Here is a 288,358-nt window from a genome sequence, read left to right as displayed (position 1 = left end):
GTCCAGAACCAATCATCCAAATAGTCCAGGAGCAGGACTGAGGGGTCCCAGGGCCCCTTTCCCTAGCTCCGGTGGTCCAGACCACCATTACCATCCAGGTGTCCCAGGTAATTCTGGAAATTGAAGGGAGGAAAGTGGACTTCCTTTTGGACACTGGGGCTAGTCTCAGTTCTCCTCTCCAATCTGGACCTCCTCTCCTCTCTTAGCACAACGGTGAGAGGCGTCGCTGGAAGGCCTTTAACCTGGTATTTCTCCCAACCACTTAGTTGTAGCTGGGGAGACCTTTTGTTCACCCATGCTTTTCTAATTATGCCTAAAAGCCCAATTCCTCTGCTGGGAAGGGATATCCTGGCCTGTATGGGGACCACCATCCTGAAGGCCCCTGGGCAAACTCTTTGTTTCCCCCTAGTGGAGACCAATATTAACCCAAAAATTTGGGCAACTCGAGGGAAGATTGGCAGAACCACCACCACCATGCCGGTCCAGGCCCATCTTAAGGATCCCACCTCCTTTCCTAACCAGAAACAATATGCCCTGAAACCAGAGGTTAGGAAAGGGCTAGAAGCCATCATAGATAACTTGAAGATGCAAGGCATCCTCAAACCCTGCAACAGCCCTTGTAATACCCTAGAATTATGGGTACAAAAACACAATGGGGAATGGAGACTAGTTCAGCACCTCTACCTTGTTAATGAGGCTGTGGTTCCAACACACCTGGTGGTTCCCAATCCATATACCCTGCTAGCCCAAATACCTGAGGGAACTAAATGGTTCACAGGCCTGGACCTAAAGGATGCCTTCTTTTGCATACTATTACACCCTGACTCCCAGTATTTGTTTGCCTTTGTGGATCCCTTTAACCAAACCACCCAGTTAACCTGGATAGTGTTACCTCAGGGGTTCTGAGACAATCCCCACTTGTTTGAGCAGGCATTATTAAGAAACCTCTCTGAGTTCCTTTATCCTCAGGTTAAAGTTTTGCAATATTTGGATGACCTTCTCCTCTGTGCTCCAACTGAGGAAATCTCTCAGGAGAGCAGTAAGGCTCTTCTTAATTTTCTGGCTAACAGTGGATATAAAGTTCAAAATCTAAAGCTCAGCTCTGTCAGACTTCAGTGAAGTACCTAGGCTTGATCTTGTCAGAGGGGACCAGAACATTGGGCGAAGAGAGGATTAAACCTATCTCCTCCTTTCCTTTCCCCAAAGCCCTCAAGCAACTAAGGGGATTCTTGGGCATTACAAGATTCTGCAGAGTATGGATACCTGGGTACGGTGAAATGGCTCATCCCCTTTATTATGTAATAAAGGAGAGTCAGGCAGCTAAAACTCATTGTCTAACTCGGGAACTGGAGGCTAAAAAGGCCTTCAACCAACTAAAACAAGCCTTGCTTAAGGCACCAGCCCTTAGTCTCCCCATAGGGAAAACGTTTAATCTTTATGTGTCAGAGAGAAAGGGAATGACACTGGGAGTCCTAACACAGGCCCAGGGTCCAGCCCAGCAGCCTGTAGGCTACCTGAGTAAGGAGCTCGATTTGGTAACCAAAGAATGGGTGGCTTGCCTCCAGGCAATCACAGTAGTAGCCTTGCTGGTACCAGAGGCTACTAAGTTAACCATGGGGAATAACTTAATGTGGCAGGACTACTGTCTTCTAAGGGGAGTCTCTGGCTAACAGACAACTGCCTCCTGAGGTATCAAGCTCTGTTATTGGAAGGATCTGTGGTCCAATTAAGAACCTGTCCCTCCCTAAATCTAGCCACCTTCCTCCCAGAGGAAATTGGAGGACTTGAACATGACTGCAAACAAATAGTGGTACAAACCTACGTGGCCAGAGAGGACCTCAAGGAAACCCCCTTAGAGAATCCAGACTGGATTATGTCTTTTTAAAAAAACATTTTATTTTTTCATAAGTTGTTGGGGTACAGGTGGTATTTGGTTACATGAGTAAGTTCTTTAGTGGTGATTTGTGAGATCCTTGTGCACCCATCACCTAAGCAGTATACACTGCACCTTATTTGTAGTCTTTTATCTCTCGTCCCCCTCCCACCTTTCCCCCCAAGTCCCCAAAGTCCATTGTATCATTCTTATGCCTTTGCATTCTCATAGCTTAGCTCCCACATATCGGTGAGAACATATGATGTTTGGTTTTGGTTTTCCATTCCTGAGTTACTTCACTTAGAATAACAGTCTCCAGTCTCATCCAGGTCATTGCAAATGCTGTTAATTCATTCCTTTTTATGGCTGAGTAGTATTTCATCATATATATATATACACCACAGTTTCTTTATTCACCCATTGATTGACGGGCATTTAGGTTGGTTCCATGATTTTCCAATTGTGAATTGTGCTGCTATAAACATGCGTGTGCAAGTGTCTTTTTCATATAATGACTTCTTTACCTCTGGGTAGATACCCAGTAGTGGGATTGCTGGATCAAATGGTAGTTCTACTTTTAGTTCTTTAAGGAATCTCCGCACTGTTTCCCATAGTGGCTGTACTAGTTTACATTCCCACCAGCAGTGTAGAAGTGTTCCCTGATCACTGCATCCATGCCAACATCTACTGTTTTTTAATTTTTTGATTATGGCCATTCTTGCAGGAGTAAGATGACATCACATTGTGGTTTTGATTTGCATTTCCCTGATTATTAGTGATGTTGAGCATTTTTTCATATGTTTGTTGGCCATTTGTATATCTTCTTTTGAGAATTGTCTATTCGTGTCCTTAGCCCAGTTTTTTATGGGATTGTTTTTTTCTTACTGATTTGTTTGAGTTCTTGTAGATTCTGGATATTAGTCCTTTGTCAGATGTATAGATTGTGAAGATTTTTCTCCCACTCTGTGGGTTGTTTGTTTACTCTCCCGACTGTTCCTTTTGCTATGCAAAAGCTCTTTAGTTTAATTAGGTCCTAGCTATTTACCTTTGTTTTTATTGCATTTGCTTTTGGGTTCTTGGTCATAAAATCCTTGCCTAAGCCAGTGTCTAGAAAGGTTTTTCCAATGTTATCTTCTAGACTCTTCATAGTTTCAGGACTTAGGTTTAAGTCCTTAATCCATCTTGAGTTGATTTTTGTATAAGGTGACAGATGAGGATCCAGTTTCATTCTCCTACGTGTAGCTAGCAAATTTTCCCAGCACCATTTGTTGAAAAGGGTGTCCTTTCCCCACTTTATGTTTTTGTTTGCTTTGTCGAAGAGCAGTTGGCTGTAAGTATTTGGATTTATTTCTGGGTTTTCTATTCTGTTCTATTGATCTATGTGCCTGTTTTTATACCAGTACCATGTTTTGGTGACTATGGCCTTATAGTATAGTTTGAAATCAGGTAGTGTGATGCCTCCAGATTTGTTCTTTTTCTTAGTCTTGCTTTGGCTATGTGGGCTCTTTTTTGGTTCCATATGAATTTTAGAATTGTTTTTTCTAACTCTGTGAAGAATGATGGCGGTATTTTGATGGGGATTGTATTGAATTTGTAAATTGCTTTTGGCAGTATGGTCATTTTCACAATATTGATTCTACCCAATGGATGTTTCCATTTGTTTGTGTCATCTACGATTTCTTTCAGCAATGTTTTGTGGTTTTCCTTGTAGAGGTCTTTTGACTCTTTTGTTAGGTATATTCCTAAGTATTTTATTTTATTTTTTTGCAGCTATTGTAAAAGGGCTTGAGTTCTTGATTTGATTCTCCACTTGGTCTCTGTTGGTGTATAGAAGAACTACTGATTTGTGTACATTAATCTTGTATCCAGAAACTTTGCTGAATTCTTTTATCAGTTCTATGAGCTTTCTGTTGGAGTCCTTACGGTTTTCAAGGTAAATGATCATATCGTCAGTAAACAGGGACAGTTTGACTTCCTCTTTAAAGATTTGGATGCCCATTATTTCTTTCTCTTGCCTGATTGATCTGGCTAGGACTTCCAGTACTATGTGGAAGAGGAGTGGTGAGAGTGGGCATCCTTGTCTTGTTCCAATTCTCAGAGGGAATGCTTTCAACTTTTCTCCATTCAGTATCATGTTGGCTGTGGGTTTGTCATAGACGGCTTTTATTATATTATGGTATGTTCCTTGTATGCTGATTTTGCTGAGGGTTTTAATCATAAAGTGATGCTGGATTTTGTCGAATACTTTTTCTGCATCTATTGAAATGATCGTGTGGTTTTTGTTTTTAATTCTATTTATGTGGTGTATCACATTTATTGACTTGCGTATGTTAAACCATCCCTGCATCCCTGGTATGAAACCCACTTAATCATGGTGGATTACCTTTTTGATATGTTGTTGGATTTAGTTAGCTAGTATGTTGTTAAGGATTTTAGCATCTATGTTCATCAAGGATATTGGTCTGTTTTTTTGTTTTTGTTTTTGTTTTTTTGAGACGGAGCCTTGCTTTGTCACCAGGCTGGAGTGCAGTGGCGCAATCTCGGCTCACTGCAACCTCCAACTCCTGGGTTCAAGTGGTGATTCCCCTGCCTCAGCCTCCCAAGTAGCTGGGACTACAGGCACGCACCACCACGCCCGACTAATTTTTTGTATTTTAGTAGAGACGGGGACTCACCATGTTGGCCAGGATGGTCTCAATCTCCTGACCTCGTGATCTGCCCGCCTCAGCCTCCCAGTGTTGGGATTACAGGTGTGAGCCACCGCATCCAGCCAGTTTTCTTTTTTGGTTGTGTCCTTTCCTGGTTTTGGTATTAGGGTGATGCTGGCTTCATAGAATGAATTAGGGAGGGGTCCTTCTTTATCTTGTGGAATAGTGTCAAAAGGATTGATACCAATTCTTCTTTGAATGTCTGATAGAATTCTTCTGTGAATCCTTCTGTCCTGGACAGAAAAAGTCCTGGACATTTTTTGTTGGTAATTTTTAAATTACCATTTCAATCTCTCTGCTTGTTATTGGTCTGTTCAGGGTATCTAATTCTTCCTGATTTAAGCTAGAAAGGTTGTATTTTTCCAGGAATTTATCTATCTCTTTTAGGTTTTCTAGTTTATGTGTGTAAAGGCGTTCATAGTAGCCTTGAATGATCTTTTGTATTTCAGTGGTGTCAGTTGTAATATCTCCTGTTTTGTTTCTCAGCGAGGTTATTTGGATTTTCTCTCTTCTTTTCTTGGTTAATCTTGCTAATGGTCTATCAATTTTATTTATCTTTTCAAAGAACCAGCTTTTTGTTTCATTTATCTTTTGTATTGGTTTTTTTAAATTTCAACTTCATTTAGTTCTGCTCTGATCTTGGTCATTTCCTTTCTTCTGCTGGTTTGGGGTTTGGTTTGTTCTTCTTTCTCTAGTTCCTTGAGGTGTGACCTTAGATTGTCTGTTTGTGCTCTTTCAGACTTTTTGATGTAGGTGTTTAGGACTATGAACTTTCCTCTTAGCACTGCCTTAGCTGTATCCCAGAGGTTTTGATAGGTTGTATCATTATTGTCATTCAGTTTGAAGAATTTTTAAATTTCCATCTTGAGTTGGTTTTTAACCCAATGCTCATTCAAGAGCAGGTTATTTAATTCCATGTATTTGTGTGGTGGTTTTGAAGGTTCCTTTTGGAGTTGATTTCCAGTTTCATTCCACTGTGGTCTGAGAGAGTGTTTGATATAATTTCAATTTTCTTAAATTTATTGAGGCTCATTTCATGGCCTATCATATGGTTTATCTTGGAGAAAGTTCCATGCACTGTTGAATAGAATGTGTATTCTGCGATTGTTGGATGAAATGTTCTATATATGTTTGTTAAGTCCATTTGTTCCAAGGTATGGTTTAAATTCATTGTTTCTTTATTGACTTTCTGTCTTGATGACCTGTCTAGTGCTGTCAGTGGAGTATTGAAGTCCCTCACTGTTATTGTATTGCTGTCTATCACATTTCTTAGGTCTATTAGTAATTGTTTTATAAATTTGGGAGCTCCAGTGTTAGGTGCATATATGTTTAGGATTGTGATATCTTCCTGTTGGACAAGGCCTTTTACCATCATATAATGTCCCTCTTTTTCTCTTTTAACTGCTATTGCTTTAAAGTTTGTTTTGTCTGATATAAGTATAGCTATCCCTGCTCACTTTTGGTGTCCATTTACATGAAATGCCTTTTTTCAACTCCTTTACTTTATGTGAGTCCTTATGTGTTAGGTGAGTCTCCTGAAGGCAGCAGATGGTTGGTGAGTTCTTTTTGTTTGCTCTGTTTTTGTTCTTTTTTTGTTGTTGTTGTTGTTTTTGAGACGGAGACTCACTCTGTTGCCTAGGCTGGAGTGCAGTGGTGCAATCTCGGCTCACTGCAAGCTCTGCCTCCCGGTTTCACGCCATTCTCCTGCCTCAGCCTCCTGAGTAGCTGGGACTACAGGCGCCACCACCACACCTGGCTAATTTTTTGTATTTTTAGTAGAGACGGGGTTCCACCTTGTTAGCCAGGATGGTCTCGTTCTCCTGACCTTGTGATCCACCCGCCTCGGCCTCCCAAAGTGCTGGGATTACAGGCGAGAGCCACCGCGCCTGGCTGGTTGGTGAGTTCTTATCCATTCTGCGGTTCTGTATCTTTTAAGTGGAGCATTTAGGCCATTTACATTCAATGTTAGTATTGAAATGTGAGGTACCATTGCATTCATCATGCTCTTTGTTGCCTGCATATTTTGTTTGTTTGTTTTGCTTTTTAACTTGTATTTTTGGTTTACAGGTCCTGTGTGATTTATGCTTTAAAGAGGTTCTGTTTTGATGTGTTTTTGGGATTTGTTTCAAGATTTAGAGCTCCTGTTAGCAGTTCTTGTAGTGGTGGTTTGGTAATGGCGAATTCTCTCAGCATTTGTTTGTCTGAAACGACTGTATCTTTCCTTCATATATGATGCCTAGTTTTGCCAGGTGCAAAATTCTTGGCTGATAATTGTTTTGTTTGAGGAGGCTGAAGATAGGGCCCCAATCCCTTCTAGCTTGTAGGGTTTCTGCTGAGAAGTCTGCTGTTAATCTGATAGGTTTTCCTTTACAGGTTACCTGGTGCTTCTGTCTCACAGCTCTTAAGATTCTTTCCTTTATCTTAACTTTGGATAACCTGATGACAGTGTGCCTAGGCGATGATCTTTTTGTGATGAATTTCCCAGGTGTTCCTTGTGTTTCTTGTATTTGCATGTCTAGGTCTCTAGCACGGCTGGGGAAGTTTTCCTTGATTATTCCCCCAAATATATTTTCCAAGCATTTTGAATTGTCTTCTTCCTCAGAAACACTGATTATTCTTAGGTTTGGGTGTTTAACATAATCTCAGACTTCTTGGAGGCTTTGTTCATATTTTCTTAATCCTTTTTCTTTGTCTTTGTTGGATTGGGTTAATTCAAAGACCTTGTCTTCAAGCTCTGAGTTTCTTTCCTTTACTTGTTCAATTCTATTGCTGAGACTTTCCAGAGCATTTCACATTTCTAAAAGTGTGTCCAAAGTTTTCTGAATTTTTGATTGTTTTTTCTTTAAGCTATCTATTTCCTTGAATATTTCTCCCTTCACTTCTTGCATCATTTTTTTGGATTTCCTTGCACTGGGCTTCACCTTTCTCTAGTCCCTCCCTGATTAGCTTAATAACTAGCCTCCTGAATTCTTTTCCAGGTAAATAGGGGATTTCTTCTTGGTTTGGATCCATTGCTGGTGAACCAGTGTAATTTTTGGGAGGTGTTGATGAGCCTTGTTTTGTTATATTACCAGGGCTGGTTTTCTGGTTCCTTCTCATTTGTGTAGGCTCTGTCAGAGGGAAGGTCTAGGGCTGAAGGCTGTTGTTCAGATTTTTTTGTCCCATGGGGTGTTCCCTTGATATAGTATTCTCCCCCTTTTCTGGGGATGTGGCTTCCTGTGAGCTGAACTCCAGTGATTGTTGTCTCTCTTCTGGGTCTAGCCACCCAGTGAGTCAATCCGGCTCCAGGCTGGTACTGGGGGTTGTCTGCACAGAGTCCTGTGATGTGAACCATCTGTGAGTCTCTCAGCCATGGATACCAGCACCTGTTCTGGTGGAGGTGGCGGAGGGTGCAATGGACTCCATGGGGGTCCTTAGCTTTGTTGGTTTAATGCTCTATTTTTGTGCTGGTTGGCTTCCTGCCAGGAGGTGGTGCTTTCCAGAAAGCATCAACTATAATAGTGTGGAGAGGGACTGGCAGTAGGCAGGGCTGTAGGACTCCCAAGATTATATGTCCTTTGCCTTCTGCTACCAGGATGGGTAGTGAAGGACCATCAGGTGGGAGCAGGGCTAGGCGTGCTCTCCTTGGCGGGTCTTGCTGCGGCTGCCATGGGGGATGGGGGTGAGATTCCCAGGTCACTGAAGTTGTGTTCCTAGGAGGATTATGGCTGCCTCTGCTGAGTCATGCAAGTTGTCAGGGAAGTGGGGGAAAGCCGGCAGTCACAGGCCTCACCCAGCTCCCATGCAAACCAAAGAGCTGGTCTCACTCCCACTGTGCCCCCTGCAACAGCCCCGAGTCTGTTTTTCCCATACTGGATTCTCTTTACGGACAGGAGTTCTTTTGTAGAACAAGGGACCCATAAAGCAGGGTATGCAACAGCTACTCTGAACGATATAGTTGAGAGTGCACCTCTCCTAGGGCACAAGTGTTCAACCAACCAAACTAATTGTCCTCAAGAGGGCGCTCAAGTTAAGCAAAGGAAAAACAGCATTTATACTGATTCTTTCTCTCTCTCTCTCTCTCTCTCTCTCTTTCTGACGGAGTTTCCTCTTCATTGCACTTCCAGGCTGGAGTGCAATGGCGCGATCTTGGCTCACTGCAACCTCTGCCTCCCAGGTTCAAGCGATTCTCCTGCTTCAGCCTCCCGGGTAGCTGGGATTACAGGCATGCACCACCATGCCCGGCTAATTTTGTATTTTCAGTAGAGACAGGGTTTCTCCATGTTGGTCAGGCTGGTCTTGAGCTCCTGACCTCAGGAGATCCACCTACCTCGGCCTCCCAAAGTGCTGAGATTACAGGCGTGAACCACTGCGCCTGGCCCATTTATACTAATTCTAAGTATGCTTTCCTAGTCCTCCATGCCCATGCTACTAGCTGGAAAGAGAAGAACTTCCTCACAGCTAATGAGTCTCCCATTAAATACCATCAGGAAATTAATAAGACTATTTTCCTTGGTTTTCCTCCCATGGGATCTGGCAATAATACATTGTTAAGGCCATCAAAGAGTGATGGATGAGATAGCCGAGGGAAATAGGCTGGCGGACAAAGCAGCTAAATCAGCAGCAAGGGGGCCCAGGTCTCTGATCCACTTGAAGCCCTACTGATCTGGGAGGGCCGCATCAAAGAAATAAAACCTCAATACTCTCTTGCAGAAATAGAATGGGCCACCTCTTGGGGATACATCCTGCAGTCCTCAGGATGGCTACAATCGGAGGACAATAAGCTTCATCTACCAGCTGCCAACCAACGGAAAGTACTTAAAAGCCTTCACTAGGCCTTCCACCTAGGTAAGGATAAAACCTATCAACTGGCCCAGAGATTATTCTCAGGTAAAAATCTAATACAAAGGATTAAACAAGTTGTTAATGGTGGCAAGATCTGCCTTAAAAACAATCTCCTTAGTCAACAGCTTCTTTGGCCAGGAACTCAAAAGACAAGAGGCTACCTTGGGGAAGACTGGCAAATGGATTTCACCCATATGCCAAAGGCAAGGGGCATCCAGTACCTCCTACTATAAATAGATACGTTCACTAACTGGGTAGAAGCATTTCCATGTCAGACAGAGAAAGCCTCTGAGGCGATAAAAGTACTAATCAATGAGATAATTCCCTGCTTTGGACTTTCTAAGTATCTCCAGAGCGATAATGGCCCCTCGTTCAAGGTGGCTGTCACCCAGGGGGTCTCAAAGGCACTTGGTTCTACAGTACTATCTTCATTATGCCTGGACACCACAATCCCCGGGAAGGGTAGAAAAGACAAATGATATTATCAAAAGGCACCTCAGGAAACTGTCTCAGGAGACTCATCTCCCCTGGACTACCCTTCTCCCCATAGCCCTGCTACATGTCAGAAACACTCCTTCAAATCTAGGTTTGAGTCCCTTTGAAATGATGTGTGGATAGCCTTTTCTCACCAGTTATCTCTTGCTAGACCAAGAAACCTCTGATTTAACTAAGCACATAACCTCTTTGGTCCATTTCCAACAGGAACTGAAACAATTGTTGGAGGCCCAATCCTGTGAACCAGGGCCACCTCTATTCAACCCAGGGGACCCAGTGCTAGTAAAAGTGATATCCCTTCCCTTTCTCTCTCTATAGGCCCAGGTTGGGAGGGACCCTACACTGTACTCCTTTCTACTCCTATGGCAGTGAAGGTCACTGGAATAGACTCTTGGATTCATTATACTCAAGTAAAGGCTTGGGAAGCCAACAGAGTCACCTCCATTGACCCAGAAGAACACCCAAAGTACCAATGTGAAGAGATTGGGGATCTCAAGCTAAAATCGCAAAAGATAAGTGTTAATAATTGGCCTTCCATAGATATCCTCTTTATAGTCTTGCCTATGCTTGCTGTTCTTACCTTTGTTCTATACCACAGGGCACAATAATGTTTTCAGAATAATTCGTATATTTCACTTTTTTTTTTTTTTTTTTTTTTTTGAGATGGAGTCTCACTCTGTCACCCAGGCTGGAGTGCAGTGGCGTGATCTTGGCTCACTGCAACCTCCACCTCCAAGGTTCAAGCAATTCTCCTGCCTCAGCGTCCCAAGTAGCTGGGATTACAGGTGTGTGCCGTCACATCCAGCTAATTTTTGTATTTTTAGAGACGGGGTTTCACTATGTTGGCCAGGCTGGTCTTGAACTCTTGACTTTAGGTGATCCCTCTGCCTCGGCCTCCCAAAGTGCTAGGATTACAGGGGTGAGCCACAGTGCCCGGCCTCACTTCTTATTTCTGTAACCCTTGGCACTAGATTCTTTCCTTATATAATACACCTTTAACCCATGGATACTTAACCTTATAAAACTTGTTTGATTCTCTCACACCTAGAAACCATCAAACTCCAAATGGTCAGGCAACCAGAGCCTCAGACAATGGCTCTGCTTTGCTGGGGACCCTTAGATAGACCTCTGAGAGGAATCTGACTGCTATTTTCCCCAAAACAATGCTCCTGTCAGCAGGAAGTAGCTAAGATCAGTCGTCATACATATTTTAACAGCAGTTAGATGTACCTCTTCAGAGGCGGGAAATGAGATGGACAGGAGACGGGGAAATACTGGGTAGAAGAAGGTGGCTCCCCAGCAAAGACCCCACCCTCAAGCCTGAAGACCTGCGGCCCTAAATGAGGACAGGCTTTTCTGTTTTTGTGCCCCAAAAGTTGCCTTTTGGACTGCCGTGTCCCCCCGCCCATCCTGCCCCTGTATAAACCCAAGACCTTAGTGGGCACACACACAAGTGGCTGAATGTTGGGACCAGCAGACCAGCGATAGTGGAACAACGCAGCAGAGAAAGAGAGAAGAGGAGTAACATCTGGATGCCGAGGGGAATTCAGCTAGGGGCGGTCGGAGAAGAATCTGGCCATTTGGTGGCCTGACTCCAGGGGAAGACCACCTTACCACTCCATCCACCCCCTTCTGACTCCCTGTCCATCTCACTGAGAGCCACCTTCACCACTCAATAAAATCTTGCACTCATCCTTCGAGCCCACGTGTGATCTGATTCTTCTGGTACACTGGGCAATAACTCAGGATACAGAAGGCTGTTACACTGCCCTCTAGTCCTTGCAATACGGCAGAGGGTCCACTGAGCTGCTTAACATACAAGCCACCTGCAGATGGCAAATCTGAAAGAGCTTGATAACACATGCCCACCTGGGCTTCGGGAGTTGCAGACACCCATCCCTAGATGCTGTCTTGGGGCCGGAGCCCAAAAGTGCTCACAACGGCCTCTGCATCTGCCCAGCTGCATGCTCTCCCTAAGGGTTTGAGCTGCCAGCGACCAAGCAAGTGACACCCCATCACACATCCGCAAGGGGAATCAGGGAACTTCCCGTTTCACTTAGATGAGGTGTTTAAATCTTTAGCTTTAAGACATTGATCCCAGTTCCAAGGATAACACAGCTGTTCCCAGCCATTTACTCTCTAGTGCAAATGAAGAGTTTACCATGGCAGACTTCATTGAGAATAAAAGAAGAGACCAAGACACATAAAGATGTGGACCCACCTTCTCCTTGGGGAAGATAGAGACAGTCACCTTGGGAAAGTTTGGAGAAGGGGAAGTTGGCAATCAAAGCCAATTCCATATTTTGGTCAGGACTGGCTCTGACAACTGGGTGTGGTAGAATGATCAATAGACCAGAAATGCCATGGAGTTAAGGTCCCCAGAGCAGCCCTAGTTGAAAAGGGATGGGAATTTGGTGATAAATACTGCATGTGCAGCATCCATATGGGCCATTCCCCATCATCCTGTGGAAATGTGGGGAACTGCCTGCTGTGCCATGAGTAATATATCCTTTTCCTCTAACCCAGGAGTCTCCTGTCTTCTGCCAGCATCTATGAATCTGTGGCTGGCTAACTTGTTAGCTTGCAAGTGTGGTAAAATCTCAGAACCTTCACACTTCTTGACATTTATATAATATAATAATATACATGTATATAATCTGTATACATATATATCTTTTCTGGAATTTCTCCAGTACGCATTTATTCTTTTTCAAATTTTAAATGAATAAATGACCCTTTGTAGTTCTTGACAATAACATACCTTCCTTCTCCTTAACATGGCTTCCTTCTCGTTCCTGTTTTACTGCCCCCTTTCCCCACTGTTGTTTTTGAGGTTCACCTCCCAAATGAACTATTGGCATTCAAATTCTTGATTCAGGGTCTTTGTATTAGTCCATTTTCATACTGCAATGAAGAAATACCCAAGACGGGGTAATTTATAAAGAAAAAGAGGTTTAATGGACTCACAGTTCCAAATGTCTGGGGAGGCCTCACAATCATGGCAGAAGACAAAGGAGGAGGAAAGGCACATCTTACATGGCAGCAGGCAAGAGAGCTTGTGCAGGGGAATTGCCCTTTATAAAACCATCAGATCTCATGAGACTTATTCACTGTCATGAGAACAGCATGGGAAACCCCCTCACCACCATGATTCAATTACCTCCCACTGGGTCCCTCCTATGATACGTGGGGATTATGGGAGCTACAATTCAAGATGAGATTTGGATGGGGACACAGCCAGGCCATATCAGTCTTTTTGGATAACAAAACCTGAGACAACCAACATGTTCCACAAATGTTTGTTCAACCACCCTGCACCCTCCTAATCTCAGTCTGAAAAAGAGATTAATGCAAGTTTCCACTAAATTAGAGGACTAGGGGGCAGAGTGGGAAGGTAGGGGAAAGGGAAAGGCTCAGGCTTTTTATGTACTTCCTGCTTGCAGTAGAGGGTGTGCTTTGAATAAGCCCCACCACTGCCTCCCTCACCTCCTCACCACCTTTGGATACCCTTTCCCTTTCTTTCCATTCATTTAATTCCCAAATAACATATTCATTTAATGACTCCATAAAATGGTTTAGACCCCATGGAGAATGGAGTGCAATGATGGATGTGGGATGTGGTACATTTTTCTTAACAATGAATTACAGTAATAAACAGTCATCAAATACTGAATAGGAAACACACAAAAAATTTTAATTTAAGAAAGCACTCTGGTAATAAGTGCAAATAAGTAAAAGGCAGGGTCAAATTAAAATGCAAAGTAGCAGCTAGACAAAAATTATAAGGGATGAGGAAGCCAGTGGGGGCCTTAAAGATAGACAGCATGGAAGTTGATTCAAAATGTTTTTCTCTCATATGCATAATAAAACATGCTATTCATATTCAAGTATTCTGCAAAATGTAATGAGAGCAAATCAAATTTTAAATAATGATGCTTTATTTATTTATTTATTTTTGAGACAGAATTTCACTCTGTCGCCTAGGCTAGAGTGCAGTGGCACAAACTCGGCTCACTGCAACTTCCAACCCATGGGTTCAAGCGATTCTTGTGCCTCAGCCTCCCGAGTAGCTGGGATTACAGGCACGTGCCACCACACCTTGCTAATTTTTGTATTTTTAGTAGAGACGGGGTTTTGCCATGTTGACGAGGCTGGTCTCGAACTCCTGGCTTCAAGTGATCTGCCAGTCTTGGCCTCTCAAAGTGCTTGGGATTACAAGTGTGAGCCACTATGCCCAGCTTGATTTTAAATAATGATGCTTTTAAAAGGCAGCTGGACAAAAAAAGCAATTGGAACTTTTAAAAAACACAAATTAAAATGAACTACTGTTTTGGCATGACCGTTTACATTTTAAAAATCTTTCCCCTCCTACCTAGAAAGTCCTCTTTTTCCTCCTCAATCCTCTGTCTATTCAAACCCTACAAAGCTTTCAAAGAACTGGCTTAAGTGCCCCCCTCCTCCAGAGACCCCCTGATAGCATTTATTATCTTTACTACTTGTTTTAGCACTTAATGATAAGAGCTACCACTTAATGAGCTTTTAGTATGTGCCAAGTCCTAAACTAAATCTTCAGGGGCAATTATCTCACTAAACACAGCAATCCTTCAGGTAGCTAGCATCATTATCCTCATTTACATCAAAGGCAATTGAGGCCCTGAGAGGCTGAGTAACTTGCCCATGATCACAATTGCAGAGTTAGGACTTGAACTCGAACCTGAGTCTTTTTAATATAGGGACCCACTATACTATACTGTCCCTACTCTCCATCCTAGAGCCTTTGAGTTATTCTGTGATTGGCTCATGCGGCACCCCTCCCCTGGGATTATAAACCTCCTGGAATAGACATTCTTGAACACACTTGTTTGTGAAGCTACTAGGATCATGTGTTACATTAACAGATTTTCTTTTAGATAAATAATGTGACTTATTTTTTACCACTTACAAATTTAGGAGTTGACACTTATGTTAAAAATGATAAAACAGGACCTCATGGATATTTCTTTAACATGATTATATATTTATATGTCTCCCCCCAAGGTACAGCATCTTAATAATGAAATAAGGGAGGTTTTCATGCCAAAGTCAAGACTGAGATAAGAAGGCCCATTGGATCCACTAGTTTTTTGTTTGTTTGTTTTGTTTTGAGATGGAGTCTCGCTCTGTCACCCAGACTGAAGTGCAGTAGTGCAATCTCAGCTCACTGCAACCTCCACCTCCCAGGTTCAAGTGATTCTTGTGCCTCAGCCTCCTGAGTAGCTGAGATTACAGGCATATACCACCATGCCCAGCTAATTTTTGTACTTTTAGTAGAGATGGGGTTTCACCATGTTGGCCAGGCTGGTCTCAAACTCCTGACCTCAAGTGATTTGCCCTCCTCGGCCTCCCAAAGTGCTGGAATTACAGGCGTGAGCCACCGTGCCTGGTCTGGATCCACTAGTTTTAAAAATTGTATTGAAGGTATTAGCCAAAGCAATTAGAAAAAAAAATCAAGTAGAGGCATAATAAGGAGAAAGAAAGAAGTAAAATTTTATCTTTTTTGTTGCAGCTGATATTATTATATACCTGGAAAACCCAAAACAGTCAATGAACAAATTACTGCAAATAATAATCAAGAGACTGTTCATTCTCCATTGTGTGTTCTTGGCATCTTTGTCAAAAACTGACAAATAAATTGACTGTAAATGTGTGGATTTATTCTGGGCCCTATATTCTGTTCTGGTGATCTATGTGTCTTGTTTTTATGTCAGTATCATGCAGTTTTGATTACTATAGATTTGTAGTATATTTTGAAGTCAACTAGTATTATGCCTCTAGCTTTGTTCTTTTTGCTCAAGATTGCTTTAGCTATTTAGGGTCTTTTGTGGTTCCATATGAATTTTGGGATTTTAAAAAAAATTTATGTGAAAAAATGTCGTTAGAATTTTGATAGGGATTACATTGAATTTGAAGATCACTTTGGGCAGTATGGACATTTTAACAATATTTCTTCTAATCAATAACCAGTTAGAAGAAATAATGGAAGAGAAAACACCATTTACAAGAGCAAAATAAAATAAAGTGCCTTAGTAGAAACATAACAAGAAACGTGGAAAACCTTTACGAAGAAACTATAAAACACTCCTAAAATATTTGAATAAGTAGATTACCACATTCTTTGATAGAAAAATTTAACAACATAAAAATGTCAATTCTTTGTAAGCTAATCTACAGATTTAACACTATCTCAATATAATTTCATCAGTCTTTTTTCTGGAGCCAGAAATGTTGATTATAAAGTTTATTTAGAAGAATAAACAAGTAAGAAGAGACATTCCTTAGGAAATAAAAGTGATGAGGGGGACTAGCTCTAAGAGATATGAAAACATATTTAAAAGTTTTATAATTAAATCACTATGATATTGACATAAGAATTGACAAATGGAACAGAATATAAAGCAAGCAAGAAATACATCCACATGCACATGGAAATATAGTATATGATAAAAGCTTATTTCAATCATGGGGAAAAGAAACACGGTTTTTTTTTGTTTTTGTTTTTGTTTTGTTTTTGAGGTGGAGTTTCACTCTTGTTGCCCAGGCTGGAGTGCAGTGGCGCGCATCTTGGCCCACTGCAACCTCTGCCTCCCAGGTTCAAGTGATTCTCCTGCCTCGGGCTCCCGAGTAGCTGGGATTACAAGCGTCTGCCACCATGCCTGGCTAATTTTTTGTATTTTAAGTAGAGACAGGGTTTCACCATGTTGGCTAGGCTGGTCTCGAACTCCTGACATCAGATGATCCACCCGCCTCGGCCTCCCAAAGTGCTAGGATTACAGGCATGAGCCATCGTGCCCAGTCCAAGAAACACTTTTTAAATAAGTGGCACTGGAACAACTTGATAGCCATACGGAAAAAGATGAGATCCAATTTATTCCTTACACTGGTAAATTCCAGATAGAGAAGAATTCTCAGTGTGAAAAATGAAACTACACAAATAATAAGAGAAAATAAGGGTGAATCCCTTGAAGTCTGGGAGTGGGAAAACATCCCTAACTATGATTCAAACTCCAGAAGCAATAAGGAAAAAGATAAATTTGATCACATAAAAATAAAAACATTTTACATGTCAGAAAACATTATACAAAAGTGAGAAGACAAATGACCAATTGGAAAAAAATATTTGCAACTTACATCATAATCAAGAAGTAAACATCTTTAACATATAATGAGCTTCTTAAATTGAGAAGAAAAGAAATAGAAAAAGTTGTAAGAGATATGTATAGACCATTCACAGAAAAAGAAATGAAAACAGCCTTTAAACATGTGAAAAGATATTCAACTTTACTTATAGTAAGAGAAATGCGAATTAAAATGATACAGAGATAATGTTTCTCACTTACAAGACTGGCAAAAATTCAAAAGTTTGACAACATATGCCGTTGGCTGGCTGATCTCCCAGAGCAATGGTCCATTTTGAGGGCTCAGCTTTGGTGTCTACTGCTGGAAGGTTGGGCATTTAGCAGAGACAGTAGTTAGATCAGCCATGATGAAAGGGAGTACATGTTGTTGGGCCCAAATACAGCTTCCATCACTGCCACCATGACTACTCTGTTCGCAGGAACTAGGGTGGCCGAGGAAAGAGGTTGGCTGACATACACAAGATGGATCATGCTGTGCACCTATGTGGATGCTCTTTGGTGGTGATTAATACAAAACACAAAAGTCCCCACGCTCTGTATCCTCTCCTATAGGTTCATCCATATTCCTGTTTCTCAGACCAGTGTGTGTATCTTTTGCAACCTTTTCCTAAGCTGGTGTTTATAATTCTGTTACTCAAAGTTCATAGTTATGGACAACAGGTTCATTCTAGCTAGTTTAAGCAGAAAGAGATTGGATATGACTCAGCCAGAAATAATGCAGCCAGGAAAATGTAGTTAGTAAAAATACACCATCACCCCACGGGAAAGTTTCACCTGAAATACCACCAACATTAGAATAGGAGTTAAGTGAGCCATTTTACAGTATTTGCCTAACGGTCACGATTTCCTTTTTAGTACATTTAAGGAACATAATTAAGTATATACATCCCACTAAAGTTTCTAAATTAATGTATCATAGTTACCAACTACTCATATAAAAATTTTAATACTTATAATGTGATACCCACTACCTAGCATCATGCCTGGCACTTAATAAACAATGAATACTTGTTGAGTGACTGAATACAGACCTTTTAAGAAAAAAAAAACAAAAAAAAAACCTGCCTAGGAATTTCTCCACTGAAACATAGAAGATGGGTGACACAGGTGGGACCAATTCCTAGCGAGCTATAAGTTCACACCTTGTCTCAGTGAGACAGAATGGCACTGTTCACAGAGTAACTGGATTTACTCTAACTCATACTTACGAAGGAAATCATTCACATATTTCAGTATTTTTAACATACTTCCTGACTGAGCTTGACATCTCAGGGTAAAGTAGAAACCCCGGCCTAGGCAGAAGTTGTGAGTTCTGGCCTTTAGAGATATAAGGTAGTGTTGTAGTCAACCAAATTTCCTTATGGCTGTCTTCATTTTGGCTCCCCCGAAAGCAGATCTTGAGACAAAGTTTTAGAAACAAGTAGTTTATTTAGGAGGTGATCCCAGGAAGTACAGTGATAGAGTGAGGAAGTGAGACAAGGAAAGGAGGGAAGCTAATAAAGGGTGTGTCAATGGGCAAGTTATTACTTTGGGCAACTGAGGCTCAATTCTGGCAGGAGTCCTCTGACATAGGAAGTACAAGATATCTCAGAACTGTGCCACTGGGGGTCAAAGAAGCTGGCGTACAGTAAGTCCTCCAATAACACTGTTTTATTCAATGCTGTTTTGTTATAAGGTTGATGAGAAAAAATAAAATCAATTCCTGGCTGGGGCCAGGATCTGTGTGGAGTCTGTGTGGGTTTTTTCCAGGTACTCCAGTTTCCTCCCACATCCCAAAGCTGTGCACATGAGGTGCAACTGACTTGTCTACATGGCCCCAGTCTGAGTGAGTATGGGTGTGTGAGTGCCGCTCATGATGAGATGGCTTCCTGGTCAGGGTGGGTTCCTACCTGGCGCCCTGAGCTGCTGTGATAGACACTGGCCACCCGTGACCCTGAACTAGAATAAAAAGGTTGGAAAATGAATGAGTGAATGAATACAAATTATTGTCAAATAAAAATTCATAAAGTCCACAACAATCAATAAAAGATGCGGTACAAAAGCACTCAGTGAGCCTGCTCTCTTTGTGATTGTTTGGTTTCGAACTGCGTGGTGGTATGAGATGCTCCTTACAACGTTTGCTTTGCAAACATTTATTCCTTGATTTAACCCACTACCACCACAACTGTCATCGCTCACTGATGTGCCAAAAATTGGGTAAATAATTATCTTACTGGTTTTTGTTAATCTTTGTTAAATGTATGTATGGTTCATATTTATTTCAATGTTTAATATTACAAGTGTTTTGGGTCTTTATTTAGAAGTTTCGTCATGTTTTGAAGACCAGAAATATGCTACAGGAACTTAACTCTTGTTTATATCAATTAGCCTATGGGAAAATTGGTTTTGTTATATGTTGCTTGCTTAAAGTGGCAGTTTCTAAGAACCTGTTGATGACATTAAGTGTGGATTTATGTATTTATTTATTCTTATCCCTCATAAGTGGAGGTCCTGAGTATTCTTCCCGAGGTTGTTAATTCCCAGACATTTTCAGCATGCTTAATCATCCAGAAGGCACAGAGAGATGCAGGAAGCCACCAGTATGCATGGGGAGTGTCCACAGTAATCTCTGGGCTGGAAAAAGGGATTAATTGTGAGACTGCAATATTATCTACTATAGTAGTCTAGTTGAAAAGGTTAACAAGGCCGGGTGCAGTGGCTTATGCCTGTAATTCCAGCACTTTGGGAGGCTGAGGTGATCAGATCACCTGAGGTCAGGAGTTTGAGACCAGCCTGGCCAACATGGTGAAACCCCATCTCTACTAAAAATAGAAAAATTAGCCGGGCATGGTGGCACATGTCTGTAATGCCAGCTCGGGATTACTCAGGAGGCTGAGGTGGGAGAATCGTTTGAACCCGGGGGGCGGAGGTTGCAGTGAGTGGAGATCGAACCACTGCACTCCAGCCTGGGTGACAGAGCCAGACTCTGTCTCAAAAAAAAAGAAAAGAAAAGGTTAACGAGATTGTGGGAGGTGGGGAAACTAAGAAGAGTACATTGGAAAAGCACCTCTTCCTGCTGGAGCTATACTTGGGACACTGTGCTTTGGAAATTTCTTTCTTTTCCTTCTTCAACCTTTGCAGCAAAAGGAAGAAGTTGTCAAGAGCCAGGGAGATTGAAGGCTCTCTTGCCCTCTCAATGATCAACTCTAACTACTCATCCAAGAAGAAAGAACCATTTGAGGCAGAAGAAGGAGACATAAGGCAGTTTTCACTCTGAGCAAAATGTGGAAGACAAACTTCAATATTTTAACATTTAAAAGAACAAACTTTTAACTCTCCTTTGGGGATTTGGAGTTAGTTAATAAAGGTAAAAAGCTTGACATTAGTGACAAAGTTGCCATATGAAACCTAGATGTTGAATGCTTTCATACCTTTATATAGAAAAAGCCTGGAAGCATATGAATCAAACTGATAATAGCTGTCACAGCTGAGGTATGGAGAATATATTATATATATTTAATATATTCAGTGGATGTATATAACATATACATGCTTGATATATTACTTTTATAATTTATATATTGTATATATGTATTAGTCTGTTCTCACACTGCTAATAAAGACATACCCAAGACTGGGTAATATATAAAGGAAAGAGGTTTATTTGACTCACAGTTTCACATGGCTGGGGAGGCCTCACAATCATGGCAGAAGGCAAAGGAGAAGCAAAGTCACATCTTACATGGCAGCAGGCAAAGAGAGCATGTGCTCTCATGAGACTTACTCACTATCACGAGAACAGCATGGGAAAGATCCTCCCCCATGATTCAATTACCTCCCACTGGGTACTTCCCATGACATGTGGGAATTATGGGAGCTATAATTCAAGATGAGATTTGGGTGGAGACACAGCCAAACCATAGCAATATACATAATATATGCTTGATTTTTGGTAGATGCATATACATGTATATATAGTTAATATACATCTACTTAAATAGTTTAGCTTAAAATGTTACTTATAGTGAATAGATATGAAAAACCAGGAGAGGCTGATTATAAGGAATGAGGTAGCAAACAAGCCCTGAATCTTAGTGGCCTGATACAGTACAACAAAAGTCTGTTTCAGTCACCCAGGTACCTATGCTGTCAGAGGCTTCAACACCTTGTATCTATACTGTCTGGAACATGCAGCCTCTTTAGTCCCCCAGCAGAGGAAGAGACAGAATCACAGGTGAACTTTTCACCACCTCAGTCCAGGAATGACTCCTCCCTTCACAGAACATTGGCCAGAACAAATCACATGGCTCTGCCTATCTACAAGGGGATGAGGTGGGGTTGCCATGGAGATCCTGAAGTATAAAGATGGGATTTGCAATTGTTATTTATACTCTCTGATTACAAACATGTGGGTATCTCCATAGAAAGATACAGTTACATTTGACAGAGCTTGTTTAAAAACAGTGATAACAAATATAATAAAATCTTTCTTTTTCATAAGGAAAACCCATTCCTTATGAATGTGCCAGAAAGTGCCAGAAAGTCAAGCTTCCATAGGAGATTTTCAAAACACTTTTCAGAGGAGCAAGATGGCTGAATAGAAGCCTCCACTGATCATCTTCCCTGTAGGAGCACCAAATTGAACAACTATCCACACACAACAGCACTTTCATAAGAACCAAAAAGATGAGTGATCACAGTACCTGGCTTCAACTTCTTATCACTGAAAGAGGCACTGAAAAGGGTAGGAAAGACAGTCTTGAATTGCTGACACCACTTCTTCTCCATCCCTCAGAAGCAGCTGCATGGTGTGGAAAAAGGAATCTGTGGGCTTGGGAGAAGGAGAGCACAGTGATTGTGGGACTTTGCATTGGAACTCAGTGCTGCCCTGTCACAGTGGAAAGCAACACCAGGCAGAACTCAGCTGGTGCCCACAGAGGGAGCATTTAGAGCAGCCCTAGCCAGAAGGGAATCACCCATCTCAGCAGTCAGAATCTGAGTTCTTTCAAGCCTTGCCACCATGCGTTAAAGTGCTCTGTGGTCCTACATAAATTTGAAAGGCAGTCTAGGCCACAAGAACTGCAATTCCTGGGCAAGTGTTGGTGCTGTGCTGGGCATGGAGCCAGTAGACTTGGGAGGCATGCGACCTAGTGAGACACCAGCCGGAGTAGCCAAGGGGGTGCTTGTGCCACCCCTTCCCTAACCCCAGGCTGCACAGCTTGCAACTCTGGGAGAGACCCCTTCCTTTTACTTAAGAAAGGACAGGGAAGAGTAAAGAGGACATTTATTGCCACTTGGATACCAGTTCAGCCACAGTAGGAGAGGCCATGAGGCAGAGTCCTGGGGCCTCCATTCAAGGCCCCAGCTCCTGGATGACATTTCTAGACACACCCTGAGCCAGAAGGGAACCTGCTGCCTTGCAGAGAAGAACCCAGTCCTGGCAGGATTAATCACTTGCTGACTAAAAAACCCTTGGGCCCTAAATAATCTGCAGTGGTAGTACTTGCCGTGGGCCTTGGGTGAGACTCAGAGACATGCTGGCTTCAGGTACGGCCTAGCACATTCTCAGCTGTGGTGGCTACAGGGAGAGACTTCTTCTACTTGAGAAAAACAGAGGAAAGAGTAAAGAGGACTTTGTCTTACACCTGAGGTACCAGCATGGTCAGAGCACCAAATGGGCTCTTGGGGTCCCTGATTCTAGGCCTTGGCTCTTAGACAGCATTTCTGGACCTGCCCTGGGCCAGAGGGGAGCCCACTGACCTAAAGGGAGAGTCCTAGGCTTGGCAGCAATCACCACAAACTGACTGAAGAGACCTGGGCCCTTAAGTGAACATTGGCTTTAGCCAGGTAGTACCTGCCATGGTCCTGGGGTGGTGGTGGCTACAGGGAGAGACTCCTCTGCTTGTGGAAAGTGGAGGGAAGAGTGGGAAGGACTTTGTCTTGTGGCTTGGATGCCACCTCAGCTGCAGTAGAATAGAGCACCAGGTAGATTTCTAAGGTTTCTGGCTCCAGGCCCTGGCTCCCAAACAGCATCTCTGGACCTGCCCAGGGCTGGTGGGAACATGCCACTCTGAAGAGAAGGATGGAAACCTGGCTGGCTCCACCAGCTGCTGATTGTAGAACCCTTGGTCTTTGAACAAACATACGCAGTAGTTACAGCAGGCCTTTGGTGAGACCCAGTGCTGTTCTGGCTTTGGGTCTGACCCAGCACAGTCCCAGTAGTAGTGGCCACAGGGGTGCTTATGTCACCCGTCTCCCAGTTCCAGGCAGCTCAGCACAGAGAGAGAGGCTCCATTTGTTTGGGAAAAAATAAGGGAAGAGAACAAGAATCTTTGCCTGGTAATACAGGGAATTCTTCCGGATCTTATCCAAGAACACCAAGGTGACACCTCTATGAGTCTACAAGAGCCACAGTGTTACTGGACTTGGGTTACCCCGCAATGCTGGCTGCAGTGACCAAAAACTTAGATCATAACACTCAAGTCCTTTAAATACATGGTATATTAGTCCGTTTTCACACTGCTATAAAGATATTACCTGAGACTGGGTAATTTATAATAAAAGGAGGTTTCATTGACTCACAGTTCTGCATGGCTGGGGAAGTCTCAGGAAAATTACAATCATGGCAAAAGGCGAAGGGGAAGCAAGGCACATTTTATATGGCGGCAGGAGAGAGAGAAAGTGAAGGGGGAAGCAGCAGACACTTATCAAACAACCAGATGTCTTGCAAACTCACTCACTATTATGATAACGTCATGAGGGAAACCGCCCCGTGATCCAATCACGTCACACCAGGTCCCTTCCTCAATACGTGGGGATTACAATTCAAATTAAAATTCACGATGAAACTTGGGTGGGGACAAAATCAAACCATATCATTTCACCCTGGCCCCTCCCAAATATCATGTCCTTTTCACATTTCAAAACTAATCATGCCTCCCCAACAGTACCCCAGAGTCTTCACTCATTTCAGCATTAACTCAAAAGTCCAAGTCTGAAGTCTCATTTGAGAAGAGGCAAATCCCTTCTGCCTATGAGCCTATAAAATAAAAAACAAATCAGTTACTTCCATGTGAATATATGTCACTATACATTTGTCCAAACCCATAGAATATACATTAGAGACAGCTCTAAGGTAAACTCTGATCTGTGCATGATAACCATGTGTCAAGTGTAAGTTCATCAATTGTAGCAAATATACCACTCTGGTGGGGGATGTTGATAATGTAGGAGTCTGTGCATGTATGGGGGAAGGGAGTATGGGAAATATTTGTACCTCCCTCTACATTTGCTCTGAATCTAAAACTGCTTTTAAAAAAATAAACTCTGTTTTAAAAAGGTCAGGGGATACTAGAAGAAAAGAAATGAGATCTGGAAGGTGATAAAGGAGGCAGAAAAAGAAAACAGCTAGCTCTAAATGAGTTTTGGAGACAGGATGGAGGGTTTTGGACAGAGGATTTCTGCCACGTGCGTAAGATGTTGAAGTTAGGCATAGGAAGAGAGGGAGAAATGGTGGGGGAAAGATTTATAAAAGTTTTCCCATGTAATATAAATAGAACCTCCCTTTGGAGTTTAAAAAATGTTTTACCAAAAATAAAATAAAATTAAGATGATTTATTAAAATTTAAATTACTTTTGAAATTGTTTCTTGAATGTTGAACTGTTTTCTTTGAAAACAGCACTATGTTATGACTGGGCCATAGTACAGCTCAGCTTTATGTGGGTTACATATACAATAATCATTTAAAAAATAATTTATGAAGATCCCTACTTTGCTCAGTTCTAGAGGAGTGGGCAGTATTGGATAGTTAATAGCCTGTGCCACACAGCTTCCCTGAGAGTTAAGGAAATCCCTTTATAAACCTATAAACCTATGCTTTATGTCAATACTCATTCAGATGATAGATTCAACCACCAGAAATCCAGTGGTTTTCTCTAATTAAAGCACCCTGTGTTTCCTTTCTCTTTCTTCATTCGTCTTTTCTCCCCCTCCTCTCAAATAAAACCCCAAAATAGTTGTAAGTGTGAATAAGGTTGCAAACCTAGGCAGAAAATTTCACTATAAATAAATGTGGGGTTAAAATTTATGTTATATCGAGCCAGGTGCAGTACCTCACGCCAGTAATCCCAGCACTTTGGGAGGCCAAGGCAGGTGGATCACCTGAGGTCAGGAGTTCAAGACCAGCTTGGACAACACGGTGAAACCTCATCTCTACTAAAAATACACAAATTAGCTGGGTGTGGTGGCACATGCCTGTAATCCCAGCTACTGGGGAGGCTAAGGCAGGAGAATTGCTTGAACCTGGGAGGCGGAGGTTGCAGCAAGTCGAGATCGTGCCATTGCACTCCAGCCTGGGCAACAGAGCAGGACTCCATCTCAAAAAAAAAAATTTATGTTAAATGATGCAAATTACATTCTAGATTATACATAGAAAATGCATATTACCATGCTGATGAGAGCATGGCATGTTCAGTATAGCTTTTTAATATGAGTGTCAATTTTGACATTACCAGGTGTCATGCACTTAGGTCATCTTACATAAACGAAAACCATTATCAGAAATATTACCTACCTTCTAAAATTCTTCTTATACTTTATACATTCTTGTCTAATTCAGCCTTACACAGCCCACCTGAAATGACTGTTCTCGATGGTATTTCTTTTCTGTTTAAAATATCTGTGGATAGGCCAGGTGGGGTGGCTCACGCCTGTAATCCCAGCACTTTGGGAGGCTGAGGCAGGCGGATCACCTGAGGTCGGGAGTTCGAGACAAGCCTGACCAACATGGAGAAACCCCATCTCTACTGAAAATACAAAATTAATTGGGTGTGGTGGCACATGCATGTAATCCCAGCTACTCGGGAGGCTGAGGCAGGAGAATCGCTTGAACCCGGGAGGCAGAGGTTGCAGTGAGCCGAGATCATGCCATAGCACTCCAGCCTGGGCAACAAGAGCAAAACTCCGTCTCAAAATAAAATAAAATAAAATAAAACAAAAATCTGTGGATAATACCTTGAGAGCAATGAGCATATCTAGTGCCCAGATCTTAGTCTGTAGAGATTATTTCCCACTATACAGAACCAGGGCTTCTTGGAGAAATAGATGATTCTAGGCTGGAGTGGGGAAAGTATAAAGGGAACTTGGAATATCTTGTGGCACAAAATACGGAAGTGCAGTAAGTACTCACTTAACCTCATTGATAACGTTCTTGGAAACTGCAACTTCAAGTGAAATGGTGTACAGCAGGTCCTTGAATAACATTGTTTCATTATAACACTGATAAGGAAGGAATATGGGTTTTTTAATACTTTGTTTCACTTAAAGTCACAGTTTTCAAGAATCTATTGAAGGCCTTAAGTGAGGACTTACTGTACAAAAACAAAACTGATAAAGTCATGCCAGAAAGAAGGCAGAAGCCAGCCTAAGAGGACTCTCACTTGCTAAATATGGAACAGTTTTGAGTATTAAAATAACTAAGGACTGGAACAGATCATAACACATTAAATAAAGAATTCAAACCAACCCTATTCTTTAGAAAATTAAGAGGTAGGGAGGAGGAGAAGGGAAAGTTGTTTACAGAAGAAGGCCAACTAATTAATGTAGGATTGTTAGAATTAGAAAACCAACATTGTGCAATCACCATTGTAATAATTGATTCAGGCAAGAATCATCAATAGATGTAAAATCATTAAGTGAAATGTTAGAGAATAATATATTCACAGTCTTAAAGTACCACTAGTTATAATCATGAATTATAAAGGGGAAAGGTACCTCTATAATGGGGAGGTCTGGTAGACACCACTTAAACCAAATGATCAAATTTAATGTCACGAATAATGGGAAAAATTGACATCACGTGCCCTCTGATGTGATGCACTAAGGACACAGATCACACATTAAATATTCCTGCCTTCTCCTCCCAAAACAGATTCTAATCATTAGGAAATAATCAAACCAAATTCAGGAACATTATGCAAAACAGCTGACCTGGACTATTCAAAAATATCAATGTCACAAAAGGTAAAAAAAAAAAAAAAAAAGCTCAGGGATAATCTTTAAAAGAAAGGAAAGAGGGCAGGGCATGGTGGCTCACCCTGTAATCCCAGCACTTTGGGATGCCAAGGCGGGCAGATCACCTGAGGTCAGGAGTTTGAAACCAGCCCGGCTAACATGGTAAAATCCCATCTCTACTAAAAATACAAAAATTAGCCGGGCGTGGTGGCACATGCCTGTAATTCCAGCTACTTGGGAGGCTGAGGCAGGAGAATTGCTTGAACCCAGGAGGCAGAGGTTGCAGTGAGCCGAGATGGTGCCACTGCACTCTAGCCAGGGCGACAGACCAAGACTCTGTCTCAAAAAAAAAAAAGTAAGGAAAGAGATGTAACAACTAACTGTAATGTATGATTTCTAATTGGATCTGGATTTAAGAAAAACAATATAAAGGACACTATTGTTATTAGTTTTATTAGTTATTATTGTTCTTATTATTATAAGAAATAGGAATGTGGAATGCTTATAACAGTATAGTATCAATGTTTAATTTCCTGAGTGTGATAAATGTATTATAGTTATGTAGAGGAATGTCTTTATCAGTATGTATTATAGTTATGTAGAGGAATGTCTTTCTCAGTATGTATGGGTAAAATGTCAAGATGTCTGAAACTTATGTTTAAGCCTCTTGGATCTTTCACAAAAAAGTATGCATTTACACAAAAACAGAAACACAGTTAAATAGAGAGAAAACAAATTTGACAAAATGTGAATAATTGGCGAATCTAGGTAAAGGGTATGTGGGTGTTCATTGTACTAGTTTTACACTTTTCTATAGGATTAAAAATTTTCAATATAAAGAAGTAGGATAAAGAAAATGATGTGAAAAATAAAAGTTTCTTAAAAGATGCTGAGCCAAAAATGTAAGAGGCAAAGTTGAAATGGGCAAAGTTACAAGTAGAATATGGACAGGAAGTCCAAGTCTATGAATTCTCACGGCCTTATTCCTGCCAGTTGACCCTGCTGTCTCTGAACATTCTATCATAAGCCACATATTCTTCAAATCAGGAGCTAAACACTCTTCCATAACGTTAGGGTCAGAAGCTCCTGATCTTAGGTCACAAGAAAAGATGTATGAGAAATTCATCGCTCTGTAGTTTAAACTGTTTCATGTCTTCTTCCTTATAGACATGGTCTCCAGACACTTCTTGCTGAAGGGCTGACTGCATTTTATTTTCCTTGGCTGTAGGTCTGTCATAGGGATAACACAGTTCCCACAGTCTGAAAGGAGAGCTAGATGCCAGCCCCTCCAGGCATTTAAAAATGCATTTTTGAAAGTCAGAGACAAAATTTCCGATCTGGTTTGTAATGCTTCCTTCCTCTAATATTTATGTGAACCTTCCTCTTCCCGGGCATATTCTGCGTGACTCCTCTCTCCTTCCTGGTGATTTTCCTGTATCCCGGTGACCCAGCCGAATGCCACTGCTGGTTCTTTATGTGTGTGACTCATGAGCATGTATGTGTACTCCCTTCTCCTTCCTTTATTATTTATTCATCCATGGTAATTACTTATTTATGTAGGTCACTTTATTTTAAAATGATAGTTTTACAAATGCTGAAGGAGATGAGCATTTATACACTAAAGGACAGGAGAGATGAACAAGAGACACAAAATATACCACAGAGAGCTGAATTAGGAAAGAAAAAGAAATGTAGGTCTGGAATCTCATCTTTTATTTTTTATTGTATATATTTAAGATGTACAACATGTTTTGATATACATATACATATAGTGAAATGATGACTACAGTCAAACAAATTTACATGTCCATTACCTTCCATAGTTACTTTTTGGTGTGTGGTGTTAAAAGAAAAACCTTAGACAAATTAAGTTTAACAGAGTTAATTGATCAAAGAACTATTCACAGTTCAGGAAGCCAGAATAGGTTCAGAGAGTCTCCGGTGCTCCGAATGTGTGGAAGAAGATTTACAGGCAGCAAAAAGAAAGCGAGGTACAGAAACAGCCAGATTGGTTAAACACACGGTTTGAACAGTTGGCTGCCTGTGATTAGCCAAAACTCGGTGGTCGGCACCAGAATAGGTTATAGTTTGTTTACACATCTAGTTAGGTTACAGGTCACTCTGTGAGGAGATGCCATTAGGCTGAACTTAAAATATATCAGGAGGCAGCTTTAGGCTAAACTTAATTTAACAGCAATAATTTCTTCTCTATCATCATCTGCCTTTTTTGAGTTGTCTTAATCTGATGTTTTCATTGGCTCTTTATTAAATACCTTTGTGATGGTTTTGGACTCTACTACCTTCAAAGTGAAGTAAAGTTTGTTCACTGTGTTCAAGGAACCACAATGGCTATAGTCTTCAATTTAGCTAGCCTGGCCAAATTGAAGATTGGTGTGCGAGAGTTAGTATGGCTCAAGACTTAGCCAGGCTCATGAATGGTCATTCATTTTAACCGAGCACCTACTATTTATCAGGCACTGTGTTTGGAAGTGGAGGGAGAGATTGACTGAGACACAATGCCCTAACTCAGTGGTTCAAAATATTCCATGTAAGGTTCACACTAGCATCATCTGAAGAAGGGTATTGAAGATAAGATGATGCCACCACATGGATGTTAGTGAATGCTTTAGGAGTTGTGTTCAGCTGCTAGCAATCGACACTAAATAAAGAGTGGCTTAAATAAATTGGGAGATTATTTTCTGTCTTTTGCAGGCAGAGGTAGGCAATCCGGTAGTGGCATGTCAAGCCCATGAAGTCATCCAAGTCCCATGCTCCTTCTATCTCGCTGCTTTGTCCTTCTTAGCACACATTTTCCACTCTAAAATTTGCCTCATGGTTGCCAGATGACCACTGCAACTCCAGCCATCATGTCTGCATTTCAGGCTGAAGGAAAGAGGAAGAGAGAAAAGAGAAGAGGCAAAAGGACGCTTGCCAGGTGAGTCAACCTCCTTTTAAAAGAGCTTTCCCAGAACCTCCACCCAAAACTTCTGCTTACATCCCATTAAGTAGCACTTAGTCATATGGCCATCCATAACTGTAAGAGAAGATCTCAACAAAATAAGAGCTTTGCAAGTACTTAGTCATTTGCATGTACAAGTTCAGGTACTTATGTTGGCTTACCTGTCCTCTCATTTGGTCTGTGGTACTTTTTTTTTTTTTTTTTTTTTTTTTGAGACGGAGTCTCCCTCTGTCGCCCAGGCTGGAGTGCAGCGGCGCAATCTTGGCTCACTGCAAGCTCTGCCTCCCGGGTTCGCGCCATTCTCCTGCCTCAGCCTCCCGAGTAGCTGGGACTGCAGGTGCCCGCCACCGCGCCCGGCTAAATTTTTTTTGTAGAGAAGGGGTTTCACCGTGTTGGCCAGGATGGTCTCGATTTCCTGACCTTGTGATCCACCCGCCTCGGCCTCCCAAAGTGCTGGGATTACAGGCGTGAGCCACCACGCCCGGCTGGTCCCTGGTACTTTTAGAGTTAACTTTGCTGGTTTCTTTTTATCACCCAATTGTCTAAAACAATCATCATCTTACACTTAAAATGCATAATTGTTAAAATTCTGACCAAAGAAGAGGGATAGTTCAGCAGACACATCGAATAAGAGGGGTGAATGAATGCTAGGGCAAGGAGAAGAAAATCTCATAGACTTCTGCTGCCCCCACTCAATGGTACAAAAGACTCTTAGGTTTTTTCTTTTTTAATTTTGATATAAATTAACAAATTGCTTTGCATAAATGTTATGTCAATGTATACTGCTACCAGCACTGTATGAGCAATAGGCTTGGGTCATTTTAAAGAACTTTATGTTCAAAGCTCATTCAACACTTCATAAACTCACTACATTGTTTTTTTTTGTTTGTTTCTGTTTTTTTTTTTTTTGAGACGGAGTCTCACTCTGTCACCCAGGCTAGAGTGCAGTGGCACGATCTTGGCTCACGGCAACCTTCGCCTCCAAGGTTCAAGTGATTCTCCCACCTCAGCCTCCCGAGTAGCTGGGATTACAGGCTCCCACCACCATGCCTAGCTAATTTTTATATTTTTAATAGAGACAGGATTTCACCATGTTGGCCAGGCTGGTCTCAAACTCCTGACCTCAGGTGATCTGCTCGCCTTGGCCTCCCAAAGTACTGGGATTACAGGCGTGAGCCACCGCGCTTGGCCCACTACATTGCTTTCTGAGCATCTCTTACTAATATTGCTCTACAATTGTCCAAAACTATTTACCTCTTGCTCAGTTATCCTGATTTTTGCTTGTTGCTGTGCTCTGTCATTGCTTGGTTTCATAAACATTCTTCCTTCTTTTTAAAAAGTTTTGATTGATTGAGCCCAGGAGGTCAAGGCTGCAGTAAGCCACGATTGTGCCACTGCACTCCAGCTTCAGTGGCAGAGCAAGACCCTTTCCTCTCCCCTCCTACCCCCCAAACATTTATAATGGCTTTATTGAAATATAATTAACATGCCATACAATTTCACCCATTTAAAGTGTACAATTTGATGGCTTTTAGTATATTAAAAGTTTCACAACCATCACCACAATTTTAGAACATTTTTATCACAGCAGAAAGAAACTGTACTAATTAGCAGTCACTCCTCTTTTACCCTCCAAAACCACAAGCCCTAGGCGATCACTAATCTACTTTCTGTCTCTATATATAGATTTGCCTATTCAGGACATTTTATATAAATGGAATCGATACAGTATGTGATCTTCTGCAACTGGCTTCTTTCACTTAGCATAATCTTTTCAAGTTTCTTCCATGTCGTAGCATGTATGAGTACTTCATTCCTTCTTTAATGCCTAATAACATTCCATTGTTTGCTATATTAATATTAATACCACATTGGCAATTCAATGGAGAAAGAATAGACTATTCAACAAATGGTATTAAAATAATTGTATATCCATATACAAAAAAAGTCACCTTGGGCCTAAACCTCATCTCTTTTCCAAAAATTAACTTGAAATTGATTCCATATCTAAATGTAAAACATAAGACTGTAAACCTTTTAGAAAGAAGCACGGGAGAAAATCATCATCATCAGTGGTTAGGCAAAGATTTCTTAGACACAACACCAAAAGTATGATCCATTTTTAAAAAAAGAACTTGTATGTCCAGTCCAGGGTATACAAAGAACCCTCAAAACCAAACAGTAAGAAAACAAACAGCCCAATTTTTAAAATGGGCAAAAACTAAAAATACAACCCAGCAATCACACTCCTGGGTATTTATCCCAGAGAAATAAAAATTTATGTCCATAAAAACCTGTACACAGATGGTCATAGCAACATTATTTGCAATGTCCAAAACCTTGAAACAATCAAAATGTTCCTCTATAGTTGACTAAACATACTGTGGTACATCCATACCACAGATAACTCAGCAGTTAAAAAGCAATTAACTGTTAATATATGCAACAATTTGGATGGTTCTCAAGGGCATTCTGCTGTATACTAAGTCAAAAAAAGCCAACCTCAAAATGTCACATACTATATGATTCCATTTATGTAATATTCTCAAAGTAACAAAAGAATAGAAATGGAGGCCAGGCACGGTGGCTCATGCTTGTAATCCCAGCACTTTGGGAGGCCGAGGTCGGCAGATTACTTGAGGCCAGGAGTTTGTGACCAGCTTGGCCAACATGGTGAAACCCTGTCTCTTTTAAAAATAAAAACAATTGCTGGGTGCGGTGGCTTATGCCTGTAATCCCAGCACTTTGGGAGGCCGAGGTGGGCGGATCACAAGGTCAGGAGTTTGAGACCAGCCTGACCAACATGATGAAACTCCGTCTCTACTAAAAAAAAAAAAAAAAAAAAAAATTAGCCAGGCGTGGTGGTGCGCACCTGTAATCCCAGCTACACAGGAGGCTGAGTCAGGAAAACTGCTTCAACCCAGGAGGCAGAGGTTGCAGTGAGCCGAGATTGTGCCACTGCACTCCAGCCTGGGTGACAGAGTGAGACTCCATCTCAAAAAAAAAAAAAAAAAAATTAGCCTGATGTGGTGGTGCGCACCTGTAATCCCAGCTACTCAGGAGGCTGAGGCAGGAGAACTGCTACAACCCGGGAGGCGGAGGTTGCAGTGAGCCGAGATCGTGCCACTGCACTCCAGCCTGGGCGACAGAGTGAGACTCCATCTCAAAAAAAAAAAAAAAAAATTTAGCTGTGCGTGGTGGCACATGCCTGTAATCCTAGCTAGTCGGGAGGCTGAGGCAGGAGAATCACTTGAACCCGGGAGGTGGAGCTTGCGGTGAGCCAAGATCATGCCGTTGCACTCCAGCCTGGGCAACAAGAGTAGTCCCAGCTACTTGGGAGGCTGAGAGACAAGAATCGCTTGAACCCCGGAGGCGGAGGTTGTAGTGAGCCGAGATCGTGCCACTGCACTCGGCCTGGGCGACAGAGTGAGACTCCGTCTCAAAAACAACAACTCAAAAGGCTACCTACTGCATGATTCCATTTATAAATGGAATATATATGCTATGTTTGAAAAGACAAAACTACAGTGACAGAAAACAGGTCAGTGATTTCCAAGGATTAGTAGTTGGGGGAAGGTGTGATTCTAAAGCAGGAGACAGCAAACTTTTTCTGTAGAGGGCCAGATAGTAAATAGTTTAGGCTTTGTGGGCCACATACGGTCTCTGTCACATATTCTTTACTTTTGTCTCTTGTTTTTGTTCTTTTTACAACACTTTAAAAATGTTAAAACGATTCTTAGCTTCTGGGCCCTAAGAAAACAGGCTATGGACCGAATTTGACTCAGGTGTAGTTTGCCAACTCCTGTGACAATGATGGAGTTTAAGGGAGTTGGCAAGGTGGGGAATGAGTGATGTAATTGTTCTGTATCTGACTGTGGCATGGTTACAGGAATGTATAAATGTGATAAAATTCACAGAGGTGTATGCACACGAAAACGTCAATAATACTGTATGTTAATTAGAAAGAAAAACCCAGTAACCTATCAGATCAGTTCATCTGTGTCACAAGAGATATCAAAATTGCCTTTTCCCTAAGATTCAAGGATGAAGAAATCTTTTAAAAGATATGGCTTCTAACCAGGTGTGGTGGTGCGTGCCTGTAGTCCCAGCTACTCTGGAGGCTGAGGTAGGAGGATCACTTGAGGCCAGGACTTTGAGGCTGCAGTGGGGCATGATGAGACCTGTGAATACCCACTGCATTCCAGCCTGAGCAACATAGTGAGACCCCATTTCTAAAAAAATAAGTTCATAAAATAAATGGAAAATATGGCCTCTATCCATTCTATTTATAAAGTTGTTTACTGCAGTAATTCCCTTGTTTAAAATGGCAGGCTTGTGTGAATGCGATGATGAACTCAGCTGTAACTTATTCGGTTACGATGACGACAACCGTTTCTTTGAGGACAGGAAAAGCAAGTGTTATTCTCTATAACAAAGAGATAAGGGTATTTATCACTTACAATAATGTCCAGTTTATTTGCTGAGCAATGATCACTTAAGCTCAAAGCAATATGTGAGTTTCAGCTTTGAAATAGCAATTTAATCTGTATTATTTTCAAATAAGGTACCTTTTAAGCATTAGAAATTACGGCTTGTGTTATAGAGAATATGCCCTTTCTTAAGTTTTGCAGACTACAGGAGAGACTCTGACATTTATTTTATGCTCCGCATAAGAGGGTCACTGTGTCACAGCAGCTTTACTTTCCCTAAGGCCTTGGTAACTGTCAGAGAGAATACTCAGCATATTGTATAAAAACATTGAGAGAACTGACTTTTGTTGTCTGACCAAGTGAATATGTAATGCTTCCCTAAAAATATCCTTTAAGATATTAAAAATATTTCATCTTTTGTAGTGATTCTCAGTGATAAGTGTGTGTATTTCAGGAATAGGGATGCTTTAGGAGATTTACATGGCCTAACCCCAGAATCACTGACCTGGTGAGCCCTGTGAAAAACAGTGTAGACCCCTCCATCTAGGCAGCCTTTCAAACTACTATATTTATCAAGCATATACTTCAGGTAAACATGTGACAGATGATGAAACTCTTTCCCTACATTTTACTCTGGATACAAAGGGATTTCAAAAATAAGCATAAAACATGAAGGATAAAAAGACAATGTATTTCTGTGTCCCCATGGAATGGTGGCTTGCCAATGGCTAGCTTGGCATTTCTCTCTGTATTTCTTTAGGTACCATCACTTTTCATCATCCCCAAGTGCTGCCCCACGCTCCAAACTAAGTGGTTGTACTTATATGACAGACTGTTTTTTCTCTTTATGCCCATAAAATATGTTTGTGCAGCAAAAATGTATTGAGCACCTGCTATGTGCTGGGTAACAGCCTGTGTGTGGGATAGATAAGCAAATGAAACAAACAGAAGTCCCTGCCTTCATAGAGCTTGCATTCCAGTGGGGGCAGATAGACAATGAACAACAAATATGATAAATAAGTAAATTATATAGTATGTTAGATACATTTGGATTGCCTAATGTATTAGGCTGTTTTTGTGTCACTATAAAGACATACCTGATGCTGTATAATTTATAAAGAAAAGAGGTTTAATTGGCTCATGGTTCTGCAGACTGTTCAAGGAACATGGTGCCAAGATCTGCTCTGGGTGAGGGCCTCAGGGAGCTTACAATCGTGGCAGAAGGTGAAGCGGGAGCCAGCATCATACGAGGAGAGCAGGAGTGGTGGTGGGGAGGTGTCACACACTTTTAGATGACCAGATCTCACATGAACTGAGTGAGAACTCACTTACCGTCAAGGGGATAGAGCTAAGCCGTAAATAAGGGATCCACCCCCATGATCCAATAATCTCCCACCAGGCCCCACCTCCAACATTGGAAATTACATTTCAACATGAGATTTGGAAGGGACAAACATCCAAACCATGTCACCTAAGGTAATGGTTAGCTGTCTTTGCTAAATTGCTGATAAGTAATAAGTTATTACATATCCCCTCTCTCTTTTGCATCATCAGTTTTACCCTCTCTACTGGACTGTTCCATCAGTGTACCCATAAAGAAGCTATTATATCTCTAACCTTAAAAGAATGCTGACATGGTTTGGCTGTGCCCACCCAAATTTCATCTTCAACTGTAGTTCCCATAATCCCCACGTGTCTTGGGAAGGACCCGGTGAGAGGTAATTGAATCATGGGGGTGGTTACCCTCATGCTGTTTTTGTGATAGTGAGTTCTCACGAGTTCTGATGGTTTTATAAGGGGCTTTTCCCCCTTTTGCTCGGCACTTCTCCTTCCTGCCACCATGTGAAGAAGGATGTTTTTGCTTCCCCTTCTGACATGATTGTAAGTTTTCTGAGGCCTCCCCAGCCATGCTGAACTGTGAGTCAATTAAATCTCTTTCCTTTATAAATTACCCAGTCTCGGGTATGTCTTTATTAGCAGCATGAGAACAGACTAATACAAATGCCCTCTCTTGATTCATTCTGTTCTCATCACAGCAGTAAGGGTGATCCTGTTAAAATCATAAGTCAGATGATGATACTCCTCCAAACCTTCCCATGTCTCTCCAGCCCACTCACAGTCAAGTTCTAAGACCTTGCAATGGGCTGGGCATGAGCTGCCCTCAAGTACCTGTCTGACCTCATCACTCCAGCCAACTGGTCTGCTTGTAATTTATCCAACACACTAGAAAAGCCCCTGTCTCAAGATTTTGGCATTTACTCTTCCCAGAATGCTGTTTCTCCAGAATACCCTCATGTCCTTCAGCTACTACCTAATGTCACCTTTGTATTAATATCCATACCACCACCACTGCCACTCCTGCCCAAACATCCTATTTCCCTTCCTGGCTTTATTGTTTTCTCTTTGGTACTTAACATTATTGACATAGCTCTTTTTATATCTATATCTGTATTCTATAACTTTACTTATTTATCCTGTTTCAATTGGCTTTTCCTACCAGAATATAATCTTATGCAGGTAGGAATTTTTACCTATTTTAATTAGTCTCAGTATTTAGAATCATCCCTGGCATATAGTAGGTGCTAAGTAAGTATTTTAAATGAATCATGTTGCCAACTCTAATTGTGTTTGAACAGGGAGCTGTTGGCTGAATATTATGCTTTAAGGACTATACTGTCACTGGGCAAATTTTGTTTTTGTTTTTGTATTTATTTATTTATTTATTTATTTATTTATTTATTTATTTTAAGTTCCGGGGTACATGTACAGGATGTACAGGTTTGTTACACAGGTAAATGTGTGCCATGGTGGTTTGCTGCACCTATCAACCCATCACCTAGGTATTAAGCTCAACGTGCATTAGCTATTTTTCCTAATGCTCTCCCTCCCCACAACCCACCCCTGACAGGCCCCCAGAGTATTGTTCCCCTCCCAGTGTCCATGTGTTCTCATTGTTCAGTTCCCAGTTATAAGTGAGAACATGTAGTGTTTTGTTTTTGTTTTGTTTTTTTTGAAATAGTCTCCCAGGCTAGAGTGTAGTGGCGCAATTTCGGCTCGTGGCAAACTCCACCTCCCACGTTCAAGCGATTCTCCTGCCTCAGCCTCCCAAGTAGCTGAGACTACAGGCGCATGCCATCATGCCCAGCTAATTTTTATATTTTTAATAGAGACGGGGTTTCACCATGTTGGCCAGGCTGGTCTCCACCTCCTGACCTTAAGGTGATCCGCCCGCCTCAGCCTCCCAAAGTGCTGGTATTACAGGCATGGGCCACTGTGCCTGGCTAGCAAATATTTTTGACAAGTTATTTCTTCCACACCCTTCAATCCCAGCCTTTGAACAGTATCAATGGGTATAACTCTAAACAATAAAATATAACATTGTCAGATCCTCATTCAATGTGTTTATAGGAGTTGTGAATGTGGGCTCCTCCTTCTTCAGACTGTAGAATTTGATAATGTTGGGTTTTGTATGTTTTGTTCTTAGGTTTGTATTATTCTTTCTCCTGTCAGTAATTCCTTTGTGATCTGTTTCCTTTCTTGTTTCATTCTTCTCCTTCCCCGGTTCTCCAGCCTAGAAATTTGAGAGACAGGCTGATATCCAGAAAAACAAATCTTTCACTGTAATCTCCTTTTCAGTGTTATCTCAATTTTGAATAGATTTAAGTAAAATAAGCTAAGTATTTCTTAGATACAGATATTAGTAGGCATTCAATTTTATTCATCAAACTCTGCTTACTATAAATCTCTCTCTGTTGACAACATGTACAAATTAAGTTGGAAGGATAAAGAAAGAAGCAGGGGAGGCTTCTGGAACTAGCATCTGTGTTCCTCAAATATCAGAATTGCTTGATGGTGTTAATGAGGCACTTGCCTATTAATTTTAAGTTTGATTTTCAATTTATTTGGACACCATCACTCTGCAATGTATTTTTAATTTTCCTTATCAAAACTTTTAATTAGTCTTCCCCAAATTTTAAAGCAAAACCAGCTATTATGGCATTTAATTGGAATATTACAGATAGTCAGAAAGATATTTGAAACTAAGTTGATTCAAAAATTAAGATTTAGCTAGGAACAGTAGCTCATACCTGTAACCCCTCCCTGCTACTTAGGAGGCTGAGGTAGGAGGATCACTTGAGGCCAGGAGTTCAAGACCAGCCTGGGCAACATAGTGAGACCCCATCTCTAATTTTTTTCTCTTTTTTTATTAGCTAAGTGTGGTGCCGTGTGCCTGTAGTCCCACCTACTCAGGAGACTGGGGTGGGAGGATTGATTGAGCCCAGGAGTTCCAGGCTGCAGTGAGCTATGTTTGTGCCACTACGCCCCAGCCTGGGCAACATAGTGAGACTCTGTCTCTAAATAGATACGTACATAAATAAAAGTTAAGATTTGCTTTCTAATGCATTTACATTAAAATATTTGATAAGTATGTGAGTTTGCTTCTGTGGGTCCTAAATAAAATATAATGACTTGAGAAGTATATCTACGCTTTTTATCATGGAAGCTCAGTATTCAACACAAATGCTTTCTGGTAATCCTTATTGTTTTAGTTACTGTAATTTTTAAAAAGTTATTCTCAGCTAATGAATTGAAGTTACACTTCCAGATTTGGACACCATTAAATTACTAAGAGTACTAGGACTTTTAAAAGGTTTAAAATGCATGATTTTAAACATTTGGGGATTTTAAGACAAAAGTATAAAGTTATTTGTGGAGAAATTTAAGATGTTACATGATGGCTGAAATAAAAGTCTTGGGATAAGAATAGTGTGTGTGGAGGAGGGCTTGAAATATCCAAAAGACCAACATTTTACTTTTTAAAATGGAAATTTCCTGATTTAGTGACTGAGGATTCTAATCACATGGCATGCCAGATTTTAAAATATTTATTTTTAAAGTCAATGACCGGGCGCAGTGGCTCACGCCTGTAATCCCAGCACTTTGGGAGGCCAAGGCAGGTGACTCACTTGAGGTCAGGAGTTTGAGACCAGTCTGGCCAACATAGTGAAACCCATCTGTACTAAAAATACAAAAATTAGCCAGGCATGGTGGTGCATGCCTGTAGTCCCAGCTACTCTGGAGGCTGAGGCAGAAGAATCGCTTGAACCTGGGAGGCGGAGGTTGCAGTGAGCCAAGATCGCACCACTGCACTCCAGTCTGGGCGACAGAGCAAGACTCCCTCTCAAAATAAAATAAAATAAAAAGTATCCACTGAAACCCTCTAGATGACTTTTACTGGTTTCAAATTTGTTGGACTTCATTAATTTTGTTGAGTAACACTTGTACTTAGGTCATGAACATTCACTTTACATCTGTTGCAACACCAGTGCATCAGCTCATTAATCTCCTTTCTTCCCCACCCATAACTACCTGCATGCAATATAATTCCAGGTTCCCTAATGTAACTCAATTTTTATTAAATTTAAAAAACACAAATTAGTAAGTTAAAGTAGTAGTTGAAGTAATAGAGGTGAAGTGTCACCTTTGTTGTTGTTGTCGTTGTTGTTTTTTGTTTACTCCTTTCCATTCCCAATTATTTCTGCCACCTGGTGCAAAGATGTGATCTAACAAAAGTGATTCCCCCTCCCCCGACACACACCTATCATAGTCCCAGCGGTTGCCATACCTCACTTTTGTTCTTTGGTTTCCCATTTTCATGTTCAACTTATCCAGCTGCTAGCTTTCTTTTAAAGTAACAGTTATTTGTACAACAAAGCTAGACAACAAATTGTTTTCCTCAAAACACAAAATATGGGCCTGTTCCCTGTGCTGTGAGACTATCACTTCACCAGAGGGGTCAATTTGTGTGTACTTCGGGTGACAAGATTTGTGGTCACCTGGCCAAAAACTTCTTTGTCTCTTTGGATGACTTAAAAACTCTACCCCAAGATGTCTTTCGTGGGGATGCCCCAAAGTTTTGTTTTACTGTAGGGTTGCCTGCCCAGCACCCCCAGTTTTTTTCTGAGAGTGGAAATGGCCAATTTGGGCCTGCAGTTGCTGAACTTTTCCATGGCTCTGCTAGGCTGGGTGGGCCTTGTGGCCTGCATCGCCATCCCGCAGTGGCAGATGAGCTCATGTGTGGGCAACAGCATCATCACAGCCCAGGCCATGTACAAGGGACTGTGGATGGACTACATCATGCAGAGCATGGGCTTGATGAGCTGTGAAATGTATGACTTGGTGCTCACCCTGCCAGCAGCCATGCAGGACCTTCGAGCCCTAATGGTGGCATACCTGGTGCTGGGCTTCCTGACCATATGTGTGTGGCCACCATGGGCATGAAGTGCATGTGTTGTGGGGGAAATGACAAAGTGAAGAAGGCCTGTATAGCTGATACGGTTTGGCTCTGTGTCCCCACCCAAATCTCATCTTGAATTGTAATCCTCACATGTCGAGGGAGGGAAATGACTGGATTATGGGGGCAGTTTCCCCCACACTCTTCTCATGATAGTGAGTGAATTCTCACGAGATCTGATGGTTTTTTGTTTGTTTGTTTTTTGAGATGGAGTTTCACTCTTGTTGCCCAGGCTGGAGTGCAATGGCATGGTCTCAGCTCACTGCAACCTCTGCCTCCCAGGTTCAAGCGATTCTCCTGCGTCTGCCTCCCAAGTAGCTGGGATTACAGGCATCCCCCACCACACTCAGCTAATTTTTGTATTTTTAGTAGACACGGGGTTTTATCATGTGGGCCAGGCTAGTCTGGAACTCCTGAACTCAGGTGATCCACCCACCTCAGCTTCCCAAAGTACTGGGATTACAGGCATGAGCCACTGTGCCCAGCCCTGATGGTTTTATAAATGGTAGTTTTTCCTGCTCTCTCACATGCTTCCTCTCTCCTGCTGCCATGTGAAGAAGGTCTTTGCTTCCCCTTCCACCATGATTGTAAGTTTCCTGAGGCCTCCACAGTCATGCTAAACTGCGAGTCAATTAAACCTCTCTCCTTTATAAATTACCCAGTCTTGGGTATTTCTTTATGGCAGTATAGGCATGATTAGAGGTGTCATTTTCATCATGGCAGGTCTTGCTGACTTGGTAGCTTTCTTCTGGTATGGCCATCAGATTGTCATGGACTTTTACAACCCCTTGATCCCCTTGAATATTAGGTATGAGTCAGGTCCTGCTATCTTTATTGGCTGGGCAGAGTCTTCTCTGACCCCTCTAGGAGGTGTACTATTCTCTTGCTCTTGTTCTGGGAATAAGAGCAAAACTGGGTACTGTGTACCTCACTCTTACTCTAAGTCCAACTCTGCCAAGGAGTACATGTGAACTGGGACCCCTTTGCCCCAGCCTGACAGGCTATGGGTGTATCTAAATGCCTGAAAAGACCTGGGGCAGAGCTCAGCCTGTGGGCAGGGTGCAGGGCAAAAGCCTCCTGGTCACTCCATCCCTGCACACCATGTACTGTTCTCTGGGGGGTAGGGTGGGAGACACAAAAAGAGAGGAGAGTGCACATTTTGTATAGTAATAAAAAATAAGCTTTGGAGAGTAAAAAGATATATATGAGCAAGTAGGGATGGACCAGTGATAGCTACAATACCTATAGTATTGGCATCTGTACAGAAACATGCTTAGGGAAGCAACAGGGCATCTCACTGACCTGGGAACAACAAAATAACCAAAAGGTACTCACTGAAAGTTCAGAGAGCCAAAGTGAGAACAGGAACTAAAACTGTAGGGGTAAACCTCCATAGCAATGGTCTGCAATAAGATATAAGAGATCTAAAATAGTCTGGGTCATATAAGCCCTTAGAACTAACCAGCCAAAGCATCCTTTGAGGATAAAGATCCACACTGAGGAGACTTGCTGATCAATCTAAAGTGACAATAGAGACAAAAGAAAGAACAGGGCCAGAAAAAGTAGGGGAGGGGAACAGAGTCTGGAGATCTCAGAAATTAAGCCACCATATTTTTTGACACTTCACAAAAGCAACAGGAGAGCTCTAGTCATAAAGTTATAAAGTCCATATTTCCCTTGTAAAAGTTCAGGAAAATGAAATTCACGTGGAAATGAACATAATAGAATAAAGAGCAAAAGCCATGTGATCATCTCAATAGACACAGAAAAATACAAATTCATAATACAAATTCTCAACAAACTTAGAATAGAAGGGAACTTTTTCAACCTTCAACCTGACAAAGAGTATCCACAAAAACCACCAGTGTTTTGTTTTTACAATATATATATATTTTTGTATTTAGCATCTCTCTTGACTTCGTAGAGATGAACAGGCAGAAGAACTAGAATTGAAGTTTGGAGAACAAACTCGGGATTCCAAAATGGGCTAGAGGCAGTATATGTTAGGATCTTGGCAGAAGCCAAAATGGACTATTTTTTGGCCAGGGAAGTCATTTGTAGGGACCTTAAGGTTAGGGTACAGAATGAGTTGGAATGAGGGTGCCCAAAGATTCATATACACCAGGCCGATAGGATGAACAGCACTGGGGAATCTGAGTAGCGTGTCTGTATTTCTCAGGCCAGCACTGGTCTTGACTTCACCCTCTGGTATTGATGGTTGTTGAGTTTCTTGTTTTTGCTGAATATGCTCGCATTTTGCTTTCTTAAGTTTTGCTCTGTGGTTCTCGAACCAGAACTCCAGTACTGTTGGATGTATGTCAATTTTCGAAGCCCACTGAAGGCTGGGGTTTGGGTATAGGTTCTCATTGAAAAAGATGTTCAAATCTTCCAGTAGCTTCTCAGTGAACATGGTTCATTTCCTGTGTGAATGCATCTGGTGCTTGCCTTTGGGAAGATCCTCTGAGTCTGACATCTTCTAATCTAGATGTGCTCCTGTATTCAGGTCCAGTGATAAGAACTAGCAGAGATTGAATCCGGACTTAAATAGCTTACTCCACAGCCACACCAGATTCCCACCCTCTTCCAACTGTTTCTGCCCTATCTGCCTCCAATCTGATCCCTGGATCCTCCAGAGCCCCCTGGATTTCTCCTAATTCTGTCTCACATCATACCTAATCATGAAAGACTGCATGTTTGCCTCCAAGACTAGGAAGAAAGCAAGAATACCCACTCTTGCCACTTCTATTCAACATTGTACTGGAGGTTCTAGTGCAATCAAGCAAAAAAATTAAAAAGCATCGCTGGGCGCGGTGGCTCACGCCTGTAATCCCAGCACTTTGGGAGGCCAAGGTGGGTAGATCACAAGGTCAGGAGATCGAGACCATCCTGGCTAACACAGTGAAACCCCGTCTCTACTAAAAATGCAAAAAATTAGCCAGGCGTGGTGGTAGGCACCTGTAGTCCCAGCTACTCGGGAGGCTGAGGCAGGAGAATGGCATGAACCCGGGAGGCGGAGCTTGCAGTGAGCTGAGATCACGCCACTGCACTCCAGCCTGGGCGACAGAGCAAGGCTCCGTCTCAAAAAAAAAAAAAGAAAAAAAAAAGGAAGCTGGAGGACTTTCACCTCTTTTACCTCTCAATTTCAAAACTTATTACAAAGCTCAGTTATCAATACAGTGTGGTGCTGGCATAAAGACAGACATACAGATCAAAGGTACAAAATTGAGAATCTAGAACTAAACCTTTACATTTACGGTCAATTGAATTTTGACAAAAGTGCAAGGCATTTCAATGGGGAAAGGACAGATAGTCTTTCCAACAAATAGTGCTGAGAAAATTGGATATCTACATGCATACCATACTCAAAATTTAACTCAAAATGGAACAGAGACCTAAATATAAAAGGTTAAGCTAAAAAACTTGTAACAGGAAACAGGAGAGAGCAATATGGCAGAATAGGAGGTTCCCTCACTCATATCCTCCCACAACAAGAATTCTGTACCCATCCACAGACAAAAGTGTCTTTGTGGGATCCTTGGGATACAGTTAGGAAGTTGTGAAACCCAGTGGAGCCCAAGACCTAGGAGGGTCATTTTGAGAGTGCAGACCCACACCTAGGTGGCAGACCAGCTGACTGCTATCCTGGCTTCATACCTGGAAATAGCCCTGTTCTTCTAAGGGTTTGGCTACAACCCCATTTGGCCTTGAGCCTGCTACCAAAACCATTTGCCAAGGGTCCGGGAGGAATCAGGCACACTAGTGCCTCAACAGACAGGCCTGCCAACATTGGTCTAGGTAGTAAAGCCAAAAGCTATCCTGTATCTCGGCCCCAGCCCTTCTCAATGGTGCTCCCAGATTAGTACTACTTGCACAAGGACCCAGAGGGAAATTTGCCCATATGTGCCACTGGGACAGGCTTGCTGGCCTCCATCCCATAATAGATCCTGAAGGGGCCCTGTCTCAGCTCCAGCTCCTCTCTGCCACAGCCCAGGAGTATTCCCACCCACGCAGAGAACTGCTGGGAGACTAGCCTGTCTGAGCCACTGTGACAGGCTTGCCAGTTTCCTTCCCACAGCAGATCCTGAAGGGGCCCGGAAGCTTGACTCTAGCCCAGTCTGGGAACAAACCCAAAAGCACAGAGAACTGCTGCGAGATGTGCCTGTCTATGTCACCAGGACAGGCTTGCCAGCCTACATCCCATAGCAGACCCTGAAGAGGCTCTGTCTCAGCTTCAGTCCAGAGCTATTCCACCTATACAGGAAACTGCTGGGAGACACACTGGGACAGGCTTGCCAAACTCTGTCTCCTAGCGGTTCTTAAAGGAGCCCTGAACCTCAGCTCCAGCCCCTCTCAGCTGCAGTCCTGGAGCAATCCTTCCCACATAGGGAACCGTTGGGAGTCTTGCCTGATGGTGCCACCAGGTTGGGCTTGCCCATATCAGTCACACAGCAGTTTCTGAAATAGCAATGAAGCTCAGTTTCAGCCCCTCCCAGCTGTGGTCTGGGAACAGTTCTGCCCAGCTGGGATCCTGCCAGGAGACGTGCCCTTCTGAGTCCCTGGATCTTGGTCCTGGAGGGAGGCATGTCTGGCAGTGTCCCTGAAGGCTGACTCCTTGACCTCGGTCTCATTGTGGATCTTGAAACAGCCCTATAAATAGACTCCAGCCCTTCTCAATTGCAGTCTGATAGCAGGCCTGCTCACCCAGAAGCCCACAGGGAGACACACCCACCCCTGACCCTGGAGACAGGACTGAAGATCTCAGTCTCAGCTGCGGACCCTGAAACAATCCTGTGTCTCTGTTCTAGCCCCTCTCAGCCATGGACCAGAGCAATATGGCCAGCCTAGGGACTCATCCAGTGATCCAACAGCAGCTCTCTCAGAATCACAGAGGAAGCCACATCCATCAGGGCACCTGGTAACAGGCCTGCCATCTGTGAATCCTGAAGTGGATCCTCATCCTAGCACCAGCCACACAGACCAAGATCCTGGAAATAGTCCAGTCCACTAGTGAACCATATAGGACCCATGCCCACTAACTTTGGTCTCCACTGCAGACCCGGCACCAGCAACATGATCTAGATTCAACCCTACTCAACTGGGATCCTGGAGGCAATCTCATCAACCCAGATACCTGATATGGTTTGGATTTGTACCCCCACCAAATCTCAAGTCAAATTGTAATCCCCAGTGTTGAAGGTGGGGCCTGGTGGGAGATGGTTGGATTATGGGTGTGGATTTCTCATGAATGGTTTAGCACATCCCCCTTTGTACCGTCCTCATGGTCTTGATAGAGTTCTCATGAGATCTGGTTGTTAAAAGTGTACAGCACCTCCCCCTTCTCTCTATTGCTCCTTACTCCCACCATATGAGACATTTCATACCCCCTTTGCCTTCTGCCATGATTGGAAGCTTCCTGAGACCTCCCCAGAAGCAGAAGCCACTATGCTTCCCGTACAGCCTGCAGAACCGTGAACCAACTATACCTCTTTTCTTTATAAATTACCCAGTCTCAGATATTTCTTTATAGCAATGTGAGAATGGACTAATACAATACCTAACAGGAGAACACTTTAACTTGCCAAAATGTATCTGTAAAGACTGAAAGAAGGGTTTGCTCCTTCAAATGCAAGGCTACACAGACATCACCAAAGGAAGTTGTAACAACAAATGCCTACATCAAAAAAAGAAAAAAAAAAGAAATCTCAAATAAACAGCCTAACCTTATGCCTCAAGGAACTAGAAAAAGAAGAACAAACTAAGCCCAAAATCAGTAGAAGGAAAGAAAGAATAAAGATCAGAGCAGAAATAAATGAAATAGCGGCTAAAAAGATACTAGAAAACATCAACAAAACTAAAAGTTGGTTCTTTGAAAATGTAAACAAAATTGACAAACCTTTAGCCAGACCAACTAAGAAAAAAAGAGAGAAGACTAAAATAAAGAAAATCAGAAATAAGAGAGGAGATATTACTGATGTCACAGAAATACAAAGGACCATAAGAGACTGCTATGTGCAGTTATATGCCAAAAATTTGGTTAACCTAGAAGAAATGGATAAATTCCTAGAAACATACAACCTAACAAGACTGAATCAAGAAGAAACAGAAAATATGAACAAACCAATAATGAGCAATGAGATTGACTCAATAATAAGACATCTCCCATCAAAGAAAAGCCCAGGACCAGATGGCTTCACAGTCAAATTCTACCAAATATTTAAATAACTAATACAAATCCTCCTCACACTTTTTCCCAAAAAAATGAAGAAGAGGAAATACTTCCAGACTGATTCTATGAGGCCAGCATTACTGATGCCAAAGCCAGGCAATAGCACTACCAAAAAAGAAAATTCCAGGCCAATATCCCTGATGAACATAGATGCAAAAATCCCAAACAAAATATGAGCAAACCAAATTAAACAGCATATTAAAAGGATAATTCACCGTGATCAAATGAGATTTATCCCTGGGATTCAAGGATGGTTCAACATTTGCAAATCAATGAATGTGATAAACCATAATAACAGAATGAAGGAAAAAAACTATACAATCATCTCAATAGATGCAGAAAGAAAAAAACATTTGAGAAAATTCAACATCCTTTCATGATAAAAACTCTCAACAAATTAGGCATAGAAGGAACGTACCTAAACACAATAAAGGCCATATATAAAAAGCCCACAACTAATATACTCAACAGTGAAAAGTTGAAAGCTTTTCCTCTAAGATCAGGAACAAGACAAGGATGCCCACTCTCACCACTTCCATTCAACATAGTACTGGAAATCCTAGCTTGAGCAATGAGGCAAGAGAAAGAAATAAAATATAGCCAAATTGGAAAGAAAGAAGTTAAATTGCCCCTGTTTGCAGACAACATAATCTTACATATAGAAAACCCAAAAAACTCATGCCAAAACTGTTAGAACTAATAAATGAATTCAGTAAAGTTGCAGTATACAAAATCAACATGCAAAAATCAGTAGTCTTTCCTTACACTAAAAATAAACTATATGAAAAAGAAATTAAGAAAATTTGATGCTATCCACAATAGCATCAAAAAATTGAATATTTAGGAGTAAATTTAGCCAAGGAGGTGAAAGGTCTGTGCACTAAAGACTATAAAACATTGATGAAAGAAATAGAAAAGATACAAATAAATGAAAAAGTATCCCATGTTCATGTATTGGAAGAATTAATATTGTTAAAAAATGTCCATACTACCCAAAGCAATCTATGGGTTCAATGAAATTTCTATCAAAATTCTAATGTCATTTTTCACAGAACTAGAAAAAGCAATCCTAAAATTTGTATGGAACCACAAAAGACCCTGCATAGCCAAAGCAATCTTGAGCAAAAAAACTGGAGCCCAAAGCTCAAAAACAAATGCTGAAGGCATCATACTACCTGGCTTCAAAATCTATTACAAAGCTGTAGTAATCAAAACAGCATGGTACTGGCATTAAAAAAGATGCATTGACCAATAGAACAGAATAGAGCCCAAAAATAACCCCAAGCACTTACAATCAATTGATTTTTGACAAAGGTGCCAAGAACACACAATGAGAAAGGACAATCTCTTCAATAAAGAGTGTCGGGAAAACTGGACATCCACATGCAAAATGAACTTGGACTCTTATACCATGTACAAAAATCAACTCAAAATGGATTAAAGACTTAAACATAAAGCTTGAAACTGTAAAACTACTGGAAGAAAACATGGGGGAAAATGCTTCACAACATGGGGGAAATGCTCCACAATAGCCCCAAAAGCAAAGGCAACAAAAGCAAAAATAAACAAATGGGATTGGATCAAATTAAAAAGCTTCTGCCCAGCAAAGGAAACCATTAATAGGATGAAGAGACAACTCAAGGATTGGGAGAAAATATTTGCAAACCATACATCTGACAAGAAACTAATATCCAAACTAAGGAACTCAAACAACTCAATAGCAACAAAAAAAAAACAACCTAGTTAAAACACGGACCAATGACTTGACATTTCTCAAAAACAGATATACAAATGTTCAACAGATATATGAAAAACACTTATCATCCCTAATCATCAGGGAAATGTAAATTAAAAGCACAATGGAAATATCATCTTACACCCGAATGTGAGGTGATATGATAGAATATCATGAAATCTATAATAGAATAGAATAGGTGATAATAGAATTATTATCAGAAAAAGAAAAGATAATAAGTGTTAACAAGGGTGTAGAGAAAAGGGAATGCTTGTATACTGTTGGTGGAAATATAAATTAATATAGCCATTATGAAAAATATTATGGAATTTCCTCAAAAAGCCCCACAATAAATAGAACTACCATATGATCCAGCAATCCCACTACTGGGATTAAAAGGAATCCAATCCTGGCTAACACGGTGAAACCCTGTCTCTACTAAAAATACAAAAAAATTAGCCGGGCGTGGTGGCGAGCGCCTGTAGTCCCAGCTACTCAGGAGGCTGAGGCAGGAGAATGGCATGAACCCAGGAGGCGGAGCTTGCAGTGAGCCAGGATCACGCCACTTCACTCCAGCCTGGGTGACAGAGAGAGACTCTGTCTCAAAAAAAGGAATCCAAAGGAATTAAAATCAGTATGTCAAAGTGATATCTGTACTCCCATGTTCATTGCAGCATTATTCACAGAGGGTAAGATTTGAAAGCAAGGTAAGTGTCCACCAGTGGATGAATGGATTTTTTAAAATGTGGTATATATACACAATGGAATACTATTCAGCCTTTAAAAAGAATAAAATTCTGTCACATGTGACAACATGGATGAACATGGAGGACATTATGTTAAGTGAAATAAGCCAAGCACAGAAAGACAAATATCACACCATCTCACTTACATGTGAAATTTTAAAAAGTCAAATTCATACAAGTAGAGAGTACAATGGCAATTCCCAGAGGCTGGAGGAGACGGGTAGACATGGAAAGGGGAGATGTTTAAGTAGTTGAGGTGGTGAATTTGTTGATTTGCTTGATTTAATCATTCCACAATGTAAACATATATCAAACATAAAGGTCAGGCAAGGTGGCTCACGCCTGTAATCCCAACACTACGAGAGGCTGAGGCAAGAGGATCACTTGAGGCCAGGAGTTCGAGACCAGCCTGGTCAACATAGGGAGACCCCTGTTTCCACAATTTTTTTTTTTTTTAATTAGCCAGGTGTGTTGATGCATGCCTGTAGTCCCAGTACTCAGAAGGCTGAGGAGGGAGGATCACTTGAACCCAGGAGTTCGAGGTTGCAGTGAACTATGATCACACCACTGCACTCCAGTCTAGGCGACCCAGCAAGACCCTGTCTCAAAAGAAAAATAAAAAAATAAAAATAACAATTCTGTTTACTACAGTCTGCCCTCTGGCCCCCAATGATTCATGTCTCTCCTAAATGCAAAATACATTCACCTTCTCCCAAATTTGCCAAGGGTGTCAATCCCATTACAGCTTAAACTCAAAGTCCAAACTCTCATCTAAATCTCATCAATTCAAAAATCCAATATCTCATCATCAAATCACTTAGATTAGGTGTGGGTGAGACGCCTGGCACAATTTCTCTCCATCTGTGGACCTATGAAACTGTAGAAACAAGTTATCTATTGCCAACACATGATGATGGAACAGGCATAGGATAAGAGTTACAGACATTCCAGTTCAAAAGGGAGGAAAATGGAAGGTAAAAAGGATCACCAGTCCAAAGCAGTTTTAAAAGCTGGGAAACTCCCTTGGGTTTCAAGACTTGGAAATAATCCCATGTGCCTTTCAGTTCTGCCCTCTGGCTCTCGCCTATGCCCCCTGGGCTTTCAGTTCCTCTCTCTGAGCCATCCTTTTTTCATGAAAGGTAGAATGTGTTTACAGCTGAGTCGTTTTATCAACCTCCTTTCTGCCAGAGGAATTCTGGGAGTTTGACAGCTTCCTTTCACTTCAAACTCTGTCACTTTCAGTCCAAGCTGGCAGTATTTCTGCTGATATAAATTTCTCAAGAACCTTGTCTGCTTTGAGTGGATGTCATAGGAATTCACTACATTGAACAGAAGCCATGTCCACAAATCTGGTAGAGATCATTCCTTCTCTAGCTTTGGCTGCTGCTGAGATGGCTCAGGGACACCCTTAAGCTTCCTAGAACCCACTGATTTGAATGATATCTGTGAGGCACAGCATAAACCTCTTGTGATCAAATACTCTAACCTTTTGTCTCTTAATTTTAGTGTCTTCATCAATCTTGATATGCTGAGAATTACCCAATTCCTTTGTGTTTAACAGTCCTTTCCTCAATCTGTCTCTCTCTTCTTGGGTTTTACTATAATCAGCAAGAAGAAACTAGATGGCACCTTCAACACTTTACTTGACCAATCCAGCAAGACCCTATCTCTATAAAAATAAAAATAAATTAGCCAGGTGTTGTGGCACGTGCCTGTAGTCCCAGTTACTTGGGAGGCTGAGGCAGGAGGATCATTTGAGCCCAGGAGTTTGAGGCTGCAGTGAGCCATAATTGCACCACTGCACTCCTGCCTGGGCAACACAGGGAGACCCTGTCTCTAAAAAAAAAAAAAAACAAAAAACAAACAAAAAAAAAACCAAGCAAAAACAACTTTACTTGGAAATCTTTTCAGCTAAATATGTGAGTCTTTGCTTTCAAATTCTACCTTCCAAATAACTGCAGGACACAAGTTTCAGTTTTGCTAAGCTTGCTGCCAATACATAACAAGGATCTCACTTCCTCCAGATTCTAATAACATGAGCCTCACTTCCTTCTGAGGCCTCACCAGCAGCCTTCCCACAGTCCATATTTCTACTAACATTCTGTTCAAGGCAACTTAGGCTGTTATCATGCTCCACAAAATCCTCTTCAAACTTGGTTCCAAAGACACTTCCACATTTTTAAGTATTTCTTATAGCAGCACCACACTTTCAGGTACTAAAATCCATATTCATTTTCTATTGTTGCATAACAAACTACCATGAACTTACCATATCCTGACCTATATTCTATATTTTGGAATTTATCTTATCTGGCTTTCTCTTTCTAAGGGTTATTTTGTCCGTGCCTTATCCAAGTCCTCTATGCCCCACTATATTTTTTCATGGCATTTCTTTATGCCTCTTCTCCTCTGCACTCTGCACCCACAGGCTTGCAGCAGCAGGCAGATGGCAGGAGCTCTATTAGAATTTGGTTTATTTCTTTACTTACAAGTAATTTGAACATCAGAATATTCTCTTTTAGCAAATACTGATGAAGGCATAAGTCATTGTATTAGTCCATTTTCATTATGCTGATAAAGACATACCTGAGACTGGGTAATTTATAAAGTAAAAGAGGTTTAATGGACTTAACAGTTCCACGTGGCTGGGGAGGCCTCACAATCATGGTGGAAAGTGAAAGGCACATCTTACATGGCAGCAGATGAGAGAGAACTTGTGCAGAGAAACTCCCCCTTATAAAACCATCAGATCTCGTGAGACTTATTCACTATCATGAGAACAGCACAAGAAAGACCCCCCCCCACGATTCAATTACCTCCCACCAGGTCCCTCCCATGACACGTGGGAACTGTGGGAGCTACAATTCAAGATGAGATTTGGATGGGGACACAGCTAAACTATATCAGTCATATGTTGCTTTATTTTATGAGGTTTATTTGTGGAGAGAGGGGTGAGTAGGGAGATTCAGAATGAGGCAGTATTGCCACTGTCCTCCAAACCCAGAAGGCTAGTTTTTCACAATGGTATACATTATCTATTCTGAAACTACTTTCTATGTATTCTAGGATTGAGCAAATAAATATATTGAGCCAGATTGTTCACTGTCAGGAAAGGAAGTTACAAATATGGAAAGGGTGAAGACTAGAATGAACCTCTGGTGTTGGATTGAAATACGAGGTATCAGTATGAACTCATGGCTTTTATATATATATATATATATATATATATAGAGAGAGAGAGAGAGAGAGAGAGAGACAGATGTGGAAACAAATATGTGTGTAAATGTACACATGTGTGTACACATGCATGCACATACACACATTTGCAAGAAGGAAAGAGTTAAAGGAACTGACCTGCAATTTATTTGGTCTCTTTACAAGGGGGATATCCCTAGTGCAAATAAAATAATGCATAGTTATAGTGATTACTGATATATTAGTATTTCTTTTTTTCTTAATTTATGCTTTCTATTTCCCATTCTTTTGCTTTATTTTTTCCTCCTCATTTCATGCCAATTATTGGATTCACCATGCTTCATTTTTTCTCTTCTTTTTCCTCTTCTGGCTTGGAAGTCATATAACCCATTTGTACTCTTGTAGTAGTTTCTCTTAAATTTGGCATACTTGGTTTGAAATCTAAAGTTAATCTATATTGGCCGGGCTCGGTGGCTCACACCTGTAATCCCAGCACTTTGGGAGGCCGGGGCCAGAGGATTGCTTGAGCCCAGGAATTTGAGAGACCAGCCTGGGCAACATAGTGAGACCCCCGTCTCTGCAAAAAATACAAAAAAATTAGTGGCATGTGCTGGTGCATGCCTGTAGTCCCAGCTACTTGAAAGGCTGAGGCAGGAGGATCGTTTGAGCCCAGGAGGTTGAGACTGCAGTGAGCCGTGATAGTGCCACTGCGTTCCAGCCTGGGTGACACAGTGAGACCTTGACTCCAAAAAAAAAAATAAATAAATAAAAATAAAATAAAGTTAATCTATATCTTTACTGTCCCCCTGACTAATGCATGGACCTTGAAATACTCTACCTCCAATTTCTCCTTCCAATTTTTCATGTTATTGCTAATATTTTAACTCCATCTTTTTAAAATATACTCAAATTAATCATTATTGCCATTTTTCTTGCTTTTTTCCATTTTCTTAGTTTTTTTTTAATAGTCAATGTCTATTTAGATTTATCTGCATATTTACTAACTTCTTTCCCACAGGTTTACCAATTTATTTGCTCACCATTGCTTCTTGCATTCTACATTGTCCTTCAGGATTCAAAACAGTTCTTTCTAAAGTGAATCCTTTAGAGGTTTTCAGGGTGACAGTCTGTGAATGATAAGCTCCTTTAATCTTTGTCTGAAAATGTCTTTATTTTGCCCTTCTTTGAATACAAAATGTAGTCTCATGGTGTGGCAGCTATGAAAATATGCCACTCAGATCTCTTGCTACAGGAAGCATAATTGACAGATGGCCTCAGCTGCTGCGCTACGAATCTACCGCCTGTTAGCATGGAGACCACACTTCACACAGGCTGCTTTCAGTCAATGATTCCGCATGGCAGGGATAATAAGGTAGACCCATTCCTGTAAGACATGTGATTCCTCTGACAGGCTACTTTGGCTTCAGGATGCCTCATCAACCTAGCTGAACCTTTCTTAGAATCTCACTGCAGTCTTAGACTCTGCCTATGCAATGCTCCTTTCATTGGTGTCAGACCTGCAGAGTGGCCTGAAGGCTCTTCCCACCTCCTGGGGATCCCTCCCTCCTCTTTTACCCTCAGAGGATTTCTCCAATCAATCCTTGCATGTCCAATCCCATGTTGGCTTCTGCTTCTCAGAGGACTCAGACATGGTTTGTGAATTAAACCAATATAAAATGTATACAGTAATATAAGTCTCAGGCCCACCCTTGCCCAAATCTACTATTTCCCTCACCACAACCACATTCAAACAGATGTACTACTTGTGTATCCTCTGAATTTGTTATGGGAATATAATAATATATGAATACATATTATTATTTTCCTTTTTCTTACATCAAAGATAGCATTCTATAAACACTGCTCTGAACCTTACACATTTTATCTTCTAGGTCTTTTTCACTTGTTTAATATTTTCAGTCTTTGGGTAACTCCGTGTCACAGCATTCTGAAAAATTTCCTTAAATCTATTGTACAGTTTATTTCTTCTCTTTTTAGCTGTCTAATCTGCTTTCTAACTTATTCACTAAATTGCTTTTCAGAAGCAATACCAAATTTTTTAATCTTTACATTCCTATGGTTATTTTTCCCTAGTCTGTCTTTTCTTTTTGTCATATTGTCTTGTTCTTTTCTTAGCATTTCAATTCTTCTTTTAGGTTTCTAATTGTCTAAAATATACTGATTTTATATTTTCTTTCAAATTTTAGCCTATTATCTCTGGTTTGGAGGGCTCTAATCTTTCCTCTTATTTTTCCTCCTTTTTTTTTTAATGCAGACCTAAATGTTTTCACATTTCATTTATGCCTTTTGATAACATCCAGAGGAAGTAATTTTGGCATGTTTCATAAATATCAAAGCAAAACTAAAATTATAATCCATATTTTCTTCAGGAGCATTGTTTTCTCTCTAAGCTTTACTTTTATCTTAAAATTTAAAGTTTCCTTCCCTTTTGGCTCAATTCTATCTTCTTCAAAAATCACTAGAAATAATGGGCTAATTTTTTTGGAAGTAAAAGTGAATTCTGTACAAATCTTTCTACTGGTTTACAGGTGAGGTAGTCCACCATAGGTCTCAAAGATCTTTGCACAGTCTTGCTAAGTGTGCCACACTAAGGCCTAACCATCCCCTGATACTGAACTGTGTAGCTGACTTTATCTGTGTAATATTCCAGTCTAATGAATGGCTGGACAGATTTCTGTAATACTTTCTCACTCTGAGCTAGGTTGTACTTTCTTAGTCCTTTCTTTTGGCCAAGGGCTATAAAATTTGGACCATAGGACATTATTTTGTGAAATCCAGATCTGCACCACTATCTGAGTTCCATTGATAGGAAGGCTATTCGGATAGTTGGATTAAAGTCAATCCTTCATGTTTCTTTCACTGTAAGATGAACTTTTGAGTCAATTTATGTGACAATGACTGAATAATAGCATTTAAGACTCTGAAGATCACACATATAACACTGTAACCCAGACAAACACTAACAGAAGATTTTATAATCAGACTTTGTAGTATACTTTTAGGAAACAAGTGTGTCCAAAATTAAACTAAGATTATAGGTCCTATCCCTAATCTGAAGGGTCTACAGAGTTAGCTATGAGAAGAGGGCCGCTGTCCTCCAGCCCCCAAGACGGTAGATCCACCAACAACTTGCACCATGCACCTGAAAAAGCCTCAGATACTCAATACCAGCCCATGCAGGAGCTGCCCAAGGCTGTGGGAGCCCACCCCTTGCATCAGCGTGCTCTGGATGTGAGACATGGAGTCAAAGGAAATCATTTTGGAGCTTTAAGATTTAATGACTGCCCCACCGGGTTTTGGATTTGCATGGGGCCTGTGGCCCCTTTGTTTTGGCCAATTTCTCCCATTTGGAATGGGAATATTTACTCAATGCCTGTACCCCCACTGTATCTTGGAAGTAACTAATTTGTTTTTTATTTTACAGGTTCATAGGCAGAAGGGATTTGCCTTGTCTCAAATGAGACTTGGACTTTTGCGTTAATGCTGAAATGAGTGAAGACTTTGGGGGACTGTTGGGAAGGCATGATTGGTTTTGAAATGTGAAAAGGACATGACATTTGGGAGGGGCCAGGGACAGAATAATACAGTTTGGCTCTGTGTCCCCACTCAAATCTCATCTCGAATTGTAATCCCCATAATCCTCACATGTCCAGGGAGGAACCCAGTTGGGAGTGATTGGATCATGGGGACAGTTTCCCCCATGCTGTTCTTGTGATAGTGAGTGAGTTTTCACAAGATCTGTTGGTTATGAGGGGCTCTTCCCCCTTTGCTCCTCACTGGATGTAACTACAGTAACAAAGGCTATTATTTAAACTTACTTGTCTCTATATTTTTAAGTGAAATAAATAGTTTATTAAATTTTTTGTTTCTCATAGACGTGTGACAATTTACCTACACTAGATATTCCTAGAATATGCACATGACTGAAAGAGTTTTCTGATCAATTATATTTAAAATTTCCCATTGCCTAGGGAAGGCCAGGATGGAAGGGGTAGGAGGAATGGGAGACTGGTGCTATGTATCTGTGATTGCATCCTAACAATCTTCAGCCACCCCATTCTTTTTTTCCGCTGGCCCTTAGTGCCTGGTAAGCCTGACTGGTTTCAGCCTAAGGTTAGGCAATAGGAGGAAGGTGACTGCAACCTTTTGCTTCTGCTATGACTTGGTTTCAGTTGTTGGATATGGAAGAGTGCTGGCCATGAGAATAATAGTTGGTGAAATTCATGGGCACTAGAGTACCCCTACAGTGGCCTGCTTGGGCAATGTTAGAGGACATCATGGGCTGTTGCAAGTTCTACCCATGGTGCCCAGTTCCCATGAGCCTTCATCCTTCTGGGTAGAGGTGGTAGATGGCTGAGCGAAAGGAGAAATAGTGGCTACTGATTTAAAACAAATGGACTATATGGGAAGAGTAATAAACCTGGGACCTGGGGAAGGAATACCTTAGTACCCAGGAGGTGTGGGAAGGGGGAAAACATTTAATGCTTTCTTTGTCCCCTAGATGTAGCACTGCAGCATGGCAAAACAATCACATGGTCCACCTGAGTCAGGCGGCAGCTGCAATTGGCAACATAACGCTGCTGCTGGGTTTACCATCCCCATACTCATACTATAAAAACAGAACACTCATGTAGGTATGGCAGGATCTGAACTATTTCACTGTGCATGACACTCTCACAATAGCAGCACTGTTTAGCCATACCTGACACCCTCACAATAACATGACTATTTGGCTGTGCCTGACACCTCAGCTCCTTCCTCATATGTGCACCAAGGCAACTTTGCTTCAATCTGACTGGTAAGAATTAAGGCATGGAGCCCTCAGCCCTGGGTTCCATTAGCTATGGCACAACTCACTGTGCATATAGTCTCCATGCTCATCACAACACTCCGTGAGACTTGGAGGCGTTGGAACCAGAGCTACCATGCTCATGCCCCTGCTATTTGCCCTGGTGTCTTGCTCTGATTTCATTGTTTATTTTGAGCAGCTATGGACGGCAGGTTTACTCCTTGCCCCTTCCAGAGGTGGGGGGGGCTCTTCTCCAACAAAGAGAACAAGGCAAGACAAGATTTTTATCTCTTAATGAAGAATATAATAATTCTAAATGGACTCCTTCCTTCCTCCTCATTTCTATTTCTAGTAATGCCCTTCTTTTTCTTCTTCTTTTGTTCACCCATTAGAAATCATTTATTTAAAATATACTGAATTTTAGCATAGCTAGAAAATTTTAAGATTATAAAATTGTATACTTTTTTTTAAGAGTTCCTCGGAAACATTCTTTTCAAGGCCTGAAACCAAAACTGTTAAAATATTTGACACTTTTATCTCTTTTATAGGCAATTATAATTGAAGTTTCCATGTAGTTTTCTTTTTTATGTTAGACACTCTGTAAATTAGAATTTGTTAAATCTGAAAACGAGTAGATATATATTAAAGGCTGTTCATTAGGAAAGAGAAAAGATCTGAGCCTTTAGTTGGCTCCCCATTTCCAGTCTTTTTTTTGAACTTTTTATTATGTATATTCTGAAACACAGAAAAGAAGACTACAATGAACACCCATGTATTCATCATCAGCTTTAACAACTGTCAACATTCTGCTAATCTTATTTCATCTAACTCCCCAACACTTTTTTCTGAAGCATTTTTAAAAAAATCCTGAGACCAGGCATGGAGGCTCACACCTGTAATTCTAACACTTTGGGAGGCCAAGGCAGGAGGATTGCTTGAGGCCAGCTTGAGGCCAGGTGTTCGAGATCAGCTGGGGCAATATAGCAAGACCTCCTTTTTACAAAAAAAAAAAAATTAAAAATCAGCTGGGTGCAGTAATGTGTGCCCGTAGTCTCCGCTGAGGCAGGAAGATCACTTGAGCCCAGAAGATAGAGGTTGCAGTGAGCTATGATTGTGCCATGGCACTCCAGCCTGGGCAATAGAGTGAGACCCTGTCCCCTCTTCCCCCCCAAAAATATCCTGACACTTTATTTCATGTAAATATGTGTAAGTCAATGTTTGTTTGTTTGTTTGTTTGGTTTTTTTTTTTTAGACAGAGTCTTGCTCTTGTCACCCAGGCTGGGGTGCAATGGCACAATCTCGGCTCACTACAACCTCTGCCTCCTGGGTTCAATCAATTCTCCTGCCTCAGCCTCCCAAGTAGCTGGGATTACAGGTGCCCACCAGCACATCCGGCTAATTTTGTATTTTTTTTTAGTAGAGACGGGGTTTCTCCACGTTGGCCAGGCTGGTCTCGAACGCCTGACCTCCTGATCTGCCTGCCTTGGCCTCCCAAAGTGCTGGAATTACAGGCGTGAGCCACTGCACCCAGCCTGTAAGTCAATCTTAATCCTACAAAAGTAAATGTAATACAAACAGATCTATAGCATATAAATGAAGAAATATTAGGTTGGTGCAAAAATATATTCATCCCATTCATTCATTAAAGCCAGGTAGCTAGGCACTATGGTAGGTGGGGAGATCAGAAAGATAGCCACATGAGGACAGGAGAAGAAAGTTCATAGGTTATTAGGTGAATAAGCAAATACAACTTACTGATCCTAAATGATGATGATCACTTACTGTTTGATCATCAAAGGATGAAGACCACTTGCTGTTTTAAGCCCTTCGCAAATGTCAACTCATTCATTCTTCACAATCATCCTTTGAGGTAAGCAGTATTATTACAGATGAAGAAACTGAGATCATGCAAAGTAAAGTAACTTTCTGGAGAGCGTTCAGATAGTGTGTGGTAGAGCTAGGATTTGAATCTAAGCGGTCTGATTTCAGGGGCTGTGCTCTAAGGGGAAAAAAAAGAGGAGACTACTTTAATATTGTGGTAAAAACAATGCTATCTGTTCATCATACTATTTCATTTCTTCCCTAAGCACACAAGAAGACCATATTTTCCAGGTCCCTAGCCTTTAAATGGGCTTTATGACTAATTCTGGCTAATGGAACATGGGTGGACATAAAAAAAAAATTCGCATACAGTGATGGCTTCCCAAGATGGAAGAAGCTTGGGTCTCTGAGTTACTACTTAGAGGACCGTCCCCATCAGGTACATCTTTATTGAGATTCGTGAGCATGAGAAATAAACTCTTACTCTGTTAAGTCACCAAGATTTTGGAGTTTGTAATGGTAGCTATTGTAAATTATACTAATAGAAACATTTTAATTTAAATGTTTTAAAATTATGAAATATTTAAAAATATTGAAAAGTACAGAATATATTAACAATCAGATCTCTGTCCCCTGATTTAATAGATATTAATATTGTCACATTTCCTTTATGTTTTTCTTCCAGAAATCCATTAGATAAAACAGCTAGTAACCAATAAAGTATCATCTTATCCTTTAGCCCTCCCTAGAAGTAACTACTATCCTGAAGGTGGTATATATCATCCCCATTTATATTTTTTACTTTTACTACACAATATACTAAATTATAGAGTATTATTTTGTGTGCTTTTCTTTTCTTTTTTTTTTTTTTTTTTGAGATAAGGTCTCGCTCTATTGCCCAGGCTGGCATGCAGTGGTATGATCTCAGCTCATTGCAACCTCTGCCTCCCAGGCTCCAGCAATCCTCCCACGTCAGCCTCCTGAGTAGCTGGGACTACTGGTGCATGCCATCACATCTAGCTAATTTCTTGCATTTTTTGTAGAGACAGAGTCTTGTTGTGTTGACTAGGCTGGTCTCGAACTCCTGGGCTCAGGTGATCTGCCCGCTTCAGCCTCCCAAAGTGCTGAGATTACAGGCATGAGCCACCGTGCCCGGCTTTTGTGTGCTTTTAAAATTGACACAAGTGGTATCAAAAAGATTGCTTTTCTTTATTCAGTATTGTTTTTAAGATGTATTCATGTTGGTTCACGTAGCTGTAATACATTTGAACAGTTACATAAAAATATATATATTTATTTATTTATTATTTTTATTATTTATTTTTGAGACAGAGTCTTGCTCTGTCACTCAGGCTGGAGTGCAGTGGCGGATCTCAGCTCACTGCAACCTGCGCCTCCCGGGTTCAAGCAATTCTCGTGCCTCAGTCTCTCAAGCAGCTGGGATTACAGGCTTGCACCACCACGCTCAGCTAATTTTTTTTTTTTTGTATTTTTAGTAGAGACGGAGTTTTCATCATGTTGGCCAGGCTGGTCTGGAACTCCTGGCCTCAAGCAATTCGCTGGTCTCAGCCTCCCAAAGTGCTGGGATTACAGGTATGAGCCACCATGCCTGGGCAAAAATATAGTTTACTTATCTATTCTCCTACTGAGAGACAGTTAAGATTGTTCATATTTTCTTGCTTCTACAAATAAAGCTGCAATGAAGTTCCTTGTACATGTCTAATGTAATATAGTCAGGAAGGCCTCTCTGAGGATTTTATCATTAAACTGATACTTGAAGGATGAGAAGCCAGCCAGGAAACAATATTTCAAGCATCTGCAATATAATGCAAGATATCTTCAGCGGGAGGGAATGGCATGTACTATGTAGTGAAGTTACAGTGTAGTAAGGGAATAAGTGGCAGGAGATGGGGAGTTCATTGAAATTTCTGTGGGTTGAATAGATATCTTTAAAAATGGAAAAGTACTATTTATCAAAAAGAATGTTCTAAAGAAAAATAAGGTAAAAATTCAGCAATAGGACTATGAAACTTACAGTGCTTGAATTATTGGAGACCAGAGAGGTAAAGTAAATGAGAGCTCCTGAGTGCAGTGATATCCTACCTCCCAACCAGATAGTGTTACCAAAATGCCAGGGGTTTGGTCTAGGTCCCATTGCTCCCTGCACAGAAAGCCAATCACTAAGACAACGACTATTGCCAGGGAAGTAGTCATTCCATCTCTCTGACTGACTAAAATTGGGGGTTTATATAGTGGGAAAGGAATGTAACTACATGTGGGTAAACAGCAATTAGGGAGAGGTAAGGAAATCATGAAGGATGAGGGACCTGGCTTCTCATTGTCTAGATATGGTGACCTGGTTTCAGTTTCTTGAAACTATCTGGGAGGCATGAGGGTTATTTTCCTGAGGAAGGAACTCAGTTAAGACAAATGTAAGTTTCAAGCTTTAAAACTGGAAGGGTCAATATCTATGTTTATTTTAGAAGACTGTAAACATCGGTTCTATGGGACAATTGGACTGGTTTCAGTAATATAGCCACTTGGCAAACATAGGAAGGGCTAGTAGAATAAATTAATGGGGAAAGAAAGAAAATGTTAGCATGTTTGGCTGAGTTACTAAAGAAATGACCCATATTCAAACTACTTTTGGAAAGTTTCCAATTTATCATTTTAAAGCTTACAGTACAATATTTGACACTATAGTATAGGTATGTACTTCTTTCATTAACATTTTTCAGTTGTTCCTCTATTTGGTGATCACCTGATTCACACTTCAGATCGTTTCAGAACTAGCAGCATGATATTTTCTCAGCTCTTAAATTGACTTAAATACTTCAGATGTTTCATGAGATTAATCTGATTTTAACAAAAGGAACAAAAAAGATTGCAAAACATGGAGAAAAAGGGGAATTTCCTTTAAAGCTCTTTTGATGGAAAAATGAAATTATGATACATATGGTTTCATTTAATGTGCAGCTGCCCCTCAGACTCAAAAGGGTTGAAAAGGAATTGAAAAGTAATTTTTTTCATTATTTTGATAAGATTTGCAATCACTTCTATCCAAAATGGAAAGCAACAGCAGAAACTGCATTCATTCAACAGATGCAGCATTCATAGTGAAGTCGAGAGGAGGAACCATGGGCATGGTCTGACCAACCTAGAAAAAAATGAGAACATTGTAATGGCTTTGCATTTAGAATAAAACCCAAACTTCTTACTGTGGCCTCTAAAGCCATTAGCAGAGTAGCCTTTGCCTGCCTCTCTATGCAAATTAAAACCACACAATTAATTTGTGTAGGGAGCAAACAAATTTTGTTAGAATGTCTATAATCAAAAAGACGAAAGATAACAAGTGTTGGTGAAGGTGTGGAGAAAAGGGAACCCTTGTACACTATTGATGTGAATGTAAATTTGTAGTACACCCATTTTGGAAAACAGTATGGAGGTTCCTTAAGAAACTAAAAATAGAATTACTACAGGATGCAGCAATCTTACTTCTGGTTATATATCCAAAGGAACTGAAATCAGTATGTTGAAGAGATATCTGCACTCCCATGTTCATTGCACCATTATTCATAATAGTTAAGATGCGGAATCAAAGTGTCCATCAACCAATGAATGAATTAAAAAATGTGGTATAAATACACAACAGAATACTATTCAGCCTTAAAAAAGAATGAAATTCAGGCCGGGAGTGGTGGCTCACGCCTGTAATCCCAGCACTTTGGGAGGCCAAGGCGGGTGGATCACCTGAGGTCAGGAGTTTGAGACCAGCCTGGCTAACATGGCGAAACCCCATCTCTACTAAAAATAAAAAAATAAAAAAAAAATTAGCTGGGCGTGGTGGCATGTGCCTGTAATCCCAGCTACTCAGGAGGCTGAGGCAGGAGAATCGCTTGAACCCAGGAGGCGAGGTTGCAGTCAGCCAAGATCGCGCCACTGCATCCCAGCCTGGGCGACAGAGCGAGACTCTGTCTCAAAAAACAAAACAAAACAAAACAAGTAAAGAGTAGAATGGTGGTTACCACCAGAGGCTGGGTAGGACAGTGGGTGGGGAAAGGGGAAATATTAGTCAAAGGGTACAAAGTTTCAGTTAGACAGGAGGAATAAGTTCTGGTGATCTATTGCACAGCAATGTGACTACAATTAGCAATAACCTTTTGTATCTTCCAAAATTGCTAAAAGTGGATTTGAAATGTTCTCACCAAAAGAAGTAAGTATGTATATCATTTGATAGATATGTTAATAGCCTGATCTGCTCATTCCACAATGGTTACATGTTTCAAAACATCACATTGTATGCCATAAGTATATATCATCAATTAAAAATAAAAATAATATTTAAAAATGAGGTAGCTGCCTTCCACCAACTGTATCTGTAAGGGGTGTAAATAATCCCAATGCATTTTAATAACTAGCACAATGATATTCTGTTTCAATGTGCTTTAGGACCACCAAGAGAGGGAACAGGTGAGGTTACACTTTCAGAAGCAGATGAGCCGCTTTCAACAATGATGAAGAATTACCCAAGTGATGACAGTAAGCATATTCTAACCTTAGGGAACATCATGAACATCTCTTACACCTAAGAGGAGATGAAACTGCAAAAAGATGTTTGAAAGGGGTCGCAGCAACGAATGCTTCTAATAGTGAATCTCTACGTTAGGGCATGTTAGAATCACCTTGGGAAAGTTCAAAAATTCCCCAAGCCCAGACCTCACGCCAGACCAATTAAATCTGAATCTACAGGGGTGGAACCCATAGACCTAAGTATTTTTTTAAAAACCAGCTCCTCAGATAATTCCAAAGTGCAGGCAAGGTTGAGAATCGCTGTTTTAAAGCAGGTGCAAAAAATTAAACGTGGACTTTGATGGGGGGACGGGAGTGTCGGTAGGCATGGATGAACTGAAAAGCCCTTCAGAACAGAGCGGTGACTGCAAGAGCAAGGACAAAAACCATATGAGAGCCCGTGGCAGGGGATTTAAGGGCCGTTTTTGTGTGGAACTGACAGGATTTGGGGGATGGTGACGACCTCAGCATACACCCGACTCTATTAAAGTTGAGTTATTCTGCCAGCGGCCCTGTCCCTACCCGCAATCATATTTTCTAGCACCTTTTCCCACAGTTTGGAAAAAAAAAGGGGGCGAAAACGTTCTCCCACGTAACGCGCCGTGGACGTGTATGGGAGGAGCAAAGGCCTGAGAATCACAAGCGCGCGGCCGCTACCAGTCCTTCGCGATTCCAGAACCAGAATTCACGAACATTTAGAGGAGGCCTCCCCTGGCTGTGTTTGTGCCCCACTTAGGAAGCGATGGTGGAGTTCTCTGGGCAAACTGTCGCCTTTACAACGCCAGGGGGCGGAGGCGAGAGGGAGAGCGGCGAGGGTAAGGGCGGGGCAACTGCTGACGTTCCCGCTGACGACTCCGGCTCAGCCCTCACCCTGGTTTCCGGCGGCGCGCGGCTCCCTTTTCCGCTCTCCCGCGCGCTCACAGGTACCGCCTCACTCCCACGCGCCCCCCAGCGCTGCCGCGCTAGACAGCTGAGAGAACAGACACAGACCTGTCGGAAGGTCCTCTGCAGGTCCCCCTTCCGCTCTGCCGATCGACTTCCGCCTTGGGCAGTCAACATGTACGTTGCGGCTGTCTGGCGAAGCTGCTTCTGAGCGTTTGCGGAGGCGCAGCTTCCCTTCTGCGGGGCCGCCCTGCTTCCCCCCCATCCCCGCCTTCCCCCGCCCCTCGCTCCCGTCCCTGGGGTCGGCGGACTTCTCGCTACATGGGGGCGGGCTTCCGCGGTCGGCGCACGGCTTCCTGTTCTGAGGCGGCCCGGCGGTAGGCGGTGGCGACTCTGCCCGCTCCCGTTTCGGCGCGGTGACCGAGCGCCCGGGAGGCTCGAGGACCGCATCGTGTGCCGTTGCGCCAATCCCGGTCCTGCGCCGCCATGGCCCCAGTGCAGCTGGAGAACCACCAGCTGGTCCCGCCCGGAGGCGGCGGCGGGGGCAGCGGCGGACCCCCGTCAGCCCCAGCCCCTCCTCCCCCGGGAGCCGCCGTGGCGGCGGCCGCTGCAGCTGCGGCTAGCCCGGGCTACCGGCTGAGCACCCTCATTGAATTTCTGCTGCACCGGGCCTACTCGGAGCTTATGGTGTTGACGGACCTGTAAGTGCCCCGAAACCCCTGCCTGTTCCCCAGCCCCCCTTCCCGCCCAACCGGCTGAGACGTTTGCACCTCCCTCTCCCCGAGAGGCTGCTGTGTTCTCCGCTGGACTGCTTAGTCTAGAATTTTTGAACTCCTGGGGTTCAGCGGAGGTGGAGAAGAAGCTTTGTATCTGGGGTCTTCCTGGCAACGATGCAACAGAGACTTGTTAATTTTGCGTGTTGTTACACTTCCACTGAAAATTGTATGAAATTTTTGTCCGAGTTCCCAACAGAACTCTCTTGATTTCTTGGCTGGAATACATAATATTCGAGCTTTTAGAAAAAACTGCATAGATGAGAAATTTGTATTACAGCCTCTTGACGATACGTTTTAAATGTAAGCTGTTATTGCTTCTAAGTTAATGCAGGAGCTACATACGTTGTGTATAAAATACAAATTTGAATTCAAAGTACTTTTTTTCTGGAACTTTTGAGTGTTTATGGTCTTAATGAAGTTAGTGCGAGTAAAATTTTTTTGTAAGTAGTCTGTTATTTCTTGGAGTATGAAGGGGGTTTATAAATCACCTAGTTACCCATGAAATGCCTTGGGGCATGATTAAGTTGTTAATCCCTTCAGAATAGGATCAGAATATACTAATGAATTTCAGTGTGTGAAGAAAAGGCACCGTAACATTTTGGGACTCTGTTGTACATCTTATAACCCAGGTTCAGAAAAAGTTAATCAGAATTTTATTTTTTATCTGTTGCAAGACTTCGGATCAGGGTTATCAATTGAGATACATTAGTATGCAGATATTAGGCTGTAAAGCGTCACAGTAATTTGTTTTTAGAGACTGATAACAGATACTTGTTTGCAGATGACTGAAAGAATAGGCTCCACTTAACTCCTGTAAAACGTCATTCTCAGTTTTGATGTACTGTACTTTTTTGAATGGGACAGAAAAAAGTGGAGTTAAAGAAGCCTACCCATGGCTAATGAGAAATTTTAATAGCTGTCAGGATTAGAGACTATTGTAATGATATACCTCTGTGCACCATTTATTGTTGGATTTCATAAAAATCCAAGAATATCCAAGAGAATGTTTCATGTATGTGAAGGTCACTTGTCCTATATAGAGCTATGGAAAAAAAATGTTGAAAACTGCTGCTATCGGTGGTGTAATTTGCTTTTCCATAGGGGATTTGTAGAAATTCCTTGAATTGTGGTTGTCTTTTTACTATTTTAGGACTTGGTTTATGAAGAGAGGAACATCTGTTTTATTGCCGTAGAATAAGTATGTAGTTATAGTCCCACACCCTTTATATGATGGTTCCCATATTTGTATCTCCAGCACAGACCTCTCTGATGAACTCCAGACTCTATATCCAGATGCCTACCTTTCAGTATCTTGATGGGCATTTCAACATAGCAACTCCAGCACCAAACTCCTGATTCCACTGTCCTCCCTCCTGCAAAACCTTCCTTGCTATCTCACTAAATAGTATCTCCATTCTTCCTGTTGTTGCTCAGGCCAAACATTTTGGAATAACTCCTGGCTCCTCTCTCTTCACATCCTACATACATCAGCAAGTCCTATTATCTTTGACTTCAGAGTCTGACCATTTCTCAACACTTCCACCAAGTGTTGGTCCAAGCCACCTAATCCTTTACCTGTGTACTGCAATAGTCAGTTCACTAGTATCTCTGTAGTTCCCTTGCCCCTTCTATAGTTTCTTCTCCACAAAATAGCCAGGATGATTCTTTTAAAATTTCTCTGCTTAGAACCCTTCGATGGTTCCCCATCTCACTGAGATTAAAAAGTTTTGATAATTGCCAGGTTTGGTGGCTCATACCTGTAATCCCAGCACTTTGGGAGGCTGAGGCAGGGGAGGGGGTCACTTGAGCCCAGGAGTTCGAGACTCTGTCTCTACCAAAAATAGAAAATTAGCTGGGTGTGGTGGCCCAAGCCTGTAGTTCCAGCTACTTGGGAGGTGGAGGTGGGAGGATTGCTTGGGCCCAGGAGGTTCGCTTGAGCCCAGGAGGTTGAGGCTACAGTGAGCATGTTCGCACCACTGCACTCCAGACTGGGTGACAGTGAGATCCTATCTCAAAAAAAAAAAAAAAAAAAAGTATTGATAATCATCTGTATAGTGACCATAAAATTTATAGTCCAAACCGGGACACTTTTGAGCATAATGGGGCTGATGATAATAATGTCAGAACAAGAGGCGTAAACCAGGACTGTCTTGGGCAAACCAGAAAACCAGAACATGTGGTCATCTTACCTTTAAGGCCTTACATGATGTGCCTTCTCTGTTCCTTACCTTTTTTTTTTTTCTCCAACCTCTTAACCACTTTTGGTTTGTTCCTTACCTCTTTAACTGCATGTCCTGAAACTCTCCTCTTTGCTTATCCTGTTCCGACCACATTACCCTTCCTGATGTTTCTTTTTTATTTTTGTGACAGGGTCTCACTCTGTTGCCCAGGCTGGAGTGCAGTGTGGTACGGTCATGCTCACTGCAGCCTCTCGACATGGGCTCAACTGCTCCTCCTGCCTCAGCCTCCCAAATAGCTGGAACTACAGGCATGCGCCACCACGCCCAGCTAATTTTTTTATTTTTGGTAGAGACAAGAGTCTCACTGTGTTGCCCAGGCTGATCTTGAACTCCTGGGCTTAAGCAGTCCTCCCACCTCTGCCTCCCAAACCTTGTTTTTTTTTTTTGAGACAGAGTCTCACTGTGTTGCCCAGGCTGGAATGCAGTGGTGTGATCTCGGCTGGCTGCAGCCTCCGCCTCTCGGGTTCAAATGATTCTTGTGCCTCAGCCTCCCGAGTAGCTGCGATTACAGACATGCACCACCACACCTGGTTAATTTTTGTATTTTTAGTAGAGATGGGATTTCACCATGCTGACCAGGCTGGTCTCAAACTCCCAACTTCAGGTGATCTACCTGCCTTGGCCTTCCAAAATGCTGGGATTACAGGCGTGAGCCGCTGTGCCCAGCCTCCAAACCTTCTTGATGTTTCTTGTTAGTGCCTAGCACACTGCCATCTTAGAGCCTTTGCTTTTTCCCTAGGAATCTGTGTGAATTGCTTTCTCATTAGTCCTTTAGGTCCTTGTTTACATACAATTTATCAGAAAGATTTTCTCTGACCGCCTATAAAATAGTACTCTGCCCCTTCACTCTGTCCTTCTTACTTGCTGCTTTATTTTTCTTTACAGCACTTATTGCCACTTGACATTATTAGTTTGTTGTCCATTCCCACCCCATGAGGATGGAGATTTTGATTTGTGTGTGACTTTCCCTGGGGCCTAGAACAATGCCTGGCACACAGGGCTTAACTATTTATTGATTTAATACATGAATGAATGAATTTTTAGAATTGTCATAAATCAATATATGGTTGGATAGAAGAAATAATAACTAGTGTTTGATAACTCAGTAGGGTGACTAGTTTGCAAGAATCTATTGTACATTTCAAAATAGCTAGATGAGAATAATTCAAATATTTCCAGCATAAAGAAAAAACAAATATTTAAGATGATGGATATCACAAGTACACTGATTTGATCTTTACAAATTATATAAATGTATGAAATATGTACTGTGAAACTGTACATCTTTAATGCATCAATAAAAATATTGTTCAAAAAGAATTGTAAACCATGGGAAATTTAATAGGAAAATTTATTTTTGCTCTTGATACACAGGTATACTAAACAACTTTTTTCACTTTTGATTGTGGTAATTATTAATAAAATTAGTTTGGGAACTTACCATGGAAGTTTCTAAATAGCATATTTTCCCTAAAAACTATCAGGATTAATATGGTAATGTAGAGCCAATGTTCTAGGTATACTTTATGAGTCTTTAGGGAAACAGTTAACTTACTTCAGTAATATGTGATGCTTGTGTGTGAACTATTGAAGGTAAAAAGGACAGCCTTGGCAACTTAGATGGTTTTGTTTTGGTCTCAGATTTCTGGGTTTTTTCCTTCTGCTTGTCCACCTCCCTTCCCCCTGAACATACATGCTCTCATCCTAGAGTTTACTCTCTGCCTTGACTTTTTAGAGACCTAGGTTCTACTCTTTATTTTTTTTTGAGACAGGGTCTTGCTCTGTCACCCAGGCTGGAGTGCAGTGGCACAATCATGGCTCACTGCAGCCTTGACTTCCAAGGCTCAGGTGATTCTCCCACACTTGCCACCACACTTGGCTAATATGTATTATTTGTAGAAATGGGGTTGCCATGTGTGCCCAGGCTGGTTCCAAACTCCCGGACTCAAGCGATCTGCACCCCGCCCCCACCTCACCAAGCCTCCCAAAGTGCTGGGATTACAGGTGTGAGCCATTGCACCTGGCCCCCCCCGGCCCCCTTTTTTTTTAAACTTCTTTTAATTCAGAAAATGTCAGGATCTCAGTCACGTAGTCTTGTCTTATTGTGCTTTGGTGTAAATAAGTTTCTATGCCTTACTTCCCAACATTTGCATTTTAGAACTTTTACTCTAAATGGTAGCTTTCTTATCCATAAAAGAATTTCAAATAGATTAGGAGGAATAGGGGAAAGGGGAGGCAGGCAGCAAAGCCTGTCTTTTGTCCCTGAACTGATACTACCTCTGACATGAGATGGTCCTTTTAGGGTCTCTGAGGCAGATAGGAGGAGTGGGAACAGTGATTCCTGTTCTTTCTACCCCCAGAAACTCTACTCCCCTTCTCCCCTTATAGATACCCATGGTTCTCATTCTCCCCCTCCCTTGAGGTGAAGACAAGGGCTGTGGCTTCTCAAGGAGTGTTCTCAAGAGGTTTGGCTTATAGAGGAACTTGTCAGTAGCTGCCTTTATTTGCAGTCTTCTAACAGGGCCTTAATTTCTGCTTCATCCCTCTGGTCTACTGGCCCTTCCAGCCCCCACCTAGTTCCCTTTATCATTCTGACCATAACTTTAACTTCCATCTCACTGTCTACCCTAAGAATAGGAGGTAACTATAAGCCAGAGATCATTTTAATATTTTCTCCTCCTTGTACTTTGAACCTCTGGAAGTAGTTTTAGTTTTTCTGTTCCTGTGGCACGTGGGTGGGAGACAATCTAAATGGCTGGGTGTGTATACTTCAAGAACTGATTAGCTGTGGGAGAGGCATGAGAGTTGTTTAGGCCATTGAATCTTGGACTGTGGGATAGAGGTTAACAGAATGTGGCAATTCAAGAGGCATTAAGGATCTTTCTAGGCATCAGTGGATGTGAGTGTTAAATGGTATAACTTATCTGGGAAGAAGTTGACATTGGTTGCTGGCTATCAGTATTGGAGGACTAGCAAAAAGAAACTTAAAAATCCTATTGGAGGTGTTTAAAAGCAATACAATTTTTTCATCTAACCACCATGCAACATAATTACTGTAAAACCCTTGACATACACTGGTCCTTTTGTATGCTTAGCTTCCAGTTTTGTCCACCATAACACAACGTGGAGGGATTATTGCTTGGAAACAGGTATCCATTGGATACAGGGAGGCTGGCAACCAAGTAGTAAGTTCTTCTGCATCTGTGACCATTTTGGTCTTAAAATAATCTTTTCTCTGACACCCTATGATATAGTGTGCTAATGTGGAACTTGGGCTTTTTAAATGTTTGAGGTTCATGCAATACATTTTGAAGTATTTTGAATGGAGAAAAATGTTCTTTTGTTCATTTTTGCCTTACAACCATACTGCTGGAAACTCATAAATCTAAAAAAGAGTAGGTAGCCACATGAGCCTGTAGTAGCTGTTTACCCAGTTTTTCTGAAACATTAACGTATTTAATAGAGTCAAAGTAAAGACTGTTATCACATTAGAATGAAGGTATGCATGTATTTAATCAGTTTTTTTTTCTTCTTAGACTGCCAAGGAAATCTGATGTGGAAAGGTGAGTATGGAAAAAAAAACCCTTAAAGTCTCTTTATTGATCAATCTATGAGTGTTGGTGTGTGGGTATGGGTGGTGTAGGGCTGTGGATTGGAAACCTAGGCCCAAAGAATCTAGAATGATTTTTCACACCATGTATTTAGGGAGTCCTGGGAAATGTAATTTCCTCACCCTTAACAATACTTGTTGTGAGACCAGTTCTAAATCTTCTATTCTACAAACCTTTATTGAGTGACTGACCTGGTCAAGTCCCTAAGGGTGACATTAAGATAAAGAAGGTATAGTCTGTAAAGGAAGATGCTGAGGAGCAGCAGACTGGCTTTAGAAAGTTGACTGCCACAGGCATGGTGGCGGACGCCTGTAGTCCCAGCTACTCAGGAGACTGAGGCAGAATAATTGTTTGAACCCAGGAGGCAGAAGTTGCAGTGAGCCGAGGTCACGCCACTGCACTCTAGCCTGGGCGACAGAGCAAAACTTTGTCTCAAAAAAAAAAAAAAGAAAGTTGGCTGCTAATTTATCACTTGCAACAATGATGCTATTAAGTATCTTTAGAGAACTGACATTTGCCTACTGCTCCTACTGTTACATAGTTAACATTTTGGTTCAGTTGGAGCTTGGAGCTTAAGATTTAAGGCTAAAATGTTTCCAGAGGCCAAAGGAACAAGCTAAATTAAAGTTTCAAATAAATCATTTGATGGAGATTTAAATTGTAACTACAGTATATGGTACTTGACCATATCTTTGGCACTACTTATGCTCCTTGGTTGATTTTTTTTTTTTATACCAAATCACTTGGCAACTTTTTAGCATTTCTTAATGGCAACACTCCATTGCCAACCCCAACTTAACTTTTTGATGGAATTAGAGATCAAAAAGGTAGACGTGAAAGAGACAATTAAGGCAACCTGTGTTATGGTTTGGCTGGTCAGTATTAAAGGAGGAAAACGTTAAGTCAAGGATTTGTTCTGTCTGCTCTGGGGTATGAAGGGAAACTGGGCCTTTGGAAAACTGACTCATGTTCCCTGGCACTTGAGACAACATGGTGTCAGAAAACCATGTTACTATAGTTTACAAAGGGGGACATCTCCATTGTAGTAGAGGACTGCATTTGGGAAACCGAATTAATGTTAGACAAGTGTGTTTGCTCTGTGAGAGGAGCAGAGACCTTGCATCCTCTATAAGCCATTGCTGAGTTAGAGTGAAGGTACTGAGGTTCCCAGCCCTGAGATCTGCTGGATCTTAATGTGTGTTTAACATTTCTGCTGTGTCTCAGTCTTGTCTTATGATCCTTCATAGACACTGGCAAAGAGTCATAATTATGCCCTTGATTCTTCTCTTTATAGTACCACTAATCATATTGCTGGCCGATCTTTAAGAGAGCCTTTTAGGGTGCTTGTGGGCTATGTGTGCTCTCAGTAGGAGCTAGCCTTTAGCCTTCAGTCAGGATTGTACTTCAGCAAGAACTTTTACTTTGGTGCATTGCATCATGGTGGTGGTATTGGCAAGATGTAGAGATGTGGATTGGATCTGTAGGTCATTGAACAGCTGTACTAAGATTAATAGGTCAGAGTCTACTTGGAGGGAGGTTGGTGTCCTGCTGGGTCTGGTCATCGGTCCTGGCTTGTTGAATATTTTTTTCAGTGTCTTAAAGTAAACCATAAAAGATATGATTATCAGTTTTATAGCCGCTATGAAGTTGAGAGATCTAGCTAACACGTTGATTGACATTAGTAAAGCTTTTGGGATTTTAGGATGAGATAAAAGTACTGATGAGTATTGGGGGAAAAGGAATAATAGTGAGTATAGGATAAAACTAGATATGGACAGACCTTTTATTTTTAGTACTCAACATAATTTCTTTAGCTTTGCTTGGATTTTTTTAATGTATCCAAGTTTGTCATTGAAATTAGTTTGGTAAAGAGTTACATAGTTCTTTAATTATTCAGTCTTTCATGCTGGTGCAGGATGGGAACTGGTGCCCTTTTGTAGAATGAATACAGTTTCAGGCTTTGCTAAAGATCAGTTTCAATTCCTTTCACTTACCAAAAGGGTTACTAATTACTTAGTAATTAAATTACTCTTAATTTCAGTTATGAACTTATAATTCATAACTCCTCATTTAATCCCTTCTGTGAACCAGTTTACTTCTACCGCCATATACTGAATTTAGTATATTTTTGTAAACAACTTTTATTACAATATAAAATTAATTTTAAAATGTGACTTATTGCTACAACATTCTGTTGGGTTTATTGCTCTGAGGTGAAAAAGCATATGCAGATAATATACAAAATGTAACAATAGTTCATATTTAGATAAATATTTTAGGTGGCTCATTTTGTAGTGGTTGTAAGCAAAGGCTGATTTATTTATTTATTTATTTTTTGCTTAGCCGAAATAAATTGTGAAATACTTTTTCTAATATGTTGGTTCATTAAGAGTTGTTTTATTTTATAGGAAAATAGAAATAGTGCAGTTTGCTAGCCGGACACGCCAACTCTTCGTTCGATTATTAGCTTTAGTGAAATGGGCTAATAATGCTGGCAAAGTGGAAAAATGTGCGGTGAGTTAAACTTTTTATTTTACTTTGTATAAAATAACTTCGAATGTTATGATAGACATAGTTTTACATTTTAGCTTTAACTTATCCCTGCTGATTTGAGTGACATGTGAATAATCGTATTTCTGAATGATAATGTATATTTCTGCAGAAACTTAGTATTTGTTTGTGGACACCTGATCAGAAAGAAGAGATAGCTGGAGACATCATTATGTGAGGAGACTTTAAATATGAGACTGGAACTAAAGGGGGAAAATTGTTAGTTTATATTCGTGCTATTCCTTAGAATTTGCAAGGTTCTCCCTTAAATTTTGCTTATGAATTCTTGACATCCTGTGAGAATGGCAGTTGTTTTTTTTTTTTTTCTCCAGTTTTACAGATGACAAAATGATAAGGTTCCTAGAAGTTACATGGCTTCTTCAAGGTCACAGAGACTGATAACAGCATTTTTCTGTTTGTTTATCTACTAATTCTCTAAACCTCTAATAAGCACAGGGTATAGGGCACAGAGGATGGAATCTTCAATAAGGAATAGTCCCTGCCTTCAAGAACCTCATGGTCTTTTGACTGTTGAATCACTCTTTGGAATGCAGTGACATGCAGTGCAGTGTACCAAAGATGCTAAAATCTACCAAAAATAAAGTTTTATGCTATGTTCAAGAAGCATTAAGGAGTAAAAACTTGATTTTTTTTCAGATTGTTGACTATTGGCATATAGAAATACTACTGATATTTTGTATGTTGATTTTGTATTCTGCAACTTTACTGAATTTATCAGTTCTAATAGTTTTTTGGTGGGGTCTTTAGGTTTCTCCAAATATAAGATCATATCATCTGCAAACAAGGAAAATTTGACTTCTTCCTTTCCAATTTGGATGCCCTTTCTTTCTTTCGTCTGATTGCTCTAGCTAGGACTTCCAGTACAATGTTGAATAATAGTGGTGAAAATGGGCATCCTTGTCGTGTTCCAGATCTGAGAGGAAGGGCTTTCAGTTTTTCTCCATTCAGCATGATAATTAGCTGTGGGTCTGTCAAATATGGCTTTTACTATGTTGAGGTATGTTCCTTCTGTACCCAGTTTTTTGAGGGTTTTTATCATGAAGGGATGTTGAATGCTATTACATGTGTTTTCAGCATCAGTTGAAATGATCACGTGGTTTTTGTTTTTCATTCTATGGATATGATGTATCACATTGATTGATTTGTATATTTTGAACCATCCTTGCATCCCAGGGATAAATCCCACTTGGTCATGATGAACGATCTTTTTAATGTTTTGTTCAATTTGGTTTGCTAGTATTTTGTTGAGAGGATTTTTGTATTAATATTCATCAGATATATTGGCCTGTAATTTTCTTTTTTTGATGTGTCTTTGTCTGGTTTTGGTATCAGGGTAATACTGGCTTAAGGCCAGTATTACTCATTCAGTAGAATGAGTTTGGAAGTTTTCCCTCTTCTGCTGTTTTTTGGAATAGTGTAAGTAGGATTGGTATTAGTTCGTCTTTACATGTTTGGTAGAATTCAGTAGTGAAGCCATAAGGTCCTGGGCTTTTATTTGCTGGGAGACAAATTATAATTAATATAATGAATTTATAGCTTCATTCTTGTTATTAGTCTATTCGGGTTTTGAATTTCTTCATGGTTCAGTCGTCACAGGTTGTGTGTGTCTAGGAATTTATCCATTTCCTCTAGATTTTCCAATTTATTGGCATATAGTTGCTTACAGTGGCCACTAAGGATCCTTTGAATTTCTGTGGTATTAGTTGTAATGTTTCCTTTTTCATCCCTGATTTTATTCATTTGGGTCTTCTCCCTTTTTTTCTTTGTGAGTCTGGGTAAAGGTTTGTCAATTTTGTTCATTTTTTCAGAAAACCAACTTCTTGTTTCATTGATCTTTTGCATTGTTTTCTTCATTTCCAATTCATTTATTTCTGCCCTGATCTTTATTATTTCTTCTAATTTTGGTTTCAGGTTTCTCTTGCTTTTATAATCTTTAAGATGCATCGTTAGGTTATTTATTTGAAGTTTTTCTTCTTTTTTGATGTAGGCACTTATAACTATACATTTATCTCTTAGTGCTGCATCCCATAGGTTTTGGTATGTTGTGTTTCCATTATCATTTATTACAATACATTTTTAAATTTTCTTCTTAATTTGTTCATTGACTCACCGTTCATTTGGGAGTGTATTGTTTCCGTGTGTTTGTATAGTTTCCAAAATTCCTCTTGTTGTTGTTTTCTAGTTTTATTCCATTGTGGTCAGAGAAGATGCTTGATATTATTTCAGTTTTTCTGAATGTTTTAAGACTTGCTTTGTGGCCTAACATACAGTCTATCCTTGAGAATGATCTATGTGCTGAGGAGAAGAATGTGTGTCCTGCAGCCTTTGGATAAAATGTTCCATAAATATCTATTAGGTTTATTTGTTCCATAGTGCAGATTAAGTTCCATGTTTCTCTGTTGAGTTTCTGTCTGGGAGATCCGTCCAATGCTGAAAGCGGGGTGTTGAAGTCTCCAGCTATTATTGTATTGACAACTTGCTCTTTAATAATATTAGTATTTGGTTTATATATCTGGGTGTTCCAGTGTTGGATACATATATGTTTACAATCATATCCTTTTGCTGAATTGACTCCTTTATCATTAATGACCTTCTTTGTCTCTTTTCATAGTTTTTGTCTTGAAATCTATTTTGCCTAAGTATAGCTACTCCTACTCCTTTTTGTTTTCTGTTGACATATAAATCTTTTTCCATCCCTTTATTTTCAGTCTATGTATGTGTGTCTTTATAGGTGAAGTATGTTTCTTATAGGCAACGGATCGTTGAGTCTTGTTTTTTTTAAATCTATTCAGCCACTCTGTGCCTTTTTATTAGAGAGTTTAGTTCATTACATTCAGTGTTATTATTGATAAGTAGAGATTTACTCCTGCCATTTTGTTGTTTTCTAGTTGTTTTGTGGTCTTCTCTTTTTTCCTTCCTTCTTGTCTTCCTTTTAGTGAAGGTGATTTTCTCTGGTGACATGATGTAATTTCTTGTTTTTTATTTTTTGTATCCATTGTATTTTTTTTTTTTTTTTTTTTCTGAGATGGAGTCTTACTCTGTTGCCCAGGCTGGAGTGCAGTGGCGCAAACTTGGCCCACTGTAACCTCTGACTCCCGGATTCAAGCGATTCTACTGCCTCAGCCTCCTGAGTAGCTGGGATTACAGTTGCATGCTACCACGCCCGGCTAATTTTTGTATTTTTAGTAGAGATGGGGTTTCGCCATGTTGGCCAGGCTGGTCTTGAACTTTGGACCTCAGGTGATCCACCTGCCTCGGCTTCCCAAAGTGCTGGGATTACAGGCGTGAGCCACTGCGCCTGGCCCATTGTATGGTTTTTGATTTGAGGTTACTATGAGGCTTGCAAATACTGTCTTATAACCCATTATTTTAAATTGATGACAACTTGACACTGATTGCATAAACAAACACGCAAAAAGAAAACTAATGAAAACTCTGCAGTTTAACTTTATCTCCCTCCTTTTTAACTTTTTTGTTTCTCTTTAGTTCTTATTGTCTTCAAAAGTTCTATATCTTCAAAAGTTGTTGTAGTTACGATTTCCTGTTGGTTTATCATTTAGTCTTTCTACTGAAGATAGGAGTAGTTTACATAGTACAATTACAGTGTTATAATATTCTGTGTTTTTCTGTATGCTATTACCAGTGAGTTTGTACCTTCAGATGATTTCTTCTTGCTTATTAACATATTTTTCTTTCAGATTAAAGAACTCCATTTAGCATTTCTTATAGGACAGGTCTGATGTTGATGAAATCTCTCAGCTTGTTTGTCAGAGAAAGTCTTTATTTCTCCTTCATGCTTGAAGGATATTTCCACCGGATATACTATCCTAGGGTAAAAGTTTTTTTCCTTCAGCACTTTAAATATGTCATGCCACTCTCTTCTGGCCTGTAAGGTTTCCACTGAAAAGTCTCCTACCAAACATATTAGAGAGCTCCATTGTATGTTATTTGTTTCTTTTTTCTTGCTGCTTTTAGGATCCCATCTTTATCTTTGACCTTTGGGAGTTTGATTATTAGATGCCTTGAGTCGTCTTTGGGCTGAATCTGCTTGGTGTTCTATAATCTTCTTGTACTTTAATGTTGGTATCTTTCTCTAGGTTTGGTAAGTTTTCTGTTGTTATCCTTTTCAATAAACTTACTACCCTTATCTCTCTTTTTCTGCCTCCTCTCTAAGGCCAGTGACTCTGAGATTTGTCCTTTTGAGGCTGTTTTCTAAATCTTGTAGGTGTGCTTCATTCTTTTTTGTTCTTTTGTCTTTTGTCTCTTCTGACTGTGTATTTTCAAATAGCCTGTCTTCAAGCTAATTCTTTCTTCTGGTTGATCAACTCTGTTATTAAGATATTCTGATGCATTCTTTAGTATGCCAATTGCATTTTTCAACTTGAGAATTTCTGCTTGATTTTTAAAAAAATTATTTCAATCTCTGTTAAATTTATCTGATAGAATTCTGAATTCATTGTCTGTGTTTTCTTGAATTTCTTTGAGTTTCCTCAAAACAGCTATTTTGAATTTTCTGTCTGAAAGGTCACATATCTCTGTTTCTCCAGGATTAGTTCCTGGTACCTTCTTTTGTTCGTTTGGTGAGGTCCTGTTTTCCTGGATGATCTTGATGCTTTTAGATCTGGGCCTCGAAGAGTTAGGTATTTATTGTAATCTTTGCAGTCTGGGCTTGTTTATGTCTGTCCTTCTTGAGGAGGCTTTCCAGATATTCCAAGGTACTTAGGCCCCAAGCTCAATAATGCTGTGGTTTTTGCCGACTCATAGAGGTACTGCCTTGATGGTCTTGGATAAGATCTGGAAGGTTTCTCTGGATTACCAACCAAAGGCTCTTGTTATTTTTCCTTAGTTTCTTCCAAACAAACAAAGTCTTGCTCTTTGTGCTGAGCCACCTGGAACTGGGGGTATGGTGATGTAAGCACCCATATGGCCACCACCACTAGGACTGTACCAGCTCAGAGCTGAAGTCAGCACAGCACTGGGTCTTGCCCAAGGCTCAGTGTAACCACTGGTTACACTGGTAACTTGGCTACCACTTACCTTCGCTCCAGGCCCTAGGGCTCTATGATCAGCAGGTGGCAAAGCCAGTCAGGTTTGTGTTTTTTGGGATGGCAAGTTTCCCCAGGCTTTGGGTGAGCCCAGAGATGCTGTCTGGTGGCCAGGGATTAGAATAAAAAACCTTAGTAATTTGCCTGATATTCTTTTCTTACTGTGGCTAAGCTGACACTCAAACCACAATATGAATTCCTTCCTGCTTTTCTCTCCCCTTTTCACAGGCAGAGGAGCCTCCCCCTTTGGCCATCACCGGCTCATGGGAGGGGTTCTGCTAGGCCACCACTGATGTTCACTTAAAATCTAAGGGTTCTTCAGTCAGCTTGTGGTGAATACTGCCAGGCCTGGGACTCATCCTTCAGGGCAGTGGGCTTCCCTCTGGCCCTGGGGAGGTCCAAAAATGCTGTCCAAGAGCCTAGGCCTGGACTTGGGGACCCCAAGAGCCTGCTTGGTGCTCTACCCCACTTTGGCTGAGCTGGTACCTAAGGTGCAAAACAAAGTCCCCTTTACTTTTCCCCCTGCTTTTCTCTAACAGAAGGAGTCTTTCACCATAGCCACCACAGCTCGGAATGTGCTTGGTCACACCTGAAGTCAGCACATTTCAGAGCCCAAGGTCCACGGCGTACTACCTGGGTATTGCCGCTGGTTATTCAGGGCCCAAGGGCTCTTTTATTCAGCAGATGATGAATCCTGCCAGGACTGGGTCCTTTCCTTCAAGGCAGCAGGTTCTCTACTGGCCCAGGGTGTGTCTTTGTCATCTGTGAGCTAGAGCCTGGAATAGGGGCCTCACTACTCTGCCCGGTGCCCTGTCCTACTGTGGCTGAGCTGGTATCCAAGATGCAAGACAAAGTCCTTTTTACTCTTTGCTCTCCTCTCCTCAAGCAGAAGGAAGGAGTCTCTTTTGTTGTCATAAGCTGTGCTGCCTGGGGTTTGTGGAAGGGTGGTGCAAGCACTCCCTTAGGCCCCCCAGCGGGTGTATACCTAGGTCATGTGCCACCTAGTCCTCTGGCTCTGAGCCCAGCCTAGCACTAGGAGTTGCCTAGGAATTGCAGTGCTTGTGTCCTAGACAGCCTTTCATGTTTACCTAGGACTCCAGAGTACTTTGGCCCACATTAGCAAGGCTTGCTGAGAAACTCAAGTTCCAGCTGCTGCGATGGGCAATTCTCTAGCCAAGGCTGGTCCAAATGCTCCCTCTGGCCCAGCACAGCTTTGCTCTCCACTATGACAGGGCAGCACTGAGTTCAGTGTAAAGTCCCCCAGTCACTGTTCTCTCCCTCCCTTAAGTGCAGGGCCTCTGTTGGGGTGGCAGGGGAGGGGTGGTGTCAGCGATTCAAGACTGCCTCTCCTGCCCTCCTCAGTGCCTCTTTCAGTGATATGAAGTTAAAACCAAGTACTGTGATTGCTCACCTGATTTTTGGTTTTTGTAACAGTGCTTTTCTGTGTGCAGATAGTAAAAATTTCGTGTTCCTGGAGAGGGGGTGACTGGTGTTGGCTTGTATTCCACCATCTTGCTCTGACCCTCTCAGCATTTTTGTTTTCTGAATGTAGATACAGATGTGTTTATGTCAGGGATAAAGTCCATCAATGAGAATTAGAGGGATTGTTCATGTTTCAGCACTTCTGTTCTCAACCTAATGATTATTTAACTAGTTTGTTAGAGATTCTTGATAATGATCTTTAGCCATGCCAGATGTGTTATGAGTGTATAGATCCATAGTTTATAGAACTCTGACTAATGGTAAAACAACCTGGATAATGTTTTGCCTAAGAAAAAGATAAAATATCTCTCATTCTCCTAGATATTTTCTTCAGTAGCTTTATTGAGATATAATTTACATACCATACTATTCACTCACTTAAAGTATACAATTCAGTGGTTTTTGTTATATTCACAGATATGTGCAACCATCATCACAGTCAATTTTAGAACATTTTAATCACCTCAGAAAGAAAACCTGTGCCCTTTAGTTACCACCCCAGCTCTCCTCTAGCCCTAAGCAGCCACTAATCTACTTTGTTTCAATAGATGTGCCTGTTCTGAACATTTCATATAAATGGAATCAAATGTGTTGTGTTGTGATTGGCTTCTTTAACTTAGCTTTTTTTTTTTAGTGTAGTATTTTCAAGATTGATTCATGTGGTAGCTTGTGTCACTACTTCATTCCTTTTTATGGCTGAATTGCATGGATATACTACATTTTGTTTATCTGTTCATCAGTTAATAGGCATTTGGGTTGTTTCCAGTTTTGGATTATTATGACTAATGCTGTTGTAAATAGTCATGTCCAACTGTCGGGATGTATGCTTTTATTTCTCTTGAGTATATACCTAGGAGTGGGATGGCTAGGTCATATGGTAACTCTTTGTTGAACTTTTTGTGGAACTGCCAGACTATTTTACAAAGTGGCCACACCATTTTACATTTCCACCGGCAATGTATGGAAGTTTAGTTTCTCCACATCCATGCCAACACTTGTTGTTACCTGACTTTTTGAGTCTAGCCATCCTAGTAGGTATGAAGTGGCATCTCATTAAAGTTTTAATTTGTATTTTCCTGATGACCAGAGATGTTGAACATGTTTTCATGTGCTTATTGGCCATTTGTCTGTCTTGTTTAGAGAAACATTTATTTGGTGTTAAATTCTAAAGGAGATTATTATTAAACATATTCACAGCTGGTGTGTGAATACCTAAAAATAACATGGATTAGTTCTTTGTGAACTAAGACTATGTGAATGGATTCACTAATCAGTTACTCAAAACTCAAGTTTTATCTTTTATTTATTTATTTTAAGACATGAAATCTCACTCTGTCACCCAGGCTGGAGTGCAGTGGTGTAATCACAGCTCACTGCAACCTCAAACTTCTGGGCTCAAGCAGCCCTCCCACCTCAGCCTCCCTGAGTACCTGAGACCACAGGCACACACTACTGTGCCCATCTAATTTTTAAAAAGTTTTTATAGAGATGGGGTCTTACTTGGTTGCCCAGGCTGGTTTCGAACTCCTGGCTTCAAGCAGTCTTCCCGCCTCTGCCTCCCAAACTGCTGGGGATTACAGGTGTGAGCCACCACACCCAGCCAAGTTTTATCTTTATTAGTTGTATTTCTAAGTTCAAGGAATGTAGCTGAAGCTAGTGTATTTTGAGTTCAGTGAAGTAGTTTAGAGAGTGTTTCATTAATTGTTTATGTTTAAGTGGAGCCATAGGGGCTGGATAAACTGTGGCATCCCAGTAGGGTAGATGCATGTCTTTCTGCTGGGGAGGTCTTTGATACTCTTTGAGCTTGACCTTGGTCTGATAAGCATTTTTACAGTGACCTGAGTTAAGGGAGATGTGAGATGGCCTAAATCTGAGTAAAAGCCAGTTAAAAAGTTGAGAATGTATTAGCAATGTCATGACTGTTGATAAGAAGTTAGTGTTGGTGGCATTGATAGAAATTCATTGTACTAGTCATAGAAGGTAGCATTTTTACTGGACCATGCTGTATATTGGGTCTAACTAAGAATTAGAAGAAATATTTTTGTTGTTGTTTCAGCTCTTCTGATTATTGACTTTCTTTGGGCAAGTGTCTTAACCTAAGCCTCAATTTTCTCATCTCTAAGATCATAGTAATTATCTGGTTGTACTTCCTAGAGTTGCAAAAATCAAATAAAATGTTTGAAAACACTGAGAAATTGTAGAACACTGTGTTTGTGTGATGTTGGTATTAATTCTGGGTACTATGTTTTAAGTTGTCCACTGACAGCCTGTTTGAAGGACATGAGAGAGAAAACTTTAAGTGTTGTTCTAGAATAGAACTAGAAGATGGCCAGGTGCAGTGGCTCACGCCTGTAATCCCAGCACTTTGGGAGGCTGAGGCGGGTGGATCACCTGAGGTCAGGAGTTCAAGACCAGCCTGGCCAGCATGGTGAAACCCTGTCTTTACTACAAATACAAAAATTAGCTGGGTGTGGTGGTGCACTCCTGTAATCCCAGCTACTCAGGAGGCTGAGCCAGGAGAATTGCTTGAACCTGGGAGGTGGAGCTCGCAGTGAGCAGAGATCACGCCACTGCACTCCAGCCTGGGCGACAGAGCAAGACTCTGTCTCAAAAACAAAACAAAACGAAACAACAACAACAAAAAAACCACGAACTAGAAGATAAAGGTTTTAGGGAGGTAGTTTTTAGCTCTGTGATGAGCTCTACTAGTTTAGGTATCCTTATGAAATGCATTGGGTAGAAAACTGATGGAAAGGATTTCTGTATTGCGCATGAAGTTGACCTGTATCTCATAATGGGTGTTTTGGAGTGTTTTCTATGTTCTTTCTAGGCACTGTTCTAAGGGTTTTTTATGTGTTAACTCTTTTTTTTTTTTTTCAATTGATATATCATAGTTGTACATATTTTGGGGGTACATGTGATATTTTGATACATGTACATAGTGATCAAAGCAGGATAATTGGGATATTAATTACCTCAGACATTTTTCTTTGTGTTGGGAATGTTACAGTTATTCTCTTCTGGTTGTTTTGAATATACAATAAATTATTGTTAATTATAATTTCCCTTCTCTACTATCAAATACTAGAACTTATTCCTTTTAACTATATTTTTGTACCAACTTTTCTTCATACCTCCTGCCCCCTTCCCAGCTTCTCCTAACCAGCATTCTACTCTCTACTTCCATGATATCCACTTTTTTAACTCCCACATAGGAGAGAGAATGTGCAATATTTGTCTTTCTGTGCCTGGCTTATTTCACTTACCATAGTGACCTTCACTTCCATACGTGCTGTTGCAAACAGCAGGCTTTCATTCTTTTTTATGGCTGAATGGTATTCCATTGTGTATATGTACTGTATTTTCTTTATTCATCTGTTGATGGACACTTGGGTTGGTTCCGTATCTTGGCTATTGTGAGTAGTGCTGCAGTAAACCTGGGAGTGCAGATATCTTTTTGGTATGCTGATTTCCTTTCTCTTGAATGTATACTCAGCAGTGGAATTGCTGGATCATAGGGTAATTATATTTTTAGTTGTTAGTGGTTTTTTTTTTTTTTTTTTTTTGAGACAGGGTCTCATTCTGTCACCCAGACTGGAGTGCAGTGGCACAGTCATGGCTCTTTGCAGCATCAACCTCCTGGGCTCAAGTGATCCTCCCTAGTAGCTGTGAGACCACAGGCATACACCACTATGCCAGGCTAATTTTTTTGTTTTTTAATTTTTTGTAGAGACAGGGTCTCCCTGTGTTGTCCAGGTTGGTCTGCAAGTCCTGGGCTCAAGCAATCCTCCTGCCTCTGTCTCCCCAAATGCTAGGATTACATATGTGAGCCACCACACACAGCCTATTTTTAGTTTTTTTTTGAGGAACCTCCATAGTGTTCTCTGTAGTGGCTGTAGTACTTCACATTCCCACCAACAGCGTGAGGGTTCCGCTTCCTCCACATCCTCACAAGCATCTGTTATTTTTTTGTCTTTTTGATAATAGTCATTTTAACTGGGGTGAGATGGTATCTCATTGTGGTTTTTATTTACATTTCCTTGATGATTAGTAATGTTGCATTTTTTCATAATACCTTTTGGCCATTTGTATGTCTTCTTTTGAGAAATGTCTATTCAGGTATTTTGCTCATTTTTTAAATGGAGTTATTTGGTTTTATTTTGCTATTGAGTTGAGTTCCTTATGTATTCTGGATATTAATCTCTTGTCAGATGGATATTTTGCAGACATTTTCTCCCATTCTGTGGGTGGTCTCTTCACACTGTTGATTATTTCTTTCATTGTGCATAAGCTTTTTAGCTTGATATAATCTCTTTTGTTTATTTTTGCTTTGCTTTTGTTGTCTTTTTTTTTTTTTTTTTTTTGAGACGGAGTCTCGCTCTACCACCCAGGCTGGAGTGCAGTGGCACGATCTTGGCTCACTGCAACCTCCGCCTTCCGGGTTCAAGCAATTCTCCTGCCTCAGCCTCCCGAGTAGCTGGGTCTACAGGCTCGTGCCACCGCGCCCAGCTAATTTTTTGTATTTTTAGTAGAGACAGGGTTTCATCATGTTAGCCAGAATGGTCTCAATCTCCTGACCTCGTGACTTGCCCGCCTTGGCCTCCCAAAGTGCTGGGATTACAGACCTGAGCCACTGCACCCATCCCAGGCCAATGTCTTAGAGCATTTTTCCAGTGCTTTCTTCTAGTAGTTTCATAGTCTCAGGTCTCACGCTTAAGCCTTTAATTCATTTTCAGTTCATTTTTGTATAGTGTGAGAGATGGGGGTCTAGTTTCATTCTTTTGCATATGATTATCGAGTTTTCCCATCACCATTTATTAAAGAAACTGTCCTTTCCCCAGTGTATATTCTTGGTGCTTTTTTGGAAAATGAGTTGGCTATGTGTGGATTTCTGTGTTCTCTATTTTGCATTATCTCTTAATACAGAAAACAACTTTATGAGATTGGAAATCATGATCACCTCCATTTTACAGTTGAAAAATGCTGAGGCACAGAGAGGTTAAGTTACTTGCCCAAGGTTACAGGGCTAGTAAGTAGCAGAGTTAAAATGGAGAACAAGGCAGTCTAGGTCTAGGAGTCCATGCTTTTAACTCCTTCATTACCAACCAACTCTGGAAGTCTGTAAGAGGAAAAAACCATTTTACTCTACTTATTTTTCCTAACTTTGATATTATGTGTGTGTAATGTTAAGGATGGAGAAATGAATTAGAAAGCTTTCACTTAAAGTGACAGAAAATTATTGCTCTTAATATCAAATACAAGTATATTAAATATTTCTTCTTCAAGTTACTGGAGAATGTTTGAAGAACTACTTTGAAATATGGAAAACTGATATTAATTCCCCTTGAAGTTTACTTTGGAATGATTTAACAATATTTAGTGTGAAAAGGAGATAGTTTTCAGGGATGCTTAATACATTTACCCTTTACTTTAAAGATGATTTCAAGCTTTTTAGATCAGCAAGCCATCCTGTTTGTGGACACTGCTGATCGCCTGGCCTCGTTAGCTAGAGATGCTCTGGTCCATGCACGCCTGCCTAGTTTTGCCATCCCATATGCCATTGATGTACTGACTACCGGATCTTACCCACGGCTGCCAACCTGCATTAGGGTAAGTTCTTTGCCCTCAAGTTCCTAAAAACTAAAGGTTTTGGCACTGGATTGGATTGTATTATTAAGTAGCCCAGCAAAAAACATAGTTAAAACAAACAGTACATATAGTTTGTTTTTTTTCTCTGTAACTAAAGTTGTGCTTTTTTGACATAAGTTGGGGCCAGATGTGAGTAGATATCAGAATGGGTGAAGGTTTTATTTTTTTTTTCCCCCAGGGGTGCGCGGATGGGCAGACATAACATCTATTTCAGATGTGAAAATGCTGCGTGCTAGTTGCTTTTTGAAAGTGTTTTAAACTTTTATTGTTTTGGTAGTTTACTGACTTGGTGCCATATTGTATTTTATACTTGTAAGAACTTGTGGAAGCTATCGAGTGATATTTAGTTGGTTTATAAATAGAGCATAAAGGAGGTCATGTTGTATTATGATCTTAGCTAAATGACTAGAATCATTGTTGCTCTTATGCATGATAGTAATGGCCATTGTTTTTGTATGTAGACTGCAGAAATGAGTGTTGGGATTCTCTTAGGTAAAGTACGAAACACTGTATAAAGACAGGAAAAGATTGAAAAAAAAAATCCCTTTTTGTACATTATTTAAAAATCACTTAAATTTTTTTGCAGGATAAAATTATTCCTCCAGACCCAATTACCAAAATTGAAAAACAAGCCACCCTCCATCAGCTGAATCAGATTCTTAGACATCGGCTTGTAACCACAGATCTTCCTCCTCAGTTAGCAAATCTTACAGTTGGTATGTATCTGAAATTTATTTTTAAGAGTTGATGGCCAGGTGCGGTGGCTCATGCCTGTAATCTCAGCACTTTGGGAGGCTGAGGCAGGCAGATCACTTGAGGTCAGGAGTTTGAGACCAGCCTGGCCAACATGGTGAAACCCCATCTCTACTAAAAATACAAAAATTAGCCGGGTGTGGTGGCACGCACCTGTAATCCCAGCTATTCCGGTGGCTGAGGCATGAGAATTGCTTGAACCTGGGAGGCAGAGGTTGCAGTGAGCCAAGATTGCACCACTGTATTCCAGCCTGGTGACAGAATTTGCATGTTAGAATATTTTCCTCAACAGCTTTTTGGATTTTATTCAAGGAAAAATAGCATTATGAAGATTTGACTGACAGTTTTATGGTGTTTGATTCTATGACTTGTCAGCTGTATCATTTCTCTTTAGTACCTAGAAATACAGTGCTGGTATTTGCAGCTTGGGAGTGGGGCTGGAAAGAGAGAAGAGTCCCCAGAGTTGAGCCTCAAGAAAATATTGTTCATTTATGTTAGAAGAGTTGCCTTTCATTTCTTGACCTGGAAGCTGGCTACTTCTTGTTCAGGAACCATTGAATTGTTGGAACCTTATGAAAGAACCTTCAATCTATTTAAAAATTTTTATAAGTAAGACTGAAAGTTCTAGGTCAGGAGGAAGATTCTCATTTTCTAGCAAAGTACACTTCTTTTTCTTCATCTTTTTCTTCTAAAAGCAAATGGCCGGGTGAAGTTTCGTGTTGAAGGAGAATTTGAAGCCACCTTGACTGTGATGGGAGATGACCCTGATGTTCCATGGCGTCTTCTCAAGCTAGAAATTCTAGTTGAGGATAAGGAAACAGGAGGTAAATCATAAGTAGTGATTTAAATCATAAGTATTAATTTAAGTGTTTGATATTTTTATATTATTGAAATATTCCCAGCTGGGGATGATGGCTCATGCTTGTAATCCCACTACTTTGGGAGGCCGAGGCAGGTGGATTGCTTGAGCTCAGGAGTTTGAGACCAGCCTAGACAATATAGCAAGACCCCCTGTCTGTACAAAAAATTTAAAAATTAGCCAGGCGTGGTGGTGTGCTCCTGTAGTCCCAGCTACTTGGGAGGCTGGGGTTGGGAGGTGGGAGGATCACCTGAGCCCAGGGAGGTTGAGGCTGCAATGAGCCATGATCACGCCACTGCACTCTAGCCTGGGTAACAGAGCAAGATGCTGTCTCTATATATATTCCTGCAAAATAATAAATGTGTGCAGCAATTTATCCTGTAATTTGAAGCAAGTTTTATAATTGTAACTGCCTATTGACCATGGAAGTTTCAGTGTTTCTCAGAGTACAATGTCAAGTTTCTGTAGATAATTTCAGTGCTTTTTAAAAAAATTCATTGTTATTATGTGCTTCCTTAGTTGGTATAGTGACACACTTGTACACCTATTTGATTTACTGCTTTCTTTTCTTCTGCCAACGGAAGATGGGCGAGCTTTGGTTCATAGCATGCAAATCAGCTTCATCCATCAGCTGGTGCAGTCTAGGCTCTTTGCTGATGAGAAACCTCTTCAGGATATGTACAACTGCCTACGTATCCTTCTGAAATTTGAGACATGTATTTGTAAGGATTTTGTGGTACCTCTCCCACATTTTTCATTTGTCCTTAGTCTTGAACTGTAGCAGCCTACATTCCTTGCCCCCATCTCCCCCACCCTTTTTGAGATGCAAATAGGGCTGGAGAACTGGCCACTGTGAAGAATAGTGATATGTTTATAATAAACCAAATTTAAAATTTTACTGTTGACTTTGCAGGTAAAAGCAAAAAGTGATTAGTTAAAAATAGTATAGTTTGAGGCTGAGCACGGTGGCTCATGCCTGTAATCCCAGCACTTTGGGAGGCTGAGGCGGGTGTATCACTTGAGGTCAGGAGTTCAAGACCTGCCTGGCCACCATGGTGAAACCCTGTCTCTACTAAGAATCCAAAAAAAAAAAAAGCCCGGTGTGCTGGCGGGCACCTGTAATCCCAGCTACTAGGGAGTCTGAGACAGGAGAATCGCTTGAACCCGGGAAGCAGAGGTTGCAGTGAGCCGAGATCGTGCCACTGCACTCCAACCTGGATGACAGAGCAAGACTCCGTCACACACACACACAAAAAAAATAATAATAAAAAAGTACTGTTTGGTGAAAAAAAATAGTACTATTTGGTCAATCCATGTTCTCTAAACTATGATGAATTAAGACACAACCCAGACTTTATGGTTTTATATTGGTTTAAAATTAAATATAAAACCTTTTTCTGAAATTATGCTATAAATTATAATACTTTTTACGATGAGCCATTGGAGAAATAATCATTTCAGAAATTTTCTTCAGAAATTTTTCTCCAGTTTTTCAATAAGAGAACCTTCCTTAAATGAAGTTCGTCTGTACTTGATTGTTGGTGTAATGTATTAATTTTACTTAACAACATCTATCAGATTCTTTCTGTTTATCACTTCAGTTAGAAGTGTTACATTCCCAAACTCTAATGTTAATCCGAGAACGGTGGGGAGACCTTGTGCAGGTGGAAAGGTATCATGCTGGAAAGTGCCTCTCCCTCTCAGTTTGGAAGTAAGTAAAATCAGTTCTGGTGGGTTTGTGCTATGACTGTAAATACTCTTTTTATTTCTCTTTTTCTCTCATACATCTGATTTAATATACAGTTGACTCTTGGACAACACAAGCTTAAATTGTGTGGGTCCACTTATATGCAGATCAATTTGCAAGATGTGAAACCTGCGTATAGGGCCAACCTTCCCTATACGTGGGTTCTGCTGGCTGACCGCAGGACTGACTGCAGGACGTGCATTTGCGTCGATTTTGGTATTGGGACGGGAATCCTGGAGCCAGTCTCCCAAGTATACCAAGGAATAACTGTATACCAATAGCTATGCACCTCTAGTAACATGCTTTTGTGTAGTAGGGTCCCGTAGTATTATGTAGACCACATAGGACATCCATAGTTGACACCTGTCTTAGAACATGTTTTAAATACATAGACATTTACCTGTTTGTACTAAGACTTACTATTCTTAAAAAGTTTGAGAGGTTAGTTTACTTTGGGTTTATACCAAATTGCTAAAAGACCGTTAGGTTAGAAAAGACCATTAGGTTAGATTGTTGGGTATCATTTTTTAAAACATGCATGCTTATCACAGTTTTCCACTTTGAATTGTGCCTGTTAAAAACTTTCTTTGGGAGAAAATTTGTATTGGACTGTTTATAACTCTCAATTCCCTGTTTGAACTTTACTTGATTCCTGTTTTTCTCCCCACCCCGGCATCTTATTATCCCAAATGACCCCCATTTTCTGTAAAGGAGTCAGAGGTGAATAGATACTACTTAGAAGACAGGTAGTTTTTGTTTTGGGGTTCTTTTTCATGTGTGCATATGTTTTATTTTAAAATTATATGTCCTTTTTTAATGCAATAAATCAAATATTGTATTGGATTACAGAATAGCTATCTTCCCATTATTATTCCCTCCACAAACACTGAGGGCCTGCCGTATTCCAGGCTCTGGCTAAACTGCACAATGGATTGTCTCTATTTTATTCTAGAAGTTAACAGACTGTGTTGAAAAAAATTCTTCATTTCATTTTTTTCTTTAGTCAACAGGTTCTTGGGAGAAAAACTGGAACAGCATCTGTTCACAAAGTTACAATTAAAATTGATGAGAATGATGTCTCCAAGCCTTTACAGATTTTTCATGATCCTCCTTTGCCAGCTTCTGATTCCAAATTAGTAGAAAGAGCCATGAAGGTAAGAGATCTCAATATATTTTAATATTGGTTTAAATGAATGGAACTTGCCATTTATCCTTAAACTCTTAGCACAAATTTTTAAAAATATCTAATTCTTCCTAAAACCTTTTATGAAACTTATTTTAAGTAAATGTTACACTTCTTACATTTGTTGTTTTTTTAAAACATCTGATACTATAATATATAATTTTTAAGATATTCTTTCATATTTTATAATTTAGATCAGATACCATTTTAATTATAAGGTCTGGCATTAGCGCACCATAACTGATTTGTAATATCTTCGCCTGTTACTTACCAAAATGTTAACTATAGTTTTTAAGCTATCAATTGTAAGTTAATTTTTAACTCAATACCATATTAGTTAATTTTTAACTTTAAGTTTGCTTTCTATTAGGGTTAACACTTAATCAGTGTGATTCCAAAAGGAAATATTTTGAAGCACAGTAATCTACTCTTGGGCTTTTAAAGTAAAAATGTTTAAATTGCACATTTGAATTTGTTGTTCTTATTTATGCAGATCGACCACTTATCAATAGAAAAACTCCTGATTGACAGTGTCCATGCAAGAGCTCATCAGAAGCTCCAAGAACTGAAGGCCATTCTTAGAGGCTTCAATGCCAATGAAAACTGTAGGTTCTTTTAAATTGACATTTGTTTTTCTTTTGTTTAAACTAGAATCCAGTTTTATTTGATGAGAATCTTAATATGACTTTTTCCTGATATTTTGCTTTTATTGTGGAAGCTGGTATTTCTGCATTTTAACTTGTGATCTACCAAACTTATCCTAATTTTTACCTTGTTACTTATTTAGCTTGGCCTCATTTTTGAAATATTTGTGTATTGGATTTCCTTAAAACTTCATGAAATGGGGCTGGGCATGGTGGCTCACGCCTGTAATACCAGCACTTTGGGAGGCCGAGATGTAAGGATCACTTGAGGCCAGGAGTTTTAGACAAGCCAGGGCAAAAAATGAGACCCTGTTTCTATTTATAAAATTTTTTAAATAAAAAAGAAAAACTTTATGAAACATGAGCTAACATTTTAATATGAACCTTATTTTTAAACTTTTTTCTAGTGATAAAACAGCATTCCAAATATTTATAATATACTTGTAAAATATGCCCCTTTGAGTGAAGCAGAATTCATCCCTTGGCTTTTTAAAAAATTTTTAAAAATTATTAACAGTTCAAATAAGGAATGCAGATACATGGACATAGTGAAAAATCTTCCAAGTTTAATTACCTAGTAAGTATATTCAGAGCTTTGAGGGACAGTCATTTAGAAAGTAAACCCTTTCATTCTGGGAATATAGGTTCGCAACATCATAATGAGCATATTTACTATCCCTGCCCCAATTGTTTTTGGCCATAATTACCTTGTGCTCACAGTGCACAGTCTTTAATTAAGTTAGATGACGTAAGTGAAGTGCCTCATAAGTAGGAAGTCTTAATAGTGCTAGTAACGAAGGTGCTGCCTTTTGTCATCACAGAGCTCAGCTCAATCCATTATACTTAAAGAAGCAGCTTCTTAGGTATGTACTAGTAACTCTGGATTAAAACCACTTTAACAGAAATAGATTTTAAAAAATTGCCTGAAGGAAAGACAGAAAGTTAGAAAAATAGGTGTGTATTTAGAATACATACTCATTCAAAGAAAGTGAAAAGATAGAGGTGAAAGAGGGGATCTAAGATAAACCAAAGCATTAGCTTATATTTTTGAAGAGACTAAGGAGAGGGGCAGCCTAACTTAACAAAAATGCAAATATGGGCCTTAAAAAAGAAATAAAGGATCTGCCAGAAATTTGGTGAATGTATTGGCTAGATGTGTCTTGGGGGTGCCTGTCCATTAGCCCTATCAGGGTTTAACATTAGCTTTATCAGTACTTCATTATCTTAATTTAATTAAAAGCTTCAGTAGAAGGCCCTCCCCTTTAATCCCTCAAGCAAAGATGTTAAATACAGACCTAAAAATTATGATTGGAAAGTATAATTGAAACTCTCACTGGAGTTAGAAAGGCTACTAACCACCACCGCCTTTTGGTCTTTTTTTCTTAACAGCTTTATTGAGATATAATTCACATATAATTACCTCATTCAATGGTTTTTACTGAAAGAGTTGTGCAACTATCACTACAATTTGATTTTAGAACATTTTAATCATCCCAGAAAGAAACCGTGTACCCATTAGCAGTCACAACCCATTCACTCCTCTCCCTTCCTGCCTCCCTTTTGGCAATCATTAATCTACTTTCTAACTCTATAGATTTGCCTATTTGGACATTTCATATAAATGGAATCATAATGTGTGGTGTCTTACATACTGTTTTTAACACATTTTTTTTGAGGTTCACAGCATGTTTCAATACTTCATTCACTTTTATTGTCAAATAATCCATTGTATGGCTATACCATCTTTTGTTTATCCATTCGTCATTGTTGAACATTGGGGTTGTTTTTCTTTTTTGGCTATTGTGGATAATGCTGCTATGAACATTCATGCCCAGGTTTTTGTGTGGACATAAGTTTTCATTTCTCTTGGCTGTACACCTAGGAGTGTAATGGCTGGGTCTTGTGGTAACTGTTTAACCTTTTGATGTGTTTAACACCACTTTACAATCTAACCAGCAATGTGGGAAGGTTTCATTTTCTCCACATCCTCACCAATACTTGTTATAGTTTGCATTCTTTTACATGAGGATATGCAGTTATCTCAGTAACATTTGTTGAAGACTATTTTCTCCTATTTAATTGTCTTGTCACCCTTGTTGAAATTCCCCTTTTGTTCTTTTTTAAGAAATGGAGTCTCACTGTGTTGCCCAGGCTGGTCTTTATCTATCTATCTATCTATCTATCTATCTATCTATCTATCTATGTATCTATTTTAAGTCCATGGCCTGCTGAACAGGCTGGTCTTATGCTCCTGGGCTCAAGCAATCCTTCCACATTGGCCTCCCAAAGTGCTGGGATTACAAGCGTGAACCACCGTGTCCAACTCTTTTGTTCTTAAAGAAGACTTTAAGTATTTTGCAATCTTAATTTTTCTAATTTTTCAAAACTTCATTTGTTGAGATTCCAGAAAATAGGGAGTTTGTAATCTTTTGAAAGGCTCTGGTTTACTTTAGTATCATCTGTAAACAAGGCTTAGTAAGTTAAAAAAACAGAAACAAAAAACTATGATTGCCAAGGGATAGTTAAATTACTTTGAAAAATAAACTCAAAGCATACGTTTACATAGGAATGGTTTTGTGTGCTGTTACCTAGGTTCTGAAGATTTCTAAAGAGAAATTTAGAGAAATCTTCAGAACCCAGGTGTAAAATTCCTTTTTGTAGAAATGTTAGAGATCTGAGTTCAGCTCTCTGCTCTTGAACAAGTCATTTACACTATTTGGGCCATTCTCCTCATCTGAAATTTGAGGATATTATAATAGTCCAGGCTCTTCCTAGATCTTATACTCTAGTAGGAATGTGCTACACCAGTGGTTTTCAAGCCCTAGGTGTTTTGTAGAGTCCTAGGTGTTAGAGAAGGGTGCCTTAGGGACTATAATTTGGAAGGAAGGGGGAAGCTTGCATGCGGGGTTGATCTCCTCAGTTCTGCTTTAATCAGGACAGTTCTAGAAATGAGGACTGCTAGAGGAAAGGGTCTGCCGACCCACCATTTTAGGGCATGTGCTTTAACTTGTTTTTTAAATTCATGTGCATGCATTTATACTCTCCATGTAGTCTTACTTGATCCTTTTTTGTGATGGGTGAGCATGCTTTATTAAGATCCTTACTGGAACCAGGGACTACATAGTCTATTCTTAGAATCCCTTAGCGCAGTCACCCTTAAATCAGCTGGCTTTTCTTCTGACACCTAACTGGAATAACCCAAGGAAATGAGTAGCTCAGAGTGGAGCATTTCAAGGGAAGGCTAGGGGAAGGCATAGACTTCAGGTTTTGAGCAGCTCAGGCATGTGGTTTTGTCGGGGTAGAAATGGTTTAGGGGAGAGGAGGCAGGACTTTGGAGATAAGTTCCAAAAAGGCAGTGCAAGGCACTGAAGGTAACTTGAGATATGGCCCAGTTGGCAGCATTGCCTAACTCTTGAAAGCCAGGGTGCTGCTCCCTTGTGTTGTACTCTACCCTTCAGCACTTATAATCAGGGCATCATGATCAGTTTGGAAGCTATGAACCACACACAGCCATTCCTAATTGAGCATAGTTGCTGCTCTTTACTCTTCACACTGTATATTACTGTCTGTTCATCCATTCTCGTCTTGTTTTCAATAAATGATAGAAATAAAAGGAGATATGTATATGTTCTGGCGGGACGAAATAGCAGCAAGTCCTGTCATCTTACACTGCTTTTAATTCCCTCTTCTTTATTTTCTTTGCAAGTTTCCCCATTTTTGTATACCTAAAACCTGTTGCCTTTAAATGCTTTAGGGCATTGTGTATTTTATTTTCTGTAAAGAAAAATATGGACATTGGTGGTCAAAAAATATGTACATTGATTTGTGTCAGAGTATTTCTTGTCTTTTGAACTGTGTTATCTGTATTCTTCTCGGATGCCCTATTTTTCTAAGAATACTCAATTGTGTAATTAGATTGAAATTATAATTGTTACCCCAATTCCCAGAACTAGTTTTACTCTGTTGCCACACTTTAGAAATGGTTTTGCTTTAGAGAATTCACTCCTACCCTGTCAGGAATTGTAACACTATGGAAAGGTTTCAAAAATCAGCAACTCTGTTTCACATTTGTAATAACTTTTTATTAACATAGTAAGTTCAGCAAAACATCACTGATTTGAACTAATTTGTCACATTGGTCTGAATTATATGGTAAAAGAAATTTTTGTTTTTGCCCTTTTTGTTCTGTTTTTTTCAGGTCAGAGTTCTGCTGGATTTGCATGTTAAACATTTTGTATACAAATATGTATTAGATGTACAGGTTGAGTATCCCTTATCTGAAATGCTTGAGACCAGAAGTATTTCAGATCTCGGATTTTTTTTTGGGTTTTGGAATATTTGCATTTATACTTACCGGTTGAGCATCCCAAATCTGAAAATCTGAAATCCAAAATGCTTCATTAAGCATTTCCTTTGAGCTTCATGTCAGCACTCAAAAAGTTTTGGATTTTGGAGCATTTCAAATTTTGGAGTTTAGGATGGTCACCCTATGCTTTAAAGCAATTTATTTTTCTCTAATTAAATATGTCTTCTGCAATCTTTTACTTTATTAATTTGTTTGATAATTTGTTTGTGTAGACAGTACCAATGGTAATGTCATCCATTTGAATTACTGAAAATTTATAGTAAAAGGTTTTGGTTTGTTTCTTTGATTCAAAAGGAATATAGATAGTATACATTTGTCGAACACTTTGCTTTTTAAAGCACTTTTACAGCCTTGTCATTTCTTGCTCCTAACAACCTGTGGCGTGGAGGGGAAGATGTTATTGTCCTTGTTTGACAAAAAAGCAGGCAGAAGCCACGCCTGGTGAAAGGCCTGCATCACCACTCCCCTCTGCGCCTGCCACGTTACCTCTCCTTGGGAGCACCTGCATCGCCATTCCCCTCTGTATCTGCCTTTTTTTTTCTGTGCTGTAGCTTCAGAGGAACTTGGTAACAAGAAGAGCATATTCCTTTTACAACCCCTCAATCTGATAAGCACTTAGTGTGTTTTCAGTGTTTTGCTTGTTTACTGGATTTCATTATGTCACTTGCAGAATTAAGAGAAATGTTAATTGGGCCTGGTGGAAATACTATGAAACTCTAGATCTGGTATATTGTCAGCTTTGGGGATTTGTGTTTAGCAGTTGCCTATGTTCTTAATTCATCTGTGACTTGGAGTGTACAAATGACTTGAAAAAAATTTTTTTCCTGGGTAATCAATAATATTTATTAGTTTCAATACATGGGCTCTAATTGCCAGAATACCTCTTTTTTATGAGGAATGGCATTGAAAATCATGAGGCCATAGAAGATATTTATTCTGTTTATACAACTAGTTTTCTTTCCATTATATAAAAGAGAAAATCCTTAAAAATTAATTAGCTTATTAGTAATTACCAAGTGAAAGTAAAACTAGAACTCAGCTCACTGATGAAGTTGAATTTTCTCTAGCTATTTCAACCCTCTTTAAGAAATTTTGGATTTTTTTTGCTGTAGTATTTGAGACAGGCATGTTTGTTTCAAGTCACCTTGAAAATTACATTCTTTCCTTTTTGAGCTACTAACTGACATAATAATACTATTGCAAATTTTGCAAAATCATGTTTTTCCTCTAACATTTAGGATCCTTCAATAGTTGGTTTGTTTGTACTAATTGATTGAGAAATAATTTTTCTGGAAAATATTCAGATAGAAAAATAATTTTTAATTCTTGATTGTTCAGCTTCCATAGAGACTGCACTCCCAGCTCTTGTTGTTCCCATCTTGGAGCCCTGTGGTAATTCAGAGTGTCTGCACATTTTTGTAGATTTGCATTCTGGAATGTTTCAATTGATGCTTTATGGACTTGGTAAGTTACTAAATGATATAATCATTCAATGTAAGAAAAATTATTTTTAACAAAAACAAAATAAAGATTTTCTGTCATTAGGTAATAGAAAGAATGGTATATGCAGTGTTGAAAGTGGGTATGGAGGGCGCGGTGGCTCACGCCTGTAATCCCAGCACTTTGGGAGGCCGAGACGGGCGGATCACGAGGTCAGGAGATCGAGACCATCCTGGCTAACATGGTGAAACCCCGTCTCTACTAAAAATACAAAAAATTAGCCAGGCGTGGTGGCAGGCGCCTGTAGTCCCAGCTACTCGGGAGGCTGAGGCAGGAGAATGGCATGAACCCGGGAGGCGGAGCTTGCAGTGAGCCGAGATCGTGCCACTGCAGTCCAGCCTGGGCAACAGTGTGAGACTCCGTCTCAAAAAAAAAAAAAAAAAAAAAAAAAAAAGAAAGTGGGTATGGAAACCATAACTCTGACTGATGTCAGTTCCTCGGGGCCGTTTTAACTACTTTGGATTTTCTTGTAGCAGATGTTAAACTTCCCAGTATAAAGCACATTCATGTTTCCTTATGCAAAATTAATAATGTTGATGGCTGCTATTTTTTAGGTTAACTTATCTATCCCAGTAGCTCAGTTTCTGTTTTACCACTGGGTGACATGGAAATCACAATAAGGAATTCTAATGTCATTTGTGGCCGAAGAACATTTTTATGACAGTAGAAACATCTAAGATGACTTGAGGTACAGAATCCTGGAGGAAAGGATTTTTTTTTCTGGCCTAAACACAGTAGAAATTAAAGTTTGATTTCTTACTTGTTCTGTTACTGAGTCAGTGTTCTGAAATGATGAAATAAGAATTTAGTGTTTTTGTATTGCTGTTGGACAGTGTTCTTGAATATATTAGGACATCTGCTATTTGAAATTAATATTCAGCTAGAAAGGTTGAAAATAAAGGGCTTTCTGGTTATATTTTATAGCTATAGATTTTTTTTCTATGGGCTGCTCATGGAAAACTGAACTAATTACTTTGAAGGACATCACATTTATGATGGCTAAGTGACGCATTTATGAATTACTTTAACTGTGGGTTCCAAATAAGGCAAATATTGTTTGTTCTTAAAAACTTATATTTAGGCCGGGCGCAGTGGCTCACGCCTGTAATCCCAGCACTTTGGGAGGCCGAAGCGGGCAGATCACAAGGTCAGGAGATCGAGACCATCCTGGCTAACATGGTGAAACCCCATCTCTACTAAAAACACAAAAAATTTGCCAGGCGTGGTGGCAGGTGCCTGTAGTCCCAGCTACTCAGGAGGCTGAGGCAGGAGAATGGCGTGAACCCAGGAGGCAGAGATTGCAGTGAGCCAAGATCGCGCCACTGCACTCCAGCCTGGGGCGACTCAGCAAGACTCCGTCTCAAAAACAAAAAAAAAACCTTATATTTAACTGTTTTTCTGATTATTAACATAGTACATACTCATAAATAAAAAACTTAAACACACAAAAATTAGAAAAGCACAGAAAATAGTCTTTTAGGGATGTATACTTGTCTTAGCAGCTCAGGCTGCCGTATCAAAATATCATAGACTAGGTGACTTAAACAACAGAAATTTATTTTGTCATAGTTCTAGAGGCCAGAAATTCAAGATCAAGGTGTCAGCATGGTTGATTTCTGATGAGGGCTCTCTTTCTAGCTTGTATATAGATTGTATATAGACAGCTGCCTTCTTGCTGTGTCTTCACATGGCTGAGAGAGCAACTTCTCTGGCATCCGTTCTTATAAGTCTGCTACTGATCCCTTCATGAAGTCCCTACCTTCATGACCTCATTTAAACCTAATTGCCTCCCAAAGACCCCTTCTCCAAATACCATCACACTGAGGATTAGGGGTACAGCATATGGATCTTGGGGGGACATAGTTGATCCCATAGCGGTGCTTTTCTAATTTTTTCTATACTTTGTCCCCATTAGTCAAAATCATTTTTTGTCTTGCTTTTTTTTGCTCATTATTCTGTTTACTATCATTCTCTAGTGTCATTAAAAATTTTGACTTAATTTGCAAGCTGATCTTCAGCCAACAGCTCTTCTATATGCCAGAGATCATTTGTGTTTCATAAGTGAACATTTCAGTGGAGTTTTTTGTTTTTATGATTTTTAAGGTTCTAAGTCTAGTAATACTATGGGTTTTAAATACTTATAATTTAAAAATACTGATTAAGTAGACTAGGAGTTTGGGGAATTAAAATATAGGCAAAGAACGGATTCATGTATTTGTTACTTATTCTTTCTGCCAGTGTACATTTGCTATTAGTTGTCATATCTGTAATGCTCCCTAAATGTTAAAGAGGGAAAACAAATTAGGTTGGCTTATATCTAATGGTACATTTAGTTTAATTTTTCTCTGACTCAAAAACAACATGATTTTCTGCCTTAAACAATAATTTTCATTTGTTTTACGCTACCTAGATAAAGATTTTGTTTCTCATGTAAGCAATTAATTAATGAAGTGCTTTATTCTGTAGACCAGGCCACTCTGGATGACATGGAGAAGTCTGTGAATGATGATATGAAACGAATCATACCCTGGATTCAGCAACTTAAGTAAGCTTATTTATATAGCTCAAGACTAAAAATGGAAACTTACTTTGACAAGATATGTTTTCTTCTCCATCATTACTCTTGGTCATTCACTGTCCTTAAGGTTTATGACATGAAACTTAAGTGCCTTTTGGTACCTTAGAATCTAAATTCTCTTGGAATAGTTCCAAGATGTCAGTTTCTCATATCAAATTCTCCTCTGGAGCAAATATAGGTGTGAAGGGCATAACACTCAACTTTTATCCCTTACCACATTTTCTTCTATACAAGCACTTCACAAATCACTTACACAATGAATTTTATTCTATCAAGCATTCTCTGTAATAAAGTCCTATTTGTTCTTATCCAGGGTAATCGTCATGGTTGACTACCAACTGACACTTTCAAAATAGTCATTTCTGCTTCTCGAACACAGTCATTGAATTTGTCTCAAAATCCTTTAAATGCTTCACACTGTTAAACTAAATAAAATTGAAAATGGAGCTAGATATAATTCTGTGGAGTTTCATTACCACTCTGGTACACAAAGGTACCCTTATAGCAACTCTAACAAACGCTTTCTTAAAATTAATAGAATTCCAAAGGATAAAAAAAAAATTCAGAGACTAAAACCAAAACTGGCAAATGGAGAAGGGGGTGGGGGTGTGGGGGTGGGGCGGTATCTAAAGAAAAGACTATAAAGTGGGATCTGTTGTTCTTATAATCTTTTAGCCTCTGCCCTTCCCTTTAGCCAATATTTGAAAAACTCAATATAACCAAGTAATGTTATATTTACCAGGGCATGATTTTTTTTTTCTTTTCTTTTTTTTTTTTTTTTTTTTTTCTGAGACAGGGTTTTGTTTTGTTGCCACCCAGGCTGGAGTGGAGTACAATAGTGTGATCTCAGCTCACTGCAACCTCTGCCTCCCAGGCTCAAGCGATTCTTCTACTTCAGCCTCCTAAGTGGCTGGGACCACAGGTGCATACCACCATGCCCAGCCAATTTTTGTATTCAGGGCATGATTTTTTATTTTATTTTATTTATTTATTTATTTTTTATTGAGACAGAGTCTCACTCTCTTGCCCGGGCTGGAGTGCAGTGGCGTCATCTCGGCTCACTGCAACTTCTGCCTCCCGGGTTCAAGGGATTCTCCTGCCTCAGTCTCCCGAATGGCTGGGATTACAGGTGTGTGCCACCATGCCAAACTAATTTTTTTGTATTTTTAGTAGAGACGGAGTTTCACCTTGTTGGCCAGACTGGTCCCAAACTCCTGACCTCAGGTGTGATGTGCCTGCCTTGGCCTCCCAAAGTACTGGGATTACAGGCGTGAGCCACTGTGCCCAGCGCAGCGCATGATTTTTAAAGCCAGTAGATAGATAATATTATGTGAGCCTTTTTTTTTTGAGCAGCTATTTAGTTTATCTGTATGTGAAAAAAAATCAGTCATTAATCTGGGTAATGATTTCTAAAACTTTTAGTGTTTTAGCATCATTGTGCATTTTGGCTAAATAAGCAAGGTTTAAATATCCTAACATGCTTAATAATTCACATCTTGCATAATTTGAGGTTGTTTATCTGGCAGTTCTAGCTGCCCAAAATATAAACTAAAACCAGAAAGTTAAGTCCCAAAAGCCTTTAACTTACCAAATGTGTGCCTGTACGTAAACTTACATAATTTATTTATAAGAAAAGTCCCCAGATTGTCACTTATAATAGTGTTTCTCAGATGATCTGTGGTGAATGACCAGTTTATCACTAATCTATCATGGGACACTGATTTTTCAAAATAACTTTATTGAGGTATAATTTACATACCATAAAAATGCACCCATTTTAAGTGTACAATTCAATGATTTGTAGTAAATTTACTGACTTTTGCGAGCATCACCACAGTCCACTTTTAGAACATGTAGGACATTTCCATCACCCCAAAGAAATGTCCATTTATAGTTAGTAACCATTCCCAACCTCAGAAAACTATGAATCCACTTTCTGTTTGCCTTTTCTGGTCATTTCATATAAAGTAGAATCAAAATATGCTGTCTTTTGTGACTGGCTTCTTTCACTTAGCATAATGTTTTCAAGGTTCATCCGTATTGTAGCATGTATCAGTACTTCATTCCTTTTTATGACTGAATAATATTTCACTGTATGGATATACCACATTTGGTTTATCCATTCATCAATTGATGAACATTTGGGTTGTTTCCACTTTTTGGTTATTATGCATAATGATGCTGTGAACATTCATGTGTAAGTCTATATGTGGACTTATGTTTTCTTTTCTCTTGGAGTAGAACCAAGGAATGGAACTGCTAGGGCGTACAGTAATTTGTTTAGCTTTTAAAAGAAAATGCCAAACTGTTTTCCAGAGTGGCTGTGCCATTTTACAACCTCATCAGTAATGTTGCGAGAATTTCCATTTCTCTACATCCTTGCCAACAATTGTTACTGTCTTTGAATATAGACATCCTAATGAGTATGAAGAAGTATCTCATTGTGATTTTGATTTATATTTCCCTAACAAATAATGATGTTGAGCATCTGTTTGTTCATGTGATTACTTTTTTAAATAATGTGCAATAAAAATGAATTCTAGGAAAAAAGAAATGAAAGAACATATATAAGATATAAGCCCCAATGTTTTTTATTGGAATCAACAGATAAAGTTATACTTCAATAAATATAATCAGAACAAACAGGAAAAAAGAAAATTATAGAAACTGTGTACATTTTTCATTGAAAGTGTATACACAGGCAATTAATATAGAAAGTCACTTAGACTCAAGTTTTTTGTCCCGCAGAATCATAACAAATAATGAAGAGTGAAATAGCAATTCCAGATCGACTTTGAAAAGGCCACCTTGTATATCAGTATTTAGAATTTTTAATGTGACACATGAGCTTTTTTCTTGTTTGTAATAACTTGTCTGCATTGGATTGATGATCATGCTAATCATGAGAGATGTTTCTCATGTTTTCCTTTTAATAACATACGTAGTAGAGGTATCATTCTCACAAAGGTATGTTGATGGGAATCAAAGTAGAGATTTGAAATAAATTTTAGCAAGTTCAGGATATTCATTTTTAACTTTTATTCAAAATGAAGCAAGTGATGGTATATTTTCAAAATTTATCTTCATTCCTTCATCAGTAACCAGTTCTTGCATTTGATCCATAGAGTTGTAGTTAAATTTGTCCTTCAATGAAAAAAACAAAATGGTTTCCAGAACAGTTGACAAACTACCCTTAAAATGTCATATATTATAACATGGTTTTACTGCACATAACTGGTATACAGTTTGTACCACATGCAACTTGCCACACAAATGTATCAGCACCCAGTCTGGTCTTTGTCCTATTTATCAAGGCAAGTCTGCTGATCATGAGCTGGGATGTTGTGGCATCGTTATGCTGCTGTGAAAATTCTTATTTTCTGTAGTTTCATTATGCATCAGTGGAGTTTGTGAACCAGCCATTTTATCCCTTTTTTACATATTATATGGTATCCTAGCTTCAAGGATAGATAATCAAATAAAAGGAATAAGAGGAGTACTATATTAAAAACATCAGTGAAATCTGGCAGCTTACCTGAAAGGGACGTGGGAACAAAGGTAGTTAATACTACTGGGACCTGCTAGGTATACTACACACTTCACACATACACAATTTAAAAACTGGGGCTATATAAAGAATGTTGAGATTAGTGGGTGCTGTCTTTAAACTATAGGAAATCTGTCACTCCTTAATAATAAACTAACATAGTATCTCATCCTTATAGTTAATTCTACCTTATAACTAAGATCATTCACATTGCAGTTTAAACTTCTTAAACTAAAACTAGAATTGACAGTAATGCAAAACTATGAAAAAATGATTTGTCATTATGGCCATGTGTCCTTTTATTAGTTCAGTTAAATTTCAATTAATTGTTTTTTTAATGGTCTTTAATCATTTGTAAATTGATAGCACACAGATAATTAGAAAAGTCTGAGATTTGATGTGGATTATCACTTTTAAATTCAGGTTTTGGCTTGGACAACAGCGTTGCAAGCAGTCTATAAAACATCTGCCTACGATAAGCAGTGAAACATTGCAGCTTTCCAATTACTCAACTCATCCTATTGGAAACCTTTCTAAGAATAAACTGTTCATTAAACTTACCCGCCTTCCGCAATACTACATTGTAAGTATGCAAAGGAGTGATTTGGAGTGATCAAGTTTAGTAATTCTGTTAGTATCTTGAATGACTTATTGTTTAACTTGCCAATGAATTTTATTGAATATTTGACTTTCGTATAGTGAAACCTAGGGGTTTAGAATGGGGGAGAGAGGAATGTCATGTCTCAGTTGGGGAACATAAGGTATAACCCCATCCCTCACTCTAGGGTGTGTCCTATGTTGAGGCCTAGTCTTTGATTGGAATGAGACAGCTCTGTAAGAATAAAAAATTTAAGACCAATTCCTATAAAGGTCTGGTGATGTTTTGATGTCAGATAAACTTGTTTCACTTGAATATTAACTTGTATAGTGAAACCTTTCAAATATGGACTGGCTGAATTAGCTTTATTTTTTCATCCTTCTTTGATTGAAGGCATCTTTCATTTTATTGAGTATGTGTTCCTTTCAGTGCACAGTAAGGTCCTCTCTTATTCCTTTTTCACTGTTTCTGTATGTTTTTTAGTTTCTTTATTTTTGAATTAGTTAAAATTTGCAATAATTTTAAATATGAACTCATCCTGAATATATTTTCCTGCTTGTTGAAATTTCTGGCCGGGCGCGGTGGCTCACACCTGTAATCCTAGCACTTGGGAGGCCGAGGCGGGCGGATCACGAGGTCAGGAGATTGAGACCATCCTGGCTAACACGGTGAAACTCTGTCTCTACTAAAAATACAAAAACAAAAAATTAGCCAGGCGTGGTGGCGGGCGCCTGTAGTCCTAGCTACTCGGGAGGCTGAGGCAGGAGAATGGTGTGAACCCGGGAGGTGGAGCTTGCAGTGAGCTGAGATCGTGCCACTGCACTCCAGCCTGGGCGACAGAGTGAGACTCTGTCTCAAAAAAAAAAAAAAAAAAAAAGAAAGAAATTTCTGTATATACCAAGTAGATATGTTGGCTAAGAATCTATGTTTTACAAATTTTAATTCAGGCCAGGTGTGGTGGCTCATGCCTGTAAAACTAACACTTTGGGAGGCCGAGGCAGGAGGATCACTTGAGCCCAGAAGTTTGAGGTCAGCTTAAGCAATATAGTGAGACCTCGTCTCTTATAAAAATAAAATAAAAATAAAAATTTTAATTCAAGATTGTTTGTTGAAAGTAATGGGAGTGAACTTTTTAAGGTTTTGACCTGTACTTTTAAAAGATACTATTTTAAAAGGACACCATTGTAGGCTGACATATCTTAAGCTCGGGATACTTATGTAGACTAATGAGTCTGTCATTGATCTGAATTTTTCTTTTTTCTGAATTTTAAAACAGCAGCTGTAGAACTAGATTTGGCCCACTACAAAAGACTATTGTTTCAGTTCTCAGTGAGCTTGCTTGGTCTACATGTGAAATGATAATACAGAATACATGCATCATAGCGAAACCCATGAACATACAAAGATCTCTTATAATCAGCCATGCACAAAATAAGATAAAAATGGTTATAATTTATTATTTTCTGACATTTAACCAGGCTTTAATGTCAGTGACCAGTGATCTATTATAAAGCAATAATTTGTTTCACATGGTTTAGACCAAAACTGAGTGTAGATTATTCCTCGTCCTCTAGATTTATCACTTAGGGGTGATATGTTCATAGAAGTGGAAAGAACTACTAACATGGACATTAAAAAGAACAGAGGAAAGTCTTGCTGCGGTTGATCTCCCTTTAAATGTCTTTCTGCCATTTTACCTTTCTTTTTTGGTTAGCTTTATTAAGATATAACTTACATAAAGTAAAAATACAGACTTTTAGCATGAGTTCTGATAAATGCATACAGTTGTGTAGCCTCCATCTCACGGCACAGAACAGATCCATTATACCCCAAAATTCCCTCATAATACCCCTTATAATCAGCCCCCTCCAACTAGTAATCACTGACCTGTTTTCTGTCTCTATAGGTTTGCCTTTTCCGTCCAGTTTCTTTGACTCAGCATAATGCCTTTGACATTCATCTGTGTTGTTGTGTGTATAATAGTTCCTTCCTGTTGTTGCAGAGTAGCATTCCATGGTGTGGGAGTACCACAGTTTGTGTTTAATGAGTCACTCATTGAAGGACATTGGGGTTGTTTCCAGTTTGGGGTAATTTTGACTAAAGCTGTTAAACATAATGCGTATAGATTTTTGTGTGTATTCATAAGTTGTCATTTTTTATTTCATCTTGGATAAGTAACTAGGAGTGGGATTATTGGGTCATACGGTAAATGTGTGTTTAACTTTGTAGAAAACTGCCAACTGTTTTCCAAAGTGATGTACTATTTTGCATTCCAGCCAGCAATATATGAGAGTTCTCGTTGCTCCTCATTCTTGCCAACAGTTAGTCATTAGAATTTTTTTAAATTATTAACCATTCTGATAGGTATGTAGTGGTGTCTTATCTAATTTACACTGCCCTAATGGCTGAAGATGTTGAGCATATTTTCATGTGCTCATCCTATCTTCTTTGGTGAAATGGCCATTTGACTTTTAATTTTAACATTTCCTGAGGTACATCATCAGTGTGATGCTTTCCTGAAGAGTATGTGTGGGGAGGAGGGGGAGCAAGGGAGAAAGGAAGCAGGAAGAGAGATGGAAAAGAATGTGTGTTGGTCAGGAGCCTTTCCTAATGGCATATATTTTTGTCACTAAAGTATTTAGGGGACTTTTCTTAAATTTTAGCTAGACCTTAGAAACAGTAAGCAGGTATAGTAGAAAGAACAAGGCCTCTGGAGCCAAACTTCTGGAATCAAAGCATGAGTCTGTCACTTACTACATGTGTGACCTTGGGCAAGTAACTTGCTTTTTTTGTGCCTCAGTTTCCTCATCACAAAAATAAAGATAAGCCAGTTGTGGTGGCTCATGCCTGTAATCCCAGTACTCTGGGAGGCCAAGGCGGGTGGATCACCCGAGGTCAGCAGTTCAAGACCAGCTTGGACAACATGGCAAAACCCCACCTCTAATAAAAATACAAAAAATTAGCCTAGTGTAGTGGCACATACCTGTAATCCCAGCTACTTGGGAGGCTGAGGCACAAGAATCGCTTGAACCTGGGAGGCGGAGGTTGCAGTGAGCTGACATTGTGCCACTGCACTCCAGCCTGGGTGACAGAGTGAGACTCTGTCTCAAAAAAACAAACAAACAAAGAAACCTACTTCACAGGGTTATTAGGAAGATTACATATGTTAGCATCTGTAAAGTATTAGGACAATACTTGGCACGTATTAAGCTTTGTATCAGTGTTAACTGTCAATATTGTTACCCTCACAGTGACCATATTTTTCAGTTGAAAAATTAGGGTTTGTTTTTACATGTTTCCAAGTATGAGGGATGGTTGTCATTTTTCTCTGCCTTAATAATGGAATTTTTAGGATGTTTGAGTGGTTAAGGGAGGCAGCAGAGCAATTTAAAATAGATACCATTCTAGAAAATTTAGCAGACTGTATTAGTCTGTTTTAGCGCTGCTGATAAAGAAATACCTGAGACTGGACGATTTACAAAAGAAAGAGGTTTAACTGGACTCACGGTTCCATGTGACTGGAGAGGCCTCAGAATCATGGTGGAAGGCAAGGAGGAGCAAGTCACAGCTTACGTGGATGGTGGCAGACAAAGAGAGAGCTTGTGCAAAGAAACTCCCATTTTAAAAACCATCAGATTTCGTGAGACCCATTCACTATTACGAGAACATCACAGGAAAGACCTGCCCCCATGATTCAGTCGTCTCCCACCAGGTCCCTCCCACAACACATGGGAATTATGGGAGCTACAAGATGAGATTTGGGTGGGGACACAAAGCCAAACCATATCACAGACCTACTGGATTTAGGCATATATATATATTTTTTTTCAATTTATAAGCTGAGGTGTGAATATCAAGAACACTTAATACATAATAGTTTAAATGCCCCATTTGTTATAGTTTATGGTTGCTTTTGCTTTTATCATTCTTCTTTGGTCTCATCTACTTTTTGGAAAACAAATTATGTATTTGCTAGGAATGCTTTTTTTTGATACGATTGATTTAACCTCTTTTTTTTTTTTTTAAGACATCTACATTAGATTTATAATTCTGAGCCTTACTTGATGATGTACGGAGGAAAGTATCTGACACTTCTTATTTCTCTAAGTCTTATTTCTTTTTGGGATTTTTAGGTTGTGGAGATGTTGGAGGTTCCCAATAAACCCACACAACTGTCGTACAAGTACTACTTCATGTCTGTGAATGCTGCAGATCGTGAAGACAGCCCTGCAGTGGCATTGCTGCTGCAGCAGTTCAAGGAAAACATCCAGGACTTGGTTTTTCGTACAAAAACCGGGAAACAGACCAGAACCAATGCCAAGCGCAAGGTATGATTCCATATGAAAATGAGCACAGAATTTGTGTGTGTTAACTTGGTTGTGTTCTTAACTTGGTTGTGTTCTTTACTCGTTTTTAATATGAGAAAGAACTAAGATACAGTTTTTAAGAGACGAGGCAGCAATAAGGCTTAAGTAACAATTGTCTACATTTTCTTGAAAATGCTTCTGTTTTAATTAAATAATTGTCCACCATTTTCCATGAGAGAACTTGTGAAACACAAAATATTTACTAATAAATTACCAGTGTTTAGGTCAGTATTTACTCAGTAAATACAATAACATTTGTATTGGTTAACTCTGAGCTTTCTTCCAGTATTTTAACTATCTTAATGAATTGCATCACATGTACTTTTTTTTTTTTTACCTGTTTGTGTTCTTTACTTAAATTCTAGTTGTCTGATGATCCATGTCCAGTAGAATCCAAGAAAACGAAACGAGCAGGAGAAATGTGTGCCTTCAATAAAGTTTTAGCCCACTTCGTCGCTATGTGTGATACAAATATGCCATTTGTAGGACTTCGGTTGGAGGTAAGTTTTTTGGAACAGTTGTGGATACCCCAAATGAAAGAGTAGTTTTTAAAATGTGTTGCTCAGGGTATATATAGATTCCATTAGGAAAAGCAGAATGTTTGTGATCCTGTTCATTTTGGGAGGAGTGGTAGGGTTACAATCATAGCATCTCATGGTATACATGTAAAACATGACTTGAATTATTTCATCTCTCTGATTCCAGACTCTGGGTCTTCTGCTCTTTATGGAAATTGAATGTAAATTTTTCCCAGTTAAAAAAAAGTGGACAGGGCTGGGCACGGTGGCTCACACCTGTAATCCCAGCACTTTAGGAGGCCTAGGCGGGTGGATCACTTGAGGTCAGGAGTTTGAGTCCAGCCTGGCCAACATGGTAAAACCCTGTCTCTACTAAAAATACAAAAATTGCCTGCGTGTGGTGGCACATGCCTGTAATCCCAGCTACTTGGGAGGCTGAAGCAGGAGAACTGCTTGAACCCGGGAGGTATAGGTTGCAGTGAGTCAAGATTGCACCACTGCACTCCAGCCTTGGCAAAAAAGCAAGACTCTGTCTCAAAAAAAAAAAAAAAAAAAAAAAAAAAAGATAAAAGAAAAAGTGGACAGGCTGAGTGCAGTGACTGATGCCTATAATCCCAGCACTTTGGGAGGCCAAGGTGGAAGGATTGCTTGAGCTTAGGAGTTCAAGACCAGCCTGGGTAACATAGCAAGACCTCATCTCTTTTAAAAAAATTAAAGAAAAACAAGTGGACAGTTTTTAAGAATTAACATTTTACTTTTATACCTGTTAGTAGGAGCATTGTTTAAACCTATTAGAGATGGTTAGTTGATAGCCAGGTGGCTTATTTTTGAGTTGGTAAAGCCGTGTATATTGCTTAAGCCCTAGTAAAACTGGGATCCTTTCTAAGAAGCAGATCAGAAAGAATATTAAACTAAATTTTTACTTTTCTCACATGGGAGAAGCAATAGATTTATGCAGAATTAGTGCCTTGAAAGAATACGCAGTTGTGATATCCAATATAATCCTCAAACGTGAAAGGGAGGTAACAGACCTGCATTTTTTGTATTTCCAAAAAGGAGTTTGGCCAAGGATGGGTAGCCCCTCAAAAGTGATACACTAAAACCCCAGTTATTTCCCTGTAGGTTAAAGTTTTATGTTTTGTAAGAATCCCCTCCTCTGTAAGTTATTGTGAATGAAGGAGAGACCTGGAAATGTGGAAATGGACTTTTTCAGTTGGGCTGATGATGATGGCCTTGGGAAGATTTGTTGAAAATAGCTTTCATGCTTTAGAACAGGGATTGGGAAACTTTTTCTGTAAAGAGCCAAATATAAATATTTTAGACTTTGTCGGTCAAGTGGTCTCTGTTATAGCTACTCAAATCTGCTGTTGTAGTGTGAACCAGCCAGAGCTGATATTTAAACAAATGAGCATGGCTGTGTTATGGTAAAAAACTTCATTTACAAAAACGGGCAGTGGGCCGGGCGCGGTGACTCATGCCTGTAGTCCCAGCACTTTGGGAGGCCGAAGTGGGCAGATCACCTGAGGTCAGGAATTTGAGACCAACCTGGCCAACATGGTGAAACCTCGTCTCTACTAAAAATACAAAACTTAGTTAGGCGTGGTAGCGGGCGCCTGTAATCCCAGCTACTCGGGAGGCTGAGGCAGAAGAATTGCTTGAACCTGGGAGGTGGAGGTTGCAGTGAGCCAAGATCACGCCACTCTAGCCTGGGTGACAGAGCGAGACTCCTTCTCAAAACAAACAAAAAAACCAGGCAGTGGGCTGGATTTGGCTCATGAGCTGTTGTTTGCCAACTCCTGCTTTACAGGAATTTGGGATCTGTAGGCAGAGGATAAGGTGTGAAATTGTAAAGAGCCGAGAGAGAAACCCAAGCCTAGAAACAGGCACCTAAAATAAATACTCATGTCCTTGATGACCCAGCTCCTAGTACTGTGAGCTTGATGAATGTCCTCTTATCTGGATACTGGCCTTAGCTCCTAAACTGTGGAGTGTGTCCATGTTTCCTATGTAATTGACTGTGTTCTTGAACTCTTTTATTGTGTTATTTGGATTGATTATATGAATATCATTCAGTTACTACCTTTGCAGTGGGAAGGGAAGATGGATATATGGTGCTGAGGCAAAGCAATGCATTTATATCCTCTCTTCCCCTACCCACAGGCCAGAATTGGCAAAAATGTGTGTCTTTGTAGGCCTACGTAGGTTAATGACTGTAGACATACGTCTTCTCTGTCCACCTTCTCTGTATTCCTATACCTGCTGCACATATGGGACACAGATGAACATTCTGTAGTGCTCTATTGAACTCAGTCAAGCTCTTAAAAACTTACCTACTTTTTATTCTCAGTGAACATTCTAGCTATGTTAAAGATAAAAGCAAGTATATTTTCTGCTTAAAGTAATTTAGGCTGAGATGTGAATAACTAAAACTAAATCTCATCTTACAAGGGATGTTTATATATCTTTTTTTTTTGAAATGGAGTTTCATTCTTGTTACCCAGGCTGGAGTGCAATGGCGCAATCTTGGCTTACTGCAACCTCCGCCTCCCCGATTCAAGCGATTCTCCTGCCTCAGCCTCCCAAGTAGCTGAGATTACAGGCGTACACCACCACACCCAGCTAATTTTTGTATTAGTAGAGACGGGGTTTTACCATGTTGGCTAGGCTCGTCTCGAACTCCTGACCTCAGGTGATCCAACTGCCTCGGCCTCCCAAAGTGCTGGGATTACAGGTGTGAGCCACTCCACCTGGCCGGATGTTTATATATCTGATTGATAGAATAGCAGCAGTATTTTTGAGCTGGCCCACACTTCATTTCCTTTTGAATCTGAACCCCTACTTCCTATTTGGTAGCAGCTATTTTTCTAAACCTTTCCCTTTCCCAGGCCCAAAGAGCAGGGCTCACTCAAATACTTGGAACTTCCTTAAATCCTTTCCAGAACATGGTAGATATAAATAGTCTGTCATGCAAGACCTGGGAATATCTGCCAAAAGCAAGCATTTCTTTAGATCAGATGACTTTCTGGCATACCGTAATTACTTGCAGTCCCATGGAAAGGGTTTCAGGCACTATCTCTGCATTTATCTTTTTAATTTGCTTTCTGAATCCTTTAATTGGGAAATAGATGTCATTGGGTAAATGCACAAATTGGAAATCTTTTCTTGGGTTTCACATAGGAAGTAGTTTAATTCTTAAAAATGTATTTCAGAAATGTTGTAAACTAAAAAATATTGTTTAGAAATAAGCTATGACAGTGACTCAAACATTGTTTTGAACAAACAAGAGAATTACATGAGAAACCATTCTTGTGGCCTCTTGAACTACTAAAATTGATTCTAGATTACTTTTTTTGGCTCCCTGCAAAAATTAGACTAATCTCCTAAATTTTGAATATTTGCCACTTGTGGAGGTGTTTCTTAAACTAGATGCACTGGGACAGCTTTGAGTTCCACTGGACTTCGTGTCGTTTCCCAGGGAATCTAATGATGGGGATAATACTCATGCCTAATATGTTGTAACTTGGGGAAAGAATGGTCCTAGAACAGGTGCCACAAGAATAGAGACCATAGTACTTAGAAATGGTAGTTGTTTTTGTAAAATTGGTGGTCTGATATAATTGTTTTTCTCTTTCTAGTTGTCCAATCTGGAGATTCCACATCAAGGAGTGCAAGTGGAAGGTGATGGCTTCAGCCATGCAATTCGCTTATTAAAGTAAGCCCCTGTCATGTGTTTCACTTGGTGCCACATGTTGCAGTCACACTCTGAAAGCTGCTTCTCTTTCATGAGACAACGTAGAGCAGTGTTCAGAACCTGTGCGTGTTGTGGATTTCTGCATAGAGTTACTGGGGTCTGGGGGAAGATTCCCTTTAATCTATGGAGTGGCAGTCCAGCATCACTTGGTTTTGTTTTTTTTGTTGTTTGTTTGTTTGCTTGTTTTGAGACAGAGTCTCATTCTGTTGCTCAGGTTGACTGGAGTGCAGTGGCATGATCTTGGCTCACTGCAGCCTCCCAACCTCTGCCTCCTAGGTTCAAGCAATTCTCGTGCCTCAACCTCCTGAGTAGCTGGGACTACAGGCGCACACCACGACGCCCAGCTAGTTTTTGTGTATTTTTAATAGCGACGGGGTTTTGCCATGTTGACCAGGCTGGTCTCGAACTCCTGGCCTCAAGTGATCCATCCACCTCGGCCTCCCAAAGTGTTGGGATTACAGGCATAAGCCACCGCACCTGGCCTCACTTGGTATTTTTGGATGTCTTTTCTCTTCATTTCTTTGATTCATTCAGCAGATATACATTGAGTGTGACTGTGTGTCAGGCTTGAATTCTGACATCCCCTCAGAATGCTGTGGGTTCATAAAGCAGAGGAATATGGGCTAGTTCAGAAGTCAGGAAGGGTATCCCTGAGGAAGTACCAGTTATACTTGGACTGAAGGAGAGGTGAGAATTAGTCAGAGGAAAGTGGGGCAGAGGTGGTGGGAGGTCCTGACCAGAGGGATAACTGCTAATGTGAAGGCTTGGAGGGAAGAGAGAGCTTGGCATTTTTGTGCTGAAAGGAGTTCGGCATGGCAGGAGATGGGAGAAATGAGGCTGGAAATGTAAGCAGGAAGGGGTCAGATCCTTTAGGCCTGTGTAAATGTCCTTCAACAATTTAGGCTTTATCCTAATGGCACTAAGAAGCTATCAGATGATTTTAAGCTAAAACTGACATCATTAGATAGGTGTTTTTGGAAGCTCAACCTGATAGCAATATGGAGAATAAATTGAATGGGAACAAGACTAAAGTAATGAAACCAGTTGTTGAAGTGGTTCGCATTAGAGTTGTTGGTAGCTCAGAGTAGGGTACGTTCCACAAGGAGTTAGGAGAGAAAATATTCACGAGTCATGATTAGATTGGTGTTGAAGGTGAGAAAGAGGGGAAACTGGCAAAGATGATTCTTGGTTTTATCTTGGGCAAATGATGGATGGTGGCAGTGTTTTCTGAGATGAGGGACACCAAAGATGTGAGTTTGAATGGACTTTGCTAAGTTTAAGGTGCCTGAATGCCCTTTGGGCAGGCAGAGATGTGTTTCAAGCTCAGGTAACAGATCTGGGAAGGAGAAGTAGATAAAGTCATCACCATCGTGATAGTAATTGAGCTGGGGTAGTAAATTAGATCACCAGGAAAGAGTATACGGAAGGAGATGGGCATAGGGCTTAGTTCTAGTGGACGAAGGACGAGGAGCCAAAAGATGCTTAGAAGTAAAACTAATGTGGTACATGTGCTTTAAAAGTGACCCAGTATGGACTTGCAAAGTCAGAATACCATCTAAGAGATCAACCTTTTTGGTCCAGGAAACAGGTTTCTTTGCAAAGGAGGGATATACTTTATTGTTTCCCAGATGTTGCTTAATGATATAAATTATATAAGCAATTTTTATTTATTGAATTCCTCTGTCTGCTAAGACATAGCAGCTCTGCAATTCGAGCAGTGGGGCTTTACCATTTGTTATCTAGGAATCTGTTTCTGTGGAAGGTAGATAGAGCTAGCAAATAGTGTCACATAACCCATGTGTCATTAGTGCTCACTTTAGATACTACAGAATTGAAGAACTAGAATAATTCCTCTTCCTGGCTATCTTAACAACATTTCTACAAAAACGTTTTCAGGAGAGAGAGAACTAGTCTTATACTGGAAATCAGTAGGAAAATGCAATACTTTCAATTGCATTTGGTTTTGAATTGCTTTGCCTTGGATATAGGTTTTTTTTTCTTTTTACTCTTCTTGGCACCTGTAGATAAGTTGATAATGTTAACATTTGCATTCTGTTCTCTTAGTTGTATTTTTCATGGTTTGTGAAATTTTAAAAATATCTTGTTCTCGGCATTTTTACAAGAGAAATTTCAGTCTCCTTTCTTCTTGGACTCAAGAGAATGCGTAAGAGTCCTACCTAGGAAGGAAGTACTTTATATTTTTTAGCTTCATTTTATAATAATTCTTAAAGTCTTTAATCTTGGCTTTTGTTTTCTTTATTTTAAAATGTAAAGGAAAATATACATAAATGGATATGTTAAAGATGACTGTCCAGTAAGTGCTGTCCATTATTGGGGTAGGGTATAGAAGTGAAGAAGAAAAAAGTAAATAATAAATGTCTCAACATGATTTTATTAAAATCCTATATAGACCTAATTAGTATGGAATTGGACTCATGCATTTATTCTCTAGAAACTCTTGTAACAAGCTTTTAGTCCTGGATATATTAATATTGAATATGAATATGAGTTGATACTTAAAAGCTTTAAAATTGGCACATTTTCCTTCTCTTTGCCAAAAATACATTCTGTTCTTGTTCTACTTTATCCCCTTGAAAATTTGTTGAGCAGGCCTCCTTGATGCATCTCTGCAATCATAGTATCAAATGTGTCATAGTAAATTTCTTCGATTGCTATGGTTCATGGACCTGTTGCCTTGTGCAAATTCAAGAGCCTTGATCCTATAACTCAAATGAGGCTTGGGACACAAGTTTTGAGAGAGCAGCATGCTCATGGTGCCTAGTTTTGAATGCCTCAGCAAACTTCCCACCTTCTCGTTGAACTCATGTCACAGTCATGTGCAGTAGTAAAGGTCCTCTGGCCACACCCACGAGGGTTTTTCATTTCCTCCATTTTGTTTCTTTGCCTCCTGTAGCTTATGCTGATAATGCACAGGCACAGCTCTTTTTTTGCAAGTTGTGCGGCCCAGCTTGTCCTTCATACACGTGTGCAATCTTTATAAAAACCTCTTCACTTTCATTTTAGGCACACTCATGCTGCTTTTGCTAGTGCTTTCAGTGATCTCCCTGGTTTTGCACTGCAGGGCCATAGTGGGGTTAATGATTGTAAAAGCCCTCACAACAAAGCTGACACACATCTGGCAGACCTTAAAAGACCATAGCCTGGCTCCTCAATTTGTTTAGTACTGAGAAGCACAGGAGAAAAGTTGGTTAGGAGCAGCTGTGTAAATCAAACATTTTTGAATTGATAAAAATTTTCAGATAGGTTAATCCATTGTCCAGAAAATACCTTCCTCGGTTCTTAATTTTGGGGTACTATAATAGTATTTTGCAGTATTTTAAGTTTGTTACAATTTTGTCAGCTTTCCTTTTGGGGAACCTGGTTTGGGATTGTTGTTTTTTTCCCCTCACATGATCATGCTGGGAAGATAAAAGTTACAGTTTATTTTTATTCATTCTGTTCCATTCATAACCTTAAAAGCAAGTAACTATTTTACGAGTTCCTTGAGGTAGAGCTCATTGTATCTGCATCACAGATTAAAGTGATATACAGTGCACTTTCAGGGTTCCGCTGTCTCTAAGAGCATAAATGGGAAAAGATTTAGTTAGTTCTCACTTGAACACATGCTGGCTTCTGTGCTTTCCTTTTCTAACTAGATAGATTTTGTGAAAAACCTGTTTTATTTGAAAGGAAGATAATGTACTGCATTTATATTTTCAAACTTGAGATTTAAAAAATCTGTCTGAATTGGCTGCTTTATAACTCCTACGGAGAGGGCTATGTCGTGAGGGGTAAGGGCAGGCAAGTCCTCAGTATACCTGTCAAGTTGAAGAACAGATAGGTAGTTTATGCAATTTCTGTAATAACTACCCAAAATACAGTTGCACAAAATCTTTCTGGCAGTGATAAAAAGTATGTAGTGTGAAAGATTAACTTTTGAAAAACTTCAAAAGCTGTATATTGAAGAGGAGCTGTGATAGAAGTTTTAATTAGCACATGCAATCTATTTTTTGCTCTCTTAAGTTGTTTATTCCAGGTCAGTGGTTCTCAACCCCAGGGCAGTTTTGCCTTGCAGGGGACTTTTGGCAATGTCTGCAGATGTTTTTGATCATTAACTGAGAAGAGGGAGTAGGAAGTGCTACTGGCACCCAGTAGGTAGAGGCCTGGGCTGCACAAGACAGCCCCCTCACCCCGCAACAAAGGATTTTCCAGCCCCAAATGCCAACCCTGCCAAGACTGAGAAACTTTGTTATATTCTGAATTAAGGGGTCTGAACCAACATTCCCTAATTCCAATTATATTTGTTGTTTTTTTTGCCTCAATATAGATATTTATTATACCAAATCTGAGAATTAACCACCTTCTGTATGAGTTAAAGGTTATATATAATTAAGTAATCTCATTATTTCATCTCTTACTGAAATAACTCATGAATAGCTAAAATATATTACCTCATAATGTTTTATGACCAATGAGATAGTTTGTAAAACTGTAGAAGGAAAATGGATAGGTAGGTATTTTAAGACACCAAGCTACTACATTCCTCTTGTATATGTGATGTATGTGTGACAATATGTATGTTAAATGAGTTAGCACATGTAAAGCTCTATGAAAATAAGAGTTACCTCTACAGAGGAGGAGGTGGCAAAGTGGGGATAATGAACCTGGAATTTTATCATGGTTATTCAGTCAGTGACCAAGATTTGGTTTTACTGCAAGGGAGAATTAACATACATGGGGCCAGGCTTGGTGGTGTGCACCTGTAATTCTAGCTACTCGGGAGGCTGAGGTGGGAGGATTGCCCAGGCTAGCCTGGGCAACACAGCAAGACTCCATCTCTTAAAAAACAAAACATATGAATACCTGCTGTGTCAGCCACCATAAGCACTTTCATTTTCTTCGTCAACGACACATAAAGTAATTCTTCATCTCTATTTTGTAGTTGGGAAATTCAGAGACATTAAATGTGGCTGAGTCAGAGTTAGAATGTGGGTCTCTGACTCCAAGGCCCTTGTTCTTTGTACTACATCATCCTGTCTTCAAAGAGTGGTTTTATAAGGATTTGGTCCCCTCAGCTTTTCCTTGAGGATGTTCTAGATAGATTTTGCAGAAAACCAGTATTCTTGATTTTCATTCTGTAGAATTGTAGTCTTTTTTAAAGAACAAAATTATGAATAAAGACAAACATCACTGTTAAAATGAGAGTTCTAATCCATATTGATGTGAATGGAAATGGATTAAATACTATTAATTGCTGTGAATTGCTTCCTCCTTTTGCAGAAGGTATCTAGAAGTGGAGTTTGAACTGAAGCTCTAATGTCATACCCTGTCTGTCATTGTGTACATTGAGCTTTGTCTGTGTAAAGTATACTTCATATGCTGTCTTTTATCACCAGAATTCCTCCCTGTAAGGGTATAACTGAGGAAACCCAAAAGGCTCTGGACCGCTCTCTTCTTGATTGCACTTTCCGATTACAAGGTAGAAATAACCGCACTTGGGTAGCAGAGTTAGTGTTTGCAAATTGTCCACTTAATGGCACTTCTACCAGGGAGCAAGGTGAGATGTTTCACACATTTTGTCTTTGCATATTTCTGGATTTTTTTAGTATTGATTACTATTAATATTCTCTTTTAATCCTGTAGGACCATCCCGGCACGTTTACCTGACATATGAAAATCTGTTGTCTGAGCCTGTTGGTGGTAGAAAAGTGGTTGAAATGTTTCTTAATGACTGGAATAGCATTGCACGATTATATGAGTGTGTGTTGGAATTTGCACGTTCTCTACCAGGTACGTGTAGAGATAATCTCCTTTTAAAAAAAAAAAAAAAAAAAAAAGCCCTCACCCTTTTTTTAGCTGAAGTAAAACATGCACAGTGTTCCAAGCAAAAAAATTAAAGTGTATCTAATAAAACTTAAGTGTTCCTTTCACACAGGTATACCGTATCATAATAATAGTGCTTATTTACTGTGTGCCATACAATATTATAAACAGTTTGCTTGTGTTAACAAATGAGTTATCTTCACAGTCACAATCATGAGGGTGGGTATTATTCCTCATTTTACAGAAGAAAACAAGTTGCAGAGACTAAGAACTTTGCATAAAGTCCCATAGCTAGTGAGTGGCAGAGTTGGAATTGGAACCCTCTAACCACTATGCTAGACTGCTTCAGTATATCTCACTTACCCTTGCCCCCTTTTGTAGAAACAGAAGCCTATTATCTGTTTATGCTGTTGCTTTTTTTAAGAAACTAAATTACTTAACTAGAGACCTGTCTGGGCATATAATATTGCCAAAATGCCGTGTTATTCAAATTTATATTTTACAATTTTACATGTATAATATTAATCTCCTTTTTGTTTCCTTCTGTTTAGACATACCTGCTCATCTAAATATTTTCTCAGAAGTTCGTGTTTATAATTACCGAAAACTTATCTTGTGTTATGGAACCACCAAGGGAAGCTCAGTAAGTCTGATTAAAATGCTGAAGTTCCTGTCTTATGAATCTTTTAAAAATCAAGAATTAAAAAAATATGAAAATTACCTTAATATAAGTAAGAGCTCAAGTAAAAGTTAGGGATAAAAATGGTAAATTTTAAATGCTTTGTGGCTATAAATATATTATACTATAATGCTTAACTCTTTAAAATTGAAAACAAAAATAATACCCTGTGATGGGGTATGTAATCTTGAAGCAATTTGGACAAGGTAATGTACTGATGGTGTTTGTATTTTTTTTTTCACTGATTACAAATTTGCTTGGCAATGTAATTATTGTAAGGAAAATTATGTATGAGTGGTTATAACAATATGGTATGTTTTTGCTTTTGGTCACATGAATGTTAACATTGTTTCATCTTATCTTAATCTTGAAGTATTTCCTGTAATCTATAGTTCTTTATTTTTTTTCCCACCTCATAAGTAAAGTCCTAGAAATGTAGTATAAAAATGCAGCCAGCTGGTTTCTCTCTAGACTTCTACGTCAAGTAATGTCAGGTTACTTGAGCTTTTTAAAATCTATTAACCAAGTGTATCTGTGTCCAGAGTGGCACCCTTCCCCTTTATGACAGTGCTCCTTAGTTGATGGTACCAAGAGTGTGACTCTTCTTCAGTTCAAGAGAAAAACGAAAAGAAACACTAATGATAATTTTCAAATAAAGTTTAATAAAGTTGTTTTAGCGCCTTTCTGTTTTATTTAGTAAAAGAGGACTAACACATGGTCAGGGAATGTACTGTTCAATATTAACAGCACATCTGGAGTTCGAATCCAGTCTTATTTTATTGCTTGTTTTCCAAAAAAAAAAACCATTTAGATTTTTGGCGTTTTGCCTTACTTTTAACATTTTTTTTTCTCCTACTTGAATCTGTTACTTTCTCAGTTTCTGAAACATGTAATCTTTTTTATTTAGATTAGTATCCAATGGAATTCGATCCATCAAAAATTCCACATTTCTTTGGGAACTGTTGGCCCAAACTCAGGTTGCAGTAACTGTCACAATACCATTCTCCATCAGCTTCAAGAAATGTTCAACAAAACACCAAATGTGGTTCAGTTATTACAGGTAATTAAGTTTATTTTCTGTCTAAAAATAAGACTTAGTATGCCAGCCGTGCTGGTTCACACCTGTAATCCCAACACTTTGGGAGGCCGAGGCGGAAGGATTGCTTGTGCTCAGGAGTTCAAGACCAGCTTGGGCAATGTGGCAAAACCCTGTCTCTACAAAAATACAAAAATTAGTCAGGTGTGGCGATGCACACCTGTAGTCCCAGCTACTTGGGAGGCTGAAGTGGGAGGATCACCTGAGCCTGGGGAGGTCAAGGCTGCAGTGAGCTGTGATTGTGCCACTGTACTCCAGCCTGGGTGTCAGAATGAGACCCTGTCTCAAAAAACAAACAAACAAAAAACAGCATTTAGTGTCTCAGGCAAAACTCTTTAAAAGATCATGGGGACTTAACTTGTCTTTAATGACTGAGGCTGATAACTTTTGTCTTTTATATCTTGAACACTTCTTTGAGAATTTTCTTTGATTCAATGTGGACCCAGTGATCTAGTTTGCATTCTCTTCAAGGGGAAGTTTTATGGAATGTGTCAGAAGGACGTTGTCTCATTTTTGACAGTTATACACTGAAAATTCTGAGGTTTTAACATTTGTACAGAAACTGGCTGCTCTCACTGTGTTTGTTCCTTATAGGTACTGTTTGATACTCAGGCTCCATTAAATGCCATCAACAAACTCCCCACTGTGCCGATGTTGGGCTTGACCCAGAGAACCAACACTGCCTACCAGTGCTTCTCCATTCTGCCACAGTCGTCTACCCACATCAGACTGGCCTTCAGGAACATGTATTGCATTGATATATACTGCCGGAGTCGAGGTGTTGTGGCAATACGGGATGGTGCCTATAGTCTTTTTGATAACAGCAAACTAGTTGAAGGTTTCTATCCTGCACCAGGACTAAAGGTAACAGACTTTAGTGTCATAACATGAGTAAACATAAAAATTATCTCTAAAATAGTTTCTTTGAGGGGGAAATAATGGGGAAAAGCAACAAATTCCTGTTTAGATTTAGTAAGTAGCAGTGTTAATTCATCATCTCTATAACGTCATTCTGAAGGAGCTAGAAGTTCTGATAAAGTGCTGTGCTTATGTGTATGAGATGATTAAAAGTATTTTTCTTTATATTCTTACCTTCTGATCAGTAGGGTGAAGATACTAAAAACAGTTGTGTTTGGTCTTTGGAACTTTAAAAGTAGTGTTTATCATTGATTTTTGAAAAGGTTTGCTCATCAATTCTACTGTGATGCTTATTTATTTATGAGACAGAGTCTCACTCTGTCACCCAGGCTGGAGTGCAGCGGCACAATCTTGGCTCACTGCAACTTCAGCCATGTGGATTCAAGCGCCTCTCCTGCCTCAGCCTCCCCAGTAGCTGAGATTATAGGCATGCACCACCACACCTGGCTAATTTTTGTATTTTTAGTAGAGATGGGGTTTCACTATGTTGGCCTGGCTGGTCTTGAACTCCTGACCTCAGGTGATCCACCTGCCTCAGCCTCCCAAAGTGCTGGGATTACAGGCGTGATGTAATCTGTGCCTGGCCTGATGCATTTAAAAAATGTAAGGTCCTGGACCCTCCCAAAGTGCTAGGATCACAGTAACCTGTGCCTGGCCTGATGCTTTTTAAAAATGTAAGGTCCTGGACCGCAACTGCCAGAGTAGTTAACTGATGTGATAGCTCAGTTGTATGTGTTTTTAGTCTAGAGTCAAATAAATCTAAAAGGCTTGATTTGAAAAATAGTCTCCTGCAACCCACTCTTGTCATTTTCTTGCTCCCCAGATGCCCTGTTTTCAATTCTTATATAGCTGATTCTCTTGGTATTTATATCTTTATCTCTAAGTAGAATGCCTACATTGCTATTTGTTTACTTTTTGGTTGAGGGCATTATCTGATTCTCACAATGGAAGATGAGTATTCTTTTTTCTGGTTTTTTTTTTCTGGTTTTCTTTTCTTTTCTTTTCTTTTTTTTTTTTTTTTTTGGAGACAGGGTCTCATTCTGTCCTTCAGGCTGGAGTGCAGTGGCATGATCATGGCTCACTGCAGCCTCAACCACCAGGGCTAAATCCATCCTCCCACCTCAGCATCCCCAGTAGCTGGGACCATACCCAGATAATTTTTGTATTTTTTGTAGAGATGGGGTTTCATCGTGTTGCCCAGGCTTTAATTCTTATTAAATTCTTTTTTATGTGTGCCTTCCCCCTTCCAGGCTGCTCTCAGTGCATAAACACATTTGTCTTTCCTCCTATCTTTGTAACATGGTTAGGTAGCAATTTTGATTAGATTATTTTTCAGCATTTGCGCTGTTATGAATATGTAAGCGCTGCTGCAACCAAGCTTACTATGATTATTTTTCCTGTCTTGCTCAACATTTTATTTTATTGGGAATTATTAATTGGGTCTTTTTTGGTTTCGCTTTCTCTGTAGTACCTATCACTAATTAACCTTAAACTCTCTCCTAGTTATGTAACTCCTTTTAGTATGTTCAAACATATCAAGATAACATTGATTTCATCTTGAAGAAATCTCTTCAACAGGCCTCTGACCTGCTCCAATTTGGACTGATAGCACTCTGGGCCTTCTACACAGTGTTCACTTAAGAATCTGCAAAAGGATGAAAGGGGAGATTCCTTCATTTCTCTTTTATGTTGCACATTGCATGCCTTTGGTGATGGGCGCCTTGTTTTTTTTCTTGGTTTACTTCATTGTTTTGATTACTGGGAGAAGGTACATGGGGGGTGGGGAATTAATTTGAAATCACATATGCCTGAAAGCATCTTTAGTTTACCCTCATCTAACTGAAGTGGCTAGATAAAGAACTCTAGGTTGCAATCATTTTCTGTAAAAATTTTGAAGGTACTACTTCATTGTCTCCTAGCTTCCATTGTGACTATTGAGATGTGTAATGAGTTCACACTGTTGAACATTATGTGACTTGAGTGGGCTGTTTCAGTCTGAAAACTTAATATCCTTTTGCTTTGGGAAATCTCCTTGCACTATTTCTTGGTTCATCTCCGTTGTTTTCTCTGTTAGCTCGTTCGGGTACTCCTAATGTTCTGATGCTAGGCATTGTGGACTTGTCCTCCAATTTTCTTATTTCTTCTGTTTTTTTGTCTCTTGTTTCTGGGAGATACCTCACTTTTTTCCTCTAATCCCTCTATTTTTTATTTCTACCAATATTTTATTTTGGCCATTCTTTAAAAAATTTTTTCAGAAGGTCTTTTTTTGTTTCTAAATGTTTATTTTAAACATTCTATTATATGGCAACATTACTTTTTCTTTTTATCCTACATAATCTCTATTTTATTCGCCTTGCTTTTGTGTTTGGGGGGGTGTGGTATCGATTTCTTTTATATTAGTGTCTTTCCTCAAATGTTAAGCGATTCTTAACTCTCTGCTCTTATTTAAAGGTAAGACTTACTGACTGTGGTCTTCATTGCAGGATGATCTCCTTGGGCCATTTCTTTGGGAAACTCACGATATCAGTAGCTTTAGGTCTTTTTGTTGGGCTGGTGTGAGTACTAAGACAGGAGTATCCAAATCTGCATAGATGGTATGCATCTGGCTTTCAGTATTGGGAAAGTCAAATGAGAAAACGAGTATTCTCAAATTTATGTAGACTTTGATCCCCATTTTTTGTATAGTAGTCCTTCTCTGAGTTGGTCTTTGGCATCCCTCAAGTCAGAGATCCTCCTCCAGGGTGGAAGAGATAACCAAGCTCAGTGAGAACAGCAGAGGATCTGGGAGGGTCTAAGTGTCTCTTAGACTTTCACTTAGTCCTTCTGTTATTAGTCCCACTTTTATCCCCACTTCCAGAGGTACCCATATTAGTCCATTTTCACATTGCTGTAAAGATACTACCCAAGACTGGGTAATTTATAAAGGAAAGAGGTTTAATTGACTCACAGTTCCACAAGCTTAACAGAAAGAATGGCTAGGAGGCCTCAGGAAGTTTACAATCGTGGTGGAAGGTAAAGGGGAAGCACGCACGCCTTACATAGCTGCAGGCGAGAAGCGTGAGAGCAGGGGAAACTTCTACTTATAAAACCATCAGATCTGGTGAGAACTCACTAGCACAACAGCGTGGGGGGAACTGTCCCCATAATCCAATCAATCAGTCCCTCTCTCAACACATGGGGATTACAATTCGATTACAATTCAAGATGAGATTTGGGTAGGGACACAGAGCCAAACCATATCAGTGCCTGATACTGCCAGTTCCAAAGTGTCTCGGGGATCTGGATGGAAATAGCTTGCTTCTTGGCTTTTCCCACAGCTTACTTAGGATACAACTTTCTCACATTGGATGGTTCTAGTTGCTACTCAGCCATCTGCTTTGCAGCCTCCCGGATGTATTGCTGTTTCTTCTCTTCTCCTATTCTTTTTGTCTTTGTTACTTATTGCTTCAAAAAATTTTTTCCAGTGGTTTAGTGGGGAAAGAATGCAATGTGTGTTGTGAGCCCATCATCTTTAATTAAAAGTAGACTGTAGACTTCTTTTTTGAGACAGGGTCTCGCTCTGTCGCCCAGGCTGGAGCGCAGTGGTGGGATCACGGCTCACTGCAGCCTCAACTTCCCGGGCTCAAGCAGTCCTCCCATCTCAGCCTCCCTAGTAGCTGGATCCACAAGTGTGCACCACCATGCCTGGCTGATTTTTCTATTTTTTGTAGAGATGAGGTTTTGCCATTATTGCCCAGGTTGGTCTCGCAAGGGATCCTCCCATCTTGGCCTCCCAAAGTGCTGCGATTACAGGGATGAGCCACCGTGCTCAGCCCACTATGGACTATTAATAGCCCTCTAGTGATTCTGATAAGCTTATGATTCAAATATATGTATATTTGAATACTGGGGATGTGAGGAGTGTTAAAGAGAATCTGTGCTTGAAACACAAACTCTGATAGCTTTGCTCAGTTTTGACAATATGTAAAACAAGGCTGTCCCACTCTTAATGGTTCAAGATTAAATTATATAATATAAAAAAGGAAAAAATTGGATCGTTTCTTACTCAGTTTTCCTTTCATATTTTCTAGTTTAAAAAGTGAGAGGGCTCACTAGCTGGGAAATTTTCCAAGTCATTGAAGTTATGGCCAATATGCTTTTCATTTTTTACCCCCATTTCTGGATTAGAAGTTAATAAGAAAATATTATGATCTGATGGTAAGAGGTGCCAGGATGTACTTCTTTCTTCAACTTTTTGCTCACACAATATTTCTTAGTCAATATGACTTTTTTTAAATGCTGTTTTTGTTAACTGTTTTCCTCAGTTTCCCGTTCCAAAATTAACAATATTTCTTCTAGGTTGTTCTAGTAACGATCTTCAAGGATCAACATACTGTGTTTCTGTTTAAATATTCTAAATAATTTAAAATATTTTACTAATAATGTTAGGTAAAATAATCTAAATTTTGCCTGTTTATATCCGTAGACGTTCCTGAATATGTTTGTTGACAGCAATCAGGATGCTCGAAGAAGGTCTGTAAATGAGGATGATAATCCCCCTTCTCCTATAGGAGGAGATATGATGGATTCTTTAATATCACAGCTCCAGCCACCACCCCAGCAACAGGTAATATCTAGCCAGAATTCCAAGTGGTATCACATTTCTGTAACTTCACAGGTTCTATAGGTGTCAAGACTTCATTGAAAGACAAGGAGGTCCTTGGTGGGCCCAAGATGCCCAGAAAATACTTATGAAATAAAGACTTACAGAAGGAGGTGAGGAGACTTCCAGTGACAAGAAATGAATAGTGTTGGAAACAGCATTAATCTCAGATCATTCACACACTTAAAATGATGTTATATGATTCCAAGGATGGAAATACCATCCGCAGGATCTGAGATCTTTGAGAGAGTTTCCTCACCTTGTCTTGAAGGACAGATGCTATTAAAGTAGAGCACAGTGGACTAAATGTCTAGCGATGTTCAGTAGGGACTCCTACAGAGAACAGGTAGACAAATTTTCAGGGTTCTGTCCTCAGACCATTTGGATAAGCCACATTATAGAACCATAAGAGCTTTCAGTTCTGTCCTGTCACCTTTACATGTCTGAGAGTTGAACAGGCCCCTAGGCTAGCCATTGTTCTCTCACTGACCCTCCTGAAATAGAAGGTGAACAGTGATTGTTTAGCCCTTCAACAGTCCTGTGTGACTCCCTAGTCTGGAAAATCCTCAATGGGGCTGTAGACTCTGGGCCGGAGTCTTCAGGGGCTTCATTTTTAGTTGTATATGAGCACACAGCCTGTAGGCAAGGCTCTTTGGCACATCCTTTAGTTTTGGTTTACAAAATAGCTCACTGCTTCTCACCCAGAAGCGTTCATGAATAGCATTGCTTGAAACCAGCATTGTGCAGAGAATCCTCTTAGCTTATTTTATTGCTTAGCTTCTGGTCTGGCTACTTAGTGACTACAACTTTCCAGTGCTTAAATCTTTGAAAAAGTGCTAGATTCTTACTAGAAGGAGGGTTTTGTGGAAGCTGTATTGTTCCTGGCAGCTATTTAGGGTTACTTGCCTTCTCACTGTTTCCTTTCTTGGCCTTCATGTAGAACAGGGAAGCTCAGTAAAGGCCTATGCGAATGTCTCTGTGTAGCCGAGGTGCGGGGCTCTTGTGACAGACATTGACTCAGATGAGATACTAGCCCTTTGAAGATGCTGGGCCACCATGGGAGAGAAGTACCTTGGCCCAGCGGATATCAGAGCAGCTTTTTTCTTGTGGAAGCCACTTTCTTGCATTTTCAATCTTTCCTGTACCTGATGTGGAGTAGGGGATGAGCCACATCCTTTGGGGGAAAGAAGTAACTGAGATGGGCTGGCTGATGACCATGGCCGTAGCAGGGCCAATGTTATAGGGGGAATGGAGGGAGAATGTGGTCCATTATTCTCTCCCTCTCCCAAAATAAGTTGTTCATTGGCCCCTCTGTAATGATTTTTTTTTTTTTTTTTTTTTTTTTTTGAGATGGAGTTTCGCTCTTGTTGCCCAGGCTGGAGTGCAGTGGTGTGATTTCAGCTCACCACAACCTCCGCCTCCCAGGTTCAAGTGATTCTCCTGCCTCAGCCTCCTGAGTAGCTGGGACTACAGGCACGCATCACCATGCCTGGCTAATTTTGTATTTTTAGTAGAGAGGGGGTTTCTCCATGTTGGTCAGGCTGGTCTCGACCTCCCGACCTCAGGTGATCTGCCCACCTTGGCCTCCCAAAGTGCTTTTGTTACTGAAAAAAATCATAATTTGACACAGTGAGAGCCTGCAGCACTAGTTTATTAGATATTCTGATTTGGCTAAGAGCAATATACACCCAGTAACATTTCATACTGAACATGAGATTTCTAAGTAGGAAAATAGTTGCAGGCTAAGGCAGAAGGATTAGAAGTGGGTAGATTGGCCAAAGGTTAGGATATTCTAGAAAAGTTAGAATGATTTGTCACTTTGGGAAAACTTGAGGAATTTTCTGCCTTTTCTTGCTCTCTATTCAACTTGTAGGTAGAGCTTTTTTGTTTGTTTTGTTTTTAAGTTAAAAAGTTTGACACTTAATACCAAGTCAGAATCCTTTTAAAAGAATATTCATCTGCCATGGTTAAATGTCTTTAGTCGGTGGCTTTGGCTTTACGTACCTCCTAAAGATTGAGCCTTTTATTGAGCAGTTTCAGTTTTCAGTTTTTTTCTGTTTATCAGATATCTGTGCTATGCTTCTATTTGTAAACTGTTCATCTCCCTGATAAGACAGTTGTGAGAAAAAAATGTTCATAAAGGGATTCATGTACATTTTACTTGATGTTAGCAGGTAGCTTTTCTTCTTTTATATAAAATGCAGTTTTAGTGCATAAGCTAGTCCATGAGAAAGGAAAGGAAGAAAATATAAAAGCTTATGAATATCATAGTTTTAATTAACAAGTTAGTATGGCTTACATCTCCAAACATAAAGGTACATTCTACATTATTGGATAAAACAGTATGGGCAAATATATGATTTTGTAGCTTATGAGTTAGCCTGAATTCTATAATTTCTTTAAGATAGCTTAGAAAGAATCAATAAAAAAAAAGTATACAATCTGGTTTTAAAAGTAGGTAAAAGATTCAAGTCATTTCACATAATAGGATGTTCAAGTGGCCAATAAGCACCGAAAAGGTATTCAAACATTATTTGCCATCGCAGAAATACAAATTAAAGCTACAATGAAATAACACTCCACACCCACAAAAATGGTTTTAAGAAAAAAATTGATAATTATTTACAACATTTGATATTAGGAACAACTGAAACTCTCGTTTGCCACTAGAAAATATGTAAAATGTTACAACTACCTTGTGATAGTGATAAAGATGAGTAAAGGTCAGGCTGAGCTACCATATTTCATTGATACTAAATGCCACCAAATGTAAGATGCGTTACATCTTATACACAGTATAAAAAGATACACAGTGTCTTTTTTATAACACAGTATAAAAAGATACACAGTGTCTTTTTTATAACACAGTATAAAAAGATACACAGTATCTTTTTTATAACTACAGTTTTTATCTACCGCTCAGAAAGAAAAAACACTGCCAGTTAAACTAACATCCCATAAATGGAAAGACATACCCTGATTTTAGAGATATAAAAGTGTGGGGGGAAAATGTCTTAGAATCAATGAAATGGTAGATAAATAATAGAGATAAATCAGTTATATGCTAGATAGAAAATGAGCAAAAAACATCTTGAGGGATAGAAAGCATTGCAAGATCGTGAAAGAGGATGTTGCTGTTTTAAAACATTTCGAAAGTCGGGGTTTATAAAGACTTGTGCTTATGTGTATTTATTTTGCACACTTTTATACCTCATGTTTCCTATTTGGTAACCAACAAAGTGTGTAAATATTAACACTGTAGCTATAATTAGTGAAAGCCACACTCTTATGCTCCATGCAGTTGGCCATTTTACCAACATTTAATTTTCTTCTTTTCAGCCATTTCCAAAGCAGCCAGGAACATCAGGTGCTTATCCTCTTACTTCACCCCCTACATCTTATCATAGCACAGTCAATCAGTCTCCCTCAATGATGCACACACAGTCTCCAGGTAAGATATTACTTACTCTCTTGTCATGTTCAACTTTCAAATCCAAAATACACACACACACCCCCCACATTGAGAAGCACTGTGCATCTAGCCTCAGGCTTCAGAGAGAATTCCCTTTCTAGTCTATGGCTAGATAGTTGTCACTCATTTATTATGGAAGGTTTGTGAAGTCTGTGTCCAGGCTTGGGAGCACTTTAAAAGGTTTAAATTAATGTCACCCAGAGCCAGACTCACAGCACAACTCCAGGGGGTGCTAATCACAACATGATCTATGTTACAGGTTGACAGACTCTAAGGCCTATGAGCCAAATCCTGCCTGTCACCTGTTTTTGTAAATAAAGTTTCGTTGGAATGAAGCCACACTTGTTTATATAATGTCTATGGCTGCTTTCCCGCTACGACAGCCCTTTACAGAAAAAGTTTGCTAAGCCATGGAATAGGTGAAGGGTGGCCTGCCCCCAAGCTCCAGAGTTAGGCAGTGCACAGTCTGCTTGTCCAGACATAATGGCTTTGTTGGCAGCCCTATGAAGTGCACCGTAAAAGTGCTTGAGAATGCCAAATTTTTGCTTTTAACTGAATGATTCAGTGGCATCTCTTGAGCACTTGCTCTGTGCCAAATGCTGCCTGGTGCTGAAGATTTAGCAGTGAGCCAGATACCAGCCCTGCTCTTGAGCTTATCATCTAGCGAGGAAGCTAGGTCATCAGATTTATTGGGGAGAATGACCCGTTGCCTACTAGGTCCTAGTAATATTTCCAGAGCATAATGGTGGTTTTTTCAAAGAAAGTTTTAGCATAAAAGATGTGATACGTAATATAGGATGTAAAATATAAGAAATTAAATGATTTTTAAAAGCATGTGTAATAAAACCTTTTATCTAGTGTAAATATATCAGTCCACTGAACTAAAGAATACATTAAGTAGTTTTGTACCAATTGAAGGCATTCGGGCTTATCAGAAAACAGGGCAAACAAAACTACGTTAATTTTTTAAGTAGCAAACCCAACAAATACATCTGCTTTTAAGTTTTCACTTTGAAAAGCAGAATTTGCAGTGCATACTTTTCTCCTTTATAAAATACAAAAATTCTTATAGATATGTATATGTGTGTCTGTATATGAGAAATTTGTATTGACCAGAGAATCTGTTAATCTGCAGGTGGGAGATGTAGTGACATCACTTATTCAATAGCTAATTCCATTTGTAAAATGAGAATAATATAAAACCTTTTCCATAGAGATGTTGTGAGAATTGAACGAAATAGTTCACATAAAGTGTTTAGCCTGGGGTGTGGTACATGACAAATGCCTCTTTGACCAGTTCATTGTAATCTGTCTTGTTGCCCAGATTGGGCTGCTTGACATCCCACACTGCCTAGGCACTCACACCCTGGCAGATCCCACCCCCACCATGTCTCACACTTAGCCACTCATATTGCTCTTCACATTACTTCAGTGGTGTCGTTTTAAAAAAATAGATCCTCATTTTTAAAATCTTTAAATTCACTTTTATTTGGGGGGTGGGGTGTGCTTCCTCTGCTTAGATTCCTAGATAAACAGTCTTCATCTGTAATGCCAAGTATGATGAGTGTTACAAAAAGGGTCACTTGGGCTTCTGAAAGAGCATTCGATAAGGGGGGTTCGATTGTTTCTTTCTTGAGGATGCGTTGTTTGTCTCCCTCCTTTCGACACTGGTTAAGCTGAGACTTGAAGGGTCAGAGTTACCCAGGTGCAAGGACATGGACAAGGAGGATATCTCAGGCAGACTGTGCAGGGTGTGTGGAGTCTGAACTCCCAGAAGATGGTAGACTTTTCCAAATGGCTGGTGTGTGGAGAGACAGGGCTCTGTTAACAATTTTGGCCTTTATTGTATGGGTAAATAGGAAGCCATTGTTGGATTTTAGTCTGGGTTAAATTTGTACAACTGAAAGTGACGAGTGGTGGACGGGCAGATTTCACAGAGAAAGGAGGAGGGAGTTCTCTTGAACCTGTTGATTTTGCAAGTCCCCGCAGATTACTAAGTCAAAATGTCCAGTAGGCAGTTGGCTGTATGAGCCTATGGCTCATCAGAGATGGTTGGACCACAGATGAAGACTTGGAAGTTGTTGTTGTCATGTCTAGGGTCATTGAAGCCCAAGTGGGTGGTTGAGTCCACCCCTAGGAATACCAGTGGTCAGTGGGGAAGTAGCAGCTAGGGAGGAAGTAGACAAAACAGGAGAAACAGGATTGTAGAACCCCAGGGGAGTGTGTTTCTAGGATAGGAGTTGACATTGTTTTTATATAGTAGGAAGGGAAAAATATTTTGAAATAATTATAGTAGTAGACAAGCATATAGTGCTTACTATGTGCCAAGCCCTATTCTAAGCACTTTACCCGTTTAATCTCACAGCAAACCTGTGATGTAGGTCCTATTATTATTCCCATTTTATGGAGGAAAACTGAGACATGGAGAAGTTAGGTCATTTGTCCAGATCATACAGCTAAATAAGTAAACATAAACACTTGAAGGTTAGTCAAGTTGATCAACATACTGATTGAAAGTAAGACAGTGCTTTAGGTATTACGTAACACAAAAATATGAAATTATCTCACATAGTACAGTCCCCCCTCTTATTGCTCTCCAAGGTTTTAGTTGCCTGAGGTCAACTGAGTACCAAAAATGGGCAAGTATAGTAGAATAAGATATTTAGAGACAGAGAGATACCATATTCACATAACTTTTATTACAATCTACTGCTAAGAGTGTTCTATTTTACTGTTACTGTTAATTTTTTACTGTGCTTAATTTGTTAATTCAACTTTATCATATATGTGTATAGGAAAAAAACAGGTTTCAATTCTATCTGAGGTTTCAGGCATTCACTGGGGGTCTTGGAACCTATCCCCTGTGGATAAGGCGGGGACTGCTATAGTAGAGAATTTGAAACATGCTGATATTAAAGGTAATTATGATAATGTAGCAAGTGTTTAAATGTTGCATTTATTCATAGTTTTGGTAGCCATAGTTCACCCTTTCATAATCCTAAATTAAAACTAGTCCTGTGTCTTTAAATAAGTCAACGTTTCCCTGTTTTTTATATCTCCAATCTCAGTCTCTCCAGAAGTCTAGTATTGTATTTTCTTTTGTCTTTTCTTTTCTTTTTGGAGACAGAGTCTTGCTCTGTCGTCCAGGCTGGAGTGCCATGGCGTGATCTCAGCTTGCTGCAACCTCCGCCTTCCGGGTTCAAGTGATTCTCCTGCCTCAGCCTCCTGAGTAGCTGGGATTACAGGCACGTGCCACTGTGCCTGGCTAATGTTTGTATTTTTAGTAGAGACGGGGTTTCGCCATGTTGGCCAGGCTAGTCTCAAACTCCTGACCTCAGGTGAACTGCCCGCTTCGCCCTCCCAAAGTGCTGGGATTACAGGCGTGAGCCACCACACCCAGCCTTAGTATTGTATTTTCTAGCTGTCTATTCGGCATCATTTCCATGTAATGTCTGGTAGATATCTGCAACTCAGCATGGCCGAAACTAAATTCTGGATCTCTTCACTGCCCCAGTGCTCCTCTTCCCACAGACACCCCAGCTCAGTAAATGGCAGGCCCTTCCTTCCTGCTACTTGGGCCGAAGCTCTTCGAGTCATGCTGGACGTCTTTCATACCCATGTTCGGTCATTTACCAAATACTGTCAGCTTGATTTTCAGAATTTACCCAGAATCCAACCACTTTTCACTACCATAGTCTGTCATCTTTACCAAGCCACTAGTCCTCTCTCACCTGAATTATTGCAGTCGTTTCTAACTGGTTTTCCTGTCCCTACCCCTACCCTTGCTCTATAGTCTGTCCCACAGCAGCTAGAATGATCCTTCTGGGACAGAAGTTCGTCCATGATTTCCGCTCCAAACTCTGCATTGGATTCCCACTCATTCAGGGTAAACCCTAAGTCCTTAGAGTGGTCCACAAGTCCCCATGTGATCTGGGACCCACCCCTCTTCCTCCAACCTCTCTGGTGTCCTCTTTTCCCACTGCCCGCCTCGTTCACTCTGTTCTTGCCACACCGGCTGCCTCCCTGTTATTTATAACTGCTTCCACCTTTGGGGCATTTGCACTAGCTCTCTGTTTGGCTGGAATATCTTATTCCCTGGGTATCCTCATGCCTTATCCTTCACTTTCTTCACGTCTCAGCTCACACGCCCCCTTCCTTAGAGAAGTCTTTTCTGATTGCTGTATATAAGGAACAATACCCACCTCCTTCACTACACAATATTGTCCCCTTACCCTGTTGTATTTTTTTTCCATAGCACTTACCTGACAGATACTTGTTTTTCTCATTCTATTAGAATATAAGCTTTGTGAGGGCAGGAATTTTTGTCTCTTTTGTTAACTGCTGCATCCCCAATGCCTAAAACCGTGCTTGGCATGAAGTTGGCATTCAGGCCTTCTTGTTGAATGAATGAGTAACTGAATAAAAAGTACACCGGATTTTTTTTTTTTTAATCAGTCAATATAAGAGCTAGAATTTGGGCCCATGGAATTGAACACTCTCTTTCGATAATGAAATCTTGCCAGTTTTTCTCTGTGTTATATATATGGGAGCTATACTACTTGTTTCTTTAGTTTGTAGGGAGATTTTTAACTTGGGGTCCTTGGACAGGACATAAAATGTGTCCTGCAAGATTATCTATAATTATTTTCCTTTATTAGGAAATCTGCATGCTGCCAGCTCCCCCAGTGGGGCTTTGAGAGCCCCATCACCAGCGTCATTTGTTCCAACTCCTCCCCCATCCTCGCATGGAATCTCAATAGGACCAGGGGCCAGTTTTGCTAGTCCACATGGTGAGTCCATACATGGAAATCGATAAAGCATAAGAGCTTGATGTGAAAATAATTTTTGTTGAGTAAATTTTTTCATTGCAAAATTAATACTTGTTTATTGAGGAAGTAGCAAAAATATTGCTCAAGCAAAAAGAAAATCAAATTTATCTAATCCCACCACACAGAGGTAACGACCAATGAGTTTGTCTCTGCCTTGGACTCTCCCTTGCTGTCTCCGTTGCTCTGCCTTGCCCTTCCTGTCACACATGCCCTGCTTGCCTGCCCTCTCACGTTTCTGTTATTCTCACTTGCTCTCTACCCAGCTGCTTGTCTCCCCCCTCAAATACCTGCCCTTGCCCCCCAACAATGGGTACCCTAACATATGAATTGTTTTGAGACTTGAATTTTTTAACGTTTTAACTCAAAATTTTATTTTGAATTGATTCAACTAGATAAAAAATAGAACAAGTAGTCAATGAAATGTTTCCTTTTTATTCCACCAACCACCTAGTTCCTCTTTCTAGAAACATTTAGATATTCTTGCAGAGCTGTTTTATGCATACACAAGCAAATACATGCAAGTCTTCTTTCCCCTCTCCTTTACACACACGACAGCATACTTTACAGTGTTCAGTGCCTTTTTTCACTTAATATATCATGAGTATGATACCATAGAACATAAACAGGTTCCTCAGTTTTTAAGCTATGTAGCACATGGGATTTTAGTTTTTACTATTAATATTTGTGGGAACATTTCTGTCATTAAAAACTCCACATCATCACACCATATGGTGTAATAATATCCCCTTGTCTGGGCATACCATGACTTAACTGCTCTCCTATTGCTACATGTTTAGAATGTTTCCATTTTTTCACAATTAAAAATCGTGCCATCTGTGCTCATATCCATGATTATTTCCTTAAGTAAGTTCCCGAAGTGGAATTGTTGTATCAAGGGATTTGAGAAATTCTAAAGCTTTCGAAACATGTAACTGCTCATCTGAAAGGCTGTACCATTTCCCATACCATCATACAAGAATGTCTGTTATCCTGCATCATTGCCAGCAGGGAGTATTACATATTTTAAAGACCTTGGCCATTTTCATAGATGAAAAATGGTATCTTATTGTTTAATGTATTTCTTTATTAGTGAAGAAAATTGAACCCTTTTTTGGTTGGTCTTTGGTTTTTTTGGGTTTGTTTTGTTTTGTTTTTTTGAGACAGAGTCTCACGCTGTTATCCGGGCTGGAGTGCAGTGGTGCAGTCTCAGTGCACTGCAACCTCGGCTTCTCAAGTTCAAGTGATCCTCCTGCCTCAACCTCCTCCCCAGCAAAGTAGCTGGGACTACAGATGTGCACCACCACGCCTGGCTAGTTTTTGTATTTTTTTGTAGAGATGGTGTTTTGCCGTGTTGCCCAGGCTGGTCTCGAACTCCTGGACTCAAGCAATCCACCTACCTCAGCCTTCCAAAGTGCTGGGATTACAAGTGTGAGCCACCGTGCCTGGCCGGTCTTTGGTGTTTCTTATTTTATACCTCCCAGTTATATATGCTTTACCTATGTTCTTCTGTTTTTTCTTGCCCATTTGTAAGACCTAAGTAAAGACCATTTACTCTCTGACATATGCATGGTAAAAGTATTTTTTCAGTTTGTCATTTGGTTACAGAGGGATATAAATAATATGTTGAAGGTATCTGGAGGATGAAATTTATTTTTTATTTTTGAATATCTTCGTAGATACCAATGGAGGATGAAATTTAAATATCAAATTGTTCAGGAAGTCACTGCTTTCAAAACTTGAGTCTTGGTTCATTTCTTAGTCAACGTAGCCTAAATAAAGAATATGGAAAATTTCCTTCTCCTCATTCTACTTGGAGTAGAATGAAAATATAGTTTGTCAAAGTTGGTTCAAAAATATAATATTTCTGCCTTTAAAGGAACTCTGAGATTGTTTGCTTAATATTTTAATGCATATAGTAGCATACATTGTTACATATTACATACATTGAAGCTTTTGTGTGAAGGTAAATTTTATCCTCTCTCAATCTTTATATTTTTCTAATTTTTGTATCTTGTTAAAAAGTACCTTACACAAAATAGAGATTCAGGCATGACATGTTAACACACATCAAGCTTCAGTGAAACATCTTATTGGAAGAAAAAATAAAATTATTACTGTGTAAAGATTTGAATGCTGTCAAATAATTTTCAGTTATTAAAATATAGGTTTTGAGAATCATTTGTTTACCTTTTTTATAGGAACTCTTGACCCTAGTTCCCCATACACTATGGTGTCACCAAGTGGACGAGCAGGGAACTGGCCAGGATCTCCTCAAGTGTCCGGCCCCTCACCAGCAGCTCGCATGCCTGGAATGTCACCAGCCAACCCCTCACTACATTCTCCGGTTCCAGATGCTTCTCATTCCCCTCGAGCTGGAACAAGTGAGTATCATCAAATTTTTATGTTCTTTTTTAGTGTAACGCAAAGTGACCTATTTTGTTGCATCGTCACATTTGAAAGTCATGACCTACTTTTTGAGAGAGGATACTTAAAGGATATTACAAAGGATGCAGATGAAGAGATGTGTAAGGGAAGTGGAGTTTCCATGCCATCTGTGAGCCTCCACATGTTTGGCTATCTGGAAGTTCTCCAAACTCTGTCCTTTTGGGTTTTTATGGAAGCTTCATCACGTAGGCATTATTGACTAAATCACTGGCCACTGGTGATCAACTTTGGGGATGGGGCTGAAACTACCAACCCTCTAATGGTGCGTTGTCTTTCCTGTGATCGGCCCCCTTCCTGAAGCTACCTAGGGGCTGCCAGCCATCAGCCATCTCATTAGCATACAAAAGGACACTTAACCACTTTGAAGAGTCCAAAAATTTTAGGATTTGTATGCCAGGAGCTAGGACAAAGACCAAATATATATTTCACAGTATCACACATAACAGAGAAGAGAATTGTACACATTTATTGGTTAGCTTTTGCTACATTTAGTGGCTTAAAACAATATATGATTGTTACATATTGGTTCACAATTCTGCAGGTTGGCAGTTTAGGTTAAGCACAGCTGAGTGATTCTTTCACACTCTGCTGGGCAGCTCACTCATGTGTCTGTGTAGTCAGCTGCTGGGTTGGTTTGGGACTAGCTGATCTAAGATGGCCTCAGATGGCAAGGTTTCTCTCTGCTTTGTGTGGTTTCACACTTGATCTGAGGCTTGTTCACATGGTGGCTCAACAGGATTTTAAGGCAGGGAGTAGAAGCTAAGGTCTACAACTAGCCCAGTGTCACTTCCACCACATTCTGTTGGTCAGAAGCAAGTCACTAGGCCAGCCAGGTTTCAGGTGGAGAAATAGAGTGCACCCCATAAAGGAGTTGCTGCAAAGTCACATTGGAAGGGGCCTGGATACAAGAAGGAGAAAAATAGTGGCCGTTTTTGCTAACAGGTTGTTAATATATGATTGTTACACCACAAGGAGTAACTAAAACAGTACAGAATGATTTAGAACATCAAAGATTTATGATGAAAGCAAAACAGGAAGCAATGAGATAGTATGTATTTGTAAATGACATAACATGTTTTCCTTCCCAAAAGGTTCTCAAACAATGCCAACAAACATGCCTCCACCTCGTAAACTACCTCAGCGCTCTTGGGCGGCATCCATACCTACCATCCTCACTCACAGTGCCTTGAACATTTTACTGCTGCCCTCTCCAACTCCAGGCCTTGTGCCCGGCCTGGCAGGTAGTTACCTTTGTTCTCCACTTGAGAGATTCCTTGGATCAGTCATCATGAGACGACATCTTCAAAGAATTATTCAACAAGAAACGGTATGGGTACCTAGTGACCTTCTAAGTGGTGATTGTTAAGGGTAAAATGCTAAATTGTCCTGCAGGATAGGATCTGAACTAACGTGACATTCATTCCTTCACCTTCCCTCCTTTAACAAGCTTGTTAGAATTATGATTTTCACCCTAACCTGGCATTAAAAATGGACTCCATTATTTTCTTTTCCATTCTTATGTTAACATATTTCTGCATTATACAGTTTGCTGTGCTGTGGCTTGTATGTTATGTGGCTAACATGGACCTGGAGATAGGTTTCTGAAGCACACAGGACCGGTGCGCACAGGATCTGGCCTTGCAGAGAATAGCATACCAGTAATTATTTGCCTTCTGGAGTGCCCGTGCGGGCAGGCTGATTTTGACTCTGAGTCTTTATTGAAATAAAATAATTGGCTGGGTGTGGTGGCTTATACCTGTAATCTCAGAACTTTGGAAGGCTGAGGCAGGAGGATCACTGAGCCCAAGAGTTCCAGACCACCCTAGGCAATATAGCAAGACCCTCTCTCTACAAAAAATTTAAAAAATTAGCAGGCATGCACTTGTAGTCCTAGCTACTTGGGAGGTTGAGGCAGGAGGATTGCTTGAGACCAGGAGTTCCAGGTTACGGTGAGCTGTGATCATGCTGCTGCACTCTATCCTGGGTGATCGAGTGAGACCCTGTCTCTAAAAAAATAAAAAGAGAAAAAAAAATTTGAAGAAAATTATTTATGGTTACAAGGACAAAAGCTTCTTTTTAAATATGTGAACAGGACGGGCACGGTGGCTCACGCCTGTAATCCCAGCACTTTGAGAGGCTGAGGTGGGCAGATCTCTTGAGGTCAGGAGTTCAAGACCAGCCTGGGCAACATGACGAAACCCCGTTGTCTACTAAAAAATACAAAAATTAGCCAGGCATGGTGGTGCGCACCTATAATCCCAGCTGTATGGGAGGTTGAGGCAGGAGAATTGCTTGAACCTGGGAGGCGGAGGTTGCAGTGAGCCAAGATCGCGCCACTGCGCACCAGCCTGGGCAAGAGTGAGACTGTGTCTCATAAATAAATAAATAAATGAATAATTGAATTTTTTAAAACTCTTGTAGAAAAAGACTTCTAAAAAGAAGAAAAGAGACTTCTAACTTATCCTATGCTGATAGCCTTAGGAGATAATTTATAATTGAGAGCACCAGTTCTAGAGTCAGGCTGCCTGGGTTTGTAGCCAGCCATACTACCTGCTAATGTGCGCTTAGGCAAATTTCTTCAGATAATAGTATTTACCTAACTGATAACAGTTGTGGGAATTTGAGATCGTTCATGTAAAGCCCTTTTAATATAGTCTTGGTATTTTCATTATTTATAATTACTGTTATTATTGGTAGATGCATGTATTAATGAGGTAGTCAAAATGGTGAATGTTTAGGCCGGGCACAGTGGCTCATGCCTGTAATCCCAGCACTTTGGGAGACTGAGGCGGGCGGATCACTTGAGGTCAGGAGTTTGAGACCAGCCTTGCCAACATGGCAACACCCCATCTCTACTGAAAATACAAGGCCAGGCGCGGTGGCTCATGCCTGTAATCCCAGCACTTTGGGAGGCCGAGGCAGGCGGACCACTTGAGGTCAGGAGTTTGAGACCAGCCTGGCCAACATGGCGACACCCCATCTCTACTGAAAATACAAGGCCAGGCGCGGTGGCTCATGCCTGTAATCCCAGCACTTTGGGAGGCCGAGGCAGGTGGATCACTTGAGCCCAGGAGTTCGAGACCAGCCTGGCCAACATGGTGAAACCCCATCTCTACTGGAAACACAAAAATTAGCTGGGTGTGGTGGCGCACGCCTGTAATCCCAGCTACTTGAGTGGCTGAAGCATGAGAATCATTTGAACCCGGGAGGCAGAGGTTGCAGTGAGCCGAGATCGTGCCACTGCACTCCAGCCTGAGCAGACAGAGTGAGACTCTCAAACAGAAAACAAAAATTATCTGGGTGTGGTGGCACATGCCTGTAATTCCAGCTACTCAGGAGACTGAGGCAGGAAAATCGCTTGAACCTGGGAGGCAGAGGTTGCAGTGAGCCGAGATCGTGACACTGCACTCCAGCCTGGGCAACAGAGCGAGACTCCGTCTCAAAAAATAAAAAAAGAATTAAAAATGGTGAATGTTTAAAATATTCACTCCATGTTTAGTGTAAAGCCATTTTGCAACCTTCATACTAAGATTTGGTGGGGAAACGTTTTTGAATAAATTAGCATTCAAAAGAAAAGAAAGAAAAATAATAAAATAAACTAAAATTAGCACTCAAAATGGTAATCATCAGACCCGGGATCTAGCCTCAGCTATGCCACTTACCATCTATGTAAGCTTTCACCTCTTTGGCCTTATTTTGCTCAGCTGCATAATCAACATACTCTGCTAAAACGGGTCAGTAAACTACGGCCCCTGGTGCTATGTCCTTACCACCTGTTTTTGTAAATAAAGTTTTATTGGAACACAGCCACACCTGTTCATTTATGTATTGTCTATAGCTGCTTTCAGCTGTGATGACAACATTGAATAATTGTGACAGAGACCATATAGTGCATAAAACCTGCAACTTTTTCTATATAACACTTTACAGAAAAAGTTTGTCAACCCTCGGGCTAGAATAAGAGCCTAATCCAGATCTAACCTTTTGTAATTGTACTCTGTCTTCTTTTTTTCTAATGTGCCACTTAAAAAAAAAATATTGTGGAAAATGTTCAGCATATACAGAAGTAGAATAGTATAATGAACTTCTGTACTCTCATCACCCACCTCCAACTGTTAACTAATATCAGTATTGTTTCATCTAGAACTCCTCCCCCCAGATTTTCACAGCAAATCTCAGACATAATTTCTTGCATAAAAATTTTTGCATATGTCTCTAAAAAGTATGGACTCTTAAAACAAAAAACAAAACCTGCACCATTCTCATACCTAAAAAAAATAATTTCTGTATCACATATCTAGTTAATACCCAGATTCCCAGGTTGTCTCATTTTTTACACTTTGAATCAGAACCGAAATAAGTTTTTCTAAGTCCCCTTCAAACTTTTGGTTCCCCCATCTAGTTCTCCTTCTTCATCCTTATACAATTTGGAATCACTTAGTATTTTTTTGATCCCTATGTTTTCTATCACATTGGTCAGTCCTCTGGATCAAACTACTGCATGAATTCAGGCTCAAGTTTTTTGATGTTGTTTTGCAAGAATACTTCATAGGTAGAGTTATGTTCTTCCATCAAGAGGCACATAATGTCTGATCGCATCTCTTTTTGCAGTGTTGCCAGCAGTTGATGCTCAATGCTGTAGGTGCCTTTGTTTTGGAATAGGTATCAACTTAGTGGTTTTCCTTTTGGAACAATTCTCTCAGTAACATCTTCATTTTCTCTTTGACTTACGTGTTAATTTGATGTGTCCTTGTTTTGTAGCTGCAGCTGATAAATTCTAATGAACCCGGAGTGATCATGTTTAAGACTGATGCACTGAAATGCAGAGTAGCCCTTAGTCCCAAAACCAACCAAACGCTTCAGCTAAAAGTGACACCTGAAAATGCAGGACAGTGGAAACCTGATGAACTTCAAGTTTTGGAGAAATTCTTTGAAACAAGAGTATGTGTTTAATAATGCATAATTTGAATATAATTAATGAAACAGAAGCATTAATGTAGAATGAAGAGTAACTTGCTTTATTTATCCCTGTAGGTTGCAGGACCACCATTTAAAGCTAATACGTTAATAGCCTTCACCAAGCTATTAGGAGCTCCTACACACATCCTCAGGGATTGTGTGCACATTATGAAGCTGGAGCTGGTAAGTTACAGAGATATACATTTCTAGCAAGGTTTGTTTGAGGAGGTTAGACTTGGTGGGAGCAGTGTTTATTGGTTTTCACCCATCTATGTAGTTTCTTCTATTTTTCTCTTAAATTCTTAATTTTTAACTTAAATTTTATTTATCTTTGAATAGGTAACACAATTCTGTTTTATCTTTTGAATTTAAAACAAGATAATATAGTGAGAAATTTCCCATCAGTTCCTGTCTAGCTATCCCTGTCCCCTCCATCCCTGTCCAACTGTCTTCTGGCCAACCAGAGTTACCATGGCTTGCCTCTCCTTCCAGAGATGGTCCATTCATAAAAGCAAATAACATTGCTCTCATAAACTTTTGATTGATTGAGACAGGGTCTCACTCCGATACCCAGGCTGGAGTGCAGTGATGCGATCTCAGTTCACTGCAGCCTCGACCTCTGGGGCTCAGGTGATTCTCCCACCTCAGGCTCCTGAGTAGTTGGGACTACAGGTGCACGCCACCGCACCTGGCTTTTTTTTTTTTTTTTTTTTTTTGTAGAGACAGAGTTTCACCGTGTTGCTCAGGCTGGTCTCAGACTTCAGGTCTCAAGTGATCCACCCACCTTGGCCTCCCAAAGTGCTGGGATTACAGGTGTGAGCCACTGTGCGCAGCCTTCTTATAAATATTTTAAATGAAATGATATTTACTCATCCTGTTTTGTACTTTTTTCCATTTTTATTATGAGATGGTTTATGTATAAATTTATAACATATAATTTTAAAAATCTGACTCCTCACCTTTGTTGGTCCTAGACTTTGTGTCCTGAATAGCTGTTAAAACTGAAGTGCAGGCCGGGTGCGGTGGCTCATACCTGTAATCCTAGTACTTTGGGAGGCTGAGGCAGGCAGATTGCCTGAGCTCAGGAGCTCGAGACCAGCCTGGGCAATCTGGTGAAACCCTGTCTCTACTAAAAATACTAAAAAATTAGCTAGGCATGGTGGCACAGCCTGTAGTCCCTGCTGCTCGGGGGGCTGAGGCAGAAAAATCGCTTGAACCCGGGAGGCGGAGGTTGCAGTGAGCCGAGATCGTGCCACTGCACTCCAGCTTGGATGATGGAGTGAGACTGTCTCACAAAAAAAAAAAAAAAAAAAAAAAAAAGGCTGTGCACGGTGGCTCACGCCTGTAATCCTAGCACTTTGGAAGGCTGAGGCGGGCCGATTGCCTGAGCTCAGGAGTTCCAGACCAGCTTGGGCAACATGGTGAAACCTCGTCTCTACTAAAAATACAAAAAAATTAGCCAGGCGTGGTGGCACATGCCTGTAGTCCCAACTACTTGGGAGGCTGAGGCAGGAGAATTGCTTGAACCCAGGAGGCAGAGGTTGCAGTGAGCCGAGATCATGCCACTGCACCCCAACCTGGACGACCGAGTGAGACTCCATCTCCAAAAAAATCAATCAATCCATCAGTCAATCTGAAGTGCAAAGTAAGAGACAGCAGGATGCTCCATGGGCAGCAGCTGCCTTCAGAGCACCGAATATCTGTTCTTGGTTTGTTGTTGGCCCTTGGGGGATTTCCCTTAGTTTCTGCATAGCTCAGTCTGCATTCGTGTTCGTTTTCCAGGGCTGCCACAACAAATTACGGCAAGCTGAGTGGCTTAAAACAATAGGAGTTTATTCTCTCACAGTTCTGGAGAACAGAAATCCTAAATGAAGGGGTCAGCGGGACCATGCTCTCTGAAGACTCTAGGGTTGAATCTATTCCATGCGTTTCTCTTAGCTTCAGGTGGTTCCAGCAGTCTTTGGTATTCCTTAGCTACTGCAACCTCTGTCTCTGGCGTCACATGGTGTTCTCTCTGTGTGTGTCTCTGCCTGTGTCTCTTCTCTTCTTATAAAGGACAACAGTCATATTGGATTAGGGACCATTCTAATGACCTCATCTTAATTTGATTACATCTCCAAAGACCTGGTTTTCAGATAAGATCATATTCATGGGTGCTGGGGGTTAGGACTTCATGTCTTCTTCAGGTGTGCAATTCAATGCATAATAGCATTTAAAAAGATGGCTTTTGGCTGGGCGTGGGGGCTCATGCCTGTAATCCCAGCACTTTGGGAGGCCAAGGCGGGTGGATCACATGAGGTTGGGAGTTTGAGACCATCCTGGCCAACATGGTGAAACTCCATCTCTACTAAAAATACAAAGAATTAGCCAGGTGTGGTGACGGGCACCTGTAATCCCAGCTACACAGGAGGCTGAGGCAGGAGAATCGCTTGAACCCAGAAGGCAGAGGCTGCAGAGAGCCGAGATCACACCATTGCACTCCAGCCTGGGTGACAGAGCAAGACTCCGTCTCAAAAAATAAAAAATAAAAAGATGCCTTTCCACCCCCAGTATTTTTAGTGTTTGTGGTGGATGTGATTTCCAGGATATCTAACCTGGCATATTGCTTGAAATGGAGGAGCATCTTGCTTTATTCACTGAACAAATCTTGGAGATCTTTCCATATCAGTATATAAAGGATGTCTTTGTTTTGTGTTGTTTAACAAAGCTTAGTATTTCATTAGATGAATGTATTAAAATTGCTGAGTAGTCCCAACTTGTTGGCCATTTTGGTTTCTTCTGATATTTTGCTGTTACAAACAGTGCCACAATAAAGAGCCTTTTTATGGATGTGCCAGTATACCTGTAGAATTGCTGGGTTGGAGGATATATGTAATCGTAATTTTGGTAGATTTTGCCAAATTGTTCTCCATAGAGGTTATGCCAGTTTATATTCCCACCAGCAATGAGAGTACTGGCTTTTTCCTACATCCTTGTCAACAGTTTTATCAGTGTTTAGACTTTGGGTCTTTCTGATTTGTAGATTTTTAGGTCTTTTGATTTGTAGGAATTGGGTATGTACATTAGCGAAGTTAGCCCCTTGGGATATTCATTGTAAATATTTTTTCCTCGTTTTTCATTTGTGTTTTGACTTGACTTTTGGTAGGTTTAGCTATGCAAAATTTTCTTTTAAATAGTGAAATGTATCAATATTGGTTTTTAAGTTTTCTTGATTTTGTATCGTTAGATTCTTCTCACTCCCAGATTTTGAAATAATCCTCCCAAAGTTTTTTTTCTAATACCGTTTGGATTCCTTTTTTTAATTATTTAAATTTTTAAATATATTTTTATTTATTTATTTTGAGACAGGGTCTCACTTTGTTTTGGTGTCAAATATGAGGAGGTATGGATCCAACTTTTTCAGATGCTCATTTATCATATAATCAATCTTCTCTGTATGGGGAGATACATACTGTGTTATAAAAAGATGTAGTTATATAGATGGAATCCAGATGGCAGCTGATGTATTTTTTCAATCTTACAGTGTTCTTTTCATTTTAATGTTTCTAGTGTTGATTTGAGTAACTTCAATTACCTCACTCTTTTTTTAGTTAGCGTTTTACTATAAATATTGGGGCAACAGTGTTCTTTTGCTAATAATCTCAACATTTGGCTTCTGATCTAATAGGCTGTAGGAAACATTATTTATGTCAAAAAGAAATCCATTTGAATTTTTAAAGGAGTAAATATTTATGTGGCTAAAAAAGCACCAATGGATATAATTTAAAAATCTTTCACACAGTTTGACTAGTTTGTTTAGGCAAAGAGTTGGAAACAGGACTGGGAAGTCTAGATTGGCACAGTTAAGAAGGGCCTTGAATGCTAGATGTTAGTCCTCAGTTGTGGGTGGTAGGGGGATAGCATGTGTCACTAAATGTCACTGAACATTTGTGAGCTTGACTGGAACCATGTTGTAGGACCTATGTCTGATGGTGGTATGAGGATGGACTGGAAGAGGCAGCCACTGGAATGAGCTGTTAGGGGAGCACAGGAGAAGTAATAAAGCCCTGCACATGGTGGCCTCAATGAATATAGAGAGGAGGGAACAGATGTCAGAGACCCTGCAGAAGCCGAATCCATAGCCCTTAGGAATTAACGAAGTGGGAGGAAAGGAAGGGGAAAATCTTACGTAAGTCCACAGTTGACTTTTGAGTTAGCGACTTCATGTATATATTTGTTTTGAAAGAGTGCAGGTTATTAACTTTATGTTCTGTTAATAATTGGGTATGAAACAAAATTCTAACCTCTCAGACTTTCCTACCTAGAATATGATTTTAAATGTTTATATGCCTTTATCTTGATTTTCCCCCCTCAAAATAGTTCCCTGACCAGGCAACACAGCTAAAATGGAATGTTCAGTTTTGTCTGACGATCCCTCCCAGCGCGCCGCCGATTGCACCTCCTGGGACGCCTGCTGTGGTGCTGAAATCCAAAATGCTATTTTTTGTAAGTACCACCCAGCATATGTGCATATACAGAGCTGAGGAAAATGCCACGTGATAATAGAGCAACTTTTGGATAACTGCATAAATTATCTCTTGTTGCCAAATAGAGGCCAGGATTCCTTAATTGTCAGCGTAGATGTCATGACATCCTGGTTCCTTTAGTAATAAACAGAAATTTATTGAACCAGGTAATTGTGTAGCACAGTTGCATCTTAACCATAATATTCAGTTGTTTGTCACTTTTCTTGTCATGTGTAATTTTCTTTTGCTTGCTTATCTTAATCTGAAAGTATAGTAAATGATAGTACCTTTGATACATTTAGACAGATGTTTTATGATGTTTTTATTCTCTTTGTGTGTGTTGTGTGTATACAGCTTCAGCTAACTCAGAAAACATCGGTCCCTCCCCAAGAACCTGTTAGTATTATAGTTCCAATCATTTATGACATGGCTTCAGGTACCACCCAGCAGGCAGACATTCCCAGACAGCAGAACTCTTCTGTTGCTGCTCCCATGATGGTCAGCAACATTCTGAAGAGGTTTGCAGAGATGAATCCACCACGACAAGGTACATGACCAGTAGATAATATTTTATTGCATATATGTTATAAAAGTTCTTTTGAGAGACACCCCTTTCTCCTCCTCTCTTCTCCCTCGTTACCTACTCTACCACCCAGTCATAGCAATAGAGGTCTGGTTGCCGTGGCCCTCTTAATGTCTGCCTGTCGCTTTCTTCCTTTCTCACTGGTTCTTCATTTTTGTCCATTTCTCTGCTGCCTGGACTTTTTGTTAGTGATTTACTATTGGGACTGACCCAGTTGCTAATGCCAGAAGCTTGTATTTATAGCACACATTGCCACAAAGACCTAGGTTAGGATGATAGAATTTTCCACGGCTGTGAATTCCTGCCCTACCATCAATACCTGCCACTCTGTACATCACAAAGTTGAAATGCATGTTGGTTTCTCATATTTCATGGTTCAATCACGAATAGAAGAATATTATTAAAAGTTCTGTATCTTCTAAATGTTTTGTGAAGAATAAAAGCTGATACAAATGGCATTACTGCTTTTTTGGGCTTCTTATATAAGTGTCAGGTGGGTGCAAGTGAACCTTTTCACCATGTGCACAATGAAGCTCTCAAACTGAACATTTCCGAGGAAACCAGAATGTTTCTAGAAAGATAAACAAGGTCCCTGCAATACTGGAGTAGACTTCACTTAACATGTAACTCCTGGCAGTGCTAAATTTGGGGTTGCAAAATACAAAGCTCAGCAAAGAGAACTTTTCTTCCATTTTGCTCATTTCTAATATTAAGGAAATTTAAAATTTGCTTATTTCTAATATTAAGGAAGTTCTCTGTATCTCTCTCTGTTTAGAATAGTTAAATAACAATTATGTTTTTAAATGAGGGAAAGTTGTTCTCTGAAACATTTTTAGGTACTACAGTGTCCAAAGTTTTCTAGAACTAGGAATCAGGAGAGAAATGATATATTTAGCTATTTGTTTCCCCACATTGGATATGCAGGCGAGTTCTCACTTTAATGTATAAGGAATACACTGGGCAGTAGAGAAGGGTGTGCTTCTTTTGTTGTAATACTTCTACTTCTTACAATTTTCTGCTTTCATCCTTTGACTTCTCTCTTCTTTCAGCTAAAAATAGGTCCTCAAGAATCAAAGTTTAAAACTATCAGAATTCTCAAAGTAACAGTCCAGTAGAACCTTGATAATAAACACCATTCCTTCACAAGCAGATGGCTGTCATTATCTTATGTGTTTTTATGTATTATGTCTTGTGGAATTTAAAATTAAAAGGAAAATGTTTTGATCCTATTGGGATCAAGCAAGTTTTCTTGCCTATCAATAATGAAAACGTGTTTTTTAAAAAACAATACTTCTCCTTTTCAGAAATTGTTGAGATATTTTGGAAGTGTTTTCCTTTTTTTTCCCCCTTGGACTGGGCAGACCTTTGGATTTCCTTTTTCTTTCTGTACCTTCTCATGTGCACAGGATCACTGCACATTCTGCCCTTTGCTGAAAGGCCATGGTTCATGAGGTCTTCAGTTATCCCACTTTCAGCCACTGTATACAGTGTTAGACCATGCTCTAGAGGAAGGGATCCAGCTTTTGGTTTATAATATTTAAATACTTGTGATATTTACAAGAAGCAGAGTATTTGGTTTCTTTGAGCAAAGGAGAAGTTGACAGGATGAATCGCCAGCACCCTCCCCACCCACAAATCCTGTTTTTGGATTGTTGGTGTACCATACTTCAGTCTCCCACGCCACCTCCCACACCCATCACTTCTCTTCTGACGAAGTGCTTTTAAGAAAAGTCATTTTTGTATTTAATTGATTTTAATGTTGAACTCTGGAAGTTGACCATTTCCTTGAATTTTGGGAGAAAACTCCAATAGATGTCAGAGACATGCACTGTCCAATATAACTGCCACTAGCCAGCATGTGGCTATTTAAATTTAAGTTAATGAAAATTAAATAAAACTTTAAATTCAGTTCCTCAGTCACACTAGCTATATTACAAGTGCTTAGTAGCCATGGCACACTTATACAACATTTCCATCATCACAAAAAGTTCTATTGGACAGCGCTGTCCTAAACATTTTTATCTGGCCTTTAATGCAACGTTTGAAAGATACCACCAAAGTTGTAACTAATGCATAAATATAAACTAGATGTTTTTATGATATCCAAAATGCCCGTAAGCACTCAGTAGCCTTAAAGCCCAACTTCAAAGGCTTATCTAATGCTACAGTGTTTCTAAACAGAAACTCTAGACATATCTTCCTAAATACAAACCTAACTGGGACTTGCTTGAAGTTTCCTCCTGAGAAAAAAAATCCAAACCAAATATAATCTGATACTTAACACCACAGCTTAATCCCCAATAATCTGGGCAGTTAAAATTGTCTTTTATTTTGATCTTTAAAGTTCTCACTAATTTTAGATTTAATTACCCCTTCCCTTACCGGTGTGTTAACATCTTTCCTGTACTGCGAATAGCTAATGACCATTTTTCTCTGTTGCAGGTGAATGCACAATATTTGCAGCTGTTCGTGATTTAATGGCTAATCTTACACTGCCCCCTGGTGGGCGTCCATAGACACTATTGTTTTTAAACCAGGAAGGCTGACAGATGAGACAACAAAAAAAATCTGAATTCAGCCTTCAGTTTAAAAAAGGAAAAGGACTTTTTTTTAAACTTTAAGAGCTAAATATTCTAAACTGGCAAAAATTTTCAGGGTGCACTTCCTTCATCAAAATGATCATCCATCTTTTGTATAATGAACTTGTATAGTGTGTTTAAATGGGACACATTTCAAAGGAAATAAATGAGTGTCCGTTTGCCAGTAATAAATTTAATATTCTGTTTTATACTATAAAGTTATGAAAATGCCAAACTTGTTTATTTAATTGTTTTCTTATGTTTTGGGTGTAATAGTCCTTTTTTGGTTTTTGTTTTGTTTTTTAAGGCAGGTCTGTCATTTTTGAATACTGTAAAACTGTGATAAACTTTATATTGAAGCTGTATTTTAATATGACCGCTTTGAATCCTTACATGAAATGGTCTGGGAGTTGTTATAAACACACCCCAAGGAAGCAATATTTAATAAAACTAGGTCAAAAACAAAACAAAACAGTGACACTCACTTGTGTGTATATAAACTCTAGAGACATCTTAGGCCCTCCCTTCATCTTTAACCTGGTGGATGGAGCCAATTATTAATTTATAATAATACATGTCTGAAATTTGACCAAAAACATCTTCTTTATGTCAAGGTTAATATATTTTCTTCAGACATTCCTAACTTGACTAGTGGTTAACATTTAGCACCTCAGTTGTCTTTCAATATATAGGATTTGGGTGAAAAATAAGGAACTTAGTCTTTGAGAAGGGACAGTATGTGGTTCATATTGATCAGGGATCCCAAATAATGCAATCATTCTCATCTGTTGAGGATGTGGGAACTTTTCTGTCAGGAAAATTTAGTTTACAGAATACTTCTGCATACAACATTAATTAGGAAACAAAGAACTTTAATGCTGTACCTCTGCATGAAGTTTCTGTGAGCTTTCTTTATCTTGCTTAACTTCTCCTCCTTGCCTTCCCCACCAAAATTGGGATTGTTCCAAACAATTTCAATTTAATTCATTGTCAACAAAACGATAGAATGTTTTGCTTGGAAGAAACCTGGTCCATTCCCCTCATTTTGAAGAATCCCGAATCCTGGGCCTGTCCAGGGTCAAATGGAGTTTTTGGTATTAATACATCTCTGCAGGGTTTCTTTTTGGAGCACTGTGCTGTCTTTCCTAGTCAGTCAGGGACTTTTTTAAGCTTCAAAGAACATGGTCTGATGCAAAGGTCTTCTACCGACTTCGTGGTATTTAGGAAAAATTTTTAAAAGATAATACCATGCGGAGTTATCTGGTCACTGTAATACTGGTTCTCCATTAAAATGTAGATGCTTTGTCTAATTCCACTTCAAGATGATTTAATTGAGCTTCTATGACTATCAACTATCAAATTCTAGTTTCAAGTATCTCACTGCACCTATATCATATCTGTTCTCAACTTTGCTTGATTCTCCACTCATTTTCAATCAGAGTTGAGGCCTTCTTTGCCTTTCTTCTTTGTCTTATTTCTGCCTTCATCTCCCACTTCTCACCCAACTCTGCCACTGTTCAGGAGCAGTTGACTATACTTTTATCCTTCCTTTAACTTAACCTTTTTATCCTTCTGTTTTTAGTTCTTACAGTGGTAATCACATCAGTTTGGCAATCTAAAATGTCTTTATCAAGGGTCAGCCCTTTTCTATTTGGAGCTGAATCTTTTCTTTCATGTAGAAATCTACATGTATATACAAGAAATGTATTTTTATCTGCAGGATAATATTGTTTCAAATAATTTTATTAAGAGTTAACTTTTTAGGTATTTTCCCTTTTAATGTGGTTTTGAAATGTTAATTGCATTTTTACACATGATGCATTCAGTGGACAGTCTTTTTTCCTAATTATAACTCATCTCTGAATGCATTGTGCCAATCAAGAGTAAGATAGGATTCAGTGCACAAAATTTGCTTTTGATGCTTATTAAGAGTGAACCCATGAATTTGAATTTTTATATTATGCTTGGTACTTGGAATTGATATATACCTTATTAAAGCTTGAAAACATTTAGCATTTGAATAGTAAGTTTCATCACAAATCATGTCTTTTGCCTCTTTTGTTACCCAGGTTCAATCAAAGGGACTGGATGCCCAAGTGATTTTCTCTAATAATCGGGTTGGGACTTAACTTTAAGGTGTTTTCAATGTGATTTTAGTATTTACAGTAATAAATAAAATTTATACAAAGTTTCAGAGAACTACCAACTCTCTAGTTAATTTTGATGAAGATGTTTTCATTAATAGTCTGGTTTAGTATTAATTTAACCTTGAAATAAGAAATCGGTCCTGATTTGCCACCTTCATTTTTCCATCTGCTGAAATGCCATTTCAGAATGTATAAAAGTACTTTCGGAATTAGAAGAAAAGTGAGAGCTTCAGCAGAACATGTCAAGTCGTTAATAACAGGAGTTGAACCTTATGTTTGAAAATTAACTGAGTGAGTTAAGTGCAAGCATAAACTAAAATATATATGACTTTGAATTTAAGAACCACTAATAACTGTGTTCTAATTAACACAGTAATCTGTTCAGCCAAAGGATACTAACAGCCATTCTTTGGACTGTGGTTAATTTGATAACTTCAAGAAGTTATAACTTTGCTACCCTGGATTCTGATCCAATTTCAATATAAAAAGTTGTTCCTTTCATAGTTTTTTCCCCCCAAAAGAAGTGCCTATTACATTTTACCTTAATGTTTATTTATCATCCAAGTGTTCTTGATATAAAATCAGTATACAGAAAATTTTAAGAGAACTTACATTCAAGGGACGTAGAGGGAAAAAATGTGTATTTCATTGTTTCTTGTGGAATTTTTTTTCATTCGGTTTGAGAATGGACAGTGTGTCTAAGGATGTGATTTAAATTTACTTAGGATGGATTTAGCATTGAGGTTATTAAGACAAAGTTAGCAGAGGCCAACCAGCACTGTGCTGCACAACTCCAGGAACTCCATGGTATGCTCACAATTTTCTGTAAGTTGCCTCCGCTTCCAAGTGGCCAGTGATTTGTTAAAATACCTTGCCCAAGAATATAACTGATTGATGAAGGGGCATATTTAGGTCAATATAAAATAATAGCAAGTATTTACTGAGAGCTTACTGTGTGCTGGGCATTTTCTTAATATTTCAATGTGTATTTAATCCTCACAACAACCCAATGTGGTAGGTTATTGATATCCTCTTCTTAAAAATGAGTAAATGGAGGCCCAGAGAAATGTAATTTGCCTGAGATCAAATTAAGGTTGCTTAAGATCAAACTGCTAAGAAGGGGCAGTTTGAGTCTGAGCTAGTGCTCCTAAGCACTGGACATTTTTGTTGTGAACCACAGTCAGGGGAAGGTTTAATGTTTAGACTCTTTCATCAGAGGCTTTTAACTACACACAATTTTTTTCAAGCTCAGAAAGCTCACTAAAAACAACTACAACTAACGACTTGACACTTGGAGTTGACAATCCCAGTGCCTTCTGACCTTTGTGGCACTTCTTTGGAACTTAAATCAGACTTCCATGTGCAAGGAGCACTAATTATCATATAACCAAGAATATTAGATAATTATCGTCTAACCTTTGCTAGGTGCTTCAGGATGCCCTTATCTGGCTCAGGTGTGCAGCCTTCTAGAATCCAAGTGATGTGTTGCCCTAAAGAGGCAAACGCCCCCTTCTAGGTGGTCCAGTGGCGGGGGATTTTGAGTTTTGGGTCAGCTTGGCACACCGCAGGCAGCCAGCAGTCACGTTTCACTAATACCTCAATTTGCTACAGCTGGTCTGTGGCCTTAGGAACGAGTAACTCTAGAATTGTATAATGCAAAGAACATACACGATTCAAGCAGTGTGCCCTGAGCACCTTGTACATCTGTACAATAAAAGTTAAAACAGAAGTGCCCTACATTAGGAGAGGAAGTCGAATCGGATGCTGACAGGGTCTCTGTTTGGGGGGGACCAAGAGGGCCTAAGGGTTTCAAGTAGTGACTGCTTCCCCAAGCACCAAGGTTGTTAGACGTCAGACGTCACCCAAGTGGGGTGGAGCCGACGTGCCCCGGAAGTCAAGACGCCCCGCCCCGGGATCGGTGGCACCGCGCCGCGCAGGCGCAGGCGTCGCTGCCGCCGGCGCAGGCGCCACTGCCTCGGGTACTTCCCAGGCTCCGCGCCTGCGCACTGCCGTCCGCCACGCCCCGCAACCTCCTGATTCCAAGGGAGAGACATGGTGCTGTCGGAGCTAGCGGCGCGCCTCAACTGCGCCGAGTACAAGAACTGGGTGAAGGCGGGCCACTGCCTGCTACTGCTGCGCAGCTGCCTGCAGGGTTTCGTCGGCCGCGAGGTGCTCTCCTTCCACCGCGGCCTACTCGCCGCAGCCCCCGGCCTGGGGCCCCGCGCAGTCTGCCGCGGCGGCTCACGGTGCAGCCCGCGCGCCCGCCAGGTGAGCACCTGGCTCGGGGCCTTGACCACCGCCCCCACCCCACCCCTCCTCATCCCCGTTCCTGTCCCAGACCCAGAGCGCAAGTGTCCTGTTCCTTCCGCGAGGCGGGGCCCACCGCGACGTCCCTCCTTCCTGGGCCCCTCCTCACCGCCGCCCCCTGTAGTTTCAGCCTCAGTGTCAGGTGTGCGCTGAATGGAAACGGGAGATTTTGAGACATCATGTCAACAGAAATGGAGATGTGCACTGGGGAAACTGCCGGCCGGGCCGCTGGCCCGTGGACGCCTGGGAGGTGGCCAAGGTAAGCGCCTGAGGCGGGGACGGAAGGAGGAAGCGGCGGGTCACCCAGCACTCGGGGTGGCTATCTGGTCTTGTGGACGCCGGGGCCTCATAAACAGATGCAGAGAGATTGATTGATCAAGGGTCTAGGCGGTTCAGGGGTGGTATGGGGGACCCAACCCAGCTTAGTGAAGTAGAAGCTTTCTTCTACCCGTCTGCTTCCTGAGGGCATTTGAGTTTGTTACCCCTGCTTGGAAAGTTATAGGAAAGATTTCTACAAGAGATGCTGGGGCAAGATGTAGAGCGAGCATCATGAGCACAGGCAGGGAGGGAGGGAGACTTGTGTGTGGCCTGTTTGAGGGTAAGGCTCGCTGAACAGCTCATCAGCTCTTTTTTGGCTATAGGATGCCTAAGGATGACAGAGTAAGCCAAGGGAAGTTAGAGCTAAAATAGCACCTTAAGTGCCCAGTTAAAGGCACTTTGGGGAGCTGGGAATGGGGTAGGCAGCCGGATCTGTCTTCAGATCTTGGCAATGTCACTTACTAAGTAGATAGAGTGGGAAATTTTTTTGCCCAGTAAGGGACGGAGAGGGACAGCCAGAAATGGCTTCCTAACACAAATCGACTTTAGCAGTCAGTCTACATGCCAGTAGTTATCAGCAGGCACAGGGTGGGCACTGGAAAGGAGCAGTGCCTGGGAAGCAGGTGATCTGAGTCCTGGCTCAGCTGCTGTGGTGTGACACTGGGCCAGCTTGTGCTCCGCAATCTCAAAAATGAAAGGAATTGGGGCCGGGCGCGGTGGCTCATGCCTGTAATCCCAGCACTTTGGGAGGCCAAGGTGGGAGGATGGCTTGAGCTCAGGAGTTCAAGACCACCCTGGATAACATGGCAAAACCCCGTCTCTACAAAAAAATACAAAAATTAGCTGGGTGTGGTGGTGCGTGCCTGTAGTCCCAGCTACTCAGGAGGCTGAGGTGAGAGGATCACTGGAGCCCGGGAAGTCGAGGCTGCAGTGAGCCGTGATCACACCACTGCATTCCAGCCTGGGTGACAGAGCAAGACCCTGTCTTAAAAAAATTGAACTGTATCAGGGGTCCCCAGACTTTTGGGTATCACGAGCCGGTAAACCCACCACACCTACACCTTCTTCCCCATTTTTTTCCACTGCAGCCATAGAGTTGCTGACTTCTATTTTTACCTAGAAAAGAGAAAAAAAAAAAAACAGAAAGAAAGAAAACTCTGCCCTTTACAATGCCTGTCCCTCATCTGTTTGGTCTCCGTTGCTGCTTTCACACCATTGGAATCCTCTTGTAGCCTGTACTACCTCCTTATACCACTCTTTGCTCCTCTTGGTTGCTGTCACCTACAGACCTTCTAGTCCAACCCCATCCTCTCAGTTTCTGGGCTCCTGATTCTAGCATCCTCTGCTTCACTCCCCCTCAGCCTCCGGCTTGCATGCCCACACCTTGGACCTTGGCACAGAAAGTCTCAGTATCTAACATCCTGCTGGCCTTTGGCACACTTATTCACACACCCCTGCCCCCAACCCTGTGCCCCATACTACTTCCACCTCTTTGAGGCTTCCACTGCTTCCTGAATACCCAGCACCCTCTGTCCTCCTGCCTGCCTTTGTCACCTCAGCTAGCCCAGATTCCATGGCCCATCATTATAATCGGTCCTTTGCTGTTATCTCAGCTTTTTTTTTCTCCTTTCTCTGAACTTGCCTGGCCCAACTCCAGTCCTGATGACATTTTCTGCTTCTGATTAGTGGGAAAGAATCTCACAAGGGAACTAACAGGTTTCACTTTCATTCTTGATCATGAGCCCCAGTGGTCTGGCCACATCTCTCTCTAGGCTTCTGTTTCTGGAGACTACTACTTTTCCCTGGCAAATCCCTGCTCCCGTTCCTCCGCCCTTGCTCATGCTTCACGGAATTGATGGAGGCCCCTGGACATATATAGTTGTCTCTCCTTATCCATGGGTTATAGCTTCCAAGACCCCCAAGGGTACCAAAATCCACAGATGCTCAAGTCCCTGATATAAAATGATGTATGTGGTATTTGCATATTACTTACATACATTCTCCTATATACTTTAAATCATCTCTAGATTACTTATAATACCTGATAGAATGTAAGTGCTATGTAAATAGTTGTTATGCTATATTTTTAAAAAATTTCTATTACTCTTTACTGTTGTATTATTTTTCTGAGAATTTTTCATCCACAGTTGGTTGATTCTATGAATGTGGAACCCATGGATATGGAGGGCTGACTATACTTCCTCTTCTTTTTGCCAACACCAACTAATCTCCATGTGCACCATCTGTTTCCTTCTGCTACAGAGGAGGAAGGATGTCTCTCCTCTTATTGCCTCATACCTCCACTCGTGTGTTGGATCTTATCCCTTTTCTCTTGCTCAAGGCCTTTGAGGCTTCAATTGTCCACTCTCTCTCTTGCAGCTCATTCCCATCTCCATAGAAAAAGCTTTAATATAGCCATGGTTTATTTAAATTTTTTAAAAGAAAGAATTAAACAGTTACCACATGACCCAGCAATTCCCCTCGTAAGTATATTCCCAAGAGAAATGAAAACATACATTCATACAAAAAAATGTACACAGATGTTCATAGCAGCTCCATTCACTATAGCCAAAAGGTAGAAACAACCCAAATACTCATCAGCTGATGAATGGAATTTTTAAAATGCAGTGTCTCTGTACAATGGAATATTGTTTTGCTATAACAATGTAACAAAGGAATTAAGTACTGATACAAGTTACAATGTGGATAAATCTTGAAAACAGTATGCTGAGTGAAAGAAGCTAGTCACATATTATATTTGTATGAAATGTCCATTTTATATAAATTCCATTTAGACTCCATTTGTAAGAAATGTCCAGGCCGGGCATGGTGGCTCATGCCTGTAATCCCAGCACTTTGGGAGGCCAAGGCGGGCGGATCACCTGAGGTCAGGAGTTCAAGACCAGCCTGACCAACAAGGAGAAACCCCGTCTCTACTAAAAATACAAAAAATTAGCCAGGCGTGGTGGCACATGCCTGTAATGCCAGCTACTCGGGAGGCTGAGGCAGTAGAATCGCTTGAACCTGGGAAGTGGAGGTTGTGGTGAGCTGAGATTGTGCTATTGCACTCCAGCCTGGGCAACAAGAGGGAAACTCCATCTCAAAAAAAAAAAAAAAAGAAAGAAAAGAAAAGAAATGTCCAGAATGGGCAAATCTACAGAAGCAGAAGTAGATTAGTGGTTGCCAGGGCTTTGGGGAATGAGGGATGATAGCTAATGGGGATGGGGTTTCTTGAGGCAGTGAAAATGTTCTAAAATGGACTGTAGTGATGGTTGCACACCTCTTTATGCTGGAAACCACTGAATTATAATGTGTAGATGGGTGAATTATATCTCAAGAAAGCTGTTTTTTTTTTAAAAACACTTGAATAAATAATTGGAAAATAAGATTTTAAGAGGCCGGATGTGGTGGCTCATGCCTGTTATCACAGCACTTTGGGAGGCAGAGTTGAGAAGATTGCTTGAGCTCAGGAGTTCGAGACCAGACTGGGCAACATGGCGAAACTCCATAACTGTCTCCACAAAAAAATACAAAAATTAGCCGGGCGTGGCTGGGTGCGGTGGTTCATGCCTGTAATCCCAGCACTTTGGGAGGCCGAGGCGAGTGGATCACTTGAGGTCAGGAGTTCAAGACCAGCCTGGCCAGCATGGTGAAACCCCGTCTCTACCAAAAATACAAAAAAAAATTAGCCAGCTATGGTGGTGTGTGCCTGTAATCCCAGCTACTTGGGAGGCTGAGATGGGTGGATTGCTTGAGCCCAGGAGGTCAAGGCTGCAGTGAACTGTGGTGGCACCATTGTACTCCAGCCTGGGCAACAGAGTAAGACCCTGTCTCAGAAAAAAAAGAGAAAAAGATAAATGTCCCTTGATCCATTCTCTCCTGCTATCTCCCCATTTCTCTATCTGCCTCCCATACACAAATCCAGCAGAGCATCTCAAAAAAGAGGTTTCATGCCTGTTCTCCTCTGCTCCCACTTCCTCTTCAACCAACTCCGCCTCGGCTTCTGCCCCTGCCACTCCACTGCATCTGTGACCTGGTCTCTTTTACCTCCCAGAGCCATTTGGCATTACTGGCTGCTCTTGAAACCCTCTTGGCTTTCCTCCCATCTCCCTGGCTTTTCCTGCTCAGCCTCCTTCTGAATGTCTTTTGGCCTTCCTCGGGACTCAGGGCCGGGCCTCTTCTGTTCCCTTCTCTGGTGACATTGTCCAGGCCTGTGGAGTTCAATGCTAACTGGCTCCCAAATTGGTGGCTCTAGCCCTGCCCTCTCTTCTGAGTTCTAGATACACACATCCAACTGCTTACTTGCCCCCTCCACTCCATCGCCTATGGAGCACATTTTATTTAGTTCTAAAGTAGAACAGTTTGTCTTTGCCCCCCACGCTATGCCCATTCCCTGTTACCAACTTTCTAGAGTCACTTTTGTTTCAGCTCTTTCCCTCTCAGTACCCCCTCTCTCCTTGTTTGTACCTGCAAAATACTTTTGGAATCTTCTTTTCCATCTCCACATCACAACTCTCACCCTCTCCTACCAGGCCTCTGCTGCTCTGAGCATCTGTGGTCGGTCCTTCACACAGCAGCATGTGCAGTCTTCAAATGGGAATTAGATCGTTCTATAACCCTTGCCTAAAACCCTTGGATGGCTTCCTGATGGCCTTAGAATAAACCCCACACCTTTCCAGAGCCAATAAGGCCCTGCACGATTGGGCCTCTGTTTATTTTCCAGCCCCATCTCCTACTCAGCGAAGAGACAGTGGAGGATAGAGAGAGGCAATAACATGTTTCTCACTGCTGTGTGTTTGGCATGTGGAACACGGTGGTATGCAATACAATTTTAAGACACTGCTTTTATGGTAAGGATGCAGCAGAGCCTCCCTGTTGGCTTCCAGTTCTGAAGAAAGGGAATAATTACTAAAATAAACTTTTAGCAAGGACAGGCACGGTGGCTCACGCCTGTAATCCCAGCACTTTGGGAGGCCGAAGCAGGCGGATCACTTGACTCCAGGAGTTTAAGACCAGCCTGGGCAACATGGCGAAACCCCATGTCTACAAAAAATACAAAAAATTAGCCAAGCATGGTGGTGCATGCCTGTAATCCTCCCAGGTACTTGGGAGGCTGAGTTGGGAGGATCATTTGAGCCTGGGAGTTTGAGGCTGCAGTGAGCTGTGATTGTGCCACTGTATTCCAGTCTGGGCAACAGAGCAAGACCCTGTCTCTCAAAAACAAAACAAAACAAAAACTTTAACATGGAAGAGATTGGCTTATATTGGTGAGAAAATGCCAGACAGGACCTACCTTATAATGGAAAAGAAAAACTACTACACCTGTTTCGGAGGTGACTAAGACCCCACTAACTTTGCATTTTCTTCCCAGCAACAGCTGAATTCAGCAGTTTCTTTTTTTTCCTTTTTGAGACAGGGTCTTGCACTGTCACCCACGCTTGAGTGCAGTTACACAATCTCGATTCACTGCAACCTCCACCTCCTGGGCTCAAGTGATCTTCCCATTTCAGCCTCCGAAGTAGCTGGTACTACAGGCGTGTGCAACTATGCCTGACTAATTTTTTTTTTTATTTTTCAGAGCTGCTTTTCTTCAGTTTCATGGCATTAGTTTGCCTGTTAGTTAGCTTCTTTGTTAACCTTTTTAGCATCCATAATAGACTTTTTTTTTTTTTTGAGACAGAGTCTCACTCTGTTGCCCAGGCTAGAGAGTAGTGGAGCAATCTTGGCTCACTGCAACCTCTGCCTCCTGGGTTCAAGCGATTCTCCTGCCTTAGCTTCCCAAGTAGCTGGGATTACAGGCGCGTGCCACCACGCCTGGCTGGTTTTTGTATTTTTAGTAGAGATGGGATTTCACTGTGTTGGCCAGGCTGGTCTTGAACTCCTGACCTCAGGTGATCCGCCCGCCTTGGCCTCCCAAAGTGCTGGGTTTATAGGTGTGCACCCGGCCCAAAATAGACTTCTTTCAGAGGGTCGGCATGTCTGTGGCTATTAAGGCACAGAAAGATAGTGGTGGTACTGGCTATTGTACCTGTTGATAGGGGCCAGCCAGGGTTTACAAAATTCTGAATTATGTGGGGCTCAGGTGTATGATTTCACCACCATCAGGAGCGTAGCCCTGACTCTCCTTGGCATACATGAGCACTTACCCCAGCCTTTTCAGAATGCTTTCATGAGCAGCTCTGTAGGAGGCATTGTAGTTGCTTGCCTATTGAGATGTGTTTTCAATGGAACAGGTCTCTTAAATAAAAGAGTTTTTTTTGTTGTTTTTTGTTTTTGTTTTTGTTTTGAAACAGGGTCTTGATCTCTTATCCAGGCTGGAGTGCAGTGGTGTAATCAGAGCTTATTGCAACCTTGAACTCCTGGGCTCAAGCAATCCTCCTGCCTCAGCCTCTTGAGTACCTGGGACTGTAGCACACACCACCATGCATGGCTAATTTTTTTTTTTTTAATAGAGATGGGAGTCTTGCTTTGTTGCCCAGGCTGGGCTCAAACGATCCTCCTGCTTTTGCCTCCCAAAGTGCTGGGATTACAGGAATGAGCCACTGTACCCAGCCTATTTAGAGTTCTTATTGCGAGTAACTTTTTGTTCTAGTCCCTTGGCAGGAGTGTACGCTTGTGATTCTTAGCCTAGTAAAGTTGTTGCGTCCCAATATAAGTTGAGAAATATTTCAGGAAAGAAATACGCCCAAGCTTTCCCATAATACCATTTTGGGGGTCTGTGCCATAAAATTCCTTCTAAAGGCAAGATCCTGCTAGCTTGAGGCCCTTCTGGCATATCTAGTATCTCCCATCCCCGGATTCCATCTGTAACTCCTATGTGGGTCCTACTCGCCTTGCACCGTCTACATAATAATTGCCAGCATTGATGTCCTGGTTACTAGCACGTGCCCAGCACTGTGCTAGTGCTATACCTGCATTCTTTTATTTCATTCTCACAATATCCTTTGAAGTAGATAAGGACAGTTATCCCCCATTTACTGATAAGGAATCTGAGGGTAACTTGACCAAGGTCACAGCTGGCAAATGGCAGAGCTGGCATTTGAACCCAGTTTGCACTCCAAAGCCCAGACTCTTAATGTAATACTTCCATACCAAACTTCCTCAAGTCATTTAGAAAGTGTCCACTTTCATTTTATTTTTAAATCTTTTTATTTAACAACTCAACCACTGAAATTTCAGTAAGGAAAAGAAAAAAGATGCCTTCCAGTTATGCTTTCTGTTTATATGCCATTAAAACAGAATGGAAAGCCTGTTATATCATATGTATCTAATAGCAGGGATAGTACAGCCCTTCAGTTATTGCCCTTGGCCAAGGTTTAGCTGTGACACTGTTTCCCTACTTGCATTATGGGCTCATGAGGCTCTAAGTTGAAACCTCAGTGCATAAGAGAACTTCAGTCATCATTTGGAAAATAGACAAGTAACCATTGCCTTTCCATCTCCTAGAGTTGGAAGAGGCTCAGGTCCCCCTCCTCCCTCCCTTGCTATAGGCCTTCATGCCCCGAGGACTAGCAGGCAAACGAGGACCTGAGGAATGTGATGCAGTTGCTCTTTTAAGTCTCATCAACTCCTGCGATCACTTCGTGGTTGATCGAAAGAAAGTCACAGAGGTAAGAGCTGTCAGATTCAAAAGCATACCCTGAGTCAGTTGGGTCTATGCTGTGAGAGCCAGTCGTGAGCTACACCTGTGATGCTAAGCCAACCATGCAGGTATAGCACGTAGTAGCTCCCCGGAACAGTGGTGTACAAAGAAAGTTAGACTTGGGTTCGAAGTTGGCATCGCTAAGCAAACTAGTGTGGCTCATATCATGTCTTCTGTGATGTCCAAGAACCCCAGTGCAAATGCAATCGAGTAGTTCTCCTGAATTAGTTTCCTAACAGCTCATTGTGCCATTTGCCACTGAAGTAGATGAACCTAAAAGTCTCTTCCCTGTTCTGCCATAAACAGAACCAAAGTAATTTTCCTTATTAAAAAAAATACAGAACATTGCATCATTCTGCCCGTTGTATGCCAGCATTTGAATCCTACCCTTCTGAATCTCATTGGCTAAGCAGCTGCAAGACCAAATGGTATGGAACTGAAGAAAATGTGAACACTGATGGATAACAGTGTCGGAATAGATCACTGTGCTTGTTAGATTTCCTCTGGGAAATTTAGATTTTTCTCTAGTTCACCAGAGAACAACTCATACATTTATTATCCTGAAGGTCATTGGAAACAGTGTATAGCTATACCTGGATTAGTTATAATAGGTAGAGAAAATGCATGTATCTTTTGTCTGCATACCAGCAACTACCAGGATTGAGACTCCTTTATGATATCAGCAGAAACAAAGAACTGTCATAGTGGTTGACCCCTTTGATATCTTTTAACCAAACTGTGGAAGACTTTATAAGAATTATATATTAATACATGATCAGATGACCATTTTTCTAAAGATAGAGGCCAAAGTTTATTTTCTTTTCATCACGGTTTCCACATCAGGAAACTCCCTGGACCCAGCTTCCTGGTGCTCCAACAGTATTTAAAAGACTTTTGTATTGTCTGCTTCATCCTTTGGGTATACCAAGAGCTGATGCGCTTGCTCTTTGGCAGGTTGTTTTAAGTTAAGGGATTTTGGGGGAATGTGGAATACCCAGCTGGCCACAAGACTTCAAGGGCTAAGGATAGTTGTAGGCTTATTTGTATTTCTTACCCTGACTAATGTATTATTCATGTGACTGGGGATTGAACATCCCCTCAAGCCTCAACGGCACTGACAGGTACCTACAGGTTATGTTAGGAATTTCTGGATTGCTTGGAAATCTGCTCCAGAGACTCAAGGAGGGAGAAAAGGCTGAACTGTTGCCCAGGAGCCATCTTTTTATTCCTAGAATCCTGTGGCCATAATCTGGCTTATTGTCATGTCTTATTTGTCCTGCATGATTTTTTAAAATTTCAAATTAGTTGTCATAAAAATCTAAATTTCCAGTTTTCTCATGAAAAATCAGAAGATCTGGGAACACAGGGCTCATGTAACTCCCATGGCAACGAGCTGCGTGTTAAGTAGAGGCTGCCCCTTGAGATAGGGCCTCTGCTTTCCAGTTTGCCCCGAACCAGTCTTTTAGTAGGGAGATGACTCCTTACCATTACACATGGCCAGCTTCCCTCAGGCTACCTGCCTGACCCTTGAAGGCAAAAGGAGAACTTCACTTCTTGGTGTCTGCCCTCTAGACAGGATGAAACTAAATGTGGATCCAACTTGCGGGGCTGGAGGGCTGAAGTGTCCTCCACTCTGATACAGGTACATGCCAGATTATGCCCATGATCCCAAGAAAGTTCCAGCCCTTCTAATCTGAAGACTGTTCTTGTTGATTTTGTAATTAACAAAGCCTCTCTATGATTTTTTCTTTGGGGTGAAAGATCTCACTTTACCCCGTTGTTTGATTTTGAAGCCTTTTATCTTTTTGTCTTTCTGCAGGTAATTAAATGTCGTAATGAGCTCATGCACTCTTCAGAGATGAAAGTATCTTCTACATGGCTTCGAGATTTTCAGATGAAGATCCAAAATTTTCTGAATGAATTCAAGAACATCCCAGAGATTGTGGCAGTATACTCCAGAATAGAACAGGTAAAAATCATGTTTAATAGTTCTGGCATACAGAATGAAGAGAGAGAAAACAACAACAGCCACACATTTAGAATTTAAAGTTTATTAGATTTAACCTAAATGTTAGAATGTAAGCAGGGGAAAGAATGCTGATATGAAATCTGTAATTATGCTGGGCTGAGAAGCTTTTCTGTGGTCACAGTGCACTATTAATATGGATCCATTTCATTATGTTTAATTATAAATTATTTGAGTAATTCAGTGGAATATCTTCTTCATGAAATCAGTTCATATATTTGTGTGGCAATCCCTCAGCTGTTGACGTCTGACTGGGCTGTTCACATCCCCGAGGAAGATCAGCGAGATGGGTGTGAATGTGAAATGGGAACTTACCTGAGTGAGAGCCAAGTCAGTGAAATAGAAATTCAGTTACTAAAGGAGAAACTTCAAGAGATATATCTTCAAGCAGAAGAACAAGAGGTGTTGCCTGAAGAGGTAAAAGAAAAGTGTTATAGGCTCTGTGTGAGTAAACAACCCAAAGAAAGATTCTGGGGAGGAGGAGTAGCTCATCTTAACAAATAATTAATTGTGTTTTTGATTTATAAGTCAAATAATTTCCAGAAGTGTGAATATGCGTTTGGCACAGAGTAATATTACCTCTTAACAAATATTTTCACTTTCACATCAGCAAACATTTGAATGCCTAATCTGTACCACAAAGTGGAAAAATGTGATAAAGGCTACAATAGAATTCTGAAAAAAATGCTCCAGACGTTCTCTGCTGGTCAGGTGGATTGCCAAAAAAGATTTTGCCAAGAAGATGCTGTTGAGCTGTGGCTCACAGAATCAAATAAGAGTCTGACAAATTGGCAAGAGAAAAAGATTCTTCTTGGCAGAGGGCACAGTACTTGCAAAAGCAGGAAAGGATAGTCTGAGCCTGGGCAAGAACAGGTGAGCACACGAGCTATGGCCAGGTTTGTGGATGGTAAAGTGGGCTGGAGCCACATGCCAAAAGGTTTCCTAGGCCATGCCACGGGGTTTGGGCTTCGGCTTCATTCCCAAAAAGCAGTCAAGAAAGGGTGATAGGATCAGATATAGCTTTGAGGAAGTTAACTCTTGTGGTAGTTGGAGGTTGGATGAGTGGCTAGCAATTACCCAGAAGGCTCTTGCAGTCGTGTGAAGGTGAGAGAGAACAGAAACTAGGGGCTGTGGTGGAGCTGGGTTCTGGAGGCAGTGCCTGAGCAGAACTGATGGATCTTGGTGGCCAGGGAGATTACTTGGAGCATGGCATGGGGCTGGAAAAGGGTGGAGAAGGTGGGGAGAGGAATGTTTAAAAGATCATCAATGTTTCTAGTTTAGGACCTGCAGACTAATGATGGTCTAAACTACCAAGTACAGGAGAAACAAATCTCCTTTGTCACATGCAAGGCATAAAAGAAATTAACAGTAGTAGAATTATATTCCAGTAAGGTTCAGAAATATTCCAGCACTGGCTGAATTAGACTTCTAGATCACCAGGAGATATTGGAAAAATCATTTCACCTCTCCATTCCTCCTTGTCCAAGGAAAGTAGTTTTGCTGGTTACCTCATTAAACATAGGGAGAGTTTATTAAATGCAAATTCACGGAGCTGTGCTCCTTGCAGATAACTATGCCTGTATTAACCATTCCAGCTTTGATCCAGGTGCTTTATTCAGCATGGTGAGCCCCTTTAGCACAAGGACTTGGTACCCCTGGTTTTTTGGGTGTGCCCACCATGGTACACCATAGGTATTTAAAATGATGTATTAGAATGTTTATCTTCTCTTTTCTAAATCCATGTGTTTGAGTTCCTCTGTCTTTATTTTATAATGCCATTAGAGCCCCAGTTTTCTTTCTGCTGCTGTTTTCAGAAGCTAGAGCCAGGATTTTGTGTCAGTTGAGAGCTGGAAGGGAACCTGGCAGTCATCTTATATCCCCTGCTTTGCATGTGAGGCAAGGGCCCCAGGGAGCTTGCACTGGGGCTGAGGGCTGGCCCGCAGGTCTCCGCCTTCTGATCCTGTGGCTTCCCGCCTGCTGTGCTGCAGATCTTATATACTGAGGAGCTGGCAGCTGTACATTTTGAACCCCCATTATCTGTTTTACAGAAAGGAAATAGGGATTAATTGGCTTGTCTTCTGGGTGGAGTCTCTAGGTGGAGTTGATAAATTCTCATTTTTCATGCTTTCTCTTCAGCAGACCATGGCATTTCTCATAATATTTCAGTTGGTCAAAATGTGAGGATTGATTGGCATGTTGCCTCAAAAAAGTTGGAGGTCAGGTTTCTACATATATGAAATTTGACGTCTTCAGAAAGTTCAGTACCGTATATGATTTTCCATCTTCTTTAAGGTTAGTTGCCAAAGTCAGAGGATTTGTTAAGACCAGATTTCAATGAATCTAAAATGCTGTCAATTGTAAAACATACCATTATTTCAGTTACTTCTAAGAAAGAAAAAATAATGCTGCCAGTTTATTACAAGACACTATCAATGGTAAGATGCATTCTCATTTGAGACGTTACAATAGGAAAAAAATGTGCATCCCGGGATCAGGAAATACAGTGATTATATTATGACCCCAGGACTTTTGTTATGAATGTTATCAAGACCTGTTTCTTGTTTTTGTTAAAACAGTAGGGGTAAAGGCGAGGTGCGGTGGCTCTTGCCTGTAATCCCGGCACTTTCAGAGGCCAAGGTGAAAGGATCACTTGAGCCCAGGAGTTTGGGACCAGCCTGGGCAATGTAGGGAGACCCCATCTCTTAAAACAAACAAACCAACCAACCAAAAAAAGTAGGGGTAGGGTTAGAAAGCTAAGTTGAGAAAAATGATTGATGGTGGTAATTCAGTGTGACAGCTCCTACAAACACATCGTGGAGTGCCACAGAGAGCCCACCATCTCCACGATTTTCTATTTGTTTGGCGAACCTTAAAGGTATAGAACATTACAAAAAGTGGGTGTACACTGTGCATGTATTGCTGTGATTGTGAGATTTTTTTTCTGCTTCGGAGCCAAATGGGAGTAGCAGCTGCTCGGCCCCCTTGTAACACATGTGGAGTTTGTGTTGGCCATGGGCTCATCTGCCCCAGAATTCGGCTGCCACCTAAGTGCCCTTCACATAGTCCTGCCAGCCCTCATTGCTCTGTTAAAAAAAAAATCCAACTAAAGAACATTGAGCACAGTTAGTGGCTAAAAAACTTGAAAATAATTTTCACAGACTTTAAAATCATGACTGATTTCTTAAATCCTGGTGAGCCACCTTCACAGAGACCTGCGGGGAAGCTCAGGGATAAGGGACGATGACAGCGTGTACTCAAGGCCATTGGGGAAAGGATAGAAAATGACACTTCATTTGTTATATTCTAGAAATTTTTATTGAGCACCTACTGTGTGCCAGGCACAGTTCTAGAAGCTTGGTATGCATCAGTGAATGAAACAGACAAATATCTCCATAGTGGGAGACAGATACTAAACAGTAAACGTAATAAGGTAATGATGTGGGGCAGTAGAAGGAGAAATCCAGTGTAGAGCAGAGGGAGGGCGATCAGGATTGGCAGAGCGGGGACGAACGTCAGGTTGCAGTAGGGTAGTTAGGGTGGCCTCTTTGAGAAGGTGAGACTTAGCAATACCTTGAAGGAGGTGAGGATTAGCCATGTGTGTATCTAGGGGAAGAGGACTTGAAAGAATAGTGGGTGAAGAGGTCAGAGAAGTGAAGGGAGAGGAAGCAGTTCCTACTGGGCCTTGTGAGCCACCGGGATGACAAAAGGAGCCACTGGCTGCAGTGGTGAGGGTACCACGGGGTACTGGAGGGGAGGGGCCAAGATAGAAGCAGGTAGACTGGTAGGAGGCTACTGCAGTGGACCAGGTAAAAGATGGTGGTAGCCAGGCTGAGGGTAGAAGTGTAGAGGTGATGTGAAGGTGGGCAGATGTGGCATGTGAGAGAAAGAAAGAGATCAAAGCAAGGCCAAGAGTTTTGACTTAGGTGACTGGAAGAGTGAAGTTGCCGAGCGTCTTTTACCTCCAACAGTAGACCAGCACGTAGTAGACTGTCAGTAAATTGGACATTTATTAAATGAATATAGTTAGGAAGGAGGGAATGGACCAGAGATGCTGCTAAGTGCTTTCAGTAGCTTATTTCTGATCCTCACAAGAATCCTAGGTGGTAGTGTTATCATCATCCTTAATTTGTATACCAAAAGTAAGCTCAGAGAGGTCAAATATCTTGGCCAAAGTCACACAGCTAGTTAAGTGACAAAGCTGGGCTTCAGTGTCCAAGTCTGAATTTTCTACGTCCCAAATTTTTCTAGTACTTTCAGTTTTTCCATCTCTACTTTCTCCTCCCCCTTTACGTATAAACATGCAAAGCCTTCCCTGTTCTTAATACTTTTTTTTAAAGCCTCCTTTTGATTCGTCCTCCCAACCCCAAGCTAAAATAATCACCCCAGCCAGAACACCTCTTAAGCACATTTCAAGAGTAAATGCATTTGTTGCATTTCACAAAGGAGAAAACAAGTTCCAAGAAATGTCAGCTATGGGACACTCCTGTTGAAGATAATGGGAAAGAAAGGCAATTTGGGATGGAAAAGAGAACTGAAACCTTGAGCAAAAGAAAAGAAACTAAGTGGAACAGAGCACATCAGTCCTGAGAGTCTGCAGGGGGGGTCAGGAGGTAGCAGCACAAGGACCGCCGTTCCCGGGTTATCATGTGAGAAAGTCTCCGCTCAAGTGGAGGGGCACCCCACTGAGGGCAAAAGTCCATCTGGGAGCATGCATGTGGTGCCCAGGCCCTGCTGGTGCCATCACGGACATCTGATTAGAGCCTCAGGAAGACCCTGAGGTGTGTCTAGGGCACCGGGCACGGTCACTGAGAGCTAACGATGCAGTGCCCACAGTTCCTAACGCGTGCTGTGAACAATGTCATCCGTGTGATCTTCATTTCACATGTCTGTGGTTTCCAGATTTATTATTTAAAGCCCAAGCATCTTGCAGGAGCTCTAGGCTAGTTTCCAGCTGTGTATTAACCAGCTCCTGAAGGGCACATTCCCGGTCTACTTACAATCTGAAACCCTGTGGTCATCTGCAGCTCCTCCCTGTCCCTCCCCACTCCCTGTGCATCCTGGCCACAGCCATCCACCTCCCTCCCATCCCCAGCAGCCATGATCTGGCATCTGGCTCTTTCATTTGCTTACTTCACGATAACGTGAGTATTTGCTGGGGTTCCACCCCAGACCTGCTGCACGGGAATCAGTGATGTACACTCTGCAGTTTAAGAACTACTGCTCTCTTAGGGCAGGGTGCTCCGTTATTTTTCTTCATTAGATTTATATAACCCTGACTTAACTTGCAGTTGAAGGTTCCCCATTTAAAAGCATTCATCGCTGGGCACGGTGGCTCACACCTGTAATCCCAGCACTTTGGGAGGCCGAGGCGGGCGAATCACCTGAGGTCAGAGGTTTGAGACCAGCCTGGCCAACATGGCAAAACTCCGTCTCTACTAAAAACAAAAATTAGCCAGGCGTGGTGGCACGTGCATGTAATCCCAGTTACTCAGGAGGCTGAGGCATGAGAATCGCTTGAACCCGGGAGGCGGAGATTACAGTGAGCCGAGATCACACCATTGCACTCCAGCCTGGGCGACAGAGCAAGACACTGTCTCAAAAAAACAAAAAATATACACACACACACATACACATATATATATATATACATACACACATATATATACACACACATATATATATACACACACACGTATATATAAACATATGTATATATCCATACAGGTACAGAACTCAAAAGGGATTTTATTTATTTGTACACATACACAGGTGTGTATGTATAAAATGAAGCCCTTTCATGTAAAGGCAGGAAGTTTTAAAGCAAAAAAATGGAAGGAGACAAGCGAATACTCCCTTGTATACCCCCAGAACCAGTTATCCTGGGTCACTTTTTTTTTTTTGAGTGGAGGATGCTTTGTTTTAAAGGATTTGTTTTGTTTTTCAAACTTTAACCTGTCTGTGGACAGATGCCTGTAGCCAAGATTTCTGTCTCTTGGGCACGTGAGTAGGAGCCAGTCTGGAAGCTAGTAGGTTTTTCATTTGAATTACAAATCTGCTATAAAATCGTCTAAGCTATACATTGCATGGTTTCCTCTTGCAGCTCTCAAATCGACTAGAAGTGGTGAAGGAATTTCTGAGAAACAATGAGGATCTTAGAAATGGCCTTACAGAAGATATGCAGAAGCTAGACAGCCTCTGTCTACATCAAAAACTGGATTCATGGGAACCTGGGAGACAAACACCTGACAGGAAGGCCTGAGGTGAGTTCAGGCAGATGATGGTGTTAAAGAAGGACAGAATCGCCTCATCTCTTTCCTGTCTATTCTCTCATGTGAGGCCATCATGAACACACAACAATCTAATCTGAAGTTTGCCTTTGTCCTTATTGTTTCAAAGAAAGGACACTGAGGTTTGTGTTCTTTACTTAATGATTCTTACGTCTGTGAAGTAATTCAGCATCAACTCCCTGTTTAGCCAAATATACCTGAAGTCATTGGTCTAGAATTAAATGAATCAGCTTTATAACATAATCAAAAAGCATTTCTGCCTTAAAATGACACCATTGATGCCTAGCTCTTACCATGGCATTAATAGCAATTGACTAATTTCCATAAGAACTTCTTAAAATGAGTAACTGTCTTCTGCATTTTACTTTTTCCCCCCTCAAATAAAAAAAAAAAATAAAACATTCTCTTTCATTTTAGGTTGCCCGTCAACAAAAATCAGGCATGTTCTGTGAAAGTCAGCATGGCTTCCATCTCAGACATCCTTTTCTGTGCAAAAGGAAAAAGTTACCCGAGTAATGTACCCAAACAAAAAGGAATTTTTGTTGTTTTGTCCTGGACTTTCCTCTAACTCTTTGGAATTATTTTAATATTTATAAACTTGGGGTTGTATAATCTATTGCAATAAAAAATATTAGATACTCTATGCCAAAACTTGCTACCAGGCCAGGTGTGATGGCTCACACCTGTAATCCCCAGCACTTTGGGAGGCCAAGGCGGGCGGATCACCTGAGGTCAGGAGTTCGAGACCAGCCTGGCCAACATGGCGAAACCCCGTCTCTACTAAAAAAAAAATACAAATATTAGCCAGGTGTGGTGGCATGTGCCTGTAATCCCAGCTACTTGGGAGGCTGAGGCAGGAGAATCGCTTGAACCTGGGAGGCAGAGGTTGCAGTGAGCTGAGACCATGCCACTGTACTCCAGCCTGGGCAATAGAGCGAGATTCTGTCTCCCAAAAAAACAAAAAACAACAACAAAACTTGCTACCATCCAGGGATTTTTTGCTACTTAAAAGGTGAATTTCTTTTCTGGTCCTAAACTGTAGCTGCTTAACTTAGTAAAGGCTGTGTTTGGCCAGGCCTGTGCCAGAGGCTCACCTGGAGTGCTCCACCCACTGGCAGGCAAGTCCTATTCCTATTCACCCAGGATCCCCAAGGCTGGACTGGGATATAAATGTTGGGATAGGAAAGAAATATTTCCTTTTTAGAGGAAAGCAAGAAGAAACATTGCCTGAAAGGTGATTTTCTAGTCATTTCCAATTAGTACAGAAATGTTACTGCCTCTGGGTGCAGTGGTTCACGCCTGTAATCCCAGCACTGTGGGCGGATCACATGAGCCTAGGAGTTTGAGACCAACCTGGGCAAGATGGCGAGACCCCATCTCTACAAAAAAATTTAAAAATTACCTGGGCATGGTGGCACACACCTTTAGTCTCAGCTACTCAGGTGGCTGAGGTGTGAGGATCCCTTGAGCCCAGGTGGTCAAGACTGTGGTGAGCTGTGATCATGCCACTGCACTCCAGCCTGGGTAACAGAACAAGACCCTGTCTCAAAAAAAAACCCCAAAAACTGTTACTACTAGGTTGCAGTAGCCTAAGGCAGTAGGGCAAGGAGGTGAGCCCAGGCTGGTCTGTGGGGAGCTGGAGAATGGTGACTCAAGTGACCAGTGGACAGGCAGGACTCAGGCCAGCATTACAAGCGGGGATGTCAGGCAGGAGCAGGGGAGCTTCTCGCTTGGCAGCTGGTTTATGGTACACTTTTGAAAAGTAAGCTCCCGGGGCCTGGCCCTCACATGCTCAGTGAATATTTGTCTGAAGGGTCCCCTCATAGCTTGGGAGTATTCACAGGCCTAAATGTTAGTTATACTGTTAACTAAGCCTCGTCCTTCGTTACGAAATTTAAAAATGAAATTGCAACATTCTTGTGGAAATTCAAAGACATCATTTTCTTTCAACAAATTCACACATTCGTTCATGCTTCTTCTATACCTTTTACCCCTAAAGTCATCCACTCCTGACTTCCTCCTGCTGGTTTCCCAAACTGCGCAATGACTGCCCCATCATAGGCAGTGGTCCGTGGAGTCGGCCTCACTTTCACCTTTCCCTGCATCTACTTGTTTCCAAGGCCAGTGGTACTTAACTGGGTCAAGTTGCCTGTGGACCTTCAGGAACAGAATTGCCATGTTCCTCGCTGCCTGCAGGAAAGGCTCCATTCCAAGCCCAGTGAAGATGTGTGCCTATCCAGCCGCCCACCAAGGATGTCATCTGTAGAATGGGTGGAGGGCAGGGGTTTATTTGGTATATATTATTACATTAAAATGCACTTAATATCACTCTGTAAAGCCCAGATGAGTGCAAGTGTGCCTGTAACTTCCTCCTTTAATCTGTCCAAGTAGTATTTAGTCTTTAGTCTTACATTTTCTTTCTCCCTTTATTTCATGAAATTCCTTGCGAAAACTTCAACAGTAAAGAAAGAAATTTTGTTCATCTCACAACTCTTCCAAATGAAGAAACTTAGTGAAATATTTCCGAGCTTCTAGATATGAGGTACAAAACTTGGGATCAAATGGAATCTTGATTCACTAACCAATTTAAGATCTGACTTCTAATTTTAGGAACTTTGGGTTATGAACGCTTCCATTTTATACCTGTGTCTAGTTAGTTTCTGCCTATCCAAGAAGCTTTTATCAAGGGTCCACCATGTGCCAGCCACTGAAGTAGATATAAATACAAGGATGTGTAAGGTATGGATGATGGTATACGAGCTGTCATCTTACTGGATTTGTCCGCTCTGATAAAGATACGGTTCCGAAAACTTTTTAAAGCCCTAGAGAGGGCTTTAAGGCAGTGTAGCATCATACATAGAGACATCAACCTGTTCATATCTTTCTATTTAACAGAACTGTGCACCTGGGCACAAGGGTGTGCACAACAGGATGTGTACAGCAGCACTGTTAAAGTGTAGCACATCCATACTACAGGATCTTATGCAACTGTTGGAAAGAATGAAGCGATGCTGCACTGTGGTCATGCAGTGATCTCTAAGACTTATTAACTAGAAAGCAAAAGGTTTAACAATGCATAGCAGCTGGGTGCGGTGACTCACGCCTGTATTCCCAGCACTTTGGGAGGCTGAGTAGGGCGGATCACCTGAGGTCAGGAGTTTGAGACCAACCTGGCCAATGTGGCGAAACCCTGTCTCTACTAAAACTACAAAAATTAGCTGGGCCTGGTGGCGCGTGCCTGTAATCCCAGCTACTCGGCAGGCTGAGGCAGGAGAATCACTTGAACTGGGGAGGTGGAGGTTGCAGTGAGTCGAGATCACACCACTGCATTCCAGCCTGGGTGACAGAGGGAGACTCCGTCTCTAAAAAACAACCCAAAAAAGAAAAAAAATGCATAGCAAGCTGTAATGCTCTTTGTGTTTTAGAATAGTAGAGGTGTGGAAAGTTGTTTGCTTTTCCCCAGTTTTTTTTGCTGTGTTACCTCTGAAGGGAATTGAGGTAGAGGGGAGAGTTAGAAGGAATATTCGGCTTTTCTATTTTATATCCTCCTGGGTGAAATTTTTACAACAAACATGTACTGGTGTATTTTGAAATGTTTTTAAATTTTTGTATTTCAAAATAATAAAATATAAATTCAAACTGCAAGCTGGCTGTGTCGCATTTCCTGGACTATGTTGTAGCCTCCATTCCTCTATTTTGTAGCTCCACCTCCAGGGTCACCTGCAAATTGTCAGGGTCGTGGGAAGAAGCCCAGCAAATGGATCACTTTCTACATAGGGCTGTCTGTTTCATCGTGAAGCGCCTTGTCTTCGTCCAGCAATATGATTTGTTCTCAGCCTCTCCCTGGGACAAAATATGTGGCTCATAGTTTTGAAAGAATTAGAGGAAAAAAATGATATTAGCATTATAGTTGCAAAGATAAAGCAGTTCTTTGGATTTAGCCTGTTCTTCACCAGGGAGCTCAGAGTACCTAAGGAGGAAGACATTACATATTCAACTCAGAGTAAAACACCTGATTCTGGGAAATGACTAAAGCGTGTTGGCGACAAAAACTGGAAAACTAGCTCTGCCAATTCAGGAAATGTTACTGGTTTTATAAAGTTGTGGAGATCTGTAGACAGTTTAAATTGCCAAGGTTAGAAAGGATTACGTTTGAGAGTTTGGGAAGATTATGAAATGATTGTTACCCTAATGATTTAAAAAGTTCATTTTTATTAAAGTATGAATTACTTACTTGGCTTTAAACACTAATATCCTAGACAACAAAGGGTCTAAGTGAACCCAGCTAACTTAGTTGGGTGGGCATATTATGAATTAGATGCCGTAAGTGGAGCATTGCATTATTGTGGAGGTGTTGCAATCTTTTGGATATTTCCTCGAATCGTTTTGACCTCTAAATTGTAAGTATAGAGTAATAGGAAATTAGCAGCAGAGGTTACCTCCTTTTCCCTCACCAGGTTAATTAGAAACCTACCTGCTCTGAAATGTCTTCAACAGACAATGGCCTTTTATTGAAACAGACTGAAATTACAAAATGCATATTGTAAGACAACCTAAAAATATATTAATTTCTACTCATGAAATCATTAGTGAAGTGGATATAAAGTTACTCATTTCATAACTTTAAGCACTGGTTTTTAATACTGCATTGTAGACTGAATTATCTAAAACATTAAGACCCACTGTTATCTTCCAGAGATTTCTGCTTCTCAAACCCATGCTCTATGATATATGCGTGTTAGTAATGACCACAAAACTGTAAACTGAGCATTTTGTGACCTCTCTTTGGGAAGGTAGGCAACAAATTTACATGCTTTACTTTCCTACTGACTACCAGAAAGGCATGAGAATTCTTATTTTAGCACCACGTGTGGTAGCCAGCATCCAGGATGGCCCCTAACAATGCCTGCTTCCCATCCTCATATTGTCCTCCCACAGTGTACCAGAGTTGTTTTGTGTGAACACAGCAGAAGTGATGGTATGTGACTTCCAGGATGAAGCTGTAAAAGGCTAGAACTTCCATCTTGGGCTATCTCTTGGAACACCACTCTGGGGGAAGCCACGTCACAAGCAGCCGTATGGAGAGGCCCAGATGACAAGGAACTGAAGCCTTCTACAAACAACTATGAGCTTGGAAGCAGATCTTCCAGCTCCAGTCAAATCTTCAGAGACTGCAGCCCCAGCTGACAGCTGAGAGTCCTTGAGCCAGAAGTCCCCCACTAAATCACTCCCAGATTCCTGACCTTCAGAAATTATGTCAGGTAACTGTTTTAAACTAAGTGTTGGGGTGATTACACGGCCATAGATAATACACTACCCCCATAGTTCGTTTCCCACCCCATTACTCCCCACTCCCCCCCAACCCTGTCCCCACATGCAGAATTTCGTGAAACACAGAGACTGCCCATAAAGAGGACTTCTGCTTTAATGCCAGAGAAGATAAAGGGGAATCTTCTAGAATTCCACTAATGTGCCTGTTTTGTCCAAGAACTGACGTCTTCAGAATCTTTGATAGTGCTTTTAAATTTCTTTGCATTTGAAACCTCTATCTAAAGCAGGATTCAAACACTTCTAAACACCTACTTTGGGGTTCACCAGTAAACACTCTGGAACTTTCCGCATCCTTCAGACGCAGGGACAGGGGAAATTTTTCGGTCAAATCGTAGAGGGCAACCTCTGCTATGTAGATGATGGCCTTAGCCTACTGCCCCACCACCCCACCCTTCTCGTTTCCCTTTTCTCGGCTCTGTGGTTTAAGAATCCGTAGGAACCCCCAAGATTCCTAGGGGAATACTCCGAGCTGCCGCTGTTGACCACTGACCCCTCACCCCCAGCTCTAGCTAGCATTCAATAGAGTGATAGGTAACCAGTTTTGCAAACTGCCATTTCCCCCGTTTTTAAGGATAACAAAAGGAGGAAAGAATGATTTTGTCGTTTTACCTATTTACCTAGAATCCAGGGTTGATGGCAATTGTCCTCAGAATTGTTTATCCTGTCTCCATGGCAGATTCTATAATTGCTCTCCGTCACCAAGAGATCCTAGGTTCCCTTGAGGCCACACTGTACCTCACGACATTCATTTAAAACCCACTTCGAAACATTTCCCTCAGTAGAAAGAGCCCCCAGACTTTTTCTGATGCACAGATTTGTGACTGCACCAAGTTGTGAGTCATGTGTGATACTAAGCAACCCTGTTTGCTCTGGACATCCGAAACAAGTAACAAAAATATGTTCCCAAGAGAGCTTTAAAAAAAACCAAAAAAGCTACGAGTTAGTGAATACTGTGAAGTGCTTTTCATTCAGTCTTCCTCCCCCATATAAACTATCTTGAGTTGCAGGTCCTGTGAAGAGAAAGACCAGCTAATCCACCCTCCCCTTCTAAAAATCATTTCCAGTTTACAAAAGAGGCAACACTCCAGTTCAATGTTACTTTGTATTTCTTTATTAATCAAACTGCAGGTTTAAGTCAGACTCGCACTGTTTTAGAGTCAAAACCGAAGTCTTCATCGGTCTTTTTTCAGGAGGAATGGCAGTTCAGTGCTTGTGACCTGCAGAGATGAAATCAGGCCCTCTCAGTTCTTAAGAAGCTTGTTTCGGGGGCTGGGAACCCGGGCTGGTGGCAGCGGCGGCGGTAGCCAGAGGGTCGCGGGCTTGAGGGTCGCGGGCTTTAGCCTCGGCGCCGCCGCCGTAGTAGTAGAGTAGGTAGCGACTGGCCTGCACACTCTGCGCCATCACGTTGGTACAGTGGCACGCCATCAGCAGCAGGTTTCGAGGCTGTACGAGGTAGGCGAAGCGCATGAAGATCGCCGAGTACAAGATGAGCGCTGTTGTCATGCGGCCACTGATGATCTCTGGCGACGCCTTCATATCTTTAAAGGCAGCCAGCGGAAGGCCCCAGTTGAACGCGGGACCCCAGAAGTGAGTGCTGCTCACGTATTCCCGGAACTCCTTGCTCTGGAAGTTATCTCTCATCTTCCGCCACAGTACCGCCACCCTCGCCATGATGGAATAGCCGTAGGCGTGCCTACGGACCAACAGCCAGACCACAGCGAAATAGAGCGCAAAGCCCAGTACCCGCAGCCGACCCTGACTGGGCACACGCTTGCGACCTCGAGCCTTCGCGTGGCTGCCACAAAGTGCGCCGACAGCACGTGCCGGTGTTCTGTCGGAATGAAAGGGCGTGGTTTCACCCTGGCGCCTTCGCGTTGACTGCCGTAAAGTGCGCCAGACGGCACATGCCGCTGTGCTGTTGGGGCGAAAGGGAATGGCCTCACCCGCGGGCCTTTGCCTGAATGCCGTTAAAGTGCTGCAGACAGCACGTGCTCCTGTTCTGCGGGGGTGCAAGGCCGTGGCTTTGCCCTCGCGCCTTCATGTAACCGCTGTAAAGTGCTCCAGACTACATGCCAATGTTCTGCGGGGATGAAAGGGCGAAGCTTCGCCCTTGCGCCTCAGCATGACTACTGTAACGTGCTCCACAAGCACATGCAGCGGCTCTGAGAGAGTGAAGAGGCCTGGCCTCCTCCTTGAACTTTTGCCTGACTGCCGTAAAGTGCTCCAGACAGCACCGGCCGCTGTTCTGTGGGGGTGAAAGGGCGTGGCTTTGCCCTTGTTCAGACGTGACTGCTGTAAAGTGCTCCAGACAGCACGTGCTGCTGTCGTATGTTCCTGTGGGGGTTAGGGGAGGGGCGCAGCCTCACCCTTGCACTTTTGCGCTTTCCATGGACTGCCACAAAGTGCATACAGCATGCGTGCATGTGTGTGTCCTCTGGCAGAAGTGGAACCACAGCCTCAGCCTTCGTTCCCCACAGGGCTGCAGCTGCTTTTAAGTGCCGAGGGTTACTCGTGCCACCCGGAGAGGAGAGGGTCAGGCTACCTGCTTCTCAGCCATGCAAAGGAAAACTGCTTGTTCTGCCTAGTCCCTGGACAGTGTTGACTAGATGTTGATAAAAAATTCCTCAACCAGGTTCAGAATTTTAGCCCTTAACACAATTTGCCCGAGTGTTACTTGCAGATATAGTGACATTTCACTTTAACATTTTAGCATCTGTCTCTTAAAAACAAGGATGGACCCCTACTTAACCACAATGCAGTAATCCACACTATAATATGCAGAGCATATTTAAATTTTATAGCTTTACGGCTGTTTTTTTTTTTTTCCTTCTTGTTGGAGGGGGAAGTCAGGACTCAATCAAAATTCAAGTTTAGTTAACTCCTTTGATTAATATTTAATCTAGAAGAGTTCCCTAGCTTTTTGTCTTTCATGACATGGACATTTTTGAAGAGTCCAAGCTCGTCGCTTTTCAGAATGTCTTTAAGTTGGATTTGTCTGTTTTCTCATTAGATTTAGGTTAAACATTTTTTGATAAAACAACTTCACAAGAGATGTTGTATTCTTAGTGCATCACAATGCGCGGTACATGATGTCACTTTGTTCCAGCATTGGTGGTACTAAGTTCGGCCACTTGGTTAAGAAGTTATCCGCGGAGAAGCTGCGAAGATGGCGGAGTGAGGCGTGCGGCTGTAAATTGGCCTCTGGGCCGGGGGCGAGCTAGCCCCCGGGAGGCCGAGTGCATCTGTTGGACTGTGCGAAGAGAAGTAAAAAAGAGATCGGCCAGAGGAAAGGAACTAACCGAACATTCTTCCTCCCTATCTTGCAGAGGGGAGTGGTCATCTACACTAAAGCAAAGATTCCTTATCACAGGAAGAAAATTTTCCTTGACTATTAGGGGCTTTTATATTTATCTCAAAAGCAAAATTCTGAACTCAGGACTTGGCAAATTCAATACAGAGGAGCTCCTAGGATTCCAGTTATCCTGCCAACTTCTCCAGGAAGAAAGAAACAACTTGCATAGGTCTTCTGCTGTTTGCTTAATTATAAAGACATCATTTTGCAAGCTGAAGGCCGAGTTTCATTTTAAACAGGTGCTTAGGTGGTGGTATTCGTGAATACTTTTCATTCCAAGCAAGAAGACTAAACAAGTAGCAAGTATGGATGACTTCAGGGTTTAAAAAAAAATGTCTTCCAGTTTCAGCCACTACCATGATAAGCACAGTAGAGACTACAGCAGTAAATTCCAAATATGTGTTTCTAATTTGACGTGAAAGATACTAAAAAATTATATATTTAAATCCCGGCTCATCCTGTGACATAGATTTACTGAATAAGAACAAAGGCCCAATTTTAAACAAAAACCTAGGTCGGGTGCGGTGGCTCACGTCTATAATCCCAGCACTTTGGGAGGCCGAAGTGGGCGGATCACCTGAGGTTGGGAGTTTGAGACCAGCCTGACCAACATGGAGAAACCCCGTCTCTATTAAAAATACAAAATTAGCCGGGTGTGGTGGCACGTGCCTGTAATCCCAGCTACTTGGGAGGCTGAGGCAGGAGAATCGCTTGAATGCCAAGGGGGCGGAGGTTGCAGCGAACCAAGATTGCACCACTGCACTCCAGCCTGGGCGACAGAGTGAGACTCCCTCTCAGGAGGAGAAAAAAAAAAAACTTTGGACATAGAGGAGTCGGCGGCGGAGAGAGGAGGATGAGAGAATTTTCCATAGAACTCCTTTTCCCTAAGAAAAAGAAGCAAAAATGCCTCGTGCAGTGCCATCTGACTTTATGGTGTTTCACATTATATAGTTACATTTTTTGTAAATGCATAATATTAACTATTTTCCTGCAACCCAAGGTGGATACTTGGATGTTTTATTTTATTTTATTTATTTATTTTTGTGGCAGAGTCTCAGTGTGTTGCCCAGGCTGGAGTGACTGGTGTGATCTCTGCTCACTGCACTCTCTGCCACCCGGGTTCAGGCGATTCTCCTGCCTCAGCCTCCTAAGTGGCTGGGATTACAGGTGCGTACCACCACACCTAGCCTGATTTCTTACTCTAGATATTAGGCGTAATGTTAGGCTGAAAAGGCTGGGACTCAGGTATTTTCCCCAGGTGGGACTGAACGTTCTCATCAGAGAATGGGCCTCAGAAGCAATGTTCCCAAACTTGTGGTTGGGTCATTGTAGATTCAGGGTGTGGAAAAGAAACCTCAAACAAGAAAAAAATTACAATAAGAAATGGATTTTCTTTTTTTCCCACAACAGTTAAAGGTTATAAAGAACAGACTATCGTAGAAAACTGTCCTTGCTTCCACATCGGCAGAGGACCATTGTATGTTTTGTCAGGTCTTTATATAAGAGTGAAACCTTTATTTATGCTTCTTTGTGAGTAGAGAATAAATTTTAAAACTAATTAGATGAAATTAAGAACAGCGAGTATTGGAACATCTCTGTGTTTTCCGGAATGTTTACTCAGATCCATGAATGCTGTGATGCTGGGAACTTAGGGCGGATTCACCAAAATTTGAGAGTGATAGAAATGGCCCAAAATGGGAAATGTTGAGCACTCTTACTGATTAGTGAGATTGGTCAATCAACCCATTGGAAATGGGTAAAAAATACTTTCAGTAAAATACATATTATATATAAAATATTTCTTTTTTTGAGGGCAGCTACTGAGTGAGTGATAAAGCATAGTAGAAATAACTTTGGTTAAAAGTAACTCAAATTTTTCTCTAAGTAATCTACCTACCTCCTGATGTTTTTCTTTAATATTTTGGAATTGTTCAAGACAGAATGGAGCCTACCTATATGGGTTCCACTAGTATGTTGAAAATGTCATATCATGGAGAATTTGTACCTTCCAGGTGTCTGTTACCCATCTTCTCTGTGTACTTCTGGCATCTTTTTTGGTAGGATCATTTGGCAGGGGGTAGAGTACCTGTACTTTTGGCACCATTGAAACCAGCTCTGGCCCACTTGTTTGAATAGCTATCAGACTCAGTGTCTCCATATGCTTTATATTTTTTCAGTCCACAGTTGAAAGAACCAGTGTTTAATGTTCTTTGAAATTGTTTCTGTATCTTCCATGGTTCAGACCAGATGCATTTAACAAAATGAATATATTAAAAAAAAAAAAGTTATCCGCCTGGTTTCTCCATTGTAAAGCTACCTTTTTCCTTCAAATAATCCAGGGGGAGCCGCCTTGAGAGTGTATGGATATTCTATTCTCCAACAGTTTTTTTTTTTGAGACAGAGTCTCGCTCTGTTGCCCAGGCTGGAGTGCAGTGGCACGATCTTGGCTCACTGCAACCTCCATCTCCCGGGTTCAAGCAATTCTCCTGCCTCAGCCTCGCTAGTAGCTGGGATTACAGGTGTGTGCCACTATTCCTGGCTAATTTTTGTATTTTTCGTAGAGACGGCATTTTGCCACGTTGGCCAGGCTGGTCTCGAACTCCTGACCTCAGGTGATCTGCCTGCCTCGGCCTCCCAAAGTGCTGGGATTATAGGCATGAACCACTGCTCCTGGCCTCTCCTTCACCTAATAGTTTTGATATCTGTGGATGCAAATTCTTTAATGACAAAACTGGTGATTATTTTTCCAGTGCTTTCTGTTTTTTCCAGTAAAAACAGCAACTGTTGGCCAGGTGCAGTGGCTCATGCCTGTAACCCCAGCAGTTTGAGATGCTGAGGTGGGAGGATCACTTGAGGTCAGGAGTTCGAGACCAGTCTGGCCAATATGGTAAAACCCCGTCTCTACTAAAAATATAAAAATTAGCCAGGTGTGGTGGTGCGTGCCTGTAGTCCCTGCTACTTGGGAGGCTGAAGCAGAAGAATCGCTTGAACCCCAGAGGCAGAGGTTGCAATGAGCTGAGATCGTGCCACTGCACTCCAGCCTGGGAGACATAGCAAGAATCCATCTCAAAAATAAATAAATAAATAAATAAATAAATAAATCAAACAAAAACAGCAACTGTTGAAAAGTGATTGAATATGCATTGAAATACTAATGGTTTATGTAGTGATTTATACACAAGCCTATTGTACCTTTAAAATGAATATTCATTATCTGTGTTCATTTACACCCCAAACATTTTACAAATATGGCTTAAAAATATATAGTATAGCCATTCCTCCAAAGGAAAGTGGCATAATTTTTAGATAACCCTTTTAAAATGCGGAGCTTCCAAATATGGATGACTGGTATACTGTTGTAAATCAGGTCAGTATAAGTTTGAACTAATAAATCAGCAAGCATGTATTGAATGACATTTTAGGCCTACACTGCCAGATGCTCCAATGTCCTAAAAGAAATAGAAGCTACCGCTCCTTTTCCACAGAAGCTTTCAGTACTTACAGACTGTCTCACGTAAGTTACTTGGTTTTGATCACCTATTGCTGTATAACAAATCACCCCCAAACTTAGTAGCTTAGAACAACAATCTTTTCTTTTACTCCCAAATTCACCATTTGGGCAGGACTTAATAGGGACAGCTCATCTGTCCCATGCATCACCAGTGGGGATATTTCAGCCTAGGGCTTGGAGGATCCACTTTGAAAATGGCTCACTCACATAGCACGTTGATGCTGGTTATTGGCTGGGAGCTCAGCTGGGGCTGTTAACTGGGGCCAGTTTCTCTCCATGTGGATCATTCCACAGGGTGCTTAGGCTTCCTCACAGTATGGTGGCTGAGTTCCAGGAGTAAACGTAACAAGAGAATCAAGCAGAAGCTATCGGGTAGGCAGAATTCTAAGATGGCCCCAATGACCCTCACCCTTGTATAATCTTCCCTTGAGTGTGAGTGGAACCTATGAATATCATTAGACATTATTCCCATGATTACATGACAAAAGATTTTGTAGATGTAATTGAGGTTTTGAGTCAGTAAATCTTACAATAGAGAGATTCCCCAAGTGAGCCTCCCCTAACCACAGGAACCATTTAAATCTGGGTCTAGAGGTCAGAGACCAGAATTCAGAGATTCAAAACATGAGAGGGATTTGACGTGAAGGATATTCTCCATAGCCGGCTTTGAAGATGGATGGCAAAAAATGCAAGCAGCCCCCAGCTGACCAAAGAAACAGAGATCTCAGTCTTATGACCATAAAGAACTGAATTCAACCAACAATGTAATGAGCTTGAAAGCGGGTCCTCACCTCAACTCTGGTCCTTCAAGAACTCAGTCCAGCTAACGCCTTCATTTCAGCTGTGTGACACCCTGAGCAGAGAACCAAGTCATGCTGCGCCTAGAATTCAGACCTACAACACCATGAGCTAATAAATAGGTATTGTTTTAAGCCTCTAAGTTTGGGGTAATTTGTCACATAGCAATAGAAAACTAACGTAAGCTATATTGGTTTTTATGGACTTAGTCTCAGAAGTCAACATGACATCACTTTTTCCGTAGCCACAAGGCCACCCAAATTCAATGGAGGGTAGATAGACCCACTTCTCAAAGTTATACTTCAAGAAGAGCATAGGAGCTGGGTGCAGTGGCACACACCTATAGTTCCAGCTACTCGGGAGGCTGAGGTAAGAGGAGTGCCTGAGCCCAGGAGTTTGAGACCAGCCTGGGCAACAGAGCGAGATCCCATCTTTAAAAATACTTTATTGATTGTTTGAGATCTGGTCTCACTCTGTCGCCCAAGCTGGAGTGGAGTGGCACAATCACAGCTCACTGCAGCCTCAACTTCCCAGGCTCAAGTGATCCTCCCACCTCAGCCTCCCAAAGCATTGGGATTACAGGTGTGAGCCCCTGTGCCCAGCCACACACACATACTATCTATCTATATATATATACACACACGTATATATACATATACACATATGTATATATGTATACATATATACATGTGTATATGTATATACATATATGTGTGTATAAGCATACACGTGTATGTACATATATGCATACACGTGTGCGTACATATATGCATACACGTGTGCGTACATATATGCATACACGTGTGCGTACATATATGCATACACGTGTGCGCACATATATGCATACACGTGTGTGCATATATGTGTACATACATGTATACATATATGTGGGTGTGCATGCATGTATACATATATGTGGGTGTGCATGCATGTATACATATGTGGGTGTGCATGCATGTATACATATATGTGGGTGTGCATGCATGTATACATGTATGTGGGTGTGCATACATGTATACATATATGTGGGTGTGCATACATGTATACATATATGTGGGTGTGCATATGTATATATATAGAGAGAGCATATAAGATAGGAAATATTGTTGTGTCCACCTTTGAAAAATGCAATCTACCATATTACTTAACTTGAAGTCACATAATTATAGAAATTTGGAGTTGAAAGGATCTCATGGATTATCTGTAAAATGAGGATGATAGTGGTACCTACCTCATGGCAGTGTTGCAAGGTTTCAGCATGTTAATCCACAGTAAGTGCTTACTATAGGGCTTGATATATAGTAAGTGCTCAGTGTATATTAGCTGTTGTCATTATTATCATCCAATCCATCCATCTCATTTTACGAAGGAGGCATGAGGCCTTGAGATCATGTCATCTGTCATGGTGACACAGCGAATTCATGGGAAACCAGGATTAAGGTTTCCTATTTCTCACCTCACTCCTCTACACAAATTACTGTAACTTCTGATGTGTTTATGTCTTTCCAACTATGTAGTTAAATTCCTTTAGGCCAGGGAAGAAATCACCAAATGAAATATTCCTTCTCTCTCCAAACCTTTCTAACATGTTGACTGGATGTGACCCAAATTGAACAAGACAAGGCCTGCCCACCCAGAGGGGCATTTTACAGAAAATTTAGAGAAATGGAGGTACAGACGATGTGTATGTAACTTTCCTGGTAGACGCTTGGCTGTGCCTTTGTATAACATATGTGTCTAGTAGACATTTGTTGATTGTTATAATCATGACAAATGTGCCAGACCTACACTAGAAATAGAGGGTAAGATATTATCTTGGAACTTGGCCAGTAGTTGAAGGGATAGTTAGAGGTAAAAGGGTCTCCAAGGTGGATTGAGAAGATTCAGGGCTAGGATTCAGCAAAACTGTAGAGGATTTTACGTGTCTGAAGCAAAGGTAGTGACGAAACAGGTTTAGGATTAGAGAACATCCGTAATGTTGTCCAGCGATTACCTCTCCTCACAGGTAAATTAGTTCTGCTGTACAGTTCACTGTGCTTAATAGATGAGACTGAACAGCTAAAGATTTATCATTATTTCAAATAATATTTATTTGCCATTAATGCTTTTGGCATTTCTGCTCTCAGTGCTGCCTCACAAACGTGAAGCTGTCAGGTCCTATGTGACTCAATCACGAGACATGGCTGGCAAGTTTACTGTTATCTTTCAAAGGAAAATGCCGGGAGAAGACAAGTAAATACAACGATGGCTTCATGCCTTTTCCCAGTTGTGAAAAATGTGCATTGCACTCTTTCTTCTAACCAAGATTCTCGGTCACAGTTCCTACGAAATCCTGCTTGATGGGAACGACCCTGGACCTACACAAATCTTCAGTGAAGTCCAGTGCAGCAGACCATAGAGGTGGCATTATTTAATTTTAATTGTTCTTTGTAACTTTTCATTTTGAAATAATTTCAAGCTGAGAAAACTTAGAAAAGTCTAAAACAGGTATAACAGAGAAAGAAATGCTCAAAAGAGCTCCCATATACCGTTCACCTAGATTTACCAACTGTTAACATTTTGCCGTATTCGCTTTACTCTTCTCTCTAGCCAAAGGGTATTGGTGTTTTTGTTTTTGTTTTTTTCTTTGAGACAGGGTCTCTCTGTGTCATCCAAGCTGGAGTCCAGTGATGCAATCATGGCTTACAGCAGATTCAACGTCCTAGGCACAAGTGATCCTCCCATCTCAGCCTCCCAAGTAGCTGGGACTACATGTGCGCCACCATGCCCGGCTAATTTTTGTATTTTTTGTAGAGACGGGTTTTGCCATGTTGCTCAGGCTGGTCTTGAACTCCTGGGCTCAAGCCATCTGCCTGCTTCAGCAAAGTGCTGGGATTACAGGTGTGAACCAGCACCCCTGGCCCTTAACAGTATTTCTTAAGAGCATCAGTGTGTATTTTCTTTTTTCTTTCTTTTTTTTTTTTTTTTTTTTTTTTTGAGAGGGAGTCTGTCTCTGTCACCCAGGCTGGAGTGCAGTGGTGCGATCTCAGCTCACTGCAACCTCCACCTCCTAGGTTCAAGGCGATTCTCCTGCCTCAGCCTCCCAAATCTCCAGCTGGGATTACAGGTGCCTGCCACCATGCCCGACTAATTTTTGTATTTTTAGTAGAGATGGGGTTTCGCCATGTTGGCCAGGCTGGTCTCGAACTCCTGGCTTCAGGTGGTCCGCCCTCCTCAGCCTCCCAAAGTGCTGGGATTACAGGCGTGAGCCACCGTGCCTGGCCTCAGTGTGTATTTTCTAAGCATATAGACTTTTGTAAACTTTCTTTTACATTATCACAATACACCCATCAAAATTAAGACATTTAACATTGATATAATACTATAATCTACAATCAGTATTCTTATATGACCAATTGTCTCAATAATGTCCAATGTAACAATTTTGTTTTTCTAGTCTAGGATCCAGACTAGGATTACACATGGCACTTAACTGTAATGTCACTTTAGTCTCCTTTAATCTAGACCAGGTCCTCTACCTTACTTTGGCATTCATGACCTTGACATTTGTTTTATTTTTTTGAGACGGAGTCTCACTTTGTTGCCAAGGCTGGAATGCAGTGATGCGAATGCAGTGATGCAATGTCAGCTCACTGCAACCTCCACCTCCCAGATTCAAGTGATTCTCCTGAGTAGCTGGGATTACAGGCATGTGCCACCAGGCCCAGCTAATTTTTGTATTTTTAGTTGAGACGGGGTTTCACCATGTTGGCCAGGCTGGTCTCGAACTCCTGACCTCGTGATCCACCCACCTTGGCTTCCCAAAGTGCTGGGATTACAGGCGTGAGCCACTGCGCCCGGCCAACCTTGACATTTTAGAAGAGTTCAAGCCTGCAATTTGGTAGAATGCCCCTCAATTGGGTTCATTCAATGTTTCCTCATGACTACTTCTATGATCTGAGTGTGTATGCCTTCCCCCAAAATTCGTAGGTTGGAACTTAACCAACCGCCAAGGTGATATTCAGAGGTGGGGCCTTTGGGGAAGTGATTAAGTCATGAGGGCACCACCCTCATGGATGGAATTAGTGCCCTTATAAAAGAGCTGGAAGGAGCTTGTTCATCCCTTCTGCCATGTGACGACACAGAGCGAAGGAGACATCTATGAAGCAGACAGTGAGCCCTCACCAGACACTAAATCTGCTGGCATCTTGATCTTGGACTTCCTGGTCTCTGGAACTGTGAATAGTACCTTTCTGTTGTTTATAAATTACCCAGTCTAAGGTATTTTGTAATTGCAGCCCAAATGGACTAAGACCGCTACCTTCAGGGTGTTCATTTTTGGCACAAACATTACAGCAACGACATGTCCCCAGTGCCTCACACTGGGAGGCATGTGATATCTGGTTATTAGTGATGTTAAGACAGTGTTCACCAGGTTTCTCTACTGCTAAGTTAGTATTTTTCCCTTTATAATTAATAAGTAATTTGTGCAGAGATACTTTGAGACTATGTAAATATCTATTTCCTCATTAAATATTTAACCTTCTAGTTTTAGCGTACATCGATGATTCTTGTCTGAGTCAGTATCACTCTAATGATTGCAACATTATATTTTTTAAGTGATTTTCTGTCTTGTGGTTTAAAACAATAAGAATCAGAAATGTATTTCATTAAATTTGCCATGGAACGCTGGCCAACATTTACAAAAACATACCTGCTTTTGAATTATGGCTGTGAAACAAAACACTTAGGAATTGAGTAGTTTATGAAACTTTTTTTTTTTTTCCCATATCCTGTACTGACTTCCTGGAATATTTTGCTGTTAAATTCTACCAAAGGGAATAAATAGCACTGTGGCTCAAGAGACGCTGAATGAATAAAACAATAGGCAGATACATTGGCTTGCTATTTTCAGTTACTGCTGAAAGTAATTTTAGAGCCATCTGTGGCCCTGATTCTAATCTTTTGCCTTTTTCATTGTTTTTCTCATGTGAATACAATGGCTGAAGGCTGTATGGTTATCCAGCATCTTCCAGTAGCTACAAGAACGTTAGTTAAGTGTATTGTGTATCTCAGTTTCTCTAGCTATAAAATGCCCCTTGTCATTGTAGTCTGGTCTCCGTCCCCCAGTACAATGAACTGGCAGGAGGGAATGGGTTGTGTTCAGCCCCCATTGAACCATGGTTTCCTCCAATCTTTTGTTTTGTTTCTCTGTCTTATTCCAGATTAAAGGGGACTACCGGCTGGGCGCTGTGGCCCAGGCCTGTAATCCCAGCATTTTGGGAGGCTGAGCGGGGAGGATTGGTTGAGCCCAGGGGGTTCAAGACCAGCCTGGGTAACAAAGCGTGACCCCATCTCTACAAAAAATATAAAAATTAGGGCCAGTCGTGGTAGCTCACTCCTGTAATCTCAGTACTTTGGGAGGCTGAGGCAAGTGGATTACTTGAGCTCAGGAGTTTGAGACCAGCCTGGGCAACATGGCAAAAACCCTGTCTCTACCAAAAATACAAAAAAATTAGCTGGGCATGGTGGCATGGGCCTGTGGTCCCAGCTACTAGGAGGCTGAGGTTGGAGGATCGCTTGAGCCTGGGAGGTGGAGGTTGCAGTAAGCTGAGATCATGCTACTGCACTCCAGCCTGGGTGACAGAGCAAGAACCTGTTTCGAAAAAAATAAATAAAATAATAAAATAAATAAAAAGATTTTTTTAAAAAAACAACAAAAATTAGCTGGGCATGGTGGCACACACCTATAGTCCCAGGTACCTGGGGGGCTGAGGTGGGAGGATCACTTGAGCCTGGGAGGTGGAGGCTGCAGTGAGCCATGATTGTGTCACTACACTCTAGCCTGGGTAACAGAGCAAGACCCTGTCTCAAAAAAAAAAAAAAAAACTGTTTAAATAGCCTGCTCTTTATCAGACTCCCTCCCCCATAGATTTAGCATTCATCAGTGATTCTTGTCCAAATCAATATTTACTGTCCAATCAATATTTACATATACATACATGTACATATTATATATACATATACATAAATACACCTATTATATATACATATACATACATACGTATATAAACATATATGTACATATATACATATATACATATACATATACGTGTACATATACGTACACATACATATATACATATGTATATATGTATATGCACATGTACATAGATGTATATATGTATATGCGCATGTACATAGATGTATATGTGTATATGTGCACATATACATACACATATATGTATATGTACATGTGCACATACACACACACATATATGTATATGTATATGTGCACATATACATATATGTATATATAAACAAATGTATTTGTGTATACATATGTATACACATATACATTTATACATATGTCAGTCAGCATTCTAATATAAGGAATACCCTTCTCTCCCCATTAAGTTGCTTATCTACTTATTATCAATATGGTCATTTTATTCACTGGATTGTAATCTATTCATTTCATTTTATTCAGTGGGTTATAATCTATTACTGTCCTCTTAATTTTGATGTTGAAATTGGCCCAACTTTGGACAGTGGGAGCCACTTGAAGCTGTCTCCTTTGACCTTCTAGCATTAAAACTACACAAAATGGTCTACTCTTTGTAGTAGTGCTGTTTCCTCCCTTATTTATTCCATTCTGTCTACTCCTACATCTTATAATTAACTTTATTGTTTTCTGGTTTATATTTCCTATGTTTCTCTTTACAAAAGTAAGAAGATACAGGTTGAGCATCCCAAATCTAAAGGCTGAAATCCAAAATGCTCCAAAATCCAAAACTTTTTGAGACATGACACATGAAGGAAATGCTTACTGAAGCATTTCCAATTGTGGAATTTTAGATTGGGGATGCTCAACCAGATTCCAAAGTCCAAGAAAATCTGAAATCTGGAACACATCTGGTCCCGAGCATTTCAGATAAAGGGCAGTCAACCTGTATATGCATGTTTCCTTATTTCCCCTGTCTTACACAAACAGTAACAACAGAATAATACTACTTTTTTCTTTTTCTTTTTTTCTTTTTTTTTGAGACAGAGTCTCACTTTTTTTTGAGACATAGTCTCACTCCAGACAGGGTTGCCCAGGCTGGAGTGCAGTGGCGTGATCTTGGCTCACTGCAGCCTCAACCTCCCGGGATCAAGTGATCCTCCCACCTCAGTCTCCCAGGTAGCTGGGACCACAGGCATGCGCCACCATGCCTGGCTAATTTTTGTATTTTTTGTAGAGACAGGGTCTCCCAATGTTGTTCAGGCTAGTCTTGAACTCCTGGACTCAAGTGGTCCTCCTGCCTCAGCCTCCCAAAGTGTTGAGATTACAGGCGTGAGCCACCACGCCCAGCCAGTGGTATTCTTTCTAAAAATGTATAACCTGAGTTTAATCATTAGCAAACATCAAACAAACCAAAACTGAGGGACGTCCTATAAAATAACCGGCCAGTACTCTTCAAAGGTGGACTGTGTCATATGAAAGGAGACTAAGAAAACATGGTATCACAATGCGTGCTCCTGGACTGGACCCTGGTCTAGTAAAAGGGCATTAGCAGGACAACTAGCAACATTTAAACAAGGTTTGTTCCTGTTGCTTGCAACAAACTGGCTAACACTATCAATGGCACAATGCTGGGTCCAAGCAGAGTTCCTTGAGTTTAGTACTAAGATTGTAGCTTATATTTATTAAGCATTCACAAACTTTGTGTTCTCCTACTGAATGCTAACTTTTATAGACCTGGGGTATTACTACCCCCATTATATAGATTAAAAATGCTGATTCAGAGAGATTAAGGGGTTTGCCCAAGATTGTTCAACTTGTAAGTGGTAAAGCAGTGAACTGAATTCACCTGTATGACTCTTGATGCATTTTACTCACAATGCTTTTTACTGATGGCCTTCCCCAACGACTGTATTTTCCGAAGAAAACACAGAATAGTCAGTCATTCTGTCATGAAAAGGCTAGAAAAAAACCACCTGTGCCCAAAGTTAGAAGGCTTAATGCCACTGTACGACTCAGTCGGCATGATCATCGACCCTGGTTCCTACATGGAAAGTTGTTGGTTTGATCGTCCATTAAAAAGTTAAATTTAGGCCGGGCGCGGTGGCTCATGCCTGTAATCCCAGCACTTTGGGAAGCTGAAGCGGGCAGATCACTCGAGGTCAGGAGTTCAAGACCAGCCTAGCCAACAGGGCAAAACCCTGTCTCTATCAAAAAATACAAAAACTAGCCAGGTGTGGTGACGCACACCTGTAGTCCCAGCTACTCGGGAGGCTGAGGCAAGAGAATCACTTGAGCCCGGGAGGCGGAGGCTGCAGTGAGCCAGGATCGTGCCACTGCACTCCAGCCTGAGTGACAGAGCAAGACTGTGTCTCAAAAATAATAAAATAAAATAAAATAAAAAGTTAAGTTTAGAGTGGGACACAGTGGCTCACACCTGTAATCCCAGCACTTTGGGAGGCTGAGGCGGGCAGATCACTTGAGACCAGGAGTTCGCGACCAGCCTGGCCAACATGGTGAAACCCTGTCTCTACTAAAAATACAAAAATTAGCCAGGCATCGTGGCAGGTTCCTGTAATCTCAGCTACTTGGGAGGCTGAGGCAGGAGAATCACTTGAACCCGGGAGGCAGAGGTTGCAGTGAGCCGAGATCGTGCCACTGCACTCCAGCCTGGCTGACAGAGCAAGACTGTCCCCCTAACAAAGTTAAGTTTAGGCTGGGCGTGCAGTGGCTCGTGCCTGTAATCCCAACACTTTGGGAGGCTGACGCTGGAGGATTGCTTGAGCCCAGGAGTTCAAGACTAGCCTGGGCAACATAGAGAGACCCCATCTCTACAAGAAATAAGCCAGGCGTGGTGGTACACGCCTGTGGTCCCATCTCCTTGGGAGGCTGAGGTGGGTGGATAGTTTGAGCCCAGGAGGTTGATGCTGTAGAGCTGTGATTGCACCACTGCACTCCAGCCAGGGCAACAGAGTGAGATACAGTCTCAAAAAAAAAAAAAAAAAAAAAAGTAAGTTTACAGTTTCCGTATTACTTGGTATCAATGAAAATGGATTCAGATTATTCCTTCAAAAAAACACATAACCAAAGAAAACAAAAATCAATTCTATATTATTCCTAATAGAATTAGGCCATAAGCAATATCTACATATGCAGAATCTCAGATATTTTATAAACCTGGAATAGTCCACCAATGAGATGTGAAGTGATTGGGTTTTCTCTTTTGTCAGTGGAATCGTCTGCCATGAGTCTGCCTTTTCTGCCTCTCACACAAATCGACACTGTGATTTATGTTCCTGAACAAATTAGACTTAATTTAAGAGCAAATCATCAGCAACAGGTATAATAATCTTGGCAGAACATTTATTTTAATGAATTGCTCTCTGCCTAACATAGATAGAAGGATGCTGATGCCATTTACCCTATACGGATTAGTGCTGTCATGTAATTAATTTTTTTTCTTCCCCTAGAACTTAAAGTCTCATCAGTTTTAAATTAAAAAGGCATTGGTTTATTTCATATTTAATCATAACAATCTAACTTCTCTGGCAATGTTTATATAAGAAAGTTGTGAAAGACAAATGGATTCTAACCACCCTGCCGCATGATAGGTTCCTGCTCCCTACACTTAGGCAGTGTTGCGTTCCATGGGGTCAGAGTGGGAACTGTTTTGGTGATAAACAGCTGAAAACCCTCACCCGCATCACTCTGGCAGGAAGTAGGGATGGAAGAGTGATTTTAGAACATTGTAGTTTTTCTTCCCTGTGAAGCTGAGTATCAGTTTCCCTATTATTTATACTTCAATGAGAGGCAAAAAGAAAACCAACATTTCCTTCACTCTATGGGTTTGAAACTGTAATTGCCAAGGGCATCTTGCAGTAATTGACAACTAAATAAACCCTACTTTCTCAAACCTGCCAAACTCAATGCTATTTATAAATAATTTGATGATCTTTGCAAAGAAGATGCAGAAACAGCTAATACTAAATACAAGGAAGGATCCCAGGGTCAGGGCTACAATGCTCATACTAAAATAATCTTGCTGTATAATAATGAAGTTAAAGATTCTGTTTTTTGAAAAAGAAAACAAATTGTTACCTTAAACCTTTACCTGAGACAGTCCTTCATATTCTAACCAATTAGTTGCTTATTCATCTTTAAAAATGCTACAGGACCGGGTGCAGTGGTGCACACCTGTAATCCCAGCTACTGGGGAGGCTGAGGTAGGAGGATCACTGGAGGCCAGGAGTTCGGCCTGGCAACATAGCAAGACTGGTCTCTAAAATGTTTTTAATTTTAAAAAAAAAAAAGCTATAGAAAAATGTACCCCTTTCCTACATAAAGTATGAATTTCTCATATATTCTATATAAATTCAGTAACAAGAATGGTAATTAAAATGCCTTCCTTACATTAGTACTAAATCTCAGGAGGCAGTGAGAATAAACAAGTGTAAAAGAAACAGCATGAAATTATCTGTACAACAAAACAGCCAATCCTGATGAAAGAAAAGCCTGTTTTGTTAGGTTTTTACAATATAAAATAGATTGAGTACTGCAATGACACAAATTTGGAATCATCATTAACTTTATTTGTCACTCTTGATAGACATTGGTCCACTCCAACATAAAAAGTAGAATTCACCCACTTCCACTTAATATTCTATAGAATGAAGTTGTACCACAAACCATAGTAACTTACACAGGGGGAAAAGTTACTGAAATAAAAATGTTTTATATTCATGCCTCAAAATGTCCCTCGGGGATTTTTGTGTGTATAATGAAAAGCATCTATATACTCCACAAGGCTAGTTTCTTCTTAGATCAATGTAGTATTTTTAGTATCCATACTAGGCCATGTAGGTCAACAAACTTGCAGAAGAGGGTTAAAAAACAGCTGTCCTCTGTTACTCAAATACAGTTCCAAAACTAAGCGATTATATAAGCACATACATATTTTAAGGCTACTCTAAGTTAAAAACCTTTTCTCTTGTTTCAGAGTTATTTACATCAAATTAAGACATTTACAAATTGTTCATAGTATACAATAGCCCAAATATGATTTTCACCTATGCTGTGTAAAGAAGCATTCATAAGTTTGTCTAATAAATTCAGTGCACTTTTTTCCATAATAACACGAACTATTCTAAATGTTTTACATTTCTTTCAGTGCATATTTCCAAATTCATTAAACAGAATGAAATCATGTTATTAAATGGCTATATCATAATATTCAAGCATATTATGGAATCTATACCACAGTGGGATTCACATCAATACTATAATTCACTCTAGAAAAACATCACAGGCACACACAAAATAAAGAACAAAATTTGATTTTTTTTATAAATGTAAAGTATACTATCTACTTTAAAGCACACTAAAAGATATATTTTAACAAAACAGCCAATTTCCAACCCCCTTTTCTAATTCTGGCACAGGGAACATTCAATCCATTCGAATCTTCTGGTTTGTCATCCTATAAATGATGCTATCATATCCAGGATCCATGTTCCAAATATTGTAAGAGGTGATAATCACAGCCAAGGCCAAGGCGATCATTATCCAAAGTACCATGTTGAAAACCACGGAATATTCAAAATTATACTTATATGCAAGGTTATAGGGACTTGCTGGGTTCTTCTACAATATAGAAAAGAAAGAAAAACCAAGAGAGAAGAATTTTAAGACAGGAAATTATCCCAGTCTAGTGACTGTGATTCATTTGTCTAACAAACATTTCTTCATAAGTGGCATAACAGCTACTTATACTAGGAGGAAGCAAGAAGGAGCCCCTTTGTGGAGAAGACACTTGCACTGATGGTGGAAGTATAAACCAGTCCAAATGCTTGGGAAAACTGGACAATACCTAATAAAGTTGAAGGTGTGCATATCCTGTGATCCAGTAAGTCCATACGCTAGGGAAAATTTCTATATGTGTACCAAGAGACATGTATAAGAATATCATCAGAAAGGCCGGGCACAGTGGCTCACGCCTGTAATCTCAGCACTTCGGGAGGCCAAGGTGGGCAGAGGTCAGGAGTTCCAGAGCAGCCTGGCCAACATGGTGAAACCCCGTCTCTACTAAAAATACGAAATTAGCTAGGCGTGGCAGGTGCCTGTAATCCCAGCTACTCGGGAGGCTGAGGCAGGAGAACTGCTTGAACCCGGCAGGTGGAGGTTGCAGTAAGCCAAGACTGTGCCATTGCACTCCAGCCTGGGCAACAAGAGCAAAACTCCATCTCAAAAAAAAAAAAAAAAAAAAATCATCAACAGAATGGAATTGTGGTATATCCCTAAAGCAGAATATGTAACAGTAAAATGACTAAACTACAGCTACATTTGTCAGCCTGAGTGAATCTTAAAAAGAATACTGAACAAAGAACACAGAAAAATACATGTAGTATGATTCCATTTACATAAAATTCAAATACAGGCAAAACCAAACAACACTGTTTAAGAACAAATACATATGCAGTCAATCTGTAAAGAAAAGCAAGGGATTAACATGATATCCAGGACAGCAGTTACCTCTGGATGAGGGAGGGTAGAGCGAGAAAATAGGGAGCTTCAAAGGAGCAAGCATTCTCTTAAGCTATTGATATGGTTTGGCTCTGTTTCCCCACCCAAATCTCATCTCGATTTGTAATCCCCACGTGTCGAGAGAGGGACCTGGTGGGAGGTGATTGGATCATGGGGGCAGTTTCCCCCATACTGTTCTCATGATAGTGAGTTCTCATGAGATCTGATGGTTTAAAAGTGTGCTACTTTCTCTCTCTTTTGCCACCTTGTGAAGAAGGTGCCTGCCTCCCCTTCCCCTTCCACCATGATTGTAAGTTTCCTAAGGCCTCCCCAGCCATGTGGAACTGTGAGTCAATTAAACCTCTTTCCTTTATAAATTACCCAGTGTCAGGTAGTTCTTCATAGCCATGTGAAAACAGAGCTATACAGTGTTATTATTTTTATTATTTAAATAACTAGTATTAAATATGTTATATACTTATGTATGTATGATCCACTTAACACTTTTTTAAAAATACAGAGCTGTGTAAAAACATTGTTTGGGAAACTGAATTCATTCTGACAAAGGCACTGTTTGGGAAATATCATTCATTCTGGCTAGAGAATTTTAAAAGTAGGAACACAGCAGGAGATGAAGCTAGAAGCAGGGAAGCTACAGAAAATCTGACATGAGCCTCTGGGCAATAAAGAGCCATTGACAAGCTTTAGGCAGAAACTGAGTGACATGATCAGGTTTGTCTTAAAAAGATAACATTAAAATTAAAAATTAGCTGAGTGTGGTGGCTCAAGCCTATAGAACTGGCTACTCAGGAGGCTGAGACAGGTGGATCACCTGAGCCCAGGAGTTTGAGGCTACAGTGAGCTATGATTGCGCCACTGCACTCTGGCCTGGGACAGGGCGAGACCCTGTCTCAAAAGAAGAAAAGAAAAAAGATAACTTTGATGACAATGTGTAGGATGGATTTGGGAGGAGCCAGCTGGGAAGCAGAGAGACAGACGAGTTCAGACAAGTTAGGAGGCGGCAGCCAAATGAGGTGGGAGAAATGGGGGCAGGGTGCCTGGCAGTGAGAATGAAAAAGAAAATGTAACCGAGATCTATTTGTCCTTACAGCCCCAGCACCTGGAATGTTGTGAGTACTCAGTAAATGTTCCTTAAACTCCTGTCTCCTTAAACTAATGGAAGAGAGTGATTTCAAATGTAGGAGAGAATGGGTACACAGGCATGCATATTTACCTGCGGGGAGCTCAGAGCTGAGGCAAACGTTAAAGGATTTCACGCCCACGAAGACCTCTTTGTTTCTTTCCTTTTTTTTTTTGTTAAACATGTTCTTTTTCCTATCCATTTTAAGTGTACAAGTCAAGGAATTTTAGTGGTTTCATAGTTATCGCCACAATCTAATTCTAGAACATTTCTATCACCCTAAAAAGAAATCTCATAGGCCGGGCATGGTAGCTCACACCTGTAATCCCAGCACTTTGGGAGGCTGAGGTGAGCAGATCACTTGAGGCCAGGAGTTCAAGACCAGCCTGGCCAACATGGTAAAACCCCATCTCTACTAAAAGTACAAAAATTAGCCGGGTGTGGTGGTGCATGCCTGTGATTCCAGCTACTCAGGATGCTGAGGCAGGAGAATCACTTGAATCTGGGAGGTGGAGGCTGCAGTGAGCTGAGATTGTGCCACTGCACTCCAGTCTGGGTGACAGAGTAAGATCCTATCTCCAAAAAAAAAAAAAAAAAAGAATTCTCTGGGAGGCATCCCCACTCTCAACACATGTGCTGACCACCCAGAGCCCAGGTGCCTTTCTGTTTCCCTTTGCTGGTGGGCAAAAATTTCCAGTCTACCCTCTCACTGAGGGCACAGCTCTTTCGGGGTCCCCAGCTTTATCTGGAGTTGTCCGTTCCCATCCCCCACACGCAAGGCACCAAAGGACTCTTGGTGACCCAGCTGGCAAATATCCTTAGGGCGGCCTGCTTACCACATTCGGGTTCCTTTTTTTTTTTTTTTTTGAGATGGAGTCTCACTATGTCACCCAGGCTGGAGTACAGTGGCACAATCTCAGCTCACTGCAACCTCCGCCTCCCAGGTTCAAGCAATTTGTCTGCCTCAGACTCCTAAGTAGCTGGGACTACAGGCGTGTGCCACCACGCCCGGCTGATTTTTTGTATTTTTAATAGAGACGGGGTTTCACCATGTTGGCCAGGCTGGTCTCGAATTCCTAACCTTGTGATCCACCCACCTCGGCCTCCCAAAGTGCTGGGATTACAGGTGTGAGACACCGCACCCGGCTTCCTCTTCATTTACTCTGTAAGAGAATTTCCCTTTCTTGCGAGCTGAACTATGTACTTTTTATTTTTGTAATTTTTTTCTTTTTATTTGAGACGGAGTCTCGCTGTGGCTCCCAGGCTAGAGTGCAGTGGCGCAATCTCGGCTCACTGCAACCTCTGCCTCCCAGGTACAAGCGATTCTCCTGCCTCAGCCTTCCAAGTAGCTGGGATTACAGGTGCCTGCCACCACACCCGGCTAATTTTTGTATTTTTAGTAGAGACGGGGTTTCACCATGTTGCCCAGATTGGTCTAGAACTCCTGGTCTCAGGTGTTCCGCCCGCCTCAGCCTCCCAAAGTGCTGGGATTACAGGCGTGAGCCACCACACCCAGCCCAAACTATGTACTTTTTAAAAGGTCTTTATTTTTATCCAGCATTTCTAGATGTTTTATGGTGGGAAATCTTGGGTGGTTGTCTAGACTGACATGCTGTCTGAAACAGAGGTCCTTCCATCTCCAATTTAATTTAGAAAGAAACAATCTCAAACCAGTAATCGCTAGACTATCTCAAACAGGAGTCGACCTTCTGACTCCAACTCCCACACTGACGTCAGTAAAACTGAGCAGGGTGGGGGCTGCAAATGGGTCTGAAGTGGAGGTGTATGTAATTGACTGGATATCTATCTGCTGCAAGTGATACAGCCAGCCCTAAGCAATGTTCTCGGCCACAGGATGTTAGGGAGCATCTACACTACTCTTTCCCATCACCCTCCCTAGGTTCTGCTGCAGCTGTAAGTATATATGTATGTATGTAAATGTGCATGTACATACACATAAACAGATATGTGTTTTACCATGGCCAGCAACCACGGTAATGCTTAATCCTGACCCTCTAAATGCTTAAAATCAAAGCAAGATCCATACCCAAAAAACTGTTAAGTAAATCAAAATCATAAAGAGGTGCACATAGAGGATCTCAGTAAGTGAGGGACTATGCCACAAAGACAATGTGCCTGCTAGAAAAGCAGAGCCCATAGGATGTGGGCACCACACCACTCCCGCACACATTCACTTCTTTTTTTTTTTCAAAACAGGGTCTTGCTATGTTTCCTCAGACTGGCCTCAAACTCCTCCTCAGCTAAAGCAATCCTCCTGCCTTGGCCTCCTGAGAAGCTGCAATTACAGGTGCACGCCACTGCACCTGGCGCCACATTAACTTCTGATGTCTCCTTGTGTGTACTGATATTTGAATTATAATCTTGGACGGATTTACTTTTATCCCTAACTCAAATTCTTGCATCATCTGATTATAACCCTAAAGAACTGATTATCACTGGCAAAGCACACATATCTATGTGAACAAGAAGCTTATGTTTTAACTGAAATTGTTTTTCAGATTTACTGACTGCTCATTCATGTCACCCATAGGTGATATAAGACTTGGTATTTTTTTTTATAAGAAGTTAATTTTACAGTTTTAAAGCAGGATCTCAAAATATACTCACCGCTTGTTTTGCCTCAAGGATAGTCCTTGTCTTCCTAATGAGGGAGGTGTCAAATGACTTGACAGTGACTAACTCTACCACTGCATTCCCACCATAAAGACTGTACATGTCATCTGCAAACTGAAAGTTAGTTATTAACATTATTGGGAATCTCAAATATGTACTTTTTTCATTTTTAATTAACAAATTAAAATCATATATATTTATCAATCAACATATTGTTTTGAAATATGCACACACTGTGGAATGGCTTAAGTCCACATTGGCTAATTAACATATGCATTACCTCACTACTTATCATTTTATGCAGTGAGTCAAATACATACTTATTAAAATTATTTTTAAAGCTTTTGTGCAGCTACAAGAACAATGTACACTTACCTCCTGGCTCATGAAATATACTACATCTTAAAATAAGCAAGTCTTAAAGGTTTTGATTTTGCTCAACTATACGGAAAAGTGTTAAGCTTTAACATATATTCAAATGTTCAGAATAAAATTACTTTAAGAAGAGACTGAATTTGTCAGCATATAAATTGGAGGAAAGGAAGTTGGAAAGAGAAATGAAGAAATCTTCCTAAGTGGTCTCTGGTTAATCACAAACATCTATAAAGATTAAAATATGAAGCCTCACTGAAAGGATGCAGGTGAAGAACTTCAAGGGCAGAGGGGAACTAGCATTTATTATGCATCTACTAAGTGTCTGGTACTGTGCTGGGTATTCTACTTCAGTTATCTCATAGTGTTTAAGGGGTACAGAGTTTCAGCTGGGGAAGATGAAAAAGTTCTAGAAATAGAAGATGGTGATGGTTGTACAACATGTGAATGTATTTGCACTTAATACCACTGAACTGTACAATTAAAAATGGTTAAAGTGGTAATTTTATGTTATATATATTTTACCACAATAATTTTGTAAAGCTTTGTGTGAGATAACTTTTCCTAATGCTGTTCTTTCTAGCATTAGGAAGAAATATATCAATATACATTTTTGACCCTACTCCATCCTTAGCCAATATAATTAGAGGAGCCCCAAAGAAGGCAAATAAGAGTTCAATCAACAGTGTTTGAAACAGCAGATTTTTCTATTAAGAGGCTAAAAGTGAAATGGTCATACTCCAACCTCTCATGTCGCATTGATATTTACCTTTTGCAGAGCGTCAACAAGGATCTTAGAAGCATCTCTGAATTGTTCAGAGTCTTCCCCGTAACGCTTCCCAATTTCATCCAAACCTGCCAGCTCCAGTGAATATAAATCAGGAGAATGATCCTTGGCTAGATGCTTATGACGAGACAGCTTAGGAGAACAAACAAACAAAAAAAGGTAGTGGATAAAGTAAGACGAAAGATGTCAAACACAGCCAGTTAAAGTTTTATGCCTAACTAAACTAGGCTAAACTAAACCATGCCAGTGTACCACAACATGCAAATAGTCTAAAATGGTGGCAAAAGAAACTGGTTTGAATAAGCGTTTCTGATAAATCCAACACAAATCTCATGTTTAGGAGCAGTACAAGACTCCTTGGATATTTAATAAAAGCTTTCAACAAAATTCCTCAGTTTTAAAAACTCAGGTATGGGCCAAGGTGTGAAAGAACAGATGGCTGGACCAGTTTGATCCCAGGAATGCACTACACTTCCAGACTCCCCAAACCAACACCTGTTGAAAAAGTCTGGAAAACAACTTCAGAAGACAGCAAACAGATAAGAATTTCTATTTCAGTGACAAGGACGATTTTTTAAAAATCATTCACCAAAAAAAATACCCTTCAGATGGATTTCGTCCCTTCTTGACTTGACTGACAGCATTATTAGTCCAAACTATTATTTCTATTTTAGGCCCAAAGATATAGATAGGAATTAAGTCTCACAAGAAATCAACAGCCAAGTTAGGACTATGGCCAGGGTGTTCTTACGCCCAGGCTTGTGTTCTTGCAAGATATGCTGTCTCTCCCTAAAAAGCAGAAATGCAAAATAATTTGACTATAATATGGATGTGTTCAAAATTCCCAATATTGCCACTAATTTTTCAGTTTTCATGGGATCATAAATCTAGGGCATACTTAATCAAACTTTTCAACTGCCTTTACTATTATTCAAGGATTCTCTAGAAACCAAAATAAATGGAACTGAAAAATTAGAGCAGCCTACTTACCAAACTTGAAATATCATGTAGCACTTGCAGTTCAGAAAGAAAGAGCAGGTCAACCTTCAGGAGCCCAAAAAAAAGAGCATTCTTTTAAATGTGCACCAGAGATCTTTATTTGCCATTTACCAAGTAAGGCACAGGATATTACAAATGTTGATCATATAAGTGAATTTATATAATTATCTTCCATTTGGTATGTTTGCTTCAATTGAAAATGCATATAAAACATTATTTCCTAACAAAAAGGTGATGGCCATTCCCTAGCACAGTGACTGCCACTCAATAGCTATATTTTTGACAAAACCATGATAAAGCATCCAAGTTCTCCAGTGGTTTTCCTTCAAAGCATCAGGATATCCTGGCACTCGGCAATGACATCCTACCATTGGCCCAGTTTGCTCACTTCCCTTGAATAGTTTCCGCATCAGAGAATAAAGGATTATGGCCCTGGTCATCCAACAGCAAATAAAGAGGGGAGGCCACCACGAAAGTGGCATGCCACATGGTTAAGAGGGCGCATGAGCAGATGGAGAAGCTGAAGGACAGGAGTCAAAAGTAGAGGTGACTCCCTCCACTGCAATGTCCAGAATGAATGAGAAAAATGTGGCAACAAATCAGCAGAGGCAGTGAACAATGGCTCCCAAGTTACCAGATCCACACAGCTCCACCAGTCACCAAGTAGATCTATGACCTCTGGCTTGTTTGAATTAATAGGTGGCAACCCTCATGCTAAAATGTGATGTTATTTACCACAGCTCAACTCACAAAAAGGATCAGTTTATTCATGAGAGTCATAAGAAAATTACACTAAAGAAGAATCTACCCCAGCAGTAAATGTGCACAATTTTTCATTTTCTAAAATACCAAAATTTCAAGTAGTATAAGGAATGGGAGGCCGGATGCAGTGGCTCAAGCCTGTGATCCCAGCACTTTGGGAGGCCGAGACAGGATTGCTTGAGGCCAGGAGTTCAAGATCAGCCTGGACAACAGAGTGAGACCCTGTCTCTATTTTTTAAAAAGAGGGAAATTAATGATATTCATGTATTCATTGAATAACTGCACTTACTTCATTGTTCCTACTCAGAGAATTGAGGGGGAGTGAACTGAGAACAGAGTTTTCTTGAAACAGGCGATTACGGAGCTGGCGCAAGGTGACTGAAAGGTCTTCAAACACTGAGTTTGCCTTCCCTACCATATACACTCTCTGTAAGAAGAATAGAAAATTTTAAGTTGCTCACATTCTACAGATTAGTTCCAATACGCAGAGGTATGACAACATTGTTCATAAATTAGTTTTACATTTTCATAATAAAATTACATTTCATAATTTTCAAATAATAAAAGCTTATTTTTTAAAATGTCTTAAATAAAACCCTTATCACTTACTTCCTCACTGGGAGCCAACTGCAAAACAACTGGAGTTTCCTCAGAAAATAAGGAGTGAATGGAATTTGCAACACTGTCAAGACTAAAAGGAACTGCCTGAAATTTAAGAGTAAGAACGCAATTATTATGTGAACCAAAGTGGGAAGAAAAATCATTCAGATGGTATTTAAAAAGAAGCCTTAAACTTTTTTCCAGCACTTTCTATGGAAATTTAGAAGCCCTAAATCATTTCCAAACAAGCCCTTTTGAGGACACAGAAGATTAAACAGCCCCCTGGTAAGCCGAGTCTGTATCTCCCAATGTGCCTCAGTGGAAAATAACTTAAACCTGATGGACACAACACTATATCTAGCACAAGCCATTTTCCGGTGGTCATTCATGTATTTGAAGCAGCAGTACATTTGGTTTCAACATTGACTAAATGTGCCACGATGAATGCATATTCCACAATAAAGTATTTAACTTGCATTTAAGAGAAGGTTAGAGGAATCTGAGTATTGAATTTAATTGAAATAAAAATGGAATTCATCTTCCATTTCAAAATTTTAAAAACGTTTAAGGAGATTTAACATTTGTCTTCAGATAGCCTAAAGACTCTTAGATAAGGTGTTAAGTATGTCACAAGGTTTTTGAAGCCTTTATCTTAGGATATGTTGATATTATTAGACTGAAATAACCAATTGTGATAAGACCTACTTTTTTCCTTCAATTTTTTTATTAAAGTGCAAAATACATATAATATAGTAAACAAATCTTGGGGTAACAGCTCAACAAATGTTTACACATGCATGCACTCAGGTAGCCCAGCCAGATCGACATAGAACACTATCAGCGCCCTCGAAGTACTACCTCCACCCTCAAGGGTAACGAAAATTCTGACTTCTAACCCCATAGATTTTTTTGCAGTACATAGTTTTGCAGTACATGATTTTAAAAAATAAATTACAGTTATTTTTCCCCTAAAAAAATTATTTCATTCCCAGTATTACTGTATTAAAACAAGCAGTACAGTCATGTTTTTGTTTTAATGGAGATTTCTTACATTGATCTTTCATTCAGTAGTTCCCTTACTACTTAAAGATTCATGTTTACAGGTAGCAAAGTAACACTAATGTGATACAGGCAGAAATCAATGTGATTATGTCTTCCTGATAAAATCCCAGCATCACATTTTTTTTTTTTGAGACAGAGCCTCACTCTGTTGCCCAGGCTGGAGTACAGTGGCGCGATCTTGGCTCACTGCAGCCTCCACCTCCCAGGTACAAGTGATTCTCCTGCCTCAGCCTCCTGAATAGCTGGGATTACAGGCACGCACCACCACACCTGGCTAATTTTTGTATTTTTAGTAGAGATGGGGTTTCATCAAGCTGGCCAGGCTAGTCTCAAACTCCTGGCCTCATGTAATCTGCCTGCCTTGGCCTCTCAAAGTGCTGGGATTACAGGTGTGAGCCACCACGCCCGGGCCCAGCATCAATATTAAGTGACCAATTTTATGATTCTGTGAAATGAAATAATTTTTTTCTCTTACTCAAGATGCTTATTAACTCTTCCTCAAATTCTCTCAAAATGAGTTAATGAGTAAGTGAAGAGGCGGAAGAGAGTTCAAAGTTCCAAAAGCATACTGTTAGCAGCCGCCCTGAATCAGCTATAGGTGTTCCTTTAGTGATCATAGAGTTTACCTCCTGAGGCTGTGAGGGGAATACATGAGCAAATGATGCAAACTTTCCAGCCTCACTTCACTTAGTAAAATGGCGCTCGGTTCAGGAAAGTTGAAGATTAGGTACCATGTCCATAGCGATCAAATTGAAGAAGCTCATGAATCAGATGAACACCAATGAAGGAAAAGAAATAATTATATAGGCAGCTAAGCTCAAAAAGTAAAAAGCTTGGCTGCTTAATATCGAATGATGGTTTTTCTCTCACTGTATTGTAAGGGAGATGCATTATCTGTCCTCAAATTTCTGTACCTGTATGACTTGAAATTCTAACTAAAACAGCTAGCTAATCAAATGGAAGCTTCGTTAAATGGAATTCTAAGATACTCTATTTTTATGTTTTGTGGGGTTTGCCCCTGAATCTTTTATCTCATTTACCATCTTCTACTAGGAAAAGCATTGAGCAGCCAACCAGGGCCAAGCAATAAAATGAGCTCCTCGCACAGCACAGCTTCTCATGTAAAATGAGGCTAGTCTGTTTTTAAATCTTTATTTTTGGATTACATGCTAATAAAAATCTCAAAATGGCATTTTGGATTTTTATATATTTATTTTAAAGAAAATCTTCTGCAATGATTTTCACAGAAATCACATAATAAACGACTTAAATGCTCCCTGTGAAATAATCTGCCTTTTGATCTGTATTGTTCCCTTCCTTCTACTTTATGTGTATTTACTCTGAAGTTCTTCTGCTTTCTTTAGCTCATTAATTTCCATTCTTAGACAACCTAAATTGTCTAAAACATGCATTTAAGGCTATAAATTTCCCTTTTCTTACCACGTTAGCTGCACCTCCCAATTTTGTAAATAAATGGTACACTCATTGTTACTCAGTTCCAAATAATTTAAAAAGTTCCACAGTGATTTCCTCCTCCACCCATGAATTATTTAGGAGTGCATCTATTCCCACTATCTTTTCTTGTTGACTTTTTTTGTTTTTACCATTTCTAAATAAGACACTTAAATTACTGATTTTTCAATTTTAGGCCTTGTCTATTTACTATCCATTATAGAAAATGAGGCTTTAGCTCTCTCACATCACCAACCACTGCCCTATCCCCTGAGCCATCCATGCGTTCCGCTTCTGTTTCTATCTCCCCACTCTCCCAATAGTTATATCAAAATTTTCACTTGATCAGCATCATTTCATTATTATGACAATGCAAATAATACTCAGCCTAGCTCATACTACACAATCACTACATTTTCCTTGCTTTCCTTCTACTCTCATTCTTTTGTAATGACAGTGTCTTTTCTCTCTGATAGCTTTTACGATTTTCCATTTCCTTGATGACTCTTCAATTTCACTGTGTGTAGGTGTGGATCTGGCTTTTGCCTACTGGGTGTTCCATATGCTTTAAATCTGAGGAGTTGTATCTTTTGTTACTATTTCCAAATACTTTTTATTTTATTTTTAACTGACAAATAGTAACTGTATATATTTATGGGGTACAATGTTATGTTTTGTTATAAGTTTACAAAGTGGACTGATTAAATCAGGCTAATGAACAAATCCATCACCTCACATACTTATTTTTTTTTGTGGTAAAAGTATCTAAAATCTACTCCTTTAGCAATTTTGAAATATACAATGCATTATTATTTAATATAGTCACCATTTTGTGCAATAGATCACTAAAGCATGATCCAGCAAGCCCACTTCTGGGTATATATATCCAAAGCAATTGAAGTCAGTATGCTGAAGAGATATCTACACCCCATGTTCACTGCAGCACTATTTACAATTTCTAAGATATGGATGGAAGCAACCTCGGTGTCCATAATCAAACGAATGGATAAAGATAACGTGCAGCTGGGTGCAGTGGCTCACGTCTGAAATCCCAGCACTGAGATCCACTGGGAGGCTGAGGTGGGTGGATCACCTGAGCTCAGGAGTTGGAGACCAGCCTGGCCAACATGATGAAACCTCGTCTCTACTAAAAATACAAAAAATTAGCTGGGCGTGGTGGCACGCACCTGTAATCCCAGCTACTCAGGAGGCTGAGACACCAGAATCCCTTGAACCCAGGAGGCAGAAGTTGCAGTGAGATGACATCACGCCACTGCACTCCAACCTGGGCGACAGAGCAAGATTCTGTCTCAAAAAAAAAGAAAAAAGCAGAAAGAAAATGTGGTATATAAACATAATGGAATACTATATAGCCTTTAAAGCGGGGGAAACTGTCATTTGCAACATGGATAAACCTGGAGGACATTATGTTAAGTGAAGTAAGCCAGGCATAGAAGGACAAATACTACATGACCTCACTTGTAAGTTGAACTCATAGAAGTAGAGAGTAGAATGATGGTTAGAAGAGGCTAGGGGAGACGGGTGGATGGGGAAAGGAAAAATGTTGATCCAAATACCATTTTTTTTTTTTTTTTTTCAGATGGAGTCTCGCTCTGTCACCCAGGCTGGAGTGCAGTGGCGCAATCCCAGCTCACTGCAACCTCCACCTCCCGGTTTCAAGTAATTCTCGTGCCTCAGCCACCGAGTAGCTGGGACTACAGACGTGTGCCACCACGCCTGGCTAATTCTTTTATTTTCGGTAGAGATAGGATTTAGCCATGTTGGCCAGGCTGGTCTCGGACTCCTCGCCTCAAGTGATTCACCCGCCTTGGCCTCTCAAAGTGTTGGGATTACAGGCGTGAGCCATGGTGCCGGGCTCCAAATACCCTTTATTTTCAGATTTAACTGCATTGTGGTCAGAGAAGTTAGTTTATATGACACTGATTCTTTACTGTTTGTTGAGATTTGCCTTGTGGACTAGTGCATAGTAATTTTTTCTAAGTATGCCATGTGTGCTTGGAAATAATCTATACTAGACCACAGGAAAGTCCGAAAAAAAAAAAAATCCCAAAACTTCAGCATCACATAGACCACAGTATTACAATGCAGTGAACTTAGAAATTTAAAAATTAGAAATTACTTTTTTAAAACCCATGCATTTGGAAAAAATACTTCTACATAACTCATGGGTTAAAGAATCACAATATAAATTATGAAATATTTTGAAGTATCAGCTAAAGCACCATATATCAAAAATATCTTATAACTCCCTCATAGTTTCTGTTCTTTCCTTTTTTTCACAAATTTTTTCTCTTTCTTCCTTTTTTTTTCCCTCTAGAGATAGGGTCTTGCTATGTTGACCAAGCTGGTCTCGAACTCCTGGCCTCAAGCAATCCTCCCATCTTGGCCTCCCAAAGCTGGGATTACAGGCGTGAGCCACCATGCCTGGCCCTTTTTTTTTCACAATTTTAATGTATGTATATTTAGATCTCTTGGAAATTGGCCTATTCTCCGTAGTTCTAAGGAGATGAATTCTGTTTGTTGCACCTAGTTTCTCATGGCATTTTTTTTTCCTTCAGGTGCTTTGTAAATTCCACTCATCTTCCGTATTCGACCAAAGGAGCCCTTGGCTATGGAGATGTCCCTATGGGGCAGGTCATGTGAATTTGGAAAGAACCACTCTGCACAGCATAAGCCTATAATTCTAATTCTAATTTCTCTCAGGGGACTCTTTGGGTCCAACAGCCAAGGGCAGCAAGCCAGCTTTACTAGTTTTACTAGTCCGCTTTTCAAGAACAAGTTGACAGCATTTTCTAGTCCCTGGCTTTCTGCAGGAAACACAGTTTCAGCATCAGCTCCTGCTTACCACTATGGCTTCTGAGTTTTCCATCCATATGTAACACCTGTGTATACCACCCCCTCTTGCATTCAAATTTAGTTATGCTAGTAAAAATGTTTTTGTGACATTCTTTCAAGCACTTCTATATGCTTATAATGGAAGGAGGGCCTCTTAGATCAGCACAGTCACCCACATTGCCTGAATGGCCAGTGAAGGAGTAAGTGAGCCAGCAAGCAGCCTCCAGTGTCCTTACACACGAAAAGAGGTAAAATCCTGCAGGGAAGATGACAAGACAATGGCCAAAAACACGGCAGCAGGATACAACCCCAACTGGTTTCTCCTTTGGTGGCTCTCTTTTTCAAGCCTCTGGCTATTCTGAGTGGGGTAATTTCTCTATCTCTTATCTTAAACAGTACTCTCATCCACAGAGAACAGCCAAGCCTCAGTCAATTACAATCATCATGTAATTTTCTTAAAAAGAAATTGTGTTTGTCAAAGAATTTCAAAAGAAACTGTGCATCAAAAACAGATAAGAGAAGTATGTTTAGAATGCAATTCATAATGACAGCTGACAAGGGAAAATGTAAAACGCATCCCTTTAATTTTTTATAATAAATACTCACATTCTCCAAAGGGTACGAAATGACACTGCCTGGGGGTAGAGCCAGTTTGTTCACTCCCTTCACCATCACCATGACAGTAGCCCGAGGACGATGAAACAGGTTACCCACTGCGAGTCCTGGCCAAGAAAGGTCCTAAACATTGAAAAGCACAAAGCGGTACTTAATTATCAACTCAGGAACCCACCTCCCCAATAACATCTAATAAGCAGAGTTAAGGGGTTCTGAGATGACACTGACAAGGAAAATTCACAGGGAAAGTAAACATTTTATTTGTGGCAGTCGTTGCAATCCCCTAATCAAGAATGCTGATTTCTACCCTCTTCATTTTCTTAAAATTCTACAGATTTGAAACAAAGTCTAATAGTAAGTCATCTCACACCTTTTGTGGAAAAAAGCAAGCAAGTAAACAAAACATAGGTACCTTTCAAATTTCAGATCACAAAATAATTATTTTCTTCATGTAGCCATGTAAATTTTCTTCCCCTACATCATTTTTTGCCCTCATATACAGCATCACTTTTATCTTTCACAGCGACATAGCAAGATGGTCATTAAAACATCCTCTTTAGACTAAGCTCTTTATAAATAAAACAATTCCTACTAAAAGTAACTATCATTAGTTTACTAATAATTATTTCTCAGTTATTTCAATAGCCATCTGTAGTCAAGTTTAAGGTTGTAAAGAACTAGATGGTCAGGTGTGGTGTTCACGCCTGTAATCTCAGCACTTTGGGAGGCTGAAGCAGGTAGATTCCTTGTGTCCAGGAGTTCAAGACCAGCCTGGGCAACATGGCAAAATCCTGTCTCTACAAAAAATATAAAAATGATCTGGGCATGGTGTTGTGCGCCTGTGGTCCCAGCTACGGGGGAGGCTGAGGTGGGAGAATCTCTTGAACCTGGGAGGTGGAGGTTGCAGTGAGCCGAGATCAGGCCACTGCACTCTAGCTTGGGTGACAGAGCGGGACCCTGTAGCAAAAAAAAAAAAACAAAAAAAGAATTAGGTACAGGCTGGGTGTGGTGGCTCATGCCTGTAATCCTAGCACTTTGGGAGGCTGACGCAGAAAGGATTGCTTGAGGCCAGGAGTTAAAGACCTACGAGCCTGGACAACATAGCGAGACCCTGTCTCTACAAAAAATTAAAAAATCAGCCAGGCGTGATGGCATGCACCTGTAGTCCTAGCTACTCAGAAGGCTGAGGCAGGAGGCTGAGGCAGGAAGATCACTTGGGCCCTGGAGTTTGAGGCTGCAGTGAGTCATGCAGACTCAAATAGCTTGGGTGACACAGCCAGACCCTGTCTCTAAAAAAATAACTAGGTACGAATTTCATCCTTAAATGTAAACAACCAATCATGTTCACTTTGGCTGCCCAAAGACTACAAAAAGCTCAGGTGCTCTGCCCTTAGGCCTGGCAGTGAAGCAGTTGCCAGGCAGAGTTTCTGTTTTCAAGGGTGCTCAGGATTTGGAGAAAAGTTCCTTTCAGTGACTGATGATATATATCTAGAGACCACATCAAAAGCACCAGACTTACAAAGAGAAGGAGATGATAGCACCGAGCAAGCTGCACTTCCTTTCTTCTGAGCCCTTACCTTTCGATCTCTCACATTGACTGGATCTAGACCCTCCCACCCCCTACAATCACATAAGCAGCCAATGACTACAACAGGTCATAGCTTCATTCTAGGAAACCAAGGTCCTTGGCTGCCCCATGGTTACTGACCACATTATTTTCCTAACCTCAGGCATAATGCATATATATTTTATCATTCATAGTGAATCTATCACCTATACTGAAAAAAAAAAAAAAAACCAAGAAGCAGATATCCTATTAACAGTAGGACAGATGCATTCTCTAATATACAAAGAATTTCACTACTATGAATAAATAATTATATAGTTAATGATTTCTAATGATTTGTTTCAGAAGCCAAGCTTGAAGCGCTTATCCAAAATCTTCCCAACTACAAATGGGCTTTTAAAAAATTAATTCGTTTATTTTTAATTGAGATGGGAGTCTCACTATGTTGCCCAGGCTGGTCTCAAATTCCTGGGTTCAACTGATCCTCCCACCTTGGCCTCCCAGAGTGCCGGGATTACAGGCGTGAGCCACTGTGCCTGGTCCAGATGAGCTTTTTAACTTTTGTAATCTGTACCAAACGTACCTACGTTCGTTTGATGCTTTCTTGGGCTGTTAGCAGAAATCAGTAAAAATGTTCTTAAAAGCAGCTCCAAACATTTAAAAAATATATACATACTTCTTTCACAGAGAAGCCCATGGACAATGCAGCCACGTCTGGGATCCGCTCTCCTGGTATAGGCCAATTTCCATTTCGGAAAACAACAGACCCTGGTGATTTTAATATACTAAACTCGTTCCCCAAAACACCTGAAAAGAAAACAGATCAGTAAATGAATTATCAACATCATAAATCATTTACCTTGACAATTATTAAATATAATACATGTTTCCCCATTCACCAGTGACTTAGCATATTAAATTATGACTGGTCAAAATGCTGAGTCCTAAACAATAACAAATTCTTTTTCAAAGTATCACTCTAAGAATTTAAGTCCACACATTCTGCTGGAACAAAAGTACAACTATCAGAGCCTCTCTGAACCTATTCTGGTTCAGGGGCTGCTTGATAAGAACAAGAAACAAACAAAAATCTCAAAAAGAGATCAACAGAGGTACAACTACAAAACAGGGTTTCCTAATGATATAGACACCTTCCTACTGATGGCTCTTAAAGAGGCACGTAGCAATTTGGCAGGAATTAGAAATCAGTGGCATATCTCCAAAATTTAAAAAACAAAAAACAAAGCCCAGGCACAGACTAAAAAGGAAGAAGCTTGAAATCTCTAAATTATTTCTACCATCAATCCTTTCTACACAATGCAAATTCATAAAGTTCCTATTATTTCACTATAAGATTTTACCAGGTTACTATGTCTTAGGATAGGTAACAACTTTCCTTATGTCCCATAGGCAATCCTAGTGAAATAAGGACTGTCAAATGTTGGGGGGAGTGGGGCATACATGTCACAAGTAGAAACATAAAAATACTTCAGACTTTAGAAACAAAGTCCAGGAAACAGTATTTGTAGTTGACATGTCAAGAGGGTAAGAAAAGGTATTCTGTAATGATAAAGTCAACTAGTCTAAGGATTCGGGATTAAAAGATAAAGATGAGAATAAAGGGACTATTTTATAAACTCTCCACAGCTAAGGATGAGGTATTTGGCCTCTTCATCCATTATCTATTAACCTAGTGATGTCTAGCTTACACAGGGACAAGTAGCTAATTTCAGTCACTGAAAGGAACTTTTCTCCAAATCCTGAGCACCCTTGAAAACAGAAACTGTGCCTGGGAACTGCTTCACTGCCAGGCCTATGGGCAGAGCCCCTGAGCTTTTTGTAGTCTTTGGGCAACCAAAGTGAACATGATTGGTTGTTTACATTTAAGGATGAAATTCGTACCTAGTTATTTTTTTAGAGACAGGGTCTGGCTGTATCACCCAAGCTGAGTTTGAATCTGCATGACTCACTGCAGCCTCAAACTCCAGGGCCCAAGTGATCTTCCTGCCTCAGCCTCCTGCCTCAGCCTTCTGAGTAGCTAGGACTACAGGTGCATGCCATCACGCCTGGCTGATTTTTTAATTTGGGGTTCCCGTTAAAAAAAAATGAGCTCCAAGTCTAGAACAAATGTTAGCCACACCTAGTATGGGAAAATTAGACTTCAGTAAAGAATCAGTGTTATTCTCTTGACCTAAGGAAAGTACCACTAACAGGGGATGGAAATAAAGTTAGAAGCAACAGTAAATGTTTTGGTGTTGCAGTATTGACAGTAAATAAAAGGCTTCAGGTTGGTGCTGATACACAGAGTTACAAATTTCAATCCGGCACAGCTGTCAGAACAGGAATTTCCAAACTGCTCTAGCTGAAGACAGACCAAAAAAATTAGCAGAATGGAATGGTCTTTTGTAACTGATAGATATCTTGGTTCACTAAAGTAGTAGTACTGCAAACACTAAGAAAAATGGGGAACCAAGAGACCTATGCTTCCCAAGAACCATACACATATTTTGTTTGTTTGTTTTGAGACAGAGTCTCACACTGTCGCCTAGGCTGGAGTGCAGTGGCACAATATTGGCTCACTGCAACCTCTGCCTGCCAGGTTCAAGCGATTCTCCTGCCTCAGCCTCCCAAGTAGCTGGGATTACAGGTGTGTGCCACCATGCCTGGCTAAATTTTGTATTTTCAGTAGAGACAGGGTTTCACCATGTTAGCCAAGCTGGTCTCAAACTCCTGACCTCAAGTGATTGGCCTGCCTCAGCCTCCCTATGTGCTGGGTTTACAGGTGTGTGCCACCGCACCCAGCCCCAGGTACCATATACATTTTAAAAACCATATTTTGATTTGGAGATACCCTTGTTTTGAGACATGGCCCTACTCATTCAATTCTGGCAAACCTATACCAAATAACTTTGCCCCAACTTCGTAGTTTCAACTTCCATGCCTGTACAACAGTCCTTCAGAAGCCCAGAGCTTTAGAAAACCTTAGAGTCAGGGACTCCTATAGAGAGGAAGGTCATTTGTCCAAACTTCTGCTTATTATAAGTATAAGCATGTCTCAGGGATACCTGGCAGAAAGTCACCCCTCCTCTATTTCAATACTACCAGTGATGGGGACACCACCTCAATATACGAACTACATTTGCCGGCAACTGGCTCCATTTTCCTAACATTCTAGTCCTTTGAAAAGTTTTTCCTTGTACTGAACTGAAATGGGCTTCCTAACTTTCAACTTCCTATGCTATCACTCCCCGACTCAGTCTCACCGGATAACCTCATCTCCAGCTTCACAGAGAAAACAGAGGAATTTCTTGAGCTACCTGCTTCCTCTCCCCACCACAAATCTATCTGCATAAGCCCCTATCTGTAACTCCTCTTCCTCCAGACATGAGGGCAGGGATGTCCCTCCTCCAGTCTAAGACAATCCTGTGTTCAGCCTTTTTAGGGACCTTTGTTCCTTCACTGTTTATTAAGTAAGCCACTCTTCTAGGACAGACAACATATCAGGAGTGAGGTGGCTACATGGTAATAGCCATCAAAAGATGGCCCTATAGAATACAAGCTCCATGAAGGCGGGGATTTCAGTGCGTCTTGTTCACACACTATCCCCAGGGCTGAGAACAGAGCCCGACACATTGGTGCTCAATAAGTACTTGTTGAGTTAATGAATGAATGAAATCACACCTCAAACCACCAATTTTCTCCCTCTCCACTGGCCCTTTCACTTCAGCATAAAAATACGCTCAAGGCACTCCCATTCTATAACTAAAACCATAAAAAACCTCCTTTGGTCCTACCAGTCTCCACCAGCTACCAGCCTTGCTCCCCTTCAGAGGAAGAATCCAGGAAGAGCAGTCAACTACCATTTGCTTCTATACTTCATTTTACCTCTACTACTTAACCCACAACATTTTTTAAATTATTTTTATTTTTATTTTTTGAGACAGGGTCTTGCTGTCACCCAGGTTGGAGTGCAGTGGTAAGGATCTCAGCTCACCGCAACCTCCACCTCCCAGGCTCAAGGGATTCTCCTGCCTCAGACACCTGAGTGGCTGGGACTACAGGCACGCACCACCACGTCTGGCTAACTTGTGTATTTTTTTGGTAGAGACGGGGTTTCACTAGGTTGGCCAGACTGGTCTCGAACTCCTGACCTCAAACAATCCGCCTGCCTCGGCCTCCCAAAGTGCTGGGATTACAGGTGTGAGCCACCCCACCTGGCCGCCCACACCTTCCAAGCCCACCATGCCACTGAAACGACTCTCCAAACTCAAAAGGCAATTTCCATCCCTTAATTTTATCTAACTTTCCAAAGCATTTGATACTGGCAACTCCCTCCTTGAAAAGCCCCTGCTTTGGTCTTCATGCAGCCACGGCTCCTGGTTTTCCTTGCAATCCCTTTGGCTGCTTCTCCTCTGTTTCTTTCCCTTCCTGTCCTTTAAAGCAGTGGTAGCCAAACTTTTTAGATTTCAACCCTGTCAGCCCAAAATTGGAAAGCAGCCCTTCTCTCTTCTCTCTGTCCCTCTCATCCTCTCCATGTATATACTTCTACTATAGTAATAGATTATGGATTTGATTTGTGCTATATTACAAAGCATACAAAAATAAAAATTTTTAAAAGGATGAGATACCTGTGTAGTATTTTTCCCAATCTAATAATGAGAAAACATCAGATAAACCTAAATTGAGGGACAGTCTACAAAATACCTGACCATTATTATTCAAAAAGAGGTAAGATAAAAATAGGCCAGGCATGATGGCTCACACCTGTAATCCCAGCACTTTGGGAGGCCAAGACAGGCGGATCACTTGAGGCCAAGAGTTCAAGACCAGCCTGGCCATAATGGCGAAACCCCATCTCTACTAAAAATACAAAAATGAGGCCAGGTGTGGTGGCTCACGCCTGTAATCCCAGCACTTTCGGAGGCTGAGGCAGGCAGATCATTTGAGGTCAGGAGTTTGAGACCAGTCTGGTGAACATAGTGAAACCCCGTCTCTACCAAAAAAATACACAAGTTAGCCAGATGTGGTGGTACATGCCTGTAGTCCCAGCTACTCAGGAGGCAGATCACCTGAGGTTGGGAGTTCAAGACCAGCCTGACCAACATGGAGAAACCCCGTCTTCACTAAAAAAATACAAAATTAGCCAGGCATGGTGGCACATGCCTGTAATCCTAGCTACTCGGGAGACTGAGGCAGGAGAATCACTTGAACCCGGGAGGTGGAGCTTGCGGTGAGCCAAGATCGTGCCATTGCACTCCAGCCTGGGCAACAAGAGTAGTCCCAGCTACTTGGGAGGCTGAGGGACAAGAATCGCTTGAACCCCAGAGGCGGAGGTTGTAGTTAGCCAAGATCGTGCCACTGCACTTCAGCCTGTGTGACAGAGCAAGACTCTGTCTCAAAAAAGGAAAAAAAAAAAAAAGATAGATAGAGGCCGGGTGCGATGGCTCACACCTGCGTGTAATCCCAGCACTTTGGGAGGCTGAGGAGGAGGATCACTTGAGCCCAAGAGTTCGAGACCTCATCTCTACAAAAACAAACAAAAAATTAGCTGGGTATGGTTGCATGCGCCTGTGGTCCCAGCTACTAGGGAGGCTGAGGTGGGAAAATCGCTTGAGCCTGGGTGGTCGAGACTGCAGTGAGCTGTGATCATCACACCAGTGCACTCCAGCCTGGGTGACAGAGTGAGACCCTGTCTCAAAAACAAAAACAAAAAGGATATAAATGGAAGTTCTAGTACATTCATCTGGCATCCAAATGGATCACCTAGCATATTCCACTTTGGAGATCTGAGAGCTCCATTCTTGACTCTTACTGCTTTCCTATTCTACATCTTTCCCAGGCTGAGCCCAACTACTCCTAAGGCTGCAAACACCAAAAACACACCCAATTCATGATCTTTCCACACGCTTCTCCTGTATTCTCTATCTTGAAGGATGATACCACCTTCCACCCAGTGGCTGGAATCAGTCGTCTTTAAATCTTCCTCAGCAACACAGCTAATTAGCCACTGAATTTCATCTTTTTTTCTTATCTCACAAATCCTTTCCCATCTATGTCCAGGGCACACTCTTCAGGCCCTCACCAGGTTTGCTAGAATTGGGTGCCTTATCACCCTTGTCATGCCACTCTCCAATCCAGCCTTTCCCATAACTGCTTCAAAATACAGATCTGATCATTCACCCTTCTGCTTAAATGCCTTCTCTCACTGCCCAGAGACTCTGAGGCAAAACCCAAAGCATTAACACCCAAGAAACCTCATCAACCTTATTTCTGGTATCTCCCCAACTTCATCCCTGTACATTTCAGCCCCATCAAACTACTTGCCCCTTTGCTCTCACATCGCTGTGCTTTTACACATGCTGTTCTGTTTCAAATACCTTTTCTTCCCACCCCAACTTTTCAACACGTTAGCCCTGGGAGGCACCTCCCATGGGAAATTTTCCTCAGCCTCCCCAGTCGGGGCTAAGTGTCCTTCCCTCTAGGAACTCCACTATACTGTGCTATTATCGTCTACGAATGGTGGATGGAATCAATTAATAATAATAATAAAATGGATCCTATCTCTCTCTTCTTCTACATGACATCACTTCAAATTCCATGTGTTCACCCTTGGCCTTTCTTCTCCAGGCTAAATATCTGAATTTTATCAAATACTCCTCATGATATGGTATTCAAAACCCTAGTTCCCTTCCTCTCTCTCTAGGTCCCTAGTTCTCTCTCTAGTTTGGCAACATTGTTTTAAAGGATTTCTATTTTTGTTTCTGCCTGGAATAGAGAAGTCAGAGCTCTTAAAGATGTTTTCCATTACATCACATTTAGTCATTGTGGAAAATAATAACTGAACCTCATCTGACAAGACTGAGCAATTCAGAAGCTGACAGGATCGGGTTCTTGTTCTGTATGAACTCGGCTATGCTAGTAAGGAAAACATGTTCAAACCATGTGCAGAAGCAATTATTTTATCTCAGACCCAAAACAAAAAAGCCTACACCTCACTAAATCAAAATAATATCAGTCAAAATATTAAAACATGGAATCTCAATAGATGTTCAGTTAAACCACAGGATCAAAGGGAATATTTTTAAAATTTCAAAAACTGAATTAAAATTAATTCCCTCAAAGTATCTCAGTAGATCAAAGACCTTTCCAGAGCCAGAAACAGAAGAAAGAGACAAAGAACTCGAAAACGTTTGGGGCATGGATACAACGTAACTATCATTAACACACAAAATCCCCGCACCTCTAGGGACAGAGATCTGCAGATTTCAAGAGCATACTGGTGCAGAATTAAATCGCCATTCCAAAAGCAGGACCTCCCAACACCTCACATAGGTTTTTGGTTTGTTTGTCTGTTTGTTTTTGCTTTTGAGACAAGGTCTGGCTCTATCGCTCAGGCTGGAGTGCAATGGCGCGATCTCGGCTCACTGCAACCTCCGCCTCCCGGGCTCAGGCGATTCTCGTACCTCAGCCTCCTGAGTAGCTGGGATTGCAGGTGTGCCCCATCACGCCCGGCTAATTTTTATATTTGCAGTAGAGATGGCGTTTTGCCATGTTGGCCAGGCTGGTCTCAAACTCCTGACCTCAGGTGATCTGCCTGCTTCGGCCTCCCAAAGTGCTGGGATTACAGGCATGAACCACCGCGCCGGGCCTCCCATAGGTTTTAAACTGACACACTGAGGATCAGAGCACCCGTTCTCCAAGCCGTTCTGAACTTGGCCTCTTGTTCACTACTGTCTGTGCCTCCAGTGTCAGTCCCCATCACTCCCACATTCTTACACAGTAATAGCGTTACCTGTGCAACACAAAATATATAATGGAAAAGGCCAATGCGCTGGCACTACCTCATCTGAAATCAAATCCAGCTTTGCTACTACCTGTTTAGTGTTGGGTAATTTATTTAGGTTGATCACCCCGCAAAACGAAGATGATGCCCTCTTCTAAGGACTGCTGTCAAATGAAATACATTACTACATAATATGCAGTAAGAGGCCACGTATTAGCTGATTTCTTCTCCTCTTGCTGAATGCTTAGGAAGCTAGGTTCTACTCAGAAAGCTACCATTTACTGACATGTGACCCTAAAAATGTGACTCACATCCTAGTTTCCAAATCCTTAAAATTTGGAACTGTGACAAACTATTGAGAGGTGCTTTGTATTCGCCTTAAGAAATATAGTCATATAAAAATAATGACTCCACCTCAACTTTTGCATCCTGAAATATACATAAGGGAAGGGAGAGGAAGGGATTTCAGCAATTACTGATGACAACCACTAGAAATGAAAGCACCATACAAATGCAAAAACATCGTGGCAGCCAGTGGCAGCTAAAAAGTCTGCCTTGTCTTCTTCGCGGCGGGCTGCGACTCAATCCCAGTTCACCGAGAAATGCATCTCCGTACTCTGAAGGGCCTCTCCAGGCGGAAGAAGCCGGCCAGACGCGCCTTCCTCAAAGTGGAGGGTGGAGGCAGGCTCAGGGGCCCCCTACGCAGCCCAGCCCCAGCCCCGGCGGCCCCTGAGGCCGCGCCGCCACGGCCGATCCGGAGAAGATGCTGACGGCGATGTGGCTGAGGTGAGTCCGCCGCTGACCGACCGCACTGCGGCACCTGCCTCGCAGCTACTCGCCCGCGGCCGCCCCCGACCCCCAAGCCCCGCGGCGCAGGACCTCCCCAGGCACGTCCTGCGGGCCCCCGGCTCCTCACCCGCCACCAACGCCAGGAGCACGACAAACACAGCCATGGTGCCGCGGCGGCCGCAGCAGTGCGGGGCGACACGGAACGGGCCGGAGGGACACGGGCGACAACCGCAGAGTGAGGAGGTGACGCGCTCGGACTCCTCCAGGCTCCCGGGGCCCGTCCCTTCGTCGCTTCCGCTGGGACAGCTGCCGCTTTCTCCACCAATCACCAGCTACGCCGCGGCCTACGGAAGGGTCGTAACGTGGGAAGCGTCAGCCTGATAGGCGGGACTTAAAGTAACGGATGGAGAGTTCTGCCAATGGTAGGCAGCGATTGAAAAGTCGGGCAGTCCCGTCCCCCGGTCGGTGATGACGGGTCAAGAGGTGGAGCATAGGGCGGGTCGTTGGAATGGGTGATGGAGCCAGTCGAGGGGTCCCGGAGCCCACCGGGTGAGGGTGCCTCCCGAGTGCAGACCTTTCTGCCAGTCTCGAGCGACGGTCTCCAACCAGGGTGTCTGTCTTTCCTGGTCGTGTGCCTCCGCCCGGCTACGGACGCCAGCTGTGAAAGGCGGGGCTGGTTGGGGTTTCGCTCTAACAAGTATACAGACGCCGAGCACCTGCTGGGAAGAAGCCAGGCGCAACGGGGAACCCCTGCCCTCCACATAGTGGTGCCATATAAAATACAGGGCGCCCAGTTAAATTTGAATTTCATGTAAACAACGATTATTTGTTATGTCGCAATTAATTTATGGGACATACTTGTATTGAAAGAAGTGTTACTGGTTATCTGAAATTCAAATGTAAACTGGTTATCCTATATTTTGATTCGCTAAGTCTGGCAACTCTACCTCCAAAGACTTTCCAATCTATAAGGAGTCATGGGACAGAAAGTTAATTAATTACTTAATTTGTCCATTCACTCAGTTTCCAATCTGGGCAAGGTGTTCTATGAGGATGTATGAAGGCTAGACATAGTAATTAAACCAGGCTCCTCCCTTCCCGCAGTTCATAGTCTTTTGCCTATGATGTGAGGCAAGAAGGGACACACTATAGCGTCTGTAGGTAGAAAATGACACCCCAGCTGATGACCTTGAAAGGTGGAAATGATTTCATATCCAAGGATAGGAGATAGGGAGATTGTTCCAGTGAAAACTGTAGTTAAGGTGGGGAGACAGCCCCGTCAGGTTAAGCATCAGTAATCAAATAAGAGATTATATGAGAGAGGAGGCACAGAGCTAAAACTTTCAGTTAGGGACATTTATTGAGGATTTTAAATTGTACATAAGAGACCTACACTAAGCCATTGAAGGTGTTTGAGCATGATTTAGTGCACAAATGTAAGACAGACATTGGCGGGGAGGGAGGTGGGGAATGCCTTACTGTTTCTTCAGTTTCCAGTCCCATTTTCTTCTTGGAGTTTCCTGAGGGCGAAAAAATGAGAGTGAGTTAAAAACAGTGACCCCAGGAGTTCCCCAGGTTGCAGACCCACCCTAGGAAAACCTTGCCCAACTGAAAACTGAATCAGAAAGACACTCTCGAGGCCAGGTGTGGTGGCTCACACCTGTAATCCCAGCACTTTGAGAGGCCGAGGTGGGAAGATCCTTTGACACCCAGGAGTTGAAAACCAGCCTGGATAACATAGTGAGGCCCTGTCTCTTTATTATTAGAAAAGAAAGAAAGCAAAAAAAGAAAAACACTCACTAAATAGTTTGAACTTTCTAGAACACACTATGCTTACCAAAGCCACTCTCAATTTAGGGAATAGAGTCGATTTCCTCACCTAACGTCAAGAAACAGGAAACTCTCAAACTTGCTTTTCCTCTAGAGGAGAATTTGTACAAATGGGACTTTAGAGAACTCTGAAAGGGAGAAGAGAGATTTTTCCATTAGGCATGTGAAATTATTAGAACCAAAATGTCTAAAGTACCCCTCCAAAACATCCACTCTAATGTGACTGACTCGAAAAAAATTAATCATTTTTGTTGTTGTTGTTGTTGAGACGAAGTTTCCCTCTTGTTGCCCAGGCTGGAGTGCAGTGGTGCGATCTCGGCTCACTGCGACCTCCAACTCCCGAGTTCAAGCAATTCTCCTGCCTCAGCTTCCCAAGTAGTTGGGATTACAGGCGCCAACCACCACGCCCGGCTAATTTTTGTATTTTTAGTAGAGATGGGGTTTCACCATGTTGGCCAGGCTGGTCTCGAACTCCTGACCTCAGGCGATCCGCCCACTTCAGCCTCCCAAAGTGCTGGGATTACAGGCGTGAGCCACTGCTCCCAGCGGAAAAAAATTAATCACTTTTAAAAATTCATTTTTAAGCATGATAAATTCACAATCTTTTCACACCAACTAAAATTCTTTGTCCATCTTCCTGCATGTCTTAGAACAGGTTTTGAATCACAGGCCCTGCAAGAGCTTATCTAAACCTTATTTAGGGACATAATCAGCTAAAAGTGGAGCAGACCTCCTGCCATTTCATCCAGCCTAAGGAAACAGGGAAAGGAGTGAATGTTTCTGTTCTTAAGAGTTCTAGTACATTCTTATTTCTTTGAATTTGAGGAAGATGAAAAAATTTGTAAATAGACTGGAATATAAAATAAATCCCCACCCCCCCCCATTCCCCCAGAAAACCTCACAATCTTTCACACTCCATTTATGTCTTGAGAAATAACATCCCCTTTTGAGCTAACGGCGAATAGCTTATTCTTTACATCTAAGGGCCCTTTTCACCTGAGGTTGCAAAGGGGCATTGTTGTTCCCTACAGCCTTGGAATTTAGCAAGATAAACATTGTCAGAAGCCCTCTCCTTGTTTCATAGATTGAGAGATTGAAGCCTAGGGAAGGGCATATGTACTCAAGGTCATATTCTGAATCGTCAGCAGTTCTGCTTCGTGAATGCAGCCCTGCTGATTCAATCTTTAGCGCTCAGTAAACAACTGGTGATGTGCGGTTAACTTTTCCACTGAAGCGTTTAGAGATGGATATGTGTGTAGCAGGGTAATACAATATTTGAAGTTATGACCCCATTTGTTAGCCTAAAAGAAGCCTTTCTCCCCACTCCCCACAGGGCAAATAGGCAAGACTCCAGCCATCCATTGCCCTGAGGGGAGGACTCTCAGGAGAAACAGAAAACAAATGTCAAATTCTTGGCTCTTGAGTTTCAAAACTAGAGGTCCAGATGCAAGATTTGAAGAATACATAATTCCATTTGCTTCCCTAAGTCCCGCCCTCGTCCCCCAATTAAGTCCAGCAGTGAGTTCTGAGTGATCCCAGAGTGAGCTCGATAACATGAGTTGATCCCTGCAAATGAGACATCCCATCCAGGAGCCCTGTGGAGGCGAAGATCATGCCCCTCTCCCAGACCATGCAGTTAAAATTAAGAATTTCTGTTCTTCAAAAGGTACTATATACAGTATGGAAAGGTGTGGGGGAGGGGAGAGCAGCTTTACAGTGCAAAAACCCAACAAATACTATCTAGGCGATGTGATCAAGGTCAACACCAACAGTGATCGGTCATGTTGACAGTGTGTGCCCTTGATGTGATACAATGATAATGGCAGGCACTTCACCTCTATGATCTTCCTCCCCCAAACCCATAACCCCAGTGTAATCATGAGAAAAACATCAGATAAATGCCAATAGAGGGGCATTCTACAAAATATCTGACTGCTGCTCCTCAGAAGTCATCAAAAACAAGGAAAGTCTGGGCTGGGTGCGGTGGCTCACGCCTGTAATCCCAGCAGTTTGGGAGGCCTAGGCGAGTGGATCACTTGAGGTCAGGAGTTCAAGACCAGCCTAGTCAACATGGTGAAACCCCATCACTACCAAAAAATACAAAAATTAGCCAGGTATGGTGGTATGTGCCTGTAGTCCTAGCTACTTGGGAGGCCAAGGTGGGAGAATCGCTTGAACCTGGGAGGCGGAGGTTGCAGTGAGCCAAGCTTGTGCCACTGCAATTTAGCCTGGGCGGCAAAGTGAGACCCTGTTTCAAAAGAAAAAAAAAATTAGCCAGGCATGGTAGCGCATACCTGTAGTCCCAGCTACTGGGGAGGCTGAGACAGGAGGATCACTTGAACCCAGGAGGCTGAGACTGCAGTAAGTCAAGATCTCATCACTGCACTCCAGCCTGGGTGACAGAGGGAAACGCTATCTCAAAAAACAAACAAACAAAAAAAAAAAACCCAGAAACTATATTTTTAAAGAATCCAGCATAGATGACAAAAGTTTAAAGAAAAGCAAGGAAATGGTTACCATAAAAAATTAGAACAGTGATTACCTCCAGGGTGGAGGGGAGGAAGATATGTCTGAAAGAGACACGGAGAAGTATTTGGGGGTACCGGTCATTTCTGAATGGTGGTGGTGGTTGTCACACTAGTGTTCATTTTGTGATTATCCATATTCTGAGCATTGATATTGTATGTTCACTTGTGTGCTGTATTTTCCAGTAGAAAGGTTTTAAAAATCTAGTTTGCTTTTTTTTGAGTCTTGAGAAGGCGCACTTCTTTTTGACTTGGTAGAAATTATTTGTATGTGGTTTCAAATTATGTTTGCAGAATCTTGTGTTTACAAAACATGTCTTCAGTGAGTGTGGAAGTTTCCAAAGAAAGGCCAGTGTTGTGGTTGGCATGCTAACGGCTGTCTTCCAAGAGACAGTAGAGATGCTATCTCCTGTGGGAATTCACTATGAGGCAAAAGCCAGGCCTTGGCCTTCCAGCCTGAGAATCCCAGTTCTATCAGCATGCCAGAGTTAATCCAACTGGGTGACATCAACCCAAAATAATAAACTCATAAGCTTTTAATGTTGCAAACAGCAGTTTGTTCATTTACAGTGAGATATATAAGTATGTAGTAGTCTGCATATTCATGTCAACCTGGCTAGTGTATTCTCTCCAAAAATGCAAGTGACATAGGACTCTTTGAATTACTCAGAATAGACTTGGTGAGTATACAATCAGAGCAAATATTTAATTCATTAAGCTCTGTTGTATCCATGTCCACATCTGGAACGTACACACCAAGCAGACTGAATATTTGTTTCAGACTGACAGGGCACTGTAATAAACCATATATTGGGAACGACTACAAGGACCACACCTTGCCATTTATGATAGCTTCCCACCGTTTCCATGACCTCTACAGTCCTGTCTGTACCTTTTTTTTTTTTTTTTTTTTTGAGGCGGACTCTTGCTCTGTTGCCCAGGCTGGAGTGCAGTGGCGCAATCTCAGCTCACTGCAACCTCTGCCTCCCAGGTTCAAGCGATTCTCCTGCCCCAGCCTCCTGAGTAGCTAGGATTACAGGCACGTGCCACCACACCCAGCTAATTTTTGTACTTTTGGTAGAGATGGGGTTTCACCATGTTGGCCGGGATGGTCTTGGACTCCTGGCCTCAAATGATCCACTCGCCTTGGCCTCCCAAACTGCTGGGATTAAAGGCATGAGCCACTGTGCCCAGCCCTGTCTGTACTTTATGAGTCCACATCCCTGGCAGACTAAAGCAGGAGTGGTCACATGACCCAGACTGGGCCAATGGGCTTCTCTATCCTAGAATTCTGGGATTGAGGCCAAAAGATGCTAGTGATTCTTGTATAACAGTTGAACAGGGAGACCTGTAAATTACCATCTTTTGCCACATACTCAGAGGTGGAGAAGCTGGGCTGCAGAAAGAGAGGAGCAAAGCAAACATCCAGAGACAAGTAGACAGGAAAGACCAAATGTGCCTGCAATTCCTGCCAGCTCTAAAATTATTTTCTCATCCGTGGGGAGACTCAGCTGCATCCCCTGACTTAGAACTATGTGTGATGGCCCAGAATTCTTATAACTCAACCTCCTCTTCTTTAAAAATTATTATTATTATTATATTTTGAGACGGAGTTTCGCTCTGTTGCCCAGGCTGGAGTGCAGTGGCGCAATCTCAGCTCACTGCAACATCTGCCTCCCGGGTTCAAACAATTCTCCTGCCTCAACCTCCCGAGTAGCTGGGATTATAGGTACGCGCCACCATGCCTGACTAATTTTTGTATTTTTAGTAGAGACGGGGTTTCGCCATGTTGGCCAGGCTGGTCTCGAACTCCTGACCTCAGGTGATCCACCACCTCCATAAAAATTATTTTTAATTGTAATAAAATACAAGTAACATAAAATTGACCATCTTCACCATTTTAACTGTACAGTTCAGTGGCATTAAGTACATTCACATTGTTGTGCAGCCATCACCACAGTCCATCCCCAGAACTCTTTCATCTTGCAAATCTGAAACTCTGTACCCATTAAACAATAATTCCCCATTCCCCCATTACCCCAGACCCTGGCAACCACTGATCTACTTTCTGTCTCTATGAATTTGACTACTCTAGACACTTTATGTAAGTGGAATCATACAGTATTTATCTTTGTGTGACTGGCTTATTCCACTTAGCATAATGTCCTCAAGATTCATTCATGTTGTGGCATGTGTCAGAATCGTCTTCCTTCTTCAGACTGAATAGTATTCTGTTGTAGGGATACAACACATTTTGTTTATCCATTCATCCGTGGATGGACACCCTCCACCTTTTTGCTATTGTGAATCATGCTGCTATGAACATGGGTGTGCAAATATCTCTTTGAGGCTGGGTATGGTGACTTACACCTGTAATCCCAGCACTTTGAAAAGCCGAGGTGGGCAGATCACTTGGACCCAGGAGCTCAAGACCAGCCTGGGCAACATGGTAAAACCCTGTTTCTACCAAAAATACAAAAAAAAAAAAAATTAGCTGAGCGTGGTGGTGGGCACCTGTAGTCTCAGCTGTTGGGAGGCTGAGATGGGAGAATCATTTGAACCTGGGAGGCGGAGGTTGCAGTGAGCCGAGATTGCACCATTGCACTCCAGCCTGGGTGACAGAGCAAGATCCTGTCTCCAAAAAAAAAAAAAAAAAAAGAAAGAAATCTCTTTGATTTCCTGCTTCAATTATTTTGAGTATATACCCAGGAGTGGAATTGCTGGGTCATATGGTGTCTGGAGCTGCCATTTTGTGTTGCTATAATAGAATACCACTGACTGGGTAATTTATGAAGAAAAGTATTTCTTTCTTACAGTGCTAGAGGCTGGGAAGTCCAATATCAAGGTGCTGGCATCTGGCGAGGGCCTTTTTGCTGTGCTATCCCATGGCAGAAGGCAAGAGGGAGACAGAGAGCAAGAGAGCAAATGAGGTCCAAACTCGCTTTTTAAAACAAGCCCACTCTTGAAATAATTAACTCACTCCCTCAATAACAACATTAATCCATTCATGAAGGCAGAGTTCTCATGACCTAATCACCTCTTAAAGGTCCCAGCTCTCAACACAGTTGCATTGGGGATTGAGTTTCCAAGGCATCAACTTTAGGGGATACATTTAAACCATAGCATGTGGTAAGTCTGTTTTTAATTGTTTGAGGAACTGCCATATTATTTTCCTTAGAGGCTGCACCATTTTACAATCCCATCAGCAGTGCACAAGGGTTTCCATTTCGTCACATCCTCAGCAACACTTGTTATTTTCTGAGGTTTTTTGTTTTCTTTTCTTTCCTTTTTTTTTTTTTTTTTTTTTTGATAGTAGCCATCCTAATGGATGTGATGTCAACCTTCTCTTTTGCATCATCTGGTTTGATTGGGTGTCTGGGGGCTTGTAACCAAAATATTTTTGGCTAAAATGAGCATGTTGTCATCTGGACACTGCTTGCTTATTCTTATTCTTATCCTTATTCTTTTCTCAGGCTCCTTATATACTTCCACTGACAAACCTCACCTTCTGATGAGTACATCCTTTTCTTAAGATCTGTCAGCATTTTTTTTTTTTTTTTTTTGTGACAGAGTCTCGCTCTGTCACCCAGGCTGGTGTGCAGTGGCATGATCCCGGCTCACTGCAGCCTCCGCCTCCCCAGTAGCTGGGATTACAGGTGTGTGCCACCACGCCCAGCTAATTTTTGTATTTTTTAGTAGAGACAGGGTTTCTGCCATGTTGGCCAGGCTGCTCTCAAACTCTTGGCCTCAAGTGGTCTACCTGCCTTGGCCTCCCAAAGTGTTGGGATTACAGGTGTTAGCCACTGCGCCTGACTTGAATTTTTTTTTTCTTAAGACAGAGTTTCACTCTTGTTGCCCAGGCTGAAGTGCAATGGTGTGATCTCGGCTCACTACAACCTCTACCTCCCAGGTTCAAGCGATTCTCCTGCCTCAGCTGCCGGGCTAATTTTTGTATTTTTAGTAGAGGTGGGGTTTCACCATGTTGATCAGGCTGGTCTTGAACTTCTGACCTCAGGTGATCCACCTGCCTCAGCCTCCCAAAGTGCTGGGATTACAGGTGTGAGCCACCGCGCCTGGCCTGAGATTTTTTTTTAAATTAGAGATGAGGGGTCTCACTTTGTTGCCCAGGCTGGTCTCAAACTCTCTGGCTCTAGCAATCCACCCTCCTTGGCCTCCTAAAGTGCTGGTATTACAGGTATGAGCCACTGAGCCTGGCCTTACTTGATATATCTTGTTTTCCTGACTAAACCCCGACTGAGGCGGAGGACAAACCTATTTCCAAGTTTTAGTGGGCACTTCATCTCACTGAGCCACTGGATACTGACTTCAGTGACTTTGGGATAGTTCTTCCCAAGTCCCCTGAAAAATCCTAATCAAATGCAGAGTGTCTTCTGACTCTATGATTATAGAAGTCAGAATATTAATTATCTCTGAAGGTGAGGGAGGCCGACTTGAAGGGCATAAGGGAACTGTCTGGGGTTCCGGAAATGTTCTGTGTCTTGATCTAGGTGGTGGTTACATGAGGGATATACATAGGTGAAAATGCAATAAGTTGTCCACTTAAGACTCATGCAAGTTAGAGTTCGTAGCTGTGTGAAAGGGAGAAAAAAGATGTAAGCATGTTACCATATCAAATTGTATCTAAAAACTTTCAAAAGTAGGGTATTCTCAGTTTGCACCTAGTGGGTGAGTATATTTAAACTCACATGAATAGGAAACATTATTTGTGAATTTGTTCATTCACTATTCATTCATCCCTTTATTTAATATTGTGTGTTTATAATGCGCTGTGTGAACACTGGGCCCTGCTAACTTCAGAGCTAAATCTTAGGGAAATAAACTGAGAATTTATGTCCCATCTGAAGGGGTAAAGAAGAAAAAGCTTATTTCCACATGGGTCAGCTCCAAGTTAGCAGGGCCCAATGTGCACAGAGCACATTGTAAGCACACAGCAATGGATGAAGGAATGAATGAATGAATGAGTGAATGAATAAATTAACAAATGATGGTTTCTATTATCCATAAGTATGAAATGGAGGGAATTTTCTGGGAGTAAAGGGATCACAGTAAGTTCAATTTCCAGATGTCAGAGGCATTTGAACCAGAGTGACTCCATCTTGAATGGGGCTGGGTAAAATGAGCCTGAGACCTACTGGGCTGCCTTCCCAGAGGACTAGGCATTCTCAGTTACAGGATGAGATAGGAGGCCCGCACAAGATACAGGTCATAAAGACCTTGCTGATAAAGCATGCGGTAAAGAAGTCTGCCAAAACCAAGATGGCCATGAAAGTGAACTCTGGTCATCCTCACTGTTCATTACCTGTTAATTATAATGTATTAGCATGCTAAAAGACACCCCCACCAGCACCATGACAGTTTACAGATGCCATGGCAATGTCAGGAAGTTACCCTATATGGTCTAAAAGGGGGAGGAACCCTCAGTTCCAGGAATTGCCCACCTCTTTCCCGGAAAACTCATGAATAATCCACCCCTTGTTTAGCATATAATCAAGAAATAACTATAAGTACTATCAGTTGGGCACCCTAAGCTGCTGCTCTGCCTATGGAGTAGCCATTCTTTATTTCTTTACTTTCTTAACAAACTTGCTTTCACTTTATGGACTCGCCCCAAAGTCTTTCTTGCTCGAGATCTAAGAACTCTCTCTTGGGGTCTGGATCTGGACCCCTTTCCGGTAGCACAGATAATTACAAAAGCAAAGACAGGGCAAGATTTCATCTCTGCTACAACTCTTTTTAAGACAGAATCTCTGGAACTGACAGGAGCTGGTTGGGGTGCTTGATGTCGTGAGCAGGTCCTCTATTTCCTCCCACCAGCTCCCCTTCTGTCTCTTCTGCCTTCCCCATTCCGCTTTTAACCCATGATTCAAAAAACCACAGCCTGATTCCCTTTTCTCCCAGCATGTGGCTGCCCACCTTCTTTTTCTATAATGGGCTGCTGATTGCTGCTGTGGAAATTCCCCTACCCCTGGGAAGTGGCTGTCATGTGGGCCCTCAAACCTGCCTGACCACCCTTTTTCCTGCCCCACTCACTGCTTCCTCCCTTCCTCCCCATCCCTGCGGCTGTTTAAAGCTTCCAGCAGTCTTCAAGCCCCTCCCTCCTCTAGGGAGATCACACTCCAGCTTCCCCCAGTTATTGAGCATCGTCCTGCTGACCATAGGGGAAAGAGTCTAGACTCGGGAGTGTGAATTGCTCATTAAGGATCCATTATCAGCCTCAGGAAAACAACTGTGCTCCCTCTTCTCTCATCACCTCTGGTAGCTACTTCCCCTTCTTCATGAATGCAATGACTTATTAATGAAAAATCTCCAGTCTCTGGATACCCTTCTTCATCCCCAGCTAGGCCATTCCAGGAACCCTGCACTTAGTGGCCTGCGGGAGCACCTTGCACTGACCTGCTCTTGGGTATTAGGGAGAGCCTACAGAGGAGCATGGAAGCCTGGCTTTGCATTGTCATTGTCCTCACCCATTTCTTCTGTACAGATCTTGAGTTCTGTTTGCACTAGGTGTGGCACTGGGGATGGGGAGAGAAGGGCGCCTCAGACTGAGACTTCACCCTGGAGGAGCTTACAGCCCCATGTTCCTAACTCTCGTGGTGTTCAGACTTCTCCTCCGGCAATTTGCTCTCTCCTGCATCCACAGTTCAGCTTTCCACTTGGTGCCTGGTTCAACTTTCCAGTTAGAATTTGTTTGAATGAGCTTTTTATTTTAGAATATGTATCAATTTATAGACAAGCTACAAAGATAGTGCAGAGAATTCTCATATACTCTACATCCAACTTTCCCCTATTGTTACCATGATACATTAGCGTGGTATATTTGTCAGAACCAATATTAATGTATTAATAATAAAGTCCATACTTTATTTATTTATTTATTTATTTATTTATTTATTTATTTTGTTGAGATGGAGTCTCGCTCTGTCTCCCAGGCTGGAGTGCAGTGGCCCGATCTTGGCTCACTGCAACCTCCACCTCCCGGGTTCCAGAGATCCTCCCAACTCAGCCTCCTGAGTAGCTGGGATTACAAGTGCCTGTCACCACGCCCGGCTGATTTTTGTATTTTTAGTAGAGGCAGGATCACGTCTCTGTGATCAGGAATTTGGGAGCAGCTTGACTGGGTGGCACCTGGCTTGGGGTCTCTCAGTGCCACTGCAGTCAGATAGTGGCTGGAGGTGGTGTCATCTTTAAGGTTTCTTCACTCACATGCCTGGCACCTGTGCTGGAAAGACTCAAACATCTGGGGCTGGAAGTGTTGGGGCATATCGGGCAACTCTCTCTCTATTTCTACATGACCTCTCCACACATGGACATTCTAGGAGGTGGCTTCAGGGTAACCAGATGGATTCCATGGAAACTCTGGATTCCAAAGGCTAAGGTGTGTGTCCCCAAAAGGAGAAAACCAGGTGGAAGCCATAGCACCTTTTATGACCTCGCTTTAGAAAGTCACTGAGCATCACTTCCTCTGTATTCTACTGGTCAAGGCAGATAGAAGGGGCTGCCCAGTTTCAAGGGGAGGGAACATGGACCCTCCACCCATCAGTAGAGGCTTGTCAAAGTCAAAGTCACATTGTAAGAAGAGCCTGTGGATTCGGCTATTTATTGGTGTGGCCATCTTTGGAAAATACAATCTGCCATAGGGGTTTGCATATAGGTAAGGAGACAATGGCTGTCATAGCTGATAGAATACCATTTTACCCAACAATATATTATCAGCATCTCATCACGTAATTATTCTGCAACATCACTTTATAAAAAGTTTAATTTTAAAAATTTATTTTACCAAAGTAATGCATACTTGTGAAAAAACCTCAAAATACAGAAATGCATAAAGAAAAACATGGGCCAGGTGCAGTGGCTCATGCCTGTAATCCCAGAACTTTGGGAGCCCAAGGTGGGTGGCTCTCTTGAGGTCAGGAATTCAAGAACCACCTGGCCAACATGGTGAAACCCTGTCTCTACTAAGAATACAAAAATTATTCAGGCATGGTGGTAAGCGCTTGTAATCCCACCTACTCGGGAGGCTGAGGCAGGAGAATTGCTTGAACCTGGGAGGTGGGCAGAGGTGGCAGTGAGCCGAGATCATGCCACTGCACTCCAGCCTGGGTGGCAGAGCAAGACTCCATCTCAAAAAAAAAAAAAAAAAGAAAGAAAGAAAAAAGAAAAACATGGAGGGATTCTGTCATCTCTTCCCTCTCTAGAGGTAAAAATAAGTTCTATATGGGTCTAGACTTTCTGCTATACCTATTCAATCATATATATAATTTTTAATTTTTTTTTAGAAAAATATCACATTACACATTCTTGCTTATTTTACTTTAAAATGTCTCAGCAACTGGGTAAGGTGGCTCATGCCTGTAATCCCAGCACTTCGGGAGGCTAGGGCAGGAAGATTGCTTGAGGCCAGGAGTTCAAGACCACCCTGGACAACATAGTGAGATCCTGTCTCTCTCTAAAAAAAAAGATAAAATATCTCAGCTACCATGCCATTTCAGGAAGTATATAGGTGCATAGTATTCTATTGTCTGTGTTATGGTGTCTGTAATATACAGATAGTGTGTTAGCAATGTGTGTTACTGTAGTTACCTTAAGCTACCCTCTTGGAACAGTAAGTTGCCCTTTACAGGTGTTGCCAGATATGTTGCTAATGAGCATAATGAGTGTTCAAGTCAATCTGCACAATGGCTATTAGAAATAGGCTCTTATTGTTGAATTAAGAAGTATTCAAGGTATATGGATTGGCTGTGAGCTATGCTAGAGATCCTCCTCACCCTTGCACAACCAAGGTGATTGAATCTAGATGGGCATGTGGCCCATGCTCAGTAGCACCTAAGGCTAGATGTCCAGTAAGCCCTTTGTCCAGCCATGAATTTGAACGTTCTGGTTGCCTGATTCCACCTATAAGGCTAAAGGAATCCTGTTTTCAGGACACTGTAGCCTTCGCCACAAATGAACCTTGCACGACGGACCAAGAGCTGGGTTTGAGTCCATCAAAGAGGTTATACAATTGTTGTGCCTGCTTGTTAATATAGTTGGCCAATTTGGGCCTGAGACCTGCTTTTGTTCTAACCCAGTAGCAAGGCGGGGAATAAGTAGGCTCCACTTACTTTGGACTAATGGTGGCTACAGAGAGCTTCCATGTGTGCCTGACCAAATTGGCCTAAGTCACTTCACAACATAATCAGCATATCATAACTTATTTTTCCAAACCCATTCCAACAGACATTTAAATTGCTTCCAGTGTTTTGTCTTTACATAAAATGCTGCAGTACCATCCATTTCACAAAATGTCTGCAAAAATCTTTTTAATAATTGAAAAATATTTTTATATTTTAATTTTTTTAATTTTTTTTTTTTTTTTTTTTTTTTGAGATGGAGTCTCACCCTGTCGCCCAGGCTGGAGTGCAGTGGCGCGATCTCGGCTCACTGCAACCTCTGCCTCCCAGGTTCAAGCAATTCTCCTGCCTCAGCCTCTCGAGTAGCTGGGACTACAGGTGCCTGCCACCACGCCTGGCTGATTTTTGTATTTTTAGTAGAGGCAGGAGTTCCCCATATTGGCCAGACTGGTCTCAAACTCCTGACCTGAAATGATCCACCCACCTCTGCCAAAGTGCTGGGATTACAGGCATGAGCCACTGCACCTGGCCGTATTTTAGATTTTGGCAGAATGTAGATTTTAACTCAGATCTGATTGATGTCTTTCCCAATACTTCTAGACAGAATTTTCTGGAAGATTGAACCTGGGGATGCCAGGGGTTAATAGTGGATGTTCCTATTTGGGGATTCTATCCCAGACCTCAACTGACTTTTCACCTCTCTGGGTTAGCTTAAAATGATTTCCCACCCTTGTTACAAGAATGTCTTTCTGAACAAACACACAAGAAATCTTGTTACAAATTAATTTTCAAACCCAGGAAGGTAGAAAGCTTAGATTGTTCAGTACATGGAGTTAAATATAACCTCATGCATGAGCAATACATATAATGCCCTAATTAATAATTCAGAGCGTCAAGTGCATTGTGGGAAGATGTCATGTCTGCAGTGCCTGTTTGTGGGAAAATTTGCTACCTTAACTGCATTACACTTACCTTCTACCCACCAACCAAAAAGAAACCAGAGACATTTGACAAGAAGTGGCAAGCGTATATTAATGACAAAAGGCAAGAATAGTATTATTCTAATTTACCAGTTATAGTGTCACTGAATAGAGAAGGGCTTCTTTAAATCCAATCTTCTGAGACAATGGAGATTTTGATGTGGATTTTTGCCTCCATTACGGTGTTTTATAGCCTGCATTCCTAAGAACTGGGTCAGATTTTGCAGTAGGTCTGTGATTTATTTGAACAGCCTGATACTTACATTCCTAGGCAAGCAGTATGTATAATGCCATTTTAATATTGGAGTTTTTAAGTTAGAGTTTTTTTTTTAATTGAGCTAACAACTCAATTAAATGCACCCCCCAATACCGTGCATTCTATACATAGTTCAATGTAACTTAATTTTTTTTTCTAAATGAATCCATCTGTGATTTCCCCTCTTGCAGACTCAGTCTTTTTCTTTTCTTTTCTTTTTTGTTTTGAGACAGAGTTTCGCTCTTGTTGCCCAGGCTGAAGTGCCATGGCGCAATCTTGGCTCACTGCAACCTCTGCCTCCTGGGTTCAAGCAATTCTCCTGCCTCAGCCTCCCGAGTAGCTGGGATTACAGGCATCCACCACCAAGCCCAGCTAATGTTTTGTATTTTAAGTAGAGAAGAGGTTTTACCATGTTGGCCAGGCTGGTCTTGAACTCTTGACCTCAGGTGATCCACCTGCCTCGGCCTCCCAAAGTGCTGGGATTACAGGCGTGAGCCACCGAGCCCGGCCAGACTCAGTCTTTTTCACTCCACACATATCGTCTCCCTCGTCCCAAGCCAGCCAAAAGTAAGTTGTATCTTTTCTGATCCTCTGGGATATTTTATCATTCTTTATCTTACACAGCAGGATGCCTCCTTTAGTTGGAACTTTAATTTATTTCTAAGCAAAAGAATGTACTTGTTAAAAGCTGTCTGGGTCCTGTTTATAAGTTTATTCAGTACAGTTACAGTTATGCACCATATATTGATGTTTTAATCAACAGTCCAGACCGCATATATGAAGCTGATCCCATAAAATCATACCAGGTACTGTGTCTTTTCTATGTTTAAATACACAAATACTCACCGTTGTGTTACAATTGCCTACAATATTCAGTACAGTCACAAGCTGTATAGGTTAGTAGTCTCGAAGCAATAGGCCACACCACACAGTCTAGGTCTGTAGTAAGCTATCTAGGTTTGTGTAAGCACACTCCATGATTTCGCACAATGATAAAATCTCCTAACCATGCATTTCTCAGAAAGTATCCCTGTTGTTGTGTGAGGCATGACTGTATTTGTAAGTGGCATGTAAACCAACCAGAGTCCACCAACAAAATACTTTCAGTTAAATAGCTTAGAATACATTTATACTTCGGAATACACTGTACTCTGAAGCTGTAATAAGAACAGAAAGCTCTATGGATCAATTGTAGATATATTGTTAAGTGAAAAAAAAGGTAGCAGAACATTTTGTATTGCATACCACCATTTATGTAAAAAGGAGTGGAATATATAGAGATATATGTATATTTGCTAGTATATACATAAAATAACTCTGAAGGAAACACACAAAAAACTGATCAAATTGGTTGCTTTTGGGGAGAAGATATGGGTGGCTGAGGGCAGGAGTGGGGATACTATATATCTTTTGTTACTTTGTGAATTTTGAACCATGCAAATGTACTACCAGTTCAAAAAATAAAGGAACATGGCTGGGCGCAGTGGCTCACACCTGTAATCCCAGCACTTTGGGAGGCCAAGGGGGGTGGATCACTTGAGGCCAGGAGTTTGAGACCAGCCTGGGCAACATGGTGAAATCCTGTCTCTACCAAAAATACAAAAATTAGTTGGGCGTGGTGGCACGTACCTGTAGTCCCAGCTATTCTGGAGGCTGAGGCAGGAGGATCGCTTGAACCCGGGAGGCAGAGGTTATAGTGAGCCGAGATTGTGCCACTGCACTCTAGCCTGGGCAATAGAGTGAGACTAAGTAGCAAACAAAAGGAAGGCAAAACAACAACACAGGCTGTCTAGGAGGAGGTAACAGATCACCTTGGAGCTGACCTTGGTCCACCCCTCTTACTGCTATAAATCTTATTGGCAACAGATAACCATTGGCCCCGGGGAGGGGTAGAGCAAGATCTTTCTTCGTGTCTCGATATAACCTGTTTCTCCCAGTAACCCTTGGTACACAAAGACTATCCCAGAGCAAGTTTTTGTGAGGGGTCAAAGAGATTCCTGAGATTAGAGAATTCAGGGTCTGTCCCTCTCTGATGGGTGGAGAGAGGTCTTGGTGGGCTTGGCTGCCAGACGGGGGACATGGGAACCCTTGGGGAACTCATCAAGCAGGAAGAAGCTGGACGAAGCTCAACATCGGGGTACGGATTGTTGTTGGGAAAGGCAGATTTTTTTGAGACAGAGTTTCGCTCTTGTCACCCAGGCTGGAGTGGAATGCAATGGTGTGGTCTTGGCTCACTGCAACCTCCACCTCCCGGGTTCAGGTGATTCTCCTGCCTCAGCCTCCCCAGTAGCTGGGACTACAGACGTACGCCACCATGCCTGGCTAATTTTGTATTTTTAGTGGAGACGTGGTTTCACGTTGTTGGCCAGGGTGGTCTCAAACTTCTGTCCTCAGATGATCCACCCACCTCGGCCTCCCAAAGTGTTGGTATTACAGGCGTGAGCCACTGCGCCCGGCCAGGAAAGGCAGATTCTTATCGAGGGTGCGGTTGGGGCTGCTGCTGCAACACCTCAGACGTATTGTGGAAACAAGAGCTGAGTGTTTCAGGGAAAAGCAAGGAGCCATACACTTGGGATCCCAGCTGTTGGTGCCTCATCCGGGGGTCCCCCAAGGGAGGGGTCAGCCTTCCTTGGAGAGCCTTTGGGGCCTGGACAGGTGCTGGGCTGCAGTGAATTAGGATGGTTGGACAGAAAAAGGCTACTGGTTTTTATCAATATCAACAAAACTCAGGGGCAGTCCAGGTGCTGTGGCTCAGGCCTGTAATTCCAGCACTTTGGGAGGCCAAGGCAGGAGGATTGCTTGAGGTCAGGAGTTCAAGACCAGCCTGGGCAACATAGCAAGACCTTGTCTCTACAAAAAATAAAAAAATTAACTGGGCATAATAGCGTGCCTGTAGTCCCAGCTACTCAGGAGGTTGACGCAGGAGGATCACTTATGCCCAAGAGTTCAAGGTTACAGTGAGCCATGATCACATCACTGCACTCCAGCCTGGGTGACAGAGTGAGACCTCGTCCAAAAAAAAAAAAGTGACAATAACCATTAAAGTATTATTGTTAATGATTTTGGGGGCAATATTGATATTACAGTTATGTTTACAAGGATTCTTTTTTTTGAGATGGAGTCTCGCTCTGTCGCCCAGGCTGGGGTGCAGTGGCACGATCTCAGCTCACTGCAACCTCTGCCTCACCGGTTCAAGCAATTCTCGTCCCTCAGCCTCCCGAGTAGCTGGGATTACAGTTGCGCACCACCATGCCCAGCTAATGTTTGTATTTTTAGTAGAGACAGGGTTTCACCATGTTGGCCAGGCTGGTCTTCAACTCCAACCTCAGGTGATCCGCCCGCCTCGGCCTCCCAAAGTGCTGGGATTACAGGCATGAGCCACCGTACCTGGCCTAAGGATTCTTTCTCTTTAAAAGATATATGCTGAAGTATTTGTGGGTTAAAAAATATGATGTCTGGAATTTGCTTCAAAACACCCAGTAGGCTAGCCAGGCGTGGTGGCATGTGCCTGTTGTCCCAGCCATTCAGGAGGCTGAGGCAGGAAGATCACTTGAGCCCGGGAGGTTGAGGCTGCAGTGAGCTGAGAGATTGCACCACTGCACTTCAGCCTGGGCGACAGAGTGAGACCCTGTCTCAAACAAAACAACAAAAAAATCCAGTAGAAAATGAGGTACAGATGAAACCAGATTGGCCATAAATTGATGCTAGTTACTCTGGGTGATGGGTTCATGAGGATTCACTATGCTACTTTCTCTCCTTTTGTGTAAGCTTAAAAATGTTAAATGTTGAGGCCGGGTGCGGTATTGAAAAAACAAAAGTCATATGAACCTGTTTAATCCCAAACTGGTAAAATCTGTCCTACCAAGTACTCTTCTGTATTATTTGTTCCTGAGCTCTTTTGATCTTTTTATCTCTCTAGCTCTAGGTCAGCTCCCTGAAGTGAAGAACTTGTCTTGAACATTTTGCTCTCTCAGTGCCCAAGTTTGTTGCTGGGCACACTGAGGCAGTAGAAGATAGTGATTAAGAGTTCGGGACGCTTACCACCACTCAAATCTGAGCACGGCCACTGAGTAATGGGACAGGTTCCTTAGCTTCTCTATGCCTCAGTTTCCTCATTATAAAGAAGATAATGTACCCCAAAGGCTGTTGTAAGGATCAGATGAGATAATATATAAAGCTTATAGCATAGTGCCTAATATAGAAAAGACTGAAAAATGTTTATTGCCAGGCACAGTGGCTCACGCCTGTGATCCTGGCACTTTGGGAGGCTTAAGTGAGAGAATTGCTTGATGCCAAGAGCTTGAGACCAGCCTGGGCAACATAGCGAGACTTCATGTCTACTAAAAATTTTTTAAAAATCAGCCAGGCATGGTGGTGTGCACCTGTAGTCCCAGCTATTCAGGAGGCTGAGGTGGGTGGATCCCTTGAGCCCAGAAGGTTGAGTTTGCAGTGAGCTATGATGGTGCCACTGCACTCCAACCTGGGCAACAGAGTGAGACTCTGTCTCAAAAAAAAAAAAAAAAAAAGCGACTGGGTGAGGTGGCTCACGCTTGTAATCCCAGCACTTTGGGAGGCCAAGGCAGGTGGATGATCACTTGAGGCCAGGAGTTTGAGACCACCCTGGGCAACATGGCAAAACCCCATCTCTACTAAAAATACAAAAAAACAGGCAGGCATGATGGCACACACCTGTAATCCTAGCCACTTGGGAGGCCGAGGCACGAGAATAACTTGAACCCAGGAGGCGGAGGTTGCAGTGAGCCGAGATCGCACCACTGCACTCCAGTCTGGGTGACAGAGCAAGATTTAAAAAAAAAAAAAAAAAAAGTTTCGCCTCTAATAGAACACAGTGGAAGTGAGGCCGTGTGATTTTCAAGGCTAGGCCACAAAAGGCATTACAAACAATATGACTTCTACCTGGCACTATCCGTTTTGGAATGTCTTCAGAGCTTTGAGCCACAATATAAGAAGTCTGGTTTCCCTGATGCCACCATGCAGAGAAACCACAGAGGGATAGCAGAAACTGGAGGAGCCCCAGGTATATCAGCTCCCAGCTGTGCCGAGTCTTCCCAGCCCAGGCACTACACATAAAGGGAGCAAGCCTTCGAGATGACTCCAGGCCCAGAATTCAGTGGAAATATATAAAACGCTGTGCTTAACAGAGAATACATATTCTATTCAGTTGTGGAAAATTTATAAAAATTAACCAAGTCTTAGCCTTCAAAGAAACTCTGAATATATTCCAAAAGAGGTATCATATAAACCAATTATCAGACCTTAATACAACAAAATTAGAGTGTAACAAGAATGAATAACTCAAATAACTCTATCCTTTTGGAAATTTGAAAATATCCTTTCCCTCACATAAATCAACAAGAATAAAGCTGGGCACAGTGGCTGTAATCCCAGTACTTTAGGAGGTCAAGGCAGGTGGATCACTTGAGCCCAGGAGTTGGAGACTAGCCAGGGCAACGGAGCAAGACCCTGTCTCTATTATATAAATAAAACATTTTAAAAAACACAACAAGAATAAACAATGTTTTATCCAGGAAAGGGAGAATGAAAGATTAATGATAACCAAAGAGGCCGAGTGTGCTGGCTCACACCTGTAATCCCAGCACTTTGGGAGGCTGAGGTGGGTGGGCCATTTGAGGTCAGGAGTTCGAGACCAGCCTGGCTAGCATGGTGAAACACCATCTCTACTAAAAATACAAAATTAGCTGGGCATGGGGGAGCACACCTGTAATCCCAGCTACTCGGGAGGCTGAGGCAGGAGAATCATTTGAACCCAGGAGGTGGAGGTTGCAGTGAGCCGAGATCGTGTCACTGCACTCCAGTCTGGGTGACAGGGCAAGATTCTGAAAAAAAAAAAAAAAAAGAAAGAAAGAAAAAAAGAAAAAGAAAAGAAAGAAGGAAAGAAAGAAAGAAAAGAAAAACAAAATTCTTCACCTGGGTCAGGTATGGTGGCTCACGCGTGTGATGCCAGCGCTTTGGGAGACCAGAAGGATCACTACAAAAAACAAAAATTAGCCAGGCATGGTGGTGCTCACCTGTAGTCCCAGCTACTTGGAAGGCTGATGTGGGAGGGCCGCTTGAGCCCAGGAGGTTGAGGCTGCGGTGATTGCGCCACTGCATTCCAGCCTGGGCAACAGAGCGAGACCCTGTTTAAAAAAAAAAAAAAACAAAACAAAAAAACCCAACCAAAATACGAAAAGAAAATACTTCAGTCTGAATGAACAAAACTTTCTCAAATATTAAATAACATTGATCTAACAAGTTAACCTTTTAAATCCAGTGAACTTAAAGTTCTCCTGAATATTCTGGTACAATTCAATAGTACAAATTAAACTTTAAATCCTAAAACTACAATCAGTCACATATTTGAAGTTTAGAGTCACATGGCTGTTTCTCCAACTGGCTAAATTTGTTAAACATTACAAGTACATATCATGCTCAATTTGCTCAGAATAATTTTCTTCTTTGTTTTTGTATTTTTTTCTTTTTTCCTTTTTTTTGAGACGGAGTTTCGCTCTTGTTGCCCAGGCTGGAGTGCAATGACGTGATCTTGGCTCACTGCAACCTTCACCTCCTGGGTTCAAGACATTTTCCTGCCTCAGCTTCCCAAGTAGCTGGAATTACAGGCATCCACCACAATGCCCGGCTAATTTTTTGTGTTTTTAGTAGAGGCGGGGTTTCACCATGTTGGCCAGGCTGGTCTCGAACTCCTGACCTCAGGTGATCCACCCACCTCGGCCTCCCAGAGTGCTGGGATTACAGGCGTGAGCCACCATGCCTAGCCTTTTTTTTTCTTTTAAAGACAAAGTCTCACTCTGTCACCCAGGCTGGAGTGCAGTGGCACAATCATGGCTCACTGCACCCTCTATCTCCCTGACTCAAGCAGTCCTCCTGCCTCAGCCTCCCAAAGTGCTGGGACTACAGGCATGAGCCACAGTGCCCAGCCACCTCAGATTCTTTATAAGAAAATATAGGCCACTCTAAAACATCTCTAAACTTAATTAGACATCTTACCTGGGTTGAAAGATGTTACCCACTAAGGAACATGGTTATCACTCCAGGGAAATGAAGTTACTTTTGACCAGAAATTTTGGCCACATATAAGCTCTGGACCTAGAGAGAGCTGGGTGGGGGAATTCCTCTCCTGCCCACGAGGAAACTAATGGTTTATCAGCATGCTTGAAGTGGCAAAAAGAATACATTGACATTGAAAGTTGCTAAATCAATGACTCTATAACTCCAAGGGATGTTCAAAGCCCACATTAACTACTTCTTTAGTCTCCTCACTTAAATCTATAAGCCCCACCTAGGCTGAGCACTTCAACAGATTTTGCATTTCTTTGACTCTTAAAAAGTGTGTACATAGGCTGGGCACGGTGACTCATGCCTGTAATCCCAGCACTTTGGGAGGCCGAGGCGGGCATATCACCTGAGGTCAGGAGTTCGAGACCAGCCTGGCCAACATGGTGAAAGCCCATCTCTACTAAAAGTACAAAAATTAGCCGGGCGTAGTGGTGTGCGCCTGTAGTCCCAGCTACTCTGGAAGCTGAGGCAGGAGAATCGCTTGAACCCAGGAGGCGGAGGTTGCAGTGAGCTGAGATTGCACCACTGCACTCCAGACTGGGTGACAGAGCAAGACTCCGTCTCAAAATAAATAAATAAAATAAAATTTTTAAAAGTATGTACATATCTTCCTGCCTAGGTCTAAAGACCTTTGAGGCCACCAGTCACCTTGGCTCATGCCTGTAATCCCAGCACTTTGGGAGGCCAAGGCGGGCTGATCACTTGTGGCCAGGAGTTCGATACCAGCCTGGACAACATGGTGGAACGCCATCTCTACAAGAAATAAAATTAGCTGGGCGTGGTGGTGCACGCCTGTAATCCCAGTTACTCAGGAGGCTGAGGCAGGAGAATCGCTTGAACCGGGGAGGTGGAGGGTTGCAATGAGCCAAGATCACACAACTGCACTCCAGCCTTGGTGACAGAGTGAGTGAGAAAATAGTTTGGAAAAGTAACTGAATACGTTTATGAGCAATTAGAGTAGATGTGGTGTTGTTTTGTTTTGATTTGTTTTTTAGACGGAGCTTCACTCTTGTTGCCCAGGCTGGAGTGCAGTGGCGTGATCTCGGCTCACTACAACCTCTGCCTCCCAGGTTTGCCTGTGCGCCACCACACCCGGATAATTTTGTATTTTTAGTGGAGATGGGGTTTCTCCATGTTGGTCAGGCTGGTCTCGAACTCCTGACCTCAGGTGATCCGCCCACCTCGGCCTTGCAAAGTGCTGGGATTATAGGCATGAGCCACCATGCCTGGCAGGGACCTTGTCTCTTATAAATAAAATAAGATGCACAATGGCAGCTTGGAGAAAGGAGAGAGGCCCACTCTTCCATGGTGATGCATGATGCAAGATCTCTAAGCCAGGACTGCTTAGATATGGACAAATTCTTTGTTTTTATTTTTGTTTTTTGTTTTTTTGTGTTTTGTTTTTTGTTTTTTGAGACAGACTCTCACTCTGTCACCCAGGCTGGAGTGCAGTGGCATGATCTCAGCTCACCACAACCTCGGCCTCACAGGTTCAAATGATTCTCCTGCCTCAGTCTCCTGAGTAGGTGGGATTACAGGTGTGCACCACCACACCCAGCTAATTTTTGTATTTTTAGTAGAGACAGAGTTTCACCATGTTGGCCAGGCTAGTCTCAAACTCCTGACCACAGGTGATCCACCTGCCTTGGCCTCCCAAAGTGCTGGGATTACAGGCGTGAGACACTGCACCTGGCTTGATATGGACAAATTCTTACTCTTTGGCTCCCCTATTCCTAAATTTGTACCTTTCTAATAATGATAAATATGTGTATAGAATATTCCTACATAACCTCACATATGTGATCCTTGTAAGAATGCGCTGAGAGAAATATCACTGTTGTTATTACATTTTATAGATGAGAAAACTGCAACATGGAAAACTGAATCAGCCAGTTAGTGAGGAGGTTGGGGTTCAAACTTCAAAGCCACGCTGTTTCCCCAGCCATAGTAACCCTGGACTTCTAACAATCCGGGCATGTCATTGTAGAGGACTTCCCTAAGAGCAAACACTGGGAGCAGACTGAGCCTGGGTCAATTTTCAGAAACAGGCCTAGTCTCCTTCCCCATCCACACATTAGAAGTATTTAAATAATTACAGAACCTAGAGAGGCTGAGAGAGAGTTTGATTGGCCAGCTTGGGTCACGTGCCCATCCGTATAATGGGAAGATGGGGTCATGTTATTGGCAGCAGTATGGAAAGAAAAGATTCATTCTAAATTTGTTTCTTGTTTTTTGTTTTCGTTTTTCCTTTTTGTTGAAGAACGGGGTCTTACTATGTTGCCCAGGCAAGCCTCAAGCTCCTGAGCGTAAAGTATCCTCCTGCCCTTACCTCCCTCTGTTGGGATTACAGAGGTGAGCCACTGTGCCCAGCCTGAAGGATTCATTCTAAAGGAAGAGGAGTGCTGTTACCAGAAGAAGATAGCCGGGCATGCGGTGTAGACAAAAGCCAGGGACACACACACTCTAAGTTTGGAATCAGTAGGTGTTTGGGGTTGAACTGTGTCCCTCCTCCCACCAAATATATTAGGTTGGTGCAAAGGTGCAAAATTAATTGCGGTTTTTGCCATTACTTTCAGTGGCAAAAACCACAATTACTTTTTCACCAACCTACTATATTAGCACTCTAATTCCCAGTACCCCCGAATGTGACTGGTGTCCTTATAAGAAGGAGAAATGTGGACAAAGCCATGCATATAGGGAGCATGCCGTGAGAAGGTGCAGGTAAAGATGGGGTGATGCTTCTGCAAGGTAAGGAACCCCCAAGATTGCCAGCAAACCACCAGAAGCTGGGGGAGAGGCATGGAACAGATTTCCCTCATAGCCCTCAGGAGGAACCAACCCTGCCAACACCTCGAGCTTGACTCCCAGTCTCCAGAACTGAGAAAATACACTTCTGATGGTGAAGCCAGACAGTGTGTGGTCCTTTGTTCCAATGGACTAATACACTTGGCTGGACAAGTGGGATTCTGACAAAGGCTGCTGCCATCCCTGTCCATCACTAACCCATTTCTGCCTCTTCTCCTGTTTCCTTTGCCCCTCAGCTCCTACATCAACGCCCTTCCCCCAACCCACACATTTCTGTCCAATCTCCAGCCAGCAAGACCGCTGTTCCCAAGCCACTGCTGTGTGCATTTAGATCCCAGAATCCTACTCTCTTCAAATGAAATAACAGTCCTCAGGGCCGGGCACAGTGGCTCACACCTGTAATCCCAGCACTCTGGGAGGCTGAGGCGGGTGGATCACCTGAGGTCAGGAATTCGAAACCAGCCTGGCCAATGTGGTGAAACCCCGTGTCTACTAAAAATACAAAAAGTAGTCGGGCATGGTGGCACATGCCCGTAGTCCCAGCTACTTGGGAGTCTGAGGCAGGAGAATGGCTTGACCCCGGGAGGTAGAGGTTGCAGTGAGCCAAGATCACAGTGCCATTGCACTGTAGCCTGGGTAACAAGAGTGAAACTCCATCGAAAGAAAGAGAAAGAAAGAAAGAAAGAAAGAAAGAAAGAAAGAAGAGAGAGAGAGAGAGAGAGAGGGAGAGAGAGAGAGAGAGAGAGAAAGAAAGAAGGAGAAAGAAAGAAAGGAAAAGAAAAGAAAGAAAGAAAAAGGAAGGAAGGAAGGGAAAGAAAAAGAAAGAAAGAAAGAAAGAACCCTCCCCTAAAGAAGGGTGAGGGATATGATTTGGCCTGCTGTTTGCCTGTGTGGGTTGTCTTCCATGTCACTCACCTCTGGATGGGCTACAAGAATGAGTGGCCCACTAACTCCTGCCCTGTGTGGCTGGTGGGGGGTGAAGAGGGGGCATAAAAACCTGAGAAGTACAGCCTGGACAACATGGTAAAACTCTGTCTATACAAAAATGCAAAAATTACCTGGGTGTGGCCTGGGTGTGGTGGTGCACGCCTATAGTCCCTGCTACTGGGGGGCTGAAGTGGGAGGATCACTTGAGCTCAGGAGGTCAACGCTGCAATGAACTGTGATTGTGCCACTGCACTGCAGCCTGGGTGACAGAGCGAGAGCCTGCCTCAAAACACACACACACACACACACACACACACACAAACCTGAGAAGTGAAAAGGGGCATCTCAGCTGGGTGCGGTGGCTCACGCCTGTAATACCAACACTTTGGGAGGCTGAGGTGGGAGGATCACTTGAGCCCAGGAGTTTGAGACCAGCCTGGGCAACATAGTGAGACCCCCAGCTCTACAAAATATATTTTTTAAAAAGTTAGCTGGGTGTGGTGGCACACACCTGTAATCCCAGCTGTTTGAGATGCTGAGGTCTATAGTCCCAGCTACCGGGGGACTGAAGTGGGAGGACCCCTTGAGCCCAGGAGGTGGAGGCTGCAGTAAACCATAACTGGGCCACTGCAATCTAGCTTGGGTGACAGAGTGAGACCTTGTCACACACACACAAAAAAAAAAAAAGAAAAGAAAGAAAAAGAAAGAGAGAAAGGAAGAAAAAAAAGAAAGAAAAAGAAAGAAAGAAAGAAAGAGAAAGAAAGAAAAAGAGAAAAGGGAGCCAGGCACGGTGGCTCACGCCCGTAATCCCAGCACTTTGGGAGGCCAAGGCACGTGGATCACTTGGAGGTCAGGAGTTCGAGACCATCCTGGCCAACATGGTGAAACCCCCATCTCTACTAAAAATACAAAAATTAGCCAGGCATGGTGGTGGGTGCCTGTAGTCCCAGCTACTCAGGAGGCTGAGACATTAGAATCGCTTGAACCCAGGAGGCGGAGGTTACAGTGAGCTGAGATCACGCCACTGCACTCCAGCCTAGGCGACAGAGGGAGACTCGTTCTCAAAAAAATTAAAAATTAAGAAAAAAAGAAAAAAAAGAAAAGAAAAAGAGGGCACCTCTGAATCAGGATTTTGATTCAGCTCACTGATGCCTGGTAAGCTACCACAGGATGAGAAAACTATACTTAGGAATTGCCACTATGCACTGCCAATGTTCTTTGTTTCCCTTGTGAATTTCCTTAGGTTTTGGTAAAACTCCTTCAGATAATTACAGCCTTTTTTTTTCTTTCCAACTTTTATTTTAGGTTCAGGAGGTGCATGTGTAGGTTTGTTAGAAGGGTAAATTGTTTCTCATGGGGGTTTGGTGTACAGATTATCTTGTCACCCAGGTAATGAGCATTAGCACCCATAAGTAGTTTTTCAATCCTCTCCCTCCTCTCACCCTCCACCCTTGAGTAGGCCCTGGTGTCTATTGTCCCCTTCTTTGTGACCATGTGTACTCAATGTTTAGCTCCCATTTATAAGTGACAACATGCAGTACTTGGCTTTCTGTTCCTTTGTTGATTCACTTAGGAGCAGCCTTTCTTTTTTTTCTTTTTTTTGTTGAGACAGAGTCTCCGTCTGGTATGATTTCGGCTCACTGCAACCTCTGCCTTCCAGGGTTCATGCAATTCTCCTGCCTCAGCCTCCCGAGTAGCTGGGATTACAGGTGCCCGCCATCAATGCCCAGCTAATTTTTGTATTTTTAGTAGAGACAGGGTTTTGCCATGTTGGCCTGGCTGGTCTCGAACTCCCGACCTCAGGTGATCTGCCTGCCTCAGCCTCCCAAAGTGCTGAGATTACAGGCATGAGCCACCACCCCTGGCTAGTATTTGCCTTTCTGTTCCTGCGCTGATTCACTTAGGAACAGCCTTTCTTAAAACTGCTAAATAATGAGGCGGGGCTGAAGGAGGTTGTAGAGGTGATGGCGGTGATGGGGGCTGGGGGGCAGAATGGCTCACCCTTGGGCTAAAGAGGAAGAAGTTGCCATGTTTGGCTTAACTGGGGCAAAAGTAAAAGACCCCAAAGCCTCAGAAACTGGAATAGCTAGTCAGGGAACTCTTGAGACTTGGCCCAGGTTGCATGCAGCTGGAACGACATTGTTATCTAGATTCCAACAGGGGCTAGCTCTTTTCTAGAAAGTCTGAGAAAGAGGACCCAGTCTAGGTGGAGGGCCAGAGCTGCTGTGAAAGTTGGAGCTCAGAGGAGGCAGTTTAACTCAGTAGCAGAGCAGAAAGCACTGATAAGTTGCTTGCTCTCAGTGGCAGCTCTGTCACTCATTAGTTGGGTGACCTTGGTGTGGTGGTCACGGTGATCCCCTTCAAGGAAGGATCCGTTGCTCCCTCTGCTATCGGCAGGGCTGTTGCGGACACCCTCAGCCCTTAGCAGCTCCAGAAAGTGCCTCATCAAGGTCATTGCTTTTTGGGGAAATCCCCATTCGTTGACCAACTAGAGCTTAAAAATCCAACCATGTGTTGGCCCAACTCAGGACAACTCTGAAAAGCCAGTCTTGCTCCACAGCTTCCCATGGGGATGGCTGAGGCTGTCCCAGAGCCTGCATCACAGCTGACTCCACCATGCACCCTCCCTCCCTTCTGCTCCCCCAATTCTTTCTCCTTCTGTCCAAGAGTACTTAACATCCTACAGGCTCAACTCTGCCTCAGGAGTCTCCTTCCCAGGGAGCGCACCTTGAGACACTTAAGTGAGTTCATTTGTCTCCCGGAGCCTGGCTTCCTTCACCTGTCAAATAGGAGTGATGACGCCCCACTGGAGGCTCGCTCTGCACATTCAGCGAGATGCTGTATGCTCCAGGTGAGCCGCAGGTACCTGGGAGTGATGCTTATTAGCATGTTCAGAGGCGGGAGCTTGCTGACTGGAAATGGCAGCAAGTTGCTGCAAGAGATTGTTTCACGCTTTCAACCTGCACCTAACTGAGTGTTTTGAGGCTCTGCTTGTTCCTCTGAAAGGTGTCCTGTGTTTACCGAAGTCTATCCTGCTGTGTAGTTCAGCTGTAGTTCAGCTGTGCTAGCTCCGTGTGTGGCATGGCAATCGATGGGATGGTGACAGAAGCCCTCAGGGGAAGGGATGAGGTAGCTGGGTCCCCAGAATGGGGAGCCATCCCTGCAGGCGATGTTTCTCATATTTTTGAACCCCAGGGCGTAGTGGCATCGTGTTAGGGCAGGGGAGCTGCTGTCTTCAGGGGGCCACAGCAGGACCGCAGTTTCTGAAAGCACCAGCACCATCTCTAATGCCTCCCAAGTCCCTTTGGCTGTGGTGGCAAATAGAATGTACCCTGGGCTTGAAGGAGAGAACACACCATTTTCCATTTTTAGGAGGCCCTAGGGGATCCAGAGGAACCTGTAACTCTTCTGGCCTTGGTGGGCTACCTTGTGGTGGGTAAGCACTGACTTAAAACAATTATTTTTATATTCCAGAAGTAATACAAAATTCACTCTCAGGCTGTTCATTGGAGAAAAATGTAAAAATACAGATAAATGCACATGAAAACAAAAAGATAAAAGAAAAAATAATTTGTTAAAATAACATAATGTTTGGGGACATACCTTTCCATCTGTTTTCTTTATAGTCACATGTCAATATGCAGCAGAGTCACATCATGTGACCCTTTAAAATATGTCACTTGCACTGTATACACTTTGCAGAGCAAGAGAAAACAGCTGAAATAATAGGGGTGATTTTGCCCACCAGTTCACTCAAGGAATGAACATGAGATGGAAGCCACAAGTCTTCTGTTTCCTCCGTTGCTTTCAATTCAAATGTCTCTCTCCAATCTTGCCAGGTGATAGTAGTGTCTAGGGTACATATTTCTCAAACAGTATGGCCCCTACATGTGAGCAAATTATTGCATCTGGGACTCACTCTGAGAAACAGTGACCTTGCTGTGTAGAATTTAGTGTTGAGTCTCTGCTATGTCGCTGTCCTGTGTTATTTTCAAAGGCAGTTTTGACTATTGGTGATTTCAATCTCTGATCGCCTGTCTTTAGAAGGCACACCCTCCAGAGGGTGCAGTTTCACTGCACATCGGTTTATGACACTTAGGATGTTTTCAATGTTCCAGGAGGAACTAAGATGCTGAGGTGAGCATCCTTTTTCATAACATACTGGCTTCTCTTGTTGAGTCATTTCTTTTTTCTTTTCTTTTCTTTTTTAGAGATGAGGTCTCGCTATATTGCCCAGGCTGGTCTCGAACTGGGCTCAAGTGATCTGCTCACAACGGCCTCCCAAAGTGCTGGAATTACAGGCGTGAGCCACTGTGCCCGGTTCATTCCTTTCTTTAGACTACGTTTCTAGACATAGAATTGTGCCAATTCCACCTCCAGAATGATGGGATCGGCACACATTCTTGCCAAGAGTGTAGGACCTTGCCTATTTTCCTATTCCTTGCCAACACTGAATATATCATTAAAAAAAAATCAGGGTGTGTGTGTTTTTTTAATATGCAACCCATATACTTGGCACATAATTCAAGCGCTATAAAAGCCTTTATGGTTAAAAGTAACCTTGTCATCTCTTCTCCCCTAGTCTCTCTTAATTTTCTTCCTGAGAGGCAACCCCTGTTAAAACTGTTTCTTGAGTCCCCTTCCAAAAAACCCCAGGCACATGCTGTCCAATAGAGCAGCCACTAGCCACATGTGGCTATCAAGCTTTCAGCTCTTCCAAATTGAGATGTACTGTAAGTATAAAATACACACTGGATTTCAAAGACTTAGTACAAAAACCAGAATGTACAATGTTTCATTAATAACAGTTCATATGGATTACATGTTGAAATGATAATATTTTGGATGTACTGAGTTAAATAAAATATGTTATTAAAATTATTTTCACCTGTTCCTTTTTACTTTAAAAAAATACGCCAGGCATGGTGGCTCACGCCTGTAATTCCAGCACTTTGGAAGGCCTAGGCGGGGAGGATCACTTGAGCTCAGGAATTCAAGACCAGCCTGGGCAACATAGTGAAACCCTGTCTCTACTAAAAATATTAAAACTACTCAGCCATGGTGGCATGAGCCTGTAGTTCCAGCCACTTGGGAGGCTGAGGTGGGAGGGTTGCTTGAACCTGGGGGGTCGAGGCTGCAGTGAGCCTTGATCACTGCACTCCAGTCTGGGTGACAGAGAGAGACCCTGTATCCAAAAAAAAAAAAAGGCTACTAGAAAATTTTGAATCACACCTGTGGCTTGCCGTATATTTCTATTGTCCAGAGCTAGTCTGTACATATTGAAGTATTTGCTCCTAGGTCTTCCCCACCAACCCCCCCACTTTTTTTGAGACGAAGTCTCATTCTGTTGCCCAGGCTGGAGTGCAGTGGTGTGATCTCAGCTCACTGCAACCTCTGCCTCCCGGGTTCAAGTGATTTTCCTGCCTCAGCCTCCTGAGCAACTGGGATTACAGGTGTGCACCACCACGCCCAGCTAATTTTTGTATTTTTATTAAAGATGGGGTTTCACCATGTTGGCCAGGCTGATACTGACCTCAGGTGATCTGCCTCCCTCGGCCTCCTAAAGTGCTGGGATTACAGGTGTGAGCCACCGTGCCCAGCTCTTCCTCCCCTCTTATTTACTCTAACGCTGGCATCTCGGGCACACAGCAGAAGGAGCACCCAACCAAGGCTGTGATTTGCACATTGCTAGGTGCTGCTGGGCAGCCTCGCTAGCCAAAGCTAAACTGCACGAAGCTGGGTTGCAGGCAGAGATCAGCCGGCCCGGGCACCAGGGAAATTGCCCTGCTCTCCCCAAGCCAGGTCACCAGAGCTACTTGTCTCTTCCCAAGCTGGAGCCTCAGGGTGGCCGTGCTGTTTTGCCTTTGGAACATCTGTAACATCTGAAAACATCATGCCTTTTCTTTTTCTTTTTCTTTTTTTGAGATGGAGTTTCACTCTTGTTGTCCAGGCTGGAGTACAATGGTGCAATCTGGGCTCACCGCAACCTCCACCTCTCGGGTTCAAGTGATTCTCCTGCCTCAGCCTCCCGAGTAGCTGGGATTACAGGCATGCGCCACCACGCCTGGCTAATTTTTTGTATTTTTAGTAGAGATGGGGTTTCTCCATGTTGGTCGGGCTGGTCTCGAACTCTCGACCTCAGGTAATCCGCCCACCTCAGCCTTCCAAAGTGCTGGGATTACAGGCATGAGCCACTGCGCCCAGCTCCATGCCTTTTCTTTAAAAACAAAACTTTTCAATCCATATTGTTCTCTGGACCACTGCAAAGGAAAGGATGGGCCTTCCTATTTCTCTCTCACCCTGAAAGGTTTTGTTAGGCCGAGCCTCCTGCCTCCAGGGAGGTGAAGGTCGGTTTGGTCTAGGGATGTGAGGTGAGCTGTATGTGGAGACCCATGAAATGGAAAAACAAATGATTTTTTCATAATTGTCTTTGCTTTGCTGTGAGGTTACATTTTGTCCTTGAAAATACAAGCTATTGACTTTTCCCTCTGTATATACAAATCCATTTATAATCCTACTATTGCAGAAAAGTTAAAACTTTAAAAAAAAAGGAAGAAAGAAAAACAATTTGGCTACCGGGGAAGACATACAGGAAACTAGAACATGTGAGGATTCCATTAAGTTCCAGGATTAAGCTGGGCTGGTTTGGAGTGTTAATGCAGAAAAGACTAGCAAGGAAAGATCAATGGAAACCATCTGCTTCTGCGAGAGGGCCAGGTGCCACCCTGACAGACGGCCCTGAGTGTGGGCCTGGCACAGGGCCAGCTGATGCACGGCCGAATGGCAGAGAGCAGAATCCCTCCCCAGCATGTGTGGCAGCTGCCCAAACACAGCCAAGGCATGGCTACTGAGGCCTGCAACTCCTGACCTCCTGCTTTCTGAGGCTGAATTCTGCAGGGTGCTTAAGGCGTTAAGTGGAGGCCACTCCAAGGAGGCAGGCAGGAGGAGGGCTAGTGTTGTTTAGGAAGGGGTTCACTTGACAAGCATTCTTGGTCAGGCATGGTGGCTCACACCTATAATTCTAGCACTTTGGGAGGCTGAGGCAAGCGGATCACTTGAGGCCAGGAGTTTGAGAGCAACCTGGGCAACACAGTGAGACCCCTGTCTCTACAATTTTTTTTTTTTTTTTTGAGACGGAGTCTTGCTCTGTTGCTTAGGCTGGAGTGCAGTGGCGTGATCTTGGCTCACTGCAACCTCCACCTCCCAGGTTCAAGTGATTCTCCTGCCTCAGCCTCCTGAGTAGCTGGGGTTACAGGCACATGCCACCATGCCTGGCTAATTTTTGTATTTTAAGTAGAGACGGGGTTTCGCCATGTTAGCCAGAATGGTCTCGAACTTCTGACCTCAGGCGAACTACCCGCCTCAGCCTCCCAAAGTGCTGGGATTACAGGCATGAGCCACTGCACCCGGCCACTAATAGAGATCTTTTAAGTGTTTTCACAAAAAAGGGTAAATATGTGAGGTGATGAATAGGGCTTGATTAGGAAGATCATTTCACAATGTATACTTACATCAAAACATCATGTTGGCCGGGCGCAGTGGCTCACGCCTGTAATCCCAGAACTTTGGGAGGCCAAGATGGGCAGATCACGAGGTCAGGAGATCGAGACCATCCTGGCTAACACGGTGAAACCCCATCTCTACTAAAAATACAAAAAATTAGCTGGGCGTGGTGGCAGGCGCCTGTAGGCCCAGCTACTCGGAAGGGTGAGGCAGGATAATGGCATGATCCTGGGAGGCGGAGCTTGCAGCGAGCCGAGATCGCGCCACTGCACTCCAGCCTGGGCAACAGAGCAACACTCTGTCTCAAGAAAAAAAAAAAACAAAACAAGAAACAAAAAAAAATCATGTTGTACACCTTAAATAAATACAAGGTTTATTTGTCAATCATACTTTGGTAAAGCTGGGGGAAAATTTCCCTTGATCTTTGGCCTGTTAACTGTTTTGAGAGGTGAGGGCAGAAAGTAGTGGCTTGGCATTAGCTTGGTGTTTCCAGTGAACCTTTTCTCTCAGTCAAAATGGATGCATATGTCAATAATGCATCTTCCTTTTCAAGAAAATGATTTTTTTTTGAGACGGGGTCTCACTCTGTCACCCAGGCTAGAGTGCAGTCGCAAAACCATGGCTCACTACACCCTCGACGTCCCAAGAGCAGTGATTATCCTGCTTCAGCCTCCCCAGTAGCTGGGACTACAGGCACGCGACACTATGACTGGCTAATTTTTGTAATTTTTTGTAGAGACGGGGGTTTTGCTGTGTTGCCCAGGCTGGTCTTGAACTCCTGGACTCAAAGAGTCTACCCACCCTCTTCTTCCAAAATGCTGGGATTACAGGCGTGAGCCACTGTGCCTGGTGAAAATGATTCTAATCCATCCTGGCCCATGGCAGTACGTGTGGATGGCCACGAGTCTCACCCCTCCTTTCATCTGTGCCCTTTGTCATGTGACTCTGCAGTGCCTTCCCACAGCTGGTACGTTGATCTAACCTGGCTCTGGACATTGTCTCAGGCACGTGTTTTGCTTTGGCCAATGGGCTATTAGCAGGCATGACCCAGAGGCTCGAAGTGGCTCATGCATTGGAGCTTGCTCTCTCTTAGGCCTCTGCCATCTCCACGATATTTTTAAATTTTTTATCTATTGATTTAAAGAGACAGGATCTTGCTCTGTCTCCCAGGGCTGGAGTGCAGTGGCACAATCACAGCTCACTGCAGCCTCAACATCCTGGCCTCAAGGATCCTCCTGCCTCAGCTTCTGGAGTAGGTGGGACTACAGGCGTGCACCACCATACCAGGCTCCATCTCCATGAGAGTATGTCCTGGCTAGCCTGCTGGATGATGAGAAACATTTAGGGCAAAGCTGAGTTGAAGCTTGATCAGCCATCATCCAGCTGCCTCCCAAACATGTAAGCAAGTTCAGCCGAGATCAGCAGAGCCACCTAACCAACCATCCAGATCCACCAACACTCACTGTTGTATGCTCTGAGCTGAGTTGTAGCAGAAGCTAATTGATACATCCAACAGGCTAGAGGCCCTGAATTTGCCTTGGGCATACATGGGAAGGAGAAATTGGCTTTTCACACGCTTTCCAGCCAACGCTGCCCCACTGATGATATGTGTAGAGGAATTGGTACAAATTTGTCTCCCATTGCAGGAGGCCCAACAGCAGAATCCTGGGAGATTTCAGTGACCCAGGGCCACAAATTATGCCATTTTGGAACTATGTATGACTTTATAATATGATCACCTATAAAACCTTAAGGGCCCCTTTAGAAAAATGTTCAAAAATCACATGTGGGCAAAAAGCTCCGTATATGTAGCTAGAGCCAGCTAATGTTTGTTTTAGAAACTTTCCTGTTTCCTGACTTGCAAAAGTTCGCCCTTGCAGACTCAGCAGGGTAATAACACTGGTATCTGCATTAATGTCCTATGTCTATAACTAGAATCTCTTGTATCCACATAGAAGTAATTGTAGTAGTTCTCACAGCAGGGTCGTAATTCTTAAATACTTAAAATATTATGTATGTTGTCTCTCCTGATGAAGGGGACATTTTTTCATCTCGCTGTTAACAAATTTAGATTCTCTCAAGTGATTGAAAAGCACTTTGCAAGCCTAAAGTTCTATAAAAACTCTAAGTAATAGCAACAATAAAACCTTATTAGCCATTTCGGGCTCTGAATCAAGATTTTCAATTCTTGGCATCTAATTAAACGTTTTACATTCTAAAGGAACACGTAGCATTATACCTCGCTCCAAACGCTTCCTTTCCTGACTGGGATTAGAAAATTGGTCAAGACTTTGTAAGAGACACACAAATGCAACTCTAAATAAACATGTCTTTAGTATTGCTTTCAAACATTACAAGCCTCAGTCCTGGCTAATGTTGCTAGCTGCTGGTAGACCTTGGGGTTGGGGGAAGTCAGTTCGAAAGCCACTGTTTTTGGATAACCTACGATGTCATTGTTGCCTTAGGGGCATTATCTTGTTAGAGCCTCACACCTATATTATGAGGCAGGTAGAATATTATCCTTTTATATATATATATATATATATATATATATATATATTTTTGAGATAGGGTCTTGCTCTGTTGCCTAGGCTGGAGTGCAGTAACACAATCACAACTCTGTAGCCTTGACCTCTTGGGCTCAAGCGATCCTCCACCTCAGCCTCCCTAGCAGCTGGGACTACAGGCATGCACCACCACACTTGGCTAATTTTTGAATTTTTTGTAGAGACGGGGTTTTGCCAGGTTGCCCAGGCTGATCTCAAACTCCTGGGCTCAAGTGATCTGCCTGCCTTGGCCTCCCAAAGTGCTGGGATTACAGGGCTGAGTCACTGAGCCTGGCCTATCCTTAATTTATGGAAAAATGAGATACAAGGGCCAGCAAAAACCTATGAGTTGAGGCTTCAAACTCATCAGCCTTAGAAACCGAAGCACTCTGCTACAAAATCCTAGATTCTCATATGCCTTGTTCTGCAACTCTCTTGATGTAATCTATGCCAGCTCTGTCCAATACGGTTGCCTAAACTGTATTGTGATTAGTTCAATAGAATGGGCGATGTGGCTAGTCCAGTCTGAGATGTACTATGTCAGATACACCAGATGTTAAAGACAGTATGAACAAAAAGAATTTAAAGTACCTTATTTTCATGCTGATCACAAATTGAAATGATCCTATTTCGGACACATTGGGTTAAGTAAAGTATATTGTTTTGGTCAATTTCACCTGTTTCTTTTTACTTTTGTGTATATAGCTATTAGTATTGGAGATTACATATGTAGCTTGAATTCTATGTCTATTGGGCAGGGCTGCTCTATAGGAAGAGAGGTAGAAAAGATCAATGTTGGGATAAAGCAGTCCAGTGGACAACCTTCCAGGCCTGTCTCCAGGTTGAAGGAACTGAGTGGGGAAATTATTCCTTAGAATTAAGCAGCAAATGGGCTTGAAAACCAAATACAGCCATGCTCTTTGGATTGGAGTCGAGAGCTACAGACCGTGTCCCAGCGCCGCCTGCTAGCCTGCCATGGTGAGCAGCCACTTCCGGCATGAATACATCTTTGTGACTGGGTTCTCGGGCCTTTTTGGGTTCCTTGGTGGATCTAGTTGCCAAGAGCTGGTGGAATCTATAGTGAGCAGCTGAGAGAAAATGACCACAAAGAGGGGTAGCACAAAACATAGCTCTGTGGCTCTTGGACAACCTCCTGACAGTTCAGAAAAGGTACTGAACTTTCTCAGGGTCCCTGTTGCATGCTGGGCTTTCCAGGAAGTAGGACTCTGAGGTGGACTTTAGTGTGCGGGAGGTTTATTAGGGAGCGCCTGTGGGATCCATGACTGAGGAAGGGAAGAGAAGAAAGCAAGAGTGGGCAGAAGGAGAAGTCGAGCTATGATGCAGTCTTTAGGGAAGTCTTAGCCCACTCTATAAGGAGGCTGAAAGATTGAATGACCCTTGGAGCCATCCCAAGATGGGATAAGAGGGCTGAGCCTTAATTCCCCTTGTCAATCAGTCATCAGATGTGGGCTATCCTGGGAAAAGATGCGGCCCTGGCCATAGCTAAGGGCCTGATGGGGATGGGGGAAGGGTGTCTGCTGGTGGCATTCTTTGAAGCTAGGGGAAGAAGTCCTTCATTCCAAAAAAAGGGACACAGCTGGCGTCTGAATCTGGGTCCCCTAACTCCTTGTCCAGCACTGATTCTCCCATTCTGCCCAACCAGAGGATCCAAGCTGTTGTTCAGAGCAGGACATTTATACAAGGCCAAACCAGAATAATCAGGATCTGGAGCCAGAAAGGCACTTTGCAGAGGAAACAGACTGTGAGCTTTCTAATTCTGCTCCTCTTTGCAAAAGTGCCCATTGTCTCACGGGACGTGTCAATCCTGGAGCGGTCAAGGATCATGGGAGGCTTACTAAGGATGCAGCCAAGATCTGCTGTGAGTGTGGGCCAGTGAGCTTTGCTGTGTCCTCTTACGCAGATGGCTCTCTAACCTCAGCCAGCAGTGTCATCAATCTAAGAAGGCAAACACGACTCATCAAAACAAACATGGTCATCTCAACTGCTGGAGAGGCAGGAGCTCCTGTACCTGCACACTCAGGAGAGCAGCGTGGTTGCTCTTGAGTTGTGTCCTTTGCCTCTCATTTTTGGCATGGTTTCCCAGCAAGAGGCCCCCGCTCATATACCAAGTACATGTTCAGGTCAAGGGCCCTCAGTGACGGCAAAACTCTCAAAAGAGGTTAGGAAGGTGATCAGTTGTGGTGGCTGCCCCGTGCTTTCTGGGGGGTGTGTTCTGAGCAAATAGTGTTGGCCTACAGGGCTGTCAAAATCTTGGGAGGCGGGTGGGAGAGAAGGGGGCAGTAGTGTCCAAAACCAGCTTGGAAAATGAAGGATTGGATCCAGCAAGGCTGACTCTTCTATTTCTGTCATTGTTTTTCTTAGGCAAGTTGCCCTTTTTTGTTATGGTTAACACAGGAGTAATTCAGCCTTCGCAGGGCCCCAGCAAAACCAGATGGAACCATATCTCTCCCGGACAGACGGGGATCAAAGCTGGGTTTTCAGATAAAACTCTGTACAGAGCCCTGAGGGAGGGGGTATGGAGAAACGCACGCGAAATAGAAGCCAGGTAATGAAAGCTCCAAGCAGAGCAGCACATAATCAGGCAATTATTGAACTAAGACTATAGTTTTAAGTCCTGAAACTTCTGGGTCAGAAAATTCTTCTAATAATAGTTAATAAGAACATAAGTTGTCTAGAAGACGAACTGCAGGTTACAGCTGAGTTAACAAACAAAAACGCAGATTTGTGATGACTTTAACCAAAAAGAATGGAACAATAGTAAGTGCACTGAGGCTTGGAAAAGGGGAGAAGGCACCGGCAGGAAACAGGAAAAACTCGCTTTGCTTTGATTAGCTCTTAATGAGTTTTTGACTGAATGTAGAGCACACTCTTTTACCACCATCTTGTGGCCAAATACAGAACTGCAACCTACTTAGAAGGGTCTTTTTCTCCCCTTCCTCTTTTTCTTTTCTTTTTTTGTTTTAAAGAGACCATGGATGCTGCTAACCCCCCTCCTCTTTTTCTATTTGCCATTCTTGTGCCTCAGTCCCTAAAGTGGAAGCCGAGTGATTGGATTTGCCCCACCGTTTCACCTTTGTGGATTCCAAGTCCCAGCTCTATTACATGATAGAACCATAGCCTTTTTTACCTCCATCAAGGCCCTTGGCCCTTTCTTCCCTCCACCAAGAGATACACCTCCCAGCATGACCGCCTGTGGAAATGTGTGTGCTGTGTGGTGTGTACCACACATGTCAGGGGTGACACTTGACGAAGACCCAGGCAAAGTGGGGCCAGGAACTTACTAATTTTGAAATTCCACTTTAAGTAACAGTATATAGGATTCTAGGTACACATTTTAGTATGAAAAGAAATCACAAGAAATTCTGAATTTTGAAGAGTTGACAAGTACCCTAAACCTCACAAAATTCAGACAATGTAACAAAATGTTTTTATTAATTAACTGCCTAACACACCTCTATAGTAGTTTTTAATCTTGCCATTTTTGGCTGCATACCGGTTGATCGATTTTCAGTGGGATCAATGATTCCAAAAATGTGTGTGTGTGTGTGTGTGTGTATATATACATATATACATATATATACACACACACATTTAATATATATATTATATAGTTAATCTGAAATTAGGGCATATAAGGGCAATTCAAATGCCTTCTTAAATTTCCTCTACATTGTGCAGGGCTACGTAATTATGTAATCGAATTACTCTTATGGGATAAAAATTGACTCGTTGATAAATATGTTTCTTTAGGGCATTTTGCTGTGTCAGTGGCAATTTGGCCTGCCGTTTCATCTGGAACTGCCAGACTTCATCAGGACAAGGGACGTCAGGTACTCCAAGATGCAGTCCAATTCACTGGGCTGGATAAAACATGTGACTTCACACACAGACCTGCTTTCTGTTTTTGTACTGATGTAGGTTTGTGCCCTATAAACCAGGAATTCTGATCCATTCTATTTCACATACATTCCATCAGAAAAGAAAAATGTATGGTACATTCATAATTGTATACATTTCATCACCGAATATATTTCAGATAGTGGAGAATTTCCGTTTTGTCTAGGCTTGGATGGCAACTGAATCCTCTGCTTACAAATTTTCATGTCTGAATTTTTCACAGAGTAGTTTCTGACTCCATAGTTTTCAAACCTTGTTTCTCTTCCACTATACTTCTGGTTCTGGACACCATAAGATGGATTTACACTGAGATCTAACCTCTGGGCCTGAACCAACTGGAGAGTCGATCCAGTGGGTGGTGAGAGTTTCCCAGAAGCCATTCTGACACTGGGATAGCTAGTAATGTCTTAAAAGTACACACGAAAGGCCAGGCACGGTGGCTCACACTTGTAATCCCAGCACTTTGGGAGGCTGAGGCAGGTGGATCACCTGAGGCCGGGAGTTCAACACCAGCCTGCCCAACACGTTGGAACCCTGTCGCTACTAACAATATAAAAATTAGCCCGGTGTGGTGGCACAAGCCTGTAATCCCAGCTACTCGGGAGGCTGAAGCAGGAGAATTGCTTGAACATGGGAGGCGGAGGTTGCAATGAGCCCAGATGGCGCCATTGCACTCTACTCTGGGTGCCAGAGCGAGACTCTGCCTCAAAACAACAACAACAACAACAACAACAAAACAGTACACACAAAATATTCCACTAAACGTCACTTAAATATATCCTCATCTCAACTTCCCCTTAGCTGGATATATATAAAAAAAACCCCAGTCACTCCAATGCAACCTGATCTGAGGGTGAGTATGGCCACCAGGAAGCAGTAGTAAAAGGCAACAGTGGTCATAGGTAGATAGACATCTAGATAGATAGATAGATGATAGATGGATGGGTAGATAAACAGATAGGTAGCTAGATAGATAAGGTACTTTCTTCCTTCAAGAATCTTGCAGACATGGCTGGGCATGGTGGCTTGCACCTGTAATCTCAGCACTTTGGGAAGCTGAGGGAGGAGGATCAATTGAGCCCAGGAGTTCAAGACCAGCCTGGGCAACATAGGGAGACCCTGCCTCTATTACAAAATTAAAAAAAAATTAGCCAGGTGTGGCGGTGTGTTCCTATGGTTCCAGCTACTCAGGAGACTGAGTCAGGAGGATTTATTGAGCTTGGGAGGTCGAGGCTACAGTGAACCGTGATCACATCACTGCACTCCAGCCTGAACAGCAGAGTGAGACCCTGTCTCAAAGAAAAAAAAGAAAAGAAAAAGAAAGAAGTTTGCAGACCAGTTGAGCATTTAAAGATGGCATGTAAGTACCTATGGTACAAGACAGAAAGTGAGGAGAGCCTTAGAAAGGATAAAGATAAACAAAAGCAGAAACAATAATGAAAAACTACCAATCATTGAATGCTTACTGTTGTGGTCTGAATGTGTCCCCCAAAATTCACGTGTTAGAATTTTAATCCCTATGCAAGAGTGTTGGGAGGTGGGGCCTTTGGGGAATTGTTTAGGTCATGAGGGTTCTGCCCTTGTGAGTGAATTAATGCCACTATAAAAAGGGTTAGTGGGAGTGGGTTCACTCTCTTCTGCTCTTCTGCCACATGAGGACACAGAGTTCCACAGAGTTCATTCTTTTTTGTCTTTCCACTTTCTGCCATGTGAAGACACAGTATTCCTCCTCTCTGGAAGACACAGCAACATGGCACCGTCTTGGACCAGAGACCAAACTTGCCAGCACCTTGATCTTGGATGTCCCAGCCTCCAGAACTGCAAGAAATCAATGTCTGTTCCTTATAAATTACCCAGTCTGTGACATTCTTTTATAGCAGCACAAAGGGGACTAAGACACTTACTGTGTGCATATCATTTTCTAAGCATTTTACACCTATAGTTTCTTTTAAACCTCAGAGAAACTCTACCGAGTAGGTACTATTATTTTTTATGTTTTTGAGAAGGAGTCTCGCTTTGTTGCCCAGGCTGGAGTGCAGTGGCACAATCTTAGCTCACTGAAACCTCCACCTCTCAGGTTCAAATGATTCTCTTGCCTCAGCCTCCCGAGTAGCTGGGATTACAGGTGCTCGCCACCATGCCTGGCTAATTTTTGTGTTTTAGTAGAGACAGGGTTTCACCATGTTGGCTAGGCTGGTCTCGAACTCCTAACCTCAAGTGATCCACCTGCCTTGGCCTCTCAAATTGCTGGAGTTATAGGCATGAGCCCCGCACCCGACCTGGTACTATTATTAACAGACCATTTTACAGATGCAGAAACTGAGGCTGAGAGAGGTTTCATGAGTTATTCAAGGTTACGTGGCTAGCGGATGGCACATCCTGGGAGCAGGGAGACTTACTTGTAGGAGGCTGGGTGACTCTCAGAATAGCTGGCTTTGGGGACAGTGATGCCATTTGCTGAGATGGGGAATGTAGGAGGAGAGTACAGAAAGGAGTATAGCAGGAGAAGCCAGCTTAGGAAAATGGTGAGGAGCTCAGTCCTGCCATGATGATTTGAAGTGTCTGTGGGACATCCACGTAGAGATGGTGGGAGCTAGTTGGATATATGAGTCCAGAGTTCAACACAGAGATAGAGAGAGAGATCTGGGTAGGAAATGGATGGTGTGGGTCATTCCTGTGTAGTGGCAGTCAGCTCCAGAGGAATGACTGAGGTCCTCTCAGCTGCGTTGGCTGCAAGAACAAGCCAGGCTGTCAACCCTGGAAGTGGGCAGGGGAAGAAGGAATGGCCAGAGGGGAAGCAGAAAAGTGTTTCAGGGAGTTGAGGGAGGAAAGTGTTTCAAAAAGCGCTCATGGTCACAGTGGTACACAGTGCAGATAAAGTTTGGGTCATCTGGATTTAACAGCAAGAAATCCCTGGTGTCTGAGTCTGAGTTGTTCCAGAAGCAGATCTCAAGAGAAGGGCTTGAGAGCAAACAGATTTAGATTTCAGGAGACTCAGAAAATATGGGTTTGGGAATGGGGGTGTGGGACAGGAGAGAGAAGCCAGCAATAAAGGGAGTGTCACCAAGCCAGTTCCCACTGCAGGCAACTGGCGCTCAGTCCCAAGGGGGACCTCTGAGAGACAGTGTGGAACACAGAGCTCAGTTCTGTCACAGGCTAGGTTCTCAACAGGCAGAAACTGAAATGGAGTTTGGCATGCAAGATCGTCATTAGGAATGTCTGTGGAAGGAGGAGGAGGAAGTGGGGTTGGGCAGAGGGAGGGGTTGAATTGCAAAACTGGCCTGTTGAAGCCTGGAGCCATCGTGGGGAACGCTGAAGTGCGTCTGGCCTGCCAGTGCTGTCTTAGAGTGGGATGAAATGACCAGTCATTGGCTGTGGGCTACCCCCGGGGAGGAAGTGCCTCTGGGCGAGGTGGTTCTTGGCAGCTGGATGGAGGCTGTCTGCTCAACTGGGGCAACGAATCTCTCCTTGGAGGGGAACCTGGAGGGCTCATCTCTGTGCCCACCACATTAGCCCACTTCGGAGGTTGAGGAAGCTGCGGTATTTATACACCTGAGCATCATCAGTTGAAGTTGGCCCTGCTGCTCTGTTGTACACACAAGCAGTAACACTTCACGGCTTCACACAGATAGCAGCAATCGGAAGCAGCAGGGGCACACGAAGAGGTCAGGCCTGAGCCGTGTGGGTGGGGCGCCCCCAGGTGGATGAGGGTAGTTGCAGTGAAGCACTGCTGGTAGGGAGGAAGCCAGCTGTGGTTTTGTCTCTGCTGTGTGACTTTCACTCCTGTGGCCATGGCTGATTGATCCATGAGAAGACACCTGACCCACAGTGGGCCAATCAGAACACTTCCCTGGGATTTTCAAACTGGAACTAATGAAGGCCAACAAGTTGAACCTTCCCTGGGGGTGGGAGCCACATGATAGAAGGCTCTGGAGAAGCTAGGAGTCGCATGGAGGAAAGAATGCCATCACTCCAAACAGAGAAGCTCAGAGAAAAGAGAGTGTGGGGGCCACAAGAAAAAAGTCTCGGGGGATCCTGGTGGCCCAGCTGCACCTCTTCCCATCTTCTCTTCCCACAGCCCTGAGGTATTCCCAGCATCCTGCCAATAAAACCCCCCATTGTGCTAAGCAAAGCTGGGCTGAGTTACTGGTTCTTGGAGAGGCGAGTTGGCCGGTAGAGTTAAGGAATGAGTGGGATGGGAGAAAATATTGCGAGTTCAGATGACTTCTAAAGAGCTGACAATGAAGAGGGCAGAGAGAGAGAGGGGCGGGGAGAGAGGGAGAGAATGCAGAAACTAGATGAGAACACAGGGTCAAGGAAGGGTTTTTTATTTTATTTTATTTTTTTTAAGACGTGGAAAACTTAAACATGTTTATGTGCTGAGGGTAAAGAGCCAGTAAAAGCAGCATAAATCATAACAACAGAATGTACTAAAATGAGGCAGAGGGACAAAGCTATAAACGCTTTAAAGATAAAGGAAATATGCCCTCAATAAAAATGAGGAGAAAAAGCAGAAGGGACACAGCCCTTGCAGTGGAAGGCAGGCGTTGATTGTGGCCTGAGCACCCATAGTGAACACACATGGTCCCGGCAACCGCTTACTCTGGAGACAGAAGACGGTTCAAAACCCTTAGACTCTTGCTTCTTTCATCTCCTAGAGGCTCATCCAGGGCACTCGAAAGGGGCCCTTTAGAAGCAGTTATCCGGTGATGAGGAGGTGACATGTTCATTCAATCTTATACACATAGCCTGGGTTGCTGACTCAAGACCACAGTTGAGAAGATGCTGCTGGAGAATCTGAGATGGAAGATGTGGGAGAGAAAGGAGCTGACTGCTGGGCTGAGGTCCCTACATCACGGAGGAGGTGGCGTCCAGAGCAAAGGAGATTAACTGCAGATCAGAGGCTTGCCGTGAGACAAGAGGGAAGGGAGAAAGCTTGTGTGTTGGTGGGGTGGAGGACAGGAAAGGGACTCCATTTTCTTTGTAGAGTCAAAAGCAAGGGCATCTGGAGAGTTATCAGGAATGGGTTAGACGTATTATTTAGGAGGGATTTTGACTTCAGGTAACCAAACACCCAACTAACAGTGGCTTAAACCTCTACTGCTTAGCTAGCAAGAAGTCTGGAGGTAGACAGTTCCAGGGCTTGTCCACGGTTCATTGGTTGCATTGAGGCCTCAGCTCTGTCAGCCACTCTGCTGTGCCATCCTTAGCTATTTCTCCCTATGCTTGTCACCTCGTGGTGTGAAGATTGCTGCTGCTGCTCCAGGCATCAAGTGCCTGTTTAGGATAGGAAGCCATGGACAGTCAGGTGGTGAGAAAACTTCTCCTCACTGCTTTTTATTTTTCCTTTTTATTATAAAGGAAGAAAAATTCTCTTCAGGAGACTCCCAGGAGACTTCCCCTTATTAGCCAGAACTGGGTCACAATCCCATCACAGAGAGTATTACCTGAAGTTAAAAGATTTTTGCCTAATACCCAAACAAAACTGGGTTCTGTTAGCTGAAAAGAGGTGGAGGTATATCTTGAGCAGACAGCCCTAGGGTCTGCTACAATGAGGTAGGGAGCTTGAGCAGAGGGAAATCGTTTTCAAATAGCCATGGAAGAGAAAGGAGAGAAAGAGATCATTGCCCAACTATGGTAAGGTCCAGCTGGGGGGGTGAGGCCCCACGTAAGAGAGGCAGCACAGCCCTGGAAAAAGTCAGCAATGCCGATCTCTATCAGATGCCCCCAAAACCCTGCAATATTGAATGATCAAATTGCAAATAGAGTCTCATCATGTATGACCAACACTCGGGGTCCAGTTGCAGGAAAAAGAAATCACTCCAGTTATTTTAAGCAGAAAGGGATTTAATTCTGGTGATCATGTTTTAGTCCGTTCAGGCTGCTATAACAAAACATCATAAACAAGGTACCTTACAAACAATAGAAATTGATTTCTCACCCTTCCAGAGGCTGGGAAGTCCAAGATCAAGGCTCCAGCAGAATCAGTGTCTGGTGAGGGCCCACTTCCTGGTTCATAGATGCTGTTTTCTCACTTTGTCCTCACATGGCAGAAAGGGCAAGGTAGCCCTCTGGGGTCCCTTTTTATAGGGGCACAAATCCCATTCATGAGGGTTTCACCCTCATGACCTAGTTACCTCTCAAAGGCCCTACCTCCTAATACAATCATCTTAGGGGCTAGGATTTCAACATCAGAATTTTGGGGGACAAAAACATTCAGTCTATTGCAACTGAGTATTTGCAAAATTGGTGTATAGAAGGGAAGATGAGGCTTTGGGATGGCCCCCTAAGAATGACTATCAGAGTAACAGCACAGACTACTTGCCTGTTAGGGGAGCGACTCTACCTCTACCTCAATCAGGAAGGTGGGAATTAGAAGGCTCTATGGGGACTGGTGACTTCAAGAGCATGCTGCTTTAGCGGGGACCCAGGGATTAGGAAGGCACTCATGCTGTTGCTGCAACTGCCAACTGACACTCATTAGGCTAGTGTTGGACACTGGAAGATTGCTGCAGAAACTCACTGGCCCTACAATCATGCTTGTCAATGGGACATGGCCTCCGTCTTGCACCACCTTCCAAATCATCTGAAAGAGCATCTAGTTGATAGACTTGAATTCACAACCAGAACCCTAGCTCCAAGAGGGTCTGGTAAGTGCAGATTTTAGCACTCTAGACTCTGCAGTAGAGGAAGGTGTAGAGAAAGAGTGGGGGGATGGATGTCAAGAGAGCAAATGCACCACATCTGCTACAACTCTACTAACTTTTCCTGGTCCTGAGGCTGCTCCGAAGAGCTCTTTCATACTTCAGATCACATAAAGCTTTCATGAATGTTTCTTTTCCTTTTTTTCCCTCCTCCCCTCTCCACCTCCACCTTTTTTTGAGACAGGGTCTTGCTCTGTCACCGTGGCGGGGGTGCAGTGGTTCAATCTCAGCTCACTGCAACCTCTGCCTCCCAGGCTTAAGCAATCCTCCCACCTTAGCCTCCTGAGTAGTTGGGACCACGGGCATGCACCACCATACCTGGCTAATTTTTTTGTATTTTTAATACAGACAGGGTTTCACCATGTTGTCCAGGCTGGTTTCAAATTCCTGGACTCAAGCAATCCACCTGCTCAGCCTCCCAAAGTGTTAAGATTACAGGTGTGAGCCACCATGTCCAGCCCCTTTTTATTTTTAACTGTGCCGAAGAAAACCCACATAACATAATATTTACTACCTTAACCATTGTTAAGTGTATAATTTAGTAGTGTTAAGTATATTTACGTTGTCATGAAATAGGATCTCCAAAACTTTTTCATCTTGCAAAACTGAAACTCTGTACCCCTTAAACAACAACTCCCCACTCCCCCGACCAACTCCTGACAAACAATATTCTACATTTTGTTTCTGTGAATTTGACTACTCTACATTATCTTATATAAGTGGAATCATACAGTCCGGTATTTTTGGTGACTGGTTTCTCTTCGGCGATTGATTCTTTAAAAAGAATCAGGCTAGCATTACAGCTCTTTTAGGATTTGCCTAGCATGTTTTTCAGTTTTTACTGGAAAGACCCATCTCCCCCCAAATCAGGCTATCAAAATTTGCAATGAACAAATAGGACCCAGCTTATATTACAAATCTTTGCTGTGATGAGCTGAAACAGGAATATTCTATGATGTCAATAACATAGCTACAACGCAGCAGCCCAAAGGCACCCCTTTAAGCAGATTTTATAATAATGTACATATTTTTGTAACCAAGAATGAGCATGAAGTTCTCAAAATGAGTGGTCCGGGAAGCCCTTGCTATAGCTGGGAGAATGCTACAGTCTCAGTGAATAGCATGTCCATACATTGTGTGGTAGGTGGAATTCTGAGATGGCCCCCAAGATTCCCACCCCCAGAAGCACACGCCCTATAGATTCCCCTCCGCTTGGGTATGGGTGGGACTCATGAAAACGATGGCACATCACTCCTGTGATTAGGTTATGCCTTATTGCCAGGTTGACTTTTTTTTTTTTTTGAGACAGAGTCTCTTTCTGTCACCCAGGCTGGAGTGCGGTGGCACAATCTTGGCTCACTGCAACTCCCATTTCCTGGGTTCAAGAGATTCTCCTGCCTTAGCCTCCTGAGTAGCTGGGAATACAGGCAAGTGCCGCCATACCTGGCTAATTTTTTATTAGTAGTAGAGATGGGGTTTTACCATGTTGACCATGCTGGTCTCGAATTCCTGACCTCAGGTGATCCACCCGCCTCGGCCTCCCAAAGTGCTGGGATTACAGGTGTGAGCCACCACACCTGGCCAGCTTGACTTTAAGAAAGGGAGATTATGGCCAGGCTCCGTGATGCACACCTGTACTCCCAGCACTTTGGGAATCTGAGGTGGGCAAATTGCTTGATCCCAAGAGTTACAGACTAGCCTGGGCAATGTGGCAAAAGCCCGTCTCCACAAAAAATTCAAAAATTAGCTGGGCCTGGTGGTGTGCACCTGTAGTCCCAGCTACTTGAGGGGCTGAGGTGGGAGGATCACTTGAGCCTGGGAGGCAGAGGCTGCAGTGAACTCTGATCATGCCACTGCACTCCAGCCTGGGCAACAGTGAGACCCTGTCAAGAAAAAGAAAGAAAGAGAGAGAGACAGAGAAGGAAGGAAGGAAGGAAGAAAGAGAGGGAGAAAGAAAGGGAGGAAGAAAGAAAGAAAGGAAGGGAGAAAGAAAGAAAGATTGGTTACCCTGGGTGGTTCTGACCTAATCAGGCGAATCCTTAAAAGAGGCTGGGCTCCTCCTAAAGCGAGGGATTCAACAGTTGAGAGACATTTGATGTCAAGGAGATTCTGTTAATGGCATTGAAGGTGCTGGACCTACCTGAAAGAGGCCTTGAGAAGCTGAGAGTGACCCCTGACTGACTGCCAGAAAGAAAATGGGCACTACAATACTACAACTGCAAGAAACTGAATTCTGCCAAAAACTTTTTTTTTGAGATGGAATCTCGCTCCTTCACCGAGGCTGGAGTGCAGTGGTGCAATCAGCTCACTGTAGCCTCTGCCTCCCGGATTCAAGTGATTCTCCTGCCTCAGCCTCCTGAGTAGCTGGGACTACAGGTGCACGCCACCACGCCCAGATAATTTTTGTATTTTTAGTAGAGATGGGGTTTCACCACGTTGGCCAGGCTGGTCTCAAACTCCTGACCTCAAGGGATCCACCCACCTTGGCCTCCCAAAGTGCTGAGATTACAGGCATGAGCCACTGCGCCCGGCCTATTTTATCTAATATTGATAATATTAGAACATATCTAATATTAGATAATGTTAGAACATAATTCTTTTTTTAGGAAAATATTTTACTATTTATTAATTAATTTATTTAGTTTTGTTTCAATAGTTTTTTGGGATACAGGTGGTTTTTGTTTACACGGATAATTTCTTTAGTGGTGATTTCTCAGATTTTGGTGCAACCATCACCCGAGCAGTGTACCCTGTACCCAGTATGTAGTCTTTTATCCCCACCCCCCCCCATCCTTCCCCTCGAGTCCCCAAAGTCCATTATATCATTCTACGGCTTTGCATCCTCGTAGCTTAGCTCCCACTTATAAGTGAGAACATACGATATTTGGTTTTCCATTTTTGTGTTACTTCACTTAGAATGGCCTCCAGCTGCATCCAAGTTGCTGCAAAAGCCATTATTTTGTTCCTTTTTATGGCTAAGTAGTATTCCGTGGTGTATATATACCACATTTTCTTTATCCACTTGTTGGTTGATGGACATTTAGGCTGGTTCCATATTTTTGCAATTTCGAATTGTGCTGCTATAAACATGTGTGCGTGTGTCTTTTTCACATAATGATTTATTTTCCTTTGGGTAAATACCCAGTACTGGGATTGCTGGATCAAATAGTAGTTCTACTTTTAGTTCTTTAAGAAATCTCTGGCTGTGCTCGGTGGCTCATGCCTGTAATTCCAGCACTTTGGGAGGCCGAAGCAGCCAGATCACGAGGTCAGGAGACTGAGACCATCCTGGCTAACACGGTGAAATCCCATCTCTACCAAAAATACAAAAAATTAGCCGGGCATGGTGGCAGGCGCCTGTAGTCCCAGCTACTTGGGAGGCTGAGGCAGGATAATGGCCTGAACCTGGGAGGCGGAGCTTGCAGTGAGCCGAGATCGTGCCACTGCACTCCAGCCTGGGTGACAGAGCGAGACTCCATCTCAAAAAAAAAAAAAAGAAATCTCCGCACTGCTTTCCACAGTGGTTGTACTAGGTTACATTCCCACCAGCAGTGTAGAAGTGTTCCCTTTCCATCACAACCACATCAACATCTATTTTTTTTTTGATTTTTTAAAATTATGGCCATTCTAGCAGGAGTAAGGTGGTATCTCATTATCTCATTGTGGTTTTAATTTGCGTTTCCCTGATAATTAATGATGTTGTGATTTTTTTCATATGTTTGTTGGATGTTTGTATATCTTCTTTTGAGAGTTGTCTATTTAGAACATAATTCTTAATCCACCAATTCATTCTTTTTTTTTTTTTTTTTTTTTTGAGACAGAGTCTTGCTCTGTTGCTCAGGCTAGAGTGCAGTGGCTCACTGCAACCTCTGTCTCACAGGCTCAAACAATTCTCCCACCTTAGCCTCCAGAGTAACTGGGACTACAGGCGTGTGCCACCATGCCAGGCTAATTTTTTGTATTTTTAGTAGTGACAAGGTTTCACCATGTTGGCCAGGCTGGTCTTGAACTCCTGATTTCAAGTGATCCACCTGCCTCAGCTTCCCAAAGTGCTGGGATTACAGGCATGAGCCACCACACCCAGCCTGAATTACTTTTCATATATAAAAAAACCTAGGTGACCACCACTCAGTTCAAGATACGGAACATTTCTAACACTCCCTAGAAAGTTCTCTCATACTCCTTTCCAATCAATACCCATCCCCCTTTTGCCACCCAGAGGTAACCACCATTGTGACTTTTACTACCATGGATTAAATGTTGCCTCTTTTTAAGCTTCATACAAATGGAAGTGGATAGTATTGACTCTCATATGCCTGGCTTCCTTCTTTCAGTAGAATGTATGTGTGACTCGTCCATGTGGCTGCCTCTATCCACACTTTATTCTGTTATATCCCATCATATGAATATCCATTCTGTTGATGGACATTTGGGTGATTTGAAGCCTGTGCTGTTAACCACTGAGCTATGTATGAAATAAGTATAATATTAATCTCCCGCTGATTGGCTTTGCTTGGACTTCACTTTCCCAAGGCTGGTAGAATTGCTGGAGTGGATTCGGCATCCAGGAGCAGGCAAGGGTGTCTGAGGCCTCTCAGGGATCAGGACCCTGGCTGAGGCTGGCGAGGGCAAGAGACAAAACACCCTAAGGACAGCCCAGCCATATCCCAATCCTGGCTCACCGTTCAGGGCAGCGAACGCCCAAGGTGAATTGTTTTAAAATCTCCGTGGTGACCCAACCCCCTTCCTCTTCCTCCAGCAGTTCCCGGGCAGTCCCTGAACTCCCACTGATGCAGTATTCAGGGTTAGGAGGGGTTGTCTGGCCTCAAAAGCCATTTGTAAAGCTAACAAACAAATCACAAGGCAAATTGAGGCCAATCAGTTTCTGGGTGAACCCGGCAACAGTTCCACTGCAGGCGTAAGGTTGGTATTGCTGATGCGCGGGCCTGTGGGGTCACCCACACAAAGCCTGGAGAAGTTTTATGGGCCCTTGGTGGACTTGCACGCCTGCTACAGTGAACATGCTCAACAAAGGGCCCCTTTAAAGAAGAGAAGTTTTATGGCCTTCACAGCAAGCTGGGGCTTGTTCTCCAGCTTCAGGGAGGAGGCAAGGGAGAGGGTGATTTACAACCGCTGGGGAACCTCCCTCCTGTGAACTTCTCCGGGTTAAACCTGCATCTGGTGGTCTCCAGGAGCCCGCAGGCTGAGCTACAATGAGCAGCTGGGGGTGACAGCTTACAGCCGCAAAGCTGATTGAATGCCTGGAAAACAGGACTGATGGGCAATCTTAAAAAGAACGGGGATTATTCAGCCTGGAGACGTAAACATGAATACCTACACTCAAATATATAAAAATATATAAGGGAGTCTTTCCCTGAAGTTGGTGGCCAGCTATTCTCCAGCTCTAGGAAAAAGAGGAAAAAAAAATCATCAAGTGAGGAAGTGGTTTTAAATTCCAGCAGGAGGGATTAAGGATGGAAAACAACAAAAAAAGCAAAGGTCCGACAGTGAGAATTGGACATTAGACTGGGTTCCCACAGAGGCTGCTGGAATCTTCTCTGCAGAGATGTGCAAACAGACTAGACTCTCCACTGTCTGGATGTCTGGAGGCTGGAAGTGCCCAAAGGTCAAGAAAACACAGGATGGCTTCTCAGGTCGCTTTATTACTGCACTGTTGTCTTAGTGTGGCCTCCCCCAGAAGCAGACCCTGAGATGAGGGTGTGGGTACAAGTGGTTCACTTGGGAAAAGATCCCAAGAAGCACAGTGGCTGCCTGGGGAAGTGAGACAGGGCAGGGAGGGATGCCAACAAAGGGTGACCCAAACAGCGAGTTACTTCTTTCTTTCTTTCTTTTTCTTTCTTTATTTCTTTCTTTCTTTTTTTTTTTTTTTTTTTGAGACAGGGTCTCACTCTGTCACCCAGGCTGGAGTGCAGTGGCACGATCTCAGCTCACTGCAGCCTCCACCTCCCAGGTTCAAGTGATTCTCTTGCCTCAGCCTCCTGAGTAGCTGGGATTACAGGCACCCATCACCACACCCAGCTAATTGTTGTATCTTTACTAAAGACGGGGATTCACCACGTTGGCCAGGCTGGTCTTGAACTCCTCACCTCAAGTGATCCACACGCCTTGGCCTCCCAAAGTGCTGGGATTACAGGCATGGGCCACAGCACCTAATCACTTCTTTCTTTTCCTTCTTACTTCTTTACAAAGGCTTTATTTTTGATCTTATACCTTTTTAAAATTTTAATTGACACATCATAATTGTACATATTTATGGGGTACAGTGTGATGTTTTGATATATGAACATAATGTGTAATGATCAAATCAGGGTAATTAGCATATCTAGCACCTCAAACCTTTATCATTTCTTTGTGTTGGGAATATTCAAAATCCTCTCATCTAGCGATGTGAAAATATGCAATACAGGCTGAGTGCAGTGGCTCATGCCTGTAATCCCAGCACTTTGGGAAGCTGAAGTGGGTGGATCGCTTGAGCTCAGGAGTTTGAGACCAGCCTAGGCAACATGGCAAAATCCCATTCCCTAAAGAAAATACAAAAATTAGTCGGGCGTGGTGGCATGTTCCTGTAGTCTCAGCTACACGGGAGGCTGAGGCAGGAGGATCACTTGAGCCTGGGAAGTCAAGGCTGCAGTGAGCCATGATCACGCCACTCCAGCCTGGGTGGCAGAGTGAAATCCTGTCTCAAAAAAAGAAAAAAAGGAAAATATACTATACGTTATTGTTAACTATAGTCACTCTACAATGCTATAGAACAGTGGTCCCCAACCTTTTTGGCACCAGGGACCGGTTTCATGGAAGACAGTTTTTCCACGGATGGTGGAGGTGGTGGGGGATGGTTTCGGGATGAAACTCCTTTGCCTCAGATCATCAGGCATTAGTTAGATTCTCAAAAGGAGCATGCAACTTAGATCCCTTGCACGCACAGTTCACAGTAGTATTCGCACTCCTATGAGAATCTAATGCCGCCACTGATCTGACAGGAGGCAGAGCTCAGACGGTAATGCTCACTCACCCGCCACTGCCACTCACCTCCTGCTGTGTGGCTCAATTCCTAACAGGCTATAGACCAGTACCAATCCGTGGCCTGGGGGTTGGGGACCCCTGCTATACAACGCCAGAACTTATTTCTCCTATTTAGCTGTAATTTTGTATTTATTAACCAGCCTTTCCCTATCCCATCTCCCCTCTACCCTTTCCAGCCTCTGGTCATCACTATTCTATTCTCTGCTTCATGAGATCAACCTTTTTAGCTCCCACATATGAGTGAGATCGTGTGGTATTTACTTTTCTGTGCCTGGCTTATTTCACTTAACATAATGTCCTCCAGGCTCATCCATGTTGCTGCAAATTAAAGGATTTCATTCTTTTTTTATGGCTGAATAGTGTTCCACTGTGTATATATAATATATACCACATTCTCTTTATCCATTCATCTTAAACAGTGGGGTTCTTCTGTGGGAAACTGAGGCGCAGTTCCACTAGGGACTCTCTGGGAGACAGTGTGGAGGAGAATTGTTCTAGATGAGTAAGGGAGCTGAGTACTTATCCATCAACTTATTGGTTGAGGCTCATTCCTTTTCCAAAGAATCCTATTGTCAAAGACTTGGGTAAAGAACATTGAAAAAAAGACACTGCCCAGACCTTTCAAGGACTGTTGGTACGAACGTTGATGCCAGGGACACAAAACTCCAACATGGGGCCCCTAGTGGAATGGGAAGCACATGCAGGCCAGGTAATAAATAGAGTCCTGGCCCAGGTTTGACTGGCAGTGGTTCCATGGGATTCATGAACCTACCCAGTGGTCATTTCTCTGGTCCCTGGAATGGACATACTTAGTGGTTAGGTTAGCAGAACCTTCATCCATATTGGTTTCTTGGCCTATGGAGTAAGGAGTAAGGATGACCACAGAGGGAAAGACACAGTGGAAGCCTCTGAAATGCCCCCTTGTACACCAAACCAAGATAGTAAATCATCAACAATATCATACCCTGGGAGGATAGCAGAGATAAGGGCCATACTCAATGACATAAAGAATGCAGGGTTTGGCCAGGTGGGGTGGCTCACGCCTGTAGTCCAGCACTTTGGGTGGCTGAGGTGGGCAGATCACGAGGTCAGGAGATCGAGACCATCCTGGCCAACATGGTGAAACCCCGTCTCTACTAAAAATACAAAAAAATTAGGTGGGTGTGGTGGCACATGCCTGTAATCCCACCTACTCGGGAGGCTGAGACAGGATAATCACTTGAACCCGGGAGGCGGAGATTGCAATGAGCCGAGATCGCACCACTGCACTCCAGCCTGGGAGACAGGGCGAGACTCTGTCTCAAAAAAAAAAAAAAAAAAAAGAGAATGCAGAGTTTGTGGTCTCCAACACATCCTCATTTAATTCACCAGCTGGCCCCTAAAACAACTGGATGGATCAAGGTAGATATGAGTGAACCACTTACTCAAGAAGTAATCCCAATTGCAACTGCTTTGCTTGACATGGTATCTTTGTTCTGGCATATAGTTATATGTCCATGGTATGTTTCCATGGTACGCGTCCATGGATGGTATATGTCCATGGTATATGGTGTGTGTCCATGGATCTGGCAAATGCATTGTTTTCTATTTGTAGTGGCTTTCATTCATGTGGAATGGACAGCGGTAGACATGGATGGTCTTGCTCCAGAGCTATGTTATCTTTGCCAACCTCTCTTATAGTATAATCTGAAGGGCTCAGGACTATCTAAGCATTCTGCAAAATACCACATGGATGCACCATGTTGATGGCATCACATTAATCGAACCAGATGAGCAAGAAGTGGAAAGTACTTTGGAAATCTTGATAAAACACATGAGCTCCAGAGAGTGGGAGATAGATCCTATGAAAATTAGAGACCTATCAGATCAGTGAAGGTTTGGGGGACCCGGTGGACTAGGGCATGCTGGGCTATCCCCTGCAAAGTAAAGGACAACGACTTATTGCATTTCACACATCCCACCACCAAGAAAGGAGCACCATGTTTGGTAAGCGTCCTCAGAGTCTTAAGGTAGCATTTTTTTTTTCTAATTTTATTTTTATTGAGACAGGGTCTTGCTCTGTCCCCCAGGCTGGAGTGCAGTGGTGTGATCATGGCTCACTGCAGCCTTGACCTCTGGACTCAAGCAATCCTCCCACTTCAGCCTTCTGGGCAGCTGGGACCACAGGTACATGCCACCACACCTGGCTAATTTTTTGATTTTTTGTAGAGACGAGGTCTCACTTTGTTGCCTAGGCTGGTCTTAAACCCCTGGGCTGGATCCTTCCACCTCAGCCTCCCAAAGTACTGGGATTATAGGCATAAGCCACTGCACTCAGCCTAGGCAGCATGTTCTGCACTTGGGAGTGAGTACCCATTGACTAGGTGAAAGAGAAGGCTGCCAGTTTTGAGTGGAGCCCCAAAAGGGAAAGAGCTTTGCAGCATGTCCAGGCTGCAATGCAAGCAACCCTGTGACTTGGGCTATGTGGCCTGGTACTCAAGATAAGTATTGTGGGAAAAGATGCTGGATGGAGTTTATGGCAAACACCAATAGAAGAATCAAATTGTAGACACCTAGGGTTCTGGAATAAGAACATGCCATTTCAGAAAGCAACTCCCTGTGTATTACTGAGCCCTGGCAGACAGGGAGCATCTAAATATAGAATATCAAGTGACCATGTGATCAGAACTGCCCGTCATGAGCTGGGACTGTAAGACTTACCAAATCATAAGTTCAAACAGGCCCAGCAGCAATCCCTTGTATGATGAGAATGGTACTCCTGGATTGTGTACATGTAGGATCAGAGGGCACAAGTAAGCTACACAAACAGGTACTGTAGATGCCCATGCCATCTACCACTGCTACACCAGCATCTTTCCCTAGCTGACCTCATCTAGCCACATTTGGGAAGTTCCTTATGACCAGCTGATGTACAAGGGAAATAGCTTAATTCACAGATGGGTCAACTTGGTATGCTGGTGCAAGCCAAAAATAGACAACTGCCATGCTATACCCTACTCAAGGATGGCCCTGAAAGACAGAAGTGAAGAAACATCCTCTTAGTGGGCACATAATATGGTTTGGCTCTGTGTCCCCACCCAAATCTCACCTTGAATTGTAATAATCCCCATGTATTGTGGGAAGGAGCCAGTGGGAGGTAATTGAATCATGAGGATGGGTTTTTCCTGTGCTGTTCTCATGATAGTGAATAAGTCTCACAAGACCTGATGGATTTATAACCATCAAAGGAGGAGTTCCCCTGCACAACCTCTCTTGTCTGTCTCCATGTAAGATGTGCCTTTGTTCCTCCTTCACCTTCTGCCATGATTGTGAGGCCTCCCCAGCCATGTGGAACTGTGAGTCCATTAAACTTCTTTCCTTTCTAAATTACCCAGTCTTGGGTATGTCTTTATTAGCAGCTTGAGAACAGACTAATACAGCATAGATCTGGGTGATACACCTGGTCATATACCTAGTGCAGAAAGAGAATGGGTCTGAGGTAAGAAAATACACAGACTCATGGGCAGTGACAAATGGCCAGGTTGATTGGTCAGGATCCTGGAAGGAGAAAGATTAGAAGATTAGAGAAAGGAGTTCTGGGGAAGAGGCATGTGGGGGAACCTATGAAGGTGGAAACAAAGTGTGAACATCTTTGTATCACACCTAAATATTCACCAGAGAGCATCTATTTTAGAAGAGGCACTAAACAATTGAGTGGACAAAATGACCCTGCCAGTTGACATCAGCCATTATCTATCATTGACCACCTCAGTGATGGCACAATGCCATAATAGGCGCATGAATTAAGTAGCCATGGGGACAGTGACAAGGGTTATTCATGGACCCAGTGGCATGGGCTCTCTCTCACTAAGGCTGATCTAACTATTGGCACTGTTGAATGTCCAACCTGTCATTAACAGAGATCAGTGCTAAACTCCCAATATGGCGCCATTCCTCAAGTAGACCAATCATCCACTTGGTAGCAAGTTGATCTCCACTCTGGAAAGGGCAATGATTTATTTTGACTGAGATCAGTACATAGTTACAATACAGGTTTTTCTTTCCTGCCCACTGAGGCTCAGCTAGCACTACTGCCTGAGTGAGGGCTTATAGAGAGTTCGATCCACTAATTTAGAATCTCACATAATGTCACCTCAGACAGAGGGACCCTCTTTACAGCAAATGAGACACAACAGTGGGCACATGACCACTGTCTATTTGGTCTATCATATGCTGTACCACCCAGAAGCTGTTGGCATGATAGAGAAAAGAAATGGTTTGTTAATGATGTAGCTGATACACCAATGTGGAGGTAAGATTCTGTGAGGGTGGGATGCTATCCTCCAGAGGATTGTACTTATTCTGCATCAACAATGATTATATGGTGCTATAGCCCCAACAGGTGTGATATATGGATTCAGGAACTAAGAGGTAGAAGTAGGAGTGGCCCCACTTACTATCAATCCCATTGATCCACTTGGGAGATTTGTGCTTCTGGTCCCCATAATGGATCTACAGGTCTTGGTTCTCGAAGAGGAATGCTCATATTAGGGCATACAGTAGGATTTTCACTAAACATTAAGAATCTGCGGCCTCCCAGTCTCTTTGGGCTCTTTAGGCCAAGTACCCAGCAAACCAGGAAAGGAGTCACCATCTCTGATCACTAGGAGGAGACAGAGCTGCTGCCACACAGTTGGGACTATGAGGAATATGGCTCCGAAATGATTCACTGATGGATCTCTTGGTACTCTTATGCCTGATGTTAATGGTAAATGGACAAGTTCAGCAGTCACAGCCCAGTAAGGCCATGATAACCCAGAGTTCAGCCCTTTCGGGCCTTTATCACCTCACCAGGAAAGGCAACTAGATATCAGGGGTGCTAGTTGAGGGGAATCTATAAAAGGTGGAGGAGGAGGAGGATCTATTATGGCTTCAAAACCTACAGCAGCAGCAGCAGCAGGAGAGGGTACAGTTCTGCCATTAACCCTTTTCTTTGAAGTTTCCCAGAAAACAGGACTCCAGAATCTTGGACAAGCTCTTCCCAAATGGGGTAAACTCATCATAAGAAGCAAGTGGCTGAAGTGGCGCAAGGGTGGACTATAGCAGATACTGCTGTGCTCTATCCAGATCTCTCTTCTGGGCTAAGGAGACCAATCGTCCACTTGATAGCAGGGCCAATCTACCCAGCCCCCAGCTGCTGAGGGCTCATAGCCATGTCCCCAATGTGGGAACTGTCCTCAGCTACAGTGAACTTCCTTGCCCAAGGTCATGCTTTTTCGCTGCTGCCAATGACTGGCTGGGTGCTGCAGGAATACAAAGACCGAGGACTTCCTGCCTCAAATTGGACTCTGAAGAGCCATCTCAGCTCCAGAGCTCCCTATAGGATTGTCTGAGGTCTCAGTTGCAACCAATCTGCAAGTCAGCTTCTCCTTTGTTTCAGTTCTGCCTTCTTCATTCCCTTATAGATACAATTCCCAAGACGCTCCCTAATCAACTTTGTTCATGCAACTTTATCTCAAAGTCTGTTTTCTGGGAATCCACCATAAGGTGAGGTAAAAGCCTAGTTTGTGAAGACAAAGGTTAAGGAAGGTCTCAGGTCCAAGAATGCCTTTCTCTGCACTCTTTACTTCTTATTATTACTATTGCTAACCATGAGAGTAAGAACGGAGGGGATGTTGCAGCCAGAAGAAGGTCCACAGGGTCAGGCCTGAAGGCCACAGACCTAACCTATTTGTCCTGGAAAATTTGGTGAGCAAACTTAGCAGGCAGGGTCACCTACATTTGTGGGGCTCATTGCAAAGTGAAAATGTGGGCACCTTTGTTTAAAAAGCAGGAAAAAGTGCTGTTACAAGCATTAAAATATAAAGCTTTTTCTTTTAAAAATGTTTCACTACGTATAAAACATAATAGGGGTAATAGTGATATGTAAATAACAACATAAACTGATAAATTACAAAACAATATTTTGGGTGTCATAAGTTTATGTAATACAATAAATAATACTTTATTAATGTGATATCTTGATTGATCATAATATTTTTCTGGCTCACTTTTCTGAAAATTCATTTACTATGTCATCAAAATTTATACTTTTAGCAACTTCATTTTCAATCGATATAAACTGAAAGCAACATCAGTCACTCTTGGCAAATGCGAGATTGCAGATAACTGATAATTTTTAATTTTGAAAAAGATCTTTCTGCTGATGCAACTGTTATTAGAGCTGTTAAGAGAATTTTTATAGGCTGTGACAACATTGGGATAAATTTCTGATAAATTATTTCAAAATATATATTTCAGTACATCTAGAGCTGGTAATTCTCATGAAACAATTTTTCTAAAAAAATTTAACTCTTTATACAAATCAACTTTGTGCAAGTCTGAATTTAATTTTAAATGTAAATTTATACAATGGCATTTGAATATTTTATCTGACATTTCCTGTAACTTGTGCAGGTCATAGAAGAAATCGAAACTGGCTTCATGATTTATATATAATTCAAAATGCGTGTTTGTGCATTCTATCTCTGTATATTCAATTACAAGGAAAAATTAATTTAAAAGTTGTCTTTGTTAATCATCAGTTCATCTGAAGCTTCCTAGAAAAATAGTATTCTTTTCTGTCCAAGTTGGCAATCTTTAAATTTAATTTTTATTTCTAAACCTTTGGATATTTTTCATATAATATTGCAGTGGCTTTTAAAACCTGAGATTCTAAACTCTGAAAAATTCTAACAACTCTCTGATATGCTTTATTGCAACAACCATGTGCATGCTTTTATTTTTTAATAATTTACTGACAAAATCTACTGTCTGAGCTCTGTCAATTTCTGTCCTGGTGCTCAGGCTGGAGAGTTAATATTTGTGCAGACACCACAGGGATCGGCTCCAGGGATTGAGGGGCAAGCTGGCTTCCCACTCCATGCAGAGCCCCTCCTCTCTGCTGTACCACAGCTGCCACTTCTGCTGCAGCCATTGCCACTGCCAATCTGGGCCATGGACTGCCCGACACCCTGAACTGCCCCAAGGCATGCATGTGTGTCCTGGTCTCCCAGGGCAATCTCTTGGCCGTGCTGTCGGCTGTGCCTGCCACGCCACCCAGTATATCTGTGCTGCGCACGCACGTGCTCCATCGTCCCGTCAGATGTTACTGAGGAAACACAGGTTCAAAGATAACGTTATCAAGGATTTCAAGATCGTTGGCAGTAGAGCATTAAGCCAAGTACAGGGCCCTTCTGAGAGGGGATCCTGTGCTATTTATTGCACAGGCTGCACACCCACAAAGCTGACCTTGTGGGCAGGCTTCAGGCTGTGCTTCCTGGCCAATTCACTGGTCAGCTGATGCAAAATTGCTTGTCTTTGTTTGAGTCCCCCCAAAACAGACAGGCCCTGAGACAAGGATGTAGGTGCAAGTTGTTATTTGAAAGAAAGTCCCAGGAAGTCCAGTGAGGGGGTGGGGAATTAAGATAGGGAAGTGGGGAAAGCCAATAAAGGATTGTTAATGAGTGGATTACCCTTAGGAGCAACTGGGGTGCAATCCTGTTGAGGACGTTCTTAGGGACTGTGTAGAACATACCCCAGAACTGTACCACTGAGAGGCCAGGAAGTTGGGCTATTTATCCTCCAACTCCAATTCCTCATGCTCCTGTGCTCCTGGGACATTAACAGCCTATCCCCCCTCCCACCTCCCAACTCCCTAACCCAAGCATGGCCCTTGGCCTTCTGGAAGGGAAACACAGGAAGCCGTGGGCCACGAGGGGGCTGTCTGCAGATGACCGACCTCCTGCGTGGAGTCTGGGGAGACGGCTGCATTTACACTGGCCTCAGGACCCATGAGGGACTGTAAACCTGGTGCTTTTCCCCTCACCTCTCCCACCCTTGCTGCCTGCACACACATGCACACAAACCGTGTGGGCCTTTCATTTATCCTTAACGCTGTAATTACCGCTTAATTTCCTCCTTACATTAGTATTGCAAATGCCTCCAACAACTTTATTTTCTTGCTTTATTTATATGAGTGAAAAGGCACTTAGAAGCAAATTACTCTTGCCTCCATATATCTCTCTACCTGTTTATCTCTGTGTTTATGGGGTGCCTATCATCATGGTATCTGGGCATTTAGACAGTCCCATTAGATCAAATTCATTACCTAAGAGAGGAAGAAAAACATACTCCACCTCCAGCCCTCTGCAGAAGCTGCTTGGTAGCACACTGAGGGCTCGGGCTCAGGGACACCTACCAACCCAGATGTTCTTGTTTTCCAACCCAAGGAGAGGAACATTTTTAGCAAAGAAGCGAATCACCTCCTGAAGTGAGGCATGGGGAGCTTTCAGACTAATTTGGAGGATCTATCGGAGGGCGGGTCCCGATATGTTGGGCATTTAAAATCTGAAATGATTTCAGTTTCATTGCTCTCCAAATAGCAAATTGAGCCCATTTTTCAAAAATGTGGCTTTGTGTTCTGAACAGCTTCCATCCACTGGAAGATTCCGGATGTTAACTTCTTTTTCTTACTCTGGAGTTACAGAGAATGCCAAGTTCAAATATCACTGAGCATCTCTTTGTGCCCAGGCCTGCGTGGCTGTTTTAAGGTGCCAGCTCCCCAGGCTGCCTGGGCACAACAATGGAGACCTCCGGCCTCTCGGTGAAGACAATCACAGCCCGAGGTGCCCTGCCCTGCCCCTTCCCTGAATGGTTTTGATTCCTTCCATCCCCTGCCTTCTGCCCTTGGGCCTCCCTCTGTGTTTATTGGCCTGGCCTTGCCCCTCAGACAACGGTGACTACAATGACCCTCCTTCACTACAACTGGGATTCTGTCTCATGGCGCCTGTGGACTGCCCTGACCACTCTGTCAAGCCAGTGCTCTCAGGATTCTACATGATGGTGTTTCTCCCAGGGAACCTCATGTAGGCCCAAATAAAAGAGTCTAAGTTCCATTATGGGTGAGAAACTATGAGCAAAGAAACCCTCGCTTTTTATGTATGTATGTTTGTATGTATGTATGTATGTTTAGAGACAGGATCTCACTCTATTGCCCAGGCTGGAGTGCAGTGACATGATCATACCTCACTGCAGCCTCGACTTTCCAGGCTCAAACAATCCTCCCAGCTCAGCCTCCCAAGTAGCTGGGATTACAGGTGCACGCCACAGCACCATCTTTTAATTTTTTATTTTTTGTAAAGATGGGGTCACCCTATGTTGTCCAGGCTCATCTCGAACTCCTGAGTTTGAGTGATCCTCCTCCTCCTGCCTTGACCCTTGCCTTTTAAAATTACAAAAGTGGTACATGTTAACTATATTTCTTTTCTTTTCTCACTCTGTTGCCCAGGCTGGAGTGCAGTGGTGCGATCTTGGTTCACTGCAACCTCCACCTCCCAGGCTCAAGTGATCCTCCCACCTCAGCCTTGAGAGTAAGCTGGGACCACAGGCGCGTGCCACCACACCTGGCTAATTTTTTGGTATTTTTTGTAGAGACATGTATTTTTTGTATTTTTTGTATTTTCGCCGTGTTTGCCCAGGCTGGTCTCGAACTCCAGGGTTCAAACGATGCACCTGCCTTGGCCTCCCAAAGTGCTGGGACTACGGCATGAGCCACCATACCCAGCCAACTATATTTCTTTAAATGGAGAAAAAACCCCACCCCAACTCAATAACACAGATAAGCAACATAGTGATAATTGAAACCACTGAAAGTTCTACCTACTGAGAGTTAACCATCCTTGCCACATGTTGGTATACATCTGATCAGATTTTCACCTATGCAGATATATACATATCAACATATTTATTTAAACAAAATTAGAAATGCCATGTGAACTAATTCAGAAACTGCTTCATCCACTTAACAATGACTTGTATTTTTCTAAATAAAATTTGATCCACATGAATCTGTGACTGGCTGCCCAGTGTTCTGTTGTATGCATATACTGTAACTTATTAAATGTACCTCCTATGGTTCATTTAGGGCAGGTGCTCAGTATTATGCAAACAACACTGTGATGAACTCACCTGTGTCAGCTATTTCATTACAATGACTTTCTACAATTGCTGGGTCACCTTGGAAGCCTTTGACTCATGGCTGAATTGCTCTCCAGGAAGCTTGTGCAGACCGATTGTTCCACCAGAGTGAAGAAGAACATGGGCCCTGGGCATGTTCTCAGCCCTCCTCTCCCTCCTCCAGTCAGTACATCTCCTTCCTGAATACCTCCATGGCTGGCCCCCTGCAAACCAGACCAGCTCCAGGTGAAATGGAGCTGCCTATCCGGGGTGCTCTCTGCCTCCTGACACCCAGCCCTGCCACTTGCCTGTTGAGCTGCTGGCCTGTGAAGGGTCCTCGCTGCCCTGGTGAAGCGTGGCCAGGGCTTCGGGGGTGGGAAGCCAGGATTGCGGGCAGTGCTCACAAGGCTCCCCTCCTCACCCTATTCCACCAGACACATGGAAGGTCACCTGGAGGTCACCTGGGACAGTCCCTCCTGGGGCTCTGCAAATCTATTCCCACTTTAGCCTCCATTCCTGTGATATCCTCCCAGAATCCCCATCCTGTCCTCTTCATGCCCTCAGTGTAAATGCCACTTCCTCCACGGAGCCTTCCCTGATTCCAGACAGAAGGAGTCCCTCCCACCTGTAGCTTTGGAATCCTTTTATGGAGACATTGGTGTGGTTGTCTTATTCCTGCTTGTTCGTGAAAGGGTCATATATGCAAAGTGGCCCTGAAATGCCAAAGGAGCCAAGAAACCAAAGAATGAGGCAGACAAATCCAGTTTGTCAGTAAAGGATGTTTTTTGTGGGAACTAACAGACAGAAGCATGGTCTTAGGCAGCGGGAAGACAGGTAGATCTCCACACGGTTCCCCCCAGACCCAGGTTGTACACCACAGGGAAAGGGTATAAGTGCTCTGTGCAAGACGATGAGAGGCAGCCCTCCAGAGCAGGCGAGACTGCTATGTGCGTCAGAACCTATAATTTGTGTGATAGCATCAAGGTTGACATGTTCTTACAACAGGGACAGTAAATACGGTAGGAATCAAAGGCACTCATGGGACTAGAGCCAATCAAAAGTCAACATGGCGAATTGGCATCCAAGGTGGAGTCACTTTTGTCTCCACACTGCTTCTTGGCCAATATTTTTTTTTTTTTTTGAGACAGTCTCGCTCTCCCATCAAGGCTGGAGTGCAGTGGTGCAATCTCTGCTCACTGCAATCTCCACCTCCCAGTTTCAAGCGATTCTCCTGCCTCAGTCTCCCAAGTAGCTGGAATTATAGGTGTGAGCCACCACGCCCAACTAATCTTTTGTATTTTTAGTAGAGAGGGGGATTTTGCCATGTTGGCCAGGCTGGCCTCCAACTCCTGACCTCAAGTGACCCACCCACCTCGGCCTCCCAACGTGCTGAAATTAGAGGTGTGAGCCACCGCGCCTGGCCCCAAAATATCTCTTGAGACGACAACTGCATTTCATTTACCAAAGGCAAGGATTGCTGTGTAGTTTCCAAGCCCAAATCTCCAAGGGTTTCCCATCTGAGACTCCTTGGGCAGGGAGGAGGTGAGTGTCTGACCAGAGAAGGAAGGAGAAGAGAGAAGGAGCAGTTCACAAGTCCATCTTGGACCTTCTATATCCCCTTATACGACACACAGGGCTGAGGCAGGGTTTCTAGGACTCTAGGGAGCCCAGACTTTTCAGTCAGCATGGCTGCCATTCTCAGTGACTTTGGGGCCGTGAGGAGGGCTTCTGAGATGGGAGGCCGAGCATCCACCAGCACATGGAAGCTCAAGGCAGGGGCACTGGTGATGGCAGAGCTATGACCATAGCAATTATTACTAGTAGTATTACCAGTACTACTGCTATAGCAACTCCTTCTTTCCCTCCCTCCCTCCCTCCCTCTCTCCCTTCCTTCTTTCCTTCCTTCCTTCCTTTCTTTCTTTTTTTTTTTTTTTTTTACAAAGACAGGCTCTTGCTCTGTGGCCTAGGCTGGAGTGCAGTGGCACAATCACGGGTCACTGCAGCCTCAAATTCCTGGGCTCAAGTGATCCTCATGCTTCAGCCTCCCAAGTAGCTGGGACCACAGGCATGCGCCACTATGCCTGGCTAATTTTTTCTATTTTTAGTAGAGACGGGATTTCACCATGTTGGCCAGGCTGGTCTTTATCTCCTGACCTCAGGTGATTGCCTGCCTCAGCCTCCAAAGTGCTGGGATTACAGGCGTGAGCCACTGCACCTGGCCCCATCCTTTACTTCTTCCAGCTCCTAGAGGATGCCGGTATTTCTTGCTTCGTGGCTGCATTACTTCAACCTCTGCTTCTGAGGTCATGTGATCTCCCACTACTCTGATCTCCTACCTTCCTCTTAAAAGGATCCTTGTAATAATATTGGGCCCATGTGGATAAGGCAGGAGGATCTCTCCATCTCAAAATCTTTTGCTTAATTACATCTGCAAAGTCTCTCTTGCCATGTAAAATAACACTCACAGGTTCTGAGAATTAGGATGTGGATGTCTTTGGGCCTATTATTTGGGCTATTGCAGCCACTCTCTGTGCTGCCTCCTTTATAAATAGTGATTGGTTGGGTTAATGAAGGATGAGTGATATGGAACAGTGGGCCCTTAATTTGGGTTCTTCCAAAAGCAGACAGTAACTTGGGACTGGGCGCAGTGTAATCCCAGCACTTTGGGGGGAAGAGGCGGGATAATCGCTTGAGTCCAGGAGTTTGAGACCAGCCTGGGCAACATAGGGAGATGCCCATCTCTACAAAAAGTAAAAATTAGCTGGGCATGGTGGTGCATAACTGTAGTCCCAGCAGCTCAAGAGGCTGAGGTGGGAGGATCGCTTGAGCCCAGGAGTTTGAGGTTGCAGCAAGCCGAGACTGCGCCACTGCACTCCAGCCTGGGCGACAGGGCGAGACCCTGTCTCAAAACAAAACAAAATCCCAAGAACCTGGGTGCAGGTGGTTTACTTGAGGTGATCTTAGGAAACCCCAGTAGGGCCATAGGGAAGTGAGACAGGGAAGGGAGAAAAGCTCATCAAGGTTGTACAAACGAGCTCGTTGTCCCTGTGGGCAACTGGGGGCTCTATCCCATTGGGGACCCCCTGAGGAACTCTTTTAAGCATACCTCCGAATCATCCCACTGAGGACTGCTGTAACAAAGTGTCACCGACTGGGGGCTTTACAACAACGGAAATGTATTGCGTAACAGTTCTGGAGTCCAGGAGTCTGACATCGAGGTGTCGGCAGTGTCGGTTCCTTTTGGAGACTCTGAGGAAGAATCCATTCCATGCCCAGCTCTCAGCTTCCGGCGATTGTTAGCCATCCTTGGTGTTCCTGGTAGATGCATCACTCCAATCTTGGCTTCCATTTTCACATGACCTTCTCCTGTGTGTCTTCTCCCCTTCTCTTCTCTCTCTTGTTTTTATTCTTTATTTTTTTGAGACGGAGTTTTGCTCTTGTCGCCCAGGGTTAGAGTGCAGTGGTGCGATCTGGGCTCACTGCAACCTCCTCCTCCCAGGTTCAAGGGATTCTCTCGCCACAGCCTCCTGAGTAGCTGGGATTACAGGCACCTGCCATCATGCCCAACTAATTTTTGTATTTTAGTAGAGACGGGGTTTCACCATGTTGGCCAGGCTGGTCTTGAACTCCTGACCTCAGGTGTTCTGCCCACCTCAGCCTCCCAAAGTGCTGGGATTACAGGTGTGAGCTACCGTGCCCGGCCTGTTTTTTATTTTATTTTTTTAAGAAAACTGTCAAACAATTTATTAAAATAGCTTACTTAAGCATCTGCAATGGTGACTTCAACCTCAACTCCTGGCTCAATACTGATAGAAGTAATTTGCTTAACAATCTCAGAAAGACTGTGCAAACCAATGAGTCGCTTGTGGATTCTCATCTCGAAGGGACCCCAGGTAATATAGTTTGGCTCTGTGTCCCCACCCAAATCTCATGTTGAATTGTAATCCTCAATGTTGGAAGATGGGCCTGGTGGGAGGTGAGTGGATCATGGGGGCATATTACCCCCTTGCTGTCCTCATGATATTGAGTGAGTTCTCATGAGATCCGGCTGTTTAACAGTGTGTGGCACCTCCCCCTTTTTTCTCTTCCTCTTGCTCCGGCAACATAAGACATGCCTGCTTCCTATTTGCCTTCCATCATGATTGAAAGTTTCCTGAGGCCTCCTCAGCCATGCTTCCTGTACAGCCTGCAGAACCTGAGCCAATTAAAACTCTTTTCTTTATAAATTACCCAGTCTCAGGTATTTCCTTATGCAGTGCAAGAATGGACTAATACGCCATGTCTTAGAACTTTTACCACAAGGAGTTTTTCTTGTAGTGATTCTCAGTCTTGTTTTTTTTTTAATTTTTAAAAATTAAAAAAAATTTTTTTTGAGATAGAGTCTCGCTCTGTTACCCAGGCTGGAGTGCAGTGGTGCGATCTCAGCTCACTGCAACCTCCGCCTCCTGGGTTCGAGCAATTCTGGTGTCTCAGCCTCCTGAGTAGCTGGGATTACAGGCTTGCGCCACCACGCCCTGCTAATTTTTGTATTTTTAGTAGAGACAGGGTTTCGCCATGTTGACCAGGCTGGTCTCGAACTCCTCACCTCATGTGATCCTCCCGCCTTGGCCTCCCAAAGTGCAGGGATAACAGGCATGAGCCACCGTACCTGGCCTGGTATCTTTATAAGCCATCACTGCAGCTTGGCTTCCTGACCGACTTGTTCTTCTGCAAGAGCAAACAGCAGTGAATCAGGGGCAGGAGCGGGCGGACCACAGCTCCACACCACCTACGACTGCACCTTCCTCCTTTTCTCTTCTAAGGACACTTGCCATTGGCTTTAGGACCTCCTTGGACAATCCAGGATGATTTCTTCTTGAGATACTTGATTATGTCTGCAAAGACTCTTTTTCCAAATAAGAGCACATTCGCAGCTTCCAGGTGGACATATCTTTTGGAGGCCACCATTCAACCCACTACAGATGTGAAGCTGAAGTGTTTATCCATGGACTTCTGTTCCTCACTGGCTGGGGTTGCCCCCAGGAGTGTCAAACTCTAGCTCAAGAACTGTCCCCTGCTGCTGCAGGTGAACTCAGAGGCAGGCCGAGGAAACATGGTGTGGGGCACTGCACAAGGATGTGTAGAGTTTGCCTCAGAGAGATTGGTGACAGGGAACCTGACTGCATCGTAATATTCCCATCTCCTCCCTCCTTCACTCCACCCTGAGGTACCCTGGCCTTGCCTCAGCCCCCGGAAGAGATGAATCAGCAGAAAAAAGTGTCTTGTCTGCCCAGAAAGCTGGAGAAATCTTGAGGTCTGGGATGCTTCATTGCCCTTCCTCCACAAGCGAACTGGGGAGTTTGGCTTCAAAGCAGCCCAGCTGATGAGGCTGTACATCTTTCTGAGCAGGCCAAGCAGAAAGAGGGGCAGGGGTGGGTCTGGGGGTGTGAGAAGAAGTAATTAGTTTGATGAATCTTCTTTTTAAGTAGTTCCCTACATGGGCCTTTCGCGGCGTTATAGGCTCAGTGATGCATTCCCTGAGTTTTACGAATCCTTAAACATGGGCCATTTTTCAAGAGAGAGGTGAAAGTAATCATCTGTTGGCATAAGCCCTAGGTGTCCCCAGTCTGGGACAAGGACACCCACTGAGGACCACAGGCCACAGAGGGCTCTGGAGAGTCAGAATGAGGCTTCAGTCCTTTTGCTGCTCACCTTGCAGTCGGCAGTGACATGCTGGGACACCATGTCGCATTCAATATCCATCCACACCCTCCGCAAGCCCCTTTGACAAGCCCACCCAATGCTTGATCTGGGGCAGGGGATATGGGTCTAGCACAGGCCCCTCCTGCATAAGCCCACAGCCTGGTTAGAGGCGTGGCTCACGGCCTGCATTTCCCCCAGGAAGACAGTGTCAGTAGCTCTTCCTCGCTAGGCTGAGTGATTCCAGCCCACACTGTCTGTGAAGGTTGCAAAATTGGCTCCAATTCTTCCCCAATCTTTGGTCATGCCCTCCCCCGCTGACCTTGGACCTAGTCATTGACTTGCTTTGGCCAGCTGCAAATGTGAGGTAAGCAGAGGGTTCCAAAGAGCTCACACAGTGATAGATGTTTGTCCACTTGCTGCTTTTGGAGTCTTTGGCCACCATGCAAACAAATTCAGGCTGGCCTGCTGGAGGATGAGGGCCCAGTTAACCCTTTGCTCCCACCGGCAGAAGCAGAGCCTCCTGGCCCACCACGGCCCTTGGGCCAGGGATGGGAAGGCAGTCAACAAAGTTATTGAGCCAGCTCCCATTGTGGACTGTGGGCTATGCTTCTGCCCAGCACTAGACGGTGGGCACTTGCACCGAGAGTTACCCCATCCGAGGGATGCAGGATCTAGGTAGGTAGCCCCCAGCTCCCTCAGCCCTTGATTTCAACCCTAGCATTTGGCCAGCAAAATTAAACTC

The 288,358-nt window shown here is 42.1% G+C and overlaps 5 protein-coding genes, 1 non-coding gene and 1 pseudogene across 18 annotated transcripts; 4 read left to right on the top strand and 3 right to left on the bottom strand.

Moving 5' to 3' along the window:
• The first annotated feature begins 40,424 nt into the window (after window positions 1-40,424).
• Window positions 40,425-41,721, top strand: LOC100444464 (claudin-7-like; annotated as a pseudogene).
• Window positions 41,722-42,689: 968 nt separating this feature from the next.
• LOC112130772 (divergent paired-related homeobox-like) lies at window positions 42,690-43,410 on the bottom strand. The gene has a single exon (XM_024240636.2). It carries the CDS (start codon window positions 43,158-43,160, stop codon window positions 42,738-42,740), a length of 423 nt encoding a protein of 140 aa, XP_024096404.2. The 5' UTR covers window positions 43,161-43,410; the 3' UTR covers window positions 42,690-42,737.
• Window positions 43,411-64,579: 21,169 nt separating this feature from the next.
• Window positions 64,580-151,089, top strand: MED14 (mediator complex subunit 14). 11 transcript variants are annotated; one of them, XM_063721387.1, is made up of 33 exons: window positions 64,580-64,911; window positions 71,287-71,313; window positions 73,770-73,875; window positions 85,896-86,069; window positions 86,695-86,824; window positions 87,557-87,685; window positions 88,305-88,412; window positions 89,299-89,431; window positions 90,471-90,621; window positions 91,144-91,255; window positions 96,999-97,124; window positions 99,627-99,705; window positions 103,709-103,868; window positions 108,017-108,211; window positions 108,616-108,750; window positions 112,404-112,480; window positions 117,916-118,076; window positions 118,163-118,309; window positions 118,894-118,985; window positions 119,929-120,081; window positions 120,712-120,981; window positions 125,501-125,641; window positions 129,017-129,128; window positions 131,981-132,067; window positions 132,943-133,035; window positions 133,808-133,939; window positions 136,177-136,359; window positions 137,515-137,750; window positions 141,185-141,364; window positions 141,458-141,565; window positions 145,742-145,867; window positions 146,242-146,434; window positions 148,913-151,089. In XM_063721387.1, exons 1-33 carry the CDS (start codon window positions 64,595-64,597, stop codon window positions 148,984-148,986), a joined length of 4,647 nt encoding a protein of 1,548 aa, XP_063577457.1. In that variant the 5' UTR covers window positions 64,580-64,594; the 3' UTR covers window positions 148,987-151,089. The 11 variants fall into 11 exon arrangements, with proteins under 11 accessions (XP_063577457.1, XP_063577458.1, XP_063577459.1 ...); XM_063721391.1 differs by having other exon boundaries at window positions 64,700-64,775; window positions 131,945-132,067; XM_054544473.2 differs by having other exon boundaries at window positions 64,792-65,435; window positions 131,945-132,067.
• Window positions 151,090-153,170: 2,081 nt separating this feature from the next.
• Window positions 153,171-173,421, top strand: CXHXorf38 (chromosome X CXorf38 homolog). Of its 3 annotated transcripts, XM_002831544.6 has the most exons (7): window positions 153,179-153,464; window positions 153,628-153,762; window positions 161,312-161,431; window positions 163,283-163,432; window positions 163,727-163,906; window positions 169,590-169,749; window positions 170,194-173,421. In XM_002831544.6, the coding sequence occupies exons 1-6, from the start codon at window positions 153,249-153,251 to the stop codon at window positions 169,746-169,748; spliced, it is 960 nt and encodes a 319-aa protein (XP_002831590.2). In that variant the 5' UTR covers window positions 153,179-153,248; the 3' UTR covers window position 169,749; window positions 170,194-173,421. The 3 variants fall into 3 exon arrangements, with proteins under 3 accessions (XP_063577464.1, XP_002831590.2, XP_009233012.2); XM_063721394.1 differs by lacking the exon at window positions 163,727-163,906 and having other exon boundaries at window positions 153,171-153,464; XM_009234737.4 differs by lacking the exon at window positions 161,312-161,431 and having other exon boundaries at window positions 153,187-153,464.
• Window positions 173,422-176,194: 2,773 nt separating this feature from the next.
• Window positions 176,195-177,192, bottom strand: MPC1L (mitochondrial pyruvate carrier 1 like). The gene has a single exon (XM_002831543.4). The coding sequence runs from the start codon at window positions 176,776-176,778 to the stop codon at window positions 176,356-176,358; it is 423 nt and encodes a 140-aa protein (XP_002831589.1). The 5' UTR covers window positions 176,779-177,192; the 3' UTR covers window positions 176,195-176,355.
• A 16,130-nt stretch (window positions 177,193-193,322) lies between these two features.
• ATP6AP2 (ATPase H+ transporting accessory protein 2) lies at window positions 193,323-218,978 on the bottom strand. The gene is given in 9 exon segments (NM_001133365.1): window positions 193,323-194,391; window positions 199,040-199,159; window positions 200,187-200,336; window positions 201,195-201,248; window positions 202,255-202,392; window positions 202,575-202,670; window positions 208,542-208,673; window positions 210,794-210,924; window positions 218,817-218,978. Coding segments are annotated over 9 exon segments (1,053 nt in total). The 5' UTR covers window positions 218,854-218,978; the 3' UTR covers window positions 193,323-194,196.
• A 46,729-nt stretch (window positions 218,979-265,707) lies between these two features.
• Window positions 265,708-265,770, top strand: LOC112131143 (U7 small nuclear RNA). Its single transcript, XR_002913284.1, has one exon. It is a non-coding gene; the product is annotated as a U7 small nuclear RNA (small nuclear RNA).
• Window positions 265,771-288,358: the final 22,588 nt, after the last annotated feature.

This window comes from Pongo abelii, chromosome X, assembly GCF_028885655.2.
Source record: "Pongo abelii isolate AG06213 chromosome X, NHGRI_mPonAbe1-v2.0_pri, whole genome shotgun sequence".
Lineage (NCBI taxonomy): Eukaryota > Metazoa > Chordata > Mammalia > Primates > Hominidae > Pongo > Pongo abelii.
Note: the sequence above shows the minus strand (reverse complement) of the source record. Positions and strands in the feature narration are given on the sequence as shown.

Excerpts from the sequence above, each read along its gene's own strand:
- LOC112130772 (XM_024240636.2), bottom strand. The coding sequence starts at position 43,160 with ATGTTCACTGAGAAGCTACTGGAAGATTTGAACATCTTTTTCAATGAG.
- MED14 (XM_063721387.1), top strand. The coding sequence starts at position 64,595 with ATGGTGGAGTTCTCTGGGCAAACTGTCGCCTTTACAACGCCAGGGGGC. Across the intron at positions 99,706-103,708 it reads CCCTGGATTCAGCAACTTAA|GTTTTGGCTTGGACAACAGC; the intron begins GTAAGCTTATTT and ends TTTTAAATTCAG. Across the intron at positions 118,077-118,162 it reads CACTTCTACCAGGGAGCAAG|GACCATCCCGGCACGTTTAC; the intron begins GTGAGATGTTTC and ends TTAATCCTGTAG.
- CXHXorf38 (XM_002831544.6), top strand. The coding sequence starts at position 153,249 with ATGGTGCTGTCGGAGCTAGCGGCGCGCCTCAACTGCGCCGAGTACAAG. Across the intron at positions 153,465-153,627 it reads GCAGCCCGCGCGCCCGCCAG|TTTCAGCCTCAGTGTCAGGT; the intron begins GTGAGCACCTGG and ends CGCCCCCTGTAG. Across the intron at positions 161,432-163,282 it reads ATCGAAAGAAAGTCACAGAG|GTAATTAAATGTCGTAATGA; the intron begins GTAAGAGCTGTC and ends GTCTTTCTGCAG.
- MPC1L (XM_002831543.4), bottom strand. The coding sequence starts at position 176,778 with ATGGCGAGGGTGGCGGTACTGTGGCGGAAGATGAGAGATAACTTCCAG.